At 43.3% G+C, this 276,095-nt stretch overlaps 1 protein-coding gene across 1 annotated transcript; it reads right to left on the bottom strand.

Moving 5' to 3' along the window:
• Positions 1–94,087: 94,087 nt before the first annotated feature.
• Positions 94,088–275,756, bottom strand: EXT1 (exostosin glycosyltransferase 1). Its single transcript, XM_074898508.1, has 11 exons — positions 274,512–275,756; positions 118,936–119,029; positions 116,195–116,302; positions 112,388–112,507; positions 107,248–107,380; positions 105,794–105,912; positions 104,968–105,063; positions 102,139–102,228; positions 98,259–98,419; positions 97,094–97,265; positions 94,088–94,566 (listed from the first exon to the last, which is right to left on the bottom strand). Exons 1-11 carry the CDS (start codon positions 275,462–275,464, stop codon positions 94,381–94,383), a joined length of 2,232 nt encoding a protein of 743 aa, XP_074754609.1. The 5' UTR covers positions 275,465–275,756; the 3' UTR covers positions 94,088–94,380.
• Between the last annotated feature and the right edge of the window lie 339 nt (positions 275,757–276,095).

The raw sequence follows: 276,095 nt of genomic DNA, 5'->3' as shown, positions 1-276,095 counted from the left end.
AAAGTAAGGGTAGTGAACATAACTCATGCTCCCAGATCCATGAATAAGCATAGGATTTGGCCAAGAAGATGACAGTTTTAAGAAAAAGTGGTAATTCCTTAGCTGTGAAATACTTCTGAAGGAATCACTGGGCATCAGTGTGTGCTGAAATTTAATATTTTAGCTGATGCTAACTGAACTTTTAACTGTTGGTTAATGAAATAGCACCAAATGAAGTATTTACAAATACCAGCAAAACAATACCAACACAGATGTTTCAATGTTTTGTTTATATATCATTGACTGTTTCTGTATTTCTGATTAGGCAGAAGCTGGATAAACATACAGTCTCAGGAGTAGATACCAGAACCTAGGATGGTTCCATTTTTGAAATATAAAAATATTTGAGGAGGTTGGGATTCTTAGGGCTCTATTTTGCCCAGAGTAGACTTGGGGTGGTGGAGCTAGGATGCTGAATGCTTCATGGCATGTTTGTGGGAGCACCCCAAGTTAACACACACTGTCAAAATGAAACCATTAATCCAACACCTTTGTAGTCAGTATGATACTGAATGTTTGGTTCAGTGTCACAACACAGGAGATGCCTCCTAGGCAGCTTGCAAAGGCCCAAGGTTTTTCTTACATAAAAAGACAAGTGTATAGAGCAGATTTATGCCACGTTCAGAAAAGATGCAAATAATTTACCTTTCCACTTGTCTTCTATAGAGGCCACAGTGCTCTAATAAACCATGACCATTTTATTGTCCTCTAGAAAAAAACTGTTCTGATAATAGTATTTCTTATTGATGGAGAAATTGGAACTTGTACACAAATGCAACTTAAATTAATCACTGTAAGGAATCGATTTAGGTGGCGTAGGACAAGGATTCTGGTCTCATAGGAGTCAAGACTTCATTGGTGTGCAAGGTGGCTGCACAAGCCAAAAATACTACAGCTGAAGGATGACTGACAACTGCTGTGGAAAACAATAAGTTCTAGATGTAGATTTGAAGATCTGAGGTTAAGAAAAAGCGTCAAAAAAAAAGATGCAGTGACATCCAAGAATACTGTGAGTCAGCTGAGGTTTATGGAGGATGTGTTAGTTTAATTATTTCATGCTAAGTGCGAATTATAAAGGAATTTACAAATACATGAGTGCAGAAGAAATATTTGGGGAAGAAAGTGAGTAGTTTGCATGCTTTCCTTATTTAATAGTAATTAATGCTTTCCTTATTTAATAGTAATGAAGACTGATATGGTAGAGCATCAGGACTTTAAAGAAGGGTTTTAGCTGAGTTGCAAGGTTACTATGTAAAAGCAACAAGCTGGCTGATTATGTATTGCAGGATATTAATGAAAGTGACAAAAAATATTTACCAATGCCAGTTTTTATTGAAGAAAATGTAATGGATAACTGGAATGTAAGAGGTAAATAAATGCAATATAGTGAAACTTAGGTTAATTATAACTTCTGTGTAAATTTTAGAGATTTTTCTTACATTGCATAAGGGACACGTTCTGGCATCTGTTACAACGTTACACAACAAATTACTGAAAGCTGGGGACAGTGTTTGTGTTGATGTGAATGTAGTCAGAAGCAGAATACATGTTTATAGTGCTTCTCATTGGACTGGGCCCCTTAAAGATCATAGACATATTTGAGGTAAATAAGCAGAGGCATGATTTTATGAGTCCACTTAACTCTGGGAGCATCTCAGCTCGTTGTATGTCATCGTGTTCAACTTGCAAGCTACTTCATTGCTTAGGGTTCTGCTTCGGCACATGCACCCAGCAGCTGATGATATCTGAGAGTCACTGTTGAGGTTGTATAAACTCCGTAATTTTCCTGCTCAAATGCTATAGGAGGCCTGATGCACTAGGCCTTCTCCAGCCCCTCATGCTCTCATTCTCCCTTCTCAGCTGATGACTGCCCCTACTACTAAGCTATAGAGCAACATTCAGGAATAGAGTTGAAAATGAGTGGCTGAAAGGAATGAATTACATACACATCGGTGATAAAATCCTTTCCTAGGTCTGTGTGTGCTTTCTCATGAAATCTTGCTTGAAAAATAAATTCAGATTTGCCTAAATAGGAAGAAAAATAGTCTGAGTAGCAATGGATAGCAATGAAGTTTGTTTTATAGCCATGTAGAGGTTTTAATGGTATTTACAGTCCTGGAGAGGGGCGGGGGGGAAGAGGTGCATGAAGACAGTCCATTACTGAAATACATTGTTAAAGTGAGAAGACTTTCAAACAATAAGGGGAAAGTTTAAAGAAATATAACAACAACAGTCAAAATTTAGGTGAGCACAAACTGGCCATAAAATAGAGGCAAGGCAAGACAATTTGGGAAAACACATTTAAACCTGCATTACAGAGATAATTGAGATGCAGTGAGAGAAAAAAAGCCACTGAAGTTTTGGGGTGCATGACCAAATGTTGCATAGTAAGGAGTGTAAGCGTGAAGAGCTCTTTCTCTGAGACCACTAATTCTGTTACAATAATTCTGCATGAAATACTGCATTGGTTTCGGGGTCAGCATGTTACTAACACAGTGAAACAAAAGAATACTGATGTGCTACCATATGAATAATCATTAGAAAAACTTGTGAAAGCAAAGACGAGGCACAAATGTAGAGATTCTTGGGTAGATGCAAAAGGGAGGTAATTAGAGTGATTTGGAGTGGCTGTAGTACAGAACAGTGAAAGAATGTAAGCAAGAAGGGGTGGGTAGGGGAAACTTCTTTATGCTGAGGTATCAAATACTAATTTCCGTAGGAGTTTAGAAGATGTTTCTTGGGTTACTTGGAAATTTTAATTTAAATAGCACCAAAAGACCAGACAAATGCATTGGGAAAAGTCAGAAAAAAACCCTTATCTTGCATTGGTAGAGCAAGAGGTGGACTGAACTGACCTGACTGGTTTTTCCACCTTTAGATTTTACAGTTGCAAACCACCTGTTCGTAGGATGACTGTTTGTCAGATGATAAGCTCCTGAGAGCACCTGGACTAGATGCCACCTGCAAGTATTAAACAGGCTTTCATAGCTTCTTTGTGATGATTTGCTGCTGAAAATCCTCTTCAGGTTAACATGCCTTTGTGGAATCTCTATTAGAGGAATCGGAGCAGAAACGGAAATGAAGCAGTACCTTGTTTCTCCTTACTCGCCTCCCCACACCCCCAGCCTCTCACCCTTAGTTTTGGTTCATTTCCTAGTGAAGAGCTGCTCTCTAATCTTACTGCAAAGCTGAAGTAGTAGCTGATACCTGATTACTGTCTGTTGAGTCAGTAGAATTTAGGAAGCTTTTTACTAATGGGAAACGTGATGCTATTTATGCACCCTTCCCCAACTGATAATAAAAACTGTAGTGCTCGCATGCCCTGCAGTGTGAGCTCGTATCACAGTCTGCACTGAGGGAGCACATTTGTTCCAGCACAGACACAGAGGGGTGATCTAAGTGTGTAAAACCTGTGATTGTGTTTTTCCTCAGATATAAAGTAGCATTATAAATTGTTATGTAAACCACATGCTACTTTTATAGCATTTGCATATGTTACGTATATTTCTGTTCAGTGTGGGAGGTTTTAATTACTTTCTAGGAAAAGAGAACTTTTTTTAAAGGTCTTGAATAGTCTGAGCAATCACATCTAAAATGCCCTCCAGCAATCACAGAAGACAGAAGTAAGGGATGGAAATAGAATGTAGGCATTGCACTTTCTCACGGAGAAGAAAATTTTTTTATATGTGTGTTTAATTACTATTGCCACAGTCACAATTTCTCATCATAATCATTTGGTAGCTTAGACTGTATAAAAACTATGAGCCCCATTGTACCATTTTGGAAGTAATAAGCAGATTCACGGTAGTTAAGCCAAATACAATTAAATTTTTTTTTATTTTATTTTACAGCTCTGTGAAGTTGCAGAGACCACTGTAATTTAAATTTCCTTTACAAAGCCAGAGTAGAGTTGGAATTAATTCATGCAAAGAGTATACAGCTTTTAGATTTGAGCTCTTGAACTTGACTTAATTCAGCTGTTTTTTCTGCTGAACGTGAAAGAATGTAGAGAAACAGTGAATCCTGCAGTTGTGGAAACTCATGTCACAGACAGGAGTAAGGAAAGCAGGTAGAAATTTCAGACCACCGATACTCTGAAATAGAGTTATCAAGCAGATTATGGAATGTACTACTACATTTTGCTACACTTCAGCACAGTAAAAAAAAGTTATTACAGGGACAGAGCCAAAACTGGTAGTATAAGGCCAGCAACATCCACCCTCACGCATCACTGGCTGTGTTCAGGTTTGAGACACAAGTATTTATATCTGAAGTTGATTGCTTCCATGTGGCACGTGTGCATAATTTCAGAAGCCCCTCGTATTATGGTTTGTGTATGTTTTTAAAGGCCTTTCACTGACACATAGTAAAGTCAAGTAACTGGTGATCAGCCCTATACTGGTCTGCCAATAAAGCATTTTGCAAACAAAACTGATGGGTATCTCTGAAGTGGGGGAATGGGGGGGGTGGTAGGTAAGCAGGAGGGACTAATGACAGAAACAGAGAACAAAGAATTGCTTCACCCGGGACTGAAGAATTTGTTTTCCTTTTGTTTCACATTTTTTTGTTTGACAGCTTTTTATCTGAGTATGTGAAAAAACTTGTCTCCTTTCAGTGCATGTAGGTTTCCATTTCCAGCTCCAAGACCATTTGCATTTGAAGTTTGAGTTCAGGCTGTTGAAAGGCAGGAGTTATCTGCAGTGTGCAAATGTGAACGTGGAGTGCAACTGCCCAGGAGACTGGTGATACATCATCTCCAGGGTTTTTGTTGAGGTCTTATATTTTAAGTGTCAGCCTTCCCAGTCTGTTGCAAGCACAATTTACACCCCTTCTGTCTCCTAAGAGGAAAGGAAATAGAGGCGACAGAGATGTTCCCAGAGGAGTGACTAATCTTTACCCTTCAGGAGTGTTCAAGGATAGCCACCTCTACTAATCATTAAATAGTTGTTTTTAAAACAAGAAAAAAAGATGCAAAGCAGTTAATTCCATTTCCCAAATGTTCTGCAGTACACATCATCATCTATTCAGCTTCTTGTAGTCATTACCAGAGAGAAATTAGGTCTAGCAATGAATGGTCAGTATGATGCTGTCAGCAACACACACTTCAATTTTAAATTTAAAATGGAGTCTGTTGTCTGCCTATATCAGCTATTAACTTTACTGTCATTGTCACAAAGCCATCAATCTCAGTCTGTCCCAAACCCATTTTCTGTGTAGAGTCAGCCCATCTTCCTTATTTCCTACACATGCAGATTTTAAATCATCTTGTAAACCTTGTACTGCACCAAAGGTTTAAGGCTGGAAGACTTGGCAGGCTTTTCTTTTTTTTTCTTCCTCCTCTCAATACATTCAGTATCTACATCCAGATGACAGATTGCAGCTACTATCTGGACTGGATCATGCCAGAAATGGGAAAACAGAAAAGAAACCCTAAAGCTGATACGAAATGGATGAAAGCCTGATTCCACTGAAGCTGATGGCTAATGTGGTAGAACTTAATTTCCAAGGAATTGCTATGAAAATTGTTTCAGAGAGACAGTGCAAAAAGTGACCTCTTTGTAGGCTGGATATTGTACATTTTAGAGATGATCCCTGCTTGTGTAGCATCAAAGCATCTGAGAGTGTCAGAAATACCCCAGTTAGTTACCTTCTAGCTTAATGCAGAGGAGTTTGTTACCAGAACATTTTGAGCATTTAGTTGAAAGAGTCTTCTGGAGTTTGCCTGTCTTCCAAGTCTAACAATGTCTAAGAACGTCAGCTTTTAAGGCCTATAAATTCACTCAAAATTTCCAGAAGGGCACAGCTTAGGGATCATATATATGATTTATAAAGGATAGCTGTGATACAAGGAGTTCCTTGACTAGAGACCATGTTCTGATATTCATTTTATTCTATAAACATGAATCCTCCAAGCAAGTCTTTTTTAATAGCTACAGAGAAGTTTCTGCCTCTTGGGTCCATGATAGAAAGTTGCTTCATTCATCTACATCTCACTGGAAAAACTGTAAAGGGACCAATTTGTTAAATACAGTGACTGTGATGTTGTGTTGCATCAGTACATAACACAGCAAGTAATGGAACCTGGTAATTCTGGCCATTTACGTGTGCAATTACTTTGCTGTTAAAGTGTTGGGCGCTTGCACCCTGAGTACTCTAAGAGCTGTATTGCCACTTTGAGTGCCGTGTCCAACTGCTAAGGTGACACTAATACTTGTTGCAGATCTTGTGTTCAAATCCCATCTCAACCTGTACATGTCTGCATTATTGTAATGAAGCCTAGGTTTTGCTTACAGGAAATCACAGGTTTGCTAAGCCTTGATGTAACTGAGCTGCTCTGATGCCTAGATAGCATCTAAGTGTTGGCAGAACTCCTGTACTGACCCTTTTGTCACCTCTCCCTCTTGGGAGCTGGGACTAGTAGGCATTTGTAAGAGAGGCACAAGAGACTGCACAAAGAGATGCAACACCCATCCCACTGGTGATTAAGGCACTTCCTTGAAAGACCCAAATTCAGGTCTGTGACCTTCAGTAGCACATCAAGCTCAGCTTGAGGCAAAGGGGGATGCCGCAGCATGACTCAGGCCTGAAAGGAGCCAACTTTACATCTGGAAGGTGCTCTCTATATGCAATCTTTTTTTGCGTACATAGAAGCCTCACTGCAGAGAGAGAAAGCAAACATGTATTTCATGAAAACTGAGAGATGACACAGAGTACGTGCATAATTTATACTTGTTGGAAGATACAGCTCCTGAGTACAAATCAAATAGCTGCATCCAGAAAAGGGAAGTCTAAAAAATATTACTCTACTAGGTTTGCATGGCGAACTTTTTGGTAGCAGGGGGGCTGCAGGTGTGGCCTCTGTGAGAAGCTGCTAGAAGCTTCCCCAGTCCGATAGAGCCAGCCAGCGCCAAGACAGGCCCACCACTGGCCAAAGCTGAGCCCATGAGTGACAGTGGTAGCACCTCTGTGATAACATATTTAAGAAGAGGGGAAAAATACTGTGCAAGGGGAACTGCAGCTGAAGAAAGGAGCAAGAACATACGAAAGAATCAACTCTGCAGACACCAAGGTCAGTGAAGGAGGGGGAGGAGTTGCTCCAGGCGCCAGAGCAGAGACTCCCCTGCAGCCCGTGGAGGTGATGGCAGCTGTGCCCCTGCAGCCCGTGGAGGCCCACGGTGGAGCAGGTGGATGCACCTGAAGGAGGCTGTGACCCCGTGGGAAGCCTGTGCTGGAGCAGGCTCCTGGCAGGACCTGTGGCCCCACGGAGAGAGGAGCCCACGCTGGTGCAGGTTTGCTGAGAGGACTTGTGACCCTGTGGGGGACCCACACTGGAGCAGTTTGTGAAGAGCTGCAGCCCATGGGAAGGACTCACGTTGAAGAATTTTATGGAGAACTGTCTCCCATGGGAGAAACTCCATGCTGGAGCAGGAGAAGAGTGTGAGGAGTCCTCGCCCTGAGGAGGAAGGAGCGGCCAAGACAACATGTGATGAACTGACCATCCCCCCTGTTCCCCATCCCCCCTGCGCCACTGGCAGGGAGGAGGTAGAAAAATTGGGAGTGAAGTTGAGCCTAGAAAGAATGGAGGGGTGGGGGGAAGGTGTTTTAAGATTTGATTTCATTTCTTATTACCTTAGTCTGATCTGATTGGCAATAAATTAAACTAATTTCCCTAAGTTGAGCCAGTTTTGCCCATGACAGTAATTGGTAAGTGATCTCTCACTGTCCTTATCTTGACCCATGAGCCTTTCGTTATATTTAGTCTACCCTGTCCAGCTGAGGAGGGGTGTGACAGAGCAGCTTTGGTGGGAGTCACCACAATTACACAATGCAAATCAAGCAAGTAATCCCCTTAGCTACAGCAACCAAAGAATAAAGAGAAGAAAGGGGTACTGGGTATTTTTGCCATCAGACTGATGAACTGCTTCCCTGATCAAGGTATGGTTCAGATGAGTTGGCCCTTAAACCTATGTTACAGCTCAAGCAGCATCAGGGGCTTTTCCTGCAATCTTTGGAACATCCGTTAGAATTGCATTTGATCTTCTAATGCTGCTTCTGTGATGACAGTCAATTTGCAGTTATAGGCTTGAGCATTAGACATGGCTGCAATACATTCTGACCAGATCTGTGTAAATTGCCACATAATACTCCATTAGAAAAAATATAAAACACACCCTCTTCCTTGTGCTCTCTTCACACACTTGTAAATGGTGCATAAGAAACAGTCCTGTAACTCTTCTCACAACAAACACACCTGTAAACCACCAATTGCACACATAAAATCACAAACCTAGGCTCCCGTTATTCACATTTCATATGGCCGGAAGAAACATCCTTTTCTGATGGCAATAGGCATTCTTGGCTAAGCCACTAGATCTGCGAAGCTTCTTGCCTGACTGGACTCCAGTAGTCAGGTGAGATCCTCCACCACTCCTTGGAAGGATGAGCCTGCAGTGCCACTTGTCTTTAAGAACTTCTCTAAAGGAGGAAGAAGACAGCTAGGACAAAATATGAGAAGACACTTTATGGCAGGAGAACAAAACTGTCCTGCACTTAGCCTCAGCCATCCAGTTAAGGATAGAGGAGTTCTCAGGAAATCCTGATCTTCACTCTGACTTTTTTTGTACCTGGGAAGGGTCTCTGATTTGAAAAATATAACACCGCTCACTCCATCTGTAAAATAAGAAAGATAATAAGACTTTGTTTCAGTCCTCTTGGTTTTATTAGTTTTTGATGTCTAGAAGCAGGTTGGCACTGTGCAAGGCATGAAGAGTGCTGCTGTCTCAAGGGGCTTTTAACCAGTTAATTGTAAATAAAAGCCTGGAGCTCAGCAGTAGCCAGCATGTGATATCCTGCATAGTTTTCTCGATGCTTGGCCATGTCTGAATGGCAATGTCATATTGGAGCAGGGGGTCTGTAGGAGCATCGATCAACAGAGGAAGGTGTGCTTTGTGAACGGATGTATGAAAACAGAGATGCATTCCTTTCTAAATTGCATAAAAGAAGCATTCAGTTGTTGAGGATGGTCTGGTACATGGAGGAGATGACAAAGGCATCACCGAGGTGTGATGTACTGGCTGAGTGGAAACAGGAGCAGGAAATATTGCAGTTGATGCTATAGGTTAGAGCAGTGTTCTGGGAAGCCTTGAAGGAAAGCACAAGTAGCTGAAATTTAATGCAGGAGGCCAAAGGAAAATGATGGAAGAATTCAGAGGTGCTGCTGTAGAGGCAGATGATTTACTGAGGCATTTGAAATGGGTTGCAAAGGAAAAAGATGAAAATGAAGAGGAGGCTCTAGTAGTCTTGAGGAGAAATGATCAGGGCATGACCACAATTTTTGTTGTATGGTTGACAAGGGTGAACGTTAGAGAAGTTGCACATGGTGAAATGATGTAATTTGGCAAATGTGTGGCTCTTGTCTCAGACTGGGGCAGATGAGTCTCAGGAGATTTAATTAACATGTAGGGCTCTTTGTAGGAAATTGCTAAGTGTTGCTATGCTCAGAATTTTCTCAAGAAATAGAAAGAAAAATGAAAGATAGTCACGATTCCCTGATTTCAAAAAGAAATTCTGCAAGAGTTGCAATCTGTGCTTGCTGTCCAGGTGATGAATATTCAGATCTGATTTCTCCCTTTGGATAGAAAACTCTAGAAAGATCAAGTCCTTTTTTCTTGGGCCTCCAGAGGGTTCGCTCTGAATAATGTTTGAAACATAGCTCAATAAACCTTTATGGAGAGATAAAGTATAAATTCTATCTTGATTTCATATTGACTTATAGACAAGCAACTGTTCCAAAAATGTTTTCACGTATTAATTCATCTCCCTTTAGAAAATGCAGTGTGCCAGTTTCTGAGAAAGAACAAAATTATCATGTATTATTTTTAGATGCAAGCAATTTGTGGTTAATGTTACTCTGCCAAAACAGGGTACCAAACTCCCCATTTCAAAACCAGACAAGTTTATTGGATAGCTATAAAACTCAGTGTGAAGGAAAGGGGAGAAATTTTCACCTAACTCAAATAATCTGACATGTATTGCCAGCCTACAAATAAAACTGAAGCTGGAGTAGCTCGGCAAGAGAAGATGAAGAATCTTAATGTACTGAAATGTCTATATGTGGATGCAAGGAGCATGGAAAATAAGCAGCAGGCACTAGAAGAGATACTAAACAATGAAGTTTATGAACTGGTGGGCACAGCTGAGGCAAGGTGGGCTGATTCCTGTCAATGCTTTGAATGTCAATAAAGAGGGAGACAGCCTGCTCAAACAGGCAGACTGGTGCCTGTTTGAGTGGCAGGTGGCAGGATGCAGCTGTATTTTCTCACTGGTGTGGTGCAGTGCACGCAACTGGCTCAAATGATGTTCTGTTTTCTTTAAGAAAAAATTGGTGGATCAGAAGAAATAATAAACAGGATGGATCCAGTGCAGCTTTTTTTGTTGATGAGCTCTTGGAAATCCACGAAGTCTAAACAAACTGGATGTTTGTGATAAAAGGCAGTTCAGGCATTTTTTTGTTAAATTAACACTCACAATTCCTTAATAAAGCTACAAAACACTGGATGCTCTGTTTAAATGTTGGGTATATTCTTATGAAACTTCCTAATTACAATGATTAGTACCAGCCTCGGAACAGGCCACCCACTTCTCTTCACCACTTTGATGTCAGCTGCTGAATGTAAATAGAAGCTGGACTGTAAACACAAACAGTTACTGAGGTCTTTGGCCCCAGTGTCATAGCTCCAAGTCACTGTTTTAGGTTGAACAGCTCAAACATATAAGAACTACCCTATGAAATATAAAACCATAAAAAAATACATTTTAGCCAGCCCCCAGGCATAGGTAGTTTCAGCATTAATTGGTTTGCAGTTCTCTTTTGCACATGGAGTGTAGATCACTGAAATCCTGTATCCATTAGCTGAACTCCAGAGTTGGCTGGTTTTAGGTGAAGCAGACCCAGCTTTCCAGTGGAGCTGCGAGCCACAGATGACCCAAACTGTCCAAAGGGATGTTCCATATCCTATATTGAATGCCATGCTCAGGAATAAAGGCTGGGGTAGATGAAGATGATGGGGGTTTGCACCATCTACCCCAGCAGTGGCTGATGCATCCGCCCAGACGGAGCTGCTGCAGGGAGAGGCTGCAGTGCAGACCTCAGGCTGAAGGAAATGCCCAGACCTTTCCCCTGGGGCAGGGACAGGGAGGAGACCTGCCTGCAAAAGGTGTGCCCAGGTGGTGGAGCTCCTGCAGCAGGTGGCTGAGCTGCAGGAGATGGTGAGAAGGCTGCATAGCATCAGGAAAGCTGAGAAGGAGTTAGATAGCTGATTCCAAGTGCAGTCTGCAGTAGACCCACAGCCCACAGCCAAACAGCCAAAACCTCCCTCACTGCCACACACAGCAGGAAGAGGGGCCAGTAACGCAGAAGAATGGAAGCTTTCAATGCAAGGACCAGCAGGAGGAAGAGGCTTCCTCCAGAGCCTGAGGTGCCCTTGCAGAACCACTCTGCAGACTGAGGAGGAAAGACCCATCACATCAGGAGAGACACTGGAGCGGAATAAGGCAGCCCCGTCTGCTCCCCGTATAACAACCAGCACAACTAGGAAAAAGTGAAGGGTGATAGTAGTAGGTGACTCTTCTAAGATGTACAGAGGCACCCATCAGCTGACCTGACACACTGTCGAGAGGTGTGCTGCTTACTGGGGGCTTGTAGCAGAGATGTCACCAAGAAACTACTGAGCCTTGTACAGTCCACTGACTATTATCTGCTGCTGTTGTTTCATGTGGGCAGCAGTGAGTGGTCAGCCTGGAACCTCAATCCATCCCACTCCTACCAGCTTGATGTCAGCGCCAACAATAGATGCTCAGAGCCTGGAGAAGGGTGGGTCACGGGTCAGCAGGAGAGCACCTGAAGAACAGCACTAAGGAATTCCAGCCAGTAAGTCAGCTTCATTGGGGGCCCAACTTAAATGCCTCTATGCAAATACACATAGCATGGAGAATAAACAAGAGGAGTTTGAGACATGCGCACTCCTGCAGGGCTATGATTTTTTTGGCATCATGGAGACGTGATGTGATGGTTCCTGTGACTGGAGTGTTGAAACAGAAGGATACTGGCTCTTTAGGAAGGAGAGGCAGGGGAGACGAGGCAGGGGGTCTCTATATCAATGACCCAACTGGAGTGCATAGAGCTCTGCCTGGGGATGGATGAGGAGCTGACTGAGAGCTTGTGGCTCAGGATTAAAGGGAGGGCAGGGACAGGAGATGTTATACTGGGGATCTGCTGCAGGTCACCCAACCAGGACGACCAAGTGGATGAGGCCCTCAATAGGCAGACAGAAGCAGCCTCATGTTCACTAGCCCTGGTCCTCATGGGGGATTTCAACCACTCTGATATCTGTTGGAGGGGCAACAGAGCAGAGCATGAGCAATCCATGAGGTTCCTGAAATGCACAGGTGACAACTTGCTTATCCAAGTGATAAAGGAGCCAATGAGAAAAGTTCCTATGCTGGACCTTGTATTCACCAACAAGGAGGGGCTGGTGGGCAGTGTGAAGGTCAAGGGCAGCCTTGGCTGCAGTGACCATGAAATGGTGGAGTTCAAGATCCTTAGGGCTGTGAGAACGGCGCACAAAAAACTTCCTAAACTGGACTTGAGAAGAGCAGACAGTGGCCTCTTCAGGGATATGCCTGGCAGAGTACCATGGGATAAAGCCATGGAGGGAAGAGGGGACCAAGAAAGCTGGTTAATATTCAAGGATCACCTCCTCCAAGTTCAGGAGTGATTCATCCTGACAAAGAGTCAGGTAAGAATTCCAGGAGGCTGCATGGATGAACAGTGAGGACCTGGACAAGCTCAAACATAAAAAGGAAGCCTACAGAGGTGGAAGCAAGAACAGGTAGCCTGGGAGGAATACAGAGAAACTGTCTGGGTAGCCAGGGATCAGGTTAGGAAGGCCAATGCCCTGGTAGAATTAAATCTGGCCATGGATATCAAGGGCAACAAGAAAAGCTTCTATAGGTATGTCAGTGATAAACGGAAGACTAGGGAAAATGTGGGCCTTATCCGTGAGGAAAAGGGAGTCTTGGTTACCCAGGATATGGGGAAGGCTGAGGTCGCCAACGACATTTTTGCCTCAGTCTTCACCAGCAAGGGCTCCAACCACACTGCCCAAGACAGTATGCAAAGGTTGGCACTGGGACAATGAAGAACTGCCCATTGTAGGAGAAGGTCATGTTCAAGACCAGGTAAGAAACCTAGAGGTGCACAAGTCCATGAGACCTCATGAGATGCATCTGTGGGTCCTGAGGAAACTGGTGGATGAAGTGGCTAAGCCCCTATCCATAATATTTGAAAGGTAGTGGCAGTCCAGTGAAGTTCCCTCTGACAGGAGAAGGGGAAACATAGCTCCCACTTTTGAAAAGGGAAACATAAGAGGAACTGGGGAACTATAAGCCAGTCAGTCTCACCTCTGTGCCTGGCAAGATTATGGAGTGGATCCCCCTGGAAAGTATGCTAGGGCACACAAAAAATAAGGAGATGATCGGTGACAGCCAGCATAGCATCACTAAGGGCAAATCATGCCTGACAAATCTGGTTGCCTTCTACAATGGGGTTACAACGATGGTGGATAAGGGAAGAGCAACTGATGACATCAACCTGGACTTGTGCAAAGTATTTGACACTGTCCTGCACAACATCCTTGTCTGTAAATTGGAGAGACATGGATTTGATGGATGAACCACTCAGTGGATAAGGAATTGACTGGATGGTCGCACGTGCGGTCAACGGCTCCATGCCCAAGTGGAGGGGGGTGACCAGTGGCGTTCCTCAGGGGTCGGTGTTGGGGCCAGTGCTGTTTAGCGTCTTTGCTGGTGACATGGACAGTGGGACTGAGTGCACCCTCAGCAAGTTTGCTGAGGACACCAAGCTGTGTGGTGCCGTCGACACGCTGGAGGGAAGGGATGTGCCATCCAGAGGGACCTGGACAGGCTGGAGAGGTGGGGCTGTGCAAACCTCATGGAGTTCAACCAGGCCAAGTGCAAGGTCCTGCCCATGGGTCAAGGCAGTCCCAAGCAGAAATACAGGCTGGATGATCAAGAGGAGGGCCATGAAGATGATCGAGGGGCTGGAGCACCTCCCTTGTGAGGACAGACTGACAGAGTTGTACTTGTTTGGCCTGGTGAAGTAAAGGCTCCGGAGAGACCTTAATAGAGGCCTTTCACTACTTCAAGAGTACCTACAGGAAAGCTGGGCAGGGACTCTTTATCAGGGAGTGTAGTGATAGGATGAGGGGTGATGGTTTTAAACTGAAAGAGGATAGCTTTAGATTAGATATGAGGAAGAACTTCTTCACTGTGAGGGTGGTGAGGCACTGTCACAGGTTGCCCAGAGAAGCTGTGGCTGCCCCCTCCCTGGCAGTGTTCAAGGCCAGGTTGGACGGGGCTGTGAGCAACCTGGTCTAGTGGAAGGTGTCCCTGCCCATGGCAGGGGGTTAGAACTAGATGAGCTTTAAGGTCCATTCCAACCCAAACCATTCTATGATTTTATTCTAAGAAGATGGTGGAGTTTTGACTTCCAAGGTGGCTGTTGCTCAGCTGCTCTGCCTGGGGAAAGGGTGAGTGATCTCCTTTGTCCTGCTTTTTTTTTTTTTTTCTCTTTCATATTACTTGAAATAGCTGTTAATCTATCTTTATCATGACTCATGAGTTTTCTCACTTTCGTTGTACTTGTTCTCTCCCAGTGGAGCTGGAAAGCTCATGAAAAAGGGTAGTCTTGTGAGCATACCAATGTGAATACAGCATCACAGGACATTGTGGTAGCCATGACGTTAATGCCAGGGTTATTTCTGAAGCACATCAATGAAGAATGACACCTGGTTTGGCACCTGCTTCTCCATTCCTTGACCGATAGATACCTCAAAAGCCAGTGTGAATTGTGGAGTAAGAGAATAGGTACCCAGGACGCCACCTTCTGCTAGGAAGCCTGGCTCACAGGTTCCCTTCCAGTTAGCTTCCCAGAGATGTATGTGTACTACTATATAACTATCTAAAGTTAATTCATTCAGAGACACTCTTCCACAGGCAGTATAGACAAGATTCCTTTAAGTTTGGCTCTGTCCACCATCAGCTAGTTACAACTATCCCAGAAAGCCTTGAAGCTTCCCTTCTCCTCAAGTCACAGACCACACCATACCAAAACATGACTGTGGAAAACAGTCTCACATCACCTCAAACACTTTGGGAGGAAAAACACCAAAAATGATTATGTATTAGGTCCTGCACAGGTAGTCTGGTGGAGGCTGAGGCTGTATGCTAGATCCATGGATTGCCTCCAGAGGATGAGCCCTGAGCTGTCAAGCTGTAATCCACACCATGCCACTGGCCAGGTTGCATGTTCCCTGTTGCAAACACCTGTGGGCAGGTAGGCACAGCCTAAGCCTTGTTTAAAACATGATCAGGAAATACAGGTATCTACTGCAGATTACTTGCAAGGGGAGGGCAAATGCCTCTGAACAGGCAATTGCTGGGGTGCAAGGTCCTGATCTGAATGAGGTAGTGATGGGAGTTGAAACACTGTCCTCTGGTGCCTACTCTGATCATCAGTCTGACTACCTAGTCTCCTTTCTTCCTTGAATTTTGGTTTCATGGTTGGTGGCTGCAGGGGAAAAGAGGATATGAAACCAACTCATTTCATGGTGTCTGGACAGTGTACATGGAGGAAGATTTCTGGGCTGGCAGAGACAAGCAGAAAGAGCCTTGCAGGCTGCTTACACAAGGGTGAGCTTTACCAAAGGCATTTGCAGCCAGCCTCTGTCCACAGGCATGGCCTCCTGGCCTCGGGAGGCAGCAGTGCTGCTCACAGGTGGCAAGGGTCTTCATATCCAGGACGTTACAGCGGTCCCTTCCCAGCATTTTTTGTGGCACCCACATACAACCCAGAGCTGACAGGATGAAACCACATGTGCACCTGGTGCTTCAGACTCTTCAGACACACATCCTGGTTTCCACTCTTGTGGGGCTTGCTGCCACCCATGTACAGCTGCTTCCTACTGCTTCCCCATCACCCCAAAAGCAGATGCCCCTGCTCCTCTTCCAGCAGACCTGCACTCTCTGAATATCTCTCCAGACCCTTTTACATTAGCTTAAATGTTTTTGAGCAGTGGATGTTTCCTTGCCTGGATCAGACGGAAGAGAGGGAATGCTTGTTTGACTAAGCTACCTCTTAATCCTTTAACAGGAAGCTTTTATCTAGCAGAGCTGGTGAGTAAAGCTACACACAGGACAAAGGCTTGTTAGCAGAAAATATTGCACTGTTGTGTTTTATGTGGCAGCTTGGCAGCAGACTGAAACACTTTACAGACATGGTGTGTCAAAGCAAGCCATGCCATGGGGCAGGATGCAGCCTGCTGGGAGTAGGGCGGGGGAGGAACTGGAGATGGGTCTGGGATAAGATATTGCAATCTGCAATTGCCCCACATGTATTATTAAATCTGCACTTTTAGATGTAAAAACAGTGTGGGATTGTCAACACTAAATATGTCAGTCACAGGTAGAAATTGCCTGGCGTCCTGCAATTCTTATTTGCATGAAATCAAAAATAGTAGGAGGAAATCTGCCCGCAGCAGACTTTCAATTTACGTCAGTCTGCCAAACTCTTCAGTGAAAGCAAGCTGCTGTGTGAACACTTAGTCATCACCTTCATTTAACATCCAGTGGGTGTAATGTTTGGCAGCCTAGCCCTCTGAAGAGACAGCCCTGGCATCTCATTTTAGCACATTATCCCAATTTACTGTGCACTGTAGTATCCCAGTGTAAGGAAAGCAAGGAAAACACGTAACTGTATGTGTATAGGGGCACACAGTCAAAGCTGGCTTGTCTGGGGCAAGCAGAGTGTCTGTGATTAAAAAGCTGGAGGGTGGGAGATACAGCAGGTGAAGCAAGGAGACAGCTAGGACTGCATGAGTGGGCTGGGGCTTGGAGACCAGCACCCCCTCCAGCTGAGGAGCCTGCTCCTGCAAGGAAGCAAAAAAGACTGTCCACATGGCTTGATCAGAGACAGAAATAGGAGTGGCATCACTCTGCTGTGCTCAGCACAACTTGCAAAGTTGCTCTCAATCCTTGCTTGTTCTGGGGCTCTGTGTCTTCTCTCCTTGGTGGTGCCCAGGCCGTTGGTACACTCCAGCTACAGGGAGTATGGCTGGTTCCCTGGGCTTTGTCGGCACTTCCCAGGGATGTTGTCTGTGCCACACCATGGCTCACAAATGATCTGACTGGTGACCAGAGGTTGCCCAGTGCCTGAGATGAGGGATCTTGGCAATGTCCTCAGGATGGACTTAGATATCTTTTTAGACATCAAAACTCATCCCAAATCTGACCCTATTGGGAATCAAAGACAGGTTTTCATGGGTACCCAGGTAGATGCATGGTGCCCAGTGCAAGTTTAGAAAGTACAGAAGTGCACAGTGATGTTTGCTAAATCTTCATCAGCTCTTTTTCAACAAACTCTATGATGTTGCATTTATATCTGCAAGTGCTAGATATCTATTTTGGTCCTTAAGTGCTTATTATCTATGTAATATAAAATCCAAATCCCAGATGGATCCTCAAGGGCACCAAGCTTTCAATGATATTCATGTAGTTGGCAATTAAGAGCAAGACTCATGCAACTACAAGTAAGGTACCACAACACCTAGCTTTTAGAACTCCCTGATGCAGAACTCATAATAAGAGTAGGTGTAGAGAGATTACAGCCATCCTGGTAAATTAAATGTACCCAGAAGCATGCTGTCACAAAGGCTGACTGTCATTGAAGCTTGCAGAGGCAGGGAGCCACATGCAGACTGCTTCCTTGAAGAAGCCCATGACCATTCCTGCTCCCAGGTTGTGGCTAGATGCTCTTTGGAAGACCAAGAGGAGGCACAAGTCAAAAAAGTTTCCAGGAACCTGTTAGATGATTTAAAAGTGCATACAACTGAATTACAGTTTCCCTAGAGGCTCCCTGTCACTCCGTAGTTGATCGGTACAGAGTCATGGGCTATCTGTACAGACTCTGGCAGACCTAACAACTATGGGAGAAGGGGCCTTTCATCCACCTTTGCTAGGTGCCCTGCTAGGCTGTAGCATGGCATGCTTACTTGTGCCACCTCCTCTTGTCCCCAGGAACTTTGATTTTTTTTTGTGTATGTAGCTGCTTTCTTGCTATTACTCTCATCCTCAGGCAACAACCTGCTTTGCTGGCCAGTCATTGTCTGTCTTAGATGGCTTTTTGTCTATGGGCGGTTTATGGGAAACCTGAACAGCACAGAACAGGAGGCAGAAAATCCTGTGAGAGCTTTGCTCTTCTGTGCTCAGATAAGCAACAGCAAAATCCCTCACCTGTGTTTTGTGCCCTTTAAAATGTTATCCCTAGAAAAACTGGATGGAGCTAATGTGGTGCCTTTGAAACCTTGTAACAGGCTGTGGTGATGTGAGCATCCCTGAAATTCCACCAGTGCTGAGGGCAATGAGGTAGATATTTTTATTTACAGCTAGCCTGAGACCCAATCCCATGCAAGTACACTCATTAATAGGTCTGATATGAGTGGGATTACTCTCATTACTCAGGTAAAGAGTGACCCCACCAGCAGAATAAACATTGGCAGGATCAAGTAGCAGATGAGTCATCTTTTCCAAACACAAAAAGTCAGCAAGCCAGTAAATAAACATGTTAGTTAAATTAACTATCATACACAAACTCCGTATATATTTCAAACAATCTTAAATAGCCACCACTGCATACTGAAATACTGTCTAGATCTCTGTTCTGACACAGGCATCTCCAGCTAACACCATCCCAACGCACAGCAATCCCCCTGCCGTGACTGTACCTAGCCAGGGGAATGCTCCTCCTAATCCAAACCATGTGCCAGCTGAGTGCTGGCGGATAAACTAATCGAGCCAGCAAGACAAACGTCTGCAGGGTTAACTTTTGCTCTCCTTTGCTTCCTCTACAATCTATTTGAAGTCCACGGGGTCGTACTAAGTAAATTAGAAGAGAATTGTGTTCACAGTGTCTCTGGTGTAAACATAATACTACCATATTGCCCCCACGGGCATTTCAAATAACTTTGAAGAATCAGTAAAAAAACATAACCATTAAATTAATAAAATAATATTTAAGCTGATAACTCTTCCCTGAGGCTTTAAAACCCTTTTTTTTAAATCTAAAATTAAGTAGGTGAACATCTCCTGAGTAAACTGATCCTAACAGTGCAAGGATGTCTCACCAATGCAGAACTCTTCTTTGTAATAGCCTTTTGGTGGTTTTTTTCAGACATCTTTCCAAAGGACCAAACAAGAAACGTCTGATAGGATTACACCATGGTCAATTCGACCTCACCTACGGGAAAGTTTTCCCAATGTTCAGTCCATGTTTTTCTTGTTAAATTTTATCCTACTGCTCTTCTCTGGCTCCATCACTGACATCCTTTACAGTAGGGAACTGATCACATCAACAGTGTCTTTAAAGGTCAGATTCAGTGCCCGCTGGAGCTGTAGGAGCCCTCCCAGTTACTACAATGTAGGTACTGGTCTGGGCTTCCTGGGCCTGTCCTCTAGTCAAAGCAGAAAGACCTGTTGTCACAGGAGGAAGCTGGTGTACTCATTTGCAGGAACTTCTGATTTAGGGTCATTCTGGGCAACAGCTAGGGCCTGGTTTTCAGTGAGGCTGAGGAAGTTGATTCCAACCAACCTAGATGATTCTGTGATACATATAATATGCTTATTGTCTGTGAAACTTAGACACGTGTGTAGGGATACACACAGATGTGTTCAGCATTGGGAAAAACAGAATTGGTTAGGGAGTTTTGATGAATATGCCATCACTGCATATGGATATTGTGCCTTTCAAAAGAGAGAGCTGTGTGGTTTGTATGGACTCTTGTAGCCTGAGGTGTCAACCTCTACATCTTAATGAAACAATTTTTGGGGTTATTTTTTCCTCTCAGCACTGGATTACCCACAAAGACACATTTTTCCCATTGTATTTCATTCTTAGAAGAAAATTGCAGCTGGCAATGCTGCTTGTTGGGATTTCTTCAGCTCTAGCCCTATTTTGACAGCATTTTAAATGAATTGCAGGACAAATTTTGGCTGTACTGTTAGCCATTGGTCCCATTTTCATGGTGATTTTGACACTATCTCTAGTATCTTCTTCAAAGCTCTGTATGGGCTGGGTGCCATGTGGTTTGATGGTGAGCTTTCCCATTGAAATCCGTACAAGTCTAGCACATGTGCAATTTCACAGCATGGAAATGATGTTTCCAAAAATGTGCAGTGTCGATATCTTTTCCTTGGGCATGGGGCCCACTCGCTGCCTTCTGAGCTGAAAAACACTCCAGTTGTAGCAGTGGCTTTGTGCAACTTATTTAAGGAGCAGAGTCTCAGCTGCTGCAGACTTAATAGCTCCACTGATTTCTGTTTCCACCTGATAAAATTACAGCTCATTTGTTTGCTTGTTGGTTTCATTTAAGGTTTGAATTGTGCTGATGATCCTCACAAGATCCATTTCCTTCTGGATCTTTTGTCAAGACATCGGTGGCTGAACTGGGTTCAGCTGCAATGCAGGAGCTCTTCCTCTTAAAAACTGTGTTGGGTGAAATCGTGATGCAGGCTGTGGCAAGGGAAGCAGAGTGATGGCTTTTGGTGAGACTCTGACTCTGAGACATGGTCATCTGTCCCTTGATCCTCTTACCTGTGTCATGGGAGAGACGACAAGATAATGAACATTTTGATCTGGGAATAAAACCCCAGTATTGGAACCCAGCACAGTTATGGCTCTGAATTCTTCCTGATCATTTAATAGGACAAAACACACCAGAGCAAAGCAAATGTAAAATGCTACTGTTCTTATTTTGTAGAGCCATCCGTACCTGTATGGAGTTCTTCTCCATGTGGTTTGATTTCATCAGTCTAAGGGCACAGCATGCATGGCAGTGAAGAATCAGACTGTGTCATTTTAATATGGAGTTTTAGCTGTGTTTCATTTCAGTAATATTTCACAGGAGGCTTCTATGACTGACAGAAACCATATAAATAAAATATATGATCATTTCAAAAGCATAACCTGTAGGTTGCTCTCTTGTGCTGACTACAACATTTGCTACTAACATTCTTCCTCAGCCATAAATACAATGAATCAATGAAGCTGCTGGACATGGTGGTTTTAAAGCCAGTCTATAAACTAAACATGTAAAAGAGGTATATAAAACATAAGGTAGAGTACATATATATATATATATATATGCATATATATATATATATATATATGCTAGTTACTCACTCACTGTCACATATTCACATGGTACAAAGTATCAATTTCTTCCTTCTCAGTCATATACTTTTAACAAATGTAAAAATAAATCACCAGTAAAAATACATCTAGTGACTCAGTTGACCACATACTGTGAACTGTGATATGCCCTGCTTGTCAGTAGGTGTCATGCAACACCACAGTTTTTAAACACCTGGTTTGCATAAAAATGTCCCTTAAATAGGATATTCACCTCCAAATGGGTTTGTTGGTTTTTTAAGGTCACAAATATTCTCATCTGGGTGATGAACAAGTGTAATGTGAGCATCCACTAATGAGGAACTGCAACTAATTCCTGTCTCTTTGATTACGTGGTTGGTTGTGTTTGGAAAGGCAGCAGTAGCCAACACAGCAGTGAGCTACAGATAGCACAGAATAGAGACCTTGCTGGAGAGACTAAACACAGAGGCACCAAGCCTAGTACCTTCTCACCTCTATATTACCTTTTCTTTCCCCTTTTCTCCCTGTGCCTCCAATAATCCAATAAAAACTCTTTTGTTTCTGCCATAGATGCAAACACAACTCAATAATGTCATCATACAGATCAGCTAGCTCAATTTTTCTCTAATCCAATCAATAAAATGACCATGCTGTGCTCCCTGCTCCAATTTAAAATCGAGGATGATAGCCTGAAAGAAGTAAATCCCAGTTCACTGCTGATCAGACCTCAGGGTGTCATTTTGTTCAGTTGCTGTTTTCACAGCTTGGTCATTGAACATTGAACTTGTAAATGCAGCAATGAAACTAAATGAAGTGGGGAGCAAAACAAAAGTTGAATTTTACAGATTTTGGGCTGATTGAAGCCCTCAGAGAGCTCATTGAATGCCCCAGTCATGAGTTAAGTGAGTGCCTGGGTGCCCGGTAGGAAGGAGGAAAGGTTCAGTCACATGCCTGGCATCACATGTGTGAATGACATGACAGACCACAGGGATTTACATTTCTGTGGCCAAAAATCTAGATCAATCCACAGCCCTGATTGGTTCAGACTGCCCTGAGACAGGGCATTAGATATAGCAGTTGAGATCAGCCAGGTATTTCCATTCCAGCTCCCTCTGGCTAATTCCTGATAACACTTTGAATGTCTATTGATCAGGCAGAAATTTTTCTATTTGCTCCTGCAATTGAAATCTCATTTGATTTGTTGGCATGAGGCCATCACCAGTTTTTAATATGAAGAGAATTTTTTTTTCAACATCTATAAAGAAGAAAATTGTTGCAACTATTTTTTTTTTTCTTTCTTTTTTTTTTTTAAAAAAAAAAAACAGCTTTAATGCCAAAGCAGCTGTGGGAAGTAAGTCTGAATTTGTCAGACAGATAGATAGCCCTCGTTGTAGAGAAGTGTCTTGGAGTGTTCCGGTTAAAATTGGTTTTGATTTGCCAGAGTTAAGAGCTGTTGAGAATTGCACATGCAGTAAATGTTTTAACACTGATAATGCTGAGCTGGGAACAGGCCGAAGCTCATCACTGCTGCTGCCACAGCTGCGGTCTGGCCAAGTTTGCTGAGGCAGGGGATGTTGGAGGACCCCGGGAGCTGTAAACCAAAGGGGCCAGATGGAGGGATCCTGAAGACCAAATGAAGTAAATTGGAGCCAAAAAAGTGCCAAAGTCCCCATGGGGATCTGACCTCTCAGACCTCTACTAAATCCAGCCCTAAGACAGGGAGATTTTTTTTTTCTCCTGCACAAAGTCACACTCACTAGAGGAGATGCCACGTTGGTGTCACCAGTAAGGTAGCAAAGTACTCTGACAGCATAGTGATTTTGCACAACGTAAGATACTTCATGGAAAGATTTACTGTGTGACTGATAGATGGAAAGGCAGGTAGCTGTGTAATCAGAGAAAATGGAGTCTACTAGCAGCATCTTATTTATGGCCATTTATTGTGAAAACATGGAGCACCCAAGAAGGACTGTTATTTTCTCTTTAAAAGCTCTTGGAACAACTTCCCAGTACTACATGCAGCACTGCAGTTAGTGAACTACTGGACTAAGTAAGTTGGGCCAATGTTTTGTTAACAGATATGTATTACTAATAGCCTATTTATTGATCTATCACTTGAATTGCAGCCAAATCTTGATTCTAGTCAGAACCTCTGGGATAGCTCTAAACTGTGTAATGCCATGGCTATACACCACCAACACATCTCCCCCTTACCCAGAGAGCGTATCACCTCCTGTTTATGTCACTGTTTCTTCATCCTGTATATGGCCATATCCATCTATAGGACCAACACCTGGTGGTGAGGAGAGAGAAGACATGGATGGTGGTAATGTAGTTGTCTGTAAGGTTGCCAATAAAATCTATAGATTGGGAAAAGGATGTAAATATGGAGCATTCAAACAGTTGGAGTATGCAGAGATACAGAGAGATGTTTGTGTGTGAGTGAGTGAGTGAGTGAGTGAAAGACAGGACTTAATTCATAAGATGTATTCAAATATATGTCTGCAGAAACACAATTTCCAGATATATTACAAGACAGTAGAAAGAGAAGGGTGGATATGCATTTGCAGAGATATCCAGTTTTACAAGCAAGAGAAAATATATAAATATAACAAACAGCTCAGAGCAGCAGAACTAATGCAGGCTGGTTTCCTGTGAATTTGTGTCCTGGCTTGACTATATAGCATATAGTGACATGTGAGCTCCAAATGACTATTTCCCATGTCTGGGAACCTGACAGGCTTCCTAGCATTTAAGACAGAGTTAGACAAAGCTTGTGCTGCAACCTTTCCTTAAGTGGAGATGACAGCACAACTCTTTCCTCTACCTGACTGCTGATTTTCATTAAATCTGTAGGGATACTACCTCTGAGATTGTCAAATATGGTTGACATTAGTCAAGAGGTTGAATATTTATTAGTAACACATATACATATATACACACACACACGTGCAGCACATGCTTGCAGAAGCATGGGCCCATAGGAAGCCAAGCTAAGAAGAATATGTAAAAAACTCTGATCTCTAAGCTGCTCGTTCCCAGTGTGAAGCAAAACAGTAGAATGTAGTTTATTAAAATATCATGTGTTCTTAATTTAAAATCTGGTTCTTTCTATAGGAGGAAAAAAGAGGTGCCCCTCTCAAGAGCTGGACAGGAGACAAACCTGTAATTATTCATAGATTTCATAGAATCATAGAATGGTTTGGGTTGGAAGGGACCTGAAAGCTCATCTAGTTCCACCCCCCTGCCATGGTCAGGGACACCTTCCACTAGCCCAGGTTGCTCACAGCCCCGTCCAACCTGGCCTTGAACACTGCCAGGGAGGGGGCAGCCACAGCTTCTCTGGGCAACCTGTGCCAGTGTCTCACCACCCTCACAGTAAAGAATTTCTTCCTTGTATCTAATCTAAATCTACCCTCTTTCAGTATAAAACTGCTACCTCTTACGCTATCACTACACTCTCTGATAAAAAGTCCCTCCCCAGCTTTTAAGTACAGGAAGGCCACTGTAAGATCTCCCCGGAGCCTTCTCTTCTGTAGGCTGAACCACACCAGTTCTCTCAGCCTGTGCTTGTAAGGGACATCCTCTAGCCCGATGATTGTCTTTGTGGCCTCCTCTGGACCCACTCGAGCAGGTCCATGTCCTTCCTGTGATGAGGGCCCCAGAGCTGGACACAGCACTCCAGGTGGGGTCTCATGAGAGCAGAGTAGAGGGGGACAATCATCCCACTTGACCTGCTGGTCACACTGCTCTTGATGCAGCCCAGGATAACGGTTGGCTTTCTGGGCTGTGAACACATATTACTGGCTCATAGTCTTCCACCCACTAATACGCCCAAGTCCTTCTCTGCAGGGCTGCTCTCAATCCACTCATCGCCCAGCCTGTATTTGTGCTTGGGACTGCCTTGACCCATGTGCAGGACCTTGCACTTGGCCTGGTTGAACTCCATGAGGTTTGCACAGCCCCACCTCTCCAGCCTGTCCAGGTCCCTCTGGATGGCACATCCCTTCCCTCCAGCGTGTCGACGGCACCACACAGCTTGGTGTCCTCAGCAAACTTGCTGAGGGTGCACTCAGTCCCACTGTCCATGTCACCAGCAAAGATGTTTAACAGCAGAGCTGAAGGCTGAAGTTTGAAAGTTGAAGGACAGTTATACTCATGTAGTCCCATGTGTTGTATCAGTCATGCCAAAGATTGTACAGGCACAGTTCTTCCCATACACACAAGGCACAATTAGTACCATAAGCTGAGTAAGACTATACCTGAAGTCCCATACCCATTTCCACTGCCTTGTGGTAATGAAGAATTCAACATGGAATGGGATAGAGTGGGCCTTGTAGGATGTTCAGGAATTTTGGCATTTATTTTTTGAGAGGAGACTAGAAAAACTTGATTATTTTAGCTTAGAAAAATGGAGGTTGAGAACGTATGTGGTCATTCTCTATAAAAATTTCAGACAGGAAAATGTGAGCAAAGCGGAAGTACTGGTGAAATGTAGAAATTATTGCTAGCATAAGAGGTCACAGTTGTAAAATAATATTCTAAAATTAAATGAAAATTCAAAAGAAGCTACCTAGCTAGCAGAAAAGTTAATTCCTGGCTCTGCATTTTAACATAAGTAGAAGTAAATAACTAAGTCATGTTAAGATGTATCTTAATGAAAAATGTTGCTAGAAGGGTGTTTGACACAGTGGTATTTGACTAGAAGAATATGGGCTCTGCAATCCAAGATGTTCTCCATCCCCATGAGCTTCTAAAAGAACTGCTTCATTCAGCAGTTCAGAGACTAGAAATTTGGAGCTGTCTTTACATTATGTTGGAAAAACAATGTGCCATAAGGTAGGTCTGCAGTGTAAAGTCACATTCAGCACTGAAGGACTGGGATATACCCAGGAACAAGGGGGAATTTAGGGCCCTTCCCCTATGCCCTATACCAAATGGCATACCATGCATGCCTCCAAGTGGTATAGTGCCTTAGCCTGGCACCATGTCAACTCCTGCTTAAAGGCTATCCCATCAGCAAGAAACACAGTCCTCTATCCTGTTTCATAACTTTATCATTTTCTTTGCTCCTGCCCTATTTACTGGGCTTGTATAAATGGCAGAAAGAGTTTGACTAAAATATAATTGAAAAAATTCTGTTCAACACAGATGTGGAAACTGTGGAATGTGTCAGCCCTAGTGACAGTGCTGCTGGACATGCATAATTGAACGTCCACTAAGCCACCCAGCAGCATTCCATGTTATGTGGGTTTGATTTCTTTTTCCTGGATACTGCTGAACAGATTGGTGGGAGTCTGAGGGGAAGAAAACAGAAAGAATTATATTCTGACTTGCATCCTAGATGCTGATCCTCACCCCGCACCAACTCTGCAGCCTGAGATCATTTTTCCCAATGTGTAGGTGTAGGAGAAATCTCTCTCCTAATGTGGCATATAGGCTGTATTTCAGTCTCTCTTCATGTTTATCAGTAACATAAATCGCTTTTCTTACAGTGCAGAACATCTCTTAGAGGCAGGAACTCATTGACCACATGCTGCAGCAGTTGGAGAGGCATGCCTACTAATTACTGGCACTCTGCAGCACTTACATCAACATTTGCTGTTGCAAGTAATAATAATGAGCCACAGCATGGGTTGGATCACACAACCAATAGCTTCCTTCCTACTTCTTGTTTTTTACCCTAGTTTTCTCTTTTCCCTTTGCACTCTGATCACCTCACTCATCCCTAGACCATGAACAGGCTCCAGGTGTGACAAAACTTCCATGTTGAAATGAAGGAAAATGAAGGCACTAACCCTGTCTGGAAATGTGTCTGAGACAGAGATTACCCTTGCGCCACTCTCACATATTTCAAAAAGTATATTTATGTTAATGTTCCCCAAGGTATGACAGGTCTGGCTGTGACAGCATGGGCTGGTGTTACAGAACAATTTTCCTATATCAAGTGAGCAAGGAAGCCTTTGTAGATAGATCATAGGCAGAGAAAACTGGTTGTATGTCCATCCAGTTCTGAGGTGTTAGCCATCTTTAGTCAGACTGAAAAGATATCACGGGAACCGATGGTGCACTGATTTACCAGAGTGAATCAGTGAGGTCTTCTTAAATGAATGGAGATCCAATGCTTTAAAACACGTGTGAATGTTGGGGCAGCAGAGGTTTTATACGGTTAGCTCTTTGTGGTGGCCTGTTTTTCAGCTCTTACATCTCTGCAAGTTCCTCATCATCAGGTAATGTCAGCAAAGGCTGGACAGCTTAGAGACAGCTGTGGTTGATCCTTCAGGATGCCACAGGAACTCTGACTCATTGGGCTCATTGAGAGATCTTTAAACTAGATTTGAAGGGGGAAGAAGACAAAACTGGAACTCCCAGATATAAGCCCTGGGGAAGATTACCCAAGTTTGTGGGCTGTTGTGCCAGTGACGACCCTCACCCTGCCATCGCAGTGGAGTCAAGGGATGGAGACATGCAGCACAACAAAGATGCAATGGATATGGATGGATCAGTAACCGTGGTAACATCTGTGAAAGGTCAGGCTGAAATGAGGACCTTTAAATGCCAAAAGGTGGTGGGGACATCAGCCCCTCTGAAGTGCATCTATACCAATGCACACAGCATGGGTAACAAACAGGAGGAGCTTGAAGCCATGATGCAACAGGAAAATTATGATGTATTGCCTATCACAGAAACATGGTGGGATGTCTCCCATGACTGGAGTGTGCCTGTTGATGGCTACAAGCTCTTTAGGAGGGATAGACAAGGAAGGAGAGGCGGTGTGATGGTGCTGTATGTCAGGGACTGTTATGATTGCTTCGAGCACAAGTGCAGTGAAGAAAGGGTGGAGTGTGTTTGCATTAGAATCAGGGGGAAGGCCAACAGGACAGATGTCATAGTGGAAGTCTATTATAGGCCACCCAACCAGGACAGAGAGGTGGATGAAAGATTCTATAGGCACTTAGGAGAAATCTCATGATCACTTGCCCTTGTTCTTGTGGGAGACTTTAACTTCCCAGACTTCTGCTGGAAATACAACACAGCAGAATGTGACCAGTCCTGGAGATTCCTGGAATGTGTGGCAGATAACTTCCTGACACAGCTGGTGAGTGAACCAACCAGAGAAGGTGCCCTGCTGGATCTCCCCTTTGTGAACAGAGAAGGACTGGTGGGTGATGTGGCAGTTGGAGGTCGACTAGGGCACAGTGATCATGAAATAATAGAGTTCTCTATTCTTAGAGAGGCCAGGAGAGGGGGCAGCAGAACTGACATCCTGAACTTCCAAAGGGCTGACTTTGACTTGTTTAGGCCCCTGCTTGACAGAATCCCTTGGGAGACGGTCCTGAAGGGTATATGGGTCCAGGAAGGCTGGACACTCTTTAAGAAGGAAGCGTTAATGGCACAGGAGCAGGGTGTCCACAGGTGCTGTAAGAGAAGCTGGCAGCAGAGAAGACCACCCTGGCTGAACAGGGAGCTTTGGCTGCAACTCAGGGAGAAAAGGAGAGTTTACAGACTTTGGAAGTAGGGGCTAGACACACACAGTGATTACAAAGACACTGTGAGGCTATGCAGGGTGGAAATCAGGAGGTTTAAATCCCAGATGGAAATTAATCTGGCTTTAGCAATCAAGGACAACAAGAAATGTTTCTATGAGTACGTCAACAGTAAAAGAAAGACCAGGGAGAGCCTCCATCCCGTGCTAGATGCAGGAGGAAACATGGCAATGAGTGATGAAAAAAGGCTGAGGTGGTTAATGTCTTCTTTGCCTCAGTCTCTAATAACAAGACTAGTTGTATTGAGGGAATCCAGCCTCCTCAGCCAGAAGACAGAGACTGGGAGAATGACCCCCCTGCAATCCAGGAGGAGATAATGAGTGACCTGCTGCATCACACAGACACACACAAGTCTATGGGACCAGATGGGATACACCCGAGAGTGCTGAAGGAACTGGCTGGGGTGCTCGCCAAGCTGCTTTCCATCATTTACCAGCAGTCCTGGCTGGCTGGGGAGGTCCCAACTGATTGGAAATTGGCCGATGTGACACCCATATATAAGAAGGGTCAGAAGGATGAACTGGGCAAATTACAGGCCTGTCAGCCTGACTTTGGTGCCTGGGAATCTGATGGAGCAGCTCATCCTGAGTACCATCATACAACCAGAGAGGGAAATACATGAGGGACACCCAGATGACCAGGCCCAGTCAGCATGAGTTTATGAAAGGCACATCCTGCTTGACAAACCCAATTTTCTTTTATGACAGGGTGACCTGCTTATTGGATGAGGGAAATGTTGTTTACCTTGACTTTAGTAAGGCCTTTGACACTGTTTCCCACAGCATTCTCCTGGCAAAACTGACTGCTCATGGCTTGGATGGGCACACGCTTTGCTGGGCAAAAAAACTGTCTGGATGGCCGGGCCCAAAGAGTTGTGGTGAACGGAGTTAAATCCAGTTGGCGGCCGGTCACGAGTGGTGTCCCCCAGGGCTCGGTTTTGGGGCCACTCCTGTTTAACATCTTTATTGATGATCTAGACGAGGGGATCGAGTGCACCCTCAGTCAGTTTGCAGATGACACCTAGCTGGGTGGGAGTGTTGATCTGCTCGAGGGTAGGGAGGCTCTGCAGAGAGACCTGGACAGGCTGGAGCCATGGGCTGAGGCCAACTGGAGGAGTTTCACTAAGGGCAAATGCCGGGGGCTGCCCTTGGGCCACAACAACCCCCAGCAGCGCTACAGGCTTGGGGAGGATTGGCTGGAGAGCTGCCAGTCAGAGAGGGACCTGGGGGTGCTGATTGACAGCCGGCTGAACAGGAGCCAGCAGTGTGCCCAGGTGGCCAAGAAGGCCAATGGCATCCTGGCTTGTGTCAGCAATAGCGTGGCCAGCAGGGACAGGGAAGGGATCTGACCCCTGTACTCGGCACTGGTGAGGCCGCCCCTCGATTCCTGTGTTCAGTTTTGGGCCCTTCACTACAAAAAGGACATTGAATGACTCGAGCGTGTCCAGAGAAGGGCAACGAAGCTGGTGCAGGGTCTGGAGCACGGGTCGTACGGGGAGCGGCTGAGGGAACTGGGGGTGTTTAGTCTGGAGAAGAGGAGGCTGAGGGGAGACCTCATTGCCCTCTACAGCTGCCTGAAAGGAGGGTGCAGAGAGCTGGGGATGAGTCTCTTTAACCAAGTAACAAGCGATAGGACAAGAGGTAATGGCCTCAAGTTGTGCCAGAGAAGGTTTAGTCTGGATATTAGGAAGCATTTATTTACAGAACAAGTTGTTAGGTGTTGGAATGTGCTGCCCAGGGAGGTGGTGGAGTCCCCATTCCTGGAGGTGTTTAAGAGTTGGATTGACATAGCACTGAGGGATATGGTGTAGCTGGGAACTGTCAGTGTTAGGTTAATGGTTGGACTGGATGATCTTCAAGGTCTTTTCCAACCTAGATGATTCTGTGGTTACGTTGGTTGTTACACATCAGCCCAAAGGGGTGTGTTGTCCAATACCCTGTTTGTGAGAAAAAGCAAGGGAAGAGCACAACCACATATACTGGTACTGCCACGAAATATTCTCCCTGCCTCCAGCAGCTTGGGGACCTCACAGGCTGTGCAGGCAGGTTTTGTATGAATGATAATGTGATATATGCTCTCTATTTTTAGTCAGCCAGCACATATAAGAAGCTTCTAGGATTTTAGTCTACTCAAGTAGGAAGCAAAAAGATTTTTAGACATTATTTATTTCTATATATAAAGAGGAAAGTACTGTTTATTTCCCCCGATGTATTCCTATTTTCCACTTATTCTCAAGGTTCTTCATGCTAGAAAAGCAAATACACCTGTGAGTTAAACACATCTTCCTAGTTGAAACTGATATGAGGACTTACTGGAAAACAAAAAAAAAGGTAAAATGCTGTCTCAGTTGAGTCTGATTTTTTCAAAAATATCCATATTGATGAATACTTGTTAAATCAGAAGATGGATGGTCAAACAATGAGGTAAACAGTGTTAGTTTGCTAGCTATTTTCCCAAACCAGAACCAAGTTTCTTAAGAGTGCCACAAATGAGTGTCAATAGGTGCCAGAAAAAGTCTGTACAATGCACAACAGGAAATTTTAGTGGTTCTACCAAGTCTAGAAATAATGCTACATGCTTTGAGTGTCCTTTCCTGGCACTTACCTATTTATCTGCTACATACATATATGAAATTGCATAGTTAACTTGCCGAATTTGAAATACTACTCAGTGTTGAACTCCCATTCATCTCAGGATTTAGATTTATGTGGAAAAAAACCTCTACAAAACAAAACAAGAAGAAGATTTGGATATCTTTTCAGAAGTCTAGATGTGGAGACAGAAAAATAGATACTCAAATCCTGACACCAGATGTCTGATGGCGTGTTTGGAGAATTAGTAAGACTGGACAGACAAGAAAAATTAAGAGAAAGGCTTTGCCCAATGTAGTAAGAATGTAACTGCAAGCAATTATTATGTCATTATAATTTCACAAACAATATGTATTAACCAGTACAAAAATCTCCGTAAGTGCTAAATGAAATGTTAACCATTATTTTCTGAATGCTTTATCACAAGAGACATTTTGTGACATCAGAAACTAGTTTCCCTTCCACTCAATTATCTCTATTAACTAGTAATGTATACTGAATCCCTGCCATGTGTTTCGTAATGCTGATTCTCATTAACTGAGTAAACAGAAATACAGCCTCATTGGCAAGGCAACTCAAGTGACCAGAAAGCAGAGATCACTCTGGTTGGAGATCATCCATCATCAGTCCCTGTGCCAGGGTATGAAGTTAGCATGTAATTAATAGGCACTCAGGGTGAGCAGGACCACAGATGGAGTCTGGAGCAAGCACAATACTTCCACAGCTATGGCAGGGTGAAAGACTTGGCTTTATAGGCAGCATATTACAGCATCAGGTGGATTTCAATTCCCCCAAAAACCTGGAACAATTTATAAAGCAAAACAAAACCAAAAAGTGCAGAACACACAGACACATAACCCACTTTGTGTTCTTCCATGCAGCAGTGCAAAATTGGACAATTATCCTTCCCTTGAAAGACTTGAATTATAAATGACATTTCTAGTTCTCTAGAAATGGGTAATTCTCACACTGTGTGGGCCTGATGCTTATTAACTTTAACCTCATGTATGAAATGCTATCAAACCAAGGACCCACTTCAGAAAAACATTTAAGCACACGCCTAAGCGATGCAATGAAGTTGCTGGGAGTAAAGCTCATATTTAAATACTATGCAAAGCAGAGGTGTCATTATGAGCTGAAAAGCAGCCTGGATGCTCTGACTCCAGAGCGGCTGCATCCGCTTTGTCTCACTCTGGAGCGGTTTGAACAGCCAGGCAGGGAGCACAGCTGTGCAAAATGCCCCAGCCCCAACATCCACCAACTTCAGTTCTGCTGGCCTCTCTCCCCTGTTCCGTATAACTGCATAAGCACAGCTTGAATCTCTTCTCAATTCTGCAAGTGTAAATCACAAGTAAATTCTCTGAGGAGGGGGCTGAATAGTGGAAAGAGGGAGAGAGTGAGGCCAGCTCTTCTCTCCGTAGGTACTCTGTAAAATTGCACCAGCGCTGAAAAAACAATCTCTAGGAAAAAAAAAATAAAAGGAAAAAAGTTTCTGTAAAACTGTCATGCAAAATAGCTCAGGATTTCCCACTGTGCTTCTGTCGTCACCTTCTGATCACTCTTTAACTTTGTAGCTTATTTAATTCTTCCTGAGTTTGCCAAGCCCGGTTCCCCCTGACAACACTTCAGTATAAATCCACCAACTGTGATTACGCACAATTTACACCAGCAGGAGCAGGCAAGTGAAGAAATGGCGCCGGTGGCCCTTACCTTCCTACCCCTGAGCATCTTTAACTCACAAAGGCTAAGGATCATATCCGGCAGCTTGTCCCTTGTGGCTTGGGTTGTACAGGCGTGGAGTCCATTATGGGATTTATTAACGGAGAAGGTGGTGATGGCAGTGCTGTTCTTCTTGCAATTTGCATAAAATCTGTGCAGAAAGAGGGAGAAAAATTGTGAACATCTGGCTATACCCGTAGCCAGTACAGAATTCCATTACATTGTTGGCACGAGCCTGTGAGCACGGCACTGCTAAATAATTCATTAAATTAGCAGAAGTTGCACGTGGAAGATGTACACTAATCTAACGCAGAGGAACACTGTTCTCTATGGCAGAACAAGCTTTACAAGAATGAAGTATTTACCACCTGATGTCAAACCAAAGCCTAGAAGGATGCTGTTCTTCCTCCAGTGAATTTGGTATTTGATAAAAGCTCAGAGGAAACTCATTGCCCAGTCCCATGGATGCTCATTCTGCATCACAGGGGACAAGGGCAGCTGCTCTCCCTCCCCATGGCAGTCATGTCACTGGGCTGCAGAGAGACCCTGCCCAAGAGCTGTCAAGGCAGAAAATGCTGTATAAGCAGGACTGAGTGTGTCATTCACTTGGCGCAGCAGCTTGCTGAGCATTGCTCTCTAAATAAGTCTGATGAAGAGCTCTCAACCAGGCAAGACATGTGGCTTCTGCTCCCCTTGAACCCTTCCATTGTGCTGGTGTGTGCGTTTCCCAGATGCTGGACAAGAGCCATGAGGCCAGCATGGAGAAACTTGAGCATGAGGCTCAGTAGGTCACGCAGAGCACCCCAGGGCCAGATCCAGACCACCAGGAGCCCAGACTGGGGTCCTTGACTGTCTCAGAGGAGCTGGGAGCAAGTGCCAGGGCTGGGACTCCTGCTTGCGGTTCAGCACATCTCCCTACTCAGGAGAAGCATTTCCACACTGTGTGTCATGAGATGTTTTGATGTCCTCGGTGTCTGCAAGCAGTTCAGGTACTCACAGGATTAAGTCATAGAAGGATCTGCTTAAACAGCAATGAGAGCATAACCAGATATCAGCATCATCTGGAGAATCCAGACAGAAGCAGCACAGTGTTGGTCACTTATTTGTGATTAATTCAACTATCTCTAATTTGCCTAACATAGAGAATTTGCTCTATTAGCTTCCATGCAGCATGACACTGGCTCCCTGCAAAACTCGTTTCTTATGTCTTTGTAAGCTAAATATTTCCAGCCCTTTTTCTTTCCCTATTTTCCCTCTTTCTTTATTTTAAGGCAATAGAATCAAGTACAGTTCCTCTCTATTGTTTTGCAAACAACTGCCAAGTAAAAGAGCAAAACTGTGCCAGATCTCCACATCACCTGAATGAATGCTGTTCTCAGAAAGGACAGTGCTTTCATCTTAATTGCTAGCTAGCAACAGAAGTGTTGGAGTTCAGCACTACAGTATAAATCAGTGATGGAAAAAAATCATAACAATTTACTAGAAAAGAAAGTATCTTTTCTTGTGGGTATTTTATAATGCTGCAAAGGTAGGAGAATTACATAGCCTACTTGCTCTGCTAACACAATATTTATAAATCCCTATTATGCCAGTTTCCATAATTTAAAACTTTTTTTTCTATTCCTGGACAATTTGCAAACAGTGTTCTGTGTTCTGATAAACACTGAAATACAGATACCTTGCAGTAGCCGGTACTTGTGAGCTGTACAAAGCCCTTGTAATTTAAAACTTATTTTTTTAAAAAACATGCACAGCTCTAAGACTGCAGGGTTATAAAATATCACCTTGAATAGGCATGTGATTCATTGCAATGCATTTAATGTCAGGACTCACTATTTAGCATGAAACTCGGCCAGTGTGGCTGGGCCCCCTTCAATGGGTACTGCAGTTCCCAAACTCCCCCTGCCTCCCCCCCCCATAATCATGTAGGCTGATCTAGCGGTCACTCAGCCCAGTGCAATGATTACACTGCTAAAAGAGACTAGTGATTTGAAATATCCATCCTTACCTTAAAAGAGCTTGATCTCAGAGGTAGGGGGAGAAACTGAAGGCCTATTGGGTGTGCAGAAGCAGAGGTGCCTAAAGACCATGGACACTGGTGGGTATCACCTTTCCCAGGAGAGGACTTTCTATCACACAGCATTAAACTGAGAATTGTTTTTAAAAAATCCAGTCTCTAATTAAATAGGATTAGTATATCTTGTCATTAAAGATTAATCTTTCTGGCTAAAATGCCAGGATTTCATTATAAACAAAACCAGCTATTTCCTTAAGTCCGTGGTGATCGAGTGTTTTCAATGTGTACCCACAAGCCAGTGTGAACCACTCACATTACCATTTGAAGTTGACATCCAAACTTCTCCAGCAGCTGGTCCCTGTATCCAATTAGTTTTCTTGACAGGACCTGAATATTAAGTTGTTGTGGGCTTTAATTAAATACTGAAGAATTATGGTGACATGGCATGACAGCCTACTGCAAAATAATTTACAATATCCTGTTACATTGTTATTTTAAAACAATTTCCCTAGCATGTTTAATCTTCTTAAAACCTGCTGCTAAATGAAATTACTGTATTTTGCTATATATCAAATAATGATAAATGGCATCTTGCATTTACATGTGCCTTCCATATCCAAGGAGCAGAGTACTCATTCCTCCTTACCTGCCTCCCTCCTTCCCTTAAAGAGAAAAACATTGCTTTCCATCATTGAGAAGCCTGAGTTTTTTAGAACAGATCCTCAAGGGGGTCACTTATATTTTAAAAACTGGGCTCACGCTTGAACATGTGCTTTTACTGTCAAAGGCAGAGAGGTCAAAATGGATATTACAGACCTTTACAAACTTCTTTGTCTAGCAGCTCAGGTCAAAAAGTGCCAATTTATGTGTCTGATGTTTTGATGCAGTTTGTGCATTGGCTGATAAATGAATCACAAAATCCACCACTGAACATCAATTAGGCGTGTAATAAAATGAGCTGGATCCTGTCCTCCCTTTCAGCTGCAAAAACCCACAGAGCATGATGAAATTCCTTCGGTAAGAGCAGACCAGAGCAGGATTTACCTGGCAAGTGCAAGTATCAGCACATACTGTGTCAACATAGTCTGGAAATATCTATAGAGCTGGGCTGATGCTTCTTTTCAAGTTTTTATGCGGTGCCCATCCACTCATTAGCCAAGCAGTGATCCACTGTGCTATCCTTCCACACACCCTGAGATCATGTGTTTAAAATACCAATATTTGAATATCACTGGCTATCTGAATGACGCTAGAATTGAATTTTTTTCTCACCTTTGTTTGAACTAAACCAGAGAAGGAACATAAGATCTCTGAGCACACAGTATACTTTTCAAAGGTTAGAAAGACCTTTTTTCCAGCACGAGCTGGAAAAAATGCAGTTTAATTTTGACAGCACAAGCACTGCTGCCATTGTGCAGGCAGAAACTCAAACTTCCCACCTGTCTTGCTGGCTCAACACTCCATTAGATGTTTGAAATGGAAGAATACATGCTGGAAATCTTATTTGGACAAATAGCTCAAGGGCAGAATGTTAGACTGCTTCATAAACAGCATTCTGAAAGACACTATTATTATTATTATTATTATTATTATTATTATTACATAGAATCATAGATTCATAGAATCGTGGAATCATAAAATGGTTTGGCCTAGAAGGAAACTTAAAGATCGTCTAGTTCCAACCCCCTGCCATGGGCAGGGACACCTTCTACTAGACCAAGTTACTCAAAGCCCCGTCCAACCTGGCCTTGAACACTGCCAGGGAGGGGGCAGCCACAGCTTCTCTGGGCAACCTGTTCCAATGTCTCACCACCCTCACAGTAAAGAATTTCTTCTTTGTATCTAATCTAAAGCTATCCTCTTTCAGTTTAAAACCATCACCCCTCATCCTATCACTACACTCCCTGATAAAGAGTCCCTCCCCAGCTTTCCTGCAGACCCCTTCAAAGTAGAGGAAGGCCACTATAAGGTCTCCCCAGAGCCTTCTCTTCTGCAGGCTGAAAACCCCTAAATCTCTCAGACTGTCCTCACAAGGGAGGTTCTACAGCCCCATGATTGTCTTCAAGGCCCTCCTCTGGACCCACTTGAGTAGGTCCACATCCTTCTTATGCTGGGGACCCCAGAGCTGGACACAGCACTCCAGGTGGGGTCTCATGAGAGCAGAGTAGAGGGGGAGAATCATCTCATTTGACCTGCTGGCTACACTGTTCTGGATGCAGCCCAGGATAACGGTTGGCTTTCTGGGCTGTGAGCAGACATGGTTGGCTCATAGAGAGATTTCCATCCACTACTACTTCCAAGTCCTTCTCTGCAGGGCTGCTCTCAATCCACTCACTGCCCAGCCTGTATTTGTGCTTGGGACTGCCTTGACCCATGGGCAGGACCTTACACTTGGCCTTGTTGAACTCCATGAGGTTTGCACAGCCCCACCTCTCCAGCCTGTCCAGGTCCCTCTGGATGGCACATCCCTTCCCTCCAGCGTGTCGACGGCACCACACAGCTTGGTGTCCTCAGCAAACTTGCTGAGGGTGCACTCAATCCCACTGTCCATGTCACCAGCAAAGATGTTAAACAGCACTGGCCCCAACACCGACCCCTGAGGAACGCCACTGGTCACCCCCCTCCACTTGGGCATGGAGCCGCTGACTGCAACTCTTTGAGTGTGACCATCCAGCCAATTCCTTATCCACTGAGTGGTTCATCCATCAAATCCATGTCTTTCCAATTTAGAGACAAGGATGTCATGCAGGGCAGTGTCAGATGCTTTGCACAAGTCCAGGTAGATGACGTCAGTTGCTCTTCCCTTAACCACCAGCGCTGTAACCCCATTGTAGAAGGCAACCAGATTTGTCAGGCATGATTTGCCCTTAGTGATGCTATGCTGGCTGTCACCAATCACCTCCTTATTTTCTGTGTGCCCTAGCAAACTTTCTAGGAGGATCTGCTCCATAATCTTGCCAGGCACAGAGGTGAGGCTGACTGGCTTGTAGTTCCCCAGTTCCTCTTATGTTTCCTTTTTCAAATGTGGGGGTTATGTTTCCCCTTTCCAGTCATCAGAATCTTCTCTGGACTGCCATGACTTCTCAAATATGGTGGACGGTGGCTTAGCCACTTCATCTGCCAGTTCACTGTTGTCCCCTTTATATTTCTGTTCTCCCCTTTATAATCTTCAGCTTCCAGAGGCAAAATGACACATCTCAAAGCCATAAGCATGGCAAATAAAAGCTGGGCCAGCATCATCAAAAATAGCAGCTAAAAGCTTTATTTGCATGTGGATGGCTTGGCTTGCTCCCTCCCCCCCAGACCACAAAGAGCAGGGACAGCTCAGGTAATGTCAACCTTCTCCACTGCTGGAGGGAAAGCATTTCAGTGACAGATAGGTGGAAGGATTTATTTGTGGGCAGTGTGATCTTATATTCTCCACCTGCAGAACCCTATCCAATTTCTAGCGATATTTAGTACCTTCCAAGGCAAGTGCATCCCCACAGCTTGTGTGCTGCCCACAGAGCCAGGGACACATGAATCCATACCTAGTGCCTGGCTGAGACCCACCTCCCAGCTGGTGTCATCTCGGGCTTGGACTTGAGCAGAACTCTGATACTCGTTAAGAAGAGATCCCAAAACCTTTGTGTAACCATACCATCACATAGCGTCTTGCCAGGCTGACCGTGGACAAGACCAAATGTTTGCTCTCCAGAAGGTATCCCCAGCTCAGTTTTTGGGACCTAGTGATGATGTGGATAATGTGAGAGCAAGATATTTAACAGCCTTGATAAGCACACAGGTCATGAAGAGTGGCAGAATTCAACTTACTGTCTAATTTTGGAATGACAAGACAAACATTGCTTGCTACAGCAAGCATTGCCAAACTGAGCAATGCCATGCTAACCTGCAGCCCAAAAATAGGCAAGGCAGAGGTGCCCATGGGCTGGCCTGAATGTCACTGCAGAAATCTTGATCAGTGTCAGTCTTATGTCAGTATGATGTGAGGTCTGACTTCTAAAGCAATAATCACCAGCAAATCTAGTAATTTCAATCCAGCTACAAACACAGCAATAAAAAGACGGTTCAGAATGTTGGAAATAATGATAGCATGGATTAAAACCAACAAAACAAAACAAAACACCTTTCTTTCATAGTCTTTCTACTGAGCTTAGTAGCTTTCCCCAGACACACAGTCATTTCCTTTGTACATTGCTTTGAAACATCTTCCCAGATCAGGGTCATTCCTCTATGACACCCCTGAAGAGAGGCCATCCATGCTAGTGGCATTCCTGCAGACAGCATAGGTGACATCTTCACGCTGGAACAGAGAAAGGAAGTTTTACTGTCCCTATGTTACCCTTAATGTTTATTCATCTTTTAAACTAAGTGACTAGGATTTGTGCCATGGAAGTGCTTTGGGAAGCCCATGTGACAAAAGATTTAAAAGCATAAAGGGAACTATTAGTTTTTATGAATCCCAGAAGGCTATTCTGAGAGTTGCCCAAAGGGAACACACGAGCAATACTTGAGAAGAAGAAATATTATTTTTCAATAAGGTATAAAATATTTACTATCTGCCAGTGATGGGCACTGAATGATTTGTGGATATTACTTTGACAGTGCAGTGTTTAAGGATGCATTTCACCCTACATAGGCAATCATCAGAGCAGTATATCAAAAGCTAAAAATGTCCTACTAGTATAGATATTGACTGCATCTGAAAACAAATGCATGTATAACTCACCATGTATAACTTACCTTAAAGTTGTGGGTTTTTTAAGTATGTGCATATCTATTGCATGTATTTTCTGTTGGTTTGGACGCATGGCTGATATGTTTTGTTGCTCAGGAAGGAAAAATCTAGGTTCTAATCTATATAACATGCAGAAAATTTAGATGCTTTTCCCATTATTTACTTAGGCAGCGTGACTGTACTCCATCCTGCCTACTGAGGAATAAAAGCTGACTCTATAGTCAGAGCAGAGCAAAAGGTGGCCCTAGGGATAATTCATCCTCCCTATCTTAGATCTTGTCTTCAGATGGGAGGAGTTGCTCTCTGGAGGTGTTGCAGATGAGTTGCTTAACCCAGAGTCCACACAAAGGAAGAAAAATTAATGTCTACCGGCAAAATAGATATATTAGTATTTTGCATTTATTTTTAAAATATTTTCTCAGAGTTCTTGATCAGCATCCTCATAGCCTGTAGACCTGTGTGTATGCCATATCCTGGGCTGCATAATAAGAAACATGACCAGCAGGTCGAGCAAGGTGAGTCTCCCCCTCTACTCTGCTCTTGTGAGACCCTACCTGGAGTCCTGTGTCCAGCTCTGAGGTCCCCAGCACAGAAAAGACATGGACATGTTGGGGTGGGTCCAGAGGAGGGCCACAAAAGTGATCAGAGGGCTGGAGCACCTCTCCTGTGAGGACAGGCTGAGAGAGTTGGGGGTGTTCAGCCTGGAGAAGAGAAGGCTCCAGGGAGACGTTATTGAGGCCTTTCAATACTTAAAGGGGGATTATAAGAAGGAAGGGGGCAGACTTTTTAGCAGGGCCTGTTGCAATGGGACAAGGGGTAATTGTTTTAAACTAAAAGAGTGCATATTTAGACTAGATATAAGGAAGAAATTTTTTACAATGAGGGTGGTGAAACACTGGAACAGGTTGCCCAGAGAGGTGGTAGATGCCCCATCCCTGGAAACTTTCAAGGCCAGGTTGGACGGGGCTCGGAGCACCCTGATCTAGTTGAAGATGTCTTTCTCATTTGCAGGGCGGTTGGACTAGATAACGTTTAAAGGTTCCTTCCACTATTCTGTGATTCTCTGATTCTATGAAAACTCTCAAGAATGGCAGAGTCTGCTCCACTGGCTTTAATCCATTTACACTCAGGCCCAGTGGGCTGCATTTCTAATTCTGGATTCCACTGAACTCAAACTGAGCCAAAAGGCTGTAGATACCATTGTTCAGTATACAAGAGCATTCAAAGCCCCAAGCTTTTTAATGGTTTCAGAGCAAGCAAGGTAAATCCCTTCAGTTTCTCACTTTTTTCTCCCAAAATACCATGTTTATTTTCAAAATGGTTTGAAACAGCAAATTTAAACAAAGGCTTCACATTTGCAGCAAGGACGTCGTGTAGATGTGCATATAAAACTCTAGGCCACTCAGGTGATGCTATTCTTCTGAGTGCATTGCCCGGTAATAGTGTTGGACCTCTGGAAGCCTAATTACATGCCTCTGGAATATTCACAGGAGTGAAGCCTGGAAGATCAGGCCCCCTAATGAGAGATCGCTTCACCCAAACCTGACATGTAGCCACCTCTGATATGGATTGTGGTAGCATTTAACAGTGCACAGCAAGATAACCCAACTAAATTAGGACAAGAAGTGGAAAAGGAATAATGCTGCCAACAGGAACTCCAGGGAGACTGTAAGTAGGCAGATTGCAGCTACCCAAGCTGTAGCGGGGCCAAGGAGCAGGGGCAACTGCTGTCAGCAGCACAATAGCAGCTGCACTGTTCCAGGGATCTGAAGGAACTAAAACCTGGTTTATCTTGTATTAAACTGCACAGCCCCCTTATAACTGGCTCGGGTGGAAGTAAAGAGAAATACCTTGGAGTCAGCTCTGCAGTTTACAAAAGGTTCTGATGTAGCTGATACCTGGGTGCATCCTACGCAGCGGATGCCCCTTCTAACCCTGCCTGGCTGCGTGCTCTGAAGGGAGGACTTAAAGGTCTAGGAAGTAATCTGCAGCTATTACGGTTACTATTACTTTTCCAGTGCTTGCTTGTTTTATGGAGCTGTCTGGGGTCATTAGGAAGTTTCTGGATTGTATGAGATTTTTAAACTCTTTGGGTACCTATGAATAAACTGAGCCACATGAAATCATAGCCTAAAGGAAATTAAGAGTCTGAGTCTAATACTGGATGCATGCCTGAAAAAATCTATGAGTGCACCAGCAAGCTTAGATGCCCTCCCTTCATACCAAATTCCTAGTGAGTCCTTTGTTGCTTTTTATCATTTTCTGTTGCTCAGCTTCAGCCTGAGAGGATTTAAAACAACCACACCAGAGGCACCTGAGCTAGCAGGGCTAGAAAGCATCAGTCTCAGCCTCTGAAATACGAAAAGACTTCAAGCCATTCTGTGGCAACCCTTTTAGTGGCTGCTCAGAGCAGCACAGAAAGCACTAGCAGGAATGTGAGACTGGCTCCTGAACCAGGAATGCAATTCTTTAGGCAACCCATGACACATCAGAATGCAGATTAGTATTAATGAGAAAGCTCCCTCTGCTGAACTTCTCTTCAGCATTAATTTCTCAGCCAATCCATGTTCTGTGAGCCTGAAACCATGTTTGGAGTCCATGTGAAAAGGAAGTCTGACATGTCAGGGCTAAGAAGCTTGGAGCTGAAACCCAGCCCCTCTGGGAGGGTCCCCCTCGTCTTTGCTTGTGGAGCAGTCATTCCCTCTTGGTGCTAACTTGTTGCATGAGGGCTTGCACATGGCTTCTGTAGTTGGCTGGGACGTGTTGCATGCCTAGCAGTGACCCACCCCAGTTATTTACTTCTGCATCACTAGTGTGGTATATCTGGCTTAAGGCATCCAGCCTGTACCCAGAGGTTCACTCAGCCCTTCAAACAATAGAACTGACCACAAGAAATCAGACTTTTTTCTCTAAAACTAGGGCAAATCTTAGCTGTGGAAGAGACAGAACTGGTCTGCCTGCTACTGTGGAATGAGCTCCCTCAAGACGTAAGGTCCCTGTTTCTCTAACTTTGCCTTCTTTAAAATAAATACAGAGCAACGTGTGCATTTTTCAAAGAAAATAATGCCAAACAAACCCAAAACTGATAAAGCTGTACCAAAATAAGACATTCCAGGACACACAGTTCTCTCCAGAGTAGGGGACAAGAGGAAATACCACGTGATAGATATTAATCACATCACTTAAGGCATCAGCGCAAGGCATTCAGATACTGTCAAGATGAATCTGCAAATTTAAAACGAGAATACTAAGCTATTCAGCTAATTTGTTGAATAGTCAGCTGTGATACTTTAACTTCTCCCTGAAAACCACTTTGGAACTGGAAAGCTGCAATGTTTTCCTTTTCTGTAGGGGAGATGGAGGGAGTTATTGATGTCTAAGACTGACATGGCCGTGAGACAAATTGGTAAGAATTGTAGTAAAAATAGAAATAGGGGATGCCTGAATACATATGATGTATTTTTGGAAGTCAGCACAGCTTTTATAAAGGTAAGTCATGTCTTAGAATTCTATGACAGGCTTTTGAAGGAGCTGACAAACATGTGGGTAAAGAGGATCCAGTTGATAAGGCCTTCTTTTTTGCCAAGGAATTTGTGCATGAGATTTTTCACATGGTTTCACTGAACACCCAACAAGTTAATGGGAGAGGAAGTAACAATCATTCTGGTACAGAAAAGCCCTGAGCTGAAAACAGTTGAAAGCTATTCCCTGTATCTTGTATGTTTGTCTTGTTCTTATAGTCTTCATTATACAAAGGTCTTCACTCTTCCCTACACCCACAATGATACCAAACTACATAAGCCAGCAGTTTGATCTGACCATTTACCATTTTATCCAGCTGTTGATCACTTCAGCACCTTTCATTAATCAGTAATAAAGGAACATCTTCGGAGTAAGAAACAAAGTTGGAAATTTGTTTGGGAATTAGTTTGGATCTCTCTTTTCTCAGTTTTCTTCCCACTGGACTTTAGTCCCTCCTCATTAAATGGCAGTTGCTCTACTTCCCTACCTCACTGACATGATGTGAAAGACTGAGAGCTGCTTCGACTTTGCAGTAATGAGGGACAGGAGACACCTTATTTACAGAGAGGGCAGGAAAAAAATGTGTTGTAGGCATACAGCCATGTTCTGTCCCTGTTTTTATAAAAGATAAAGAACAGAATTTGCTTCAGCAGAATGCTTTAATGAGTCCCAGGTTGAGAGCAAGGTAAAAAAATACTACCTGGAAGTATAGCAGTGCACAATAACACGGTGACAATGAATCTCTTTCTTTATACAGTCATCTGTGGTTCTGCTGACATAGCCCTGTAAGCCACGTTCCTGTGAAGTGATGGAAGAAAGCCCTGAGTTATAATTTCCAGGCTCTCAGAGAAACCCAGTCATGACTTGATATGGCTTCTACCATGGCACTACTAGTATTAGCATCCCAGAAGGAAAAAACTAGAAACCTTCAAATATTTAAGAGAGATCTGAAGGGAAACTGAACTCATATCAGCTCTGGTCTAGTTTAAGGACTATCTCTGTTATCAGGGGTTAAACAATTTTCTTCAGCATTGTAAGGTAGACAAAACCTGTCCTTTTATTTAGCTTCATTAATTTAGCTAAATTAATTCATTTAGCTGCAATAAAGCATCTACTATCTTTTGAGATGTTTTTGGGTACCCAGGACAACCATGTGAGGCTGTCGTATGAGGTTCTGAGTTTCCAGGGGACCCAATATTTTTGGAGGGTCAGCCACACATAATGAAATACTGAGGGCATCTGTGGTGGCACAATTAACTGTACTCAGTTTTTTACAGCCATGGAGTAATGCAAGTTAGATTGATCTGCTTTGGTTTCTGACCCTTGAGAACCAGAATGACAGCAGAGGCTTGCCCCACTGGTCAGCACAAATGGGACCTTTGGCCTCTGCAGTAACAGAAGAGAGCTCTTCTGGTAGCTGTGAATCACTGCCTGCTGACAAGGGCCTTCAGCTTCACAGAGCTGACGATCTTTTCTTTTCAAAACTGAGCTGCGAGCTACTTTTCTACACTGTAAACCAGATGCCTTTTATCCCAAGCCCTGGGCCTATGTGAGAAAATAGCAATATACATGGCTCTACTTTGGGCTACAGCATTCATGAGGTGCATCCACATTGCAAGAAACAGGTTCCAGAAACCGAGGGAGGATCAACATCAAGCTGCAAACAGTGTAAGAGTCTTTTCTGTTGGACAGCCTTCAGCATCAATTTTTTTTTTTTTCTATTTTTACCTGATTTATTGTATTTTTATGTGAAGGTCTCAGAAAATCACTAGTAGATAAGTGCCCTGGAAATACAAATATAAACGTATGTTCCTATTTTTCAAATCACTTCTTACAAGCCAAATCTTGTGGCTGCAAGAAAGGTACATTGCACATGTTACTAAGTGCATGCAGGAGAAACTGCAGTGAAGCTGGGATCTGCTGAGAAAAGCCCATGATGAAAAGAGAAAGGCTAAGAACCTCCTGGAAAGCTGTAAATATAATTAAAACATGGAAAGGAGAATGTCAAATGGATTAAGGTTAATGGTTTACACACTGCCACAGCTTGCTCATGAAAAGCCTTAATGGTTTTATCAGAAAAGAGTGGAAGACTGTGCAGCCATCTGCCTCGCTTCTGAAGCAATCTGCAGAGCACTGGCTACCGACCTCAAAGACATTTCTTGACTAGGTCAGGAATGGCCACTTGAAGATTATGGTATAAAGCTGAAGAGGGAAAAAGCCTTAGAAGCATGGTTCTGTATCCTGAAATCTGACTGAACCTCACCTGGTTTGCAGTCTTATCCAAAAGAAAATGTGACAGAAAGCTTGGGCTGACTTGAAATATTATCTTAGAGCATCTCTTCCAGCTCCCTCCAAGCATCTCTTGCAGCTCCCTCCTGCATTATTTGGCAGTGTCTTTTGATACTGCTGTTCTTTTCTCAGTGATTTCAGACACAGCTGGCTTTCCTCCAGGCAAATGCTGGCTGGGGAGTTGGGGGAGAGGCCACTGAGGAGGAAAAGCTCTTGTTGTATATGCTGTGTATGGAAAAGAAATCCTAATGGTGTCCATGTCATGTGGAAGGAGGTAGGAAAGGGGATGCAGAATCCGTATACTGAGACAGACAAGAAATGGAAATCCCAAATCCATCATAGAATGTGGAATAAAGCCCCAAAATTGTAATACTTTGAGAAATGGTTCAGAAGTGTAAAGGTTCTGGTTTCTTCTGGGAATTAGTAACACAAAAGTCAGTCTGATTTTGCTCAGCAGAAGAGAAACAATACCTAACCGACAAGATAGCTCCAAGTACAGGAGATGACTAGTTAGATTACTCTGAACAAAGAAGGCTGAGGTGACAGCAAAGCTTCTTCTGTCTCACGCTCTTAACAGATGTTTACTGAGAGCACTTCTTTCGACTCAGTCTTTTCAAAATTCTAGTTCAAAGGAGTTAGGAATTCATGACCATTAACATAACAAAAGAAGCAATAAACTTATGCATATCGAGGCTGATGTGTCAAAAGCTCCAAAGACCCAAGCAAGCAATACAGTGATGTGCTATGATACAAATAAGATGTGATCCATTTCAATAAATTATTTTTACTATATAGTCAGAGTGTCTCCAAAAAACACCACCTTCTGAAGAGAAGACTTCTCTAAAAGAAAGATTTCCCTAATGAAGAGATGTGTCTTTTTTATTCCCTAATGAAGAGATGTGTATTTTTTACAGGTATTCCAAGTGTTCTTTGTTAATTGGACTTTTTCACTTTAACAATACAATTCCTATCCTAGTTTTGCTTGCTGTAGTGTCATTTCTATCATAATAAGTAATTTTTTTGTGCACAAATGTAGTACCACCCCTGTGAATATAGACAGGCTCTTTCATCTTGACTTTTCAGTTGTGGAAACAGAGCCACCTTCACCTTCATGGAAGTGAAACTGATATTTTCAAAGTGATCACTGCTAGTCCACATCTCACTCTGACAGGAGTTATTTTATCTTGTTTATTTCTATTTCCACATTTTGGCCTAATTTAGCTGATTTGCAATCACACACTAGCTTTACATTAAAGTTGGCAACAAAACATATGCTTCCTGATTTGTTACCCTCCAAAAATGTTTTCTATTTTTAAAGAGGAGTGGGATCAAGTAAAAACAAGGAGTTATAGTAAAGGGAAGGTGAGTGTGTTTGAAGATGTACTGTACCACTATACACATTGAGACCTAAACAGTGATTAGTAAGAATGGCATCCATCTGCAACAGACATAGAGCCTAGTGAGGGTCAAAGGTTTGGTATGAGAAGTCAAATGACCTTTATAGACTTACTGTTGTGCTGGGAGGTGCTTATGGAGTTCAATGGATTAAGCAGAAGACCCCTTATTTTTGGCTAAGTATTATAAAAAAATAACAACTGTGTTTCAAGAAGAGAAGTCATCTCTCTGGTACTGTCATCCAAACTTTTGAATTCAACCTACAAGCTTATGGGCAAGCATTGCAACTTTTATCTATGCTGAAAGTGTAACAGTTGCAATAGCAAGTGACGTTCTGCATCACGGACTTGCTTCAACTTGTGAAACATCTCAAGGGTAATGCCAGTGAACTACCTGAGAGGTACGGTTGTGAGGCAGACAGAACACCATTAAAGCAAGGTCCACATTCATAAAGAAGATGCTTCTCTTACCATATTTCATGGAAAATCATATTTGTTGGATAGCAGCCACTTGTGTCCAGTAGGTGCCATCTTCCCCATTACCCAATATCACATACCAGCTGCTATGCACACAATTTGACCAAAGAAGAGTAAAAATCACCACCACCACCCAATACTCTGTATAAGATACATGATAATGTCCATAGCCTCATAGTAAGAGGTGAAGATGAATTGACCCCACCTTCTTACATGGATTTTAGTGTTAAAGCAAAGAAATTAATCGCCAGCAATGTTCTTCCATCCATCCAGACACTAAGGTACTTAACTGACTCTAGTTGCCATGATTAGTTTAGCTGTGAACACTAAAGCATGCAGACAGAAATATGATACTACAGACTTTGGACTTAGGCCAGTCAATCATAAAGGCAGGGGAGTTAGAAAGTATTTTCCAAGTGAGGAGGCACACATACATCTGGATAAGTTAGTGTGAGCAGGAAAGAATGGGCAGATAGCCACAACTTCTGAGGCACACGTATTATTTTAAAGCAGTTTTCCCTCAGTATGTCTGTCACACCCAAATTTACTATCTTCACATAAAGCTTATTCCTTTCACAGAACTGGCTTCTAGTCACCTCTTTCTAAATTATATGGGTTTCTCTAGCTCAGTTTTGCTCTTTGGTAAAGGCACTATAATCATCTGGAGTAACAAGGCCAATTCACACAGAAATACTTCTTGCAGAAGCTCAGTATTAAGATGATAATATGCCTTAGGCTCAGTATTCCTAAGTCTGTGAGATTCTGAATTTCACTGGAGGGTTTACTCTCAAGAGCCAAATAAATGCCTACCTGTATGGGAGGTTCAGTTGCCACATAAACTCAACAGGTTATTGCCCTTTTGTTCCACTAGTCTTGTGCCACGTCTTTATCAGCAAACAGTGTTTATCCACCTTTGCACGTGCTTTGAGATCTCAGGTGACCAGAGATGAAAGAAAACCAAAATGGCAATTCAATATCATGGTAAACAGCTCTGCTAAATCCCTCTGGGCAGTGGTCTTTCCCAGCATAGTCTAAGCGTTTGCACATTGTTTGTGTATGGTCCATGTCTGCTTTGGCCTGAAAAATTATGTGAGAAGGACTGAAGAAGAAAAAGCTCATGAGAGTATGAGCTGTCTTTTAGTATTGCAACTATTTAGTTAGTGAACCTCCTCAGCTGGTCGTCTTCTCCCAAGGTGTCACCAGACACATCCTGTGGTTCCAGAGTTGTCATGACTCACAGCCCTTTTGAAAAGTGCATCCCAGACTCACCTCCCAGAGGTACTTGTCTTAGAGAAGAAGACAACAATTTAGTATGACAATCTGATTCTGGAGATCCCCATTTCTTTCCTCTGCCTGTATGCCTATCACTTTCCCTCCAGATCCCTTGAAGGTAACCCAAGCTAATACTGCCAGCTTGCTTTTGCACTTACTTCTTGGTTTGTCCTTGACTGAACCAAATACAAACGTAGAAAAATGTCAGTTTTGATACTGTTGAACACTTCTTAGTGTGATATGAAAACCTGCTGAATCAACTAGAGGCCAAATTGTTCCCTTACATATGGGCCTCTTCTGCTTTGGGCAGGTGAGTAATCACTTTGGGCATGTTTCTGTCACTTGGAAAGAGCAGTGTGCCTATCAGCCGGGAGCTTGCTGGGCTTGGCCTCCACCTCCTGCCCCATCTCTCCCATCCCCACAGTGGCCATCTGGAGGAAGGTGGGTCTCCAAGTGCCCCAGGGAGATGCCCCAGCTCTGCCTCAGCCCCCACTTGCAGACACGCAGCCTGCATGAGAAGTGGGGCTGGCCGCCAGGCCATACTGGGCTGCCATTAGCAGACATCTCCGCTAGCCAGCAAGCCCACTGGCTCCCCAGCTTCGCCATGCTTCAGGGAGTGCAGCTGGAAAGCAACAACTAGCAGAACAACTGCCAACATTTTTTAACTTGTCTTGAGCATGCTGTGTTCTCCTTTGGTTTTGGAAATCATGTTGAATCAAGCTATCTTTCATGAAGCTGATGTGTGTGCCAAAACAGTGTACCTGCATATGCTCTTTGGAGCAAGTAGGTCCCCCATATGGTGTTCAAAGTTATGGTGTGAGATAAATGGGAAGGAAAAGCTCCTGCTCTGATCTTTCCTAGCAAGACCAGAAGACAAAGGGATAAGTAGCAACAAAATCCTAAACTTCCCTCTGACAGTCTTGACAACAGAGGAAAACACCTATCTTTAAACATTAGAGAAGAGCAGAGAGTAGGAGAGCTGTGCTGGAACAGGCAGTGAAGAGTGACAAAGCCCCACAGCAGCTCCTGACACCCATCTGGGGCTGTGCTGTGCTCACCAGCCCTGCTCAGAACTTGCACCCCCAGCACAGCTATGTCAATGTGTGGAGCTTTCTACTTCTTGTCCCTGGGCAGATAGGCTGAGGAAGCATTGTATTCAGTTTTGTCATGGGGCAAGTAAAAGGGTTAATCCATCATTTCCACACAGTGTCATCAGCTTTCTGATGTTGACTGATTTTAAAACAAAACCTAAAGCATTGCTGACCTGGACCATCAGTTATCACCATGCTCTGCTCAGTGGCCTTTCTCAAACATTTCTGCAGCACCTGCAGATGGTTTCAATATACTGCAGCCCCTATTTAGCCCCAGGTTGACTCGGACACTCTCCTTCCCTCTTTGCAGTCAGTTTACTTGCTTTCTAACTGGTATCACAGTGATTACATTTTTCCCCTTTTGACTTATCAGGCCCTGTCCTTTCCCACCTAATAGATCTGTGTGCCTGTCTGAACGTTTCAATAATAGGACGTAGGAATCCTAACCGGCTCAAAACATCATCTCAAGCCATACAATTTATAGAGCTCTCAGTTGCTTCACTGAGAAGCTTTCATGGTCAATTAAAGCGAGGATTGTCAAGACATCTACTTTCAAAGTCCAGAAAATTGTTTGGTTTGGCACTTTTTTAAGGATATAATTTTTAGAAAGACTATAACTGTTCAGAAAAAGTTGAGTCTTTTCCTCACAGATTTACTCATAATGATAGGGAACTCGGTTTCGGTCACATTGTTTCCTATTTAGACAATCAGCGGATATTTATGAAAACCCTTAAAATTGTATACATTGTGGGAGGGATGGCTGTCCATCTGAGAACACCCACCGAGTGCATATTTTTTGCAGTTGTTGTTTGAATTGTCCAAGCTCCCTACAACTCCCAGTGTATCTATATAAATCAGATAGGGCCTGACAGAGGAGGCTTCGCCTGATTTATCAGATGGCTATCTCTGCAATCTGGCAAACTACCCAAACCCTGAAAATTGCAGTGATTTCCCAAGATTATTTATAATACATGTAGCAAAAGCTCCTTCTGACGCCCTGCCCAAGTACCCTAATTAGAGAAATCAAAGTATTTCTTGGTTTATGTGTTGGGGTAGTGTTGATTAGCAAGGTTCGTCTTTTGAGTCAGCAGAAATAATACCCTGAGATAGAGATGACCAACAATTTTCAAAGCAATAGAAAAGTGTAGATATCATCAACAGATGAGATCAGAGAGATGCGGTGTGTATTGCATTTATAACCGGCCTGCATTACAATGAACATGTGCAGTTTAATGCAGTTAAAGATAATCTCTATCGCTTGCTAAACACATTCCATCAGTTTTACATTTATGCAGCTAAAGGCAAATGTTTAAACATTTGGTTAATGCACCATATGTCTAAAATGTTTTAGTTCCAGCTGACATTTTTAAAATATTCTTATTTCAGTGGTAGCTCGCTGAGTAAATCCGTTTCTTCTAGAGCCGAGTATCCCTTACTCCCTTTTGCCACAGCATTCCTAGGCCTGTCTGCCATGATGTCTTAATTTTTTGGCTCACTAATCTAATTTAATCTAATGTAATTGGTTTGGCAGCTCTATTAACTTTTTTTTTTTTTTTTTTTTTTTAATGTAGGTGCTAAATGAGGCAGAATGTGTGCATGGTGTGTGAGGCTGCCTTTTTCCACTTGCCCATTTTAAAGCATGATTGCAATTTTCTGGACAGGGGCAAGAAAAGTGGGACAACACAGCCCCTCTGTGCAACCCACCTGGCAGCAAATGAAGCATCCTTCATGGTAGATTAGCAGTGAAGCCTGCTGGCAATCAATGGCACAGTGAAGATCAGGATCAACTTTGCACAGACTGCTTAGGGTGACTAACGTGCATGAAAACTGTACCTCAATAAGAAGACCTTACACAGCCAGATACAGAGACAAGAGAAATACAATACAGAGGCAAGAGTCTGTTTTGTTTCATCCAGGGGAATTTAGGTTTGATAATGGTGGGGAACCCTCACTACTGCAGACTGTGCTTCGGGCTCCTCATAACAACATTAGTCAAAAATATCCAAGCAGATACTATTACTTTGGTGCTTTCATTTCACAACTGCTTCTTCACACATAACACTCTACTTTCCAAAAAGTTGTAGCTCTCTGAAAATTCTGTACTGAGAGCAGAAATGCAACAAGTTTTTAAACGAGACATAGAAGTCATTATAGCAAATATCAAAACAGCCAAGTCAACCTAAATGTTTAATGAAGTAAGATTCAAACATAGCTTAATAGATTTTCTTCAAAACTTCACAGAAACATCCTTCTTGGTTCTGAAAGAAAATCTTCCAGTTTTCTGTCTGGATCAATTTTGTAAATGAAAATTGTAAGGAAACCCAAGTAAGCTTTTATTGCCGAATCTTCATCAGGCCATTGCAAGGAAGATTCATTACTGTGGTACTAAAATCAGAGCCAGTTCTCTGGCTGTAGTGATAGCAAAACATATTCTCTGCTGATGTAACTTAGTTTAGGTCTTGGATGCCATGCCAAAAGAATACTTCACCTGATGTCACAATCAGGTTGCTCCATGAGGTAGATTAATTTAGATTCAATGGATTTATGTCAATAGAGAATTTAGCCTAATATTCCTCACTGGCTTCTATCTAGGGAAATATTCTAAGAGGAATTTTAAGTGGGTTTTGACTGATTTTGTTCATCGAATTCCAATAGAAGACCTTACTGAAGAAAGGAGAAGGTCAGCTTTTCCTCAGTACAATCCAATTTAGATGATTGTCAGAACAACAGCATGTGCTTTTGAAAAGCCAGTGATAAATATTTTTCAGAACTTAGGGACAATTTCTTTTTCACAGATGGGGAGGCACCATTCGGTTGTGATGGGGTGCAATTTCCAAAAGTACATCTTTGCTTCTGTGGCATTGACATTGGTTTCACCAGCATCGGTGGAAAAAGGCGTAAGAGAGATGTTTGCATGGCTGCGGATTCAGGCCGCAAAGGATGAGGAGGATTTTAAGAACAATTTACACAAATGTCTGGCAGGGAAGGCAAATAATCTATCTGGTTTTGTCTTGAATGGGGAACAAGACTGGACAACTTGGTCTGAACTCCCCTGCAGGCCTCTCTGTACAGCACAGGGTGCTTCGCTGCCATCTCATCTCATACAGATCCTGCCCTCTTGGCAAAGGAGTGAAGTTGTATACTTCTTCCCTCTGTAAGACACTGCTTTATACAAATGCTGGCAAATGAATCCTGATAAAGTAATCAATCAGTTCAACAGAATGAAAGCCTTGTGTACTAAAAGGTGACATTAAATTATTGTCTAACCTATTAAAGGAATAAGCCTGCTGTAGTCCAATTATACCTTCACTATATACAATGAAATAGCTCTCAAGCAATTCGTCAACAAAGGAATAAACCTGTCATGAAAGAAAAATTTATTGTTCATCAAGGCTATGTATTCAGGAAGTAATACTTCTCTCAGGGTCATGCTGGTAGTAACTCAGCGTGAGATTAAAGGAAATTAGAGGGAGTCTTCACTGCATTTTACATTTTCCCTTTGTTGAGCTACCAAATGTCTATTTGAATCCCTAAATTCTACCAGCAAAAGATTATTCAGTGGAAAACAAGACTGTAAGTTGATAAATAGAAAGAACAGCAATTTATATATGTACCATTTTTTGGCTTTGTAAGAACTTTCTTCCTGAAAATAATCTTAAGAGCAATACCGGATAAAAACTAACTACACTGATTTTTTTAAAAAATTCTCCTGATTTGCACTGGTGTAGCTGAGAGTGGAGTCTGGCCTGTTGTCAATATGAAGTATTCATACTCCAAATTCCTGTATCCATCTTTAATTCTGTTTGTAGTCTAACAAAGGAATTGTGAGGTGAAATAGTTCTAATGATTTTCAGTGTTAAGAAGTAGTCCCCCATCAATCTTTGCAAAAAAAGACATACTAAAATAGAAAGGGTCTTATCACAGGCTCTTGGTTAGCTGAGCAGCAAGTAAAAATCACAGGGAGAAAAGGTCATGAAATAGGCTTAAATATTGATTGGATACCCGGTCTCATTCTGAAAAGTTTAAGCTGTATATTCCCATGAGCTTCAATTGCTAAAACCTTTTTTAACAGCTCTTTCAGTCCATGCAGGCAACTATATCTCTCATTAACTACTTATCTAATCAAGCTGTAATTAGCATGGTTTTCTTTAGAGAAAAATAAAAAATGACCTAATGCTGTATTATGGAAGATGCACATTTGGTGAAAGGAAGAAATACAAGAGATTTAAGAACTGCCATTTACAAAATGAGTGATGCTTTTCCCATCATGGGGTTTTGTGAAGATCAGTGGAACTATTGCTTCAGATAAATATGATTCCTGAATCATTTAACAATCATTTAAAGGAGAGCAGGTTCTTCTTCTGAGCAATTAGAGGTATGATCAGAAATCACATAGCTGCTGAGCAGGGAAAGTGAAGCTAGTTATAATTCTGCTCCTCCACAATGGGGTGAAGAATTGCCATATAATTAAGCTTCCTCAAGCTTTTATGGAAATATTTATAAAATGAGAACATCTTTTAAATAAATTACTAGTCTATTTATTATTCTAAAAATGTCGCATTGACAAAAAATTCACCCTGGCTTGATTGTTAAACTCACGTGAGTTAGGCTCAGCAAACAGAAGTTAAAATGCTGAACATTACAACCACAGGACATTTTCGGTCTATGCCAACTACATGACCCCATGAGATCAGGCAGAAGACACAAAACATACTGGGATCAGAGCAAGTGGAATGGGGAAAACATGCCTCCCCAGCATTGTCTTCCCTTACCCTGACTACACAAAGGCTGTCAAATAAACGCTATCCGAATTACAGGTCCCCTTATCTCAGAGAGAATATTGCAGAGCCACAGGGCTGCAGGAAAGCAAAGCAGGACAACAGACACAACAAAAGTTTTGGAAACATTCTCCTAGGAGAAGAAATTGTAATGACTGGATTTATTTACCTGAAAGTCACAGTTCATGAATAGGAACAAGCTAGCTTAGTTTTCTAACCTCCAGGTGTTGGCTCTATCCTCTTGGAAGATCCCATTTGTGCAGCAGTGCTATCAGGGATGTTTGCAGAGCTACTGCTGAGCCCCATGGTGCAGGTCAGGTGAAGGGGGGACCACTAGGGCCAGCTTCCTTTTGGGCTGTGAAGAGCTTAGAGAAGGCAGAAGGGACATTTGTGCTCTTCCTGTCTCAAGGTACAAGCTGGAGGCAGGAATGGAGGCGTCAGAGGGAATAGCAATGAAATTAAACACTGAAACTACTCAAATGCAAGATAAAATTCCTTCCTGATAAGTAGAACTATGCTATGGACCTTGATGCTGTGGACCTTGATGATGCAAGGCATCATTGAAGGTGAGAAGCTGAAGGAACTGGGTGTGATTACTGATTTGTTAAAGATGGTGTAAGTGAAAATTTCTATAGTTTTGACTCTTATAAAAAGAGTAATCTTTCTTATGCTTACTTTAAAGTCTTGCTTCATTGCTGGAGCCAACCTGTAATGAGTAACATGAAGAGGATGCCTAAAGCTCTCATCAGTAGAGGGCTTCTGGCATCTTCTTTTAAAAGAAGGATGGGACAATTTCAGATATACTGTCAGAGCTGGCCCACTGCACTGCCTCCTGTGCTCACTGCCAGCCCTGTCAGGCTGCAGTCCCAGGATGGTCCCGAGTCCCTCTGCTCAGAGTCACAGCAAAAGGATGAGGCAATGGTCACAGGTCGCAGCAAAGGGAACTCCAACCTGGCACAAGGAAAGATTTCACAGGGACTTCCTAGAGAGGCAGTGCCACCCCCCACCCCGTCTTTGGACGTATTTAAAAACCAGCCTGGACAAGGCTCTGAGTAACCTGGAGTAAGTTAGCCCTGCTTTGAGCAGTATGCTAGAGTAGCTGGTCCCTCCTGTCACATGGATCTGACATCCTCATGTTCTTTACCACAGAGCCAGGTTAAACATTAATACCTCAATATTAGTGGGACTTGTCCTTTGAGATGCTGGAAAGAAAGGTGGAAAACTGACTCCACATTGAAATGACACCATGAACTAGTCCAGGGTTTTACAAGGCTTTATGTGCAGGAGAAGCACCAGTGCTGGATGCCACCAGGCCTCTATAGACTGTGGACAGAGGGGAAGGAAAGCATCAGTGTGTGACAGCACTGAGGATGTCTATCACGATAGCTTGATTCTTAACTTGCTAATGGATCTACTTTAGAGAGAAGGGAGTTAAATAAAGATTAATCCTTGTATTCTTAGGGAAACAAGAAAGAAATGTAGAATGACCTTTTACCGATTCACTGATACACTTTCCTCACTATGTCTAGAAAAAGGCAATAATAATCGCCCTACAGAGACTCGAGGAAAGTCATCAGCATACATTGTTCCCATTTGATTTTTCATCATTTCTGCCTATCTCCTGCCACAAATCATCTGAAATTGTCTCCATTCATTAGAAAAGAATATAATTAGGAATCATATGAAAACATTTCTTTTTTTAAAGAGCACTAACTCCGCAAATTTCTGGTAGATCAAGAATATTTTCCAGATTCCCATGCTCCACTGGGATGAAACTGAAGCTGAATTATTTTTCAGAGAGATCTACAAGCCTCCAAAAATTTCTTTTTATTTCAATATTTTTTGCTGTCCTTACTGACCTCAGAAACTCGTGCCCCCAAGGCATGGAACAATCAACTTTTCTGTTATTATTTGAAGAGAGATGTTTGTTCCATTTTTTAAATAGCAATGCAATAATAAAGCAGAAGTTTATTTGACTCACAGATATCAGCAGCTACAGTTCCCCCCAGTAGAATAACCACAGCTTTCCAGGCTGCAAGGTTTACATGACATCCTTGCACATCCTATGTACAGATTTATGGCCAAGTCCATCTGCAAGGCCATCTTAGAAAAATCATTGTGTAATTCTAGAAATCAGGGGTCCAAAAAGCAATCTAGCATATCTTAGCAAATAAATTTTAAAAAATTCAAAGAGCATAAACTTTCAAAAGATTAACATTCATCCCATCACAAGGAGCTTGTGGAACAGTGGTTGCATGAGCACTCATAGCTTGCATAGTGCACGAGATCTTATGACGGGTTCATGCACTGGTGCTAAACACAGACAGACTTGACTCCTGATTATCTCTCCACAGCCTTTTGCCTTTCATTCAAGTCTCCAAGCATGCAGCAGTCATATTTGGATGCAGCATTTCTTTATATCTTTTGGGCCACTTATCCAGTCTTCTTTTAAAAACGCCACATCCTCATTAGATGTAGTTCTTTGCTCTTCCCTGTAGTTTCATGATATACTACCAAAGTGTAAGCCCTTGGCTTTTGAGACTATTAAAACCCTCCTTTATATTCTGTGGGCATCAAGTGTTCAGTGTGAATGAGATCAGGACACCTACATGTTATGCAAGCACAAATACTAAGTGCAGGCCAGTTATTTTCTGACTTAAGAACTGTAGTGTAGTCACTAACTGTTTTTCTCCCTCCATTCCCTCAGTTTTTGTTGGCAGCATATGAAGACACTAATTCTGCAGACACTTCAGTGAAGACAGCAGAATGTATTTTTCTCCATTGACTTCAGTCAATTCAGGATGCGATTTCTTCAGTGAAACCTAACTGATCTTGTAAAAAAAAAAAAAATAATTAAAGATAGCTTAATAAATCTGATCAACAGCAAATTTCATATCAATTGACTTAAAAGTGTCACATTTCTGCTTGAAATCTTGTATTCTTGAATTTCGAATTCTCGAATTTCTGCTTGATCTCGTATTTCAGAGCTGCTCAGTCAGAGTGATTTTATTTACAATTCTTGATCTCAGCAGAACTTACCATTATACACCAGTTAAGGAATGGTCTCAAATTGCAGAGAAAAATATTACAAAACTAGTTTTCATTTATTCTGTGACCTTCCCTTACAAAATTACAGTCACCCTGTGTGAGTAATTTCCATTGAATACATTTTCTCCATTATGATCAATAATGGAAGCAGAGAGCAGATGAGAAGATACTGTAGCTATGTTGGCAAATTTTCCCAACAGATTTGAACGACTGTTTTATTTCTCACAAATACTACATTTTTAAGACAGTCCTACATGTTTTAACTGTGATGGGTAACATAGCTCACTAGACCATCACTGCAAAGCAGTGCCTGAAGCTCTAAAACATTGAAACTAATGATCTAAAATTTCATAGAGAGAACCACAGGCTACATAGTGGGTCTGTGTTTCTGTTACAATAAAATATTTCTGTGTAAGCCAAAATGACATATATAATTTCATGAATAGAGCATAGACCAAGTGGTGTAGCCAGTAAGTACAATATACGAAACATCTCCTGCAAGATGCAAACACTGTGACTGGTGGGAGTCTATCTTTCCCTATCATGTCAGTCTAAGTGCATGCATCTCATTGGATGGGCTAAATTCATTTTACTTCTTTTCTCATGTCAAGAAATCTTGATGATGAAAAAGAAGTCTTTTTAGTTTTCATACCAATTCACATTTTACAATTTTTGATATTTTGGTTTTGGTTTAAAATGTCTTCATTAACTTTTGACAGGTTAGAAAGGTCACCAAACAATTTCAGAACCATTCGCTGATGATTTTCCTGTTGTATTGGTGAGCAACATCTTTATTTCGAATCCATGAGCAACAAAATATGTTTTATTTTTCTTTTCCCACAGGCAGCCTCAACACCATGAGCACTTGGGATTTCTGCTTCACACTGGAAACTTAAGTGAATCATTTCAAGCTCACTATTCACCCTTTATTTTCTGCTTCAGAAATTAAAACAATGTTTACTGAGTTGGTAGTCACAATAATTATTCATATAAAAAGAGTTAAGGATTGTAAATTAAAGAAGTACAGGTTGGAATAACAGTTATGTCAGATACAATGCAGCAATGGAGTACAGCTTTTTGCCAAATGACCACTGAAGCAGCATTTATAGTGGTAGGTCAAAGGTAAGTCCTGAGTTTTGTTCCGCACCTTGTAACATGCATGCCAGGTATGTGCAAGGGCTGTCTGTGCCCAGTGTAGGCTGAGGGGGAACAGGAAAACTCCCTCCCTGAAGCCCACCAACACCCATTTGCATTGCTCAATGCAAAAGCAGAGACTCCATCCCAGCCTAAACCAGTACACATGGTTAGAGGCAGGAGACGGGCTACTCTCGAAAATCACACATAAGCATGTGTTTGGAAGCAGAAATGCCTGCAGCTGGTGTGAGGAAGGGGACGTCCATCCTTCCTACCGCATGCTGCTGGAGAAGCCACCCACCTGGGAGACTGAGCTCAGCAGCCGTGTGGCCCCTGCACCAGCCGCTCCGCCGGCAGGGATCCCCCGCACGGGCTGTCCTCCAGCCCCTGGGTGAACACAGACAAGGCTGCGTGTCACCTCCTGCGGCCACCCAAATTACACTGCGAACAACGCACAGTGAGGCAGCCAGAGTCACAGCATGGGCAGGCATGAGAAGTGCCAGGCCTGGGCATCTTCTCACAGCTGCTCATTGACTGTTGTAGAGCCACAGACAAAAATCTCCACTGTTTGAGTTTCAGACAATGTCCTTCACTCGAAGCTTTATTCTATGATCTTCATGGGTGGTAAAGAGCTAGAGGAGAAAATACTTGTCCTCCGCCAGGAATTATTAATGCCTTCCGTTATAAAATGAGAAAAGCATGAATGAGCAATCCCTAAATGTAAGTTAGATGTCTAGATCGGGGGCTGCCAGTCTGGCGAGGTGCCATGTCCTATTTGGCTATGAGGTTTCAAGGGGGGGCCTTCGGCAGTTTCTTGAATTCTCAGGTTTTGTTCCCTAGTTATGACTGACGATGTGGGTAAGGGCAGCAACTGCACTTCTTTTAAGCAATCAGCTCTTCCAAGCAGTGAAGAAGAGGCTAGTGAACATGTCCAGAAATCATATCAAGTAATTGTCTACATGGGTGTAGAACTGAGGTTGACATCATCATTCTGCTTTTAGAAAAATGGATCTCTGTAAATATTGTATGTATATATTATACATATTACATGACTACATATATTTGCAAAAAGTATAAAGATGAGCAATAGAGTGGTAGTTTGGAATACTTAAAGCTGTTGTGCCTTATTTTTTAATCACTCTTCTTCCCTAGCAAAAAGCTAACTGGGAAAAAAAATGGCCCTTGAAAGAGAACAAGAAGGAAACAAGATAACCAAGAGCAGGATAGGTTTCTGATTAGACTAGGAGAGGGAGCAGGTTACAGCTGTGTGTCTAATTTATGACTAGTTACTTTTTTTAAAAAAACACTCTTTTCCCAATTATCCTGATCTTTTTTAAAAAAAGATCTGACAATCCACAGATACTCAGTAAAATATTCCATGAATTAATTACAGGGGGATTTATCAAATGTTTTAAAATACTCAGATAGGGAAAAAATCTGTGCTGAAGCAGAAGCAGACTTCTACACCATAAGTAGAACTTCTAAGAATGAAAGTCCTGCCTGAAATAAACATCACACAGAGCTAAGACCCTAAATAACCTAAGTGCAAGTGCTAAGGAAGTGAAAAGCATACCAGAGATTTCTTTAAAAAAACACCAAACAAACCCAAGATCAAATCTGTCTGCGATTCTTCTCTAGGAAGGACATCGTACTTTATACTTGTAAATTGTGTGTAAAACTCAAGAGAGCAAGACTACTCCCACCCTTTCAAAAATGCACTTCAGCCCTTCTGAACATCTACATGTGACACCTGGGCTTTGTTTTGACAGTTGCTCAATTCTGGCAAGTACATTTGGGTACTTAATTTTATATTATCTAAGATTTTGTTATGGGAAGAAACCAGTGAATTCAGGGACACTGTGCACCCCCAGAGGAGCCAGTCAGTACAGTTCTACAATTCTGTGTCTCCCATGTCCTAGAGATGTTATCTAGCCTTCTCTTCCTCAGACCCTTGCTTGTGAATTGGATGAAATTATGCTATCCTCCTCAAAGGCCTTTTGTGTGAGAAAGACATTGCACAGGTAGTACCACACCTGGAACAGGTAGTGCCTTTTGGTAACTAACGGAGATATCATATGCAAGTAAAATAGAGAGCAGTGCTGCGCAGCAGGGAAGTTGTCAATGCAGCCCACATGGCAGAAGGACTCCTGCGTTGCTCCATTGCTCCTGTATTTCCTAAGCAGGAGAGAGGAACAGGATTAAAAAGAAAATGGAGTCTTGTGTATTTGCAGGTTTCCTAATACAGGTACCAGACTTCCACTAGTCAGCATTTTAGAGAACAGCAGTATTAGAAAATAACTTAGAAATGGAAAAAAAATGAGTGATACAAAAAATAATTTAAAAAGTCAAATGTTCTTGTGCTCTTGCTAGATGAAGTACAGCAAATTCAGATTTAACAAAAAGTAATCAAAGATAAGAATATAAGTCATAAAAACAGCAGGTACTGTACTTGGGAAGACAGAAATTTTGCAGCATGGGCTGATGGCTGTAACAAAAAAATTCCACACAAAACAAACAGGAAAATCTAAGGAAAGGGTGAAATGAAGACGACACAAGAACTTGATGTAAATAATAGAACTTTTTTCAAATATATAAGAAGAGGTCAACAGAGAAATCATTAGGGTCTTCCAGAGACAGAGGAGCAGAGACCAGATTCCAGAAGAGGTAGGCACTACGGAAAAATTAAATGCACTTTTTGCTTCACTGTTCCTGGGGGTGAAGGATGCCAAAGAGGGAAATGCACTTTCCCAAGTGAGAAAAATGAAACACAGGAAAAGAACTCGAGGACAAAGAATAAAAAGTGATAAAGGAATTAGAATCTTGGAACATTTCTGAGGCTCCGGGGCTGAACAGGTCCCATCCCACTCATTGGGAAATGCAGAGCAAGGAGCCCCTTAAACGGAGTCAGCCTGGATTTACTGAAGGTATTAAATCATTCCTGATCAAGCTGATTGCTTTCTATGATAACTGAATTTGTGGACAAGGGGACATCAGTGGACATCAGTTATGTCAACTTTAGCAAGGCATTTGACAGTGTCTCCAACAACATTCTTGTATCTGAGTTTAGATGCCAGGCTCTGGATGAGTGGACAACTAGATGGGTAAAAATTGTTTGGAGGGTTGGGCTCAGAGGACAGTGGTTAATGGGTTGCGCTCTACCCAGAGTCAGGCTGGGGCTGACTGGCTTTACTGTGAGGGCCCTGGGGAGTCCTGGCAGACAGCACACTGCCTGTGCGTCAGGAGTCTGCCCTGGCAGCAGAGAAGGCTAACAGCATCCTGACTGTGCTAGAGGGACCAAAGCCAGGAGTTTGAGGGAAGAGATTATCCTTCAGCTGAGCACCTGTTGGACCACATCTAGGCACTGTGTCCTTTTGAGGCCCCCCAGTACAAGAAAGACATTGAAAAAATGGAGAAAAAAATGCTAGGAGCTGGAGCACTAGATTTGTTCAGCCTGGAGAAGAGGTGGCTTCAGGTAGACCTGACAGCAGCTTGCCAAGACCTATGAGGAGGTCATCAAGAAGATGACCAAGCTTTTCACAGTGATGTATGGTGGGAGGATGAGAGATATGGGCATAAACTGGAAAAAGAATGATTCAAACTGGGTATCGGAAAAAACTTTCTCCCCATGAGGACAGGCAGGTATTGGAGCATGTTACCCAGAGAACTTGTGTAGTGTCCCTCCTGGGAAGTTTTCAAGACTAAACTGGATAAAGCCCTGAGCAACCTGATCTGACTTCACATCTGGCCTTTCTTTCTTTGAGCTGAGTTTGAATCAGAGACCTCCTGAGGTCTGTTTCAGCCTGAATTATCCTGCAATCCTATGATCTGTGGGGTTCAAAGAAGAGCCAGCTCAAAAGAGAATAACGGAAGGTCCAATTAGACCTTGGAAACTTAGACATGCTAAAGAATAAACCCCTTGAGAGTCTCTGGCATGAGAAATACCAGCAATGCCAAGATTAGGAACAGAGATTAGCCAGCAACATAGGAAAACAGGAGCATATAGGAGCAAAGTTAGAGTCTACATTTTGAGGCAGAAAAGTTGCTTCCACCAGCACTGTCCTGGGCTTGCTGTTCAGATTTGGAGAAGACTCAGGGAAAGTTCTCCCCAGTGGTTAAAGCCATGCTATTTCCTGCTTGGCTGATGTAAAATATGGACAACCAGCAACCCAGACACAAGTGTGCCTACCAAAGCAGGGGCAGCTTTCCTGGAGTCAAGGGCATGATGACGATGACGACTGTGTTGAAGATACACCGATATGTCCTAAGTCATGTTCTGTCCTGCAGAAACCTGTTGTCCAGGCCTGGACATGTCTGAGAACAATTTTCCTAGCTCTGGAGAAACCACCCAGAAAACCTCACCAGCAGGAGCAGACACCAGAGCAGGAATCACTCAGAAAACTGCCACCATTTTTACCAGTTTTCTTTATCCTGGGTTAGATGCCTGTTTGCCATGGAGGTCTAGTAAATGCAAACGTACCCACTCTGCCTGTGGAAATCCCTGAGAAACCCAAGTTGTCAAAGGCTGGAAAAGTATCCTAAAAGTATACTGCTTATCTGCCCCATTCCTATGAGGGACTAAGCTGGGTAGACCTTTTTCCTGTCATCTTTTAAAATATTTTTTCCCAAGTTATTCTGATTTCTATCCATAAAATGGGGGAGAAAACCTTTATTCCAGTAATGCAGGGACTTTGTCAGACTACATTCACAATAATAAGGGGCTGTTATATCTTCAGATAAATGCACATCACAAAAAAACCCCATGTGTTCTTATGCTTGTAAATAATTACAGTTTAGAATGCCATAAAAAGAAGTCAATAAACCCATTCTCAGGAGATCAGCAAATAACATTGTCCAAAGATTATAAACCAAGACTGGGGTCATTCTCAATAGGTAGCTGTCTCATTTCCCTTTCAAAGAAACAGCCATATATCACACCGCATCTCATCACAAAAGTGTAATAAAAAATACACATTCATTAACCTGCAGAAAGGAAACGGGAAGGGGTAAAACATGCTGATGAAACATAAATAAGTCAGCCTAGTCAAGACAGAAGATTGTAAGGAGCTCCAAATGAACTAAACCAAACTAGGTAATTGGACAGTAGCATACTAGATGAAACTCAGCCTAGACATGTGATGGGAAATGGTTTAAAACTACTTGTAAACATTTATGAGCTCTGAATTAGTTGTAACCTCCAAGGAAAAAGATAAAAGCATTACTGCAGACAGCTCAATGAAAACATGTATTCAACGTGCAACAGCAATCAAAAAAAAAAAAAAAAAAGCTAGGGGATATTGAGCATGGAACAGACAGAGAATAATACAGGGAACATTGGAATCAATGAGACATCCTCAGCCCTGCCAAAGTCAATAGACATTTATTTCGAATGCCACCTCTCCTGAAATCCACAGCCCAAAGTGCCTTGCAAACCAAAGCAACCTAATTGCAGAATTAAATAATAACGATGGGAGATAAATTTGATTCCCTGTTCACAAATTGAGTAAAGAACAAAGGATTGAAATGAAGTCTGGATGAGGACTACAGTCCTTCACCACTGATAGAGAATTTCTGCCTAGAGAAGACCAGAGTCAGAGGAGCAGAGAAAAATAAAGGCCTGCTCTGACTGCTGAATGGGAAGAAATGTGAGTAGATGGCTAGGTCTGTGGATAGACATTCCCATACACAGCAAAAAATCTATATATCATTGATTGTCAGAGGCTAGCCCCAGGAGAATCATAGTCCCTGTTTCAGTGGTTGCAGGGGTGGACCTCAAGCGAAGCAGCCAGAATCAGCTGTTTCAAATTTCTGTGTCCATTTTTGCCTATATTTTTTTCCCCTTTGGCTATATATTTTGTAGCTTACAAACTATTTATTTATGTTTTCTGTATGTTTGTGCAGAATGGAAAAAACACAGGATATTAAGTGTGAAACAAATATACAGAACAATGCTGACAGACTCAGAGCAAGATAGCTGAACAAGGCCATGTCATATATATGCAGTTTTACAGCTATACTAATAGGGTAGATTTGCAGACTCAAAGAGAAGAAGAAAAATGCAGGGATACTACTGAGATAACAAACAGTAACACTAATGGAAAACCTGAGTTAAGGAGGCTTTAAGAAATTTAGGTTAAAAGTAGATAAACCTCAGATGAATGAGGGCAAAGGCAAAGTAATGATGCTGAATCCTACTGGAGTGGTTCGCATCCACACATTTAAAGGTGGAAAGGAATCACTACCTCCATAATACACATGAAGTAAATAAGAAGAGAGGAATTAAAGATCATACACAAAGTCATAGAGTCAGTCATTGGTACATTGGAGAATCGAATTCAGCTTTGTGGTGACCTACCGACAGTCTACACTGCAGAAAAGTCACTGAAAGGTTCTACTATGAGAAACACCATTAATGTGCTCTGAAAGTTTCCAGTTAGAGATGAGGTACAAAGAGTGAAAAGGTGAATAAAAAAAAAAAAAAAAAAGTGGCATTAACTTGGGTCACCTCATTTCAAAAAAGATGTAGCAGAAACAGAACTGATCAAGAAAGAATAAGTAGGTTGAATTGGCACTGCTCAGCTTCTGGGTTGTAACCCCAAGAAAGGCTACAAAAGTCAATGCAAGAGAGGAAGCTGAAGGAGAACTAGCACTGTATTATGCTGAGAGTTTAACTTCAGTCTCAGGCAATCTCACACACCCTTTGCCTACACATCCTACCTTCGAGGTCAAGTATTCACTGCCAATCTCTCAAAGCACACACTATATAAGCTAGGCATTAATATCATGGATATATATTTTATTCTTATATGCAAAGTAAATTTGAATGTGACAGGAACATTTTTTTTTTATTAAGTAAGGAATTTCCATTGGAAAATGTTGTATGGAATTAAATTAGAGAAAAAAATCAGCATGGGCAGATTTTGAAAGGAAAAAATAATCAGATATTGAAGGTGGATTATTTAGTACCTTTTAATAACTGAAAAAATAAAAATAAAATCCCTTTACTGAGTAACAGTCTATTTTTAATTGAGATCTGAATCCAAAAATACCCCACAGTTTTTATTTAGTAAATTCTCTCTTTGGAAAGAGTGAAACCTGGGGGGGGGGGGGGGGGGGGGGGGGGTGCGGGGGAAGAAGGTGGGAAAGAGAGTGAGCATTATTTCTTAAAGAAAGAAGCTCCAGTCTAAATTTGACTTTGTGCAACACAGAGATGACCTTCTCTAAAGAGGTGAACAATTGAAAAAAAATATCAGAAGTAAACACTCAACATTGTTTACTTACATCTGCCTTCCTGCCAAAAGAGAGAGGGTAGAAACTGAAATAAGATTTTTTTTTCCTCTCACTTAAAAAAAAAAAGCAACTTTAAAATCTAATTTTGAAAGTTAAAAATGGCATAAAATAACTTGAGGAGGTCTTGTGTGATCAAAGAGAAAGTGGCAACTTGGTCACAGCCATGCAGGTCACTGTCTGAGACAACAGATGAGGAAAGACACACATGACTCTTTTCCTACTGTCAAATTCCCATTTGTACAAAAAAAGTGGTAAAGCATTATGTGGTAAAAATCCAGAAATTTCAGAAAACTGAACCTGAAACCATGTCCTCCCTAAGGACCTTCTGCTTCCATGCTTAAAGCCTATTCCCTGCTTTCAGCGCTGTCAGAGCTCCCTCCTCTTAGCACTTCCCAAAGTAATACAGTTGACTAGATTAATTTAACCTGAAACCATCATTCAACTATAAAATCTGTATTATTCTCAAAGTGATAAGTTCTTTTTGTTAACCATCCTGGTGGTGCTTTGGGGACGAGTGAATCTGGACTGCAATAAACATAAAATATTTCTAAACCTTTTTTTCCATATACAGCTATCATGAGTAGACACCACAGCCACATGTTACAGGATAAAGTGCTTGAACAGTCATGGTCTCTAATCACCTGCAAGTTAGTTTGACTTGCTGAGCAACTAAAGGTCCTTTGCTTGTGTTTCCGATGTTGCTTTGCTTGTGTTGTTGATGTCGAATGGCTCTTTCTTGTTTGCTATAAGCCAGTTCTGCAGAACTCCACCATCCTCCTCTGCTGTCTGAAGGCACTATCTTCACTGCTGCTGGTACCATTTAAATACAAGGGGTTTGGCTTTTTTTCCACTTTTCTTCCACATCATTGTCTGTGATCTACCATTACACCAAACTGTTGGGGCAAACTTGCTCACTGACTCCTCCTTGAAAGTCTTACTTTTTCATCTGAAAGACCTTTCTTAGATGTGTTCCTCTAAAATACTGGGAGATTGATGAGGTATCTTTCTGCCTCAGTAAAATAAGTGAAAAACCCATGGCTATGCCAATGAAACAAAGACCCAGGAGCTCTCCTCAAAATCACATTCACCTCCCACAACAAAACAATCCTGCAAGAGGCTCCATCCATCTGGGCAGAGCAGTGTGCTCTGAACCCTCCATGCAGACTGTCCACAGGCAGGAAATGGGGCAGCCAACAGCACCAAAGGCAGGTAGGACATTTGGGACATACTGCACTGCTCTAGCAGCCCCCAACATGGGTGCTGACTCCCTGATCCAGCAACAGAAAGCCATTGCAGGCCCACAGTTCACTGTACCTATCCTCTGGAGCACACCAGCTGGGTCTACCTTCATACCAGTTGCACACCAGCAGGACCCACATCTCCTTCAAGCACCCTGCAGTGCACCTGAGACCCTAAGACAGAATTAGTATTTTTGTGGTTTTTTTTTTCTCAGAGACACACAGTGGGGCCTGTACCACAGCCATCAAAACTCTGCTTTAGAGTGTGACAAAGAAGGCATGTGTTGCCTGCCTTGCACCACAGCACAAGAGCACGGTATTGTCATGGCTGACTTGCCATCTTCCACAGTCTGAGAAGTGAATCAGTCCCAGAAAGAGCAGCCAGGTGCCCCACTTATTTTCCAAAAGAAGTTTCAGCTAACTGAACTGTTTTAGATGCTACGGACTGACAACATCTATCTTATCTTCATCTTGAAAATGTCATGTATGGTCCCAAGCCTTCCCTAAACAGCTGCCTCATATTAGCTGTAACACACTTCTTGGTTAAAAAGAAATAAATAAACAAATAAATTATTAACCTTGTTAGTCAATTGAGCAAGGGATCTGGAGTCTGCAATACAGTATTATTCAAGAATATTTTCAGAAACTAAAAATACAAAATTTAAGAATAAACCCAACTCAGAATCACATATGCTAACGTTTCCTGGTGCTGTTTTTTCATAATGTCTGTGTATTGTCTATATGTCGTTTCAGTTTCTTTCTCCCTCTCTGTCCCGTTGTTTTTCAGTGGAAAATATCCTGTTCTACATTTACACTGCTCCAGCAGTCGTTCAGTTATAACTTGCTGCAGGAAACATCCTGGCAAGAGGACATCAGAAGGGGATGTTACTTCTCTGAATCATCTAGAAATTAATCTGCTGCTCTAAGTATGCCTGTACAGGCAGGACAAGCAAGTCAAGTCCCTTTTGCTCATGGCTGTGACTGTATTAATATATTTTATCCCTCAGGGATCAATGTAAAAAATACAGGCAATAAATGTCTGACTTATTAAGCAGATTCCAGACCAGATGGACTTAATGCAACTCTATATGGCTGCACCCAGACATCCTCCCAGGAAAGGAATGTACTCTAAGTATGGCAGCTTATGGTTATCATTTCTGGTGTGTATATGATCCTCTTCTCTCCGATTAGTTCTTGATAGCTTCCTTCTTTTACACTTCACTCCCATTTCAGAAACTAATAGCACTCCAAAGACTTGATTGCTTAGGACCACTGTAGGAGTAAGAAATATTTCTGGAAATCAAATATACAGGATTTTGATGCATAAATATGGGTTTGGTAAAGTCTTGCTGATTCTCAATTATTCAGTAAAACTGTACCAAACACAAGGAGGCTGAAAGATTGCACAAGGTCACAACAGGAATCAGTATCTCAGGTTGAGTGAAGCCTACAAACATGTGAGCTCTGATTTTCATCATCTAGCTATTGGACAACACTTTATTTTCAGCTACTATTGACTTATACCCTTCTACCCTCAGAATCCAGCTGGCATTTTGTTAATTCAATATCCAATAGCTCATAATGATCTTGCTAAAGATAGATTGTACAGGGCAGTCAAACTCCATGAAACGATTGCATAAAAGTGTGATCAGGAAGTAATTTTTCTTATATAGTCTGATATGTAATTCCTCAGTCTGAAGAAACTTTTTGCTCAGCTAGGTTTTATGTAGAGCTGGTAAAGAAAAAAAATCAGTGGAAGAGTTTTCTGACAGAAATTGTTGAATACATTCAAACTGAATGGTTTTCAGGAATTTTTAAATTTTTTAAAAAAATTTCAGTGGTATGCTATTGAGATTTTCCATTTTGATTAAATGGAAACTCTTTCCCCTAAAAAGGAAAGAAATAAGGAAAGAAACGCTCAGGAGGCATGACTATCAAGAAAATCTCCTTAAAAGAGAGTTTAATAAAAAAAGAAGGATTGTTATCACATTGTTCATTTTCCATATTCCTTGAACGACACAACATGGCAACCAGCATCACTCACATTATTTGCCATGACAGATCCTGCCTGACGCAGTGAATCACAGTTGCCCAGGGCATGTGACTGTCATCCATTAGTATAGCGGGGCTGGTAAATCACTGGTTTTCATTTACACCTACTTACTGTACATATGCAAAAACTGTGATTGCACGTGCAGTCAGATGCTCTGGGTTTGTTTGCAGATTCAGAGAAAGCAATAGCAAGGAACAGAGAGTCCTTTTCAGCACTCTTATTCCTTTCCACCTCTCTGTGCAAAATTACTAGAGATTTCCATTAAAACATCAACATATCTTTCTAGGTATAAAACCAACTCTGCATAAGATAAAGAAATAAAAACTGTATAAACAATCTTAGCATTCAAAAGCCTTTCCAAGCCAATTGCAGTATAATGAATTCAGTGTAAATTTGTGCTGACCTTGGATACAAAATGATCTCTTTCTGCCAATAATTTGCATAGTGGATATTGCTTTTGAGTCAAGAATATAGTAAATTGCAGTGTGAAGGTTTGGAAGGATGAAAAAAAAGTGGAGACTGAGTCTTGGCTCAGAAAGCCTTGCACAAACCAGGAGGGACACCAAAAGAGTTGGCAGAATTTCCGTCCTCAAGTGAGGAGAGAATTGCATTGTTTTTAGGGAGTAAATGTCTTTGTGTTTATTCATGTTTATTCATCATCTGCATGGTCTGGCTGGAAGCTCATGAAGTAAATTGTACATAGGGCAGAGAAGACAGAAAATGGCATTTCAAACTACACCTTCTGCCCTGACAGCCAGATGCCTTCCCATCAACCTGTGCACACCTTTGTTCTTAGGGCAGGGGATAGTGTGGATGTGGGCATCTCACTCCACAGGTTTATGAACCAGCAGCTGGATCCAGAACTAACCTGCCTGAAAGCAGAATGGAAAGGAGAAGAAAAATGTTTTCGAACCTCTACCAAAAGGCTTTGCTCTCTAAAAACTTCACAGGCACCAGCATGCCATTGGGAGTTCTGAGATTCACCCAGCTGCAAGGACAGTGTCTCAGCACAGACAGAGCTGGGCTGTCTCCCTCTGCCAGCAGCAGCTTCTTCCTTGGAAAGATCTTCCTCCAGCCACAGGCAAGGTACTGAACAGTCCTGACCCTCCCAGCTCTTGCCAATGTTGTTCTCTTTCTTCCTCACCCTCACGTTACATCAGCTCCTCGAGGTGTCTCCAACATCTCCCCTACCCCTTCAAACCCCATGCCAAACGGGTCCATAGTCCCACCAATAGGACACCTCCTTGGCACTTTCAGAGTATTGAAAGTTAGTGCAGGGCACATTGCATAGGCTAAGCGCTGCTCACCTATGAGCAAAGGATTCTTTGAAATGGTGGAAGGACCAAATGCATCTAAATGTTGCAGTCATACACCTTCAAAGCATCACTCTTAATCACGATTTGTCATATGCACCGCATATGTGATTTGTCTTAATCATGGTTTGTCATATGCACCTTTAGCCAGTTAGTCTCTACTGAAAGACTTTATTCTTCGTGTAACATCAAGAGAGCACAGGTATTATTGGTTGATATTGTAGAGCATAAACTGTGGTTACTATTTCTCTGTCTCTTTTTAACACGTATAACCATTTAGTGAGCTATTCACACTATGAACTTAATCTAGTTCAATTGTAATAAACATCATCTCATATTTGTAGAACACCTTTGTCCCACAGGATCTGAAAGAACAGAATTGTACTGTTTTCCTGGATAGACTCATTTTTATTCAATAAGATCATAATGTGCCTTGTACAGTCAGAGATTTTTTAAGTGAATCTTCAGATGTGTCAGCCCTTGCCCAAGAGAATTTCAATAAATATGCTTAGATCATTGATTCATGCAATTCTGGACCTCTTCCACTTTATTCTGAAAAGTCAATATTTTTGAAGGATTTGGTATAGGAATGTTAGTACAGTACATTGGTAAAGACAGCTCTTCTTCTGAGGGGATATGAATGCTAGCACCAGAAAAACACTGTAAATATTAAGAGAAGATTGCTAATGACAGAGGAGTAGATGAAGAAAATGGGGTCCTGACTAAGCACACCCATTGTTTATTGGTCGGGCACTTCCAACAGTGAGGAAGGGTTTCTGGCCACGCTGCTTACACAAGAGATATCATCAAGCACAGCCTGACTTGCTGCCTGAGGGCATATTCCAACACCTTCCCCGATTTCTGAGTAACAAAATTATGGGGGCACATGGCACTGTGGAGCACCACAAGGGAAAGGAGGGGAGACATGGCAATGGAGTCTCACCTCTGTCCATGGCATGTTGCACTGCGAATGTCACAGAGGCCAACCAGGCCAGCCACACTGGATGCTGCTTTTGTCTTCCTGCACACTCAGAAAGGAGCCACATTCAGCCATCTGGCCCCACTACTGCTCGGGGCTGACCCTGACATCCCCACTCTCCTTATCTGCACAGTGGAGGAAAAACCCTGCTTATTATGGTGTCATGAAGGGCTCTGAGAAGATGCAGTGTAAAGCACTGGGTAAATGTAAATGACAGCCAGATCACTAACAGTAAAGAGCATTTGACCCTTCTTCCTCTGCACAGGGGATGGAAGGGGAGGGGGTTGGGGCTTTGAAGTAGAGATGAGCTATTTCTGTTGATGTTATTGGTGCTGATGTTTCTTCCAGATGAGCTGAGAACAAAGAACTCAACCATACACATCTGCCCCAAATATAGTAACAGGCCACTTTTTGCAATGTCTTTGTAGCCAGAAGACAGTGACCAAGTGACATCTTTGCTCCTGACACTGCTCTTTGACCGATATTAGCAGCGTACACAGACTGCTGACACTCTGCCTTTGACCACATCGGCATTACAGATGAACTGCCAACAGCCTGTCCCCTGCTTGACACCAGTAGTGTAGGCAAGACACTGCCCACATTATTCATGTGAGGTATGCTTCTCTCCAATCTCTCTACCGACGGGGTGGAGCCAACGGATGGTACAACTCTTACCGCATTCAAAAGGCATTTACAACATTGGCTGTTTCTGCCACTAAGTGTCCCTGGCAGTGTGCAGGACTCATGGCATCGTTTATGATCCTGTTTGCTATCAGTGATTGGTTGAGCTGCTGTATGGGCATGTTGCTCATCTTTCCTACTACCTCAATAGACTTTTGTTATATAAAGTGTTGTCAGAGTCCTTTACTGTTTAGACCACACCAAGTTAGGTGGAAACAGTTAGCAATCTTAGAGCAGAGTGAGGGTTTTGGATGAAGACACAAAAACAAGGGTGAGAAGGTTCATGTGCAAGCAAGAGACGATTTAGTACTTCAAAGCACACAATTGATATTGCAAAATTATCTCAGCAATGCGTGTTTAGCTCCTAACAGGGTCAGAATGGTTCAGATTCTTTCCATAGTTTAAAAACAAACAAACAAACAAAAGCTCCTTTCCATAATACCTTGCAGCCTTGTTCTTCAAAATATCCCTGAAAACGAGGGCCCTAGAGCTGCTCCTAGACAGAAGAAATCCTGTGGCACATGTGATAACAGGAAGCATTTGTTGGGGAAGTCCTCTGATCTGAACTTCCTAATCCTGCTGCATGTGATCCTCACCATCTGTCAGGCCTGACAAAAAGCTAAGTCAGCTGGATTCTCCTGATTGCAGTGGGATTTGCAGGATACTTTTGCAGGGAAATCCTTAGAGAACAAAAGGCTCTAAGTGCTGTGTGGTAGAGAGAGTGGACATTTGGGAGGTGCTTGTGAATGCCAGGCTTCAAAAGAAACCAGTTTGAAGTAGTTCATGGGGGAAACCAGAAACAGCCATGCAAACCTAAATATTTTCTTATGGAAAGTAACTTCACTTGCTTCACCCAAGGACAGAATAAAAGAGAAAAGCAAAGGGAGATGGTGACTCACACAGATCTGCTACAGGACCACTCAGTTCTTGGGCAATGTGGCCTCTCTGTCCTCTTTCTTGTATATTCTTTCTCCCCTCATACAAGAGGGATAACTACACATGCTGCAGGATAGTGGTGAAAGGAGAATTACACAAGTCTTTCTTCTGTGCTCTGGAGCCAAAATCTGTGCTACAAATGGGGGAGATTAATATTATTAATTCCAAAGATAAAATTCTGTATGGAGCTAATAGAACTATCTGTTATCATCCTCTAACCTCAGGGTTACTGCTGAATGCTTTGTATTTTCTTCATTTCTTGCTGGTCTACAGCAGCAGACAGGGAAAACTGCTATACGTACAGGTGGTCTGAAAGTTAGGGGTGCAGAGGCAGATGGTCAAGGACATTAGAAATACATGGTATCATGCAAGAATATGGCCAAATTTGTAAGATAGAGTCAGTCACCATAAGAACTACACAGTCTTGGTCCAATGTCACCTGGGACATGAAGAGACTGCTTGTCCAACATACTCTATCCCACAGGCCTTGTAACTAACAGCACGTTGCAACGGATGATGTCAAGCAGCAAAAGAGAGCAGCTGAAATAAGGGATGTGCAAACTAGGCCAGAAATTGCTAAGTATGAGGGGTTTTGTTCCTATCCTTCTAAAGCAAAACTGATAGTTAACTGATCTAACCACATGGGTCAGATGAACTGGGACAGCGACCAGAAACCAGATGATCCTCCCTCACTGGGCAAGGAGCTCACCCAACCTGAAAATTTTGGTGTTGTAACCCCATGTCAAGATCCAGAAGGGAGATTTTTCTATCAGAGTCATCTCATCGGACATTTCCAAGCTTGATTTTTACCATTTTTGCCTAAGGAAGGATAACAAACATGACTGATGAATTCTCTGCCTTCTGAGGGCTAAAAATACAAATGAAAGAAAATTTCATTTCAAACACTTAAAGCCTCTCTGTTTTTCAGAAAGATATCCAAGTTTTCATGTTCCTACCATGGCCTGTGTGGAATAAATTAAGCCCTCATGATTAGTTCTTGCTCTCGGTGCTTAGAGAACAACTCAAGTACTAAAACTCTTACTAAATGGAGAGGAGGACAAAAGACAATGAACCCAGATTTGACAGTGTTAAGGCTAAAAGTACTGCTGCTCTCGCCTAGTGATTGCAGTCAAAAATCACATTTTACAGGTAAGTGTTACTGGACTGTGTTCAGCAGTGCCCGGTGATTCAGCACACCGTGTCTGTACCACTGGCCAGACCCCCATGAAGCACAAGCAGGACTTACAGTGAGGGTGGAAAGATTTGGGAGCTGCTTGCTTGAAATATCCTCTGCGATGCTGACATTGCAGTTAGTTATTAACCTTCAAAGTTACTATTGATTGCAGACTGACATGAAGCCTGGGGACAACCAGCCTAGGACAGGTCTCCCCTTGTTGCCTCCCAGCCAGTGGGTACAGCTGAGGTCCGATCACGCTCTCCCACACCGCAGCAGCAGCACTGCTGGATGGGTTCCCTCCAGCGCCAGTGCCGGTGCCCTGCCACCACTTGCCTGCCCTCCTCAGGTACCAGTGAGACCCTGACTGTGAGGCAGCTTGGGGAAGAACATGGCCAACACCACCCACGAAAAGGGATGTTCTTCAGCTGCACCAGCATCCTGTCTGCCTTTATGGACACACAGATAGCCAGGCTGGCCATGGGCAGCAGCATGACCAGGGCCAGAGGTCAGCAGGGCTGCTTGAGGAAGAGTAATGCTGATGAAAAGGGATGTCATACCATGGCCACTGAGCAATCTTTCTCAGCCTGAGCTTAGCAGGAAGGTTGTTGCTTCTGTTTCAGACCAGATGGAGGACTCGAATGCCTGAGAACTTGTCTGCTTTCTTCCAGATACATTAATTGGTCTGACAAAAACCACCTCTCCCTACAACCTTCATCTCATGAAGAATGTAAACAATCTGTATCATAAACAGCAAACTCCAACTACATGATAATTATTTAGTATTACATGAAAATGGAATATGCTGCTTTATATTATCTGCACAGCGAATCAACATCACATCTATTAATGATCTACACAGACTCAACACAGGAAAATAATGGCAGACCCAAAACTATGATGGAGCTGGTCTTATGGACATGTGGCTTCAGTTCCCACTTGTGCACAGGCACAGGCAAATTCCTCACTCCTGGGTGTGAAATAGGGGTAATATTGCTTCTCACATCCCAGGAGCTTCTGGAGACCATGGGGCTGATGCATGCAGAGTCTTTAGCAGCCACAGGCATAGAACTTTTCTGGTATGGTGAGGCATACTTCTGCTGCTACTAGTGAACACAGGGAGATTTCAGAAAGCCTGGAATGAGCTGGTACACACGGAGTAGTTATCTGTTCTGTTCTCAGGAGACTGGGACTGCAGACATTCCATCTCACAGGAGTGCTTAGGTGCTCACAGGTGAGCAGGAACATCCCTTACACCCACCAGTGGGGAAGGCTGCCAGAAGTGATGGGACAAGGCACCGTCTTCTGCCATCCCCAGGCACCAGCACCGAGGCAGGCCTGGAGCAGACCCACAGCTGCTGGCTGCTTGCACCACATGCAATAGCAACCTGGAATCACTGTCTACACAAGCTGAACCCAAATTCAGCAGAAATCTGTTTACTGCAGTAATTACCTCCTTTATCACAGTCTAGAGGTAAAGAAACTATACCTGAGATAAGGAGGGCATCCATCACTGGGAGACAGTTTTGTTGTGGTAGTTGCCAACCAGGAATTCCCCTGTCCTGATGAATTTACAGGCAGGGCAGAACCAAAGGAGAGGGGGTGGCTACTGATGTCACAAAGAGCATAAAAAAAAATCTTCCTGATAATAACTTTATTCTTGTTCTTTGCATGACATTAATAAAATACTATAAACCTAATCTTTGCACGGATCAATAATTGATCAATAATAAAAGCAACTTCTTATCACAAGCAGGTACTTTTATGGTCCCAGTTAAAGATGAACTAAACCAGGACACCCCTCATAATAACTTCAGTATGTTTAAAAGCTGAGGAGTATTGTTCACATCTTATCTTGATCTTCAGAGCCATACCACAAGCACCGGAGACTAAGAAGCCTCCTAGCATCCTGTGGTGGAAGGAATGTCCACCTATTCGCCCTGGTGTTAACACTGCCTTCCCCAGCACGCTCCTTATCCAACGGGCAAACTGGGAATGATCCCAGGTGGTCAGAGCTGGCTGCTGGGACAGACAAGCCCCATGATGAACATGGCAAAGGAGCTCAGGAAACAGTCTCAAAGCAGAGGCTTCATGGAGTAAGTGGTAAGGCCTCAGGCCATCAGCAACAGCTGAATCTGGGAGAATGAATGCAGAGCAAGGGCTTTGGCTCAGCACTCCCTTTCCTTCTTGGCTGGAGAGAGCTCTTTTCCATTGACTGTCATGATCTGGGCAGTCTTTACTCAGGTTTCCACAGGCAGCAACAAGTCAAGGGGCCCAGGCAGGGAAGGTTTCCATGCAAGCTGGATCTACCATTTCTGGAGCAGGCTGGTATGCTCAATGTATACCACAGGCCTGGCCTTTGGACAGGTTTCAGGAAGACAGAGGGACTTATTTTATCCATCAGTCTTCTGATTTCTGCAGTGGCACAACCAGAGTTGCAGCAGTAGATTTTCAGGCTTTAAGGATCATTATGGTCGTCCCATCTGCCTGCCTGCAGAAGGGAGCCTGTCAGTTTTCCCTGGTGATGCTCCCATCCAGCCCAGCGCCGTGCAGTTCGGCGAGAGCATGCTCCTTGGAAAGACAGCCAGGCCTGATTTACAGGCTCCAAGTGACGAGGAATCCCTCCCATCCCCGCATAACCTGTTTCAATAATGAATTATGAGAAGGAAGGGAGCCATTTAGTCAATGGTATTTGTGTATGATGATTTTACATGTTGCAACGGTGCCCACTGCAGTAAGTAAATTGCCCCCTGGCTTTCATAAACATCATCTGTACACAAACATTATCCAGAGCAACTGTATGGCAGGGAAATTCTCCAGTGTAAGATAATGTCATCTCCACAGCAATAAGAAAGGTAAAACAGTACTTACCAGCTGGGAAAGAGGGAGAGGTGACAAACAGCAGCCAGCTGTAAAATGACCGTGTCAGTGCTACAGCTGCTTGGGTCTGCCTGATTTAAAGAACCAGCCCCACAAAGACATGCTGAGGAAACTAATTCTGTAAGAGAGTAACTTCATACCCAAGAAAATTATGAGGCACCCAGAGGTCAAGCTGGTTCTGTGGGGTGCCTTTATAATACAGCCACCAGCAGAAAAAATGTCGGAAATTAAGTTCCATCTAATCAGATGGAATTGGCAATAAAGCTGGGACTGCTCCATTTATTTATTTATTACATTAGGTCCAAGGGAACAAGAGCCCTTTTTTCTTTCTAAATTTGGATGTAATTATAGCCAGCTCTTCATTAGTGCTTTCTAACCTCCATCCTGGAGCACTTTGTGGGGGGAGCTGATGGCATCATTCCTGGTTTACTGGCAGAGAAACCGATGCCCAGAAATTGAGAAGTGGTTTGGCTAAATTCTTGCAACATCCCAGTAACAGATCAAAGAAGGGAAGATGGTCTCGCTGCATCATATCCCTTCCTCATGCCCTCTCAAGCTGTTCCTGGAAGGACAAAAGCACTGACAGTCCAGCGTAAATCTACAACTACAAACCAGGTACAGTCAGATTGAAAGGTCCATTTCGATCATAGTCAACTCCCTGCCTACATCTCTGGAAGCTGCAATAACCTTCTCCATTGTGTGATCAAGGAAATCAATATTTTTGATCATGTAATGTCGATTCACGTAATCATGCGATAGGAAGGTATGCAGAGCTCAAGTGTCTGTATTAGACTCTGTGATTTCTCACTTGAAAGATGGGACACAACTGCTTTAAGCCATTTAGTCATTGCTTTAGTCATTGAATGTTACTCTTCAGGACAGAAAGACTTGTCATTTTGTGGCAGAGAGCAGGGCACCAGGGTTGACTGCTTCCAGACCTCAGCCTCCTCCCAACCACGCTGCGCTGACCGAGAGAATACTGCTTCCAGCAGCCGCAGTTCTCCACTGAAAAGTAAAAAAGGGAAAGAAATAAACCCTCAGTCTGCAAGCCACGATTTCAGAACTGGTGTCATAACCATTAGTAGGAAGGAGTTTTAAAGCATCAAGTGGCTGAGGAACCATGGGCAACCATGGGTGCCCAGCTGTAAGCTCGTCCCTTCACAGCCAGGACAGTTGCCAAAGCAGGTCTCAGAGCAGAGCACATGGTGAGGCTGTGACAAGGATGCTCTTCACTTCCAGAGGTTTTCCCATCTGGGCCAGCTTTTGGAACTGCTGAATCCCAGCTCTTGGAATTGCTGCTTTTCTCACCCTGATAGGAAACTGCCCAGGAGAAAAATTTAATCTGGCTTTAAAATGTAAATGGGTCTGTCCTAAGTTGACTTCTGACTTCTTCAAATATATTTAAAAATTAACACTTTTTACTCCAGCATCCATCTGAGCAAAATGGGAATTTCATTTCTACCTGATGGTGTCAATTGAGCAAAGAGCCTTTTTGTGCACCAGGACAGAGCAAGAATCTGAAGCCTTCATCTTTCAGGAGTTAATTTTATATAAATCATCAGGACATGTGCCCAGCACCAAACCCCACGGTACTAGGCAAAGGCATAAAATGAACAACAGTCATTGCTCCCAAGGGCTTACAAATGTCTGCATCTTTCTGAACAGTTCAGCATGGCTTTTTTTTTTTTTTTTTTTTTTTTAAATCTATGATTAAGTGTCTCAGGGAAGGCAGCTGCCTAATGAGCACTTCAGGAAATTTGGCCCTTATCTGCAGGTGCTTAAATGGGAGCTGAGATCTAGGGAAAAATCATGCCTCTGAATAGCCCATTAAGTGGCAGGGAGGATGGCAGGGAGCTATTCCCTTGTCAGGAGAGCATGGATGTGATCCAGTCTGGACCAAGGCAGGAGTAGTGAGAGCAGCCTAACCTCGTGGAGCACTCCCCAGCCCATGAGGTGAGACAATGCAGGCAACCAAAGATGAGCAGAAGGAAGGGCAAAGCACCCCAGGCAGCACTTGTCCTCCTGTGGGCACAGAGACACTTCTTGACCTTGGCCAACACCAACAGATACACACAGACACACACACAAAGCAAAGACAGGATCTACCAAATTAAAAAACTGCACTAAGCTGCCTGTACAACACGTGCTCTTCTCTGGTGGTTCTTCTGGCTGTTTGAGGACCCCAGCCATCACCAAGCATTGGCTTTGTATTGTGGATTCCCCTTCCCAGTCCATGAACAGCTTGGCAGTATTTCTGCCAGTAAATAAAGCAGGGCCAGAGCACTCAGCTGCCCATGCTGTTCCCCATTAACAGGCTTCCTGGCACAGTTTTTGCCTGGGGCAGCTCCTTGTCTCCCAGACATTGCCCACACACCATTTGGGGGATGGCACAGGCTGGGGACAGTCCCTACCAGTATCTGACCATATTCCTATTGGTTTTGAGAATGGAAAGAGATGGAAGGAAAAAACTTGAGGTGAGTGGATGCCAGCCAGGCTATGAAACTCAATCTCAGGGCTGGAGAACAGATCCTGCGCTATTTTAGCTGCATTGCTGGAGCCATTTTCCAGCCTTTCCCCATTTCCAGTCCACAGGTGTCAGCAAGATCTACCCTGTGCTCTCCTCCATACCCTCTGTTCCCTTTCTTTGCACCAAACACCGAAGTCACAGGTCTGGCTCTAGCATGCCTTACTCCATCTGCAGGACTTAATGCCTTCATTAGCATGCTACAGAATATTGATGGTGGAAATGACCTGAGCCAGTCAAATTTCTGTGCCTCAGCAACAGCTTTCATCTTCTATTTCTGCTGTCTTTGCTAAACAACCAGTTTCTGATACAACCAAACCCAGACTCCCAGCCAGACATTTTTCTCCCACTCTTCAAATCCTCATCTTGACCCACCTAACTTTTGTCTCCAGACAAATAACATGTGACCTTCCCCCTCTGCTCACTTCATTCTCATCTCCCTCTCCCCTTCACCAGCAGGTCACGGGTTTGTCTCCCTCTAGTCCCCATAGTAAAACACTCTCTGCTCTCTCATGGCTATACAAACACAATTCTGATGCTTTTGCTCTTTACAAAAAGTCTTGCCCAACTTGTTTTCCCCTTCCTTCTCAGTCTGGAAACCTTTGCCCCTGGTTCTTGTCTTCTGTTTAATGACTCCTCGGGCTTTTCTTTATTTCAGGGAGAAATGATGTGGATGTCTGCTCCTGTTTCTCTTCTCTTCCTCTTCCAAAGCTTATTCCCAGCCTATTCCGCTCATAAACTGATTGGTCCTGGACCTCGCGTCTCAGTTCAGATCTGCAGGGACCAAGCACAGTGTGTTCCTCCGTATGTTCTACCACATCGTTCTGTTCCCTTGTTCTCTAGCCCAATTAATTGTTAATTAGTCATAAAAAGTAAGCACCTCTAAAAGAAACAGGGAAAAAAAAAAAAAAAAAGTGAAGAGGAAGAAGCAGACAAAGAAACAGGCTCTGAAGCAGAACAGGGAGGTATGCCAAAGCTTGGAATCCTCCTTTCCCTTAGCTCTCACCTCCTGAAGCATCTCAGCTACTGACATCGTTCCTGGAAGCAGAACAACCTTTGTCCCTCCCCTTTCCTCCTCCACTATGAAAATGGCTGCACAGGAGGCTCCTCTGAAGTAGCTCGGAAGCAGATCTGGCTTCCTAAAATGCACAACAACAGCCTGTGAGAGCACTGCTGCCTTGTCATACTCCACTGCCAAGGACATGGTCCAGATCAGGCTCTTCTCGTGTCCCAGACTCCCTCCCTAGCCAGCTCTGGGGCATTCCTTGCTCTTCAGCTGCTCCAGTAGCAGGTTTATGTTCTTATTAGTACATTCAGCATAATCAGGTTGCCACTTTCTTTCCCTTATGTATTTTTAAATATAGTAGACACCTAGTGAGGAGTGGACAAATCCCACGCCTGCACTCCTGTTAACAGCAAAGCAACACCATATTGCTGCCCCTAATGGGATGTTTCCAGTTGCCTTCATTGTGATCATATTCATATGCTCACAACATCTATAGATGAAAGACCTGTGCTATACATCTTCTTGCAAGGGCAAGATATATACCCCAGATAGAGAACATATACTAGATATTAAACATTGAGGACCCCATTTTCTGCTATGCTCCAGCTGCCAAGAGCCACTCTGATGCAGCAGAGTAAACATAAAGCCAGTTAAACTCAGTTTACAGCTGCTTTGTGTTAGTAAACTGGCACAAAGCAGCTGGAGTTTATCAGTAGAACTGGCCCCTACAATATTCTTGGGGCCACATCAGACCTCATTTTATCAGCACACTTCAGATGGCAAGGGTGGGAACTGTAGATCATGAACAGAAATTCAATTAAATCAGTTAAAGACAATGATGCACTCTGTGTAAAATTACACCATAGCAAGGATTTTATGGGAAAACCTTCGAAGCTGGCTGCTTTGGAGCACAAAAGAGAGAATTAAGGCTCCCAGGAGCAGCAGTGCTGCAACGATCTTATCTAGCAACATCTTCCTTATTCCCCAACCCATGTTTGAACATTGAAATTAATTATGCTGTGGGATGAAAAAAAGCTGATGTGTTGCCTACTTCTAAGCATTCATATACTAACTTTCTACCAGTTGAAGAGATTCTTTTAGCCTGGAGTTACATGTGGAAAGTTTGTTGTTCACACAAGGTTTGCAAAACTCCCTAATACGATGTGATTTAAATTCACAGTAGCATAAATTTGTAACCAGATAAAAAAGGGGTAATCACAAAAGAGTGTAAGACAGAGCACACTTAAACCAGTGTTTTGGAAATGTAAAGCAAAAAAAAGAAAGACTCAGCACTCTTTAGTAAAGAAGGAGGTTGTATAAGCACTCGAGAGGAAAAAAAGGAAGAAAGAAAAAGCTTTTTTCTACATGGAGAATTAATCTGCACGCTGACCTTCAACCTGCTCTGGCACTTACATGGTGGTACAAGGGGAAATGCAGACATAGTGCAAATGACATAAACAAATTCCTGCAGAGGAAACTCTTCTGATGGAGACATCCATTGTCCAGACTCAAACTGTGCTGATACACTTGACTCCTGCACAGCACATAACTCCTGCTCTGCTAATGAGAAACTTCCTGTAAAAAGTGCAGCTTACATGAGAAAAAAAAAATCAGTGTGGGCAGGTTTGAATTTCTCAAGCACCAGAGCTGCCATGCTTTGGCAGTGAGAAAAGCCTTTGGCTTTGCAGGCTCACCTAGCCCACGCTGAGCCTGCGCGGGTTGCCAGCCTGGAATGCCTACAGCCCTCTGAGCTACTGCATTGCTCAGGGCAGGACTGATGACAGTGGCCTTGGGCTACCACCTAGGCTGAGTTACTCTGTCGAGTAAGAAAATGGATGCTATTGCCTGCTCGGCAGTAAAAGGGAAGCAGCAGTAAGGGATAGAGACAGTTAATATAAGTTTGACTAGGGACAGAATTAAATCGATGCAGTAAATGGCACTTAATGCACTTTAGTGACCCAATGCATTTACTTCATCATACTGTGCTGTGTGGCTGATTACATTTGATGCATAACACATGAAAAGTACTAGAGGACATTGCTGGAAAAATCTCAGGATGCAAAATAAATTGTCTGGGAACCTCAGGTTTTCAGCATTTCTGCACGCACACACACTCTTTCCTGCATGGCATGCTGGATTTGATAGCACCTTTCAGAGGTCACCTTGGCACTGACTTCACACTCCCACTGAGTTTGCCTTGTTGGGATCAGCAGTCAGGGCTCCAGCCCTGCATAAATTCTGGCAGTTTCCTTGGTTTGGTTTGATTGAAACAGCACAGCTGCTTTTTTTCTGAGACCAAAAATCCAAGAAAAGTTGTTACAGTCTTGGAAAACTAAATAAGCAGTCAGGTTTGCCAGCTGCAGAATACAGTGAGACTTCACTCATTTGCATGGCATTAGTCCATATACACAAACCAGACAGGCTGTCCTCAAAGTTCAAATCCAAGGGCTATGTGAAAGCTCAGATGTCTTCATTTACATGACACCCTGGGGATTACCTAATGCCAGAGCAGTGGAGATGTAAGAAAGGCAACACAGTCCTAGAAAGATGCTAGTTGTTGGGAAAGCTGAATTCTCCTTGTCCTGGCATTGATTTGCCTTTTTTTTTCTTTTTGCCCCCTTGCCACTATAGTCAGGGAAGACGCTGAAGACCCTTTGAGACCCTCTGAATCTACCTGCGAGACATCGGGCACTCCAACAGCTCCCTCTTGTCCAATTCTGCAGATTCCTGTCCCATGAACCAGGCAGCAGCGAGGTTTCTCTGCTACTCTCCACTCAGCCCAAGAGCTGAAGTTGTGAGCTTCTCTAATCTGTTTTACTGCAGATGATCTGGGCTAACCCCACAGGTGCTTTGGTCAGGAGCTCTGCAGGGATCCACAGGCTCTGTGCATGATGGACACCTGCTGTGGACTTGCCCACTGCCATTTCCACTCCCACAGTGATTCTACTCCGGGGCAGCATGCTAGGAGCCTGCAAGCAGATGGAGAAATATCACACGGAACCCAGACATCTCCTAAACCGATGCTGAGGACACAGGTAACCTCCAGATCAGCTGGAGCTGCAGACAGTGTATGTCCATAATTGTAATGGAACTGGAACTCAACAGGCTAGAGGGGCCATGGCTTACAAGATTGGACCTCAAAAGTCTGCCCCTCTGTTATACAGGGATAATGATTTTGAAACATTTTTGTAAGTGGTTGTGACTGTGATACTGTTATTGTTGTGTGTCATCATAAATCATTGTGCTTTTCCAAGCCTTCTCTTCATTTAGAGGTTAAATAGAATAAATGAGTGGAGCCATTTATTCATTACATATGCAACAAAATAAGGGGCTAAAAGCAGCCACTTCCAGTGCTCCCACCTACTCATACCAGTTCCAGAGCTCCTTCTACCTGATGTAATAAAAACCTACTCTTAAAGCAAATGCTTCACTGGAGGACCAGAAACACGGGCATGAACCCCTAAAGCTATCATTCGTCCTTGCAAAATGAGGATATTTATGAATAGCCACTTTCTGTTTAGGAACAGTGAGAAGCAGAGAGGTTAAATGGGTTTTTACCTCAGAATAAATAATTAGAAGAGTTGGGAATAGGACCAAGAATCCTATCAACCAGTCCTCACTATGTGAAAAACCGTCTTCCTCGACACTTAGCACTGACAGTATTCCTCCAAATGTATCAGACTTGACTTCTGTTACTAGGGCCATAAAATCAATTCAGGGAGACTAAGCCCTATCTCCACCCTGTTCATCATGTCCCACTTCTGGACTTGTACTGCACAGCAGCGCAGCGTGCACAGCAACGCCACAGCACCCTCTCAATCGGCTTTGAGGGGAAGATTCAGTCCCAAGGTGACCTCAAGCCATGCTCACACCAATGCCACACAGCTAAAGAAGCTCACTGATCTCGTGGGACCACGGCTTGAGGCTCAGGGGAAGCATGGGGAAGCTTGCAATGATTTTGGATTTACTCCAGTGTTGCTGAGAGCAGAATCTGGCCCTGCTCTAAGACAGGGCAAGAAAAGTATACATTGGATTTATTTGCCTTTGGAATGAACTAGACAGATTTCAATACTTAAGGGGATTGCATTTAAATCATCTGTGGATTTTGAAAACAACATTATTGCTTGGTATCACAAGCAATTCCCAATTTTCAGATCTTCCTGAGCTAGACTCAGTTTTAGTCCTAATAGCAACAATTCTATTACTGCTGCGAGGGAAATGGAATTGCAATGAACTGGTATACATTTTCCTTAAAAATTATAAAGTGACAAATGTTTTATTTCAGCTTCTCTTGAGGATTTGCTGGATATTAAAAATAATCTTAATGTAGTCACTGGTTGGCATTAACATAGTACTCTAACTGCCTGTTTCAGGGAAAGCAGAGGTTTGTGTGTTTTCTGTCAGCCTCTCTCACAAGCTGCTGCTCACATTGTAAATGTGCTTTGTTATCTAGCAGGATCAAGACATCACTGAATAAAAAGGTATTGTAACTTCATGCTTTGAAAGTCTAATTCCACCCTTTTTCAGGCTCAAAACAATCCATTGTCTTCAACACAAGCAAGAGGGATTTACACCAATCAAAGCGAGAGGAAAATCCATGTCCTCTTGCTGTATGGCCCTTCATTACTGTGTTTTAAATTCTTGGGTTTCAAATCCAATTTCAGATACTCTTAACTTGTCCATTTTCCTATTGTCTTCCCAGGTCCCTGATGCTCCATCAGTGGTAGCAATAGTGTGTATATGGCAGTCAGGCCACCGCTACGTTATCTACTACATCGCACAGCAGGCTTAGGTGATGAGACAGTAAAATGGGGCAGATTTTCAGAAAAAAACTAGTACTCACATAGGAAATCATGGTAGAACTAAACCCAGAAATTTTTAAAATATTTGACTAGTCCATTTCAGGCTTGTATTTTTTAAAGAGCAGGGTTGCAGCAGATGCCTCTGTTTCTCTATCTCCAAGTCAAGATGCCATAAAAAGTCCTAAACTTTTCCTAAAAATTTAGGATATTTTCTGTCTTCTACAGGGCTACCAAATGAAAACCCCACTGGGGCTGCCACAGACCTCAGGATGCTTCATCATCGCAGGAACTGAATGTGGATGCCTTTTCAAAACAAAGGAAACCAAAAATGTATCCCTCAGTCGCCAGAAACTGGTCTGACTTGTGGTGTTTTCTGATTATGAATGAGAGCTGCTTCTAAGTAGAGAGAAAATGAGAAATTTGAAGGAAAGTATTTTACAGACTCAAAATTCTAGTTTCTGCTGCAGCTTCAAAAGCGTTGTGGGTTTTTTTTGCAGTCACTACCTCAGCAATTGCTAGCATTATATTCTCCCTCTTGTGAAACCTCAGGAATGGCTTTATCTTATGTTTTCTGGAAAGAAAAAAAGCTGTTCCTTAATTCACTTCACCACCAGCAGCAAAAGAATAGTTAATTACAGAAAGGAAACCGGGAGGAGCCCAAGCTGCACAGAGGAGCCACTGCAGCATGGAGCACCCATCCATCCTTAATGCGCAATAGAAATGCAGGTAATGTGCAAAATGAGCTACTCGGCACTAGCAGTACCTGGAGCAGGCAGCTCATAAAATCCACATACAGCCCTGAATGCCACGTAGAGAAACAGAAGTGTGGAATAAAGCACATCATGCAGCTACTAGAATGTCACCATCACACTGCTCAAAATCTTGAGCAAAATCTGTTTCTCTCTGATAACATTGTGGATGCAATTAGCTAATAGCTTTAGAAAGGGAAAGCGGAGACTTGCTTCTGTTCTATCTGCTAATCACTTAAAAGACAAAACGAAATAAGGCACTGATTGGTGCCAACTCCCTTACCTGTCTCCATTCAAGTGATAGCACAGTGAGGTTCATTTCAAAAAAGCCCTCAAAAGTGCACTTAAAGTTGAACTGATTATGAGTTAAATATTTTGGGACAGATCCTCAGTTCATGTAAGCAAGCAAGGTCCCAGGACCTCACAGACCTGGCTTTGGTTTATTCCAGCTAAGAATCAGTTTTCATTCCCAGTGTGGCAGGTTACCCAGCAAAACTGACACTCATCACGGGATTCCCCTCACCTAACAGGTCCAACACCGAGATTTCCAATGGAATGTTCTTCCTTTACAGACTGCTTTTCTATACAACAGAGATGAAAAAGGCACAAGTCTCCGAGGACCCCATTAATCTGATTTATTTTGGATTTGATCTCCACTGACATCACAGGCCACAAGGGGTGCACAGCAATAGCAGTGGGTTGGTTCAGCTCAGCATTGCACTTCTGAGGTGACTATCTTAATTTTCCTCACTTACCTTGTTTTGGTTCATATCATAGGGCAGCGTTGGATCACACAAACTGGATCATTTTCAAATGCCACTAAGCTGGAAGGTGCGGACGTAGATCTGATGCACTCCATCCCCACATCTAAATCGCCCCGTCCAAGATGTGTATAGCATGAAAGTCAGGTTTCAGACTACAGCTCTAGACCAGTTTGCCCATGCCAATTGCTGACGTTGACAACTGCCTTCTAGTAGCTCCTGTGGATATATCTATCTGCATTTAATTGAATGAATTTCACCCCAAGTTGTTTTGTACAATTAACATGGTGACAACCCAAGAATTCAAATGTTGAAGGAGTAGGAACACTGTTCTCAGATCATTTTCAGGGTAACAATTTTTTGCTCATTTTCTGGCAGGTAAGACCCCATAACCAATATCAAACACCAATGGCTGCTGGAATGCTCTGTTTTGGAGGAACCTATAGTGACTCAGAACACCAGGAGCAGAGCACTCACCCACATCTTTCAGGCTCTTTCCAAGATACGTCAGTCTTCTACGACTGGCAGATCAGAGGGGATGACAATATAAGGACCTCTTCATGCTCTGAACCCCAGAAGGAATGAGGCCAGCCTGGACATCTCTGATGGGAACGACTAGTGACTAATCCCTCACATTTATGGGCCATGATCCCGAGCCCATTGGTGTTATCAGGAACTTTTCCAGCATGGGATTCATTTTAGACTGGCTATTAGGAAGTATTTCTTTCCAGAACGGGTTGTCAGGCGTTGGAATGGGCTGCCCAGGGAGGTGGTGGAGTCCCCATCCCTGGAGGTGTTTAAGAGTCGGGCTGACATAGCGCTGAGGGATATACCGGAGTTGAGAACAGTCAGTGTTGGGTTAATGGTTGGACTAGGTGATCCTCAAAGTCTTTTCCAACCTAGATGATTCTGTGATTCTGTGACCAGATGTTGTTGGTACCTATACTGCAGGACCTGCAATTGGTGTCCTTGTCCTGTCAGCAGAGAGAAACCAGCACATGAGGTGCAACTTATCTCATGCTAAAGCCCATGTCTGAAATCAGTGAAGATAATCCCAGCAATACTTTGTTCTGTCCACTGACTATGCAGGGAGACAGAGAGGTCCAGCTCTGACAGAGGAGTGCTTTGTAGGCATCTAGAGTTAGGTGGGATGAATGCAATCCTCCGTGACTGTGACAGGCTTCTGACAGCCCCCCAACAATAGATATGGGTCAGTAAGTGAATACATTCTCAGCTTGCAGGGATCAGCCTTTCAAGGCCTCCAGGCGGGTGGAGAGATCATTTCTGAACATAAACATTTACAGTGACTCTGTCTAAAAGTCACTGTTACCTACCAATGATTGTGTCACAACGCAGGGATACTGTCCTGCCATGCACGAGTGACACAGACTGAAGGTTTTTCTGCCCTCACGTAAGACAGTAAACACCTGCCAATGTTGCCAGACTAGTTACCACTGTGTATAGATGCTGTACCATGTATATTATCTATATAACAGACACAAGATATACATATAGCCATTGCTCAGTTCAAGCAGAGGATAAAGCAGATAAAAGAGACATTCATTTAACTATCCTGAATTTGAGACACATGGCAATCACGCTTCCCAATTTACATTTTTAAGAGCACAAGCGAGATGTGTTATTCTACCTTAAAAATAAAACCACACTGCAACAGAAATGTATGTCCTTTATTAACAACTTTTCAAAATAAATCTGAAGAAAAAAAGTCTTTGGTGACACTATCTATAAAAACAACCTATCTTAGATGGTAAACCTATGATGTTATACAGGTTAATGAAGTAAACCAAATTATATGGCTTTTCAATTTCTCATTCTCTCGTTTCCTCTCACTCACACACTTGCTTTAGGTTTAATTGCACCATGTTGTCAATAGTCAAACAAAGAGGGAGAAACACTTTAAAAAAGATGTGGCATCACTATGAAAACATTGGTAATGCATTAGAAAATTTTTCTCAAAAATGTACATTTTATACAAAATAAGACTGTATTTTTTGTTTGCTTTTTTGCTTTACATTTGCCCACCTAAGAATTCCCATTTCTGGTTTCCATTCTCATCATCCAAACACTATACATATTTTCTTTCAAAATAAATATACAGGATTATGTACAAGGTCACAAGGCCCATTGGATCATCACTAATCCACTGTGAAATAGTCACTAAAAACATCATGAAAGAGTGGGGGGGGAGCATCCCAAAGCATCTGATGAGTCCCATAACCCCTGCTAATTAAAACTCCCCCTAATTTAACTCCAACTTAAAAAACGTGTGTGAAGACTGTTAAAACAGTGGTATAAAGGCCAGCTTGACTTAGTTTTAAACAAGGGTGAGATGTACAAAATTTTGGAAGATGTGGTTTTATTTCCAGTAGACACCAGCTGAGACCCTGCGTGGGGCAGGTCCCTTTCTCAGAAGACCCCAGGCCCATCCCCGTGAAATCCTGCTAAAGCCCAGGGAAATGGCTCTATCAGGCTGATGCCCTTGAAGGCCACTTTTCTGCGACAGACAGCAGAGCCAGACTGGAAAAAAAAAGAGCAGACCACCAATCCACTCCATGCTGTAAGAGAATGTTTAACTGGAGGAATTAATAAAATTGTTGTCATCAGTACAGATGTTAGGACAACCACTGAATAGACTTTTAGTTTCAATATGGGAGGAGAAAGAGGAGGACACTGGATTTTACAACAGGAACTTAAATACTTAAAAAAATACCCTAGTGTACTTCTAGCTGTTTCTTCATTGCTTCAGTGTCAAATGATTACTTCCATTCTTGAAATGACATCTTTTGGTAAATGAGCTATTTTAAAAGGCGCTCATTGGTGAAAGATTAATTTCTTTGTCAAAGTTGGCTCTAAAAAAGAACTGGCAATCTGAAATTGATCAAATCCATGATGTTTTCCAATGGAAAACATCAAAGCACTCAATAGCCATACATTAGCACACTAGTGTGTTCACTATGAAATTGTTACAAAGCTTGAACATTCACGTCTACAAAAAGTTATGGTAATAATTATGTTTTTCACAAAATAGAAAGAGGGCAAATAAAATCTTGTACAGGCCCAAGGGACTGCAAGGAGAGCCAGGCACTTTCTATCTTGGAAGTTTGCCTCTATTTTTGTGTTGCGTTTTTCTCATTATGAAACCCTCCTCCAGCAACTGATCTCATTCATATTATAACTGGGAAGGGTTTCTTTCTTTCTTTCTTTCTTTTTTTTTTCCTTTAATAAATTCAGTTAAAAATTCATCAGTTCTCCCAAGTAAAAGTAATCCCTACTTTTATTCTGTTTTAATGGCATGGGATCTATTCACACTCATCCATCCATCTCACCCCTGATTAAATTAAGGTCAGTAACCTTTACGAAAGGCCACATGCGTAACACTCAGTCAAGTCATCAGGCATTCAAGTACCTGTAAAGTAAAGGCTAACATAGCCTGCTGTTAATGAAAAATAATAAAAAAAAAAAACTACAAAAGGAGCAACAAGGAGTGAACCTTGTTTCAGCACCATCTGAATCAAGGGGGGGAGAAATAAAAGAATCAAGAACCATTAACTTGCACATGGACATGACAAAAGGGTGATTTCATTCACTAAGGAAACAACACAGCTCTATCCAACACTGATACACACGGGAGGCTTGGAAGCATGCCTACTGTTCTTAGGAGCATTGGCCGGTAACGCCTGCATTGAGTGTAACACACCGAGTGTCTAAGCTGGATCCGTGTCCAGCTCTTCCCCTGGGTCCCTGGGCTGTGGACAGGGAGACCAACGGCCCTTCTCCAGACTGGCCACAAGGCACATTCTTTCCTAGAGAGACAGCTATGCCTGGGTAACGTGATGGAAAGAGAATGCTCCTACCTATCCACATCCCTTCTAGAGCTAAGCCTTTCATTGTTACTTGTTTATTTAGCAATCTGTAAACAGAAAGGGCCTTGAATCAAATTGAGAGTGAGCTTTAGCACAGTCTCTTTCAGCCACCCCAAAAAGTGACGATAACAGAATGTCAAGCAGCTTAAAAGCTTGGCCTGACTCGCTGCATTCCGAAAATGGTTGGCTACTCTCTTTTTTACTAAAAACCCAACCAATGTGCCCCAAAATGGCACTAACTAAAACCCAAGCAGAACTGTAATTCTTGGTTTTGTAGGGTCCCATCTTTCCCTCTCCCACTCCACTCTTGCTAGCTACAGACCATTAACTGTTTCCCAGAGCTTCAGATGCTGCTGTGGACACATCCACACGCTCTTCTGCAAACCAGGACATGAGCAAAGAGCGAGCCCTGCCAACCTCATCCAGTGTTCGACACATTCTCCAAAAAACGAGTCTAAGGAGAAGGTGCCTGAAAGGAGAAGCCCTGAAAGAGCTGCCTGATCTCCAATAGGAAAAAGTCGCATAGGAGCTGCTGAGCCATACACTTTGGAAAATGAAACCACTGGACTTTACCTTCTCCCACAGATCAGCAAGCACAGACCTGAGAGCACAGGGAAGTGAGCTTCAGGTTTTTATGGCATACAGGGAGCTGAATTAGCAGCTCACCCTACAAAGACAGGGGCATTTCCTGCTCCCCTTCCCTCCCTGGCCCTGCCTACCTACTCTTAACCTCTTTACACATCTCTTTACATACTGATTTAATTCTCTAAAAGGGCATTAAAAAATCCAGTAAATCACTGAACAGTTTTCCAGCATGGAAGAAGGTGTCAGGTGAGACAGTGTGGCCAGGGGCTGGGGAGAGCAATGGGCATGGGGGAAAAAGTGGCACCTCTTCCTTTCAGCAGCATATGTCACTAGCTGCAGTCTCACACATGTACTGGCAGGTTTCTTTAAAGATTTGGTTCAGATTTACAAGGGCATGTAGTGAGAGGGCAAGGAGTAATGGCTTTAAACTGAAAGAGGGTAGATTCAGATTAGATACAACGAAGAAATTCTTTACTGTGAGGGTGGTGAGACACTGGCACAGGTTGCCCAGAGCAGCTGTGGCTGCCCCCTCCCTGGCAGTGTTCAAGGCCAGGTTGGACGGGGCTTTGAGCAACCTGGTCTAGTGGAAGGTGTCCCTGCCCATGGCAGGGGGTTGGAACTAGATGAGCTTTAAGGTCTCTTCCAACCCAAACCATTGTATGATTATATGATTCTGACATAAAATGTCGGGAACCTGATGTTCCTGCCCTAACTTGCTGTGCTCTGTTCAAATATTGCAATACATACTCAAAGCTAAGCATTCTTTGCAAGTCTTTACATGTCAGGTTGTATACAAACTTATAACAAAATATGTACTTTGCACTTTTAAAGCAACTTCCTGTTTAGGGATTCTGATCTTACCAGCAGGAGAAATTATTTAGCTTCACAGCATTCGCTCTACAACCAGTACCTATTTCAAATGAGGAAACTGAGGCATGCCTCGGTTATGGGAGTTGCTTAAAGCTGCGTAATAAATCGGTGCCTGAGCCTGAATGAAACTGGCAATAATTCGGGTCCATCCTCCCTAGCACTACAGCTACTCTTCACCCCTGCTACCGGACTGCCTTTTTACAAAGGAATGAGGTATAGAAAGGCTTGCTGGTCTTCTGGGCATCGGCATTAAACCCTCTCGCTGTGACTTTAACAGAGCTCTCAGGGGTGACAATTGTTACAGAGTACCCCAAATGCCCCTCATCAAAATGTGAGAGCTCAAAGTGGTTTTAAAGTGCTTATTTTCTTAGCAAATTGGAATGGCATCTTTCTGACCCACATCACTGCTTTTGTTTTCATCCTTCAATGTAAAGAAACACATAAATAAGCAAAGCACTACAGCAAAATAAACAAGTGGAATATTTCAATTTTAAAATACTTTCATTTGAAATGTTAAAACCATTTTGGAGCATGAGCAATGCCAGTATTTCAGGGGCAGGTCTTTTGTCCGAGTTAACCTGCTCCAAGTATGCCTGGGAGCACCCACCACCACTGGAACCCAGTGTCTGACCATACCCTTGACTTGAGGCGTCAGACTTCCAGAAAGGAATTTCTTCACTTATTTGCACTTCCAAAAAAAAGAAAAGAAAAGAAAGAGAAGCCCATGCTTTGATTTCAAATAAACCAATCTGTTACAGGCCAAATTTCTGTGTTGCAAGCAGTAACATGCTTTCTTTTTTTCCATCAACACCCCTTTTGCCCTCAGAACAAAGCTATTTCTAGAAATTGAGCTGCTGCGGCCAAGTGGCCAGCACTGTCCCCAGGCAGCAGGGACTGGCGCAGGCTGCACGTGTCCCACACGGCTGTTCCTGTGATGCTCACCCATGGCTGGGCTGTTCAGGATGTACCTCTCCTACCAGAATACACAACCGGCACTGCACCCCTGCTGTGCATGAAGCCCTCCCTGTGCTCCACATCACCGGTTTGCTCCTTGGCAGTAGTGTTCCTCTCTCCCTTCACGGCAAGGCTGACTGCTTTTAAAAATGGGGTCCCCAACCAGAAGGATCTACGCTCTCGCCTGGTTCATTGGCGCTTCTCCAGTTTTCCATCCATCCAAAGGAGTGGACACTACTGGCTTAGGGAAAACTAAGAAAAAAAAATGAAAAAGTCAGCAGTAAATGAGAAACGTTACTACTTCAGCTCTGTCCTGCTTGTGCTCAGATTGTTTCTGAACCTGCTGCATTTTCTCCCCATGAGATTCAAGCATTTAACTTCCGGGGAAAATGAATGAAAATTGCATTGACAATCAAATGCATGAAAGAAAGAAACGGCAGCTTTGAAATATTCACAACCAACACAATTTTGATTAAAGAAAGAACTCTGTTTTTAATAGGTTTTTTTTTGATCATTAAAAAAGTTTAAACCTGCATAGCAATCATTTCAAAAATAATTATTTAATGTTCCATAATGAAACTGTACACGACCTAGTCTTGAGCGACAGAAGCCTGCCAGGCGGTTCGACACAGTCCGGAGCAGTGCAGCCCCGGCGCCGGGTCACCGCTCGCCGGGTCGGGCGCTGGCTGTCGGCGGCACAGTCCGGCTCCACACACTGGCGGCCGTGCGGGGCGGAGGGCGGCTCGGCCCCCTCAGCAGCGCTCCTCAGAGTCGTTCAATGTCTCGGTACTTCTTCCTCAGGATGGAGACCTGGTCTTTAAAGAGGACAGGGTCGAGCCTCATCTGAGAGTGGATCAGCGGCATATAGCCAAACCAGCTGGCGAAAGTGTTCATGCAGCTCTGCCGCTGGGCAAAATGGTCGGGGTCGGCCCAGCGCGAGGCCCGGGACGTCTGTGTGGAGAGGAGAGCAGAAATCAGATGTTGACCATGACGCAACGAAAGGGTGGGAAAGGGCGGGCGCTGCGACTGGGCTGACACCATGCTGGGGAGTGGAGCAGGGGGCTTGAGAGCACGTGGCTCTGAGGTAGCTGAAATCTGCTCAGCTGGGGTTTCAAACCAGAAGGACACCCAGCCCACAGGGGGAGCTGGCGATGGCGAGCTGGCCACCTCCGGCCTTCAAAACGATGCTGAGGGCAGCGTGGCATGGCAGCCTGAGTTCAGCCACGAGCCAGCCTGACCTGGAGCATGACACCTCCGAAAGCCTGACAGCACACTGCTTCTCCCCATCCCTCACTCTTTTATAAACCCTCAAGCTATTCCAGAGTTAGAACAAGTCTTCAAAAAACACCAGGCAAGACAAGAAGGCCACTGCTTTCCACTGGAGGTGCACATCCTAAGGACAGCTGCTGCCCACAGCCTTCAGCCACGGGAGGAAAACGCACTGCAATTATTATGGTTTCTCAGGTCAAAACCACACTTTTGCAGTCCAGATCTGCAGAAATTTATACAAAAGTAATTTCAACCAGCTTGAAACTGAGCTCAGCAGAAGTCCTTATGTGCTTGGCATTACTCGTGTGTAGACGTCCCGCAGGAAAAAGCAGGATGCACCAGTTGAAGCTAGTGCATAAGACAGTACCATCCTACAGATGGAGAAAATTAACTGAAGTTCTACATTAGATCACGTTAAGCTCTGACCTGGTCTTTGACCATGGTCTTTGCATGCATACATGCAAAATACTGTGGCCTGCAAAGTTCAGGGCAGCTGTAATTCTGATGAATGTCCATTGAAACTCAGCACCTCTGGAAAAATAAGGCACTAACAGCTTTGAAGCAGCTATTATTCTCTACCTGTACTTAAACTACATGTATAAACATAATAAAAGTCTTATTTAAGATAAAGTATGAATGCCGAGTACCTAAGATTTTTTTGTGCCAGTTGTCATGCATCTCTCTATAGCACTTACTTTTCCACTATACCTTAAAAAAAAGAAAATTCATAAATTCAAAGTATGTTAATTATAACTTGAAGAAACTGATAAAGTCAGGGACTTGCCAAACGAATGTGGTATCAAACTTGATCTTTGTCCCAGGCCTGTCCAGTTTAGCTCAAGCGTTAGGTCATAATGTGCATTGATTACAGACTTGATTATACCGAGCCACTAAAGCGCAAGCAAAAGCTTGTTGCTAGAGGATTATAGCAGGCATTCTGGCCATTAACAGTGAATTTCCATAGGACTATTAATCTCTGTCACAACACTGAGGTTATGTTAATTTTTTATTTGTCTTTCAAGGAATTATGAACATGGTCCATTACATTTCCCAAAGCTGCAGGAACAACTTGTCTTTAGGAGAGAGTTATAGTTCATGGCTGACTCAAATCACCCACGCTCTAAGAAGAAAAATGAATGTTCAGACTTTGCCAAACAGCCAAAGCACGCCCTGTGGAGAGGTGAAGCTCAGACTGGAAGTAATAGGTACTTTCTGGATGGCACCTTCTTGTTCACAGAAGGTCTCATGGGTACCCAGATGAGTCAGAATTGCTGAATTACTACCTATACCTCAGATGAAAGCGTAGTGGCATACAGATAAGGGAGTCTACAAACTGTCATGGCCACTCCCCAGTCAAAGATCCAAGTAATGCTAATAGAAGAAAATGTGAGGGGAAAATAGAGGGCCACTTCTTTCTCCTGCCCCCTAGTAATCCTGGCACTGTTTGTAGTGTAGATTACAGACACTGTGGCAGCACAACTGGGAGGCTGTTTAGGACCTGTAGGTCTTGCAGGACTTGCTATTCTTCCCATTGCTTGCTCACACAGGAGGAAAAGTGCCCCCAGGTTGCCATGTATCCCTGTTACTAGAAGGTATATCCGTTTCTTCAATGACAGAGCGCTTATGCAGTAGCTGGAAGAGTCTCTAAAGCAAGCATTTCACGGCTGCTAGTGAGTGATGGTGTCACCATGGGACAAAACGTTCCTTGTGGGAAACGCGCTTGATTATCACAAATTACCTCTGTTGTGACAGTCCAGTGACAGTCCAGTGTCAGCACTTGAATCATACTGTATACTTTAAAATAGCCTGGTACATTATATTCTTCAATAATAATTAAAAAAAGAAAACCCTGCTTCTGCTTCTAGCATTCCATGACTAGGTCTTAGGTCGAGAAGATTTAATCAGAAAACTGGAGTTTAATTGAAATTTGGTCACCACAATCATGAGTTCCATGAATTTGGGATCACCATAAATAACACTGTGAGAAAACTATGAAGAGATGCTGTCATCTACAGTAGATGTTTACGATTTCTCCTTTTGGATTTTCCTTCATTATAACAAGCATATCTAAAGTCTACTAACAGTTCTACTAAACTGAAAACTGAAAAAAAAATAGACAGAATTGTATCACTCCGTAAGCCTAACCTAGAAGTCAAACCATTATATTATCAATACATCCCAACTGCTAAAACATGCTGTGCATACATACCTGTCCCATCATGGTCTCCTTATACTGTTTTTTCTGTGTTACTTTGATTGGAGGCAATTTTGTCACAGCTGACACCAAAAAATTCATTAGAATGTCCTCACAATTGGCCAGTTGGTCCACCATATTCTTTAGGCTGGCAGGCAGGTAATGAGTGTACAGGTAGTGATAATATCTGGAAATCAACAGCAGTGTTATTAATACCAGTCACTGGGCTTTCAGGGACTACAAACTCCAGGAAATTTCTATCTCAGGTGAGTCACAAGTTTTGTACTCAACTCTGGATATATCACTTCCATTCTTTGGTCTCATCCTCCAACAAGAAGGGAGAAGGAATCAGTATCTCATCAAGACAGTAAATAGTGCTAATGGAGAAACAAAACATATGCCTTTTTTGTAACTAGGTTGAACGAAATACTAATACTGATACCTAAGTATCAAGATAATGAAGGAGTAGGAAAGAGAGCACTACATTGCTATGATGTGATAGATGACATTGACAAATTCATCCCCCAATTCTTCTTTCAAAACTGTTCAGTTGGAGAGAACTCTATTAAACTGGCCCACTACGGTCCTTATTGTTGAAATTATTCTCCTTTGGGCCTCTATCATTCCTTATGGCCTGTCTTCTCCTTTGTGGGGATGTGGATTAGGCACTCCGGAATTTGTTGACTTTCTCCTAAAATATAGAGAGGTCCTTGGTCTGCTGAAATCCTAACAACAGCGGTTTTCTGCAACACGCTGCAATAAGCTGACCTGTGATGTGTCCACTGTACTGCATTTCTAGAAGACTTTGCAGTCTGCAGCTGTCAGCCAACACATACCCAGAGCTGGTCTGGAAGCAACCTCCTTTCTGCTGTGCTACAGGCCATTCAGCAGAGCAGCTTAATGAATTCGGGAACTCTTTGAAGTGTGTAATTCCTGATGTTAAAAAGAGCAGTCCGACTGCCTCAAAATACAAGTGACTTCAAAGAGACCCAACAAGCACAGTAATGATTACCAGATCCCCAGAGCTAAACCAAGAACTTAAATTATTACCCCATAAAAAGTAGACCCATTTATTATCTTCCCATTTTTTCTCCTCCCCGGAAGAATGTCTTCACACCCCCACCCCCTTCACTATTTTGTTTCATACAGAAGGAGGACAGCAGATGCTCTGGGTTCTTACTTGTGGTAAATAGCAGCTCCTGTCAATACCATGGAATAGTCATTAGTCCATTTGGAGGTATACCCCCACCTCTCCTTAGTGTTGTCCCAGAAGTGACTGCGAGCAGGGTATCCTACAATCCTCTCTGGAAAACTCTGCCAAACTGTAAAGGCAAAATCCACCTGTGGACAAAAATACAGGCCAAATGAATACCGAAACTGTTTCAACAAATGTCAACAAAACAAAATATTACCTTGCCACTAATTCGTAATTCAGAATCTTGGAACTGTTGCAAAACATTTAATTCTATGTATCCATCAGTAAATTAAACTGACTGCTTGACATTTTGCCCTATAATTATGCACATTTTAATGGTTCCTGTTAAAGGGAGTCTAGAGCATCACAGCATTACATTAACATTTTCAAGCTTGCCCTTTACATATCAAACCTTTTCAAGTTACAGAAAGAATGGGTGTAGGTGCATGTATTTATACTTAGATGCAATAGAGTGGTAATAGCTCTGTGGTAAAATGAATCTTCTGCACATCTTTGTGCATCTCACCTACCATTTCAGCACTGTTAACACAAAGCTTGGAAAATCAGGAGTCAAACACCTTAAATTATAAGGGTGGCCCAGTGAGATTAAAACAGGCAATCAATGGTGAGTCGTTTTATGTCTTCCATCCATTCTGAGCCTTTGAGGACCATGCAGGTCATACTTTTAAGACTGTCTCCATGACCTGACCAAGAGCATTAAACATATAGCTTAATAAAGAGGAAGATAAGATTCCCATGGAGTTAAATGGCTTTAGAAGCCTATACTTTAAGAAAAATGCTTGAGACTGTATGAGCCACAAGATGTCAAATGCTGCCAATAGTGTTTTTCATGTTTCATTGTCTTGCTGTGCCTATTTTAATAAATTTCTGAGAATTCAGAAGGTGATAGGACATTACTACCCCAGGACCCCAAAACAAATCCTGATGACACTAGGAAAGGGTTGATTTGGATAGTTTGCAGAAGTCTCGTTAGCACTAGATTTGAAAGGGATTTGGTAAAAATACACATGGAAATATTTTTATCACTGTAAAGTTAGTTGGCAGTCCCTCCACTTCAATTCAGATTTTGGACCTCAAGCGAGACTGAAATTTTAAAAAGACTTAAAGACAATTTTAATTGTCCCAGTCAAACCCAAGAAAATGAGGGCTTTGTTTCTGCACTGCACACCAAGTTCCCTCCAGTACCAGAGGGACCTAAAACTTTGCTCAAAAATTCTTGAAAAGCCTTCCAAGAACCCAGCCAAAGTCAAGGGTGCAGAGGTTAGATAAAGAATAGCTGCTCTGAGAACAGTCACATTTTGTGTGATTACTGTCAGACTTCTCACATTTACAAGTGTTTTTATGAAACAGAAGAGTTGCACATGTACTGGAACACAAAGTTAGGGACTGGTTATTTTCTTTCAAGTTGCTTCAAGGAATCTGAGGTCAACTAGAAAGACAATGTGCACAAACCAGTTACCGTTGTGATAGTTCTGATCTCATCCAAATCAATACCACATGAAAGAACTAAAGGGGTTTTTTTCCCTGTAAAGGCCTTTCCCATAAAACGTGACATCTGTTTTCTTTAGAGAAGTCTGAGAATCTCAAACTTAACTAAATAATAAAGCAGCTGCACTCAGTGCCCTCAGTTGTGCTTTCAAGTATCTGTCCTTGTACCAGGGAGATGCACTAAAGCAACTACCCTAACAGAAAACTCCCTTTATTAAAAAAAAAATCCCACCAAAACAGTCTTCATGCTATATCATTTCCACCAGCATTACCACTCACCTAACCAACCAGGCTACCAGTTTCTTAAACTGCCGTATCACTTCTGACCCGTGCTGATTTCTAATTACTTCCCACGCAAACAAACCTCTGAGCATGTGACACAGTTCCTCTCAAAAGAGCAATTATGCACTGTTCTGTTGTGAACGGAAAACCTTTACTATGCTAGAGCTGGACAGAGTGGAGGATGTGACTGGTGACTGCTCCTCTCAATAGGAATATGATTGTGTTTGACCACATTTCTAAACTGCCTTTTCTGGGCCCTGAAGCTTTGTCACAGCCACCCATGAACAGCTAGTTTCAAGGTAAGTTTCACACCACATATTTCATGTCAGTGTTTCAACATGCTGTTTCTTTGCGTAAGCCATTATGATGGGGGAATTGAAGCAACAGAAAGGTGCCAGTTCTTCACAGAGAGCCACCAAAGAGAGCTACTGACACTGGCACTCGGGCAGAGACACACCAAAGCTGCAAGGCGGGTGCTAGCAGGAGCTGGCCAGCTGGTTCTCACTGCAGCACACAGGCCACGGGGCTCATAGAGCCAATATCTACCGTGCAAACACGCAACATTGGCTGCAAGCTGCTCACAGGAGGGAAGAAGCCACAAATAAATGTGTATGTTGTCTCACACAACAACAAATATTTGTGTTTCAGAATGTTTAGGGTAAAACATGGCCAAGCTGAATGAGAAACACTATTTATTTCGTACTTCTTCCAGAAGCCTGAATGACTCTAAAGTTTGGATGATGACTAAATACCAGTTAAAACAAAATAAAGCCTCAAATCCTTATGGAATCCAGAGGCTGGATTGCTGTAAATGCCACCTCAGGCAATGAAGTCCCTGAGAGGTCTTACCATGGCACCCAGGGCAGCTGGGACAGGACCCTTCATCCTGAGCAACACCCTGCTTAGTAACTCCAGCCCTAGGATAAATGTCTTTTATTTGGTTTGGGTTTTTTTTGGACATGCAGGGCTTTGCACATAAGTGTTTTAGAAGCAGCCATATCTTCTTCATCTAGCAGAAACTACCAAGGTATGATCTTGGTATCAAATAGGTTCAATGCTAACTACTTCTTCCATCTGTGCAGCAGAAGAGGGCTATCGTGGCTCCTTCTGGAGGAGTCTAACCACAGCACAACAAATCCATAATGGAGAGAAAGGCAGTTGCAACCTCATTCATGTAAAACAAATTTAGTGACATCTTAGGGTATACAGTGGTGACTGGTGACTAATGTTAGGCATTTCTTCTATGTTTTTCACTGACATATAAGCAGTGGTAGAAAGATCCCCATCACTGACAAAAAAGCATTTTTATAAAGGTGAAGTGGGGAGAAGGGAATGGCCATGAATGTGGGAAAAAAAAAGGGAAAACAAAAGGAAATCGAGTTTTTCAAGCTATTCCCTGTTCATCATTAATAATGTATTTCCCAAATATTGCACTCTATATAATCTGTCATCAGTTTCCCCTGTGGTTCTCAGGAAGAGGTTCCAGAAATCAATACTCATCCCAGTTGTAAAAATTGGTTTTCTACAGTATTTTTCTTTTCTTAGCGCTATCTTGCTCTTGGCACAAACACTCCAACACCTAAACTAGGCATGATCTCCAATTTTATGGGGCAACACAATGGTGAGAAAACATTCCTCAGTGAAATCCTGCACTAGGGTTGCAACGTTGTCTTTTGTAGCGACAGCAGTCCCCTGCTGCTGACACCCCTTCCTTCCCCACCTACGCCCTACTGATAAAGTGTGTGGGGAGTGAAAGCTACCCCAATCAGAAAAGTGAGAACAGTGTATTAAAGCTGACTGCTCTTGGCTGCCTACACCCGCCTGCAGATATGTTACTAAAATAATAAAGAACGGAAGAACCATATGCTAATGATGAGCCAATTAACCAGGGCGAAAAGCTCCTCTGATGGCAGGCAGTGGCAGGGTTGCTGAAACAAGTGCAACACGTTAAATCTGATGAGTGTAGCAAGAAATCTTGTAGCATTTGCTCACTGGCAAAGCCAGGAGAAGAGCCTATCTGCTGTGCTTAGGCTGAGCTTAGGAGCCAGACACCCAAGACGATAGAGACCCTTACCTCAGTGGTTGAAAGCACGGTGTCCTCATCCAGGCTTAGCACTGCATCTGTCACTATGTTGTCATAGGGTAGGAAGCGACTGCTCATAACCTGTGGGTATCCAAGGCAGAAACAGGATGAAATAAATCACTTGAAGAACTACTTTCCATGGGAAATACTCCATTTTATTCCTCACTCTTACTTCCTCTTGTCTGAGGCACACCGCATATCTCTGTCTGATGGAAAGGACCCTTCAGCTTAAGAGTGAAAGACTGTCATTTTCATCAGCCCAGCAGTCAGCCTACACATTCTACCTGAGGACTAATTTCTGAACAGACCTCCCTCTTTGGAGCAGGCTGCTTTCCTTTGTGACAAACTGCGATGGTCCGTACTGAGAATTAGATGTACCTACAGCTTCGATAGGGAGGACGTTTTCCCTGGTCACTAGGACTGTCTCTCAGCTCTCATATGGGGTGTGAGGATCAAAAATAATGAAAGCTGGGAAGGACTCTGCAGCATTCATAAGGTTACACAGCTGGGAAGCCAAGTAGTCCAGGCTGTGTGTAAAGGACATTATGATACCAGGACAGTTCCCCTATAAGTGGTACAGCTCCATCTCTGTGCATTGCTGCTGTATCCACAGGGAGCTGCTGCCAAGTGGTGCAACATTCTCCATCAGAAAAGGAGAATATGCTAAAGAACATGTGCATCAGTTGAGCCTCACCTCCATCAAGAATTATATTGGTACTGTAGTAACTATATATATAAAATCTATATGCAGAATAAGCTTTTAAAAACTATGACAGGAGAGTTCTCAAAGTAATAGGAAATTGATGGGACAGCAAGATCAAAAAGATAACAGCAAGAAATGAGAATCCATATGGGTTCTTTAGCAGACTAATTAGCACCTTTTGAGAACTGATGAATAGTAACAAGGACACAACACTATTTGTTTCCCGCATTTGCTACGAAAAATAGCCTGGCTAGTTAATAGACTTCTTTTCCAATATATTATGCCAAGAAAACACTACAAAAATCAGGCCCAGTAAGAGGAAACCAACATATGGAAACAGGGACATGGGAAAGTTTTACACATCCCTCATAATGGACATGGTCGGTTCTGCATACCCTGAAACCTGTTTGGAAGCAAGTCTTTGGAATCCATGCCTCAATTTAGAAAAAGTTCTGCCTCTATAATCAGGATGTTCACGGAATCTGTCTGGAGAGCATCCCTTCATCATTATGATGGCCTTGGTCCGGGGAGGCTGTGAGGAAGAGCTGATCTGACAGAGGTTGATGGGCTTGCTTTGCTTATGTTAAGGCAAAGCAGAGCAAGCAGTCAGCAGGAGACCCACGCTCTCACCCCAGCTCTTTTACGGACCATGTGAAATTGTCATAGTACAACAGTTGGGACTACCCATGTATTGTTCTTGTAGCTAAAGCTCCCTTTTGTAAAATAGGTGTGGTAATATATCTTGATTTCATGGGGAAGAGTGAAAGTTAGGTAAAGGCAGACCTCTGTGATCACCTGCACAGAGTAACAGAAGCGCCTGTCAGTACGCTTCAGATAAGCCTGAAGATGAAAAGCAGTTCCTTTGTGCAACCTTTGAATTGCACTGCTCTGGCTCTGCAAACTTTGTCCAAACAAACAGCTTTTCCATGCAAGAAGCCATTTGGCATACTTTGGGATATTAGAGGGAAGACACTGCCACTATAAACACACCTTTGTGTACTCAGGAGACTAATTTGTAATCTAAACAGTGCCTGCAGCCAATTTCTACAAACACTTTAGAACTGGTCAGAGATCTTCTCCTCTATCTCACCTCTGCAAGTTTTCCAAAAAGAAATAAAACCCACAACGTTCAAAAGGCTCAGAAATCACTACAGGCTTTCTCAGCCCTGCAGCAACTCTCCTGATACTGTTTGCATGGCTAGCTAAGGCAAGAGCCATTAGCTGCCAACCTCGCAGGGCTCTTTCTTTCCCCTTGTTGAGGTGACTGGGGTAAAAGACCAAAGACAGGACTATAAATTCAAAACAAGACTGTACAGGCAAAGCAACTAAAAAGTTTTCCCTTTGCAAATGCAAAGCTCAAGAGCCAGCTGACAGAGATTGCATAGGGGACCAGCCCAAAACTGTCTCAGTCAGAGTCTAGAAGCAAGAAGTCTTGCTTCTGTCAGGCCTGCATTTGGAAAGGAATCATCCACTTCAGTGTGGATTTAAAAAAAACCCTCTCTTCTCATCTGAGTGGTATCTGTTTCAACTTTGTGGAAGAGCAAACAAACAAGTGTGTTGTACAGCAAATGATGTATGGTGGTTTTGTTCCCACGCAAGTGTCCCCTGTCCCTTCCTTTTTTGGTGGGATCCCATCACTGGCAGCAATACCCTACAAGGCCATGAAAGAACGTACTTTTCAAAGGCAAGCTAGTATTATTCATTCTGATCTCCTCCTCTGCTTTTGAGTCCACAGCTGCCCCCCAAGTCTTGCATCTGACTTCTCAGACTCAGTGAATGAATCCAGCTGCACCACTACCTTCATGCACCTGCAGAGAGACAGAAATCTCCAAAGGTAGGGTCAGCACTACCTACTCTCAGGGCCACATTTCAAAACTGGGTTCCACCTGTGAATCTCAGATTCATGGCATTAACTGCCACATTGATGATTTCTGAGAGCATGGGATCCCATGCATGAAACACAAATCTGTGACCAAGCTCCTACAAAGGGCCAAGGAATAGAAAGGAGATGTCACACTGCTGGGAACTACAAAGGTTTCACCAAAGCAGCCAGAAAAATAAGTTCTGGTCCCCCTGGAGAATATACACAATCCTTTACGATGTTTCTCTGCTCCTACCTTGCTCTCTCCTTCAATGACTATGACAGGCACAGAAGTGGCAGGCCAGCGGTGTTTGGCTGGGAGGGGTTTATCACAATTCCATAAAACAATAATCTGAAAGAGAATATTGGATCATGATCAGAGACCTTTGTGGCAATGCAGTCCAAACTCTTAGGACTTAGATCTCCAGACAGAAATGTTACAATTCAAATTAGGAATTTCAAAATTAATGATACAAATCTGTATAAAAATAACACTTCATAGAGTAATTTAACCCATTCTGATTATTTACAATATATGTCCACTCAGGCAAATACAGGCTGGACAGGAACTCAGAAAGTCTCTATCTCGGCCAGGTCATACAGATGTCACTGATTTACTTTGGCTCTCATTAAAGGCTAAACCGCTTGTGACACTTCACTGCAAGAGGGTGCTCCTACTGAACTCCCAGGGGTTTCTTTTTGAGAAGCCAAAATCCTGGCACTCATGAGACTAAGAGCCACAGTGGGAGGAAGAAAGATCATGTAGGGGCTCTTGAGGCACAGACATCCTTTTGCAGTTTGCAGCACACACAATCCTGATCTTTGAAGTGCAGTCATTATTTTACCTGCCTCGTGAAACAAAGGGGTTTAATTACTGTCTCTATTCCACTCCCACTACACTCAGAATTTTTGTTTCCCAAACATGCAGGTCACAGACACTAGAAATCTCAGAGAAAAGAAACATCAGAATTGAAACAGGGGGATGAAACAGGACTGAGAAGATCCGAAGTCAGTAGGGTCTTCACTCCTGGAATAGTACTTTTGTCTCCATTGTGACTGACAGTCAAAACAGTGTTGCTTACCTGTGCACAGTACTGGGACTTGGCTACAGCAACCAGGAGTTTCAGCACGGGCTGAGACTGGGAAACCAGAGGAGTTACTGCATGGATAACGGCAGTGAATGTGGAAAGAGGCTTCAGACCTAAAGTGAAGAGATAGTATGTGTTCAGTAAAGGAAAAATTGACCCCGTTAGTACAGATTAAAGGACTCTGGAGATGGAAAAATAATCTGTACTTGATGCAAACCTTGCCATGTTTTTTTAGGCCATCTCCTTTCATCTCAGATACTATGTTATCAGATTCTTCAGAGGAGATCACACTTCCCTTTAACTCCCACACACTCTGAAATCCCTGACTCCAACACAATTACTGCCTTTTCTTACTCACTATTTCCACAGATGTCCTGCAGTCTCTTTCTTTCATCCAGTTTGTCCCACAGATAATATTGACATCTAGTCTGTTCAATCAAATGCCTTTCTTGACATGGGTTCTGTTTTGCTGCCTGGCTCTGGATGCTTGATGTTTTCTACAGATTATCTCCACAACTTCCAAAAGCTTGTTGAGTTTCCTCAGTTCCATTACAGCCTCTGTCAGATTTTTGCTGTTTCTGGGTCGATCCCCATCCACATGCATCTTCAATTACTTCCTGAGCTGATAATTCTGCTTGCATCCTTGCCTTCCATTCTGATATTTTTGTCTCGCTATGATTTCCTTTTCTGCCTGAAATAACAGATCCTACTGGTGTCTACTCTTCATTACTGCTCTCAATCTCATCTAAATTCATCTGCGCAGGGTCACAGTCATTTTTCATCAAAATTCCCACAGAAACCTTCTTCTCCCTTTTCAAGATGGTAACTGTGAATTTTTAGCAGGTGAGCAGTACAGATCTACACAAGTGGGATGGTACAGGCTGAGCCAAAAGTAGCAGCAGTCTGGTAAGCAGGATCACTTCAGCATGCAGGCACATTCCCTTGCAGAACTCATCATTTAAGCTCCACTTCAGGAAAAAGACACGAACCTAAGTTCTACTCATTCCTTCTAGTGGGATCTGTACAAAGACACATAGTATGGAGAATAAATCCATACCAACTATGCACTCCAATAACAAGTGTCATGGGTAAATTACCGCTTTTCCAATTTGCCAAGCACAAATAAACAAAGAAAGCAAAAAGCTATTCCTCTTATGTCCCTTCAGGCCACGAATGGGTCAGCAACTCAGGCATTAATTACTGGCAACTGAAAAGTATGAAGGGACATAGATTTTTTTAAAAACAATCTTTGCAAGCAAGAGACACATGATGCATGTTGATGAGGCAGAGACATTCCAGTCTACAGGGGAGATTGGGACAGGATAACCAAAAGGCATCATTAAGTACAAATGAATGGCAAGTCACTTGGCACACGCCACTCAAAGATCAAATTACAAATTTCCACTTAAATTCCAAATACCTCTAGATTACAGCAAGAATTCACTTACCGAGATTAGCATAGTAGTAAGGAAAATCTCCCAGATATGAAGAATACTGTGGCAGTACAAATAACCCTCCAGGATGTTTGTTCCATATTAAGCTGTTACGTGATATGTGCTTAAATATTCTGTCCTGAATAATCTGGAAAACAAGAAAGGTGATGATTTTTAAATAGACTGTAATAGTCACTGGTAGCAGCTTCAGGGACTCCAGCTGACTGGAATCAGCACCCATTTTGCAAAAAAAAGCCTGAGTCATGCAAATTACTAGACATTCCTGCTTAATCTTTCCTAAAATGACACAGAACCTGCACACTTTGACACCACTTCAGCAGTTCAGGTTTTGTGCAACAGGTTTCAGAGCAACTCATCAGTCTCTCTGGACATAGGGACCCTGCAATTCATTGCATTTTGAATTTCAAGTCAAATATTTTGTCCATTAGAGTATCTTAGCAGTTGTAAGCCTGATTAGTTCATTGTCAGTTTTACTATCCAGAACTCACAGAAGATAATTATTTGAGGATGGCATTACAAAGCTAGGTATTATTTAGAGATAATGAGAGCATTCAAAACCACAAAGACTTTCAGCAAATCAGGCTGCACTAATTATTCATTTTTGCTTAATTATAAAGGGATATTAGCATTCAGACACATTACTGATTCCACATCTCAGTTCTGTAACAGTTCCTTGTTGGATGAAACAGAAAAAGATCTTTTGTCAACTACTCTCTGTCTCTGTAGAGGGCCACAAACATAGATTCCTAGTTTTTTAAGGTCAGAACAGATTGCTAGGTCATCTACTTTATTGTCCAGAATACCACAAGCCACAAAAAAAGATACATGGCTGTACAATAAATATGTATTTATAAAATCAGTTAAGAGTTACTTCACATCAGATGCTTCTATGCAAGAACAAAAGTGGTTCTTGTACCGAAGGGACCTTTTTCAACTTGCTGCAAAGACATAAAAAGATTTGGCAGTGGGAAGCTGTAACTGGACAAATTCAGCCTCCAAATAAGATGCAACTGTCTGAGTGCAATCTGCTGTTGGGCCACACATTCTTACAGATTTGGCTTCCTTCAGAGCATCAGAGGCTGGCAGGTTTGGAGATGGGACACTGTAAAGGGCCAGAGGGTGGTGAGGAAAGAATTTCCCCCTAAGTTGGCTAAGCAGGACTGCCTTGCCTTCTTCTGCAGCTCATCTTCTGTGATCTCCTAAGGAAACTTCACTTTATTGGCAGTTTATTCATTGCACAGGGCTCAAGTGACAAGAATATGTTTTCCTAGCCTAACATCTCTGGCCTTAACATAGGCATATCTGGGTGAAACTCTATGCCTCTGAAGTTGGACTAAATCTGATTCCTCATCATTCATTCTAGCCTTAAAATCTACAGAACTGAAGAATTTATATACCTACAGCATATGAAAACAAAAAGCAAGCAAAAGATCTAACACAAGCTGAACAAAAGCAGCTGCTGAAGTCTAAACAAGCTAAAATCTCTGTAAACAACTGAGTTCAGGGACATTTGGTCAATACACAACATGAGTAAGTGTTGCCACAAGCAGTGGTTTTCCTGGAATTTTTGATTGACATGACAAAAAAAACATTAAAAGACCAGTTACATTGTGTTAGACAATCCATCGCTGGTGGTGATATTTGTATTGCTAAACTGGAGCAAATGTTAGGTGTTTGCATGCTTGTCTGAATTTTGCCTACAGCCAATTACCATAGCTAATATGTAGTAATTCACTCACATGAGTAAGTTAATTTAACTTCATTTTTGGTCTTGGAATAACAGATTTAGGACTGTATTTCCATCACTGACATTAGCATATCTGAATATTTCTGATTGGAAAGTCAGGTGTATCAGTTGTGAAACTTGTTCTTGGTAGTGGAAAGAGGGAAAAAAAATAGATGATGACTGTTATTTCCCCATCTGCAAGTTATGCCACTAAACAAAGACAGAACCTTGAAAGTACATATTTTCAAGTGTTTACCACAAAGCCTAAATATTACAGCTCCTTCCTCCTGCTTTCTCAGAACTGGGGCATAATCAGATAAAGAGAAGTCTGTGAATTTACATGGTCAGGAGGTTTTCACAGACGGTGGAGTCTTCCACCGCACTGGTAGCCAACAAGGCTGCAGGGGAAACACATGGCTCGCATTCAGCGCTGCCTCAGTGCACCCAGAGCGAGCGCAGCTCTAACACGGAGCAGGCCCCCGGTGCCACGCAGCACACGCAGCCTTCGGTGCATGTCAGGCACACAAATCTCACCAGCATGGTTCCACACCAGGCTGGGGAGCTGGCCTCAGTGATTCATCACAGTTAACAAACGGGAGATTAATTTATCACACTCCTGGTCTACATAAGAAACCTAGCTGTCTGTCATGATAGAGAAAAGACAACTTGGCAGAAAGAGAACAGAAAAGAATTTAAAAAGATAACATGGAGGACAATCAATTAAAATGCAGAGTGCATAGTGTTGCACATATTGCAGAGACAGAGAGCAGCTACATGGTCACTCCAATGATGAAGCATGACAGCAAGTTTAATAAGAGAAGGAAGGGGTTAGGATCTCTGGCAAGATCTCCCGTTTCTTTTTGGAATTCATTAAGAGTTCAATATTTTTGTCTCCCTCATTCTCACACTTCAAAAAGTTCACATATTGCCTTAATCATTGCTGCTTCTCAACATGCCCCTGCCAAGCATCAAACATTTCTTGTCTGTACTTTGTGCTGTTCCTCTTCCCTCCTCTTCCTGAGTGGAGGACTGAGCACGCTGCACAAGGATTTAAGGGTATTTTGGGGTTGTTTTCTGAGAAAAGCAAGCTGAAAAAGTGCAGATACACTGGAGCATGCATCTAGATGGTGTTTTCAGCAGTCCACTGCTGCGCTGCTAGTGCTCCCACTCACCAGCCTGCAGCAGACACTCATGAACACTGTTTCCTAACCCACACCATGGCCATGGCACCGGGCAGTTCCTCTGTGCCTGCAATATGGGGTTGCTGGCCAAATGATTCAAACCTCTTATTTTGGGCTATAAACTGTGTAGCTTAGGCCACCAAATGCTGTGAGAAGATTAAGGACCTTAAAATGTGACTTAGTGTTTTCAGAGGTGTCCAGGATAAAGGGCAGAGGAGAGCTGTGATGTCCTTGCAGACATCTGAGTTGGTGAAGACTTTTTCTGTACTGATAGCATCATACGTGGACATGCACTGGCACTGCAGTTAGCAGGCGAGTGATTATTCTGATGATATCTAACATCATCAGAGCAGTCTGACACAACAGTGTTACAACAGAAGATGGATAACATCCACCAGAAAAAAATGATCCTGCTAGGAATTTACTTCCAGGTATCAGATTTTAGGAAGAAGATATATTGCTTGCAGATTTCAGACACCAAAAATCACTCTCAACTGTTTTACTCCATTCCTAAGGAAAGTTAACTCAGGACTTTACCTAGGCAAGTTGAAATGTGAAACAAGTATCTGTTCGTAAGAACAGAATCCCTCTGTCTCAAAAATTTCTGAGGTCCTGAATTAAAAAATAAACAAAACCCCCTCAAACCAAAACCACTCTTGGAAACAAATGAAAAAACACAGAACATAACTTCAACACCAGGCATACATTACTTGGTTTCATTAAATTAAACCTTCCAGGAAGATTTTTGTTTTCACTTTAGTTTTTCCCCTCCGAGACGAAACGCCAGCTTGCTGGTTGCCCAGCTGCTTCAGCTTTATTACAGGTTTTGCTGTACCCTGGGCACCCGCAGCCACATGGGCCAATGTGTCCCAGGGCAGTGCTAAAGACACATCTGTGAGCACTGGAGCTTGATGTGATGGACACCAAGGCCGTGGGGGCTACAGGTTACATGCCCTCGAGACCAGCCCCAGCACAGGCAGGAGAGGGGCAGCAAGAAGAGCCATGCAGCCCTTATCCTTTTAGCAGTCTCTAACAATAACAGGGTGTATGCAGGGAAGGGGCAGATGATACATAAGGCACCCTGATTGTTCCTAGGACTACTTCTGTAAGGGTAAGTTAGACTAAGAGCACACGGTCTTCCAGCTTTGTGAGTCTGATCCTGGTATGGGCTGTGATAATTATCACTACCTCATCAGTGCTTATGGGGATTTTGAGGATGCAGTTCCCAACACGCAGCACAGATGAAGACATGCTCTTGAGGGCGAGGAGAGTGTTGTGAGGATAGCTATGCCAGGGGGTCTGAAAATGTTCCCTGGCTGGTTCTCTTCACTGGCACAGAAAAACCTAAGGCACTGTCTTACAGCAGCTAGAGGGAGATCAGCCATGGGCAACCTGTACTGCAGGCAGCAGCACTCATTTGCAGTTTTCAGGGGAAAGCAGGCACAGCAGGAAATGTGGAGCTTTATGACTGTGCACAAAGATGGATGCAACTGTAGAAGCATTAGCATAAGACAAATGCATTTGCACCTACAAAGTGAGCCACTTTCAGTGGTAAAAGTGTGTCAAAAATTTATGTGCAAAACTGCAAAACAATTAGAAGAGAAACCTGCTTTTGAAATTGTAGCCTGGGCCCTACTTCTAAAGAGCCTTTCATCTCTTCTGTCTCTGAATTCAGAAAGGATTCTCTCCACATTTGAGATCAACTGTCTCCCTGTTTAACAGCAGCCTAATTATGATTATTTATTAATATTTTATAAGGCTGATCAGGCTTTTCCCTTACCATGTGTGTGAAGATAAGACACAGTGATTTACAAGGCCCCCCCCTTTTTCCTTAAGCCAGACCAACAGCCCTATAACAAGGCATCAAAACGTTAAGGAATGGTCAAGTAATATTTTTTTCCAAAATAAATTCCAGAACTGTTTCTTAAAGAAACACATTCACTACCAATCACAAAGATAGTTGATTCATAAGCCATAAACCCTTGCAAAGGCAAGATCACACATGACAACTTTTCCGTGTGTTTTCACCATGCCAGTTTTCAATGTGGCTTACAATAATGAAGAAAGTGTCTCCTTATGGGAGAAAACTTATCAAGACGTGAGCCTTCTTCCCAGTGACCAATCATGCATCCTGAAAATCAAGGTCTGACACTGGCTGAGGACAGGAGCAGCTGGACAGGTATGGAAACCTCGCTGCTCGGCAAGGTCCCAGACAATTTTTACTCACCTCTAGTGTAGTCAATACAATCTTCTCAACTGAAGAAAAATAAGCCTCCCACAAGAACTGTGTCTGCTGTCTAAGTGCTAGGATTTTATCCTGATGGATAGACCTGATTGTAGAAGGAATCTGTAATACAAGATGTAATATAGTCAGAAGCTTTAGAAAACAATGCAATCTCATCAAATTAATATGCTGCTGACAAGCCTGCTCCTCTATTAGCAAGCTGCACAGCTTCAGCACTCCTGTCCGACAGAGATGCGTGTGTCAACAGTTAAAGCCCTGATGTAAAACGAATGAGACACAACCTTTTATAACCTTTGGCACTGAATATATCAATTTTGGTTTTTAATCTGCTTTCTTTTAGGTTTTGGTTGTTTTATAGTAAGAAAAGCTCCTTCTCCCCAGCACTGTGGCACAGCACAGTAAGGAGCTCCTCCATACATCCCTCATGCACAAAGCTTTTCATGGACTAGTATTTTAACCAATTAGTACCTGCAGGTTGTGAGAGTCCAAAGTATATTAAAAGTATCTGGAATGGCAGTTGCCACAGCATGGCAACACTAAGTGCCCTAAGAAAAACACAGCAACATCTTAAGTAAGACTCCACTTTTTGGGAGCCTGTGGATCAAACTGCATTTCACTAATTACTGTAGGTGGAAAGAATAACATCTCCCACAACACCTGTTATTCACAAGGGAAAACACTGCATCTTTTTTTCCCCTTCCATTAAATCAATACATTCATTCTGGTATAAGCTGTCTTCCAAATAAAACCTAGATTGTCCTGCTGCAATGCTTTGCCATTAAAAAATGTAACTGCTCAATGGATCAGAAGGGGAGGGCTTCACTTCTGTGTCTTTCCCCATCCCCACATTCCTCTTCCACAGTGGAGGGAAACTAATGCACATACATGCCATTCTGTAACTTAGGACACTGACCAAGGCCTCCAGTACACCACTGTGACAATGCAAACTGACATTATCAAGGGAATTTAACAGCAATTTGCTTTGGTTACAAGGGCTACTCACAGCACCAGAAAGGCATCTAGGATATGCTGCCGGTCTGTGTTCATTCTTCGTAGGAATGAACAGTTGTGCTCTTCCACCCACTTTTTGGTGATTCCAAATTAGACCACCTCGTTCTCACTCATTTCTCATAAATCTTTTACCTAAGTCGCTAGTTGTAAAAGCACATACCTGGGCTGTGTTGCTTTTTGCATATCATAGCTTATTCTGAAGTTTACCTTCACCCCATCACATCCTGTACTTTCCTGACCAGAATACCCTTTGCTTATTCCTAAAATAGAAATTCTGAGAGGTGGCAGTGATCATTATTTGCTTTCACATGCTCCCGAATCAAATGATTTTACATGAAACATTTTCCTGAAGGAAATTTGAGATTTCAAGAATTTCTATATAAAAAAATTCTGCAAGAATCAGTAAATTCTTTACTGCATAGTTTCCATCGAGGTCTGGACACTGCATCCAAAAGGACCATGGCTCCACAGGGTGCAGTGTCATATGGGACAATCTGTACTCTCTAAGTCCTTCGTCTCTTAGACCTTCATCTTAGAGAAACTGATAACTAAAATACAGAATTTGAGCTTAAGAGAGAGTCACTTCAGCAAGGTGGAACAGAAGAAAATGGTCGGACTGTCGAAGATGGTACTTTATGTTCCTTCATTATAGGCTCTTTAGGTAAAATATAGGTCTTTAAGTAAAATATTCCCTGCAAAACTAGTATGAAAGATGGAAGCTAAAAACATGTATTGGTACATGTTTTTCTAACTGATCACGTCACTGTTCGTGACATGATGCAGTAAATAACTGTATTAAATTTCATCTTTTGAGGTGAATATTCTTTCTTTTCATTACTTTTCCAGTAAATTTCAATAAGTAGAGTGATAATGAATATTACCTGCACTGGCTGTACACAGATGTGTATTAATCACACCCAGGATTATTATCAGCAGCAAACACAAGACCAAAGTCACTTCACAGTGGTGATACAGCATTTTTTCTATAAACTTAAACATTTCATCGCATTATGTGCAACCTTACGTCTGTTTGTGTACATGTGTGAGCAACAAATACAATCAGTATTCATTCCCAACTATGCTTTTGAAAGGGAAGGCTGCTCTGACTGTGAAGGTTACTGTAAGAAGTTATGATTTTAGACCACACCATGCTTGAGAGTGCCTGCAGAGTACCAAGGTTAAAAAAACCCCTTGGTGCCTGATCCGATACAACAGCTGGAAAGAAAAATCAGAGCTCCCATTATAACTGCATTTGTCTATTAGTTATTAATCTACTTGTCCAGAAAGACAGGTGGGAAAAATGATGTATTAATACTAATCTGGCAAGATTACACTGGAATTATTAGAACAGGATGACGTCTTAATAAAAGGTTATTTCAGTAAGAAGTAGGGGGAAGGGAAAAACCACCCTGCACAAATAAATGCAGAAAGGCTGGATTAAGCTCTCCCAGTGCTATGATGAGGAGAATATGCAAATAAAAACATCCAAGCTGCTCTCAAACAGGAAATGAAAAACTGTAACATAACAAAAACATTTCCCAGAGCAGACATTCAGGCCCTCTGCCAGCTCTTTAAAAATACTGTTAATAACGGTGCAGTAGCTGTTCAGTATGGAAGCAGCTGTGAAGAGAACGAATGGCATGTTACCGGAAAGCATGAAGATCAGCAGATTATTATTATTTAAAAAGAGAAATAATTTTGCTCGGAAAAACATGCTGTCCACAGAAGCAAAAATCAAATGGCCCTTTTATATTTGCAGCTTGTATCACATTAAGAATAGGGAGCACTTCACAAGGCTTGCTAGGCCAGCCCTTCATAAATATTTACTTCTTCAGGTAAGTAAACAGGGATCTAGTGAGATTTCCAAAAGTACTTCATTTTTGGGGTGCCAAGACACCTGTACCTTTGAAGGCTTCTCTCTGTGGATGACAATAGCTTGACACTTTGGAAATGAGGTAGATTCAAGCAGCCCTCTTAGTGGTTACTTAGTGGCTATTTCAGATCTTGTGGATATCAGCTACATGCTGGGCAATGGCACTTTATCAAATACTACTCTGGGGAAACCAATTTTTCAGTAACTTGCCCTAACATCAACTTCTCCACATACTTTACAGAATGTATTTAGACTATAAAACCCACTAGCAAAACACACACAAAAAATTAGTAAACTTAAACCCAAAGTAGATGTTGTAGAAAGCTGGAGATCTTCTCAGGCCATTTTTGTTCCATGATCTCAAGGAGATTAACAGTAAGAGACGTGAACACTGCTTCAGAAAGCAGTATTACATGGTCCAGACATCAGAAAAGAGACAGATTCTGCTTCCCACAAAACTATCAGGTAGCTCCTGCCTGAGAAAATACCTTCAGTACCTGCCAGCCAGACACACAGCACTGGTGGGACCCCTGAGGATAAACTATTTCTGAAGGACTAGAGCAGAACCTGCATTCAAAGGTTTTCTCTCTCATCACAGCACCCGGTCCAGGACAGCTCTGTCTCAAAGAGGTATTCAGGTCCTCCACACCATAAGGGATATCATGCTCTTAGGAAAAATAAGAGTCTCCTGCATTTAAGAATGTAGCCTGATGGCTGCAATGACCTTCAGGTCAAAAAATGAATGATGTCATATTAAATGAGTTCATAGCCAGTGTGACACAGACAATCCTTTCATGATAAAAATTCTTTTACAGCCCTGACCTTTTGGATTCATCTTCCCTGTCCATTTAGATGGCGGCAGCAATAATCAACTGATCCGCTGAAGGCCACGGTCTTTTTCTTACCTGTAATAACAATCTCTCATCGCCTATGACGGCAGCTTGGTTCCAATCAATCACTTCCGAGAACGGCAACTCCCATCCGTTGCTGAGCATAACCGGGACGCAGGCAGCCTGTACGCACACAGAGGCATTGCAGTCGTTAGCGGGTACCCGATGATTAGGGCAAGCTTTGAGGTTTGCACCAACACCATGACTGTTGTTTTCTGCACAAGCTCAGAAGGAGAGGCAACATGGCAAAGAATAACAGAAGCTAGAGGCCACAGGAAGGCAGCCCAAATGTTTATAGTTTTCCATTTTGCACTCATTCATATTTGCTGAAAGGTGGGGTTTGCATGGAGAGTGGCATTTGAAATCTGGTGCTTATGCTGCCAGACGAGGGCAGAACTGTTAAAATGCTGCCGACATAACACTGGAGAATTTAATACAAAATGATGGCCTCCCTCGATGCTTTGTGAACCATTCAGCAGGGAGCTAACTCCCTCAATTTTTATAGTATGTTGCAAGACAAACCTGCAGATCATATTTAATTCCAGAGCAGTTTTTCCACAAAGGAGTGAACTCCCTATCCTATTTGATATCAACCCTCCAAACAGACGCAACTGCACAAACAACTCATCTGTCATCACATGTCTGCAAAAATAAGAACTTCTTTCTCTCTTAAAGCAAAGAAAAAGCATACACATTTACTATCTATTTCATACCAGTATGATCTGTCTAAATTATTTAATCTTTTATGAGTTGTGCAGGTTCCTATGCACAGGCAGCAAGTTTGTGAATATTCAGTAATTCAGGGCAGTATTTCCATAAACAAATGATCACCACTACATTCTAATCAGCCGGATCACAACATAAAATCCAAAACAAAAACCTGATGCGGTGAAAGAATCTACTACCAGAAGATCTGCATCAAGCCGGTGATCTGGTTCATTTTCTTTTGGATCAAGCCAAGATTAAGTACTCTGAATTTGGTCCAGACTAGGGTTCAGACCTCCCCAAACCTCCCAAAAGATGGTGTAAAGGGGAACCTTTTGGACTGCTGTACCTTCCTTGCTAACGTGTATTATACGCAGGATCTTAGACTGGTCAAGTCTTTGCATTACAGCAGTGCTTATGTGTATAAGAACTGATTTTCTGTAAGGAAATTACATTAGTGCATGAAAAAAGCCAACCAGAAAACACTTAGCAATGTGTTTTCATTTTTAAAACATTCAGTTAATGTGGATTACGTCTTTCAACATGCCCTGGAGTCAGACAGAAACTGGGAATTCATCATAATCGGTCAATACTGCTGCTAGCCTGCTAGAAAAATGCTTAGTGCCTGCATTTTGTCATCATCAACCTGGAGTCTCCCAAGTTTTGCAGAGTGAGGTGTGCCTGCTTTCTTCTCCTGAGATGATGCATCTAACAGAAGCTGCCTGACTTGTTGCCCAGATGAGAGAAGAGCAGAGCAGTGGTCTTCAGGAGGATCTGAAGTGACTCCCATCCCAAAAAAGCCAGTCCCACTTCTTCCTCCAAAGCAGCTGGAGAGGGAACAGCACTTTGCAGGCTCTCCTGAGTAGGAGCAAGGAGGTAAGTGACAGTCTAGAACTTGGATCTCAAATGTGACAGTAGGTGTGGGGTTCAGTGTCTAAACCTAAGTGTCCAGTGCATTTGGGATGCTCTAGGGTATCCAAGTAATCCATGAAAGGCTGGCAGACATGACACAGGATCTACTGGAGACCTTCTGGAGAAGCAGAATACATTATACACCTACACTTAGGTACCTCAATCCTGCTCTGCATTGCAGTAAACGATACTCTTCAACAGCAGCTAGGACATTTTGTGGTTGATGAAGAAAAGTGATGTGATGCTAGTCATTAACAGCTTTACTGCCAGTGCTGGGAAACTTCCCAAATGTCAAAAGGAGAGCAGGAGACAGGAGCTTGTAAGGTGTCCTCATTTGCCATCTCCCTGACACCAAGAACTGCCTCAGGCTCCCCTTCCCTCCACTCCAGTCCCCACGGAAATCCAGACGACAGTCCCAGAGGGGAGCTGCAGCATCTTCCAAGACGCTCTGTAAGGCTGACTGAAGATCCAGGACCTCAGGGCTGAGCTGATGCTTGCCAAAAAGAAAGATCACACTGGCTACAGTGACTCAGGAGCCCATTTGCATTGCCCTCTGCTGCCGGCCAACAGCGAAAAAGGGAGATCATTAACCAAAATGTTTTTAAAAGGTGAAAGGGATGCAGGTGCTGTCCCAGACACACTGTGAGTTCCCTGAGATCAGCCTATGTCCACTTTAATGTAAAGCTTCCATCTGAAGCTTTACAACCTCCAGGCCACCTTCTGCATGTTCAGCAAGCACAGTCTCAAGATAGGCAATGCATAAGAAGGTCTGTTTTGGCTAAGTGAAAACAAAAACTTATTTTTATCGCCCCAAGGCTTACTTGTAGAGGCCAGTGTCTCCCACAGGAAGTCTCACAGCTTGATAAAATACTGCTCTAAACTGGTCTAACCCGTTACCCTCACCACATCCAGGGAAACCCTTTTCCTCGAGGTAACGCAACTCAACCTTCAGATGAGCTCAGTGCTCAGCTCCTCCTGGGAAGAAGCTGCCAATTGCTCCAGAAGTATGAATAGAGGCTTTTGCAAAGTGGATTACTGTCCACAAGGGAAATGAAACACATTTCCCTCTTCCCCACCTCCTTGCTATTGCATGCTGAATTGCAGCCAGTGTAGCCAATGCTTTAAACTGCAGTTCTTACCTGCAAGGCTTCCAGAAACCTGAAAGAGCCAAGCCTGCGGCCACGGGGAACCAGACAGAAAGTGGCATTGTGCAGCATTTCACGGTAATCATACCTAACAAGAACAGGGGAGAAAAGAGAAAATTCAATTAGCGGTGAGTCCTAGAGTAACTGGGTGTGAAAATGCAAACAGCTGTTGAGACACATCTGGATAAAATCATCCCTGACCAAGACCGCTCATGACCAGGTTAACTAGCTCCCTCCATGCACGTGCGTGTCAGCCATGTCCCCAGCTCCTTTTTGTTCACACTCAGGAGTAACCACCAGGGGATACTGCTGGGATGAGTGGTAACGAAACTGAGAAGGAAGGAAGTAACTTTACCTTGGCAATAATCAGCTGTTTCTATGTAAAGAGGTGTGCATGAGTTCTAACAACAAACTCAGATTAAGTGTTTTGATAGCCAAAGTATTGTTGTGGCACTTCTGTGACCCTGATTTCTGTTTGGATTTAGTCAAAGTCATGCACAACTGCATTCATTTCTGTGCAAGAGGTTTGTACAAAGCAAAAAATATTCAAACTATGCCAAAGAAATCCTCCCTTATCAAGCAGGCACTAAAAAACGGAAAGGGGGTTACAATGACACACTTGGTGGTTATTGTCAAGTGTGGTGAGAGGGATAAACTGCCAAATTTTAGCAATTAACCACATAGTTCCAATGACCCCTGCTCCTCCGATTAAACCTTTAAATGCTTATAGACATTCCTGTTCTGCTTTTTTTTTTTTCCTGATTCCATCAATCCCCTCAAAACCATTCACCAAAACCACATATCAAATCCTAACAGTTTCCAGCCTGTTATTAGCTAATTGTACTTCTGGCAAACTCATGGAACTGTGAATGGCATTGACCTCATGTGAAACAAAAGGATCCAGATTAAACACCCTCCATTCTCCAGAGTGTCCTGGACTCTGCAGGCAGATGTTATTTTGACAGTAACTTGTGGCACTGAAATTGTCTAACACTAATAATCTTTAACTGTAGCCTGCAGGCAGAGCAATTTTTTTTCTATGCTTGTATATGTGCATGTATATACATACGTATATGTTATATATAAAGAAGTCCAGACCTACGTTTGTATTCTCACACAGGCCAGACAGATGGGATAAGCCAATTTTCAATTATAATCTCCATCTTTAGGAAGAGACATCTTGCAAAGGCCCATTTGCTTAAACAAGCATGTATAGCTAATTTGCACAAGAAAAGGTCACTGTGAATGGATTAAGATTATCTCCACTGAGAGTAAAATAAAACATCTCATTGCATTAATTAAAACTACAAAACAGACTTCAAAGTACATTTTTTAAAAAATTATATCTCAACTTTGGTTAAAATACATATATACATATTCCATCTGAGTGGCAGTAATTTATTTTTGTCCATGTGGGATATTGATTGGCAGCCATGTCCCAGCTCACCAACCAGCAGTGACACAGCACACAGGGGAAAATATTAGGAAACTGGAATACCAAAATAATAAAAAAAGTTGCCATTTTTAAGTATTTCTTTTTTACATACCGAGAGGCTCATCGCTTTCACTGTATATTGCATGACAGAAAAAATTAATAAATACCAAAAATAGAATACCCTGTAGGGCTAGAATATGCCAGTCAGAAGTCCCCCATCATTAACTAGCTAAAAATGTAAAATCCTGTTAATACCCTGGAATGCAACAATATCCACAAAATGTCAATGGCAGAACCAGAACACAAAGAAAAGCAGAGAACGAGGCCAGAGCAAGTGAGTCCTCCATATGCCAGCAACGTCTTATATTGGGCACATTTTCTTTCATATTTAATTTGCTGATATTAGGGTAGATTTACAAAGGGGAAAAAAGAAAAGAATTTTGTTGACCACTTCCCACCTGGAAACCTGTTAATGTCTTGCTCCCATTTGTGCATTTTAAAGCCTAATGTGTGATTTATTGCTGAGCTCTGGAATAGCATGGTTCATGGTCATCAAGCAATTTATCTACATCATACATACACAGAGAGCCTCATCCTAACCTTGATGTATAGGCACAAAATTTCCACTCACTTCAGGGAGAACCTGCAAATACAACAGAAGCAGACCCAGAGTAAAGCAATAGCCATCAAGAGCTGCTGCAGTGAATGAATTGCACCAGTGATTCTTCTCATGAACAAATTTATCCGCAATTTCAACCCAAATGTTTTAAGGTGACTTGACACGATCTTTGAGCGCAGTGCTAAGGGACTGATTTCCAGTTTAGTCTCCCTCAGTGGCCACTCCAGGATCAAGCATCTATTTGAAATCCTTAAACACAAGGTGCTAATTTTACTCCTACTACATCGTGGGTAGCATGTGAAGCAACAGGGGCACCCTGTCTTAGCTGAAAGACAGAAGATAGCCCAGTATGTTTAAATATGAATTTGGAAATGCCTTTCACATAACACATGTAGCCAGCCATAAATACATGAACATCTCTGTCAAGCTGCATGCATAGCTTTGTAATTTGAAGCACCCCTTGCAGAAGAAATTGTTCACATGTACCAAACAGTACTTCAGAGTCAAGTTTGCAGCAGAGACCATTTCATGTTCTTCTCAGACTGCCAGGCAGCATTCAAAGGAGACCTTGGCCACAAAAATGTCACCTGGTGAATGAAGCTTGAGCCCACAGGCCATGACAGGACAGAAGGAGTCAGGGCAACCCTCAGTTTCAGACTCCTTCCCATTCAGCCCTGTAGGAACCATGCACACAGAGCTTTGAGCCCTGCTGGTGTTTTGTCAGGGAAGGAAAATTGCTTATGTATGACTGGCATTTTTTCCACACAGGAAACATATGCGTCTGACCTGAAAGGATCTTTGCACATCCCTTAACTCTCACTTGAAATGCTTTCAGTGAAGTCAGTGAGATAATCTCTATGATTAAAGGTAGGTATCTCAGTTAAATCTTTCCTGGACTTGAAATTTCTCCTTCACTTGTCCAGGGGAGAAATTGGAGCTGGCGCAGATGTCCAGGAACACCTTCTCAGCTAGAGCATGACACTTACACCTTGAGTACCGATCTGGCATCTATTGCAAATATCAGTATGGTATCAATGACAGGCTTGATTTCCTCACCTTCTTCAGCAACTCATCTCAACAAGACCTCAGGAAGGCAATGAAGTATTATAACCCTGCTCGCAACTGGTGGAGGGGCCTTAAGTTACTGAGAAAATAGTGAGGTGTTTAAAAGAGGTTCTTCCAGAGCTGCCTCTTCTTCTCCCCTGGCAGTGGGGGTTTTATCTGTTTTCAGAACTACTTATTTCCATTAGCCACCAATGTCTGAAGATGGCAGGGAGATTTGTTACGGTCTTCCCACCTGCATTGCTGTGTTTTCTGCAAACCTAGAGCTGCCAGTTTGCGGGGACAGCTCTGCATTACCTCCCTATCCAGATGCTCTGGTTTTACTGGGCTACGGAGATTTTTCAGGCTCTGCTTTCAGCTGAGGAATCAGACCGAAGACCCACACCGCAAGGCACAGCGCAGGTGGCCAGCCAGGCACGCACTTCTGCCTTACTCGTGCTGCTTCGGTGTCGCATTCCTTCTGGTGCTTTCCTTTCCTTTACTCCTGGCAGTTAATCTTCCCAAGCATTTGCTGTAGGAAAGCTTTGAGAGGGGTCCTCTGCTTTGCTTGGAGGTATTTATTTCCAGAAAGCTCCTGGTTTCCACATCAGAAGACTGCCAGGGAGAGGGGGCACATGCTTATTGCTCATATTCCTGTATTTCTTCATTCTGCACGCTTGCACGGAGGTAACATTTTACTGCCAATTTTAGGGTCGGCTTGGCCTGGGCCTCAGCTGCATCATTCAAACATGTTAAAATCCAAAATGCATATGCCTTTAAAACGACAGTAGGGGCTTTAAAACTAAAATAGCTACAGATTTAACCCAAACCTGGCATCCCTCTGTAAGGATCAGCAGTGTATTTTATTAACTTTCAGGCTACCTTCTCTAATGATTAAGTGCACCTTGTTCACAGCTAATATCTTTTTAGGCAGCATAAAAAAAATAGCTCTATTTGTAATCAATTCTAATTTATTCACACTTTAATTGAAGTATCCCCTCCCTGCTACCACCCAAAGCTGAGAAAGCGTGTTCAGCCCCATCTATCACGCAGGTGTAAACACTGCAGTGGCAATATTCGAAGGAGAAACCCTGCTCAGCCAAGTGCTCTTACCATTTTAACTTCTTGATCCAACACATTGCTTCTGTCTTTCCCCACCCCCTTCTTTTTTTTTTTTCCTTCTAATGTGCCGACCTTGTCAATCAGCATGTGGATTAGAGGGCTGCTTGGGATTCCTGGTTCACCATTATCCCAAGAAGCCGGGGCAGGCTGCAGAGGCTCTGCAGCGACTAATCAGCCATGCCATACATTCCTTCTTACAGCTTAAGCATTTCCCCATGTTACCACAGTTAAGAGATTGTAAACTAGCCTGGGAAACATTTTCACTACCAATTTTAATATAAACTATTTTTTTCCAAAGCCACATTGATTCAAGAGAGGTCTAAACAGACATTGGCTGTTGAGACTAGCTGCCATGTCCAGCTATCCAGATGTAATGATTATCATACTTTATCCAGCTATATGTCACCTGTCACGTAGGAATCACAAAGCACTGTACATATTTTCTTATCTAACCCTCTGAACACTGATATGGGATGCCATCACCACTCCCATGTCATAGATGAAAAACCTGAGATACAGATGACTGGTGGCTTCTCCAGCAGCTAGACAGACCTTGGGAATGCTAACCCCAGCGTCCTCACCTGCCTCCCTCCTCTCCACTGATACAGCACTCACCAAAAACCAGCCATATGTTATGGCTATCAAAATTCAGATGGAAATACAGAAGCAGCACCCAAACCAAATACAGTGGGTTTAACCAAAACCAAATACAATGGGTTTGACCCAGCAGCACATACTTTACCAGTGCCACACATAATCTACCTTTTGGAAGATGCTGGAGCTCGTCTTTGGCAGGGAGTATCAGCACATATCACTGTAGATGTCAGATGGGACTAGAGTTGTTTTTTTAATTTCCCAAGCCAAAAATTGTGATGGCACTCAACCAACTATGTCCAGGGCTCCTTCCCTTAATCTGCAAGCTCATGAACACATGCTGCATCTTCCAAAAGTCTCTACATCAGTTCAAGTGCTACAATAAAGGCAGACATTAAACACCTAAAACACAAGACTAAATGGCGGAGTGTTTCCAAGTTTTCCAGCATATTCAGTTTCAGCTATTAAGCAATCGGCCAGTTTTCCGTGTGTGAATGCCTAATGCAGATGGCTCTGAACTACTGGCTGGAGAGCCTGAAAAGAAACTCACTCTGTCACACAGAATGTCTTGTTGCTTGGTTTCCATTAAGGTATGTTGGCTTTTAAATAAACTGTCAAGTAAAACTTGGCATTGAAAACACCAAGTGAGTAACTGTCTTTGTAGAAAACCTGACAGCTCAGCTGTGCGTCAGATAGATAGCTGCCCAAGACTGAGCTCGAAAGGCTAACGCAGCCTACTTGGAAGGGTGCCGTCGCCGTGAACTGCTTGCTTTTAGATTTACGGCTGCGCAAGGCTTTGGGGTGATCTTAATGCCAGTTAACAGGCTACTGGCTGGCAGTTCATCTCCCTCTCCGCAAGCGCCGGTTCTGGAATTAGAAAGTTTGGAGGTGCAAAAACATAATTGGAAAACTTTTTTTTTTCCCTGCTTAAAGGGCTAATTGATTTCACAGGTGTTTAATTATCATTTGCTGTGAGATAATACCTTGTAGTGCCATAAAAAATGGATTTAATTTTCGAGTGCTTGCAAAACCATTGCCAAAGCCAAGTTAGAGCTAAAGCTAGATAATTATTCTATAAATCAAACACACTGCCTCCTTTCTTTGAAATTTTTAATACTTGGCTATAATGATATCTGACGACCTTGAAACTAACATAAAAAGGATTTTCTTGCCAAGTGCTGAAAGGCAGCCATTGGAGTATTTCTTTCAGCATGGTTCATTACCACAGCCGCTGCCGCCATGCTGCCTTGGCTGAAGGACTCTGAGGGATGCTACAGTGTAAATACAGAAGCAGTAGCGTGCGTGATTTCAGCATACAGGTATGGACATGGGTTTGAGAGCATGGGCCCAATCTGAAAATGCTGCCGAATTAACGAAAATCCCACGATTCTTCTAGGCCTGGCAACAGAAATGAAATACTGCAAATGCTCACCAACTAATGTTAAGCTACAACTGTTTTGCCAGCATCTTTAGTTCAGAAGGTTGTATTAACAAAGAAAAATGGGGAAGTAGCATTTCCACTTTAATGTACTGCTAAAGGAACTCTGTTACAGTTAAGATGGACAGTCGTTGAAATTTAAATCATCTTTAAAGTCTTTAGTGACATCACGGTTGGATTCAGTTCCCTTCAATATTATGCACAGAAGCACTTGGATACACAAGCCATTAAAGTCAATGCACATTCTAACAAATAAAAATGCTCTAACGATTTTTGTCTAAATATTTACACAGAATGCCCTGTAAATCTATACGGTGCATGCAAAGCATGCCCAACATTTGGACTGACAAATACTACCCAACTGGCTCCCAGTGTGGCCATTACACCACCTAGAACAAGTAGTCTTATACAGTAGCAAATGTGGCCTCACCAACATCAACTGATGTTTAAAGATAACTGCTTATTTAACACGTGTGCCAGAGAGGGTTCATAAGTACCATGTCAGAGGCAAATCTTGCCAAGGTGCCTCTTTAGGCGGCGTTACGCCCCAGTTACCAGCAACCCGCTAGTAGCATCATGTAGCACTTCTTCTAAAACCAAATGCTGGCTCCTAGGCACTCTAAGAGTGCCTGTTTCACAGCAGCACCTCACTGTGCTGGCAGCAAGAAAATTCACAACACTTCTGAATAAGAAAAGTCCATGAGGAAGTAAAGGCACCGATTGCTTGTATCTTCCGAGGAATGTAAATGCAGCACCACGCATTGTGAATTCAATACCCTCTAGGTTGGTGGGCAAGCACTGAAGATGCTGATGCTCTCATGCATGGATGCATGCACAAGAACACACACACACAGCCACAGGGTAAGATTTTACACAGACCCACCTTCCCCACCATCCACTCTGAAGTGACATAAATATATATGAATCCTCTGCCTGAAATGTGTCCGTCTGGCACTTATTGCCCATCAAGCTGCTGGACCCTTACAAGGTAAAGATGAGACCAACCTGTTAAGATGATCCAGTGGTTCAGGAAGGCTCTTTCTAACAGGACTCTTCTAACAATAAATTATGCCAACACTTTGCATCATTATGGTACCTCTAGCTTGCCATTTTCTGGAGATCACAAACTCCCTTTTGAATATTTTAATATAAATAACAGCCTGCTGGCAGGACAACAAAGCAGCATCTCCATTTCACTGATGGGGAAACTGCCACACAGCCTGAATTTAGGCTTTATCTCTACTCAGCCTTGTTCTCCAGTAGTCTGCATAGAAAAATGCAGGAGTCAGTTGCAAGTAATAACTCTTGACAGTGTGCTTTCGCATTTCAACAGAGAACTAACATCCCGGGCTGCATCAAGAGGTGACTCTCCCCCTCTACTCTGCTCTCGTGAGACCCCACCTGGAGTGTGCTGTGTCCAGCTCTGGGGCCTCCAGCACAAGAAAAACATGGACCTGCTCGAGCGGGTCCAGTGGAGACCACAAAGATGATCAGGGGGCTCCAGCACCTCCCTATGAGGACAGGCTGAGAGAGTTGGGGGTGTTCAGCCTGGAGAAGAGAAGGCTCTGGGGAGACCTTATAGCTTCCTTCCAGTACTGCAAGTGGGCCTACAGGAAAGATGGGGAGGGACTCTTTATCAAGAAGTGTAGGGATAGGATGAGGGGTAACAATTTTAAACTGAGAGAGGGTAGATTCAGATTAGATACAAGGAAGAAATTATTTAATGTGAGGGTGGTGAGACATTGGAACAGGTTGCCCAGAGCAGCTGTGTCTGCCCCCTCCCTGGCAGTGTTCAAGGCCAGGTTGGACGGGGCTTTGAGCAACCTGGTCTAGTGGAAGGTGTCCCTGCCCATGGCAGGGGGGTGGAACTAGATGAAATCTAAGGTCCCTCCCAGCCCAAACCATTCTATGATTCTATGATTCTAATTTTTAAAATTGGAGATATTATATTCTGTACTTCACAGAGTGACTTTGTTCAGACTTTAGCCTTCTCCTAGCATTGAAGCAGTGTCAAACACTTGGCAGGAGTAACTATGACTCTCTTAAGACAGGACTGTAGCTACTAACTGGGTGTAGCTGCAGAGGCCATACCTCCATGTGGTCCTTCTGGATGCCCCTCAGGGTAACCAAACTGGCCTGTGCCCCCAACTGGGATTTATGGCTACTTCCTCCCTATCGAGCGGCCTCACCAATCGTTTGATAGTATTTTTTTGTGAAACAAATTAATATGGCGTCAACACCCAGGTCGATCGCCCAAGAGCCCCTGCCCACTGGCTTGGTAAGTCGGGCAATCCCGGCAGGTCTTGAGGGGAGACCATTGGGCTGTATTTACCCTCACCCAAAAAAGCCTTGCCCATGGGCTTAGTAGGTTGGGCAAAGCCCGGCAATCCTTGAGGGGGGACTGACAGGTTACGACCACCCTCACCCTACACTTTTACTGACTGTCACGGTGAGCAAGCTTCTACCAACAGTCAAGGGCCAGACTGGACTGACCTCTGTGGGCTGCCCTGGTATGATCCACCTCTGGTTGCACTGGGCATTGAGAAAGGGGAGACAGAAGTCATACCAGACCTTGGCCAGGAAGGGAGTTGTGAGCCTAACAGTCGATGGCTGTCCCTACCAACTTACAACAGACTCAATGGGGGTCTCTTTCAACCGTTACAAGTCGTGTCAGATGATATTACATCACTCGCCGCATCCAAATATTGACAAATAGGTGGACAGGCCACCTGCACTTAACCCGGAAAAGGAACAATGTAAATTGTTTGAAATATAGACCCATCTGGTCCCATTAACCAACCTCACATGCTGTGATACTCCAGCTGTGAACATCTTTGGGGTAATTTCCCACTGCAAAGCAGGTTTTCTTACTAATTTATTTGCTAACTTTTCTTTTTTTTTTAAAACCAAAAAAAAAAAAAAAAAAGGCCCAATACTGGAATTTCAGTTACTAAAGCATTGGTTTGGAATAAAGACCCAAACCAAGAAAAATCCATACTGCATTTTCTGAACAAAGAAATGAATTTTAGCTCATCTGCCACCCACCCTAATTTTGAGATTATAGGACATACCTGAAAGCCTCAAAGTGCAGAGAAATAAAAGACTTATTGTGAGATCTCTCACCTGTCAACACCTGTCGGCTCTGAAGCAGATGATTCCCTCCTGCCTGTCAAAAAAAAAAAGGCCTCCAGATCTTTTTAATTATTTTTAAGTAGCTCTTTACTGAAAACTTTAGGTTAAAAAATGCTAAAGAGGATCAGTTTTCTAGAGTTTCATGCTTCAGTATCCAGGGCTACTGAATGTTTTAACTAACCTAGAAAGAGAAATGGCTGATTACAAGTCCTGGATGGTAAAATATGAATAAAATCAGTGCTTTGTACCTGTTTATGCCACAGTCCAATAACCAGATCCAGTAGAGTCCAGGGGACTCCAGCATAAAGAACACTGTCCTCTCCATTAAGCTGCCTGTAGGACTGGGACTTCAGCAGGATAGTAGAAAGTACAAACCCCTAAAGATTGTATTAGAAAGGGTTATCGTTTCTATTCTTGCTTTGAATGTCTGGCTGAGCTCTTTACCAAACGATTTAGAATAGTCCTTATGAAGCTTATCATTTTCTATTCAGCTCCACAGATTTTCCCATTAAGGCTATCGAGCTCCTAAGTGGCTTGTTGGCATCTTTAAAAGTTATAGTCCTCCAGACGCAACATCTAAAAATGGAAAGCAAAGATGATGTGCAATATTGACTCTAATTATGCAGGAGTTCATTTCTATGAATGACTGGATTTGTTTCCAAAACAAAAAGAGGGACTTTACACAGGAACTGCTGGCAGAACCCCGTGTTGTCTAGGCATGCTGACCCAAAACGTGACCATGCTTGGAGGAAAAATTAGTTCAGCAAATCCATGGAACAACTTTGAAATAGAGAAGTGATTTATTTTTACTCCTAAGAAGTCAGCTGCAGCTTAGTCCCCAGGAGTGGTAACACCATAGCATATGTAGATACTTCAATATTTTGGTTGTTTATTAGTTCTCATATTTGCCTTCATCTCAGAATCTCTCTCAATAAATGAGACAAAGCTACCTCAAAGATAGAAGTAGGACACAAAATAGAACAAACAAAAGAACCCTAATTCTGTGTATTCTGATTTTGTAGCACTGAACTTTAGGGTGAAATCCCAGCACTGTTACATCCAGGGTGGGTTTCCACTGACTGACAGCAGGTGCTGATCTTCTGTACTTAATAAGCAGTAACTGGCAATAAAGCAGTGGAGGAGTGTAACTGTGGAAGGGCAGGAAACCACAGGTTTTTTTCCTTATTGCAGTCAACTGTGAGTATTAAAATAATTTTTACTTTCTAAGAGAGAGAAAAGAGGAGATATCAGTAAGAAATATAAAAATGCACTGATAATTGTTTTTCAGTGATGCCTCCCATTCCTGTCCTCAGTTCTGTTAACATAAACCTCAATTAGGCCACTCCATGTGCAGTTTGAGAAGGAGGACTGTGCTTCACTGAGCGGCCAGGTAAAATGGGATCTGTCACTCCGCAGATCTGCTCCTTCTCTGTGTTCACTTACTTCTGCTGACTACAGTAAAATCAAAGTTTTCTATTGTTTGCTCTTCTCAGCAAAAAAAGGCAACTAAAACAAGAGCATGGCTCTTCTGCATCTCTGCTTTACCAAGTCCCCTTCAGAGTTGGACTGCTCTCCTCCTGAGCCAGAGAAAAACATGAGCCACACACCATTAAGTTTAGAATTGCAGCTGGTTTTTGTTAGGCAGTTTTTACCCTCTACAGGGATGTTTAGACAACTCCAGTGATCTTTAGTTGATGTTACACCAGGTCAGGATGTCTATATTCCATTCAGTAGGGCTGGAGGGAGTCTTACCCCCTTTCAACAGGACAAGGGGCAGTGGTTTCAAACTGAAAGAGGGTAGGTTTAGATTGGATATATGGAATAAATTTTTCATGTTTAGGGTGGTTTGACACTGGAACAGCTTGTCCAGAGAAGTTGTGGATGCCTCATCATTGGAAGTGTTCATGGTCAGGTTGGTTGGGGCTTTGAGCAACCTGATCTATTGAAAGATGTCCCTGCCACTGCAGGGAGGTTGGACTAGATGATCTTTAAGGTCCCTTCACACCCAAACCTTTCTATGGTTCTACAATTGCCCATGGTGGCACATGGACTTTTCTGTCTAAAACCCCCAAAAGCATGCTTGCATCCATGCATACTTACATGTACACACTTCCCCCCTATTTACAAACCACTGATGCATGTGCATAGCCTTCTTCCCTTGACTGATCCTGCCCTGACAGAAAGAAACTCACATGATTTTGCAAAATCACTTTTTCAAAAATCAAGGCCCTTTCTGAGTACAAAGTTAGAGGAATAACCAACCAAAGCAAATTGAAAACCTCATTTTGAAGAAGAGCTCTTCTCAGGCATGCAAAGTGAGTCTTTTGAAAACCAGTCTGCAAATATAAGTGCCAAACACTATCTAAACCAGACCATATCGCAATTCTGAGCGCCGCTTTCCATTTTGCTCCTATGAGTCCCAGGGAAACCACATACCTGCTGATGGTGAATGCCTGACTGCTCATATTTGTAGCCCTAATGCATCACCGTAGTGTCAGGCATCTGAGATATGTTGTGACCAATCCTAAGAGATGCAGACAGTGTTTCTCAGTCCCTATCGACACCCTCTCCTACTCCCAGCACTCAGCACTGCACAGAATCATCTGTTTCGCTTTTTTAGCATTCCTGCCCCGCTGGGCAGTGTCTGCCTGAACGTGCTACGTCTGTTTGCGAGCTAATACATTATTTACACAAACTATTCAGGCATAGCAGCAAAGATATAAAACATTTATCAACAAAGGGACCAGTTTGTCATTTTAAAATAATTATGTTTCTTTAAAGAAACCAACAAATTCAGTTGTCTCAGAATTATTTATTAGGTTGCACAGGCTTGAAAGGACTCTCTCTTTTGGAGGAAGGAGTCTCTACTCCAAATAAAGCTTTAACTGTGAGAAATTTTATACCTCAGCAAGGAAATCTCAAGCTCACAGGTTTCATAGCCAGAACCCTAATGAGAAGCACAGGTTAGGTTAGGCATATGGTGGCACCTTCTGCTGTCATCTGCCAGACACTGAAACACCTTGAATGAACTATGGGATTGCAAGGCAGGGAACTCCCAAGTGTATTTGCAATTCTGTTTTGCTGTCAGCAGCTGGAGCACAACTACACCACACTTAACACCTGGGAGCAGCTCTACCAGTCCCAGCCCTGCTGGGAAGTGTGCAGAGCCAGCCTGGCACAAAAGCCATTTGCTCTCTACCTGCTCCCTACCCTGCCCTGCCCTGCCTTTTTATACTTCCTCCAGCAATTTAGATGCAAGGACAAATGGAAAGGGAAAGACATCGGCATGCAAGTGCTCAGATCAGAGAGAGACCTGTGATCTGGTGTGCTTTGCAGATTGCCAAGGAAAACATGACTGTCCAGACAAAAGGGTTTACAAGGGGATGCCAGCAGTGATCAGATTAGTCGAAGGAACAACAGCTCTTCAGCCAAGTGCTAACAGCCAACAGATGGAGGGGAATGATGCTGACTGTAAGAGAGGCCATACAATGATGCAACTGGGCTGCTTTTTTATACAGGTGTGTTAATTTTTATATTTGCTTTAAAGTTGTTTTTTTGTTTTGTTTTGTTTTTTTAACCTTCCAGTAATAAGCACAGAGCAGGTACAAACACATCCATAAAGGAAGCTTCTCTATCAGTGTAACTTCCTACCTCTTATAAACCATAATTGCAGCACCCTGTGCTGGCAGGAGAACAGGCTGCACAGTTCCCAGCTGAGTCTGGGTTTTGTGTGCCGTGTCCCCAACGGGTATAAATGAGACCATGAGCTCTCTCTGCTAACTTCCGAGCAGCTGTTCTCCCCCAGCTCCCTGTCTGACTCCAGATGGGCTGTGATACAGGCATTTCCTACAGCAGCGCCTCAAATCACGTGTTAGACGTGTCAGCAATTTCTGCTGACATCGGAGGCTAAAAAGGTGCAGACCTGCAGCAGGTTTTTTGGAACATCCTCATGCAGTGCAGACCTCTTTTACATACTGTTTAAGAGACTATAAAACGCAGTAAACCAAAATCCTCTGTAATGCTTGGCATCTGAAACAAGATGTTTTACCTTAGAAAGGAGCAATTCTGTAAAGGATTAGGGTCACCATGGACAAGCAGCTCAAGGCTGTTACAGAAGAGCAAATGAATCTTTAGACACATCAACCACATTGTACACACAGAGAAGAAATTGTCCCTGTGTACCTAGAGTCAGTGAGGCAGATAGCAAAAAACATCCAGTGCTAGTACCCGCCCATTTTAGGAAGATGCTGAATAACTGAAGACAAAGAAAAGGGACAGAAAAGTTATTTAAGGGACTGTAGTAAATACCCTTCTGAGAGAGACTTTAAGACCTCAGCTTGTTCAGCTTATCAGAGAGAAGAGGAAGAAGCAGCTTCATTACAGCATGTAAGTGGCTCCACAGGGATAAAAAGAAAAGGAACCAAGAGTTCTACAACATGCTGAAAAGGGGCATAACAACAATCAAGAGGTGGAAGTTAAAAGTGAAAGAAACATCAATAGAAAACTGTACTAACACCCTGGCACCAAAGGTACTTTAACCACTGAACCAAACTGCCACGAGAGATGGTGGCTCCTCCATTAAGTGATCTCTCGAAACTGGAAGCGAGTGCTTTGCCGGAGGATAGGCTGTAACTCACCCCAGTTTACTGGATGCAGCAGAGGGGTAAAGCGGGTGACACAGAATGGACTGCAGTGTGGAGATCAGACAGAGTAATCTCCTGGTCCATCTGGCCTTCCATTTTCTGTAAAAGCTACCAGTATCTGGTGCTTTCTGATTGTCCTGAGCACAAAACCTCTACCTCCAATACTCCACCATTCAAACTTCATCCAATTAGATTAGTACTGAAATGCATGGGGGCAAGAAAAGGAACAATATCTTCTGATAAACAACTCATGGCACTACTTAGATTGCTTTACTAGAATTACAATAAATTCTGTAAGACTAAACAAAACCAGACTACACTCGATAATAAATAACTGCAGGATTTTTGCTACTTTAGACCAACACATTCAACTTAAGAATTAATTTATCTCATGAATGGGACAGTTTAAAATGTATCTATTGATGTACACAATTAGTATTATATTTCTGTAGATCTCAATTGGTTTAAAACTCTTCATAAAACTTTCCACAAGGATTATCATCCCAATTAAAGTATCAAGTGAAAAGGTTCACTCTTTGATTATTATTTTGGTAAACCTAATAGATGCATCCATAAATTAGCATGGAAGGAGGAAAAAACCCAAACCAACAAATGATTATACTTAGGTGGAAATTTTAAAATTATCTTTTTTAATGGATTACTGAAACCCTCCTGAGTACATCTGCAGATAGTGGAAACATGAATGGATAAAACTGGAAGCCTAGGGATTAGCAAAGGCATTACCACAATCACATTTTCCTTATGTGGAATATTTTGCCTTCTCCCCCCTCCCCTCTTCAAAGGTTTATGATCTCTGTCTCGTAATGCAGCCATTTTTTTCCACAAAAAGTACCAAGTCCTCTATAATTTAGTTGGAAACACTGTTGTTTATTATCTTTTGCAGTGAGCAGTCCTGTGTAGAACTAGTTTCTCATCATGCATTAATATTCTGGTATGGGAGGTTTGCAGAAATGGAGAAAGAACAAGAAATAAATTTGAAGGCAGCTCCTTGCCTATTTTGTCATCTCCCAGGTTAGTGTGTGTTCAGAGGGGAGGAAGGTCTGAGCACTGCAGTCACACCTCACAAATACAGTTTTCTTGGTTTATACCTTCATCTGCTTTGGGTTTTCTCACTCTGATGAGTAAATACATCTTCAGCAGAAACCCAACCAAGCAAGGAGCCATGTGGAATGTGCCTTGCCCACACCTCAGAATCTTGAGCTGGCTATGGTTTCCATCTCCCAGCTCCCCTCAGCCAGCACCGAGAGCAGCTTTGCACCTCACCTCGCTCACAGTGTCTCTCACCCCCTTCTCCGTTTTTGGCCTGACAGGTTTGGTGTGTTCTGCGGTGACCTTTTCTGTGGAGTTTTGAAGGATAACATAATTGCTGTCTCAGCAGATTCCCCAAGAAATTCATGAGAGAGCTTTCAGCTCCAGTTTTGTGAGGAATTTGGAAAAAATTAAGCCTTTAAAGCAACACATGACCTTACTGTCTGTCCCAGTGCTGCCACAAATGTCAAAAGCCTCAGCAAACACTGCTTGAATGAGAGATTTGACAAAAGCCCCATAGAGAATTTATGGCAGATGATGTTAACCCATTATTCTGTGAATTTTATCATAGCTGGTAATTTTGGGGTCTCTCCTCAACTCTCAGACTCCTGACAAATGTGCAAATTCATTTTGCCAAAGGACATAATCACAGTTACTGAATCACTGTGTGTTTAGACAAATGCTGCAGGGAAATGTCCGTGTACATCCTCTGTAGCTGTTTATATTCACCACAGCTGCAAACCAGCAGTCTCATAGCCTTGGGTCTTAATGAACCTACACTCTTAGTCATTTGCAGGAACATAACTAATTTGCACGTGCTACATGTGGAGGGAAGGGCAGCTTCAGCTGGACTGGAGGATATGCTGCTCCACAGTGTCCAAGGTGCGGTGGTACAGTGCTGCAGTGCTGCTTCCTCAGTAATACAAACCAGATCCCACTAAAAGGTGGTACCTGTCTCATCCAATTTAATTTCCAAGCAGAGGAGAACTTGGTAACCCCTGCTGCACAAGAGAGTAAAAAAGTGTCAAGGTCTGAAGGGAGCTGGTTCAGGAGAAGAGAGATGCTGTGTGGGAACAGGAGCTCCCTGCCTGCTAAGGGAGAGCTGGGCTCAGGTTAACTGGGACTGAAAGGCCAAGTGCCCAGCAGAGTCATCCCTGTGGGCTGGCTGGGACCCAGCAGTGGCTGGTTCCCCAAAAGACAGGATGGCAGCCTGCAGGCATGATCCTGCCGCTCAAGGCTCTTACTCACACACTGCCAAGCCATGCTGTCCTCAGGGGCCAGACCAGATGCTCTCATAAATTAGCAGCGAGGTCACCACAGCCAGGTTTTTGTTCATCCTGGTCTGCAATGGCCCAGCTGAAAGCTGTACTCTCTTCCCAGAGGCATGTGGCTGCTGACAGCAGTCCTGGGCCAAGGACACTTGGTGCCTGTGCCCAGGCGGCCCCGCAGACTGCTTCAGTGCCTTCTGCCTGCAGACACAGTGCCGCAGTGGGCATCCTCTGTAACCTCAGCCCCTGAGCTTCAGCCTTCGGAGTTTGAAAAATCTGGCCATAGTTTTCACACATTGACAGCAACAAGGCTTTTACTTTGCTCCGTCCGCTGCTTAGGAAAACACACCAAGGTCAAAGAAAGAACATGACTTGAAGGCTCTTCCCAGCAGCATCAGGGTCTCGGTGCCTAACAGAGGTTACGCCAGCAGGAAAAACGCTTCTGCTTCTGACGTCTGAATTGTGACCCCGAACAGCCAGTACCGGGTGAGTTTTGTGCTTAGCCCAAGGACTGTTTGTAAAATGATTGATGACGCACGCAAATGGGCTCTTGTTTGTCTTACTGTACACTGCAAATATTGCTTTTAACAATGAGGTTTTTGCCAAATGATTCTGAACACACCCAAAATGGGATCCTGGAGATAAAACTGCAAAAGCAAAGTAATGTGATCACTGGCTGTCTTCCAAGAGGGACCGATCAATGTCGTCTGATTTGGGCTTAGCATGCAGGGCTGTTTCAGCAGAGGTGAAAAATAGATGCCAGTAATGTCACCTGCCCCCACCTCTGCTGCTCTTAGGATCAGGCTGGATTGCAGGGAGCTGTTGCACTGCTTTTAAGCTGACAATCCCACTCAGCTTCTGGAGCAAATCTAGTCCTTAAAATTTGAATTCTTTCAATTTCCAAACAAGAATTAATCAGAGCATGATTCTGAAGGGGTCTAAGTTAATAATAAATACACAAGTAAAGGTTTTGGTAGCAGAATCTCTAATTACTTTTACCAATCAGTAAAAGTAAATTGGTGGTTACTGTATGATTGTACCATGTCCCCAGACCATACAAAACTGAACTCGAGCCTCTGAAAATTAGGTGTGAAAGGCTCATAAGAGGAAGGTAAGCAAGCTATTCCTCATCCGAGCCCTCTCCTGAGGTCAGGTGGATGATGTTGGCCAGATTCTGCTCTCAGTTACTCTGGTGTGAATCTCAGTGGATTTGCTCTGGATTTACACCGATGTAGCTGAGAAAAAAACCTGCCCTGTCAGTTTTCCTTCTTCGGTCACCATTCTTCTAAATCTTGAGCTCCATCTTAGATCTGCTTCTTCTTACAAGTTGCCTGACTTCACCACGATGCCAGCTGGCATCTCTCTGCTGATCTGCCAGCGTTTAGCTCTGAGGATTTCCAGACAGCTTCACGTATACTTTTAGTTGTCAGAAAAAAAGCAGCTCAAGAGGTAACTTGCCTATTCTGAGCGCAGTCATTCGGCTAACAGGCCCAAATGGCTCTGCCTGTGCCCCAGAAAAAAAAACAGCAGCACCACAGAAATTGGAGTTTAATGTTCTGCATTTAAAGCTGAGGGTTTTTTAATCTTTGGCACCCGTGAAAGGCTGTTTTTCACAAAAATGAGTGATAAAACCCTGTAAGAAACACTCATCCCCAAACTATCTGTGTGGCTTTTGCACACATCTGTTTCTCTCCTGTCCTCAAGAGATGTCTAAAATCTAATTAACCAATTAATTTGCAAATATATTCTAATTTATTCAAGGCAGATTTTCTTAGTGTTAAACTATCTGACAGTGAACCATACGTTGTACACAGGAACAGGACTTCATTAAAATATCAAAGGTTACACAAATGGAATAAAAATTATATTTGTACTGCAGTCAGCACATACTTATATCCCCTAATGAGAAAATGTGTTTGTATTTCCCTATTTCTAATTTGTTTTTGCATGTTTGGTGTAAACCTGCAGTTAATACATTTGCAACACCAAACTACTACACCTAGTATGGAAACATGAATATCCTGAGAGGTTTCCACGTTCATTTAACTTGCAACAGAATTTAAATATACAAATAATCCACCATCAGCGCTCATAAAACTCTTCTATCAACCTACGAATTGCCACAGCTCATTTGTAATTGAGAATTACAACTGTGTCCCCAGCCAGCCCCGCTCCTCCTGCCTCCCTCCACAGGTAGCACCGTTGGCTGGGAAATCTCAAGTTCTCATTGACGGCACTTGTGCAAAGCCAGTCTAACGGAAAAAGCTGATGCCTTGTTCTTGATTGCTGCATTGAACTCCTTTCTTTATTTTTTTTTTTCCCCTAACTCAATAGCTGTGTGAGTACAAAATACAACAGCTGGTTTCAATTCTGCCAGCTACTGGAGAGATTGTGTCATCCACCATCGCGTGGCATCAGTCACAGCTCCACTTGACCTTCTTGAAAGCACGGGAGATGTGCTGTTGTGCTCAGAAAAACCAACAAAAACAACCACAAAAAAACCCCTCCCCTATTTACTAACTCTCCAAGTATTTTATTATACAGCATTAGCACAAACACTAATATGTTGTCTGTATACACTGGGCACAGAATTACTTCTTGAAGACATTAATACCAAACAGCTGTTTTCTTGACAAGCAACTTAGTAGTTTTATTATAGTTCATTACTCTCCAGTAGCATCATGGTCAATTAAGACCAAGTTGCAGTTCTTCTAGGTGTATATATGCATAAGGGACTGCTCCTGTACTGAAAGGCACTGACTATATCTGTAATGCATTAAAAAATAAGGGACTTCCCTCACATCACACAACAGATCAATGGCTGAGCTAGGAACAGCAGCCCAATCTCTTGGCACTGCAAACCCCGGGCTGTTGAGATGCACCCGAGCCTGCCTGCATGCCACCAGGGCTACATGCTCACAGCAGGCTCCACAAATCAAGCACTGCTCACAGCTGCAGGCGCCGGAGCGGCAGGAATTCACCAGTGGCAGTGCCAAGCCCCTGGGAATGGGGCTGGGGGCCGCTGGGGGCACAGCACCTCTCATGGGGTTTGAGAGCCGAGTGGGATGGTCTCAGTAGGAATCGAGAGTGCTGGCAGCACTTTGTCATTAAAGGAGTAGGACCAGCCAGCTACTCTGGGGATGGGTGAATTAGGTTGGAAGACCAGTAAAGGTGGGGAAAAAGGAAAACCCTATCTCTCATGCACACTATAAATTTCAAAATTACACTTCTCACGTTTTTCTCCACTTATTTTTAGCAGCAATATTTAAGGCAAGTACCTAAGGAGGCAGAAGTGCCTTACCTGCCCCCACCACCTTATATTTAATTTTTGAAGTGTTTACTTTGAGCATGCACCAACCTGGAAGAAGGGATGACCTGCAAAGTGATCGACTCTACAGGTGACTAGACGTACAGCTAGATGTATAGCAACTGTCAGAAGGGCAAGAAAAATATGAAAGCAATGGGATGAAGGAGGAGGAAGGGACCATTAGAGCTCAGTGGTAGGATATGAATGACACTGCTCAGGCAGCCTTGAATGCTCCCACAAGAGAATCTGGTCTGGGTCCAAAGATGGCTAATGAGAACGAGCAGAAACAATTTCACAAAAAGAAAACAAATGTTTAAGTTCAGGGAGGAGACTGGAGCCAGTCTGATGGGGTATGCAAAACAACAAGAAATACAAAGCAGGGAGATCTGGCACATGGTTTTAGCCATACAGTAAGAACAGACAATAAAAAGATGGGATTTAAAGCGCTACAAGATTTTACTTTTTTTAAGCCACAGTTTATAATTAAGATGTGGAACTAATTGTCTCTAAATATAATTGAGGCCAGGAACTTCTGGGAGATCAGAGAAAGGACGAGCAATACATAACGTGACTATCATGGCTCCTTTGTATTTCATATAAAATGAGCAAGGGATGCTTTAAACTCTGCATGTCTGTGGTGTAACTTGGACCGGAGGTGAGGGAGAAGCTGAACCTCAGGGGAGTTATTTTATAATCATCCCTTAGGGACTGTAACATCTGCCTTGCACATCGGTCCTGACCACAGCCAGAGGCTGAAGGAGACTACCTACAGACGCCAGCTGGCAAGGGAACAGCCCCTTCAGGACAACAGCTTTGGGAGAAGCAGAGGGACTCACTCCCATGCCCACAAGAGAAGGAGGGACATGGAGGAGAACGGACAGAAAATAAGTTGTGGGGACTGCAGAGCAGAGACAGGGTCTGCAACTAGTTTTAACTCCTTTCTGTATTTGCTTCCTTTACAGCTGTAGGTGAAGTGTACAGAAAGCAAACACCCAGGTACAGGGCCAAAAGCACAAGAGAAGGCTTTGGCAGTGAGGTGAAGTGTTTGAGTTTCCTATCATGGCCCATTACGTCAGGAGGACCTGTCCACATGGCGCAATGTGGCTGATTATTCCTCCAAAAAGCTTTCATATTAATTTATTTTTGCTTACATCCAAACCAAAGAATTAAGCAGTACAGCTATTTATTTGCTTGCTGCAGTGGTCACCAACTGAGCTACCTACAACCACTGAGGTCTGAAAATTAAGCTCTTGCGACTTCACAAAGGAACCACAAATATCTCCTCATAAATGCTCTCTATTTCTAGCCTTTGACTTGAAACCCCACCCATTCGAGCTCCTGCTGACCTCACTATGAAATGCAGACTGTTACACACCAGTGACTTGATGAGTAGGGGGTAGGACTGGGTTCATGTTGGTTGCCTTGTGGGTCAATGTAGTTGTCAACGTACATGGGTGCAATCTTGTTCCTTTACGGAAAATTGATCAAATTAATTAAATGGATTAATTGATTTACTGGATTTGATTAAATATCTGAGAATCTTTCCACTTAGGCTGCTGCTGACCCTTCTTCCATTCTCAGACCATGGCTGAAGACCTTTGAACCCTTGAATAAAAACAGGACATTGCCTCCTTTCCCCCACTTTGAAGCTTTCTTGTCCTCTAAGCTGTACATATTTACATACTTGGCTATAATGTACCCCTTCAAAACTGCAATCAGACAATTCTCTGGTTTAGTTATTAATAGACTACAGATGCATCCACCACTGACCAAAGATGCAAAGGCTGTGAAACATGAAGAAGGTTGATTAAAACCAGCCTCTGTTTTAGTGGCAGCTTAAGCTATTAAAATGTACTCAGTATCATCTGCCTTAACATCAACCACAGTAAATTACTGTCCCAATACAGAGGATTGTAGGAGCAGAGCACAATTTCTTCTGCATTTTTCATATAAAGCAGATGACACTTTTTACCTCGCCCAAGCAGGATCTACCACTGACAATGTATTTCATATGCATACTGCTTTTGGCTCTCCTCTGAAATGGCACTATATGCTCTCAGATCTTCACGACAAGGTTTAGCTTGTTTAAGACTTGTTCAGTATTTTCATCTTAGCTGTTAGGAGAGGAAAATAAGGTGGGGAAAAGTCTGAAATTGTGACATGACCAGAGTGCATTGCCTATAATCACGCAGCTGTGATTTAAAGCCAAGTGACAGTCTATAATTGAATTGTCTGGAACTGCCTACGGTTTATTTACTGAATTCAGACATACCGCGTGTGTGTGGGGGGGGGTATCAAAAAAGTGTAGGTCTTTACTTATGCATAGGGAAAGCAGGAGGGGCACCCTGGTGTTCCAGGTAGCTCTGGTAGAGGAATCCCCTACATGTGTCATTGCTTTTGTATCAGCTTCTGTGGAGCAGGAGCAAAACATCACCATGTTGAGCAGAGGGAAAGATGTGTGCACTGGCATGGGACTTCCCACCTGAGGAGAGGATGCAATTCCTCACAGAAAACTGCTTAAGTCTCTCTAGATAAGGGTTTCATCAGGCTGACAGGGCAGAGACAATTCCCAAGCCCTCACCTCCATATGAGATGGTCTTTTGGAAGCAGGCACAGCTTCTTCTTTAGCATATTTAGAGGTATTGCCAGATTAAAACCAAACAGCTGTGATAAAGAATCCAGATGAACCCATCCTGCGGCATTCATGCCAGCACAGGCTCCCAGCAATAGTCCTGTTTGCAACAGCCTCCAAACCCAAGCAGGTGAATGAATGCATGTGGTGGAAGTGAAGGACTGCTACCATCTTCACTGCAGGGAGCTGATGCTCCAGCCCTGACCCCAGCCTCTCCGTCAGGGCCATCAATTAGGACATCTGTGCATGGAAAAATAGGAAATAAAGATCTGAGGCAACCAACACATTTAACACCAAAGATGTGGCACAGTCCATTCATCTGGACCACCACAATGTGTTAATCATCAGCTCCTGCCAGCTAAGTGCTCTGCTTCTCAGGAATCACAGAATAAATGAAACACGATGGTTACTGCACATTTTTCCTATCAAGCATGCAGTCTGATACTTTGGATATTTCTATAATACTTATACGCAAAAGTGTAGACATACAGAAATGCTTCCGCAAATCTACTGCAATGGCTTTCACATGTTTTGCCACATGGGCTTTTAAGGACACCCTGCTATCTGCCCTATTTGCCCTACCAGTGAGTTAACAGCATGCAGGTGTTAGGAGGGACAAGATGACTTCCTCTCATACCAACTAGAGTAGTAGGTAGGGAGAATCAGCATACATATACACACACCCACAAACACACTCAAATCCAACCTACTCCTTTCAACTCAAACTGGTCTTGGGTCTGTTCGTGGCTGAGGAGCCCCATCTCCTCCCAGCACAGTGGATGCACTGCACCGTTTGCTAGGAAAGAAGATGCGAGTGACACTGCGGTTTAGGCAGAACAGCCTGGATAAGTCCCTGTCACTAACAACAAGCTTTTAAGAGCCTCTGACAATACTATCTGTACATTTCTGCGTGCTTTAGCCAACTTTCAAATGATTTGATCACATACTGGATGCTCCCCAATGCTGATCTAAGAAGTGCTTTGAAACACTGTATTTTAACTATAGCATTTCTTTTGCCATGTTTTCAGTTACGGACACTTTACCTTTGCCCAGTATAGATACACTGACTTACTGTACTAACCTGGGGCCATCCAGCTGAATCGGCTGGTGAAATGAAGAGTGTAGAATTAATGGGAGGATCAAATCCGGGACTTCTGGGATGGCACTCACTAGTCTGATTCTCTGCTCTCTCAGTAAAGCCCAAAGGAGGGGAAGGAAAATGCCAGGTTCTAAGTAGATGAAGCCCAAGTGTTACTGACTTGTTGTTCATAATGTGGAAAAACTATGGCTGTGACTGAGGAAAAATAATTAGGTCCCAAATCTGCATTAAAACATTTTTGCAGGATTTTGCTCTTCAAGTGGAAAACTGTTCCCACACAGCTTATTTTTAGGTATTTTATATTAAAGAGATAAAAAAAAGTCTTCATGTTTCAATTTCTCTGCGGGAAGTTTTTACAGTAAAGATACTTGGAATCAGGATAATAGTGAGAGAAGAGGGGAATAAGCCAAGACCATTGTTCCTGGAAATACAAACGTATGGCTAGAGGCAGTGCAGGGGTGGTGAGGGGCACGCTCAGCATTCGTGCTGGTCATTCCAGCAGCCAGGGTGCACCCTCGTGATCCACAGCTCATTTGTGTCTTATGATTACTTGCAAAATAATTTCATGTATTTGGGGATAATAAATTATCCAAAGTACTGCTAATCAGTTTCATTCACAAAGAGTAAGTACCAGCAACAATCCTTTTGGCCCAGCTTCACTGAGACAAGCATCATACTTTCAAGCTGAAGTCCACAGCAGGGTCAGGGATGTCCCCGCACACAGGAGAGGATGCTCATGTCCCTCCGGCACTGCAAGGAGGGAAGAGCAGAGCGTGAGAAGAGAAGGACAAGGCTGCAGAGAGTGAGGAGGCTTGAATAGAGAAAGGGCTGAGGAGGGGTTTTTTTGCCTTTGAGATTAAAAACAAGGCAGGAGATGCTCCACCACTTTGTGAAGCTAGTGGAAGGATTTTCTGCATCAGTCTCTTGGTAGCAGATGCTTGATTTTTTTTTTAATCGCTTTTGAACAGACTACAAGGTCACGTTCCAGCAGAGCCTTAGTGCCCTGGATTCAGTTCTCAGGGTGATGCCCAAAACTCTGAGGTTTTGGTTTCTTACAAGCATGTTTTGTAAATCCCCCAGAGTTTGGCCTTGCATAGCCACTGCACACATCTCTGGGAGGAAATTATCTGTCCACACCAGTAGCAGTCTCTGCATCATCCGCCACATGTTTCCCCTTTCACACAGAGGGAAAATCTCATCCTAATTTCTTCCAACCCACCCAAAATCATGTCTTTAACCCTTCAGATTCACATCCTGCATGTTCCCACACACCAACGGGCAGAAAATCCCCCCCTTCGAAGACATACTCTTCAGTGCCTGGCCAAATGCACTTCACTTGCAACTGGATGGCTCTTTGGAGACACATGTGACATTTCATGCTGTCAGAGAGAAAAAAAATTGCCCAGAAAAGGCTGCTTGAACAACAACTTCTTGCCTTTTTGCTCAGCACCAATTAAAAAGAATTAAGAATACTGGGAAGGAAAATTTTAGTGATGGAAAGTCTGTCTTGGGCCTCTCCCTCCTTGGCAAGACACTGAGCAGCAGGCAGCAGCAGCACTGAACCATGCAGTATCCCTTCATCCAGGTCTGGGGATGACGAGCTCCCATGGTAACTACTGAGACATGATGCTTCCCAACACCATGCAAATCCAGGCATGAGGGACTCGCTTCACACACACTGCCGAGGAACACCATAATATCAATCTGATATTCGCCTATTTGCTTAACACGATAGGATTTAAAGGCCTAATCCTGAGAACCACTTGCAATACTTACCAAAGCCAGTGTTTCCAATTATATTAAAGATTAGGGAGAATGTGAGTGAGGTTGAAAGCTACACGTTCATTTAATTCTCGTTGAAATAAATACATGAACAGTGCCTATGTGCTCCTGCATATCTGGCCTGGAGTGTTTACTAAGCTCTGGGACACAGCCATGAGAGCACTGGAAAGGTGTTGGATCCCTCTAGATCCCCGGAGAGAACAAAGCTATGAAGAGCATTTGCAGTATGGCCCCAAGCTGTCTCTTGCCCCACTGCCGTCACTCACCTCAGCGCCACGTTTGCCTCAAACCCAGAATTCAGGTATTTTACTACACAAAATGGTGCAGAAGAGAAGACGTGACTGAACACAGTGCTGAGAAAGGAACCAAAGCAGCAATTTATTTCACGCTGACATGGTCCACTGCAAGTAACGGGGAAACTTCTTATTTATTTGGACTTCAGGAGATAAGTAAATTGGACACCAAGCGTACCATGGAAGGTGGATCACACATCCCGTTTCAGGAAAGCACCCCAAATAAGCTCATCTGACGGCCATGAGCAGTGATATGGAGCAGTCCTGTACAAGCAGGAGTCTTGTGCACACGCAGCCATGGCCATTTCATGCCACTAGGGTGGTAGATGGGACAGACAGCAGCAAAACCATCACCTTGAGCTGGTCCAGGGAGAGCTTTTGCACAAGTGCCCACCTGGGTGACAGGTGGTCCATGCATGTCCTTTGGCCCGAGGCAGAGCTGGAGAAGGACACAGCACTAACCCAGCCAGAGCTTCCATACTGCCCTCCCTTCTCAGAAAGGAAACACAAAGCTTCAAACCCTTTAAATAAGAACTTAACATCATCCCATATAATAAAGAGATACAAATAACAAATTTCTGACATCATCTGGTTAGGACATCGCATCTTGTCCAATTTTAGATTGAGTGCTGTTAATTATTTAGGCTCCAGAGCTTCCAGATTAACATAGGAGCATGCAGTCTCTGCAGCACGCCAGCAGCTCTCTCCACAAGACCAGTGCCACTGCAAGCCCAGGGAGCCGTGTCGCAAGCGCAGAGCCAACTGTCTGGCTCCAGGCAATAACCAGCAGCAGACACAAGCCATGTCGCTGCATTTGTGCAATCCTTAATGGTTATTCTAGGAGTAAGTAAGAGGCTCTGTCATGTCACCAGTCATTTGAAGTGGCTCCCAATAATTCGAGCAGTTTTCACTATAAAGATGAGGACATCATGCAACTTGCAGAAGTAAAGAATGTCTGATAGTCCAAAGTAAATCCTGGCCCAAGCTAGTTTTTCAACTGGCCCATTTTTGAGAGGTCATTTGGCAGAGTTTGTTGTGTGTTCAGAGACCTGGGCTTCATTCTACCATGCTGATGAACTCTGCTTCTGAACTTTCTGTGCTTTAAGCCATTGCCCATTACCACTCATAACTCATAACACTACAGATTTTCAAACACTGCCAGAAAATAAACCTGTATTTCAAGAGGTCTCTGGAAAACAGAAAGCAAGGGGGAAGGAAGGTTGAGTGAATGGAAGCCGCACTCCTTGGCTAAGCCCTGTTAGAGGCTGGATGAATATCTACCTGGTTTGGCACCCTGTTAGCCAACGACTTGGGCTGCATGACAATGTTCCCTGTAAGACAGCTGAACCACGAGTGCTCATCCAACACATCGGGGCAACAGAGCAGGACTTGGTTCCTGCAGCATAGGGTGTGGAGACTAAACACAAGGGAGGTGTAATGACATGTCCCTTTAGTGACACTAACCGTAGCCACAAGTCCACCATTGCCCCAAGTCAGGCAAGGGCTTTTGACTACCTTTAGGTGACGGGCTGCAGCCCAGAAATGTTACCCAGGTTTCACATGGGCAAGTTTTGGCTTGCTGCCTAAACCGCTTTCCTTCCCATCAGTTCTGCAATGGTGACACTTGAACCACTCAGCTTGAGAGGGCAAAAATGTGCAACAGGGAGCACAGACTCCAAAGGAGTCATTTTTCTTTCAGAAATACACTTCTCTCGCATTTTGTATCAAGCTTGAAAACAGCATCTCAGTAGGCTTCTGCTTACTTGAACAGAGGTTAATAAATTACTCTGCTTGAAAAATGTCCATATGTTTCAGACAGTGAGCTTCTGCTCGGAAGTTTCTTCAAAATCTGTTTTCACACTGACAGAATAAAACCAACTGTTTTTCAACTTTTTTTTTCCCGCCATGGCAACACCTCTCAGACATCAAATAAGCACCCAAAACCAACCACAGTCGCAGGTTCACTTTGGGTGAAGCCCTCAGGGCAGCAGGGTTGTTTCCACCACAGCGGTATGACCGGCAGAAGGATACACGAGTGCTCTGAGCCTTGTCCCACCCCTGACACCCACTCCTGGCATGGCCACCCACCTTCTCCCACTGTGTTCTGGATGTGGTTATGAAGATGAACATCCCTGAGCTAACAAGAAGGAAATCTGTCTCACATTCACTAAAAATGTGTTCCGCAGTCAAAAGAAAAAGCGCTTTAAACTGAGAATGTCTTTGTTACAGATGATTATGAAAAAAAACCCCTCCACTGATTAATTTCTTTTCAGCAGGCACTTCCCACTCACTGAAATCAACATTTTTAGTGAAAACATTTAACATTTTTTGATGTAAAATCAAATTGTCATTTGCTTTTAATGTTTAAAAATATTAAATAGTTTAATATTAAAAATAAAGTAGCGGAAAAAGTCTGGATTTCTGATTAAAAAGGCCTTTGATTTAAAAACAACTTGAAGTTTAAAAGAAAAGCAAGAACTTAAAATCCAAATGGGGCCAATTCTCCTTCTTTCATTTCCTGTTTTCTTCCATTTGAATTTTATCTTTGCCTCAGAGTATTCCCATATTTTTCATCCTTTCACAATCATATTTTCCTATTAAAAATCAGTTTCTTGTTACTGGAAGAACATCCTCAAAATCACAAGAGAGCAACTTACTGCCAAACACTACTAGAAAGATAATTATCCTGACTATGTAAGGTGCTGACACATGGCATCAAGGTGAAATGCCTTCCCATGAAGATGTCCAACACAAGATTTAGGGAATTCATCTACTCATTTAAAAAAAAAAAATTTTGCTACTTTTCCTCCTAATCTTTCAGTTATCCTATGTGTTGGTTGTACCAAGCATTTGTAAAATACTGTGAGGCTTCAACTGCATGTCCCTAGAAGATGTCATTTCCAAAACCGAGGGGCAAGAGTCTTTTAAGAGAATTATATGCTGAATATAATGCACAAAGCTGGTGACTTATGTGCAAACAATAACAGGACCAAACAGGAGATACTGCTGCTAATAATCTGTAAATAAAGGGAAAGTGGCTTTTTCGATTTCCCAATTAAGCAAGATAATACTTTCATCAATTACATATTTATGTGACATATTCCCAATAAGGATATAATAAATGGTATTATGCCTCTTGGTTAACAGCTCCAAGAAAATCCATTTAATTGTCCCTGCCCTTGCAGAAAGTAACACTCGTCGTCTGTAAACCATTCCCTTCCCTAACTCGTACACACAACTGGTATATTCCTGGAAGTCCAGCTCAGCTTTACATACAATAACTCAATAATTAGCAACTTCTAAACCCGAATCTGATGCCACTCCTCTGCTCAGAGAATATTCTTCCCTCTAAAGCAAAGCCAGCATTATCTTCCAGCCAGGGAAGGTGGTCCTTTTGCGATCCCTGTAGTGATGGCCCCAGGATGGCCAACCAACATGCATGAGGCACCCATGAACAGGAGTCACTGAGTCTTGGCCAGTTCCCCATTGGTAAAGCTCCAGCATAGGGCGGAGAGGCAGCTGGGAAGAAGGTGGTGAAGTTCACCCTTTGGGGGCAGAAAACCCAAAGAACTGCTGCTTGAGGGGCTGCAGTGGGATCCAGGCATCTCACGCATAGTGACTAAATAAATGCAGGTGACAAATGGAAAGTCAAGTAAAAAGTCCTGCCCCAACTCGATCAAAAACATGAGCTGCAGAAGAGAAAAACAAAAGTGAAGAAGATCCTGCCCTGCCAGCTCCTTGCCAGGGTGGAAGAGAAGAAAGGTGTGTCCACTTGTAGCCACAACCTCAGACCAGGCCTTTTCAACATCCTCCACTCTGTTTCAGGGCATTACAGCAGAAACACATTCTTCACATATTTTTCCCAGAGCTGTTTGTCTCCTGGCCACCCATTCAGCTCTCTATAAGTGACATGGTTTATGGACTTGGCACTTAGCAGCTATTTGTAGAGCTCCCTGTATGTCATGAAACACTTTATCCCTAAATTTTGTCCTGCATATCCCAATTTCATTTAGGTTGCTGGTTTGCATCAAAGCATACAGTGGCAGGCAGCTGCAACCTCATCCATCTCCCCTGCCTGGGCTCTGAGCACACTGGCTGAACATGGTTATGGGTTTGATGATTACACCTTTACTTTAGTGCAGGATGAAGTGACTGAATATCCTGGTTAGACCACAAATACTTGAGAAAAATCTCTTAAATTTTTCAGAAGCCAGGTGTTTATGTACCCTGGCCAGGAGAACTGCTGAGCTTTTGGATGTTCCACTGAATAGCTGTATGTTGGGCCAACAGCAGCAAGGCATCTTGGTCCGCATCCCACCACAGGCTGAATGTCCTCAGGGGTCAGGTGGTCACCATCAGCTAGCTCATAAGTCCTGCGAGACCTCTGCTGGAAGGCCATGGGTTCTGCTGAAGATCCCCCAGCCTGCTTTCAGACCTCGCAGTTGTCATCTCAGCAGCTCTAAACCCATGAAACACAATGGGGTAAAATCTTGGTAGTTTCTCCATTCTTGCCTAATGGTCATGGTCTGAAGACCAAATATGACAGGAGATGGACCATGCTGGAGGCTACGCTGTTTGACCACAGACATCTCCTCAAAAGCAACACCGCCGCCTGATGCTTAAAGCCCAGGAGGCCACTGTTTTCCCCCACGTGGAATATATTTGTGCCAGGCGTACAGAAAATAAGCTAACATGTACCTGTTTCTAGGTTTTAATTTCAGTCAGGTGGGTAGTGAGAGAACAGCTCAGAATCAGAGCCAAGACACAGAGTAACCATCAACTTCCAATCCTGAAAGCTTTGTAAAGCAGTAAGAAAAAAAAAAATAATCTATTATTTCCAAGGCAGGTTGCTTCCCCTAATTAGTGAGTCAGCTCTGCTAATAAAGATTACAACAGGGCATGAAAGCAGTGCTGAAGATGGGAGTATTTATGCAGGTCAGTGGGGGTTTTCCTAAACATTTTGATTACAACTTTAACTGCACTAAAACACATGCAAAAACCCTATCATTAAATTTAAACAGCCTGATGATATGCGGTACCAGACTATGAGAACTGCAAATAAATTGCTGTAATCTGCCATACTGTCACTTACTCCTGCTCCTCAGCAGCCATAATTGACTAATAGGATAATAAGGTGGCAGCTACGAATCTGAAGGCTTGACTCCATTGTTTTAAATGCCCTTGAGGAGAAAATACTCCAAGTCAAGAGACAAAGTGGCCTGATCACAATCATCTCCCTTGATTCAACATATTTAAATGCTCGTCTGGACTCCCAGATTACTCAGTGTAAAATGTGATGTCATTCTGGCCTGTCCTGCAGGGTGACAAATAGCCAAGCAATGTCCCTGTTCCAGAGAGCACCCAGCATCCCCCCATGCCCTTCGTTGCACAAGCCTGTGAAGCCACGGTGAGAAGCACCCTCTTGGGCCAGAGCTCAGTGAGAGACCCCAAGCTTGTGCAGTCTGGCTCTGCCATAAGCTGGGGAAATGCCCTTTTACCCCCCCAGAGGCCACCTTCACCAGACTTTGGGACCAGAGCACCATCAGCTATCCCGTCCTACGCAAGGGCTATGGGGGAGCAACCTCATATTGATTTCAGCAAGCAGATCATCACCATGTGAAAATGGTCCTGGTGAGCTAGAACATGCGGTATCAATAACTGGGGCAGATGAGGAAGATACACTCTTCAGTGCTGTTTAGAAAAGAGTATTTGAGGGGCTAAGAGTGAACAAGGCATTTTCCAAGCAGAGCAGAGGCCAATCCCGATTAGAGAAATTGCCTTTTTGTTATCACAGCACTCTAACCCACCCTGTAGACTTCCTATGATTGGAGGCAAAGCTCACATGCAGACCTCCTACTATGTGTGTGTACCCCCAAAGGAGAGCTGGTCTACAGGAAACATCCTCACGAGCACTCAAATCCTTACAGATAAAAACCTGGGGCAAGATAAACTGATGTGATATGGCCACATGGGTACAAGAGCAACCCCTCACACCCACAAAGTCTTTCAGAGAGCTGAACTGCTTCCTGGTGTGAATGGAGAGCCAGCGAAGAGAAATGAATAAGTAAACTGACCTCCAGGGTGGGTAAGCATCTGTATTTCTGCAGTCAAACGTGTGCCTCAGCACAGCTCAATGCAGGACCGAAGGCTGGAATTGGTGGCAGCCCTCCATCTCCCACGGCTTCCCTCCCTGCTGCTCCAGCCTGTGTCCTAGACAAGCTTTATTGCTTTTTCTCCTGCCCTTTGCCTTTCTCAGACATCAACAACTTGTTCCTCCTCTTCCTTATCAGGAACAAAAAGGAGAGCGGGGTTTCCCGCAGCAGGGCTCCCTGGCCGCCAGCCAGCACAGCACTGTGGGGTGTCCACTGCCACCACTTAATTTCACCCTGAACCCATGTCGCTTTGACTATCCTTAGCCCGGATAAGAAAACCACAACGGAAAACACTTGTCATTTCACAGTGATTTGTTTTTAGAATCTGAAGCACTGCTGCCAGCTTTGGGAATCTGACTCACAGACTCCCACTGCCTCCCACCTCTTGCCCTCAGCAGCCACAGGCTCCTGATGGGACCCAGAGCGTCGCTTCACCACGGAGAGCGTCCAGCTCGCTCCAGCTCCCTCAGGCAGAGTGTGTTTTCCCAGCACTGCCAGAGGAGAGGATAGCCCTGTTCCATCAGGGCACCCCCAGCCCATCAAAGAGAGAAAGACACAGCGTTTGCAGAGGGATGGACTTTCAGAAAAACAAAAGGCATGGCAAGCCTCAAAGTAGCAACACGGCTCCATGATCAACAGAGAGGGAGACAAACCCCGACAACAGAAAAAAAACAACCAGAAATAGGTTTCCAGAATCAGAGATGGAATTGCTCTGGAAGCACCCAGGGCTAAAAATAGGGATTAGGAACTACTAAAGGGGCTTTTATTCTTTTAAGTACTTAGTTCCCTTGATTTAAGAATAAGGATTAACTCTTAATTTGAGCCATCGCCTTTAACCCTACCTAACGACAGAGCTGGAAAGGACTGCTGTTTATCCACGATTCAGTCTGTTTACAGCATGGCATGTTAAAGCAATTAAGGGTCCTTAAAGATAAAATACTCTCGAACAGTATGCCATTAGGTCCATTTGAGCATGCAGTGTCAGCAAGCAAAACAGCATCTTTGACTCAGTGCTCTAAGAAAGTTTGAGCCTGGGTAATAACTTTTCTTTAATAATGCAAATTACAGAAAATAATGAGAACATTTGCATGCCTTCTCGACAAAGAGGGGCATTTCAAAGTCTCGGGGAGCAGACTAGGCAATAAGAAATGTTCTTGTTCTCATGTGTCAAACTGCTTTGCTTTTCCTCTTTCCTGCTGACCGAAGGGTTTCACGCTGGAAATGCTAATCACGCTTGCATTTGCCATAGCTCACCCTCTTGTTCTTATTGTCTATAGAAACCTGCAATTCAACCAAATCACCGTCAACTGCAGTATTCACTACAGCACATCTATATGCCCCCACATGCTTTACCCAGGAACTCCTCCACACATCCACATGCATGAATCATTGCAAAATTCAAGGCAACGGGCAAAGGCTGAAACCTCCGAAGTGTTAAGCTAAAGAAGATGAATCCTCTCGTTTTTCCCTCTGCTGCCAAGTTCTTAGCTTTATGCTCCCATCCAATCATCAGATTAAAAAGCTTGGTTTCCACAAACTTTGAAATTGAGCTTATTTGAGAGTTGGAAGATTAGAAGCCAAGGGTGCCTTCTGCTGAGGCACAGATGCTGCCTGGACAAGCTAAACAGTCATTAAGAAAACTTGAAAACAAAGAAGCAAAATATTTTCTGAGGCCTCGAAAGGAATGTAAAACAACTGGAATAATAGTATGTAAGAGGTTTAGGGGGCCCCAAACCAGTCCAAGAATACTGCTTTGGGCTAGCACAAGCCATTTGAGAGAAAGCCCTTTCAACTGGCATATACGGGAAAATCAAGGTGCAAGATGCAAAGCCATACTATACGATAAAATCTGGCACAAGGTTTCCAAGTACCATAACCCACACATCACATCCATGCACCACCACAAACGTCTCACCCAGTGCACATTCAAATTTGATCAAAAAAAAATTCTAATAATTTAATTTTGACTGGTACTGACCCCAGGAGAGCAACTCATATGCCCAAATGCTAGCTTTTCAGGTCTTTTCATGTGTCCCAGGGTCTTCTGCCCAGCCTCCAGCTGCCAACTCCAAAAGGGTGCAGATGTCCATCCTGTCTTGAACCACATCTGCCAGGCCTGGGCAGATGTCTTGGATGCATCTCAGATGCCTGGGATGCCCAGATCCCTCTCCAGGTGCTGATGAGGAAGAAGGACTGTGGGAACCTTCAAACCCAGCTGGTGCTACGCTTTGGCTGTCCGGAGGGTAATGGCTCAGCCATGATCGACACATGATACCCTCATTAAAACAGCATGGGGGCTCTGAGACATCTTTCCTTTCAGTTATATTTGTGGAAACCAGAATGATGTTGGGATGCTGAATGCCTGAAGGAAATACAAATTTGGGATTGTTTTCCAGCCACAACACCCCATCACTGTCTCAGGGTTTATAAGCCAGGTATGTCATTCACACTTAGACTACCTACACACAACAAGATCTCTAAAAAAAAATTACCGTTTGTTTTTAAACAATCTCACTGTATTTTCTCCCATGACTCTTCTGATAAGGTAGGATGTGAAGCCTCTTGAAAATGCTGTTGAAATCTAAAATTTCATTTTTAAATGAAAAGAAAGAATGAGTAAAAAATAAAAGACACCAGTTTTTCTATGTCACCTATGCTATTTATTTACATTAGAAAGCTCTGCATTACATGCTAACTCTGGCTGTACTGCAGGGCAGAAAAAATGAATGAATCGCACTTTCTAGACCTAAGATAATGACAACGATCAGCTCAGAAGACAGTGTGGGAAATGACTTCTAGGGAAAGTCCTGATTCGCTTTGTTACATGGGGAAAAAAACATCGAAAACCTAAAACTCTATTACATTTTCCCTAACCTACACAAAACTTTATGATGGATAATAGGGTCTTCAAAATGATCCTAAAACATCTTTTGAATGAAAGGTCACTTGCCTGTATATAAAGCTATCTGAACGCATTTATGCTGTTGTAATATGCACTCTCCCACTACAGAGGAAAGGTTGCATTCAGGGAAAGCACTTATCAAGATTAAATTTACATTTTCTGAGATAGATTGTCAAAAAGTGCTTTTCATGAAGAACAACTGCAGAAGCTGCGCTCACATTTAGAAATGCTGCAAGAAGCACTTTCTGAAATAGGCTTTACTACTCCTGAACCTGATGGAGCTAGAAAATCCACAAACGGGCTGATTTACTGGTTTTAGAAAAATGTGTTGATGGCTCTGAGATTAAAAACAATATCAAAATTAATTCAGAGTATAACTTATAAATGAGAGAGAGGTTCATAGACTGAACTGCATGCCTACTTACATCCTGACTCAGGACCTTTATATGCATGTATATATACATCAGCATGCACAAAACACCTTTACTGTATTTTATGTAGGTATCAACCCAGTCAAAATACATTTCATACATGTGAGTTTGCACTTTTACATTAGAAATGTGTGCACATTATACACTGGGGACCAAACATGCAAGCAATTCCTGAGATTGCAGGAAAAAGAGTTCCCAAGTTATACAAACCACAGTTTTCTCTTAACATGAAAGACCAAAAATGATAACAATTCCAGTAAGGCTCAGCAGCCATCTCTGCTGTTTCAAGAATCTGCACTTTGAACTAGAACCAAACCCTGTGAAGCCTGATAAACGAACAGCCCAAAACGATTTAATGCATCAACAGCTCTGCTCCTCTCTCCTTCAGTGCACACATCTGAGATGAGGATTACGTTCTCATTTTGGGTAGAGGGGAAATTTATACCTATAGCAGCACTCATCAACGAAAAAAATACACTCTCAAGTTTAGCAAGTGAAGTTAGATTTTACTGACAACATTAGCAAAATCATTTGCCAAATGGGTTGTTGCAACTCAAAATTCCTAACCACATGAAGAGAGTTATTGCATAAATTAATCCTTCCTGGTCTGTGCTCTGAAATATCAACAATTTGTCTGAGTTACAGTCTGCACTGAACCTTTTCCGGTGTCCTATGAGAAATGAGTCTGGTATGTTTAGTCCAGTTGCCAGAGAGCTAATATTTCTGCACTGTAAAAATTATAACCTCGGTTATTGTTCCCCTCGCTGGCAATTCTCAGCAGAGACCTCAAAGACTGAATATGCTTCAAAACAGAAATGACTAAACTCTGGAAACAGCCTATTTTCAATCTCAGTGAGCACTGCTGTTGCCATCGATAGACCAAAGATTTTGCTTCATCTAAGAGGAGGAACCCCACACTCAAGTCAAAAGAAAAACTGAGAAGGAGTTTGCTGTCTTACTACTACCTGTTCTGGGACTACATCTGCTTCCTAGAAATGTCAATAATTATCTATTATTGAAAAGAAGAAGCTAAAATACATGACTTAAAAGCATTCTCATTTTGATTAATTTTTGCCACTTGTAGTCAGTTACTCATTAAATATTTAGACTTGAAATAGGTAATTTGGGGAGATTACTATCACATTTGCAGAGGCCCAGCAAGCAGGCTTTTGGTTAGAAATAATTACAAAAAGTAAAAAATCGGTGTGCTAAATCACCAGCATCTTAGTTCACTGAGATGGTTTTATTTTTTCCTCTGATTTCTGAAAGCACTGAAGATATTCTCCTGTGTCACTTTAAGAACTACATCACTTCAGTGCCAAAACCAACAGTAATAAACAAAAAGACCACGCTAGTGTATTTATTTCTATGCATATGCATGTATATATATGTCTCAAGCAAGAATACAGCACAGAATTCTCATCAGATAGCTCCCTTTAGCTCTAAAAAAATTATTCCCCAAACACTCTTTCTTGGCCAAATTTGATTTACCGTGATAAATATTCCATAAAGGGATTTTTTTTCCTTTCCTCTCAAGGCAGAAAAGAATCAAAGTAATTAAGAACAAGAATAGCCTCCTCCAGACTAGCAATAAAAGCTGATCACTCCCACAAACTTCCCTACTTGCAAACAGCATGCTGTTCTTTCTAGTCTCCATGAAACTCTACCTTCATCTTCAGCAAGGAACCAGCACCAACCTCCAGTAGTAGTTGGTGGATTTTAACTCTTGAAAGCAGTGCAAAAAGAAAGGAGAGCATTACTAAAGGATAAAATGAAACCTACTGTACCTGATGATGATGGCCCAGGGCTAGAAGAGTGATGTGTTGGAGTATGACCACTGGAGCTGCTTCCACAGCCCCGGGGCCGTATCACTGAAGCATCACCTTTTAGATAGGCTGCCTACATATTTGCAACAGCTATCTCCTGAGCACTTCCACTGCTCACCCACTAGCATGGGTAGAAGGTATTTAAGATCGACCATATTGTTGTGCCACTATCAACTATTAAATACATTGTCTTGCTGAAATCTGGCAGGGGTATTCTGGATGCTAACATCTGCTTCTGTCCATGGTGGTCTGACATCTCAAGATGATAAATCTGACCTCCCTTCTCCCCTTCTTTCCCTTTCTTTGAAGAGCCAGCATGCCACAGAAATCAAGGCTGAGCAGCTCGGGTTTATTCTGTTATTCATCAAATAAAACCTTTATCAGCAGCCAAAATGAAAGGAAGTTCAGGAAGGACAGAAGTCGCATTTTCACAAAAGTTGTTCATCTGGTGAGCATGTAAAAAACCCAATCAAGTATAAAAGCAGCACTGTGGGACGGTGCTGTATCCTTCCTGCAGTCTTACGATTACGCACTGTGGAAGCAATTCAAAATCAATTTGAAATCATACCAAGATGATGTTTGGTGCCACACACTTAGTACCACAGACCTCCTCATCACTCCAATACTGCTTGCACACATAATCCTCTCAGAATATAGTCTATCCTGTATTAATATCATCTTGCCTCTTCATGAAAACACAAAATTAAGGTTCCCAGCATCCTGTACAAGCCTGAAAACATAGTAATTCCAGAAAGAATCATCTCTATTAACATTCACATCTACGGAACAGGAGAAATGTAATGGTTGACCCCAGCCAATTTTGCTACTCTGCAGTCTCCAGTGCCGCACAGAGATGAGAAGTCAGACACTAAACCTCTGCCACCAATTCAAAACAAAAATTCCTTCCCTGTTATGGAAATAATGGTTGATTTATAGCTGAAGAAAATAAAGTTGGCAGGTTTAGTAACTCCTCCAAGGTCACGGAGAGTCAGCGGCTAGTCAGGAACCAGCTGATGGAACCCAAAACTCTCCCTGCACTAAGTCAGTGATGGGTTCACCTACACTGGTGAGCATATGCAGAGCTAGAACAGCTGTTCTCCCAAAGCCAGCTAGTCATATCATATTCCACCCCCAAAGAGAAACAAAAAATACGTATTTTGAACAATTTCTGATGAAGACAAACTCCTCCCTGCAAGCTCACTGTGACGACAGCAAAAGAGCAGAAGTGGGGTGAAAAAACCCTCCCCCAAACCAGTATTAAATATTAAGGTTGGTACACTTAATCCTGGGATGATTGTCCCATATTATGCATGGATGTATGATGCTTTCCAAAAAAACTTCAGAAAAACTCTTGGCAAAGGGTGCCTCCCTTGTCTCTTACTTGTGCCAGTCCAAAAGAACGAGACGGACAATAATAGCTGCCTCCCTGCAAATAAGGCTAGGAGTGCTAGAAACAGCGAGTGACCAGAGGCTAATTTTTTATTAATTAGAGCACAAAGCATCCTGGCTTGTCCCTCATTAGGCATCTTCAGGCAGTTTGGCTTGGCTGCGCAGAGAGCTGAGGGAGGTGGCAGGCACCCTGCGACAAGGCTGTTGCGGAGAAAGCTGATCGCTCCCACTCCAGGAAAGATTCTTCAACCAGGACATGGCAAGTTTGATCAACAGCGGTTTCTCAGGCTGCATAAAGGCAATCCCAGTGCATTGCTGGCTTTGGTTGTCTGACAAGGCTCCTGAAATCTGAGCCTGCAGCAACAAACCCTGTCTATTTTAGCCAGGCTGGTTTTTTAATAGGGAGAGAGAGAGTGCGCCAGGGAAGGCAGGCAGGGAAGCAAGCAAAGGGAGAAGAAAAGAGAGTGAGAGTGCATATTACAGATTCATATATTTAAATATAACCTACTATGTCTGATACGTCAGAGCACAGGGTCTCAATCTGAAAATTAAAAATAGCTTATACTGTGGAAATGAATTGTGGGGCAGGCACGTCTTGAAATATATAGCACCAGCAGTCACCAAACTTGACTTTCTTTTTTCTCCTTATTGCCAAACAGACTCCCAGCATTGAAAACTGAACTCCTCTAGATCATCCCCAAATCCTGCAAAGTCAGCTGAACATCTCCAGACATGATTAAGAAGAGAAAGAACATACAGTGCCTGCAAAACCATCACCATGTACCCTTTCCCTATGATATGCTGCAGATAAGGAAAGCTGCTTCCCCCAGGACAAGCTGTGGAGAGGTTGTGTGTCCATCTCCATGCGCATGCTCACGCATCAGAGTTTTCTCTTTTTTCATTTCTTCTTCTCATTTTTCATTTCTTGTTCTCCTGGGAAGACAGCTCAGACAGTGTCTGGCCTTACCCAGAGATAAACCTCCTTGTTCTTGTCAAAAGTAATGCCAGATGAATGGCAGTGCAGGCAGCGCGGTATTTTAACTCTTCCTCTCAAAAACAGATTAAAGAATGGCAGCATAGCATTAGTGCTGGCACAGGTTACGCACAACTCACCGACAATATCCACATCTTTCCAAATCATCTGGTATTTCATTTAAGTGTCAGCCAAAACATTCTTACTTGCATTTCCTAACAGGAGAATATCAAATGATACTTGCAACATGGTAAGACATCACATCAAATTAAGGAAAATTTAAAAATTAAAATTAATCACCAAATCTAAATTGACTCCTTGTAAGCTCAGTGTTGCTGCCTACTGACATTTTTGCCAGGCACAGGCGGCTTCATTCCTCAGCCGTCCTTTTTAAATACTGTGTTTTGGATTCCGCTGCATTGCATCAGCTGGGATCAAAACATGCTTTTCAAAAAATTACAAAACCCTGAACTAAGTAAATAAATGCATAAGCTGAGGTTGGAAGTAACTAGGAAATATACCCCAGAGTGAAGTTAACAAGCAGCAGAATTAGAAATAAAGCTGATCTCTAGATTCAGATTTCTTTTAAATTGAAAGTATTTTCAAAGTTGTGAAAAGGCTGAGCCATTGGGATGCAAAACCAAGTATCTATTTCTTTAAATCACTTTAAAAGGTAACTTTATACATCAGAGCCCATGACTGTTCAAGTATTTTCAGAAATTTGCTGAAAACTCATCAGTATGCCTTTTATATGCTATACTGTAGCCCAATAAGGAAGCAATAGCCATAGGTACCACATTTGCATTTTTATGCAGACATTTACATGAATAAATGAAGTGTTTTGTATGTCTGGATTCCCATTTAGACAAAAATTCCTGTTTCCGAGAGCACATTTTCAGGAGCATGCTGAAAACAGAACCCTTAAACAATGTCTCACTGCAGCAGCCCTCCCCCAATGTGGCAATGAGCTTGCAATTTTAAACTCATTTTCCCTCTGTATCTCCAGAGCTGTGCAAGACCCTTTGAGTATTTTAAACCCCTATGAGCATGCCTGTTTACCCATGGCAATGCTACAACTTACAGCAAATTCATTCCTTTGCAAATGAATGATCCTCTTGGCACTATGTTTTGGTATTTGCTCCGGCGTTTCTAGAGACAGCGAGACCTACAGAAGCATCTAGGCACATGCATCCTTTTTAGTTCATTTAGCTCATTGGAAATCCAAACAATTTAAAAAAATGGAAATGGGAGAAAAAAAGGGACCATGGGGAAAAAAGTGATTAACCAAAATTCAGACTCCCTGCAGGAAGGCTCACCTCAGTCACAGCTTCTCCTCTATAGATGGTGATGAGGAATTACCAGGGACTTCACACCCTAATCAGTCTCTGGGGAAGCCTGCTCCAACAGTGACAGACGTGGGCTCTGGTCTTGGGTCTGCTCTGAATTTCCTGTGGGACTGGACGAGTTATTTAAAACTTGTAGTGCTTCAGCATTTCATTAATTCATCAGTGGGTCAAATCACAGTTTAACACCAGTTTCAGTTTCTAAAAGGAATGTATTTGGTTCAGAAGTCAGTTGTATGTGCTCTGCTCACTATGAGACAAAAGGAAAAAGAAATCCCTCGTGCCATTATTTTTTAAAAAATCCAAACCGTCCCTTGCTGCAGCACTGCCTTTCACTAAATCCTGTAAAATGCTATGACAAGTTATTTGTTTCCATCCCCAAAGTATTCCCCTTAAAAACTCTGCAGCTCAGTTGAAAAGTCTTTATTTTAAGCCTTCGGAAATCTGGATTTTCTGAAGGACACCGCAACCTTCGCTCCCTCCAAGCCCTGCAGAACACATGCACCTGGGAAGCGTGGCTGAGGGAACATGGAGCTGGAGCCTGTGAAAGACAAGCATGGCTTGGAAAAAAAATCCCAAACTCCACAGCTCTCTTAGTACACATGTGTTTTTCTCTTCAAGTTGAATCCCCTGCTCGCTGTCTCTGAGGTTAAAGCTAAAAAAAACCCTATGAAGTGTCTAAGTTATTCCTTTTTTTTTTTTTTTTTTAAGGCTCAGACATTAAGCTATTTGGTGAACAACTGTTTTTAGGCGTGAGAACAGCAGATGAATAATTATTTTTATCAAGTTCTGTATTTAAGGGAAAAATCCCCTATCAGAAAAGAAGACTGCGGAGAGCCTAGCTTTGCAGATACAGCAGCAGAGGGTAATTCTACCACTCTGCCATGAAAAGACACTATAAAATACTTAGACCCATACCCTGAAGTCCCTCTCTGTAACAGCTCCTTACCTGAAGACGGTGCTCAAGGCGTGCTGGATCACTCTGAATCTAGGATTGAACACTGTGCTGCCCAGCTATAAAGTCAAAACCTGATGGAGCATATGCCAGTCCCACCAACCCTCCTTTCTCCTTGCAGCCACCACTGCAGAGCAAACACACCTTCTCTACCACTGGAGCTTCAAAGCCTGGGCTTCCCCCGCATAAAATAAGCCAAGGGTGAAGTCTTCAAAATTGTTCAGTCTAAGGCCTTTTTTTTCCCCAAGGAGACTGGTAGGGTGCTTCACCTCCAGTCTGGCCTGCCTGCAGCTCATCATTAGCTTTTTCTTTTCTTCTTCCACCTGCTGCACTCTGAGGTGGACCGAGGCTAATTGAAAAAACAGCTGAAATATTGCTTGTACAGTACAACTCTTATCAAAATGTCACACCTCCTCTGCCAGGTATTGCAGAGCATACCCTCAAGCTCAGTATTGGACGGTTCAATGAAGGACACGCTGCCAATGGTCCTCAACAGGCTCCGATGCTACAACAGCAGCCACAGACAGCAGCATGTCTCAGCGATGATAAACAGGGTTTTCAGTCTTGTTAGTTCAATCATACCAAGCTTAACAAAAATGAAAAACACACCTTTTGTCCATCAAGACAAAGGCAACGGACCAGCGAAGGCTGCTGTCTCAGCTCTTTTAGAGTTATTCTTGCTAGTGTGTGTGTACATAAGTTTGTACTCCTTTCTTTACACCCTCAGTATCCACATATGGTACCTGAACCACCTCTTTTTTTCCTGTCTTTAAAACAGGCGGAAAAGCCACACCTTACTGGGCCATGATGCAATTCAGCTGCTGTTTGCAACATGTGATGAACTTCTGGAGGAATGCGCTTTTATTAACTGCTCGGTAACTGAAAGCTGGAAGACTCAAAAGCTGTTTTCCTACTTGGCTCTTCTGTGGAGTGGAAATTTCTATAACAAAGGTAAAATCATCAACCACAGGACAATCTACTGTAATGTAGAAACTTGCGCTCTGGCTTTTTGAGTCTGTAATTCTAGTGGGCCTCATGTGGGCTGTCAGGACAAAATCAGTATGGCAGACAGAGACCTAGAAATGCAGAGAGCAGCCTGTAACCCTGCAGCCATTGCCTTCCAGCCTGCTTCTCACGTGGTCTATCCAAAAAAGCTGAGAACGTTATTTCCCTCTAAAGTACCTAGGAGAAACATCAGAGCTGTGGGCACACCCGCCTGGGGCAGCAGGGACGCAGGTTTCCCGGCCATAGGAGTCCACATGAGCAGCTCATGTTTTACCCCAAAGACTGGACAGAGTGTTTCACCTGGCTAAAGACTATGGTCAGTAAAATGTTGTGCAGCACTATATTGCTAAGACAAAAAAATACTGATACTACTGAAAGTGTCAAGAGTGTGTTGATGTGTGGGGAAACAACTAAGGCTGCCAAAATGATCTGACACATAAGGAGGCTGGGGTCTGTAAGTCCAGTAAGGCCAAGCATTTTTAAGCCCCTACTTAAAAAATAACTCCTCTCACACAGTAAAAAAAGAAAAAGTGCCTTCAGATATTTGGCGTTAGCCACCAGGAGGCAGGCAAATCTAAACAAGTTCACATAGACATAAAATAAACCTGACAGCCGTACTGCTCCTCGGCAATCAAACAATATGACCAAAGGGAAGCAGTGAAACGGTCCCCGGTTTGCAAGGCCAAGCTTAATTGTAAGCAAAAATCCTTCCCAAAGGAAGGTATTGAGAACCGATGGAATCCAGATGACAAGGCCTGCCACTGCGAGGGGCATCATGTGTTTTGCCTGGTGCCTCTGTCCTTGGGCAGTTTGTGGCCAGTGGCCCTTGGGTCCTGCGTGAACCTGCTGAGCAAAGCCTCCGCAGCAGAGGCTACAACGGCTCTGCTGTCTCAGCCCACTCTAGGAAGCAGAGGAGGAAGAAGCCAACATGCCCCCTGTCCTCCAGGACCTCCTGCAGAGGAGGGTTACTGCAAAGGGCTGTCCTAAATGCATGAATGTCCAAAAAATCCTTTAAAATGTCTGTATGTAATTAGGAAAATGCCGAACTATGGTGTGTAAATCACAGGTATCTCTATAGACTGTGAGAAGGCATTTCAAGGTAGCTGAATTATCTTGACACAAAGGAGTTATTTATACATAAATTACAGTAACTTCATCCATGCTAACAAGGCTGTCATCCCTCCCTGTGATTTACTGTGATCTTGTAATAGAAAAGCTTCATTTCCTGACATCAGAGTGGTAATGGGACCAGTAATTCCCATACCACAAGTGCTTTCCCCGCCAGGGGTGGTGGTGAGCCCCAGGTGTGTGTGCAGGTCAGGGGGTCCCACCAGCTGCCCCCAGCCCCTGACCTGCCAGCCACTGGGGCAGTCACAGCCAGAGGATGCCTGCCCTCGCCTAGCAACTGGCTTGGAGGAAATGGCATCACTATATGAGTAATTAAAATGAGAGAGACTGAGTTTAAAGCTGAAAGCTGAGCAGGAAAATTAAAACGCAGGTGATGTGAATTCTTTCTTAATAAACACATGAAGAATTAGCCTTGTTAGGACATTTGCTTTAATAAAGGCGGCACTTTTTTATTCACTCTCTAGATCGGTTGTGACTCACAGGTTCTTTTCCACCAGGTTTCTTCTGGCCACCACCAGGCTGCCCATGGCAGCAGCCCCCAAGCTGTGCAAGGAGAAGTCCCCAGTGCAGGTAACAGCTTGGCTACAATTTGGAGGTGCAACCACAGCTCCATGCCCAAGGGAGGCTCTCCAGTAGGCATCCTTACTTTCATCCCTGCAAAAACACTCTGGATTTCCTTTCCAGACCCAGCTCCCACTCAGACATGAATCTGCACAAATGCGACCTTGGTTCTTCTGCTTTTTTCTCCTGTTTATGAGGCAGTAAAAAGATATTTATCTCAATTTCAAAGGAGCAGTCATCCTGTGCAAGCCTAAAACTTCCACTGTGGCAGTGTGCTGGCCCTCGGTGAAGGGTACAACCTCAGGCAGAATAATGAGAGTCGGTATGAAGTCTGCATTTATGCTAAGCTGGAACTCAGATTTGCTTAATTAAAATACCTGATGGAGAAGTACTAGGACCAAGTAACAGCAATTAGTCCAAGTACTCAGTTTACTCCAGCCGGACCTCGACACAGAGCAAAACATGACCGAAGGATCACAATAACCCAACTGTGCACTTGCAGTTAAAGACCAGCCTCACATCTGCCCAGCCTGGGTCGCTCCCCTTGCCGACACTGCCCCAGTACACTCTGCCTAGCATGGACTGGGGGGTGCCTGGATCTATCCCATGGCATCGGATCAGCTCCAATGGCAGCAGGCCTTATGGGAGAGGAGGCTGTGGCATCCATGGCCACCATGCTGCTCTGCCAGCAGCCCCCACTCAGGCAAAGGCCACCCATCCAGTAGCAAAACAAGGAAGATAAAACCAAAAGAATAATTCTTCTCTAATCTGTGGAAATAAAGCCCATAGTGTCTACCTAACCATCCATACAAACTTTTGGTTTCCAACATTTCCCCATATTTACTACAAAAAATAGTTTGTTGCTATGTTGGCAATTAAAAAGGTCCCTTAAATCCCTGTAAGAAAGGAAAATGCTCTCTCACACTCAGTGGGGCCATCCTGCTGAAGAAGGTAATCAGTTTAGGAACAACTGTAACTGCTCCTGGAGAGAAAAGAGACACTTCCTTGAGAGACTTCCACCTCATTCTCAAAACTCCTAAGTTTTAGCAAGAAGGTTGCTACCCCTCTTCTTTGTTGCAGGACACAGGAGTCTTTCTTTAACATGAAGAAAAAAGAGAAGGAGATGGCAAAGTGAAAAGAACCCCCCCTCAGTTTGAATAGAACTATTAATTTTGATTTTCTGTGAATGAGTGTAAAAGAAATCGAGCAAATTATTTTACACTTTTTTATTTATTCAGACTGTGACCAGGCAGTGTAAATGCTAAGGCCAGCTACTAGCAATGAGCATGGACAAGAAAAAGGAGTAATTTTTCCTAGGAGGGCTGGCTGCTTTTCCAGTGGTACTTAGGAAGCCACTCTTGACCAAAAGCTCACTGGGGTATTTCTTGGCTGGCAAGGCTGCTGCAAAGTGAACTGGAATAATGCTAAATGAGGGGGAATCCCTTTGGTTGCATTGCTAACAGAAGCTAAAAGAAAATTATCTATTTACACCTTCATGCAACATCCTCTCAAATCATCTGAGCACAAAGGTAATCAGCATTTGCCAGCAACTGCTGCGTTGCATGGCTCATGGCAACCTCACGTTGGCCTCATGGGTTATATCATACGCTTCAGAGAAAAAATAATTATCACTGCAAGCCTAAACAAGTCGATTAAATAGGAGATCTGACCAAGCGGCTGCAGTGCTGTCCAGCAGGTTTATAAAAACAGAGCAATTGTTACTGCTGTACCTTGAAGACATAGAAAAAGAGGACAAAAATGAAGACGTAATTTGATACACAACATTTTGTGTGAAGATGAGCAATTCAAGAAGTAAACACCTCTAGCCAGTAGACTAGTTGCAAACCACACATCTTCCTATTTTGCCCATTTGCACCCTTCACAAGCTGTTGTGACATGGACTTCTCAAAAGCACTGGGTCTCCAAATCACAAATTGTGGTGGGAGGCCTACATGAATATTTGGACTTAACACTTATCTTTCTGATGCACGTACGGCTGCAGATACGAGAACCCCCACCCCACAGCACTGAACTTCTTGAGAGACAAGAATTAATGGGGAAATAATGTGAAGAAGTGGGTCAGATAAGAGATAAGCAGAGCACAGCACACATTTCAAATAGGCAGGGTAGGCACAGGACAGGGCATGAGCTCCAGACCACTTGACTCCTTTCCGGCTCTGTCCTTCCAGCTCACTTTGTGGTGATGAAAAGACCACCCGTTGTCTACTCCATGGGCTAGCTTCCACATTCATGAAATAGAAGCAGGGGTACCCATCTCCTTTGTAAAACTCTTTGAGATTTACAGCTCAGAAGTATTCTGAAAGATTTTTACTATGCCATGCATATGTGACACGTGTAGTTTACAAAGGATTTTCTGAAATGAACTGTTCCTGTTGTTATTAATACACTCCATGCAGCACGGGGAGCCATTAATTATATGACAGTCTTTCAGAAAAAGACCTGGTGATTACAGTGAATCATAAATGGAGCGTAAGCCAGGATATATCCTCTTGTTGAAAAAAAAAAGAAACCAACAAAAAGAAAAACCCCAAACACCGCCCAGCCTGGAAAGCAGAGACAGGACCACAGGCTGCAAGACACATGAAGTCATCTTTCCACTGCTGTCAACAGCTGGTGTGGCCCCAGCTGACAGAGCAGAGGTGACGTGCCTCCAGAAATATGTAGGGCAATTGAGTTTCTAGAGAAAGCCCAAGTGAGGCCACGTTGTACACCAGGGGAACAGGAAAAGTCCTTAACCCAGAGAGCCCTGCTGTTCTGCACTGCCAGGCTGACTGGGTTGGATCACTGACGTAGCCAAGAGGATGTGGTTGGGATTAGCCAGCCCAGTACTGCTGCACACTGATATGGAGGACATTTGCCCACCCCGGCAGTGAACAGCCAGGGGTGGCCAAACACTTGAAGCTACAGGTGTCAGCCCACCCATGGCTATGGAAATAAAGCTGTGCGCTGGGGATGGCACTGCAGCAGCTGCAATGCCAAGAAAGAACCATGAAAGGCAAAGCCATGAGCTCTCTTCTACTCCTTCACGTCTCCCACTTGGCCTTAGCACAGATCCCATTTCCAGCAAGTTAACAGAGTGGCCTTTAAGGTACTGCAGGTAAAACACTCTGGGTCAAAACACTTTCCTCCACCTATAGCAGAGCTACTGTATAAATCAGTGAAGAAAAAATGTGTTTTCCTCTCCTCCTCCCTTCTCCAACTTGGCCCATGCTTTGGTCTCCTCTCTCCCCTGATCCTGGCAGTATTTCCTTGGGCTGAGCTGCAAGGGTTGTAAATAAAAACGGGTCAGGATGTGTACCTGCACAGAAAGAGGTCAGGTGCCCAGGGAACCAAAAGCCCATTTTCCTCCCGGACAAGGAGCATTAGCACTTTCTTAACAAGATTGCACCCAGTTAAATTTAGCGACTCGGCATGCACGTTGCACAAGGTCATGCTGGCTTTTCAGAAGCCTATATAGCTTTGAGATCGTTGCACCTCATTTCTTTTTCGTATATTTGCGATAAACCAATTTGTCATTCATGCTTGAACATCTATCCTCTGAGTCATGTCTAGGCACAAGGGTTTTTTAAGGCTGGCGTCTGGGGGCATGAACAAAAAGGCCATTAATGGCAGTGGAGGCTAGGGACAGTCAGAGGTTTAACTCACACAGTTTATGAAAGTAATTTGTTTTCAGGTTATTGGTGATGATGGTGGATATCAGACTCACATTGCAAATATGAAAAAAAGAAAAAATCACAGACTCAAGAATCAGGCTTAAAACAAAGCTGCAAATGAATAACTGTGGAAAACATTACTGAAAAATAGTATTATATATCCTCCTTCCTAGAATGGATAAACCCATGAAAAAGAGGCCAGGTCTGGAGACTAGTTTTCCTACAGTCTCTTTTTCTCATTTCCCCATTGTTTCTTAATACTTCGTATTCACCACATGCAATATTAGATTATGACTGGCATTTCTCTTATGTAGCTTATCTTAGAGAGGAGTGCAAGCAAGAGCCAGCTGGAAGGAAAAAGGGAAAACATTTCCCAACATTTTTCATTAAAAAAGTATCTGCTATGAAATCCACATCTGGATTTTGCTGCTGAGACTTATCTCGATTTTACTTATTTCAATCTCTTTATTATTTTTGCATATCTATCACTGAGTTTTCCTTATGCATATACCATTATGTATACTCAGGTTCCCAGATAATCTTGCACCCAGTAAAATCCTTTCTCATCTAAAATCAAATTACTGTTCCTGGTCACCTCCAGCCCTACTACTCTAGGTATAATGCCTACCCTGCTTTCAAGTCATCAGTTAAGTTGGATACTGCATTACACTCCGCTTGTCTTTTCTAAGTTGAATGATGCCTTTATACGTGTTGTTAAGCAGATAACCAGTTTCTCTGAGGTTGTGTCATTTTACTAGTGAGCAGAAAGAAACAAAATGTGTTTATATACGAGTTTAATTTTTTCCCAGATTTTAAGGTCCTTTATGTTATGTAACCTATGACTTTAGAATGGCAGGTACCATATGAACATTTATTCATACATATGAGGATAATATGTATACGTATACACTTATATATAAATATATTATTTATGTGGCCATATGTACTTCAAATGAATGAATTTCAGTACTATCACTTAAACAGTATTACCATTTATTTGCGGATTTTTTTCCTCTGAATTTTCCATGAGACTCACAGTGATTGAAAACAACTGCACTACCAAGGTCTCCTTGTTAATGGATGTGTCAAAATCCCAGAGGTAAAAGTAGTGACTGCAGCTCCGCACATTACACTGCATTTCTCATCCGTTTCACAGCACAGAGATGGTTATTTTTTAAACCATATGATTTCACTATACTTGCAACCTACAGCTAACACTATACTTTTAAGTGCATGAGCAGGCATTTACATACACAGACAGAATACAAAACTCAATCTCCCAGTGCTCATTTACATATATATCTTTGCACACACATGCGAGATTTATGTATAATGGATGCACTTAAGAAGCCCCTTCTGATCCTCGAGATATTGCCACCTCCAGTAATATGCTCCATGTTTGAGTGGAGGCAGGTATCTCTCTGTTCCCTACTCTTTCCACATACTACTGGAAGGCATAAAACAGTCTATATAAGAATTATGTATTTATAATATATGATGCATTTATGCCCAGAGAAGTACTCCCCATGCATCCATTTTCAGCAGTCTGTGCATAGATTGCTGCATACATCACTGGTGCAATCTCGTAAATCAGTCACCCCTAAATTGAATCTCCACTGCCACAAGCGTATCTTGTACGAAGATGTTATAACTCAGCAACAGTACAATAACCACCTCTCATGACCTACTAAAAATTGCATGCCCCCATTTGTGACCCCACTGCCTTAAAAGCCAATGGTACACAAAGTCGCTGTGCTGAGTTGTACACTTGTGTGTGGAGATGAGCAGTCAAGGTGTGGCTGGTAGCTAACCAAAACTAGCATATGCTCAGACACAACCAACACTGTTATCTCCCTGGGTGATCTTCCATTACGTGAAGAACAAAAACTGCAGACATCTCCAGCCATCTCAGCCAGGGAGCTGAGCTGGGGGCTGCCCTCGCTACCCACTGATGGGGTTGCTGCCTCCACCCCTACTCCCGCAAGCTGCCTGATTCACCTGGCAGCCGGTGAAGAGGAAACAAAGCTTTGAAGCCACTGTGGATACCATCAGGAGAAAGCCAAGCCAGGCTCCTCAGCTGGTCCGTATCACACACTGCCCAGTGCACTTTTATTTGCTCTATAAGAGCCAGGGTCAAACATAAATTAATAACGAGAGCTGGTGAGACTACCTTTCATTCAGATTGTTCATTCACTAGTATAAAGCACGGCTGCCTTTATGGATGGACTCAGTTCTTGAATTATAGCAGTACAATCAGCAATAAAAGATTAGAAGGGAACCCTTCCCAAGACTAAGTGCTACACAGACAGAGCATGGACAACAGGTTTGAGTTTGGTTGGGCATTTGTCTTCAGCAGGCCAGGGAGCAGGGTCACACCGCACCGATGTATACAGAGAATACATGATGGGGAGGAGAATTACAAGGCTGTAAAACACACTGTGGGGTCCAGCCAGCATTGCATAAACTAGGAGAACAGAGCTCAAAGGGTTTGCGATGCCAAAGGAAAGCTGTGAAGTGTTTACCGCTGGGTTCGATGTCACTGTCACTTCTCTTCCATACAGTCTTGTTATTCAGATGCAGCAACATGGGCCATTTTTACATTTCGTGGCTTTTGTGAAAGGGTTATTCCTGTTTTGCCACCTTTTCCCTGAACTACATCAACATGAATTTCAGCATTAATTCCCACCCATTACCTGATCTGCAGACGGTTATGCACATAAATATTTGTGTATGCCAATCGTGTCGGTTCAAGGGAATTATTCAAATATACAAAGATGAGCAGAAAGGTTAACAGCAAACAGGGTAACAGCAAATAACAAAAGATGTATCCTGTTCAATATCCTTTAAAAAATAAATACATGTTAAAAGATAGAGTGCCAGAAACATTCTTGAGATTATTTTTGAAGTATGATGCTGCATGTTTTCTTTCTTACTGCTACTTACCTGACTTATAATTAAGTCTGGTAAGGGAATAAGTCAATTAAATAAATGAGTGGCACAGCAAAAAAAAATCTGAAAAACCCGAGGTAGTGGTGTTCATCTTTTGCCTCCAATGTCATCCACAAAGCTACTTCCCTGTGAGTCCTCCTTGAACACCTTGAGACTAATTTCCCTATAAAGCCAAGAAGACTTATTTTCCCCATGAGAAAGAGTAATTTCATTCTGGAAGCATGTGCTACACAAGCAAACCCAGAACCAGGCAATGGAGAGGCTGCACAGATATGTGGGTGGGAGCACGGATGCTGCAGAGGTCGAGGAGATGGGGTGGCCACCACTGCTCCCCTCCGAACACCTAATCCCCATCAAGACATAACTGGAGACCAGTGTCAGCAGACAATCCGCATCACTTGACAGGCATGCCAGTATTTCAAACAATTACTCCCCAGTGCTTAGAGCCCAGCAACAGAATCTGGGCCAGAAAACATATTTATTGTGTTTTTAAAACAATGCATGGATGCAAGGAGACGCTGCAAAGAGATGGGGGAGAGGTTTTCCTTCCTCCACCCATCACTCCCAAAATAATCTGACGAGCTGAAGCATTACAAAAACGAGGGGGGGAGGAAGCGGTCCTGCTGGCGAGCCCCGCTGACACTGCACAGGCAGGCAGAGTAAAGGCAGCATACAGGCAGATGTCTGCCCCAGCTGAGCACAGCCCTGCAGGGCAAAAGGCTCTGTGCAGCCTGGGATATACCAGCCTGGGGTGGGCTGAGCGGGTAAATCCTGTTTAGGGAAGCAAACTTTTCCATGACTAGCATGGGGCTCAGAAATTAGGCCCTTTTTTTCGGAAAGGAGTAATCCTAACTGACTCCATGGGAGTCATTCTGCTCCAAATGAAAGGCTGAGGAAGGAGGAAAAGGCTTAACATGTATATTAAATTTAAATACAGACATTTGACATTTGTAAAAAATTAATCTGCAGTATTTAACTGCAGAGCTGTACAAATTGGTGCTTTCTGTTTACATAGGAGGCTTATGCAGTCAATTCTCATAGTTCAGTGGATATTGTATTTTAGCTTTTAACTCTTATTAAGCTTATTTTTCTGTGACAGAGTGGAGGGGTCCAGGGAGCACGGTGTAGATTAAACTCAGAGCAGATATCCTACGAAAACGTCTGGAATGGTTTAACAAACTCTTAAATTTACAGCCAGGACGCCATAGCTTTCATGGAAAAAGGGCTGGTAGGGAAAAAAAAGGAAACAAAATTGTCATTTTAAGAACATTTTTGCACCTCCCAGATGGAGAGCTGATGCAGAGCTGTTAGGTAAACCGGGTTTGCTTCACAAGCGAAGGACTCCAGGAGCCACATGCCCTCTCATCCCACCAGCCCCTCACGGGTCCCCACACCAGCAGGACCTCCAGAGGCAGCTCTGCACTGCCCAGCACACAGCCCAGGCAGGGGCTGGATCCTGCCCCCAACCCATCGCCCTGTGCTGGCCCTGATGGAGCACAGCCCGGCCCCACCTGCAGGAGCAAGCATTCTGTGTGCTGCTTCGGATTAAAAACAAAAGAAAGAAAAGGGGCATCTCTCAACACACAAGAAACAAACCCCAGTTTTGCCCTCCCTGCTCTGTAACCAAAGGCAGATTATCAATACACTGGCGGAAACAGAAAGGCAGCTGCACACCCCGCATCTCCCAAACAACAGCCCAGGGTGCCATTTATCGCCAGTCCTGCAGGATGATCAATCAAGCCCTGTTTTGGCTGCTCATAAATTTACCTCTGTAGATAACGTACCGTGTAAGAGAGGGAGAGAGGGAAGGAGAGGGAGAGAAAGCAAGACAACAACAACACCACTTATCCCCAAGGCAATCTTAACAGCTTTTGGCAATCTGATACAAATTGGATTTTAAAACATCAATGAGCATCTAACAAAATTTGAGATGGCAACATATAAGGGTATTAATGCGCCAAAGAATCATGTCCCATCTCCTTTTCTTTAAGTAAATAAAAGTTGGAAAGCTAAAATCTAAAAACCCGAAGCTTGCCCCATAACACTAGTTTCAAGGAGGTGCTCTGTAATACCCTGCAAATAACCAGGCTTGCACAGTACTGATGTTAAGTTGTCAGATGCACAAATCTCCACCATCAGTTAGGCTGATTAATATTTGAATAAAGCCCCTATCTCTACATACACAGAAAAATATGTGCAAATGAGATACAGCAATGTAAGGGAGATTAAGAATCCAGTACAACATGAGATTAAAGATGCTGCTTCTGCCTGGGGTCTGAGGTCAGCATGACTCGCTCTTCCTGAGATGCAAAACTGTCTCTCTTGACTCTATACTAAAGGGCCCTCCAAGGCTTTCTGGTCGACTTCAGTTGCAGGAGATAACACAGGTCACTTGGTTTGGTGGTGGGTGTGTTTGGATTTTTTTTGGCTTGGATCTAACGCAAACCAAATATATCAGAAGGAGATGAGACACTCAAGCGCTCTCCTGCTGGGAAATGGAAGGTCTGGAGTAAGATGATGAGGAGCCTGGTTCAGGGCTCTGCATCCCAGTGCCTACATGGGGTGGCTGCCCCAGTCAGCAGTGCTCAAGGAGCAGCGAGACATGCTCTTCAGACCTGATACTTCCATAATGTGGCTTCATGGTCTCAACATAGACAGGGTTCTCAACTCTGAAGAGCACACATGGTGCTTGCTCATGGCTGCCTGAAAAACACCGAGAGGCTGCCAGTGCCCATGCCAGACCTGCTGTAGGTGGCGATGGAGCGAGACACCCCAAAATGGGCTGGAGCCATCCAGTAGCCAACAGCTGGCAGCAGCTCTGGCTCACTGTCAAGCCCCACGCCTGCCAGGAAAGTGTTTTTATTGATTGACCTTTCTAATCCTGCTGCACCTCATACATGCCATAGCGGATTGAGCCAAAGTTAGTGCCGAAGTTGAGTGCTAAAGTTAGGCTTGGGAGACCCATTCCTCAAAAGCCTTATCCCTCTGACACAGCTCATAATCTAAAAAAGATTTTCTCAGTCAACTGGATCTGCTCTGAGTGTCTCTCTCTGAGAGAAGGCCAAGAGCAGGGCTTCAGTGGAGATGAGGCCAAATACCCTGTCCTTCATGCCAAAAAACATCAGCTACTGGTATTAGGTGTTGTTGCCAACCATAAACAGGACAAGAGCTGAGGCTTATCAGCCCAGATGAGCGGATCTGGACATGCAGCCACAGCAGTTAGGAGCAGTTTGGTGGCAGAAAACCAAGCAGCAGCAGCCCCACAGAGAGCCATGGCATACCCCAAGGCGGGCAGCACAGCTGAAGCTGGGGCACTGCGTGAGGGTCCTGCCAGGGGATGGCAGTGGTATGCCAGCACTGCTGCTTCCCTTTCCCTCCCTGCCTGTTCAGGCAAAGTGCTGGCATGCCTATTTGTAGCAGAAAGGGTCTTACAACAACACAAAAAACCCCAGACAGCTCTGCTTTTCTGATGCTTTGTTAATGACATGCTGGCCTCCAGTCCATACAATAAGATCCAAAGGAGGATACAAAGGTCACGTTAGGAGAACACAACTCCCCCGACTTCAAAGAGAAATGCAAAAACATTGGCAGATTATGGCTTAAAATTGCCTGTAGGTTTCCCGGTGACACATACCATTCACATCCTTGTATGGACCTGGCCCCTGCACACGAGTCAGCATTGAGGCTCTAGTCTGCAGCTCTCTTGTGTCACTCTTCAAATGCTCCATAAATTTTTTCTCCTTCTGTGCTTTTTTAAAATTTAATTGCTTTCATTTACTGGCAAATGCTGGACATCTGACATACAAGAACCTTTCCAGACCAAGAAGAAACCATTATGCCAGCTTCCTGACATGAACAAGCTCATGGAATCATTCAAGGTCAGGTCAGATGGGGCTCTGAGCACCCTGATCTAGTTGAAGATGTCCCTTCTCATTGCAGGGGGGTTGGACTAGATGACCTTTAAAGGTCCCTTCCAACACAAACTATTCCGTGATTCTACGATTTAAAACAAAATATGCACTTGAGGCAGGGCATCCTGTGCTGAAAGGCTGAGGCATAGCAATCCCTTCCTGAAAAAAAACCAGCGAAGATTAAAACCACTCTAACATCAAACTGTCTGACAAGCACCTTGTTTGTTCCAACACACAAACAATCGGACACACATGAATTCGTGCCTACCACAGCAGCAAACCATGTTACATCCACGCCTGGCAAATAAAGAGCAATCAAACCTAAGTCATTATCAGCATGGATAATAGCACATATAGCTAACATACAGAAAAAGTCAATTTTCAATTATTTTGCATGCAATTTACTTATCACACTCCATTCCAGTGCCTTTTCTTCCACACAACTTTGATGCGTAATGGACGCAAAGCAAAATTTTGAAAGCACTAAAATGTCTGGCAAACCACCTCAATCCCACTGACTTCAGTAAGACCAAAGTCAATTCCATCACATCTAAATAGACAAGATACCTTTTACATGGTCCTAAAACTGTACTTAAAGGGGAAGCACAGTCCCATGGTCTGAACACAGGCTGTCAGTCCTGAACTGGCCCTGATGGCAGCTCTGCAGAAGGGCTTTAGCAATTCACTTCACTGGCTGTGATTTTTGCCTGTGCGCAGAGGATAGTAATAACAATGTTTTACTGAGTATAAAGGAGTTCTTTTGAGATTAACATTTAAGAAGCACAGTGCGATCTAAGTGTTACATTTGATTAGGAGCAAGGCTCAAACTCAGAGAATATCTATGAAAAGAAGTATGTATAAAAATAACCATATGAAAAGCAGCTCTGTAACAGAGGATCCGTTCTACCCAGCCCAGCCAACACCATCCCAACTGGAAACCTTCAAGCTATGATTTGGCATTTATACAGAAGATTTTCCCCATCTCTCTTTCTTTTCTTTTTTTTTTTTTTTTTTTTTCATGTGATTAACAGCTTTATTAATTTAACAGCTCCTTACTTAAGAGGATTCCACCAGCTTACTGGTAGGATCCTGGATAGACAGTGCAGACTGTACTGCATACAGGAAGGCAACATAAGCTCATCCCAGTGTAACAACTTCACACAGTACTTAATACAATCGAAGACACACAATAAAAGTATTCTTCTTAAACTAATCAGACCATTAAAACGTCAGCCTCAGCCCAGATGCATGATGTATTGTGTTCAACTGGCAGGGAGTCAATTCGAATGGCATCTCTCTGAATCTTCCTGATTTATTGACTCTGACCGCCATGCTTCCCCGCCATACCCCTCCTCGGCATTCAGCACTGCCCGTGTAAAGCCTGAGCGAGCAGATACTCTGGCGCCCTGCCAGACACCAGAGCACAAAGCAGAGGCTTCTCAAACCCTTCCCCTGCAAGGCACTCATGAACACCAGTAATAATAGTTGCAAAAGAAAAATTAATGAAATAATCCACCTCGGGAGGCAACATGCCTCAGTATGCTTTGCTCCAAGCTCAACAATCCAGCCTATAAATAAATACAAAAGAAAAACTAAAGAAAATAAGTATATAACGCACAGCAAGGCAGGAACGGGCCGGGGTGTGCTAGCAAAGCAGCACATACCACAAGTCGGATACAGACTGATTACTCAGCAAGCAGGAAGCCGGTGTCATGATCTGACTCACATTTCTGAAGTCACTCTGTGATGACTACAGTATCCACAGCCAGAGATGGCTCAGATTGCTCCTAAAGAGGTAATGCCAAAACTATGAACAGCTACTTTACAAGTTCATGGGAATTGTGTGACTTTTTTTTTTACTTGAAAAACATTCAGTCTAACTCAGACAGCAACCTTCTTACTTCCTCTGAAAAATGCTTATCTCTTCCAGAGCCAGCTCCAAGGACACTGCACCCAACATGACACAGAGGTTAGTTGCTACAGGTCTTGTGAATGCTTTTCTTGGTAATTGCATTCACACAATACAAAGATTTTGTATTTTCTTTGAAGCAAGGTTCTCATAAAACTTTTTTTTTTAGGTAGTAATGATATTTTTCATATCTGTTCCTCTTCCCTTCATTCTTTTTTTTCTGAAAAGCTATGTTACCTTTTATCACGAGCAGTAAACCTGTCACAAGGCATCCGATAGTCCAGTTCCTGCCCCAGCCCCTATATCCCCCCAGCTCCTCCACACTCCTCAGGCAGGTCTTGCCTGGGGAGGCTGCGCGTGCAAGAGGGGCTGGTCTCACCCACTGCCTACGACAGCCCCTTTTATCCATCCTCATCTAACACACAATTAATTCACAGCTCTTCTCCAGCCTGATTTCAACAGTACAGACAAAGAAGTACAATCGCTGTGCTTGCAAGAGCGTTCTCCACACTTTTTAGCATTAAAAGGAAGCGAGGCTCAAGGGTAGGCTTGCTAGGTGACTCCACTTCCCACCCCCTCATGCCAAAGGGCTGACGCTCGCTCTCCCTTGGGCCACAGCCCCATGTGCAATATGGTATCTGGCTGGGAGCGCAGAGCTGCTCACACGGTCCAGGGAGGTCCCTTCTGGACCGCAAAGGATGTTAGCCATCACGCCAAGAAGAAAACTCCCAAACTTGCCATTCCCTGGAGAAGCTGTGGGGAGGAAATGGCATGCACTTCTTTGACCATCAAACACAAAGGAAGGAAGCAAACAGAGCAGTGTAACATCGTCTCAATGCATACCAGAGAGGGCAGCTCATGCCAGCAGTCTCCCATGGTCTGTGTATCAATGCTTCACACCTTTCTGGATGTCTGGTCTATCAGGCAACACCTACCCCATCAGTTTTTCTCTGTACTTTGAGTCTGAGTCCCAGTATCATGGTACTCCTTTCCCTCCAGGGTGTACCTCCTCACCCAAACCCCCTTAGCCCTCCAGACATGCTAGCTGGTGAGACATACTGGACAGGTTCATTGGCTCCTTGCAGGAACTTTTTATTTCCCCTGTTCCAAAACATTTCCATGGTAATGCTCTTGCAACCAGAGCTTCCAGTCTCAGAGAAACACACATTCATTCTAGTGACAGTTGCATTCCCACAGCCACCGACCCCTGAATGCTCAGTCTTCTGCAGGAAGCCCTGAAATAGGCTCTTACATACAGCAGTCACATCTGATTCTCTTCCAAAAGAGAAGAATCAGGTTTTCCTGTTTCTTCTTGCAAAAGCACTGGCCCTTGATCTTTTTTTTTGTCCTCCCCACTCTTTTAGCCTTACTTACACACAAGCTGAAGGACACTTACAACTGCTACCACACAAGCATCCTGCAGTCCTTGTAACAGTTTCCTCCTATCAGTCTTAACCACAATGATTTCTTGCTCACAAGGAAGTGTGAATTTATAAAGAACATACCAGAATGTCTCTCTGGGGTATAATTTTGCTTATTAATTAGTTTAGGATTAGTAATAGCACCAATGAGGTTCAACTGAACCATCCCCCGTCCTGTAACAGGAAATCCTCCCCTGGCTGATGGCTGAAGCTATTGCTGAAGTCAGATAAGATGGTATCACTCTCTTCTGCTCCTCTTGGTAGGAACTGAGTAAAGATGTGAGCCAAGGGAGCCTTTCCCATGCGCAGCAGCACAAATATGCAACATACTCTAAAGATGCTCAGTGAAGGTGCTTATGGATTAAACTATTTATCTACTTGCAAGCAGAAAGGACTTGGGGGGTGTTCCCATTGCCCCCTGTATTCCCAGGGAACACCTTCCTTTTCCATCCTCTTCCTTATTTGAAAAGATACACAAAGTGGAAGGTGCCAGATGGGAAAACACAAGAGAAAACAAGGCATAAAATAGGACAGCACATACGACTAACAAATGGGAGAAAGAAAACACACTTTTTCCACAGTGTGGTGTGATCTTGGTCAAATAAGCATAGCAGGATTTGTGCAGGTTCATAACCTGCTTCAATAAACAACAGACTTTGTTCCAGAAGAGAAACTGTCCCTAATAATTAACTTTCAAGTTGCTCTGTGGGATTTTCTGATGATCCCTTGCTGCCATTTGGCATCTCTGCATGGGACTTTCTGGGCCTGACTCACATCTCATTACACAGTTTTTTTACGCCACTATAATTTAATCAACTCCAAAAAACTTACTCATGATTTACATCACCCCCAGCAAGAAAAGAGCTGAGCCCTCCGTCAGTTCCTCATTCTTAAGCAAAGATTATTTTTTAATTTGGCTAAATTGTGTTCAGCACAGTTTCCGTTAGAAACCTAGACATAAGGAAAGCTAATGCAAAGATTTTTTTTTTATTATAGGGAAAGAAACAGGTTGTTGATTAAAAACATTTATAGGATGTTCTCTGCAATAGAGATGGTAGGGTTCATACTAACACCGCACAAGAAAGACATACACAAATCTGTATGAGAAATTATCTACATACATGCACAAAAACTTGCACTTCTACACCTAAAGAACCAGTGCAATTTCAAACTTTTCTGTGCTTTTTATGGTACTGTGTAAACTTAAATATCCCATTCCCCTTTATTTTTAACCATAAATTAAACCCATACATTCATGTAACTGTACGTTCACGTGAGTTTGCTTTTTTCCTTCTTGTATTTAATGCTCCTTAAAAAACCCCACTAAAACAAAGAGAGAATTTAACAGAAAGCATTGACCTCTCTGCAGCATTAAGGGAGAACAGCAGGAATGCTGCAACAGCACTAGCAAGCAGAGATGCTCTGCCCACTCCCCAACATCTCTGCACGACCCCTGAGGTAACGTCCTCCCCAGCCAGGCAGGACTCTTCCCTAGGTGCCATTCCCCATCCCAGATTTCCCCGGGAAGAGGCCAGTCGAGCACACGCCGAGCCAGGGGCTGGCCACCAGCAGGCTCTGCAGGCCCAGCAGCATGACCTACGCCTGAAGCTGGCCCAGCAGGGACCCCGTGTCTCCAGTCCCTCCAGAGCACTGCTCTTCCTACAGGGGAGGATTAAAATACTAAAGACTGCAAAGTATTCAGAAAAACTTACATTCAATCTCTAGAAGACCGGGTGCTCATTTCTCCTACAAATCTGACCTGACCTCTGAGAAGACAGCTACCGAGTGGTGCTGCCACGTGGCCCCCAACACCAGCTTCACATGAGGGGCTGGCACCCCCCACAAATCAGATTTAAACTTGCTTGGTTTTGCAGCAATCTGACTTGAACTTAGACCAAGAGAGTGGGGACAAGCTCCTGGCTCAGTTGTTCATGCATTTTTTGCCTCGTGTCTCCAAAAAGAGTAACCAAATTGAAGTGCACTTGCACAGGCATTATGAATAGGAATAACGCCTTAAGCAGCTGCTAGTCATTCAATTCTTCAAGGATTATGAGACTCGCTTCAGTGATCTCTGCTTTAACCTACCCATATAAACCAGCTGTGCGTTAGCCCTCCCCATTTATGGTCACTGACACTTCTCGGATAGTGTTTAGATCTAAAGCCAGGTTGTATAAACAGCATAAGGCAGGCTGCATTGTGATTTCTTTCATGCACACAAGCCCTGGCTTCTTTCTTTTTTTAATTTAAAAAAAAAAAAAAAAAAAAAAAAGGCCCTCCATTATTTGATTCTTATTTGCTTTTCAAATAAGAGGGCAAGGCGCATTAAATAAGGAATTCCGCACTGGAAAAGATTAAGAGGGATAATTTCAAAAAGCACAAAGGCCACTTGTGCACCCAAGACCCATGGTAAGGGGAGAGCAGTGGGGAGAGGAAGAAACTAGGAAAATTCAGAAGCTGAACCTGTGCCTTAGAGCCGCTGCTACTGGTCCTGCCTCCCTCCAGCTCGGCTGCTGTTTCCCTTCATTGCATCTGCTGAAACAGCACTTGAGAGCTGTCTGATACAAGTATTGCAGCCTGTATTCAAACCGATGGCTAATGCCTACTTGCACCATTGTCCTCCAGCGGCAGAGCCCATCCGCTGCCAGGGACCTCCCAGAGATTCCTCTTTAGTTCGAGAAATAGAAACCAGTAGTTTGTAGCTGAAAATGCTCGATTCACTAGGTATTTTGGTAAAGACATTCCCAATAGTTTAGTCTATTTTGAAGCTTGATAATGTCCTCCAGAAGTCTTAGCTAAACAAATGTTTAAGGGCATGACATACTTCCATACTGGGATGGTGAATGTTGCCATTTATTTTTGGGTCCTTGTTTTTTGTGTAAGATTCCCTTCTTCAGTTCTATCAGTTTATGGTGTTCCTGCCCAGAAGTGGCTACTTCTCAGGAAGGCTGGATGTGAAGTGCTCTTAAGTCTTCTCTATTATGGTCTGACATGCTAGCATTAAACAAACACAAAAAGGTAAAAAAAAAACCAAACCAGAACAAAACCAAAACATGCAAAAAACTCTATTAAAAAAAAATGTAAAAAAAATCTAGAAAACGGTATCAGGTGCATGTTTCTGAAAGCCACGTGGCGCTGAAGGGGCATGAAACCACAAGCCTTATAAAGTGACTCCCAGGCTCTCACAGCTAACTGCAGGAAGGAATTCACGTCCTGCTCTGCTTGGACAGAGCGAGCCAGCAATAATTTTATACCAAAGAATGCAGCCTCATCTTACACTCCTCAGGAAAAAACCAAACCAAACCAAAACAGAACATGCCTAAAATGCTTCTGCTCCTGTCTAGACTTAGGCAGCCAAAGGGATTAATCAGCTCCTTTTGCCCAAGCTGTGAACCATCCCAGCCAGCCAAGCGCTGCTGATGGAGGGGGATGCAAAGCCCACAGCTGTATGGTCCCTGCAGGGGCAAGAGCCCTCTTTAAAACTGCAAGTGGTGCTGTGCGGCTCCATATCTGCTCTCAGAGGACACCCAGAAGGCTCTCCTTCCCCACCACTGTAACGCTCTCCTCGGGATGAAACTGTAGTAGTGCTGCTTTGGTACAGAAAAAGTCAAAACTGGCATTAAGAGAAGCAAGCCAGCAATCCCTCCTAGTAGTGTCCATGCATCTCACTTTATCAGGGAAAATCCCACACCCCTTCCCTGTCATCTTCCAAACTTTGGCTTCTTCTCCAGATTAAGTGACAACTCTACGTGCAGGGGGATGTGCTGGGACCAGGGCAAGGGTCAGGGATGCTCTGGCCATTTCAACCCCGACCCCAAGAGGATTCCCACTCAGGGCCTAAAGCATCTGAGCAGTTTAACATGATTAATCACATTTCCACTGAAACGTGTTTCATTATAATTGCAAACCAGTCTCAGTAAAATAAAGCTACTGGGATTATTACTGAAGTGATCTTATCCATTTAACCAGCTGTTAGCAATAGCTTTACTAAACGCACAGCCAGAGAGCAGCCAGGCCAGCCCAGGGCATAGCAGCCTTTTCATCAGACCTCACCATCCACAGCACCAGCCCCAACACTGTCAGTTTTCCTGCAGATGCTTGTCCACTTCCAGCATGGCAGACTGAGCAGTGAGAGCTCATCAGGGCAGAAAGAGGAAAAGCACACATGTAAAGAAAAGCTCTTACTATAAAATCTTACAGGAACTTTTTCAATAGGTCTTAAGAGCTCTCGAGCTTGTTTTAAGATCTGGGAAGCAGTGGGTGAGGAGGAGGGTTGGGGAAGCTCAGCAGCACATTACAAAGTGGCTGTTAAAGCCTCTTGGAAGTGTGTCTGGGGATTTTGTATGATTTTACAAGAAACCCTTGTAAACAGAAAAACTCAGAACGACTCAGAGATATCTGACTTACGAAATCGTATTAGCTTCAGCCCATAATGGAAATTTCTGTTGAGGAAAACATCTGTGTTGATTTAGGTATCAGTGAAACCAAACGTGATCTCTAAGTACAGCACTCCAGTAACAAAAACCACAAAAAAGGACAAAAAAAGCTCCCATCACCTTGAACCAGATCCGGATCTCAGATGCACAGATGCAAATGCAGAACTAACATCACTGACTTAAAGGTAACACTCTAGATTTACACTGGGCTCACAGATTAGCACCTGCCTTTTTAGCTCCAGCCTGACATGCGAGCAAAACACATGAAAAGGGAAGGAGGAAGCTCTAGTCACAGGGGCACTGAGTTGTAAGCCAGCAGTACAGCTGTAGGCAGCCAGGACACGGAGCAGCACAGCTAGCACAGAGCCAAGTGCAACGTGGAAATGAGTGCGCTTGCTGTCCCCACCACCGCCTTTTCTCCTGATGCCTATACTCTGCTGCATCTGAATTATCAGCTCCCATGCATGATAAATTTTAAGCATGGCACACTGAACATTTCAGATCCACTCCAATCCTTCTCCCAGACTGTAAATGTCCAACATGAAACTACACCATTCAATTAATTAAAAAAACCTGAAGTAAGTTTCTAAGAGACTGTCATACATATTCAGTCAGAACAGCAGAGGAACTTCAAAGGCTAATATTCCTGATTGTCTGGTGCTTAGGTTAACATTCCCAAACTTTTTCCTCGTTAAAAATTGGCTGTTCCCAACAAAAAGGTCTTTTATTGATAGATACAATTCAAACACTACAAATGTCAGGCAGTAAAGAGTCCATTAGAAAGTTTCAGGAGTACTGGGTATTGAAGACTCAAAGCTAATTTTTAGTATCAAGCATATCAAAGGGATAATACCTGTTCCTTACACAGTGCTAGTGGGGAGGGAAACAAAGAGGGACCTCCACAGAAGGGTCGGGGCTCCCCATTGTGCTCAGCAGAAGCCATCTCCAAGTTCACATGCTGAGAAGCCAAACTCAGCGTGGCTAAAACTGTGACTTGAATTTGAAATTTAAAAAATTTAATTAAAACGGTCTCTCTCAGCTGACAGCTGTAGACAGCCACCTTCCTGATGTGACAATCTCTGTGGCAGCAACAGTCCAGAAGCCAAGAGCAAGACGTAGGAGATTGGTATATAAAAGTAACAGTAATTATATAATGCTCTCTGTGTATAAAAAAGGCTTTTTGTGATCAATAATTAATCCTGGAAGAGAAGGGAGAATTGTTATATCCATGTGCTATACAAAGGGGTCAGACAGAGATCTGATTTTGATCTCAGCTCCACTGAGGTAAACCAAGATCACTTCTGAAGATTTCAGTCAAGTCAGGTGCAGTTCACAGCAGAAATGTGGTAACTCACCCAGAGCTCTGCGTAAGGATGCAAAGGGATCCTGAACTGGGACCCCAAACTATGAGTTTCTGGCCCTGATATTTAGTACATTAGATCACACCGTGCCCTTGCTTCACAGAGCAGCACAGAGTCGTTTTCCGCTTCAGATGGCACATGTCTCCTTGAGTACCCAGAGGTTAATGAGTCCAGGGATGGAAATATTTGCGACTGCCCCCCACGAAGGATGCAAGTGTCCTCACCGGTGAACCATGCTTGGACTCCGGCCACACATGACATTTCCCCAGGCAAGACCAGTGGCAGCGGCACAGCAAACTGATGCTGACCATGCTGAGCAGCAGACTCCCCCAAGGGCCCAGACAATCAAATACAGAGGACATCTGCTGTGTTGTAAGACCTCCGAGTTGTGAACAAGCTCAATCCTTTGCCCTCTTCCCCTTCTCCTCCTCATTTAGCAGTTACCAAGCATTTTCTACATGCTGCTTTCATCACTTAAGCTATTATAGGGAGCTTTTTCCATGTGTTCCAGTTTACAATAGCAGCCAAAGTGACTCTGGACTATTTGCATACTAATTTATAATTAAAACCAGGAAAATATTCCCCACAGGATAATTTTAAATTCCAGCAATCTTTTTCCCCTGTAAATTTAACAGGTAATTCTATAAATCCTCATTTCCTTTTACACTGATGAAAAATGACAGAGCCTTGCTCTATGGAACAGGAGTGCCTGGAAATCAATTCATTTTCTGTCCACATCCCCCCAAAATAAGCATGGGGGCTGGCAGTGGGAACGTAAGACCTCTCTTCTGCATCAGCAATCAAGCAAAAAGCTTCCCTGAGCCTGGTGGCCACCGGCACACAACGGCAAGCCTAAGGAGCTATGCATCATGTCTGGCTGGTTGTGGATCTCCAGCCAGGCTGACACTTTTACAGCTAGGTCAGCCCAGGAGGCAAAAGGGCAGGGGGAGAGGGGGCAGCATTCAAAGTGAGCCCCCAGTGAGCCTCAGACTCCTTCCTCCAGATGCTAAGTTGCCTCCATGATGTAAACAGAAGGAATTGCTATCGTGTCTGGCTTGGCTGGTGATTCAGACGTGTTATTTGACTTCAGAGCATTAGAACAGCATTGTCTGGCAACAGGTAAATCTTACCCACCATGGGAAAGTCTGAAAGACTGAAAGGGAGGGGGGGGCTCTAACGTCTGCTCACGCTGTTAATAGCACAAGGGTGCTTTAAAATTCCTGACTTAACTACTCTCTTCTTGTGTTTGCATCAGAACCTCTGCAAAGACAGACACTAATTAGCTTTGACTAATTCATGAAGAAAAAAGCTAATTAGCAACCCTCCAAACTTTGGATGACCTCTCTTCCCCATGCTTGCTGGTGCAGCCCATGAGTACCCATAAATTCTTTCCTCAGTGCAAAGGGAAAGGACGAACGGTAACAAAAGGGTGAATCGCAATGGCAGCTAAGGGTCAAAATGCAAGCTTTGTTTGGTAGCCCTCCACTACCAGCATAAAAAGGGAAAGACTGGTTGAAGATACAGGAACTAAAGTACTAGATACCCAACAGCTAGCTCCTGCTCATCCCCTCCACCCTGAGGCCAGCAGGCCCCATGTGCCATACTTGCAAAACTTTCCCACTGCATTCCACCTCCAGCAAAGGCTCTGCCAAGCCCATGAAGGACTCCACCATCTGCCAGTGGTTGTGTGTCACTGTGTCTCCACTTCCATTTTTCTAATCCTTGTCCTTACCTCACTGCCTCAGGTGGGTAGAGAAAAAGGAATCAAGGCAAGATAAATAAAAGTCCAAACTCAAGAAGATCTCCTGCTCTCCTCCTGCCAGGGCAGGGGGGAAGCGTCAGGTGCATTTGGCTCTGTAAAGTAGGATCCTTTCTGGTGGGACCTCAGGAAGATAAACGCTCCTGAAACGCAAGGGCTCCACCCCACCTGATGGCCATACAAGGTTTGTATTTTGAGAAGGGAGTTCAGTGGTTTGAAAGCAGCACCTATGAGCAGCACAAACATTCGCATTACAAGTTTAGGATAGAAGTGAATCATTTACCTCGGCACAAAAGCCTGAGCTATTCTTTCTTAAAATTTTCCCAGTAAAATGAATTTATTTGCATTATAGGACATGTGAAGAGCTTATATTGCCCAATAACACTGACATGTGGTATTAGATAGTGCAAACTGAGGGGTCACTGTCCATGTGGTGAATTTCAAAACATTTGGACAGGAATCAGCTCATCCCACCCCGATTTGTCCCTTCTCAATAAAATGGTATTAGCAACCCACTTTAACTCCCCATTTCCCAGCTGAATCAAAAACCAAAATTACTGAGAAATGCGTATGTTTAGAAGGCTTCAGCTTCATGATTCCCAGTTAAAATAAATTTGAAGACATGATTAACATTGAATGCATTGATCTATCTATTTATCCAGTAAGATGATGAATATACCCAGGACAAACGGTAATTCATGCGCAAATGTATTTGAATTGAAAAATGAAAGTCAACCATGAATTATTCCACTATCCATCATATTTACAAAAGCTGCTATGGCTATTTCTAGCTGGCTAAATCATAACATCATCCCTAGAAATACTAAGCAATATATCTATAGTTCCTTCCATCTTGTTGTGGCTCGTTTTTTACTTTTTTTTTTTTTTTTAATGTGCTCTCTCAATTTACCCTTCATTTCTTTAAAATTGTATGTTTGATATCTGTTTCCCCTGCTATTCCTAAGAATGCAGTTAAAATAACCACCACTGTAAAAGAAAAATTATTTTCTCTTTTTTCACCCTGTTTATTTTGTATATTCTAAGCTTTTCTGTTTCTTCTGAATATCTGGCAGTTTCTTTGTTTTCTGTGTGTTGTCTTTCACATAGCAACAGAAGAAAAAGCAAGGATGAAGGGGAAAAAAAAACCTTCACACGGGAAAATATGAGCTACTCTTGAATCCAAAGAACTTAGTACACTCAGAAGAGTTAATTAACAAACTAAATAATATACTTTGAAAGCAAACAGTGACGCACAAATGCAAAACAAGGAATGAGAATCTGAGGGTCATGGCGAATCACGACAAAAACATGAGTCAACAAAGTAATGCTGTTACAGAAAACCCAAAATCTTGATTTTTAGGAAGAGGAGTGGCATACATAAGAAATGGGAGATAATTGCTCTGTTTATTCAGCAATTGTGAGACCTCAGCCACATTCTTGTGTCCAGACAATGCATTTTAAGACATACAGCAGCAAATTTAAAACAACCCAGCCCCTGAATAGAGGAACAAAAGTCAGAAGAGATTTAAGAAATTTAACCAATGACTAAAGGGTAATAGAATTAGATATACGAAGTCTAAAATAAGAGGATTACAAAGTAAAAACATAAATAGGAAAGCTGAATAAAAATTTAATTTAAAACATAAAAAATAAAGTTGAAGATTACCATGTCCAATGGTAGATGGACAAAAAAAAATCTCCCAATTGCAACAAAATGCATTTTAGCTGGGTACCAAGGGAAAAATAATTCAATATTAAGGGTAATGAAACAATGGAACAAGGGCTTCCTAAACCCGCTGTGATACTAACTTCATGGAATTTTTCAACAGCAGCTTAGACAAATGAGATCAGGGCAAGACTCTTTCTTGTCCCAGTGCCAGAAACTAGATCATTTCTTGCAAATGTGTGTCACTGCTTCAGGATTCTTATGGAATCCTGCTCCATGCCTGAGGCTGAGGATGGAATGGTAATACAGGTAGCAACAACCCAGGACAGAACAAACAAACAGAAATGGATCACACCCATCTAGCACCTCTTCAGATTATGGGGAGGATAATAGTTTGACAAGAGACATTCATTGCATCTGCATTTCACTGACATTATCCCGTGCCAAGATCCTTGATGTTCATCTTCACACTGCAGAAATGTATTCCTATATTTAGCTAAACATCGAACCCTGACAAATAAATGTTCCGTCAGCAATCTTGATTAGCAAGGATTGAAGAGTACAGATCTCCGCTGCAGTTATGTTTCCGTTCCCGAAAATATTCCCCAACCACACTGCAGGGGAATTGTGTGACGGGCCTGTGCTTGCTTTATGAACCCAAAGCAATTGCAAAAACAGCACAGGTTCCCACCTCTTGGCTGCACCGCGCTGCCAGCCAGCTAACCTGTGCCCACTGGCACGGGCTCGGAGCACTGCTTCAGCAGTGCCTAGTATCATTTCTTGCCACACCTGATTCCCCCATGGAGCCCATATAAAATACCCAATTCATTATGTCCACTCCATTCCCGGAGGTGATTGAAATAAAAAGCTGTTCTGGCAGAAAAGCTTAGGAAATGAAACACGAGAGAGATGGGGAAAGAGAAGGAGAAAAATAGAAATCAAGAATAGAAAAAAGCACTCAACCAGGTGGGTGGAATGAGTCCAGAATTACTTACAGCTCCAGAACTGAAAAAAAAGAAGAAAATGAACACCTGGGCATATTGTGAGATTAGAAGTGTATTTAGTATGTGTGTCCCAAAAAGGGCAAGTCATAGATCTGAACCATGGCTGAGAAAAGAAACTCTCCCACAAAGATGGAATCTCAGTATTTAAGTTCAGGAAAGAAGTATTTATTCATAAAGATAGCTTTCTCCTTCCCTGCCAGAAGTAATGAAGATCATACTCAAAATCTACCACCTGCACATGATTACCAGTTATTTAACCACAATCAAAATATTTTAAAAAATGTAAATGAAGTACACTGACAGACATAAATGCCAATTCCAGCCAAACCTCCCCGTGAAATTCCTTCCGCAAAGCTGGGATTGCCATGGGCTATAATTAAAAAAAATTGTCAATGTCTGAGGTCCCAAGTATTTTCCCACAGAACATCCACAAAGAGCATCGAGATTTGAATGCTCTGTGGCAAACATTGACACCAGCACTGAGCAGGTACAACTTGGGAAGAGCAAAATGAAGGCTGGTTCCCGAATACTTCCCATTCTGTTTCTCCTTTTTCCTTTGTTTTTCATGAAAGACGAGTATTCGGGAGTACTGATCCTATGTGGTTAACTTGAACAATAGATCAGCAAACTACATCTAAACTGAATCTTCTAAATTGAATTAAGTCTCTTCCTTTCCCTGCCTACTGGGAGGCCTTCTGGCACAACTCATGTTGACTTACTGTAACGCTTTGCCCTTACAAAATGCTTTCTAGTTTTCAAAGGGGGAAAAACCCCGCACGAACACAAGGCACTCATTCTGGTGCTCCAGGCAGGCAGGTAGAAAAGTCTAGCAGAGCCAAAACGCCAGGGCATTTCCTTCCGTCATCTCCAACTCAAAAGCTTTTTCACATGGCTGAACTTCAGCTCGGCAGCATGCACCCAGCAGGCAGGTTTGCCGGTCCTCCCAGGATGCACGCATCAGTTCACGTGCAATCTGACACAGAGACCACCGAGCCATCCTAAGGAGCATGATGGATGCCCTTCTGCACAGCCCTTCACTACGGAGGGATTTTGTGCCAGTTTTTGGCAGTTATGTTATAAAAGGAGTTTGGAGTGATTTGGTTTAGACAGTTAGATATGGGTGGTTGCAGAAGTAAATGGACCGCTCCCTCATCTAAGCCAGGAACTTGAAAACACCTCTTAAAAAGAGTATAATCTGTTATTAATAAATCTTCAAAGGCCTGCTGACATGCCCAAACACACAGAGAAAATGAGGTTTTGCAAACGACAGAGTTCAAGGCTACTGCCTGCTTACCAGCCACTAAAGAACCAATACAGCGAGCAACAAAGGATGGCTCTTATACAAATACAGACACACTGGAAACCATAAAATCTCACCTGGGTCCCCTGCCCATTAGCTATCCTGCCTACTTTTTGTTGTTTTAACACCACATTTTCCCATTTTTATGAACCTGCTTCCTGTAGCGATAGGAAAGAGCCATGCAAACAACAAGGGGAAGCTGACGACACATGGGAAAGAGTGAAGCTACCTAACAAATGTGAAATAAATCATCAGAAAAACAGTGATCTCTTTCCTCTAAATTCATGTAGTTACAAAATTCCTGTAAAAGGAATGGAGAAAAACAGATCTCACGCAAAATAATACAAGTGCTCTCTTTTTTTGCTGTTAGGCTGGCAGTGCTCCTTGAAAAATGTATCCCTTCCTTGACGGGGGCCTTAATCTCAGCCTTCAGAAAGGATGCTGGCAAAGTTAAAACATGTTTAATTCAAAACCTAAACAAACTTCTCTTTATGGCTTGCAGATATTACATCACTGAGGTAAGGGATTGGCAATACTATTAATTAACTAGTGCATTTAAGGTTCTTCAATCCCGGAGGCTACTTGCATGTAAGCTTGGCAGTGTCCCCAAGGGACAACTCATCATGGTAGCTTATTCCAAGCAGATACTCCTTGGCTTATCCTTTATGCTGATTGTTATAAAACAAACTTGTACCAGAGTCCAGGACTAGTTCCAACCAGTGAGGGTCATACTGGGAAGACAGGGCTTAGACTGCACATGCTTTGGTGTTGGGACTGCTCTTTTGGAGAGGTTGTCCTCTACCAGGACAAGGTACATCACTGTGGGGTGAAGCAAATAATGGGGTCACTGTTTGATAGGAATCAGCCAGTCTGGTGGGCCCCTGACTGCAAAGCCTGTTATTGTCATAAAAATGATGAAACGTCAAGTTTGTCCCATTCACCATGGGTGGTCCAGGGCAGGAACTGGGTTACAGGCAAGGGAATCTATAGGTACGACTCCACTGTTGGTAGACACCTTTAGGCACAATGACACTGTTTAACACATTTCCTTTTTTCTCCCAGATCTCTCAACAGGGTTCATGGAAATCTTATTTATAAAGCTCTCTTTGGTGCACTGTGATTTAATCAGATATAGTTTGAATATCCCAAGATGTATTAATTACCATTGCCGCACAAGTGCAACTGAAGAAGCAAAATGTTTTTCATTTGCACAGGCTGAGTATTTGTTTAAAATGTTCTTGGTATCATTAGGATCTAATCAAAACAGAGTGCATGATAGTTATGCAGGAAATACAAAAAAAAAAATTACCTGCTGCTTAAGCATCCAGTTTTCTAATAATACTGCAATAACGTCTTGATAGATAATTGGCTTCCCAGTTATAATGGAATTCCTTATCTAAGTTGGTAAAATTACCTATCGGTATTTTCAAAAGACAAGGGAAGGTTGGGAAGGAAATGGTAATTCTCTTCAGTATGGATTGATTTAATCAGAAAGATAAGTAGAGATATATCACCTGACTTCTTTTGAAAAATAAAAATAAAAATGACTGAAGTAAGTTTTACAAAGGCTCCAACCCTTGGAAAATTATGCAAGGGCAATTTTAAATTAAAATTTAAAATAAATTGATTCATAACTGCTGGTTTTCACTGACCTGTTTGAAGGTCCCTGCAGGTAAGATACCTGATTTGAATTTTACAAATAAAGGTAAGAAAAGTACAAAATATTTAAACAGTTTAACTTTAAACCGTTACTAATTGTTACCTCTCCCTTCCTGTCTACCATAAAGAATGGATAAAGGACTGTGTTTTCACATACTTCATGACTGCCTTTTTTAAAATTTTTGGTTGTCCCAATCCGAGGAACCTATAAAGTTACTCAGTGCCCCAAATCCTGCACATACAACCTTGGAAAAGCAAAATCTTTTAAAACTTCCCAAAGTAGTCTTCAAGAATTGTAACACTGCTTTTATTTTTAAGTAAAAGGATCTTAGGAACTATTAAATGTTCTTACACTGTGAACAACACAAAAATCTGAAAGCATTCATTCATGCTGCTGTGGACATCCTCCCATGCAAACCTGCATTTCCAGACTTTGCGGCTTCAGTTCTGCAGCTTCTCCTGCAGCCTTTGATTTCAGCTGGTCAGTTCACATGCAGAAGAGCATGATCCAAGACACAAGCTGGACTGCAAGTTATTTTCAAGAAGATCTTAGTCTTCACAGTGTCCTGTGAATTACAGTTGCCTAGGAATAAAGCTAAAGCTAAAAGTCATTGCCCCTCTAACTAACTGCAGTGAGCACCTGAGATAGATTTAAGATTTCCCAAGGCTTTAAAAAAAGTTTTTTCAAACCTTTGGGTTTTTAATAAATCAATACACCACTTTTTTGTTTTAGGCAAAGCAGTTCTTTAAATGCTAGCTTTTTTAATACTATGGTATTAATACTTTAATATCAAAGCTAAGACATGGCTTTAACACCTATCATTACAAGTGCATCAAATTTTGCCTATCGTTTTCCAAAAGTGTTCCGGCTTTCCTCCTTAATCTTTTCTTGAATGTTCTGAGTTTTACCTCACCCAGGACATAAAATGTCAGAAATGTGATTATCTCTTGAGAAAATGTACTTCTGAGGAGGCGCTCTCACTAAGGTCTTAAGTTTTCCTAACAGTTAGCAAAGTGTGAGCAAGCATGAAGCAGACACTTTAATGAGACCATAGGAGGGTCTGGAGATGTGGGGCGGGGAAAAGACAAACCTATGGCGTTAGCACTTTTTGGTAATTCTCTCTGTACCATGAGAACCAGAACAGTCACCTAAAACTACTAGCTACTAGCACAGTATAAATGGTATCAATAGAAAGTATATAATTTACTAGTTGTGAAAGTTGTGCCCTTTGTGGAAAGGAAACTAAGAGAGACATGCAGAGATGGTAATGTCTAAATAGCGGAATTTGTTTAATGTTCTTTGTAATGCTTTGACAGTTATCATGCTCTGATAGATAGGTTCTAGCCACAAAATCTCATGTCCTATCTGGGCTCTGGTGTCAGGCTGCAAAGTGAAGTTTTACTGCGCAGCTGACAGCTACATCCAAAATTCCACTTTAGATCTAAGTTTGGATAGAGAAACCAGCTGCTCTTTGTCCCTCAAGTATTCAGAGGGTTTGAATCCAAATGTCTTGTTCAGGTCTATCCTCTTCACAAGGAGAATAAGCCAAATAAGTCTCAATAGAATATGTATTTGCAAGTGGCCTAAGAAAAAAACCCGTAGCTATCGAGTGCTGTACAAATGTGTACCGCTCAGCATTTGTTCTTCTGGAGGACTTCATATCTGATGATTTCTGTGTACTTTATTAACACTCAAGTTTCAGAACACGTATGAGGCATTATCTTCATTTTACAGATGGGAAACATGAGATATTTATTCAGATAAGGCACAGAAAGGTGAAGTGACTTGCCTGAGGTCACATCAAGGTTTCTGGCAGAGGTACGATCTTTTCAAATCTTCTGAACTCTAGGCCTCTGCTTTAAATTATAAGACTTCATTAAGTTTATAGCATCTCACCCTCCCCTCCTACCAATCGTTTGCAGTGCTGAATTTGCTCCGAGCAAAAAGCATTCATTGATGAACTCTATTACTTGTTCCTAAACATTACTTATGGACTGAAAGTTCAAATGAAATTCTCTGCACTGCAGTCATATTTTACCTACATGGTTATTCTAACTGAGTATTGAGCAAAGTGGCTAATTAGGAGTCTTCAAGGGACTGTTTGTTTAATTTTGTTTTGGAATGTGTGCTTGCATAAATGCCATACAAGAAAAAGTCTGGAGGCCACAATCATCTGCAATGTAAAAATATTTCGGTTTCTGTGAAGTTTTCCCTCCCCCGAGGGTTCTAATTCATCTCTACTAGTTGATAAATCAAGTCAGAAACACCCTCCCCCCCTTGCTTTGGTGTCTAGCAGAAATATGACCCTTTTCTTGTCCAGGCATGCAGAGGAGTGATGAATCAGACTTTCCCCAAGAAAATGCTGCAGCTCTTTTCCTAAGGCACATTGCTGTCTGAATAACTCGGGTTCTCCTACAGTGGGCCTGCTTTAAGAGCCTTTATTTACATGAAGAGAACACAAGAGATATGGTGTGGGTCTGATCTGGAGAAGGTGCCATCCAGACAATGCCTACAGAAAACTGAGAGGTCTTCCACACCATGCTGCTTCAGTCCCTGCCTCGGTCTTGTGTGACTCACTGAGACAGTGCCAGAGGTTTCAGTTGCTTGCAGCAATCCCAGCCTATTCTCTACCATTCACTAAGGAGCATTTAGACATTCTGGGCACAGCAAAAATAACTGCAAAGACTGCCAAACACGACTTACCACTACCTGCAACACATACCAATACCTCTGCCTCCTTAAAGTGTTAAAAAAAGTTTTAACTTGAAACATTAGTATTATTCATTATGATCTAAGTCACAAGTATTTCAAAATATTTTCAACTCATTAGAACCCTAGGGCAAGTGGATTTCCCCACAGAACTGTTTCTTCCCCTTCAAAGTGGAACAGGGCCAATTTCTTTTCTGCCCTACAGAGAAAAGACAGAAGCCGATCCAAAGAACAGAAGAGATGAAGACTATTTAGAAATGTGAAAGTAAGTCTGCTATAACTTTATGTATGTAACTCCTCCCGTGATTATCTGAGCTTTCTATGTATCTGCTGGCTTAACATATACTCTTCCTTAGCATCACATTCAACATTATGGTTAATGAAACTTTTGCTCACATTGTTAGGCACCATCATGACTGAATCAAGAAAACACAAGTTTGGTCAATCTTCAGGCAATAATGAATTAATTTCTCCTCATGGTACTCATGCAACATTTATGAACACTTGCATTTTACAGAAGAAAATACTTCTGTAGAAAGGCAAAGCATACCACCTCATTTGTGACAGGTCAACAACAGACCAAGTAAGAAATGTAGGGTCTGCTTAATTTTTATTTCTTGTACCCTGAAGCATACAACTAGGTGCAATGAATTGGGTTTCCCTACCCATGTTCGTTCTCTGTAAGCTTTAACTCCAGGTATAAACATGGTCCACTGAACTAATCAGCAACTTTCACATTATTATTATTTAATCAGGCCAGGATGTCACTTTCTCTTACTTGATGAGCCACTGGTCACAGGGAAAAAAGCAGCACTTGCTCACAACAAACTGAACAGCAAGTGTACAGCATGGCAAGGACTCAGTCCAGCTAGGAGGGAGCTGACATTGAAATGCAGCTGAAGCAGTGTATTCTCACTCGATCTAAAAGCGGAGGGAAGACAAGAGTCTGACTGGTGGTGATCTTTTATCTTCCAATTCCTGTTAGTTGGGGGTTTCTCTTTTTTTGTTTTAAATAAGAATAAACCAAAAATTGGCAAACGTGCCAACTACTCGGAAGTGCAAGAAAGCAAACACAGAGAACCCTTTCCTGCCCCTATTGCCTTGCAGCCCGGCAGGGTACTCTGAACTCTGCCTACAGCATATGGTTTGCTACAGTATATGCTCCATAGCGTACTAAAGCCAGAAGGGGAACAAGAGGGTAAGAGTAAAAAAAGTCCTCTCCTAAGGTAGTAAGCTTGTATACGTTGGGCCTTCCTATACAGTGCTTCCAATTGTTCCCAGAACTCTTCTTACTTGATCATGTGTATTTGGTTTTGTGTGTTTTTCCAAACTGCTTTAAAACACTGTTCTTTAAGAACGGATTAGAGAGCAAAAGCTACGTGCATTGCAAACAGAAGTACAGTGCATCCCATGGCTATACAGTTGTCAACTGCTAATCAGTTGTGTACGGGCACCAATATTTAAGAAAATTTGGATCAAATCTGGCAAGCCCCTGTAACATGAAACAGACTCCCAGTCTTGAAAAATATTTCCACAGCCCTGCTCGCCTTTCCTCATTCTAAGTAGATACTAAACAGACTTTTTTCAACTCCCAAGAGCTGTGTAATACAAACAGAGTGCTGCAGGATGTATGCATCCAAATGATTGTTTATTTGGATCACTATAATCCAGACTGATTTACACAAGAAGGGTCCCTATTTAAGTGAGCTTGTTTTAGTTCATTCCTACTTCACACTTACGCCAGGACTGCCCAAGCCCCATGAGTTAACACAGATGTTTGAGAGATGAATCGAGAAGAGAGACTTAATATAAAGTTTGCAGACACCAAGCAAAAAGAAGCACAGCTGTAATGCACAGACCCCCACTGTGCAAATGACTTTGGCTTCCTCTCTAAAATAGCTTCAAGGATTTTATTAATTCAGAGGTCAGACTTATGTATCAATATCCACTGGTTTCAAGACCGTCTCTGCTACATGGTGTGAGAGCTCCAGGTACAGTAACTGGCTATCCAGGTATCTGTCTGAGGAATTAATGCTCTTCATGCGGCTGAGACCAGAATTCAGTTCCTCAAAAGGTAAACTAAGCCTGCACAGCACAATGAACTGAAAGCTTTCAGTAAAGGCAGTGAGCTGACATTCACGGTGATAACTGGGAGAGATCAGCTTTGAATTAGGAAGTGAGCAGTACGTTACCTCGCCTCCATAAGACTTCTGTTACCCCTGCTCTCAAACTGCTGCTCCGTATCCTTGGGAATAACATACTGCACACAATTTCAGGGAGACGACTGAACTTGCGCACTCACTGTGCCGCTCTGAACATTACACAGGCAGCATGGCCAAAGCTATGCCCCACAGACTCAATCCGTGCCAGCATCAGGGTGTAAAAACTCCACAACACATGTGGATTTGGGCATTCACACTGCTTCTTAGAGCTGTGCCTCACACCTGATGAGACTACTCCTCACAGCTCAGAGATTCACACTGTACCATATTGTATGGGGTAAGTGCCAATGACTGGAAAGATCAAGATCCAAGGTGCTTATTAAAGTGGTCGAGTTAATGAAATAACACTGATTGTGCTGAGCTCCACCCTCCCTCTGCTAAATGAGCCAGGCAGACAGAGGAGGTCTGGGGGGATCTTAAACTTCCTACGTTCTTAATACCAAGTAACTTGAAAAATTAATCAAGGAAATTCACATTAATACAACTGACAGGCAAATGTAATTACAGTGTGCATAACATTTAATTCAATATGGTTACTGAGCCTAAAAAGCACATTACTTTCTTTATGAGATTGCTTTGCTATTTATTAGGGAAAAGGTCTTTGTAAAATGACTCTTTATCCAGCTGCTGGGAAGAAAGAGAGATCTGGGAGCTACTCCCATGGCATGGAAATTGCTTTATTCACTTCAGCTAGATTTGCTTTTTAAAAATGAGATGTAAATCAAGGCCAGAATTGCATCACTGGTCTTTCACTTTAGAGCAACTTCTGGGTGACCACTGTGGAAACCTAGCTTGAGCTGCAACCCTGCTATTTCTCTGACCCTTCACACAGCTCTTACATGCATTCCAAATTGCTGTTTATCTTGCTGTTTTAACAAGACTTCTTTTTTTTTTTTTTTTTTTTTTTTTGACTTGCCCAATAAACGTCCTGTTCAATTCTAGGTTTCAAAGCTATATCAGATGGCAGAGTTTTATCAGTTTAGCTTTCTTGATTCTTGGGAAAGGAATGAGTAGCAGTGGTGACAGAAGAGTCACCTACCTGTAGACCTCAGCAGAACTCACTAATGCCTTTTAAATTAATTTGAAAGGCTGTCTTGGCACAGAAAGGCCAGTTCCTCTTTTTAATTAAAATTTAAAACAAAAAAAAAGCAGGGTGAATTTATGCCTTAATCTCCCTCTCTGGTCAAACAACATAGCTTTACTCACCGCTAGCAAGTGGACTTTTTTTTTCAAGCCCTGCCCTTCACTCATGAACAAAAACAGCCAGAGCTCCATCTCATTATAGCCTGCACAGACACATGGTCCTGCTGCGAGGGCAGCCCCATGCAGAGAGGCACACAACAGCAGAAGGAACAGTTGTCTGCTAGTTTCTTATTATAACAGAGCTGCCGTTCATAGAGCTTTGGGGCTGTTTAGAAATTCCATTTTTAAGAACTGTTCCAAGGGTTTGTAAACCTGGATGGGAAAATTCATTATGGATTGAATCACCACACGCCGAGCCCTGCTTGTGCAGCAATATGTGGTCCCCTGTTGATGGATGCTTACAGAACCAGGGCGCTGGCTCCCTGAGCCCAGTCCCCTCTGACCTCTCGCCTCCACTCTCATGAAAACTGACTTTTGCTCACCAGCTGCAACAGCGAACTGTGGTGTTCTTATCTATGTGCTACAAGAAACACAGAGACAGGAAACAGTGAAGTGTAGATTTTCTCATTTGCTCTTCAGTTTTGGATTTTGGCAAAGCATGACAAATTTGGCAAACACAGTGAACAGAAACAGATACACTGGTAAATCCATTCCTTTTGTTAGCCCAAGCATTGCTAGCCTTAGCTACACTTTTACAGATGTCCTAATGAAGTTTACAACTGTCTTAATACAATTAAAAGAAGCAGCAGTTTTGAACCCTGCAGTAACAATTATAGAATTTATCTAAACCTGACAGATATGCCAAAACATGCACCAGGACAAGCACAATTTCGTGATCTGCAGATCAAACGCTACAGCAGGCCTGTCAGTCAAACACTGATGAGCACAACAGCCCTGCAGTTTGTATGGCAGTGAAGGCACATACTTGGAATAAAATAATTGGAATAAAAGTGTGGATTGCTAATACCTAAGACAAGAGAGGTTCTCAGCACGGCTGCTGACCTTGCTGATGGCCCCTGCACTCCTGCGGCTGGGATGCAGGCAGGGACACGGGCAGAGACATGGGCTGGCTGTCCCTGTGGGTGTAGACAGCTCCCCGGGACCTCTCAAATGGCAACGATCATCGCAAGGGGCCATCTGCCTGAAAACCACTCCACACACAAGCTGGCAACCACCCGCAAAAGCCACGTATGTTTTAAAAGCAATCCTCTGGATTCTCCAGTCCTACCCGCTGGCTGCTCTTCCCATCTGATGGCTGGGAGAAACACTGGCTTCCTTTCTCTCCACTTTCTTCAGATGTACACACAGACACACACACACGCTGTCCCGCTTCGCAGCCGCTGCTCCGCCATGCCCGCTCCTCACTGCTTTGGGCAGGGCTCTGCAGGCTGTGCCCCGCGGCGCGCAGCCGGCCCGGCAGCCAGCTGCTCACCCGCGGGCCAGGGTCTCCGCTCTGTAAACGGCAGACTCCAGTGGCCCTCTGTGACAGATCTGTGTCATCGATTATCAACAAGATCCTGTAAAAAACAAGAGCCAGGCAAAGGATGTCCAGGACACCCCTCAGCTCAGGCTCCCCCACTCCCCCATTTCCAGGGCGCAGGGCCAGAAGGGTGCCGGGGGCATTGCTCGCCTGCAGCAAGGGGCCTTCTGGCCTCCCCTTCACCTGGAGGCCACGGTCCTGTATTCACTTCTGACGGCTCCATTGTAGCACCAGGCTTTTCTTCAAACTGCCTTTGTCTGGCTGAGCAGGGAATAATCGAAGCAGAAGGTGGCGGGCAGCCCCAAGCCAGAAAAGCTTCTCCTGGGCACTCTGGGGTTTCAGGAGGGAAGGGCACAGCCAATACAATGCCTGCCCTGTTGCTTGGGCACTTCCTAACCATTAAGAAGAGCTGAAGGCTGCACTGTTGACAGGCGCCACTCACAACATTATACAGATACAGATACACAGGTATTTGAGAGTCTGCAAATACAACTAGAAGAGTTTGTATTTGGAAAACACAAAGTGACCCAACTTTAAAAAAATTTAAAAATCCCTAAAAATCTACTGTAAGCAGAAGCCTTTCAGTTCCATGCTCCAGGCCATTTTTCAGCTAGCTGTCACTTTTCACTTCAAAGGTTATTCCTTAAAGCTAAATAAAATATTTATGTTATTCAGTATGAGGCATGAAAAATTTCTACTTTGCTCACTTCTGCATATGGATTTGAAACCTGCCTGTAATTTCCTTTCTGTTGTTTGCAGGTTTAGCTGCAAATATTAAGTGCTCATTATTACTAACACTGAAAAACCAACAACCAATCCCAAGGTCAAACCCGGATATTAAGTGCTGGGTCATTTCCTGCCTTAGTGACAGATCTTCCCCAAAACACCTGCTATCACATCAAATCAATTCTTTCTTTTTTTTTTTTTTTCTTTTTTTCTGAATCAGAGGTTATCAAGAGCTTATTTCATCAGCTAGTACAAGGTGGACTTCTGCCCCACAGGGAACCCTGCACAGGTAATAGACTGCCAGACCCCTATTTACACGCATGCAGTAAATGTAAATACCAGTGCTCAACTTATCAAACAGATTTGGGTTTATTTATTTATATCAATACATCAAACATATCCAATTTTATTTTCTTCAGCCAACTCAGTTAACAGCTCAGTGCTTGTACTGTGTAAACAAATCTCATAATATTGCCATTTCATTTTTGTTTGTTTAAACCCCCAGCTTTACAGCTATCAGCTCTCAAACCAGAAATGAAAAAACAAGTTTACTCATCCCTAAACAAATTTAACTCCTGTTAAATTCAATGTTATTTTGATACTAATTTCATTTAGGGTAAGAGAAAGTCCAAGGCTTTCTATGTCTGAAGTTAAATACTAAAACTAGAGTTTTCACCAACTGTTGGAAATGAAAAGCACCATAAAAATGCTATCATTATCCATCTACTCCCTGTGCATTTCTTAGCAAAAACTAACCTTTGTAAAAGCCAACTTTTCCTGTTAGTTTTGAATAAGTAAATTTAATGCTGTTCTACAGACCTCACTCCGGCTTTTCTACTGTAACTTGGCTGAGGTAGGTTCAAGTCATGTGGACATGGACACGGTATCGTCAGAGACACAGGATTCTTTTTGCAAACACTGGCCTTATCGGAGTAGGTGCTGGAAGCCATCACATAAGGGGCTTGATTAAAGCATTATAAATATATTTTTAAAAAAATATTAATAAAGCATTTTATTACTTTCAGTGTTAAGGGCCACAACACACCTCCAACCTGTATCAGATGAGAGGGAAATCCCTCCCTGTACACGGGACCTGTAATTCCTGCCAAAGCAAGCATGAAACTAGGAGACGCTTAATGAAGCAGAATAACCAATCTAACCTACAAAGGAAAGCGAAACATTCATTTTGAGGGAATGTAACCAAATACACTTCAGATGCAACAATTTAAGGATGAAGACTGCATTCACACATGACCTATGGCCACAAGGTCCACGTGTCTTCTCAGATCCTATGGACACAAACAAGTTTCACTGCAGGCACTGACACCCATCCAAAAGCATCTGGTGGCATCATTTGGAGCTGATGTGCACTGGCATGTTAAAAATAACCCACTTGATGTGATGCACACATGTGTGAGGCCATCATTGCTTAACACTTAGCCAACAGGCAGAAGAATAACCCCATCTAAAGAAAACTTTGAAAGAGGGCCTGTTGTCACAAACCATGAAATAAAGTTGTCCTCATCTTGACAGTGTAAGAAACACAAATGAAGAATAATCCAATAAGTAAACTGTTACCACTTGGGGGATTCGAGTATTAGAAAGAAGCTACTTAAAGCCAATTGGGAGATCACATATGAAATAATAATGTATTAAAACTAATAAATTAAAGATGAAACAGGCTTTATCATTTGAGTCAGAAGTACCACTGGCTTTAATCGGAAAAAATGTAACATAACTAAGAACAACCAAGACGGCGTTAATCTCCAAATTCAGCACTGTGATGGGGAAAAATAAAACAGAAGGACTTTAATTCCACATGAGGTTTTATCTTGCACTGTTTTGATCTGGCAGACTTACTTTGAGGTTTGCTTGTTTTCACAGCACTTACTAGAGAATGACAACAAGGAGCCAAGGTCCTCCATTCGGCCAAAACTTCCACCCGGTAGCCGCCAGTCCTGCCGTCCCTGTTCTGCAGATGAAGCAGCATAGTGGCCAACCTCTGCTGGCTGCACCTCCATATTAGAAGATAAGCATGCCTGCAATCTGTTCCACTTCATGCTAATTACAGACAAATCCTGTTTAGTCTACTCATGAAAGTAAATTGATTTGCATGGGATTATTTACAGGGGTAAACGGGATCTGGACTGGCCCAAAGGATTTGGGGCTTTTGGGTGAGATATTGATGAAGTCCCCAGTTGGATGAATTTTGTGTGTCTTTTTAATACAGGTCACCAAATGCGATAAAGAGATATCCTCCCTCCACCAGCCCTGCACAATACAACTTTTTTTTTTTTTTTTAAATAATAGGGTTGGTTTACTATCGTAAATCTTAAGCTTTGCTTTGAATAGTCCAGGGATCTGGTAATAGTAGATAACTGGAAAAAAAATAATTTTTAAAGGTATTCCCAAAGGGACTATCTTCTTTAGACCAGTTTGAATTTTTGAGAGACAGATACAATACTACAGCTTGGCCCAAACCTTCCCTTTGGCCCATTTACTCCACTCCTCAGGGATCCATGCATCTTCTTTAAACAAGGCATAGCTTATATACGCCTCATAAATTATTAGTGCAGCATTTTCTCCCCAGGCTTTCCAAGTTCTCAGCTCCCTGCAGAGTTACTGTTGACACTTCAGGTGCACCTACTTTGTAGCCCCTCTGTCTTATGACAAGATATTCAGTGTAAGGCAGATAACTTCCTTCCATGTAGCGGCTAAGGTGGCTCTAGGGTAGGGTAGTCTACCTTCAACAGCAACAAGACCAAAGGTGACATGAGGAGAGACAGCTGTAGACCTCCAATCTCCGAATTTCAACTTTCTGGAGTTCCCCCATTACATGACAGCTCCACTGCTAGCAGAGAGGGAAAGGGGTGTTCAGCATCTCTCCTGTCATGCTGTGAAGCTCAAAACTTCTCATCTACAACAGCTTCATCTTCCAGCAACGGCTGTATTGGCTGGGGGGGGACTACAGCGTTTTGGAACCTTGCTTTTCTCTTACATGCATACATATGTGCGCTTGCTGTCTTAAGTGGCTGTGTTGGGTTTGTGTGTGGTGGGTTTTTGGTAGAGGGGGAGGGGGCTACAGAGGTGGCTCCTGTGAGAAGCTTCTCAAAGCTCCCCTGACTCCAAGTCAGTCTCGCCTCTGGCCAAGGCCAAGCCAATTAGCAACGATGGTTGTGCCCCTGTGATCACATATTACAACACATACAAGAAGGGGAACCTGGGAGGAGATAGGGTTATGAGGGAAATACCTACGCAAACACCAAGGTCAGCTGAAGGAAGGAGAGTACAGGGAGAGGTGTGCCAGAGCAGCAACTCCCCTGCAGCCTGTGGTGAGAGGGCAGGCTGTGCCCCTGCAACCCATGGAGGTCACCAGTGGAGCAGATGTCCCCCTGCAGCCCATGGAGGACCCCCCATGCCCAAGCAGGTGGCTGTGCCTGAAGAAGGCTGGGACTCTTGAGACAAGCCCACGCTGGAGCAGTCTGTTGCTGGGAGGACTGCAGCCCGTGAAAGGGACCTGGGCTGGCTAAGTTCATGAAGAGCTGCAGCCTGTGGGAAGGACTCACATCAGAGAAGATTGTGGAGGACTGTCTCCCATGAGAGGGACCCCACACTGGAGCAGGGGAAGACTGTGAGGAGTCCTCGCCCTGACAAGGAAGGAGCGGCAGAGACAACGTGATGAACTGACCACAACCACCATTTCCCGACCCCCTGAGCCACTTTGGGGGAGGAGGTAGAGAAATTGGGAGCAAAGCTGAGCCCAGGAAGAAGGGAGAGGTGGGGGGAAGGTGTTTTTAAGATGTGGTTTAATTTCTCACTGTCCTTTATTAGTAAATTAGTGGTGGTGGTGTTCAAATTAAATTGATGTTCTTTTCTTCCCCAACGTATTCTGTCTTTAGCCAGAGAACATAATTGGTGAGTCATCCCTCCCTGTCCTTGTCTAGATCCCAGAGCCTTTTGTTTTACTGTCTCCTCACCATCCCTGAGGGGGGAAGGAGAGAGGGAGCAACTGTGTACTGCTCAGTTGCCCTCTGGGCTTAAACCACCACAGCAGCAAAATCTTTCATCCCTGGATGAGTTTCCCAGTATCCAAGGTCTCACAGGTCCAGCACAGCTCTAGGGCTCCTCCGTTTCAAAACAGGTGTCATGGATTAAACTGTTCCCTCAAAGATCACTGTGTTTCTGCACTGACTGTAATAGATTCGTGGATATTAACATGCATGTTTCTCTCCTGGATACCTAAACTCAGGCGAGATTAGCCCCGTCTTGCTGTGACCCATCCTCTCCTTCAGGCAAGTCCAGAAGTATGGCACTTTCTGGCCTTACTCTCAGACACCATTGAGGTCAATTTACTGTGTCCAATAGAATGGGATTTTTTTAAACCATTTCCATGTTGGCAACATTTTTAAATGTCCGAAATGTTGCACCAGCTCAAAAAAAATTCCCTGTACTCCAGCTCTCATAGCTGGGTGACTGTGCATAGACTTTTTTCCAGAAGATAACCTTCCCATTTAAAGCTCTGCAGATGTCAGGTATTTACAGTGTCATTGCTCCTCTCAGGTTTCTAAAGCCTCTCTGATACATATACTCAACCATAACCAGGGCTCACACACAAGAAGCTTTTTGTTCTTTTTAGTTTGCCTGTCCTAACAGCACTTTAAAAGCTTTTTAAGCAGTAAATTCCAAGTCAGCTACAGGACAAAAGACAGACTTTCCTTAAAGCAGAGCCTTTGCTCTCCCTATGAACCTTGCTTACTCTTCCCATCAGCAACCTCGTTAAGATGGCAATTTTCCTGGTTTACTTCTTGTACGCACCACAGTCGCTCATCTGCTGCTTAGGACAGGCAGCATCTCTTTGGTAAGCACTTGCAGGGACACAGAAGGGTGAACTCCAACTCCCTGCAAGACCCCAGGTCTGCTAATGCACAACAGCAGGAGCTGCAGAACAACATCCTACAGTCCAGATTCGTGCATAGTTCCCACTCCTGGGAATCAATGAGCACTATGAAGAATTATATATGACCCTGAAATACAATGCAGTAAGCACCCCAGCCTTCAGAAGCTTAGGGGCAGGAGGCAGTTGGTCACAGATCTCCTGCCTGCCAGTACCCAAGGGCAGTTTTATCTGCAAACCAGCAAGCCCTCAGGTGATGAGCGAGACTCTGCCAAAATCATGTGATGTGTTCCTGACTCCACAGCGTCTAGGTTCACAACAGCTTGGGATTTGGCCCAGGAAACAGGCTTGTTCACAGTCATTTCATCCAGCATCCCCTACTTCCAGAGAGGCTTATCTTCACTGGTTCAGTCTGGCTAAGAAATGCCACAAGGTGGTTGGCTTTGCTTAATGGTGAGTATATCTAGAACTGATACCACCGACAGCAATGACAATAGAAGCCTGAAATTCCCAAACTTAACTAATTAGAAGAGTAAGACAAATTCAGGCTGGATCAGGAGATCTCCTCTGCTAACTCTGTTTATTGTCTCTATTGACCAGCACAATCTGGCCAAATCCCCAGTGCAAACAAGCAGTTTTAGCCAATATCATTACAGAGCCAAAAAGTCTTAATTTGCTACAGGAAATGCTCTTTTTACTGTATCTTGTACATCTGGCAACAGCTAAAATGCATCTAACTCAGTCAACAGTCAGATGTGATGAAACACTGCCAGCATTTTTCCACTGGCATAACGCAGAGCTCAGCAGACGAGCTGAATCCAAAATTTGAACACCACTGAACATCAGATGTTTCTACATTCATTTTCAATTAAATGTTTTTGTGCAGGGCTGAGAGAGAGAAAGAGGCTGTCTAGAAATATGCTACATGACAGAAGATACATAAAGGAAAAAAATAAATAGAAGCACCTACATGAAGTGCAAGCCTGTGCCAGTAGCACAGCAGAGATCTCTTTGTCCTGCAAATCAGGTTTTCCCCCATCCACTGAAATACTCAGAAAGCAGGTTTATTTTTTGAATGTCCACAGTGTGAGGATTATTGGCTTTTTTTGACAGCTGCCCTATAGTTTGACAATTTGTTCCCCTCTGAAAACTATTTAAGCCTCTGACCCATATTAGATCAAATCCCCAGTATTAGTTTCACATTTGGATAATATTTTGTGAACAGTTTCCTTCTAGCCCTTTGGCCAGAAAGGAGCATCACCTTCTGAGGTGCCAACACCGCCTACAAAATGATGGAGTGGCCAATTCTCTCATCCACCTCCCCCCTCCCCTCCCTCCATGCACACACACTCTCCACGCTGATTTAAAGTTTTCCAGGATGGAAAACTGCTCCACGGTATTGCACACTGAGTGATGGGGAGCAGACTGGGAAAATTTTCCTCCACTGCTGGAAAACATGACTAACCAGCATCTGAGATATCTCCAAAACTGACTTGTTCTCCCAGCAGAACAGAGGCATCAGTTGCTAATGTGGAAAGCCCAAATGCCCAGCAATCATGCTTAATTTCTGACTCATGACTGTTGGCATCATTCATTTCTCCCTATCTGCTCTGATATGATCTTACCGTGACCCCCAAATATCCCCCCTTTGGGAAAAAGTAATGCAGTATCAATTATACTGTATTTTACATTCACTTTGAGAAATTGTCTCAAATTTCCTTATTGATCAAAGGGAAAAATGAGGTGATGATCTCCACACCTGAAAATAAGTTTCAGGATAATTCACTGAATTACACCAATTTAAAAATACTCAGACTTTGATACCAGTTGGCTAGTTGGACTAGTTTATATGAAGTAGTACTTCCCTTCTCTTCAACCTGTTTCTCCTAGAATAGCACACAGAACAACAACCAAAAAAAAATCCCCCACTTAATTCTTCATTCTTTGTAGTTTTCCATGGCACTAAACCCAGTGTTTAATACCAAAGCATTGGAGTTCATATTAAAAATGTATTATTGCAAATGAGAAAAAATACAGGCAAAAAATTAAGTCACTTGAACACGGACACAAACATTCATGGTCAGAGCAGGGGCAAGAAACTGGGTCTCCAGTGAAAGCTGACATCTATTTCCTCCAAGCAACCAGAGCTGCACATGGAAGTCAGGGTTCTTCTTACTCCCTCCCTTCTTCACACTATCACTTGCTTTGGGAGTCTTTATTTTGGTCTGACACTTTTAACAGGGTTGGGATCAGCTCTGAGATTTGCCAGTTTTCTCGTGGGAGGGATCTGTTTGGTTTAAGGGAGAGTGGGAGAGGAAGTGTTTGATTTTGCAAACACAACCTGCACACAAAGATATTTTTATTCATTTGCCTTGCTATCAAAAGGTCTGGGCTCAAAACCACTGAGCAAATGGTGGATTTAAAACACCAAGATTAAACTGAAGGCTGCAGGTAGGAGGTCCTTCAATTTTCCCTGGGGGTTTAATCCCACCACCCTCCATTGCTTTGCTACAGGCTGGGGGATGAGACAGACACCCTGGATGTATCGGGTTTTTTCTCCTGCTACACTGCTGCTGGCATCCTAGGAGCTTTGTCTGATTTTTTTGGTCAATTTTACCTGGTGTCAGCCAGTAGTCTGAGGTAGAAGCAAGCAGCGTGTGTGGAGATGCCAGGGCCACCCTTCCTAGGGCTGCCAGAGGGCAGCGGGGATCCCCCTGGCCCAGCCGCTCGTCCCTCCAGGGGCCAGGCAGCCGAGCAGGGATCCATCACCTGGGACTGAGGAAGTTTCAAGTGAGGCTGCCCCAGCCTTGTTCTGCACTTATCCAACAGTACACAGCACCGAAAAAAATCACGTTTTTTCATCCCAAAAGCAATAGCCTGTCTAATGCTGAAAGCACCCAGACCTCCTCTTCCCCCTCCCTTGGGGGAGGGAGCATAAGGCTCCTGCACTCAGTGGTTGGAATGGCACGACCCCCTCCGAAAACCTCCAGAGAGAGACAAAGCAAGCAAAGCAGTGCTATGCTTTATCCCAGAGCTTAACAAAGGGAGGTTTCCTGTCAGCCTGCTCTAATGAGATGCATCGCATGGGCATTTTGCATTAAATCAGAGCAATTCCCATCGCCCATTCCCATATTTCCCATCGCCTCACCAGCAGGACTCTCCAGCCCTGCAAAGCTCTCGCGGGCACCTCTCGCGGGCTCCCCGGACAGAGCCGCACACCCTGGTGCCACTCATGCAGCAGGAGCACCCCAAAGTAGCTGCCCAAATGAGCTTCAGCTCCCCAAGCTCTCGGAAACACGGGGCCACCCTTCTCTGGCCTCCACATGTGCCTCACAGGAGAACGGGGATATTTGCTTAAATTATGCAAATAAGCCAAAAACCTCTAAAAACAGCGCTAAAGGTAAATTACAAGTGGGATTAATTGCCAAAGCTGCAGAGCACTGGAGTGCTACTGGAGTCAGCAGCAGCATCTAAAAGTATTCAGCACATCTGAAGAATCCATCAATAACTTGATGGATTTCTTTTTTCTGTGTGGAAATGTTACTTTAATGTAATTTCCCTAGTGTATTTAAAATGACAGGATGTATAACTTTCTTCTGATCCAAAGTAAAAAAATTTTTTTTTACATCTCAAAGCCAGCTACAAGTATCTATAACCTATGAATGCAAAAAAACCCTAGGAAATAGAAGTAAAATCTCCCTACCTATATACTCATTTTTTTCATGCAAGAGATCAGGACTGACAGAAGGCTCTGGAGCTTGAAGAGGTTTTTGACTGTGGCAAAAATTGTGACAATTCCTCAACAAATACAGGAGAATCAAAAAAATTAAGCTTTTATCTGCCTTCTGCTTCTAGTGCTCTGCGCATGGCACTCCACCTTCCAAGCAGTCTTGGGAGTGAGCTGTGAAGGAGAATCTGTTCCATGCTACAATATAAGCTTAAATCATTTAAATAATTCCTCCCTACCAAGAGAGAAAAGCAAATGGGGGGAGGATGGGACAGACCCACATTCATATCTGGAGGGAAGAAGGCCAAAAGCATTCCTCATTAAATTCTAGTCAAATATTCCCTGTGTAAAATGGCCACATGCTGGAAGAAAGCAGCAAGATAAACTTAATTTCCAGGGAAAAGAAATACCTGGTTAGAAAAAGTAGTTTGAATGAACCTGGTGTAGATCATGTGAACGTAATCCTCAAGCTATTTCCAGCTAGGCAACAGTAATGAGAAAAACACTTCAAATGAAGTGGGTTACTTTCAAGCTGCATTCCCTTCCCTCTGGATTTACCCCCTTCTCCTTTGCCCCAAAATACACTATACTTATGGAGCAAAACTGTAAAAGTTGGGGTTTTTGTATCATTCTGTTTTGTTTTTGTTTCGGAGCAACCATTTCATAACCATAATAGTCACAAACACTGCTTGCTTTTCAGACAGATGTTGCATTGTAATTCTGTCCAAATGAGTTGGTTTGGGGTTTTTTGTTTGATTGGGGAACAAAACCGATAACAGCAAAACCACTGGGGCCATGCGAAATCTGTAGGAGTTTCAATGAACTGACTTGCAAGATTGTCTGAAAGCAACAAGATTGACCACTTGCACTTCCAAGAGAAATTAATCAACAGCTGCCTTCTACTTCCCTCCCTAGTATGTGTCTCAAAAGCAGCCTCAGGCAGACCTTCTCTTAATCCATCAGAGGGTTGGGAACTAACAAGTTCCTGAGGACAGAGGTAAGAAAAGTGGAGCAGGACACTGGGGACCCACACACGCACATGCAGGAGGGTGCTACGTAAGCCCCCTCTCCCCACGAGCCCACACTCACTCAGATAGGGCAAAACCAGATCAAGGTGGCAGAATGCTGCAAAAGCACCTAAAAACATGGCCTGAAATGAGGCTTGTTAAAGAACTGATAAGGGGAAAAAACCACCCACACATGCCAGCAGAAAATGATGGCCCCAAAAGGTCAAATACTGCACAAGGGGAAAAAATGTTGGCTATTACGCAATATGAGATAAATTAATTGAGGCCAGAGAAGCAGCAGCTGCTAAGCAGATGGCACTTTCCACATCCTGACTGCCAAACTGGACAACTCAGAACTCTTCTTTCTGTGAATCTTATTGGGCCATGACGGGCCACAGCAAGCAATTTAAAGTCATGTCCAAGCATCCTAGGAGTCTGTGGAGAGCTCGTGGAAAACAATGACTCTGGGGGTAACTAAGCCATGATTCTGATGAAAAGCAGACGCCATCTAATTATTGGGGGGGCTTCCACTAATTATAACCCATGTAAGTATATTTTATAGTACACCAAAGATCAGAATTAACAAGAGCCCAAGGCTACTAGTACACACAGTTCCTCCCATGCCATTAAAATTGTATGAGTGGGAAGAGCAACGGGCCACTTCAACAAAAAGAGTCTTCATTTCTGTCATCACAGTAACTCCTGCATCTTGATACAAAGAGCAGTACAGCCTTAGTTCAAGCTCCTCTTTGTCTGAGAGACTTCCTTTACAAAAAAAAAAAAAAAAATTGTGATAATCCAAAAGTTTCTTCCCTAGCCTTCACTCTCGCCAATAGAGTACCATTCCTGACTAAACTACAACACAGACTTTGGCAGCTGATTTTTTTAATTGTTCCACATTTTCTTACATAGGAGCCCCTGAATTATGTAACAGAATCTTGGTCAAAAACTAAGAATTTTAAACATTTTTTTCCCCTGTCTGCATGGTGATTGTAAAGGCATCTAAACCATGAGCTCTTTTAAGCTGAGTTCCCATTCTGCTATGTTTGGAAGAAAGTGTTTTCTATGAAGAACGAGGTAGGAGGCAGTGGCAGATATCCAGATAAATTCCTTGCTTTGGTCCATATGCAATCATTTCTCAGTACAAAGAAATCCTAATGACCTCAATTTTTGTGCCTAAGGTTCACTTTTCACAGTATTTTAAACATACCACCACCCCAAATGCTCTTCAGATCTAATACATGCAACAATCCCAGGAAATTCCTTTTGGTTTACCCTTTACTTACAAAGAAAGCCTCACAGATGAAATTAATTTCTCTTAAATTCTTTAAACAATATGCAAGCAGAACGGTCTTCAAATACAGTGCTAATTATGGGTAGCAGGCCTTTCTCCGTTTAAATGGTCAGGTTAAAATTTACAGTGTGGTTTACAGACTACGAAAATTCCTGGTTTAGTAGGAAATGTTTGTGGCCCTTCCTTGTGAGGATCCTGCCTACAAGCAGGGGAATGTAATGGTGTTAAAATGTACATCAAGACATAAAGAGGAAGATTTTCAATCACATGTAGCAAAGGCTAGGGTAATCTCACCTCTAAGCTAAAAAATGCCACGGGCATAATTCTCCCAGTGTTTTTATTTTCACAAGGAGGGTTTACCACATGAAAGCTATATATAGGTATCAAGAGTGAGATGGTACAGAAGCAAGAGTTTATGTAGAAAGGAGAGCTGCCATCCTTTGTCGGAAAAAAAAAAATCAGCCTGACTCCTTCGGTATCAACCCATGGCAGAAATTCACCACTTGCCGGGTTAGAGGTGGTTTACACATCCATTACAATACTCAGTGTATCTTTCAAGTCAGAGAAAAAAGCCTGAAGAACTCCTGTGCAAGCACCTTGCCTCAAAGCCCTCTTCCTTTGTGATGGGGCAAGGTATGACACCAGTTTGGATTTACAGCTGAAGCTACACTCCTTTTGCGCCTCTCCACCTTTAACTTGGCCCAAGATGCTGCTTTTCTGCTATTCAATAAAGACCTCAAGCCTTGCATTTCTTAACATTTCAGCACTGCTCCTCTGGCAGGCGGGAGATGCCAGCAGAGAGCAAGTGCAAGACTGAAGGGTTCATCTCCCCCTCCCCACAAGAGCAGACCGCACACTGGCTTTCCTGCAAACCCTCATCTCAGCAGCAAGCGGCCTGGAGACAGTCCCATTGATTTTAAATCCCCCAGGAAAGACAAAATCGGATGTGCCAGGTAGCAAAGAAAGCTTTTTTGTACCACAACTTCCTCACTGGCATGGTTAGGGCTTACTTAAAAGGAGTGGGGGGCTGGTTTGAATTCTTACTCCACTTCCCCCCCTTCCCAAGGAAGCTCTGGTGTTTTGACCAGATGCTGGGAGCAATTCCAGCTCCATCTGTTTGAGAGTTTTGAGTTGTGCAACATAAATTTTATTTTAATGTGTGGTAATAATGACCTCCAAAACCCCATCTTGCCTCATTCAAATGTGCTAGCTGAAAGCCAGTTTTCATATACGTTAACACATTAAGTATTGCGGGGCGCATGTTAATGCTGTTTATGAAGATTAAGCCACACAAATTCCCATTTAGTGCTAACGGCAGTTTCATGACCTAATCCCCAAGAAACAAAAAAAAAAATTGTATCTTTGAGAAGCTCAAATCTCATCCCCATACTCCCTACCCCTGCTTGTCTGATCACTCCCACGTTCAAACATCCCCTGTGCATCCATTCTCATTAGGTCTTACTAGCTCTGCAGGTTCAGGATAGGTCAAGCCTTCAGACTGAAAAGGCTTTTACAGAAGTTACAAAATGCTGCAGGAAACAGCACTGGTGCTTCATTAAAGTGAATTTTCTCTCTTAAGTTGATATCAAATCACTGCTAGGATTTTTCAGGAAGTTTGAAAATCTTAAACTTTGCTGAGAGTTAGTCTTTTGGCACTCTTGCACAGACATCTGCATGGCCTGTTTTAACAAACCAGAAACAAACGTTGGCTGTGCTCTGTTTTCTGTAGTTCTGCTTTTTCACAGCCAACCTATCCCATTTCACCTACTTTTTCAATGGCAAAATGAAGACACAAAAGCTGATGAACCGAATGTTTTCAAATGTAAATCTCAATTCTCCTGTGAAAAGGCAGAAAGCACTGTATTTTCCTCCCACAGGATGCTCCCCCCATCTTTGTTGCTTCACTTTAATTCACATCCTAGCAGATACAGAGAAGCACTGAGTGTTGCTTTTGGGGTGATGTATTATTATCATAATATATGTTCTTTGTGTTCACAAGCACACACTTAGAGAGAGAAAAAAACCTTTTCCAGGTGGCACATGTTATTCAACACTTTTGCATACAAACAGATATCCAGTTTTGGCAAGAATTAGCAAGATGTTATTTCTTTTCTTTCTGCAAAGATCTTTGCAGAGGTCAAGGTCATGAAAGAAGGAGCTGAGCAAGCAGGAAGTTTCATCAGAAACCATGGAGGGGTCAGAGTCAGGTCTTGAGGCAGGTTCACACTGAAACAGCCATTTGCACTGAGCCAGGATTCCCAAAGGAGCAGGTTTCCTCTTCATTCTCTCTGACCTCCTCCATCCCAAGATTGATACTGAAATCAGACAGCTCCTTCCTCTCCCCACTTCAACGCCCCTTACACTCAGAGTACCCCTAAACCTGATGGCTGTGTCTTCCACATCTGTTTGCTCTGCACTGCCACGCACAAAGCAGCTCCAGGCTCCATCTCAGTGGACACAGGACTCTCATCTAGAGATTGAGATAACGACATGTTTCATGCCATTCATCTCACTTTACAAACTAGGGTCAAGGCAGTAAATTACACACCAGAAAATAGAGTAAAACAATGATAAGCATCATTTACCAAAATTATTCAGCTCTTAAGACTGAAATAGTGTCTGTGTATTCGGTTACCACAGAAAAATGTTGTCCCAAGGCACTGAGAATGAAGTCACACATTTGGCCTTTGAGGTAAAGGAATTTTCCTCTTGAACTGTCACTGATAATAGATTAATAACAAAACAGTCATTTACTCTTTGTTGATGATACTATATAACACATTGGGTTATAGGTACTGCACCGAAGCTTGCCTTCTTGTTTAATCCAAATGGCAGTGAAGAAGACTAATAGATATATAGCCTTCAAATGCATGCCCCCTCAAAGAAGTATCAAAGAAATTGACGTTAAAAAAAAAGAGGTCATAGTTACGTGCAACACAATTCTGTGCATATCAAAACCTAAATGAATTTATGAAGTAACTTGTCTCGCATTCAACAGTCAGGCACAAATCATCCATCCTGAAGCCACTCTCAGCAGTGAGGTGATGGACACAAACCCCTACATCTGTAGTGGACTCAGAAGATTACTATACCTGATTTCAGGTTGTCTATATTTATTGTTTCTTACATCTTACACTAACCACAAAGGGGTGAAAAATCAAATGAGAGAAAGGAGATTATTGACTATTTAACCTACAAAGCCAGAAGTTTAAGAGGAACTAAGCAACTAAGGAAACTGGATGAACTTTGATACAGAGCAGCTGATAATATACATTTAAATAAGCCCTAAGCCACGTTTCCAAAGCTCCAGTTGGATTCAGTGAAAGAGCAGAACCAACAGTCAGGATAGATTTAAATGCCTGTGATGAATAAAGAACAACAGAGATAAGGCCAAAACATGATGAAATCACAATTTATTTTGTTTAGGGCGGGGAGCCCAGACTTTTCCCACTGGCCCTTTTCTAAAATAAATAGGAAAAACTAACTAACAGTCACAAACTACAGAAAGTTCAACAAGCAAAAGGATTTAGCCGTGGCTTCCAGACAACAAATCCTAATAGCTGGCACTGGCATCTTACATCCTGTTCTGGCTTGCCTTTTACCGATTTTTCAACAACTCTAAACAGTCAAAGAGAATCATATTTTGGGTTTAAGAGTTTTGGAGCAGGGGAGACTCCAGACCCTCTCTTCCTTCCCATGTAATGTAACAGAAAGACTTAATCTAGTTTCCTCAGCAGGGCTCACTGCCAAAATATTTAGTCACTTTTAGTCTGTTTGCTTTTGATACAATTATATGTTTCTGGTTTGTCATAGCCTTATCTGATTCAGTTTGATATTTGTTTAACATGAGTGTTTGGGAATAGGGTATGCTGTTTGTGTGCACATTCACATACATCTCCAACCGTCATTCTCTGAAACACACACATGCATGGACTCCCCCATGCTCCCACACACAAATATGGGCATATTTAGTTAACTGCCATACGGAAAAACAAATATGTCCAAGACATCCTGTGAAAGAAGACAAGGAGATTGGTGAACTCCCAAGCAGTGCATAAAGAGAGGTTTCAAGGCTTTTATCTGAGGAAGAGATCAGATCATCTAGCATTCTGTTTTGGTGAATTTGTGTCAAATTGACATTCCAATTTCGGCAGCATACATAAAACCGCACAATTATTTAGCACTGTACAGATTTTACATAACTCTTGAAGTTACTGACTCGATTCATTTTCCTTACAACTATAAGACAGATTAATCTGAAATGAATTAAGACAGGCAACCAGAAGTAATGTTACCAAAGCTGGTAAAGATTCTTTAAACTGCTATACCAGTAAGCCGCTTAAAAGCCTCACTATCATTGTATGCTACATCTGCTCAATAATTACTACCTTACAAACCAAGGATTATGACTATATACTGTGTAGTGCAACCCAACAGGCAAAGCAGTACAGGCAGACAGCAATCCCAAAACCAGAATTTGGTGAAGTACTTAATTATTCACCCACAACATGTTAGGCCCTGGAAAATCAGGTAGTGTGGTGCCCACTTCCTCATACAGGCAGATGCTCCCAGTCTTGAAATCAGGTTTTCTCATCTTAAAAAAAAAAAAAAAAATCAAGCCACCGTGTGCTTTGTTACAAGAGGAAGAAACATTTCACAGAGAGAAAGAAAAACTGCATTATTAAGGACAGGAGAGTATATTGTAATTACAGTTTACTAAGGTAAAAAAAAAAAAAAAAAAGGACAGTGCCCAGAGTGTGGTGGAGGAGGAAGAAAAGATTCCTCTCACTAAAAAAAAGTCTTTAAATTTTGAGACTAAGACAAGAAGCACTTTGGGAAAAGATCTGTTCAAGACTGTGGGTCTGTCCTGGTTTAGTCCTCTACACCTAAAGGAAATCCGAGTGTTTAACAATTCCACAAGTCCAGACCAGTTGAGGATAAAACATAACCTCTGCCCACAAGCACTTTAGTCTAGAAAAGGTTTCCGACTGCACAGGGAAATGTGGCAATTGTGCACTTAAAGAGTCTGAACTGGTAGAAAGGAAATAATCTCCAGTGAGTATGAAACACTTGCTAACTGAGGCCAGATTCCGATTGTATGCAAAACTGGTATTACACAGCTGCAGTAGCTGCACTAACTGCAAAAATAAAAATGCCCCCAAAACAAAAACCATGCTGTTCAAAAGACAGGCACAGACCACAGCGTGGAATAAGAATAAAGAGAACTTTGTATAATAAGAATGTTTCAGCTGTAAGTTTAAAATTAATTTCTCTAAACTTGCCAAAGAAATATTTATCTCCAAGATCTTAATTCAGTGATGTCTCAGTCTACACAGTGAGAGACAGAAAAGAATCAAAGGAAGAATTAATTGGCAATGCAAAAGTTTCCAGTCTTGATTTGGGTTGTCTCCTCCAACAGTATCTTGCACACACATGTTCTAATACCTGACATGGGAGGCATCTGAATTTTGCTCTCAATCGCCCAAAAGAATGCAAGAACACAAGAAAACAGCTGTCTTCCACCTGGGCACTTGTTTGTACTCCACTTATCAGATTGTTTCCCTTTAAAAGTAAAAAAACAACAAAAAAAAAACCCAACCAAAAAACCCCAACAAACCCCAACAGTTCAGTTATTCCAACAGAAATTTTAATTACTGAAGCTAACTCCTAGGCTACTGGGAAGTTTTCAATCTCATCAGAACTGATTAAAAAAAAGTGTCCAAATACCCAAAGATACATAAAGTTTAGAGGGAAACAGAGCTTCAGTATTAAATCTTTAGTTTCAGGATGTTCAGTAGCACGTGGATCATCTCCTCACCAAAAGGCTTTTGAACACAAATGTCACGGAGTTAAAATTTCAGGTAGAACCAGAAATATGTTTAAACTGTAGTTCTGGAAGAGACTCAAAAGAAACACAGAGAACACAGTCCTACAAGCTGCTTTTTTTCAAAGCCAACATGTACAATTTAATATCAAGTAAAATTATGGCCGGCTGGCAGAGCTTTCCTGAATGGGTGAGCTTCACAGGACTTCACTGTGCTATTTAACAAATCAAAAGCAATGGACCATGCAAATGTTTCAACAAAATAGGATCAATGCTTGATATAAAGTTACTTAGTGCTCAAAGTAAAAGAAAATTACAGTCTACAATGAGAATATTTAAGCAGATAATAACTCTTGTATGAAATAAGCCCTGTCTTACTCTTGCCCCTTCTTTCACATCAATAATTAATTTGGGCTAGAGGACAAAACAATCTAAGGACTCCCATGTGGGATACCGTTTTGTCATTACCCTCTATAAAGAGTATCTATTAAATATAAGCCTGAAAATAGTTCAGCCCCAAGCTTTTGATCAAGTCTCCTAGCATATTTATACCCTCACTGCTGTTACATGGCTTAAAAATTTTCAAAAAGGACCAGCATGGGAATGGAGGGATCAAGTCAAAGGGAAACTAAGGAAATTATCCAGTTACTAGTTCCAGGCTGTTTTCTGGCCCAGTCTCATGCCCCCGAGTAGTCAAAAAAAGAAGGATCCATGTCTGGAGGGCCCAATTCTGACAAGATCAAAAATCATTTTAGGGGGGGGGTCACGCAACCACCCTGAAGCCAGAGCAGGTTGGCAACCACCAACGGGTCTGATGTGTTGCAGCCAGTCAGCTGTTGCGTGCCCAAACTCTCCCAGGAACACAAACGAGGATTTAAGCACCTAAATGCTTAATTATTAAAACTACACAGGGGACCCACATGGATGTTTGTGATGTCACACTAGCTACTATTGCTAGTAGTGCTGCAATACTGATGCTGTGAACAGAAACACCTGCACAAGCTGCCCAGCTACCGACTCCCACTCCATATTGTACAAAACACACAGGAAACGTTTGTGAAACTGAGAATGAGCACCCACTGGCAGTTACAGCAACAGAATTCACAGCCTCCTCCTATACCGATAACCTCCGTCTTTCCCTGCCTGTTTTAAAAAAAAATAATTACCTCTACATCCCAAGCACCCGACTTTGGAGGGTGCATGTCTTCCAAGGCAGTAATCCGTTTTACATACATAAATCCGGTTTGTGTGGACATTCCTGATGACTTGTCATCTACTGGTCCACCAGTAAGGTGACCAGTGCTGGTTTTCCATCCCAGAGAGCACTGGCTGATTGTTCTACTACATGCCAGATTTGTTTTAGGGTGACATATCTCTCTCTAACAAAAGGGCTGAGGCCTTCACATTATTTGGGGGGAAGCTTCTCCTTATCTGTGTTTCATTAGGAAATATTATGGTTCCAAAATCCAGTAAGAAAATTTCACTGTATTATCCGAGTAGACAGAAAATACGAATCTCTTTTTCAAATACACAACTGCAAAGCATTAGACAAAAGACAAGTAACTAATCCTTGCTTAAAATTGCTTGCTTTGTTTAAAATACAACATGTGCCCCCTGGCATGAACTACTTCAGATCTCAGGGGCTCAAGGTTATTTCAGGATTCGGTAACTAATGGAGTAATTATATTACTAGGGGTTTAAGCAACAATGTCTACATAGTTTAAATATCTTCCTGTAACTGCTTGGTGATAAACTACATTACACATCCTCCAGAAGGCAATATATTCTGAATGCTCAGACAATATTTATGAGTTTGTTTCAAAGGTTTCTGATTTTATTTAGAGTGTTCAAAGTGTGTAGGCATAGTCAAAGCAATACATTTTAAACCCTGCCATAAATCATTCACTGTGCAAAAGCAAACTTTCATTAAAAAGAAAGCCCTTAATTGGTGAGAACTTCCTGAATGTAAACTGTCACTCTGGATACCACCTCTTGAGACTTTCTTGTAGCAGATGGTCATTAACTTGCGGCAGGATGGGCACTCTGCCTGACTCATCCGGCTCTGCCGTACCGCCTCGGCCATCCCACTGATCGGCCCGAGACCCCCAGCCGGGTCAAGCCCTCTGCAGCTGATTCAGCAGCACAGACCCACCTTCACCACCCAGGGGACCCAGCCCACCACTGTAGCTCCCAGACTGAAATTCAGCATTTCAGCACCTGATGGCACGGCTACAAGCTGAACCACTGAATAACCAATAGCAGAGAGACCCCAGATCTCTTTTTGTCATTTTTCACATTTTTCTCTAGTGCGTGCTCTTCAGATCATACATTTAGCTTGGTGATGTAAATAGGTATTTATTAAGCTTATGGATGTTAATGATTGTCTGTTAAGATTTCAACCGTCTTCATGTAAAACAAGATCTAAGAGAGATTTCTAAAGGGCACAAGCTGACAGCCCTACAAAACTGTGAAACCAAATTCCCACCACTTCCCCTCCCTGCCGCACTTCTAAAAGCCATTTCACACCTGGATGAAACCATTCACATTTTAATGTATGTGCTTTGACTTCACCGAGGGACACTGATTTGCCTCCACTTTCCTGGCTCCTCCACCTGGAGAAGTCCTAAGCCACATTGACACTGCCCAGCAAGGACCCAGCAAGGATCCTTTCACATGCAAGGAACCCCAGGCCAAATCCAGGTGACACCATCCGGTTAGCTAGGAGAAGTTTGCAAGTGAGAGTCAAAGGACAGAGATGTTGAGGACTACATGGAAGGACAGAATTCAAAACTTCTTCTGAAGATAATCCAGGAAAAAAATAGTGCTTTAGTAAAAAAAAAAAAAAATCCAAAAGATTCCTTCTAGCCATTTGCGCAAAAACAAGAGAGAAAAATGTTACTTTCTGAAAACAACAGTTGTTCAAAATATGGACACTGAGTTGTTTGCATCACAGCTTTTACATGAACCCTCCATACCTGCACACAGATAAATAAATCAGAGATCAGAGAAAGTGAGGGAAGGAGAGGAACTATCATTATCAATAAACCCCTGATATCATTTGCATGTATTCTCAGAAGAAGGTACCTCACCCCTTCAAGCTTGGCTCCCAACAAAGAATGTTAACAGTCTCACCTAGAAGAGCACAGCACTGTTCTTATCTTTCTTCACATCCCATCTCTTATCACATCCCTTAACTGGCGACATTGGTGCCCCCTGACTGGAGATGTTGGTGCCGTGACCCAGGTCACAGCTGCTCTAGTTAGTGGGAAAACTGAGTGATTCTCCTGTGCAGTGTCGATTAATATCATTTAGGAAGCTGACTTTGTAAGCATTAGAAAAATCAAATTAATTTCATCTACATTACAAAAATCTAATTTATTTCTTTCATAAGCACTAACTTGTTTTGCTTATCCACATTTTCCAGCAACAAACCTTGCTCTTAAAAGCTGGTGAATGTCTTTTTTGTGATTGACATTTTTTCTTGTACTGGCCAGAAATTTCACTTAGCTTTAATCTCACTTTGTATCATACAATTGAGAAGAAGAATATTCTGTAACAGCCCTACCCTTCACAATGCTATCATCTTCATGAAATTTTACACAAGAGTTTTATCAGCTGCTGTGGTGATCATGATGGGCAAAACCACGCTCAAGGGCCAACTTCAACATTACGAACATTCAGGGAAAATTCCAACTTCCCGTATGGTTATGGCCCGTAATGCAATGTTTGCCAGCATAAAGCACTTAGATATTTTAATATACACTGCAATTCATGTAATACAAGATCAAACTCAGTAAGAAATGGGAAGAGAACAGGGACAGCGAAGTGATATAACAGCTGTAGATTAAACACCATTCACAGTGCTTTTGCTGGAGGGAGGACAATAAATAAACACACAACTGCTGATCTCAGCTCAGTCCTTGAGGAGCTATAAGGTCCAGGCCACAAAAAGGTACCAGCATAAAAATGCAAAAGCTACACAGACAAATTTGCTAATGTCTGTTCAAGACAGAAATCTAGGCTTGAGCAGAGAAGGATCACATATGTGTCACTGCTGAGAAGGAAAACCCTGTCAGGTAAAAAGATTTAGGTCACCTGTATAGCACAACTAGGAAAATCCATGCTGGCTGGCTGCCCTGCATGTGACCTGACGGAAAAAAGGCTCGAATTTACTCTCCAGACAGACAGCTCCTTACAAAGCAAACTGGAGATTAAATCTCCACTGGAAATTACCACTTTGGAGAATAATACATGCACATGCACACATGTACACACACGCACTAATGCATCAGAAATGCACTGCTGGAAACACATCTGAAGCAAGTGGGAATGCAGCACAGAGAGCAGAGTGGGCAGGCTGCTTCAGGCTGTGGGGTTTAATGTAGACATAAATATTACCAGCCTCAGATACTGCAGCTCAATGCAACCACCGCTCGGCAATATTACTGTCAGCTCCGTGTTAGCAACAAGCCACATGACAGCCACGGGTCACCCGTTCCAGCCGGCCAGGAGGGAGCGGCTGCAGACGGAGCTCGGCCTGCCCACACACGCCCGGCCATGGACACCTTCATGCAGGGGCAGAAAGAGGAAACGCAGATGGGAACCCGACACCGGGTGTCATCCAGGAATTTGCTTGATAGCAGCTCTGCGATCAATTGCTCGGCTAGCGGGCTTTTTAGGAATTATCCAGGAATTTAGAGGCAACCAGAAAGCTCCCTCTGAAGCCCCGCTGCAGTGAGTGACTGCCTAAATGCCAAGGTGACGGATTCCTGCGTCAGGCAGCCTGTCCTCGCCTTCTGGCCTTGGGGGGCTCATAGGGAAAAACAGAAAGGCTTTGATGCAGTGCATGGGTATACATGTCAGTGGGTGTCTACGGAGTGCTACAGAGCTGTCAGACCACTTTGTTAATGCAGCTAAGCCTTTAAATAGAAAAATGAGAAAATCTCCTTAACACTAATTTTGGGGTTTTTTTTAATTTCAAGTTCTTCTCAAACAACTTTAGATGCTGAACTCACCTACAGGGAGGGGGCTTTGCTCCCTCCTTTGCTAAAATGTCAGCTTTTAAAATGGCATCTGCAGTAAAGTGCATCAAAAGCAAGGTTCAGTTTATGGGTTTTTAGAAAGCTTTTACTGTTTGTTCCCTGGTAATTGCTTTGCATTCTTTAAAATGCTCCCCATTCCTCTTCACTTTTACATTATAACTCTTATAAAGTTGTACCTACAACTGAGTCAGATTTTCAGAAGGAGTCAGCTCTGGCACAGATCCATCCCTGCTTAAACCAACAGCAAAAACGTCACAGCCTTTGATCAGCAATCATTTAGTAATAGCAGTGCTGAGGAACTTCCACTATGAACACTGATTTTCAAATTTCATTCTGAGTATTCATTTTCAAAGTTTTAAAAACATTTTCGTGCCCCTTCTCCACAAAGCAAACAACTTCACCATGAGATTCATGGGCTTTGGGGGGGTCTAGATTTCAAAGGTGCCAACACCCAGTGTATTTTGGGGAAGAGGATACAGAGAAGCAGGCTAAACTTTGTAGAGGGAAAAGTAATGGAGAGCCCAGTAGAAGAAATAGGTTCTCTCATTCACAAAAGATTTTAACAGGTCTTACCATCGCAGCTTTCCTCCAAACGGACTGGCGTAATTACACATCAGCCTTTGCACGGCCCAGGGGGAAAGCCTGGAACACTGCACCGCATCAGATATACGGAGCTGCGATACTTTGAAGAGACAAGAAAATGAGTTTTCTAGTTATTTATGTAAGCAATTCAGAAAGCACATCCACCAGTTTCTCATCTCAGAGAGATTTTATTTTTGTGGGGTCTTTTCAAGGACAAAGGCTTGAATTCCAAAACTTCACTCAGGAAAAGAAAAAGCAAAAGAGATGAAAACCCCATAACACTATTTTAGTGACAAGCAACACTGCACCAGTTGCTACCATCAGTAACTTCTTGGTGTCCCTAGCACATACAAGGGCCCAGGTCAAACACATTATGACAGCAGCATTTACTGCTTGGTCTCACTTCCACAGAGCTCCCGATGGATGCTGAGCTGCCTGCGCAGCCTGACACCCTCCCCCAGACACCCAGAGCTGCTGCCTCGACAATAAAATGCTCCTGCAGCAACAAGGAGCCAATAATGAGATACAAGAAGAGTGGATTCACATTTCCTTCAGGCAAATTAATGGGAGGATTCAAGTTCACAGGAAGGTTTGAAATGGAAGGTAGGAGGGAAAATGACTGATAAAATACACCCCCAGAGCCTTACAGGGTGCAGTTTATGTATTCTCCCCTCAAACGCGAGTCGTGTATCAAACAGGGATCTCTAAATATCTGCCCGTAGGAGCTCTGAGTGACAGCCTGGTTAACGCACAGCACTCGTCAGAGCCCGGCAGAGTCACGATGCCCCCACTCACCCAGCGCTGGGGAGGGACATTTGGGGGTACCCGGCAGGTTTGCCTGGCCAGCCCGGGGGACAGAGCAGATAAACTGGATCCCTGTGCCTTTTAGGGAGAAATCCTTCACTCTCAGAGGGGGCTTGGCTTAAGGAATAGGCACAGAGCTTTCCAGCCTTCTGAGCAGAGGCAGGAGCACCCCACGCACCACTGGCACAGGCTGGGGCCCTCTTCTCCCCAGAGACATGAAACAACAGGCACTCATCACGCACCGGCATGGCCACCCACCCCCTGGCCAGCACTGGCCCTGGAGCCAGCCAGGCAAACCCTGCTGTGCCCTCTCTGCCCTTCCCCAAAGTGCAGGAGACCCAAAGCGGTGCCGCGAGGCTCCTTTGCATTTTCCTTTCCTTCCCAGTTTCCTGCACTGTCCTTATCACCGGCCACAGCAGATAAGTGACAGGGGGAGAGAGAGCAGCAGGGAGGTGCTGGCCTTGCTGCCTGTAATGGTGGGGTCCTTCCCCAATGCTACGCCACCCGGGGCGGAGGTTGGCCATTATGGACCTCACCAGTCATCAAAGCCAGAAATTACTGAATCACAGATTTAAAGATTTATAAAAGGCACCACAAACAATTCCATCTCTCTGGTGACAGGAAGGACATACTCGACAGGTCTCTGGAGTGTCTGCACTAACGACAGGGACAGCAAGGCAACGAGGTGCACGTCGACTCAAAATGGAGTCCAAGGCATCTGGAAACGTTGTATGTAGAGGAAAAAAACACTTTTATCAGTATTGCTCTAGAAAACCCAAGTGATAAAACACAGCATGGATAATATCAGTGTCATATACTCAGCAGCACAGTGTCTTACTACCAAAACAATTGTTAAATACAACTGGAGTATTCCTGCACTAAGGTATTACTGCACTCAAGTCAAGAATAGCAGAGTTGTTCGCTAAAGAACAAACAAACCATGGATCTGAGAGTTAACCACAGCAAACCGAGAGATTTGCAAAAGGCTACTAGATAGGGTAAATAAAAAAGAACTGAAAAAAATAAGTGGCTGTACAGAAAAACTGTGAGGCAGAGCTGACTACCCCCTTCTCAATATTTCTAAGGAATACGATTGCAAAGTTTTGACAATTACGAAGCACATTAGCTAATCATGAAAATTCATCAAGTATGTCATAAGTGACAAGGAAAGAGTACTTGACTGCTAAAATTGGATGAGCCACAAAACCTCCTGACAATCACTTATATAAATCACAGGAACATATCCATCATTTGACACAGAAGGTGTTTCCAGAGAGTAATATTTTCATGCCAAGAACAAGAAAGTTTGTATACCTCATTTGGAATCACACCATATTTTGATCATTACCATATCAAAGCATTTCAGTAAAAAAAAAAGGGTTATGCTTTTAAAACATATTTAAAACCAAAATATTTGCAACTGAAGCAGAGGACCTTCCTGTCCACACCAAGGCAGCATGAGCAAGGCAGGGCTGCATACCAACATCTCAGGACTACCACTTACATGTAAGTAATGAGGAATGACAGTAAGCACACATGTAAGCTTTACGCAGTGACACTTCGATCCAGGAAGTAGCACCAGATTACAAATGTTAATCCTAAATGGTTTACAACACTATTGGAACAAAAGAAACAAGGCAGAAAGAAGGTTTATTGCATTTTGTTTCAAGGACTGTACATGTAGCATTACAACACACCAAAAGTTAAGAGCACTTAAACCAGTGCAATTGTGCTGCTTCTGTTTTCAAAATTGTTTTGGTTTGGTTTTGTTAATGTTTTTTTTAACTTGTTTCTTTCCCACCCTCCCATACCAAGTATTCTAAATATGAATTTATAATGTCATTAATATGCAATTTCAGTTCTTCCTAATGCAAATACAAACCCAAAGAAACAACTTCCAATCTACTTGAAGATAAAGTGTTCTTTGTTTTTTTAAAAGAAGCCCTGCTCACCCCCTGTACCCTGTTCAGAGCTGACTCTAGTCAGCAGCCAGAACTGCTCTCTCTGCTCTCTAGACATTTGTTTCCATCCACCCCACACTGGGTACTTTCTGCATGCTTTCCATTAGAGCAATGGTCTGCCTTTCTGCTCCATAAATCCCAAGCGTAGAGCAGGAAACAGCATTGGACTAACATGGGTTAGCAGCTTACCAGCCTCAGCAACTGATCTTCGCACAAGGCATGGGTGTCCCTTCGGGAAGGAATAACACACAAGATACAGTAGGTAGTTCTGCATACAGGGTAACAGGAGGATGCAAAGCGCAGCAATAAACTACACGTTTCTTGACATATTATTCAAGAAGAAATAACCTGCCATCCACAGCTTCCTTCCTTCTGCAATATTTTTTAACTTATTCTGAGTCTTGATAGTCTCAATATCCCATAATGGAATTTTATATAATATTATGCATTGTCAACATGCTATGGACTTTGAAGATGTCAATGATAGCATAAAAAATAGCATACTTGTTCTATTCTCTACCATTCTTGAAATGCTGTCAAGATATATTGATAATTAAATCTCTATGTACATCAAAAGACATCCCTCAGCCAGTTAAAATGCATACGCTCCAGCAGTACAATTAGTTTGAGATGACATCCTACATTTTCTAGCTAACAAGGTCAAAAGAGAAAAGGTGTGAAATAACACCTATTCAGCTGTAATCATTAGTGCCATATGTCTGTGAATACGTTTCCTGTATTTCTTTTTTAAATTTACAACTTGTCTTGCTGGCAAAAGGAGAAAAAGATCGATTTTAAAGTCCATACACTAGAATATAGCATGTTGGAAAACAGATTATAGAACAATATCCCACATGCCCCAGCAAGACCAGTAATTGCACAGCAATTCTCACCATCTTCATGTAAAAATTTCTGCACAGTTGTCATCTACTTGACAATGAAATAAAAAGTAGGCTGTCCCAATAAAAGTAAGGCATCTCCATATTATATCATGGGCAAGTTACCTTGGTTACCAGAATCACAGGCAGATGGATAGTTTAAAAACAACTTATCTTCAATTATTTTACAAGAATATTTGCCACCGAAAGTGCTCACCTAAATTACTGTCAGTATACCTGTGTGTGAGGATGCGAAAGCATGGTAAGCAGCTGTAACTCTCCAACAACAGCAGCACTTGTTATGGCCACACAAAGGAAACAAAGAAGTCACTGATATTTATACTTTATTTATGTGACATTATTCTACAAAAGTGGATAAATCTGAAATCCCAGTTCTTTGGATGACCTGCAGGGTATGAAATATAATACAGATCAGTAATTTTGTTCTTTACCTCTCCACAGAAAGAGAATTACATTTCTCTACACATGCTGTGATTAATAGCGTTCCATTTTGTTTGCGCTCATAGATTCCTATTAAGACCATTAAATCATATAGCCACTGATGGACCGCAATTAGCACTGAAAACACACAAGAAAAGCTTTGTTAAAGTTAGCTGACAAAAGACATCTTCAAATCCAAGTTTTCTCATACAACAAAACAAATAACCTGATGAAACAAAATACAATGGCAATCCAGTTGCAACCTTAACTATGGAGAAACACTCCACCAGTTCATAATGAGCACGGGACTGTCATTTATCCTGAAGCTCAGAACAAGGCATTGTCCATCCGCTCCACCGGTTCTTTGTTACTATCCCCATGATTGTTTGCAAGCATATTCAATCCAATTAACAGTTTTTAGGAACAAGTATCTGGCCTTTGCTAGAAAACGTAACGAACTCTTTGGAGAGAAATCGGCACCTCTCACTGAATTCCTTTTCATTGCACAAGGAGTCCAGGCTCCTTCCCACCCCCAGCCCCAGAGGATGGATTTTGTCACGGTCACTTCACTCAGGGCTGAAATCTGAGAAACCCAGAAGAGACTCACATGGATGGCCTAGAAAAATTTCTGTTCCAGAAATCCATTTGAATCAAGGATATATGGCACAGCTCAAGTATAAATTCAACTTCATCAAGGGCTAAGGGGTGACAAGAACTTCAAACTTCCATCAGCTTTGGCATTTGGCACCACTGTAATCAAAAAGCCAAAGAAGCCACAAAGCAAAAAAAAATCATTATGCATTTCTATTTAACAGCCTATCTGCAATCTACTGCCGATATTACAAAATCTAGTGTTTTTTAAAAAATGTATCAAAATGGTCTATTAAAATCCATCTTAAAGGGACTAACAGAAGATAAAGAATTAAGGTTAAACTAATGACCATAAAAACAAGTTAAGAGGCACCAACCAACTCTCACTATTGTCTTTACTTTCTAGAAGATGTAGAACAAAAGAAATTCCTTTCCAGCATCTCCAAACATTATCTCATGGGTTAACATCTTCACAGTACAAACTTCTGGTTAGTAAATAAATATAATAGACTAATCTTTTGTAACAAGACAAAACTAGAATTTTTTCTTTAAAAGAAACAACTTAAAAAATCTGTAGTCAAAGTTATGAGAGGGGGAAAAAAAAGCAGCAAAAAAAGAATAGTTCCTTTTTAGCCATTTTCTTTCTTGCAAACTGATGAAAATAATTTTTTAAATACTCAATTTTAAAAAGATTGCATCAGTTGGCTTGGTCTAAAACCATGTAATATGTTTTTAATTAGCATAAGATAAATTCTTAATGTGTTTTTAAGAATAATAGAGGGATTCAAATAGTAAAATATGAACCACTGGGCATGGCACTTTCCCACTTTCCCTCTTGTGCAGCCTGGGAGGGAACGGCTACTTAATTTTTTAAGCTATGCATCCCTAATCAATAGACAAAACTAGTCCTTAAAAGACCACGGGGAAATTAATAACACAGTTAAGGACCATATAACATGAACATCTTTAATAGCATGAACATCCTTAATAGCAGGCTACTTTCTGAACAGCCGGCAGTGGGAGGAAGGAACTTTGTGGAATGCCAAGGAATTAAATTTGCCTGTCGGCAAGAATGAACCAATTTTTGGTTTAGATGTAGGGCTAAAAAAGGAGTGAGAAAATGTAGCCAAACCATGGCCCCTGGTCCTCAACTTTAAAAGAGACCTAGTTAATGACTGTAAGTTTTCTTTTCCCATCTAATCTGATGAAGCCATGGCCAGTTTAGACCTTGGGGAAAAAAAGAAGTTCCACAATAATGCAGATAAATTCTTAATGGCAGATAGAGTCAGACACTGGTGATCCAGGCATTTATAATTAGTTGTGAGGAGCTGTGAAGAATGAAAAACTATAGATATATTTGTGCTGAGGTAGCCATGGGAAACTTCTACAGAACAAGCTCTGCATTTTCCAATATAAAAGGAAAATCAAAACAATAAGCATTTTAATTGGAATCATATCTTTAAAATTAAATATCCAGTCTCTCTCCAACTGAAAGCAATGATCCACATTCCATTCACAAACAGTTCCAAACTTGTGAATATTTTAATTTCCAGTTTTCTACACATGACTTCTGGCATTTATCAAAAGTAACACAGGTTTCTACAAATGAAACAGGCATGCATCACATTGCCTTGTAAAAATACAGTCAGGAATCAGAAAATAACAATACTTGACTCAGAACTAACATCTTGTTGCAAGGAGATGGCCATGCCTTCTTTTGTGATACACACTTTAACAAATCTCTGTATAGTTCAAATAAACCAATTGACCTAATTATCAGACCACAAACCACAGGACAAACAAGGGAGAAGCTTCTTCGGCAAGTGTGTTTGCCATTTCCTTGGTGTCTAGGATCATACTAGGTTTATTATTTTTTAAAATGTTCTACATCAATCATACTTTGACTCAGTATCTAGAAATACAACTCTTCCCTTTCCAGGTACTTTAACAACATTTTAGAAGTGGTAAGAAGAACAGTCCTGATGGTAGCTTTTTGAAGAGAAAAGGATCTGGGTGAAACACTGTTATTGGCAGGTAGGCTCCCGCGCCTTCCTCCTACTTCTTTCCACTGATTTAGCACATTCACATTAGCAGATGGAAAGACGACAAAGATTTATTTGCTCATAAACAATTCTCAGGTCAGCAGCAGCCAGTTTCCCTCTATTTCAGGGAGAAGACTCTATACTGACAAGCACATCAAATGCATTTGTCAATATATATTTGGGCATATTGATACCCACTGCCTCTCATCTCTGAGCAGTACCTCTTCTCCACTCCCATACCATGTGACATGAAATCTGACTTGTCCTCAGGAGAAAATGAAGAACACACACACTCACATACATAGACACATCTTTGATCCATAAAAGCTCAAGACACAGTAACTTCCCTTCCACTATTATTCTAACATTTGACAACTGCAGAAAAGAGCCCAGCCTCTTCAAAGCAAGATGAATCCCAAACAAGTCAACGACATTAGAGGAAAAAGGAAGACACACTTTCAAAAAAGCAAAACGCCTTGATCAGACATGTAGCCAGACTACTTTAATTTCAGAGGTGCATGAGATCTGGATTTGAATTTGCCATTTGGAACTCACTCCAGGCCACCTCTTCCATCTTCTTCCACCAGCTGTAGCTTTCAATTGAGGCAGGCTATAGCTAACAAAGTCATACAATTTAGCTGATCCAATAAAATCATCTTCAAATGCCTTGTTATCTTAATTAGATAATAAGAGTTTTAAAAGTTCTTTCGTTCAGGCTGCTAGGAGGCAGACATATACAGATGACTCATAGAAATTACACTGGGCAAAGTTCAGCTATCTACTTGCACCTGCATCTGATTTAGCATGACTCTTTCTTGCTCCTTCGCTACTTGTCACATCAGCTCCGTGAGATTCTGCAGTTTCCCAAAGTGGGGCAAAACTCTGTCTCGCATGATCTCTTAATGAAATTGATCCTTGGAAAAGGTCTCCTTTGCCTTCTCTGGAGTGAGTCTTTTCTTTCGGCCCCCATGCTATTCATGCCAAATAAAAAAGTCTACGCATACCTACCAAGCCAAGAAAGTTAAAAAAGTCCAGATGGTTTAGTAAGGAGTTTGACATGGTTACAGAAAGTTTCCAAAAACTAGTAACTTTCATGGACTAAGCTGTGTCCTACATTAGCAGAATGATTTGTTTTCCACGATCTCCTTTGGTCTTTCAAAACCTCTCAAGAGCAGCACATTTCAGATGGTAATTTGCTTTAGGTCTGTTAATTTTTGCTACATTCTTCACAGAAAATGCTCCTCTTTCCCTTCACAACAGACATTTCAGGAATCTCCTTCTGTTCATGTTCTGAGAAGCTCCACAAATTCTAGATGTGCTTCTCTAAGAAAAGCTCCACTGAACAGAGCAAACACACGTAGATGCACCTAGGATGGGCAAGAGGAGTGATACTTAAAATTGCCTCAAAATAAAACAAAATTACAACCACAATATCCACATCTTATATATGAAAATAACTGGATGAGAGACAAAGCTGTTAAGTAAACTTTTGGAACTTCATGAGGGATCCACTGCTTGGAGTAAGACATTTAGGATGGGTCTCCTGATACCTAAACACCTAACTTCAGCCATCTGGAAGCCATAAGTCAGCTATACAGGCTCTCTGTGTCAAGATAAATAAAGGGATGTATTTCCCCAAAACCCAGTCTATTCCATCTGTCCATGGCCATTGCGACATGGGTGTAAACCATATAAATACCCACCTGAGAAGGGCATGACCAGGCCCTGGAGCTGCTCTTTCTTTTCACTGCCTCGAACAGGAGCTTGGTTGCTTATCCTGGACAAGGTGTTCACATTTCAGAAGACTACTTCAGTGCAATATAAACTACTCTTTAATAGCAGGTACTTAATACATTTCAGAGATGTTATACACTTTCACGTACAGATCCCAGCACACCTTTTATACAGATACTGGAAGAAATTACTGAAATTACCAGCACACACCAGGGCACCCTACTTTTGTGACATGTCAATGGCATACAACCAACATTAACCCAGGTTTGTCAGCCAGATGAAGCAGCTTTAAGTCTACTTTCTACACCAGAACAGGCATGTATGAGCACGTCCTATAATATTCCATACAGCTCACCACTGCCCTGCTTGCCACAGATGAAAAAAGAGTGTATAAGTAAAACAGGAGGTGATCTAGTGATGGAAGCATAGCAGCAGGAAACAAATACTTAAGGCCACTGCTTTAGGTGCAGAAAGATACCTTCCAGAGGAATTAAATCGCCGCCTTCTTCACAGAGCAAAAATGATGTGGCAGTCATGAATGAGTAAAAGGGAGAGGAAATAACACAAAAAGAACTAAACACAGCCTAAAGCCCATTGTGTAAACCATGGACTTTCAACCTGAGTGCACTGTCTTGAAGAACTAGTGCCACTGCGCTAACTAAGCTGAAACAACCTGCTGTTTCCAGGCCACAAGGTAACACCTCACAATTACTGGCTCTAAAGTAAGTTACTAAGAAACAGATGAGCTGCACACACCATGCATGCAAAATCTAACATGCAACATCAGGTCTGCCCTTCCACAAAGAAACCGCAGTAAGAGAGCCTGCATTTACTCAGAACATAATCACTTATTTTATTTATCAGTCTAGGGCATTCAAATCTTAAGGCACTATGTGAACAGCCTGTAACAACAAATTATGACCCACAATGACATTTTAATACATGCTCAAAAGCTAGATATCCACGTCCTCCCAAGTGGAACGGAAATATATAAGGCCCTTATGCAAATACTGAAGCAGTGTTATTAATCTATAGATCCCAACACAACTACTGTAGGCACTCAAAAAAACCAACCATCCCTGGCATAAAACAGATCAAAACTAAAGTTTAGTAAGATAAACAATATTTGAATATAACCAAACAGGGAAAATACAGAAGGTTGTTTCAACGTTAAGGCTGTCTGGATCTAGAAAACACTGGGTCCATTCTGTGCTCCAAGATATCGTAATTATTTCAGCCCTCTAATTTTTTGTACCTACAAATAAGGATCAGGCTCAAGCATGTCTTCCATCCAGTGACCTGAACATTTTCTGTCCTCGTTACCCACCATACCACAGCTGTAGATCAGGTTCGTACGAGTCACATTGCTTAGGATGAGCTCAGTCCATCTGAGCTGCTCATGAAGGCTGCAGCTTGCTCAGTCTCACCCCTGCCAGATCCCATGAAGGCAGAAGGACCTCTTTTTTTAGGAGTTTCAGAGCTGAGCCAAACTCCATACCTGAAGACACGAGCACTCCCAGCAGAAGGGAAGGCATGCTGCACCTTAAGTCTCTCCAGGTGCACACAAGGGGTTCACCAACTCTACTACAAGCCAGTCTTCCAGCAGACCTATAAAGAGCTGACAGCAGTAGCATCTTAAAAGGCTGCAGCAAGATGTACCAAGACTCAGTGACACACTGAGCCCAACAAAAGCCCAACAAGGGAGGAAATTATAACCAGCATGCCTTCAGCCAAACAGAACCACTGATAAACCAAAAGAGAAGCCAGATTTTGCAGTCATCAATGGGCCAGAACATGTTGGGGTTTGTAACACAGGTGCCAACAACAGCTAGAACCTGAAATTTAGATCAAAAAATCAGCGGCCTGATTTCTGAAGGTCTGTAGACAAGAACTGCCAGAGCAGCATGAGGAGCTTGAGGGAAAGGGTCACTGCTGGCCACAACAGTGGAGCATTGCTGCCTCAATGCAGGACTCATTGCTATTACCAGAACTGTTTTCAAATCTCCTATTTGCAGGGGATGGGAAGGAAGGTAAGAGTTGCTGCTTTGTTCTGGATGAAAAAAAAGCTGTGCACTAGAAAAAGGATAAACCAATGTAAAGATGATGATTTTACAATGCTCAAGGATGCCTGTTACTCTGAGCACCCTCATTACAAAGAGAAACACTCAAGGGAGAGTTGGAAAAGAGAAGGCATCCATCGAGGCTGCCCACCTCTGCCAGAGTCTTTCTGAACACAATCCTTATGATTAGCGTGGCTGTTCAGAGGCGTGTGTGAAAGTGCAGTTTTTTAAAAGAGAGGTCAGGGGTAGAAGGGAAATCTCTCTCAACCACTGCCAGGTGGTTTTAACAACTTTCATATTCAAATTTCCACAGGGTAAAAAGACTTCAACTTAAAAGCTTCCCTTCACATCATCAGGGAGAATGAGCTTGTGCTCGCAAACACCAAAGTCAGAGCTCGACCACAAAGCATGACTAGAGCAAAACCATGCCCCAGCTACCCAGCCGACACCGTGCAGCTGCAGCCCTTTAAGCCAACACCTCCCATCAGAGCTGTCCCCATTGCAGAGGAACCACATCTTCGCAGGTGTGACCAGGCTTTCACACCACTCCATGCTTTGCCTTTGCTCCTCTAGACGGTTTCTTGTCCACATAACCCAGGCAGGCAACAATTGCTTTGGGACATCCCAGGTAAAAATGATGCGTGACTTTATCAGCCGTCTTATCAGAGAGGTTGGTGGGAAGGGAGGAAGCATTACATGGAATTTAATAAAGAACGAACACACAGGGGCAAAGTTAACTGCATCTGAAATTGTCGCTTTTGGCTTTCAGGTGTTAATCTCAAAAAAAATCAATAGACTAGATATACCAAGAAAAACAGACACAGAAGAGAGTCAGAGGAAACAGCAAAACAATCACATAAACACAGCAATTTTGGAACAGGAATTAGTTCTCATAAAACGTTAAGCATGCTAAACTCTAACATGTTGATTTTCTAATACAAATGTAAATTTTACTTAAAACTTAATTTATTTTCTTTGCATTTTTCCAACACACACATTACAAGCAAGTTGTTGCTGGTGGGCTTACTCAGCTATGAACACTACACTACTGCTATCAGGAAGATCAATCATGCACTAAATTGCTACTGAAAATATACTCTCTCTTCTGGCTTTATTTCTCCACATGGCTAAGCTGCTATTTTCCGCTGTACATTTTTTATGTAGGGAGTAACTGCATTTTGAAGTCGCCTGCAACTTAACCACTGGCTTTTGCACAAAGGTCAACACGAAATATTTTATTTCCGTACTCTGATGATACGAAAAGCTGTGGCCAATATTAACATACAGGTTGTGGTTACATTTTGTTTGGGACTGTGCAGGTTAACCAAGGAGTTAACAGGCTCTTAAATGAAACTGTATCCATTTCCATTGGTTTTCTGACAGATGAACCCACAGTATTTTCCTTCTTCTATTCAGAACAGGCGGATTTCAACTACTTCTCTCACTTAGAAACTAATTAAACAATGATTACACTTTAAAAAAAAAATCTGTCAGCAGAAACTAACTATCAACAATCTAGCATCACCCCTTGAAAATTAACAGATGCTTAAACAGAAGGCTCACAAAGCCTCTGCTTGACTTTGATTTACCAACAGTTAAAACTCCAGGAGGAACCTGGGCACCCTTTAAAGGTTTCTAGCTTGTTAAGCAGATATGCATGAAGTGTCTGTGAGGCTGTAGGGTCTGGGATAACCATGTGGAAGGTGCTTCTGACACTATAAATATTGGTGGACCAATGACCACCTTAAAGATACCTGGAAAGGAAGTTTATTTTTCTAGAAATTGTTGGTTTTGTTTGTTTTTTTTCTCCCCCCAGGAGATCGCCTATACTTTTCTGATCCTTTACAAGATTTAAAGTAGGCTTGGAAGACTTTGAGGGTAGGGGAACAGAGCTGGGTTTTCTCAGTTAATTTTTACCTCAGCACTCTAAGATATTTGAAATCTGGTTTTCCCCAGTGGGATACTGAAATGTGAGTCTTAAGGACACCTTCGTTTTAACTGAAGGCCTTGAGGTGTTCCATTTCTTTGGGCTCACTCCTTGTGAAAGTTCATTAGATGCTGAATTTAAATCAGCTTTACAAAAGCTTAGTAATTCAATTGTTTTTATTCTCCCACAGTTTATAATTGTGGTAACAAGTCCAGGCCACCAGTGTATGCCTGGCCTGTTTCTAACATGTTCTCCACTGCATCTCCCAGCATTGCCATGGACTTCAAGGACTTGTACCCATGACACTGTCAGCATGTGGATTTCTGCCATCGCTGTGACATAACACCATAGTCGTTCTGCAGCTCACAGAAAACACTACATACCAGAAAAAGAAGAAACAAAGACTGCAGCATCCCACTGAAAACTGAAAAACAAGCAAGCATTGCTAGTCATCCTTTTAGGTTTGGCTCAGTGCTGGGTTAGCAAGTCTAGGTTTTGTAACACCAAGCACATGGGATTTCATTTTCTGTGGTCTTGAAGACACCTGATTTAGAAAGTAAAGCCCCAGTGTCTCTTCCAGTTCTCCAGCAATGTATTTGATAACCCTTATTCTAATGCTGGCCTAGCCCTTATAGGTTGGGTTTGGTAGCATGAAATACATTAAACCTCATTCTGAGAGAGAGGAAGGAATGCCAAAGAGACTGGGTTTGGGGTTGTAATTGGCTGTGCACACAGCTACACAAGCCTGAGCATGCCAGTCAGCCTCCCCATGCTTCATTCACCACCTGAAAAGCTGGGATAATGCTTAGACTCTCCAAAAGTCTGCTACAAGGCTTAACTAATTAGCATCTGGGCCTTGGCTCAAAGGTACTGATGTGACCAATACAGTCACTTGGTTTCTCTGAAGTTGGGGGTGAGAAGGGAAGGCACGTGTACAGGGTCTCTGAGAGTGCTGCCACTGATTGGTAACAACAGTCTCCTTCAGGAAGGGTGAAAAATAAATATCTCAGGACATAAAAGAGAGCAGGACTACCTGTCACGCACAACTACAAACCTTCAAATCATATGTACTTGCATAGGTGGGTACTAGCACTGTACCATACCAAGGGGCCACGCAAGCACCTCATCTTTACTCTGAACACTCCTCAGAGGACAAATCTTCTCTTTGCAAAAAGAAACTACAAGAGCACAAACTAAACTGACCAAAATTCTCCATCAGAGCTGGGATGTGAACCCACTTCCAGTGCAGGGCCTTATCTATTAGGCAAAGCTGCCCAAAAAGATAAGCTCTGTTTCCACGTCTTTGCTGAAAAAGGTTTTCTGTGTGTTTTTTTTCTCCACAATGACCTAACTCTTTCTCATTACTGTTTCCCTTGGAAACAAAAATGTATTTTGCACAGTTTCCTTTGGATTGCCTTTTTTTTTTTTTTTTGAGAATAATTGCTCCTAAAATTAAGAATATTTTCTGTTTGTTTATTCAGTTCTATATGGCTCTTTCTGATAAATGCAGAGTGAAAGGCAAATGGAGTTTAACAACCATGCTACTGAATAACCTTGATTTATGGATCCCAGCACCACTCTGCATAGACCTGACCCTGGAGCCAAGAAATCTTGGCCTTGTGCTTAGGCAAGGCGGCTGCTGGACTGGCAGCACATCAGGGTGGTTTTCAGGCTCACCAAGCTACATCTTTACTCTCTTTCCTCGTGGTGAGGAAATATTTCCTAAGCATCGAAAGCAAAATGGACAGCATGCTATCTCCTCGATATTAGTCAGCAGTCCCATGTCTGTGTCAGTAAAGAGCACATCTTTGTGCTGATGTCCTTACTTCGAGGAGGAAATTACAATATATTGCATCAGAAGAAAACACCTTTTTTTTGAGAAAATATCCAAAATAACTGTTCTGTCAACTGGCTTGAAGTCCCAAAGTCCTCTGTTTTGGCTGTGTTGAGGCCTGGCCATGTTGCATGAGACACCTTACCTGAATAACAGGACCAGATGTAAAATCTCAGGCAGATTCCCACAAGGAAAACCTTTTATGAACATGAACACACTTACTTTGACCAAGAACACTTGGACAGCACTTAAGCTTACCCACCAGGGGACCTTTTTTGGTAGGACATGAGTTTCACCTGTGTTTGAAGTACCCTGTGACCTTACAAGCACAAGGGTTCTCTGCTATTGCTTCTCTCATCAGAATTGCTGTTGGTCCTGCTCCATCTCCACTGTTAGGTCAAAAGTTATCAGAGGTGAATATCAATAAAGAAACAAGCTTAAAATATTTTTTAAGAACCAAATGTCATGCATGCCCTCAACCCTTGATTACTGAATACAGTGGTAAAACCAACAATCAACTTTGCAAGATCATCAGGGGTACACGGACAAAATGGAAACCCAGTTGACTGTGAATATACAGCTCCTAGACTAGAGCTTTAGGTTTACAGCACAGGTTAGGTGGTATTCAATCCCCATCAAGCTTACCTGCTAAGTCACAGCAGAAAATACTAATATTCTTGACTGTTTTGTCTCTTCATAAGCAATTACAACAAGAACACAATATGGTCATAAGTGGATGAGAAATTAGGAATGGCCTATGACAAAGGTTTTTTCAGACTGCAGCATCTGTGAAAAGTACATCCTGCAGCATTGCTTATCTCCTGCCAAAAGTCATAGAGCAGATCCTGTTACACCTCACTCAAGTTTATTTCTTTTTGGAACCACTAACCATTTACAAAATTCAGTGAGAAATAGTCAGTTATCTTCCTTTCTTTTTAAAATATATTAAAAATAGAATGCAATAAAAGTCTAATTTCACTGTGTCAAGAGTACTACTCAAAATCAAGTGCTAAATTATTATTCACTTTCAATTCATCACTGCTTTGCAGAATTTACATACATCAAAATCTCAATAAAAACAACTTCACAAGGTTTGTAGACAAGGAGAGAAGCAAGATCTGGACAAGACTGTAAAATAAACATGACCATCCAAGCCAAGCTTCTACCTTTTTCAGGCTGTAAACCTGTGTCCTAGCACCTCAAACCAAAACTGAAACGTGGAGATGTAAGTATAACAAATTTCTCCAGCTGCAATGAACTGCGGGAGCAAATGTTTATCATTCTGTAAGTTCTTTTGAAATAATTTTTACTCATATACCCCTAAATAGCTAGGAAGCCAAAATTTATTTTAGAATACATTTCCCTGATCTTCTAGGAGGTGAAGAAAAGAAAGAAGGGATTGGCAAGACACATTTAAACTCTAAAATAATCCTTTCAAATGACATTTTGCCAGGACATTCCCTTCAATGTAACACAAAAGAATTAATGCAAATAGACTATCCTTGTAAAGAGAACTGAAACATTCCCATTTTCTCTCTGGTGCTAAAACCTTTTAGCAGAACCACTGTAAAATAGTTTCATTCAGGAACATGAGCACAATACACCCGACTCTTTCTTTTCTTGTTTCAGAGATTCTGAAGCCCTTATTGCTCTAACCCTCCTGCAAGCATCACCCCACTTGTAGCCTGCTCAGTCCCAAACAGGCACACACTGGCCTGCTTCCCTCTCCCACCCCACTCCCCCTGTTCACAGCTATCTCTTCTCCCACACCCCAATTTTCCCCAAAATGAAACTGTCACAGCTGGTTTCAAATCATTTCTGCAGACCCCTTTCCAGCAGACGGGCAACTTGAGCCCTCTTCCCAACACGAGGCAAGAGGAGATGCATGCCCGGGGTTGCTGTGACATTCCCACACACCAAGACCCATGAGAGCCATCCTGTTCCCGGCAGAGGTCTGTGCATGCAGCTAGCTGCAGGCTCCAAGCCACATCTGCTGAGCAAACCCTGGTTCAATACCTAACTGCTCAAACCCCCTGTAGTCCTGCTGCCCCACAGGTACTTGAGACCATCCTGCCCTGGGGGTTCAACTCCTGTCACATGGGAAAGATGAGGGGTAATAGGTACAAGTTACTCCTGGGGAGATTCCGATTGGACGTGAGGAGAATTTTTCACAATGAGAACATCAGTCACTGGAATAATCTCCCCAGGGAAGTGGGGGATTCCCCAACACTGGACACTTTTAAGACTCAGCTGGACAGGGTGCCGGGCCATCTTGTCTAGACTGTGATTTTGCCAAGAATGGTTGGACCAGATGATCCTTGAGGTCCCTTCCAACCTGGTATTCTGTGATTCTATGATTCCTATAGCACACAGGCTCTGCATGGGGCCAGCCCGTGACACACTGGCTGAAGATGTTTTTTTCGTGACTTAGGGTACAGGCCTAGAAAAAAGCTGCTACTGAATGGCAAGTGACTGACCAAGTGAAACAGACACTTAAAATTTCTGCTCCCTCAGGTTCTCCTTGTGATGTTCCCAGGGATAAAATTATCCCCAGCCCAGGGTGTCACCACAAAGCCAAGATGCTACTTTGATCCACCTATGAAGTATTTTGGCAGATACATGGGATTTAAGTGACATCTAGGTCTCACACAACACAGGAAAACTCAACTTCCCACAGATTAAAACCTTTACTGGATATTTCTCTGCATGGACCAGGAGCATTGCTCTCCAACAAGACTTGTATCTGTCTGACAAAGCTCAGCTATTGAACAACACACCATGGTTTTGTAAGATTATATCCATTAAATGGCACTTTTTTCCAAGCAGCCTATGCAGTTATGAGGAGCTACAATTTTCTGCACATCTGTCAGCAAGATACTTTCTAAAACTTGTAGCACAATGGAGAAGAGCTGCACTGGGGACCACTTCAAGGTTCCCATATTCAGCCTTTTCATCAGTCTTCACAATCCAAAGGAAACTTCCAGAGAAGGAGAAACTGAGAAAAAAGCATCTCATTCTTGCCTCCTCCCATGCCCTCTTTAAGACTTTTTCTTTTTTGCTGTGCCACTTTTTAAAAAAAATTATTTGTATTTAGTTACATATTTAGATGATACAATCCCTGCTCTGCATAGTTTGGAGCTGGCTCCCAGGCAGACTACCAACCATGGCCCAGAGCAATCAGCAAAGTGTATTGTCCACCACCACCTTGAGAAGAATGAGCCATACACTACAGAAACCAACAGTGAAAACCACAGCTCTGTAGTAAAATCTTCAAATACACGAGTTTCACCCAATTTATTTGCTTTTCTTCTTCTGTAAAAAATAAATCTTATATGCCGACCAATAACTGACAAAAATTCCCCCTTATTTTAGCTGTTACGTCTATTTGTAATATTTGAAGTACTAGAGAGGTGAAGTAAAAGGGTAACAGGTATTCCACTTCTTTAAAAAGTTCAAGAAAGAATGGGCCAAATTCTTTCAGAGTAAACTGGCATACGCAGAGTAACGTGGGATAAACTTCAGTTTTGAATTGAGTGTATTCTGGTTTTACTGAAAACATGAGCTGTATGTTTACATGGCAGCTATGTACAGTATCTATACTGTCCAGATGACTCAGAAGTTGGAGGCCCACAGGAGAAAAATAAGTAGGTGGTGATGGTATAACTCAGTGATAGCACTAGCTATTCAGTTATATTTTAACTCATTTCTGTCTGAAGGGTGAAAGAGGAAGTTTGGGTTTGTATCAGTTTAGCAAAAAATCGGGGGAGGAAGATGGTTCATTTCCTTCTTCCCACTTGACAGTGCTGATATCAATAGTTTATGGACTTTTGAACTCCTCAGGTGAAATGCAGCTTAAGTTTTCCAGACCAAGACCCTGCAGGCAGCTGCAGCAGCCTCTGAATGGCTGGGTCAGCCCCATCAGTCACTCTCCAAACTGCATGTCTGAATGAGGAGCGTGTGGACACCCGTAAAATACCAGCCTCCAAAGTCAGCTCTGTATGCGAAAGCACACAGGCACAACCTTGCATAGAAAAGGAGATTTTAATAAGGGGCAGTCGCTTTGTAGTTATCCTAACTAGCTCGGGTGCATGCTTGTGTGTTACCTGAACCCATGTACAACAGTGGAAGATGAAATTCCTTCCTCTTCTTGGGGAGATGGAGGAGGAAAGTGAGACCAAAGGCTCTACAGGGAGCAAAGGTGATTTAAAAGAACTGGCTTTTGAAAAGATTTCCTCTTCATATTGCCATAGCACAGATCTTCCACATGCCATTCAAACCTCACTAAAAAAAGGCAGATTCATTTCATAACCTGTATTTTCACGGGTCCTGTACTGTATTCATCACTGTGGACTGAAAGCATCACTCATAATGGTAAGCAGTACACAAACACAGTGATCAGCAGTTTTTTAGAGATCAGCTCTACAAATCAACATGCTCACAGAACCTGTGACTTAGATTGATGGCCCCACTCGTACCTATGCAACGTTTGCCACAAAACCATTTAGTAGCAAGGGCACTACAACAATTCCAAGGGAGAGGGCAAATGGGGTGTCCTATTTGCCTATGGGCGTGCCTGAGGGGGTAGGACAAAAGCAAAAACACTGGGGGAAACTTCTGATTGCCATAAGAAGGTAGAATGGTACCTCTGAACTTTGCCCCAGTACAACATCCAAAACAAGCAACAGGGAAAGCTGTTTGTTTTCCAGACATGTATGTGTATGTAGCTTTTCCACAAGCAGTGGAAATAGAAACATTTGGTCTTCCATGAAAGCACCACCTCTGTTTTCACTGGTTTTAAACACAAGCCCAAACCCATATTCATCTAGTCCAGCTACAAATCATATATCTCCTCATCAAGTAACTACGATCTGAGTTTATCATCTAGCTCTCTGCAGAGTTCATGGTCAAGCTTTTGGGCCTGAGTCATCCAACCTATTTTTTAATGCCACATCTGGAGGAGGAAAATTGCACCCTGGAGTGCACATTTCTCTCCAGAAACTATCACGGAAATACAGATGACCCACCTTGCACAAAACGCATCTGCATTTCATTTCATGTGTCCAGCCTATTTGGTCTGCAGAACTGATGCTCAAGGCTGTACTACCAGCCATGCTAAGCCTCAACACCAGTCCCAGGAAGTATCTACTTGGGGTATGACTGACTGGGATACAACTGGCATCATTCCATTTGCATCAGCTCCTCAGACACACCAGTCCTGTGCCCCCCTCACAGTGTTCAGGGAAGGGGTTGGCAGGATGGCTGAGCTCAGACAGGATGAAAATGGTGTTTACACCACACTCAACGCAGAGCTGCCCCAGGGCTACCTCAAGGTATGCACATAGGACCCACTACTGAGAACATTACACTTATGCACATTTCCTCACTGTAGACACTGAGAAGGGCTTGGTTGGGGCAGAAGATAAACCCTTCCCTCTGCTCCCACTTTGCTGGATTAGAGAGATTCACTTGTACACCAGTTACAGCTTCAAATTCAAGAGAGAGATTTCCCTTTCCTTTCTCTTGAACGTTTCTTGTTAGAGGAGATTGAGTAGGACACCTGGGGATCAGACCTAATGTATCCCAGCACAGAATCACAGCCTCTAAACCAAATCCCACTGTCACTTAAACGTTGCTAGGTATCTTCGTTATTCTTTCCAGTATCTGTCTTCTTGTTTTGGTGCTGTCAGAAGGATTGCGTTTCCTTAGCATGCGAATGCCCTGGGTGCCACTGTTACCGTGCTCCAAGAGCTGAGGTGGCGTTTCCAGGACGTAGGACATAACAGGGATTATTGCAGCACACGCTCTAGCCTGGGAACTTGCAGGGTGCAAGGACTAAACAGCAAAATATAAAAAAGCAACAGGTAAATTGGTACAGTAATTAGACTATACAGTAGTCACGAATATGGAAGTGTTTGGTTGCAGCCTGCATTCATTAAAAGTACAACCAAACAATTGTTTAAGAAAGACTTTTTTTTAGCACACACATATGTTTTGCTGTCGGCAACAGCACAAAGATTACCAGTGATTGCACCTCTGAGTCCCGAGGTCTCGTTAACTCTAGCTATTCATCCACAAACTAAATACATTTTTCTGGAAATGTTTGGCCAGGAATGTCCATACTGACCCAAACTACTACAGGTTTAATGGGTCGCTCGCAGACTGTAGCAGACGGTAACATCCCTCTCCCTGTTCACCAGGTTCATGCCTCCCAGCGTTATTACCCACCAGTCTCCCCCACTAAGTAGCAAACTGCTGGGATTTGATTCTGTCTTTGTTTAAGGGTACTTATTTGGAGGGGGTGATGGGCTACTAACATCAGGGTTTAACTCAAGCACACAAAAGCCAGGAAATTCACAGCTAGGGCTGAAAATGTGTGCTGACACAGCAGCATTATCTCCTGCCATTAAGCCTTTTCTGGATCTTCTGGCACAACTGCCTGGGTTAAAGCCTGCGTGTCAGCAGAGATTTTTCAGACTTTGCCATGACTTTCTTTGCTTAAATCAAGCTGCCTAGCATCACTCGGATATATTCTTAATATATGAACACTTCACAAAGGTGAAGCACACATACACACACACTCTCACACCCCACGCCTTTCCATGTGTGGTTTCACCTTCGTTCTCCCCAAGAGCTGTGAATATGGCATGAACCAACTTGCAAAAGTCCCAGCAGTTGTTCCAAAGTGGACACAAAGGGGGATTAAGCAGCACTGAATAGCGCTGACAAACAGACCTGGGTAACCGTAGCAATCGGTATTTCAGAGCAGCACCATATCCCAAGGATCCCGCTTTGGCTCCCCCCTGAACCCGGGAAGGTGGGTGGGAGGAGGACCCTGGGGATTAGCCATGCCATAGCTCTCCTTGGGGGGAGATGCCAAAAATGGAGCTGGGGGAACTGAGTCTTGGCTCTTTGAGCCACCTCCACTGAATTCATTTAGTTGCTCTTTAAATAGGAGGGTGAGGATAAGAACCTTAAGGGGCATTTATTGGGAGTGACTTCCCAGAAAGGAGAAAATTTCCATCCCAATGGCAGTGGTGGGTCTGGCCTGGCTGAGGGTGCACACGGCCACAGTCTCTGCTCTACCCAATCCCCAGCTATGTCAGCCCCTGGAGAAGCTTCTTTAATCTAAAAATAGCACAGGGTGGGTGGAAAAAAAAACACAGATCAGTGAGGAGGTGAGATTTTCACCCATTTCTGTTTGCGTGACTAGAGGCTACACAACGTGGCGGGGGGGGAGGGGGGTTAAATCAGGTTAAATTGTTAAATCTCCCGGGTGGGTGAGCCCACACCGACAGGACAGCTGGCCTGGGCACAGGCTGTGGGGGTGACAGGAGGCAGTCTGGCTGTCCCCCTCCCAGGCTGCGCCACGTCTCCCACTGCAGACGGCGCGTGCCCAACGCTGGGGGTTACAGCGCTGGTGGGTCCCCAGGGCCCCGCACACACGTCCCACACGTGTGATACTGGCACCACGCGCGCACGCCTTGGAGCAGGACCTGCTGTCTCAGAAATGCTGAAGCAGGTGAAGCCTCTGTCATGCCAGCTGGGAAAGGGGACCTGGGTGCAAGCAGGGTGCTGTAGGAAGCTGTCTGGGTTAAAGAGGTGACAGCACAGCAGCCCCCAGCTCTGAACCAAAACCTGCTCCTTTCCACATGACTTAAATGTCCTGTCAAGCCAACAGCAGCTACAGTTGCCCTTAGGGCTCAGATCATGGAAGAGTATGGTACAGCCACACCCACATTTCCTCCACCCACTTTTAAAATCCAGACAAAGGCTGTTCGAAAATTTAAGAAATTACTTCATGACAGCGGATGACCAAGAGATCCTATCTCATCAGGAACAAAACCAGCTAACTTGGCTCTCTAAACATGCACTTTAGAAATTACAAACTGATCTAATTAGAGACTTTATCTTGTCAGTTGCAAGGCACTTGTTATAAATTTACCAGTAAATTAAAAAAAATGGGAGGTTACTTACACTGGCCCACAATTTAGCAGCTTTATACAAAGAACTTGCTGGAGTGACTCAACATCAAATAAAAGGGCAGGGTTGGATTTTACAGTTTTAAAGACATGTAGTTAATATAATCTATAAATAACTGAAATTGTGTTTCTGAGTGAAAGGGCCATTGTTCATTTTTATCATGGGCATGAAGAGAAGTGCTATGGGGAAGGCAAGGAGGCTTTCTAAAGGAACATTATAGATTTATTTTGTAAAAAAAACCCAACAAACCAAAAACCAAAACCAACCCAAAAGTACAGAAGGAGCAGTAGTTTCAGGTGTGCTTCAACACAGGGGCAGGAGCTCAGGAAATATGAATGCCAAAGGGCAAACCTAACCAACATACACTGGAAAGAGAAAGGAGACACTGGTGACAGATAAATTGATCTTTTATTGGGACTCTAAAACTCCACAAAAGTAAAGTTAGTGTTAATATAATATAGCTACTTAGGATTTTTCCAGATGAATGTGAGCCATTTTGGACAATGACAAGCAGTTTCATAGTCGCTCAAAGCCTAAACCAGTCCTTAGCTTTAAACCAGATCAGTTCCCAGTTCTGGTTCACTGGCCAATCACAGAAAAACATTTGTCTTATCACTGGAGAAGCAAAGGTACAGTCAGAGGCAGATGTACTCCTTTTGATGGCAGTGACATAATTTTGACTGTAAAGCAACAGTAAAAATTTGTCAGGTGATAAATTCCTCTCCAAAAATGCCACTGCAACAGTAATAGCCATCAGGAGTAGGCCATGTCTTGGGGCTGGAGAGTCTTAACCAAATGACCCTGCATCTTCGCCCGTTAATCCAACTGGAAACCAGCAGGTCCCATCCTGCTTCCCACGGGGTTTGTGCAGAATCCACAGCATCATCAACTGTCGAGGAGAGACAAGCTCTCCGGATTGATGGGACTGGCAGGAGGGCAGGCGCCCACCCAATTAGTCTGCCCTTCAAGGCTGGCCAGCTGATGTTAGCCCCGCAGGAAACCAACCCCTTGCTCCAAACACACAAGGGATTAAAAACCTCAGATCAAGATCACCAAGTCTGAAATAAAAAGATGAACATCAGGGTGGAGGAGGTTGCTTAAAAGAGGTAACCTTAAAGCCACATAGAAAACAGGAAAACAGACAAAAAATAAAATCCAAAGCCATGATATATCACCCTCCCCCCATACATGTTTTATTCCATTGATGGTGGAGGACTCAGCCAGTCAAGATCTGCAAATTGGTAGGCAGTACATTCTGTACTGTCTGTCAGTATTACACATCCTAAAGGGCTGAATAAATAATTGAAGAATAAATAATTGTGCCAGGGCTTTGTCTCATGGGCCATTTTTATAGATTGCTGTCTAATGATAGCACCATCTGCGACACTCTGCATTAATATGGGATAAAATTACATAGTGCTTTGTTTGCTCTGACACTGTGATGTTATGATGTCTCTTAATATTATCTTGAATAAAAGGCTAGAGCAATGATGGAAGTGTCCCAATTGCTTGTAAACTCTCATTTAGGGAAAACCAAGTTTAAGCAATCAGAGAGGTTTTTCCCCGAGGGAAAGGATAGGATAGGGAAGACTGGGGAAGCCTCACTGTTTCCAATGCATGTCATATCAAGGTAATTAAAAAGAGAGGAGCTTGTCAGTGCATCTTTGTTATGCATGTCCAATGTTAAAAGTCCTATGCTGGCAAGGAGGCAGCTCAGCTCACCTCCAGGAAAGACACATCCCAGCTCCAGTCCCTTCCTCAGCACAGAGAAGAATGCAAAGAGATCAGTCATAACTTCTCACTCCCTAAATCCAAAGGAAATAAAATGACTTACATGTTTAATCTAGCACAGAAGCCATCATGGGTGATAGGGGGTACCTGTGAGGAGGCAAAGGCTTTTTGCATGGGAAAGAAAGCAAGTTTTAGCTCTATGGTACAGCCACCACTTGCTTTCCAGTAACACTTTACACTTCTTAATTCTCCACCCAAGAAACATTTTCTTTGTAATTCTTAAAAAGAAAAAACTGAAACCACGGTTAAATATTAACCAACAATACTGCTTACATTCCTTCTGCCTTCTGTGCATTTCTCCATGCCTGCAGGACACCACTGGCATTTCCCTTCCCTCCCAAAAGGGTCTTGCAGACGCTGTTTCTCCCTCCCTCCCCAGCAAAAGGCACACGGGGCCAGGCAGAGCAGCCCCCAGCAGCCCCCATCCCTCACCCGTATGCATGCACATCTGCAACTGCTGAGATGAGAGCTGCTGGCCTGGTAGGTCTGCACCCCCGGGGGTTAGAACAAATGCATTTGCTGCCTTGTAGCTATTACTTACCTGTGGAGCAAATCGTGAAATTTTTAGTAGGTTTTGCAGCACACAAGCTTACCCCCATCACAATCCAGCAGCATGCTAGGGAGGCTGTGATGAAAAGAGTTTTGGCCTCTCAAGTCCCAGCTCTCCATCCCCGACCACCGCTTGGCACCTGTGTCCAGACCAAGTATTTCGATTTTCACATCCCAGAAAAGTGGCTGGGGGAGACACTGGGCAAATGGGGCCCACACAGTTATAACACCCATAATGTCATGACTGCGATTTCAGGCTTCAGGAATCAATTTGAAAAGTAAGAGTTTGCAAACCCTCCACGGATCAGGTTGAGCTGAGTTTCAGAAGTACAAGGACCAAAGGAAGAGGGTTTGCAGGAGGCTTTGGACAACAAAGAATTGCAGTTGCTCCAGTCTGGAAAAGCCTTTTGCCTCCAAGCATTCCTCCTACCATCAGACAAATATTCTTCAACCACTCAATCCCACCCTAACACTAAAAGATGACATAAAAACCAATCCAGGACATGTAGTTTATAACCTGGCTGACCAGAGGCCAAGTTACATCTACATCAACAATTAGAAAAATAGACCTACTGATACAATCTCCAGCAGGAAGATGCCTTCAACCAGCACAAAGCTTCTCCAAACAACTTATGCAGCATCCTACCTGTGTTCTTGACAGCGTGGACCACGGTTGAGATAACTATGTATGTACTTATCAGTTACAGCGTGCAGTTTGGTTTCTCTCAACTCCCAGAAACCCAAATGTGTGGCACAGGCCCCTAAAGCACACTGACATAGCACAGCAGCAGTGGGAACCTGCTTCTGCAAAAAGAGATCGCTGGGTCTTTCAGACAGATTTGGCCATCTACACATTAACCAGCACCAACACATGCACACACAGAAATCAATTCATCAGCGACTCCAGTTGATGTAAAATCAACTCAAGGGCTTCACCCCCAGACTTGTGTTAAAGGAGATATGCACCAGCAGCCCAAACCAACAGTGGCAGTTTTACCCATCACAGGTTGCAGTTCATGGTTCTGATGTGTTTCCAGGTCTTTCCACTACAGGCTTCTCGCACTCAAGACAGCACAGATGCTAAACAACAAGGCCATCTGATTTGAGGGGGGTGAGGGGTGTACCTGGGTCTACAAATCACTTAAAACAAGCTCAAACACAACAAAGTAAAACTGAGAGATGTATTCACCACAGATAATGTATTGGTAAGTTTCCACTTCATTATTTTTAGAGGTTCTGCCTAGAAAACCCTCCTAAAACAATTTTTAACTCTGCAGGCACACTTCCTGTTGGCTGATGGCAACTTAAAACCAGTAAAAACTCCATGAGTGGTACTGAGAGCAACTAAAAACCTGTAAGCAGATCCATTTGGGGAAAACTGACCACTAGTTTCCGTTGTGGTGAAAATCCCACCACTGCAAAGGAAACATTCATAACTTAGGGTACAACAGACATTGACTTCAACTGGGCTTATACGTTTTGGTATGGTTTTGTTTTTCAGGTCGGAATGTCATCAAATAGAAAATAGTAGGTCTCCCCCCAGGTGTACAGACTGCTACTGCTCCTCCCTCCAGAGGGGAACACAGTAGTGGCTCTCTGAAGCACTCAGCAGACATGTGGAAAACTCCCAAAACCAGCTGACAACTTTTTGGCAGGACTGGGCACCACCAGCAGAAATCCCTGGTCTGTAGCTCATCCTGCCAGTGGCCACAAGCCTCATTCAGAGCATAAGCAACGCCTGAGAAAAGCACCCATGTCAAATGGCTGCCAAGGAGGCCCACGTCCTGCCCTAGGCTCTGACATGGAGAAGCTCCACAGTTTGGATAAATTCTATCATCCATCCTGCAACTCCACCTGGCCAGCAGGGAACATAAATCCCTACCCTACAGCAATGGCAGGGCTGTTCTGCATTAACGATCAGGAAATGTTCAAATACACGCAAGCAGACACCACACAACATTTAGCAAAACTTAATCTAATGTCAAAACACCACCACCTTTGTCCAATGCAGCAGGGTATCCTGGGCATGCCTTCCTCTTCCTCCTGGAAGAACTAAGAGCCTTTCTTGAGAGCAAAAGGTGGAACACAGCCTGTGATGTGCATAAGAAGTGGGAGACAGGAGACAACACAGACACTGCAAGATGACAAGGGAAAAAAACATTTATCAAATAAATTATCAGTGAAGAGGACTTGGGCTATAAATCAGAAAAACACATTTTCTTCAGCAAAGAAATAAAATGCTGGGGGGGGTGCCCCAAACACAGCAGATCCACATGTGCCCTCAGAAGTGGCTCTGCCTTCCAGGCATTTCTCCATTTCTGCTGTAGATAAAGAGGGGCCAGCAATGCATGAAGAGTGAGGAATTTATCCCCTGGTGCCCAGGGGAGCCAAGAGACAGCCACTGTGCTTGAGTGAAGTTCAACTGCAAATCCCATTGGAAACAGCACCGCTCCCCAGGGGCTGCAAAGGAGGGTGAAGGGATGAGGAGGAAGAGAAGATTAGGCCCTTTCCAAACTGCAGATAAAAAGGAGTGGGGAAGGAAATTGAAAATAATATGTTATTTTAAAAAGAACAAAAAAAAAAGAAAATCAAGGCCATTACAGCATTAGGGTATTTCTCACAGTTACAGCTGAAAAAGTGAGGGGGTTAAGAGAAAGGTGCAATTGAGGTGTGCAGGGCGTGCTGGCCACTGCCTGATCTGAGGGTGAATATCCACTTTTGTCAAAGCAGAGCAACCAAAAAAATAATAATAAAAATTACTGCTCTTGACATTAAATATTCATGGCAACAGCTTCGACATGGCTAATGGAAAGTGTCCGTAAAACCTTTAAGAAGTTTGCTAATGCACAGAGACCAGCAGAGGTCACAGCATGCTTGGGGCAAATCAGGAGCAAACAAAAATAGTTTGTCCCTTTTTCAAACCAGCACTAAAAAGGTGTCCATTTATTGCACCAAAACCACTGAAGGCACCAGGAAGGGTCATAAACACTCATTAACACTATTGCTGGTAGCTGGCCACTCAGCTGCACAGGCACTAAAACCTTGCCTTATGATCCTGACACCAGATTTTGGTCGTCAGCAGAAAGGAGGCTCCCAGACCCAAGGACAGTGGTGCACATTCAGTGCCACCTTCCCCTGTCCCATGCTAAGAGGCCCCATGCAAAACCCACATACTTCATTAATCTCCACTCCAGAGTGAGGCTCAGATGTGGTTAGTGAGCAAAACATGTCTACAGAAACACCATGCAGGCCACCTGTCTTTGCTTTTGTAATAAAGCCACATACAGACCTCAATACCCCTGTGCTTTTAGGAGAGCGAGCAAAACACCTGATGCTCCAAGGCCAGATCAGCACAATGCAATTTATCAAAGCACCCAGTTCTGTTCCTTGCCCTTGTCCTCAAAATGAATCAGTTACCCCAAACTGATAACCACAAACTCTGATTTTTGCTGTTTCCATCAATATTTTATTCTGAACACAAAAGAAGTTCAACATCCCATCCCACCTCCGTCCATGCCATGCAGAGGAACATTTGGGTTTCCTGGGCAGAGGAGGAGCTGCAGCAGTGCCAGCCAAGTTCCAGCTTCTCCCAGCACACACCCATCTCTCCACCAGCAGCCCAGATGGAGGGAGTGGGAATTTCCAGGCAACTGATCTTGGTGCAGAGGTTCTCTCCCTGTTGACAACTCAGGAGGGCAGCATTTAAAACCACCTCCATTTATTTTAATGCAGAGGTCCTGCAGGATCACATCAGCCTGAATAAAAAGCGCCAGTTTTGAACACTGCACATTGACTCTTGCCTTTCTTTTTTTCAAGCACAACCCCAGATGCAGTCAATGACAGCAGCTTTCTGTTTGGAGCCCCATCTTGTACCATCTATCCAGCACAACAGAGTTTCAGTTCTGACACCAGTCTTCCAGCATTAATGCCATGCAAATAATAAGGATGATAAATCACAGAGCCCTGCCACCAATCCAGACACAAAAGCAATTAAAAGCCTGTAACATCTACATGATGAATACTAACCACACAGGCAACTTTGAGGCTGCCAGGTAAGTGCTGCCTGCAGAAAGTCACCAGGCACATAACCGCTTGCAGCCCAAAGATTGCACAGACAAGCATGCCCAGCTGTTTTAAGTGTATATTGGAAGGCTTTAAAGTATAAGAAATTGCCCAGATCTCTCTTTCTCCCTGTTGGCTGATGATTTTAATCCATACGCAGCTCCTGCTGCATCAGCACTGTACTTGTAACGCTACTTCTAATGACAAAGATCAAGACACTGGTTGCTTTGTTTTACTCTGGACTTGAGAAAGCATAGTGCCCACGTAAAATCATTTGCAATGCAAGAGTAGGTCACATTAAGAAACCAACATATTAGTCATATTAATAATTTTTTGTCAAGGATACGAAGGCACAGGAATCTGTCACTTCCACTGCTTGGTTCAATTAATCTGTACCAGTTTATTTATCTCCTATGGTCTGCTCAGCTTTTCAACCACTTGTATATAAAGGTTCCCTCTCTTTTACTTTTTAATTAAAAAGAGTGGGAAAAAAAATGTGATTCACTCCCAGGTCACAGAAAAATCCATTTGCGATGGAAAAGAAACCACTAACACATGCAAACATTTCCTAGAAAGCCAACAACTGTTAGTGAGCCTCTTTAGGTTAATACCCATGGCATTCCTTGGCTTTATTTTACATAGAAAAGGTCACCATCACCATCGCATTTTCCTCCTGAACATTATTAACCCTCCATATTCTTCAGGTCCAAACACCAGACTTTCACTGTGGCAGAGCCTTCCTAGTTCTCATGGTCTTTTGTGAACCCTGAACTCTCCAGTGGAACATGAGCCACTGGCTAAATCCTGCCCAGCACAGAAGGGGAAGCAGAACTCCTCAGTTGGGTTGTGCTGCCCTTCTCACTGCTATGGCCAGCTCTGCCGAACAGATTTATCAAACGGTCATGAACAAAGTCTGCAAAACCCACTGAGTTTCACACGCTGAGATTTCTGTTTGTGGCACCTGTGCTCTGCATGACCAAATCTTCAATCAGTGCGGGTTTGTTTGTTTTCAGTTAACACAGGATGCACACGTTATTTCAGAGTTTGCAGTGGACTAATTGTAAAGATGATTAAATGCAAAGAAAGGAGGGTAAGTTGGTGGGATGGTAACCAGCAAAAGAGAAAGTCACAGTGTATTCAATTCCATTAAAAACATGCATGTGCACACACACACAAATGAAAAACATGCCTATACATCAGTTCTGAACATGCACAGACACACCCAAATCACACACACCAAATTAACTTCTTATAACTGAGAAAAATTTGGACACCACCAGACATAACATACTCAATGGATTCAGAGTACTCCTGTTCCTGCATCCAGCTTTGCAAATTTAACTTTGCTGCAAGAATTTCAGTTAGGGTGAAAGCTTTTATTTTTAAGAGCATCCATTTGGCTTCCTGAAGTGATGCCCAAGACAAGTAGAGCAAGACCACATAGCTTTATGCTTGTTTACATCAACACATACCCTTCACCCATGCCACATGTGCTCCCGGTCATCGTTTGGCCACTGACTTCCTTCCTGGTTTCTTCATTCTTAGATTACTTCCCAACAAAAATCTCAAACTACTGAAGTACTTGCACGCACTATCCACACACAAACACTGTATACTAAACAGCAGCACCTTGCACATGGTAAGCAATGAACCTGGCTTTAAATAAGAGGAAAAAAGACAGACTGGGTGAAGTACTCAAAGCCACAAACACAGCAGAGGATAATTCATATTCAAGACCTTCCCGGATTCAAGTTCTGCGTATTAGATCACTCTTCCCTGCAATAGTGTTTTTCTTTATCTAGACTTTGCCACAACAACAAATCAAACCCATCCAAAGCCAGAAAGCATCAGAGATGCCATTATCCACAAAAGACTTACATCAAGGATGAACATGACTTGCAGGACCCAGAGGAAAGAAAGTAAAGTGCTGAAAATAAGATATTAAGAGCCAAATTAATTGGTGACATAAGCAGGTACAGGTACATTGAGTGAAATGGAGTAGCTTATGCCTGCAATGAATATAACTGTAAGCATTTAGCAGGTTCTTCCTCAAGTCTTTGTTTAAACAAATCTGAATTTATTAGTCTGCTGCGGAATAAATATGATAAACTCTTACTGAAATTATCCTCTGGTGAGCAGCAATAAATACTAGGCAATATTCTTTCAAGTGATCCATTATTTTAATCTGGCTAAGAGCAACTCCAGGTTTTTTGCATGCACAGACAAAAGTTATCTTCAATACAATAAGTGAGTGTAAGATAGCATGATGCTACGAGTTCTGGGAGGAACAGGGAAACATTCGCAAGCTTGGTACCAAATTGAGCAACTCAAGACACCCCCTCTCCATGGAGTTCATATGGTAACAATACAGAACATTTCCATACATAATTTACAAGCTACTATGAAATGCTAGAGGTCAAAACTTCCAGGGCATAATTTAACAGAGGAAAAATGCGCACTGCATGTCAGATCAGCCTTTGTGATACTACCAAAAAAAAAAAAAAGTGGAGTAAAAACACAGACAGCATTTGTGATTAGGAAGAAAAACGTCACCCTTTGTCAGACATGGCATCCAAACATGCTTCAGAGTTTATTTCAGTAACAAGTACTTAGACACACACACACTGGCCCCATAAAGGAAAGGAGAGGGGAAAATATCATTTACAACACATCCTATTTGTGCTCCATTACCCAAACACACACACAGAGACTTAACTCAGCACTTCCCAGTGTCCTCCAACTGCAGCATTTAACAAACCTTGGTGTTGTGAGACACTTTCAAGCATTACATTTTAATATCACAGAAGATGACATCCTTTGGATGTTTCAGTCTCCAGAAGCTGAGGCTTAGGCTGCTGCCTGACTTGATCCCTTGCACAGGGTCCCAAAGGGTGCAGTGCCTCAATCTTACACATCTTCCCTCCAAGATATCATTTATAGCAAAGCTTCAACCACCATTAAACTCTTGAGGCAGCACTGTTGAAACAGCACACCGAGAACCTCCTCCAGGCGGGCTACAAAAGCCCCCAGCAGCAGCACTGCCCATCCTGGGCATCTCTTCCCAGCCCACGCCAGCTCTGCCGCCCCTCCCCTGCCTGCTGCCCACATCTCCCAGCCTATGTAGCAGCAAAGTGTCACAAATACCACTGCAACACCTGCTTCCCAATGCAGTCATGACTGATTATTTGTACAAAAACACCCTCGAAAACACAAACACATAATCTAAAATATGCATAATGGGAAGGAGACAGAAAATAAAATAATTTAAATTACACAGATATAAACCTTCTGCCAAATGGACACAAAACAAACATACTCTATTTAAAAACACATCTTTCACATCACTTTCATCAAGTTTAAAAGAAAATCACACTCTTTAAACCAGCATCATTTGTTAAAGTTCAGGGCCCCCTCGGCCCTGGGCTTTCTCCAAGGCCCAGCTGCAACAGCCGGGGAGCCTGCGGCAGTGAAGGCATCTCCCCACCAGCTGCGTCCCCTCTGCTTCCATCCTGGTTTCACACCAGTTTCAGGTGACATGGCACCTGATCTGCGTTAGGATACACCAGTGGCTAGCTGGCTCAGCACAAACCCTGCCAGATCTACCTCAAATCATCACACTTCGGTGTTTTGTTTTGGTTTCTAAGGAAATTTGGATCAGTGGAGTGAGTTCACACCAGGTTTGTGCTTTGAAATCACGTGTTTGTGGTGCACCATCCGGCACTGGCAGCTCTCAGATTTGGTTTGTTTTTGAATCAATGTGCCAGACACAAATGCCCTCACACCAGAAGCCCTCCAGGTCAACATGGATATGTTTCAAGCCATAGTTGAGCATCTCTCTGCAGGTGTGTTTGTTTCAAATATGTGGTTGCCCATGTGGTTTACAGTTTACATCTCACATTAAAAACTGAAGAGTAACCTTCCCACCTCCTCGCTACCCAGACCAAACCAGCATAATCCTACTTCTAGCGAATGCAGGAAGAAACAGATGAGAGAGAAGAAAAAGCTGTTGCACTGAAAGATGTACTGCTGCTCTCCAAACTCTTAGTTCTCCATCTCCTTCCATCCTTGGGCTTTCACACACAACATTTATCTCCTTGAAGCTCACCCTTTCTCTTGATGCCCAGCTGACATGCCACCCAGTACGCATCCAGCCCTAGAGCTGAGCCACCCAGCAAGGCAGAGGCCATCTCAACACAGCCTGGCACAGCTCCACCAGAGGCCCTTTTTTTTTTTTTTAATAGTGGGAAGCATAGACCTTCACACCCTTGGTTATGACTATACCACCTAGTACAGGGGTGTATTTTACTGCTTAAAACAAAATGTGCGGGTTTTTTCTAAGGCACTCCTGCTACTACTTCCTAACAGCAGGTTTAGGGTCTTCTTTATCATCTTCCCTTAACTCCAAAAATTACAAGGTCCAGCCACACACTAATTTTTAACAAAGACACTGATAATCATAAACGGAAATGGGTCAGACAACAGCTTTGTTTATATTTAAGGAAATACTGCAGTATTTGCAGCTTTCAGCTCTTTACTTTGGCTTCTCTCTGAAACCCTAAAGATGGCACCTTTGTCTATGCATTTTTCTATCTCAAATGCCCTGCAGTTTACTGCTATTTGCCTGTGAAAACACCAGTAACTGAGAATATCCTCTGCCAAAGGCCACCCATTGCCTCGATTCAGCCCCTTTGCTCAGAAGCCAGCACCTGACAGAAGTAACTCCGTCCTTCCCTCCACTTCTTTCTAACCCAACAAACAAGCAGATGCACAGAAACAGCATCTACATGAAGATATTTTGTCAGGAGCACGTTGGTCTGAAACTGCCACGTTTCCATAAAACCCGTCCGGGAAACAGCTGCACTTCAGATGACTCAGGGAACAAAGGCTTAAAGAAAGTCACTGCATCTGCACCAGATCTTCGGAATCTCCTTTCCTCCTTCCTTCTTCCCACTGGTCTTGTTTCCCCTTAGTTTCTTCACCCAGCAGTTGTAAGGGAAAGCAGATACAAGAATACACCATTGTCATTAATGAATTGGCTCAGCCATGCTATTAACAGCCCCACTTAACTGTACAGTATTATTCACTTGGCAGCTTCTCCCACCATAATGTAATAACAACCCACTGCACCATCCCAAGTGAACTGCTAGGGCTTAGTTTACCATGTCACTTTATTCTCCACACCAACTACCGAAATACTATCCGCTTGACTCTTACTGCCCTGTAATTAAGCATACAGTCAAGATTAGAGTAGTCTATATCCATCTCAGCTTTCATGACCAACCTACAGACATGAAGTCAAATAAAGAAATAACCACTTCACTGGGATACTTACCAGCACCATCGCCATTACAGGCAAATCTGTCATTAATCATGAGGTCCAAGATATTGGTTTTAGCTTTTTTTAGCAGAGAAATGAAGTCAAGATTATATATGTAGCTGGCCTACCAATAATAAGACTTAGTAAACACTCTCTTCCTGTCTTACTGTTAATTAAGTCCCTTAATTTGAAATATCTAGTCTGCCTGGAAGTTTAAACCCCATAAAAATATCTAGACTTCCACCATTTCCTAAGTAACCGTGAAGATGACTTATGAATGGCTCTGTACATAGCCTTAGAAAGACAAAACATCACCTGAAAAAAGAAATCAGAAACATCCCGTGCTATTTTTTCCATATGCAGGAGCACAGCTTCATATACATGTAAAATATTACCAAAAGCTAACCCAAACCCCCCCATTTAGGAACAGAAGTAGCTTTATGTGATACCTTTAATCTGGGGATCATGAAGCACTTCTAAAAATTAAGTAATCCCAACTTGTAGATGAAGAAGCTAATGTACAGCAAAATTGCTCAACTGAAACAAATCTGGAGAAAACAAAACCCTCAGCTCTGCTTACTACACTGCACAGCACAGCAGACTGATTTTTCTTTTGTTTTACTTTGGTGCTATGTCTAAGACAATAAAAACTATTTTCACTCTCTTACAAGGTAGGTACTATTTTAAAAGAGTGCAGTTTTGAAAGTATAAATTCTATTTCTTTAGGCTCCAAAGACTTCTTAGCCTGCTAATTGACCCTGCCAGCTTCACTGCAACCTGGCAAGCTGCAGGGCGAGCTGAGGAGCCGCCCGCTACCTCTCCTAGCAAGTCCTCCTTGCAGACTCTCATCCTCTTCCTATAGGGAATCAATCCATAGTGGCAGCTGCTCCTGGTAGCTTCAGTAGGAAATGGAGAACCTCCTCCAAGCAGAGGAAAGCAATCCTGTAGAAAAGGAGACTATCAACAGAAACGTGTATGCTCCTGTAGACAAGAAATACTCGTAATTTCCAGCTATTTAAACACAGTGAGGTCAGAGTCAATGAGAAAGGTCTGGTACAATTGATCTCAGAATGAGGTAACAATAATACTTAAGAACCAATATGGATTTTTTTTTTTAGCAACAGTGTAACATGGCATGTTACAAAAATAGCAAAACCTGATAAATATAGAAGACCTGTCTTCCACAGAAGAGCTGAGTGCTGGAGTCTCTATTTATGTATACATTACTAGCAACACCATGCACTGTATCCAATTACAGTATGATTTTCAGTTTAGTGCATGCGATTCCTCCCCGCTGCCCCCACAAGTCTCACAAGGAATCACACTGTTCTGCACAGCAATAAAAAAACCAAACCAACCTCTCGCTGCAAACATAGTTGTCTTGCCTTGCAACAGGAAGCTTTCATTTACTGCCCAGAGCATTCAAACACAGAAATCCCCACACTTTAAGTATTAGTCTATTTAAGTATTTAAGTCTAGGCCATTCCCAACTTTTCCCTTTCAGCACTCCCTAAGAAAAAGCTACATTCACTGTCCTGCTACTGCTAGACACCCAAGCTCAGCTATTGATAAAGACCAGAGGAGTGACACAAGCATGGGGAAGGGGACCAGCAACAGGAGTCTGTGAAGCCTGAGCTTCATTCTCTGTTCTTCACTGGCTTCCTGGGCAACCTTGGTGAGCTGCCTGGGGCCAGTATCTTCCAAAACCCAGCACTTGGGGTGACAATGGTGTATGGTGCCTCCCATCTCTCCTGCTGCCAGCTTGGCCTCATTTGAGCCAGACTAGCTGCACATGGAGGACACCGCTGTCATCACAGGTATTTGGGCTGACACCATGAATGCAACAAGAGCCCAAGGGAATAACTCCCAGCAAAGGTAAATCACAGACACGCAGTATTTTATCTCCCTAAACCACAGTCCCAATCTTCTGACATCAGTCCTCTGAACATCCCATCCTTTTAGAGTTGGCCGGGGAACATGGCATGTAATGAAAAGCACGAGGCCAGGGCAAGGGGGCCAAAAGAAAATTTGTGTATGCTATGTGTTGAGGGGCTGTGGGGGCGTGTTTTGTTGTTTTCACAAGAAAGCCATGGGCTAATTAAAGAAAATGCAGGGCTTGATGTTCTGAGTTACACAAACATCAGTCACAGTTCATATAGGTGACAACCAAGGTGAGGTGTTTCATAGCAGCAGGGAATGTCTGGTCATACGTTGAACTCTGCCATTAAAAGAGGACTCCAGTAATAGACAGAGGCTTCTCTATCTAAAAGCAACAGGAAAAAAAAAGTTTTCTTTCCCTTACAATGGGCTTGGCCCAAAGATTTAAAGTAAAAAGTTGTGACACTAAATTAATTGCAATTAATTGATTGTAAGGTCTGCAGACAATTGATCCTGGCTGCACCTGCTCATCAACACTAAGGATTTTTCCTAAAACTTTCCCTCTGCTGCTGGAGACCAAGGTCCAGCTTTGCTACACCTGGACAACAGACCCACAAGGCTTAACTGGTCTCTGCTGGGGATACTCAGGTAATGCCCTGTCTTCCACAACTGCCCCATTCAAACATTCCCACTTTCTTCCTTGCATTCATTGGTGTTCATTCAGACACATCAGCCCATGCCAGAGAGCCAACCGAGCTCATGGAGCTGGACTAAGATCCCAGCAGTGGGATCACAATGACGTCAGTGCCAGTGCAAGGGGGGCAGTAACCATCCACCTCACACCATGGGCCGGGAACATGAAGCCTGCCCCCCATCCTCAAGGGATGATAACGAGATAACCAAGCCCCACTGCTGTCAAACCACAGCTGAACAGGGTTATGCAAAAAAGTATGAGTTTTCTGACCCAAACCACAGGCCAACTATACTGACCTACACCACCAACGTGCTCCTAAATACTAATGTGCACACTATCGATTATCTGGCAGCCCCAATTCAACTAATATTAAGCGCAAGGACACAAATCACATTGCTGCCAAACCAGCTACAGCACATGATGTGGCATTTATACTGACACTGTCTCCTATCTGGAGGACACCTACTTGATCTAACAAAGCCAGAAGTGCTTTAAAAGATGACACCCAGCTTGCCACAAAGTCTGGGGCCACGTTGCTCCCTGTGCAGCATACCTGAGTGGCTTTGGCTTCAGAGACCAATTCCCAACGGGAGATCACACCCCTGCAGTCAGTAGTGATGCCTGCTCCATCTGAACTGTTGATGGGTCGTGGTCACACCTAACCCCATGGACATGCCTTTATTCAAAGAATCTCCTCTGAGTAACCTTTACTTCTTCCTTGGGGGGGTTGAAAGCAAACTAACAGTGCAATGGCGGCTTCCTCTTCAAGTCGTCTCAGCCTCCCATTCAGGTCTTGTTTTCTGGGAAGCACAGCTGAACTCAGAAGACTCCTGAGCACACATACCTCCCAGGGCTGCAGCGGCAGATATTGTAGAGCTCTCATCCTCCTGAACCTGGAGAACCATGCAAGGAGGTCCACCACTTGGTGTCAGATTGCAAAAGCCCTAAAAAACTCCCTTCCTGGCAGCTCTACTGTCAGCTCCAGTAGAGCTAGGTGATGCCCCCACCTGCCCAAGTGCAAAGGAAAAACATGGAATGGTTTGAATTAGAGGGTTTAAGTGTATAGGAGCAGAGATCTTCAGTGTATTTTACTTCTTCTTACAAAGAGTCTCACAATTGACTCAAACTACCCAAAGTGAGTTCAAGCCAGCTCTTTCTTCCTTCCCTTTCTCACCCTACTTCTCTTCACAGGACCACACTCATAATGATGGAAGAGTCTGAGTTAAAAGTGTCATCTACATAAAGGTTGCCTAGATACTTTGAAGACAAGTGCCACAGAATGTGTGCAAATAGCAGGATTTCATTTTATGTCACATTTAAATGAAAATACGCCCAATGCTACCACTCTGCACACAATGGGAAAGAACAAATAATGAGACCATGTCACACTGATAGCACAACTGAAGCTAACAGCTATAGGGGGTTGTTTCCTCCACACATATTTAGACTGGTAAAGTGAAACGCATTTATTCTGAAGAAATGAGAAGTCTGACTCAGAAGCTACACAAACTTTTAAATACAGATTTGTTGTGACTGCAAAGCAACTCTGGTCTGAGAACATTTTGCAGACATTAACTAATTAAGGACCAGTAGACCTTCCAGGGAGATATCTCCCAACTCTATACATGAGAGAAGCAGTACTCCAGAAAAAAAAAAAAAAAAAAAACAATAACAAAAAACAAACCAACACAAAAACAACAAAGAAAGATGCATTTCAGACCTTGTATGAAAAACTAAGTGCAACATATAGGGGGGGTGGGGGGTGAGACATCTCTGATCATTGGACTTGTAGCTGGACTCTGCAGCCTCTAGCATCCATGGCACATTTAGCTCACATGTGACACGAGACTTTGCTGCAAAAGGACACATTTACACATCAGCCTGCAATCTGGCACCCATCCTCTGCTTCTCTGGAGGAGGGCAGGCTTCTATTTGAATAGATCAAAGGCTACTGGCCATGAAAAATAACGTAAGCTCACATAAGGCAGCCGGGTGCCTCCTAATACCTTACCTGCTGCTGCTGGACATCCGCTGGCTAAAGACCCAGAGCAGTCACAACAGTGCTGTTAACACAACTAAAGCCAGCAACGTGCAGATTACACTCGTATCTTTCAGATAAGATAACAAGAAAAGCATATTTCAAGGAAAATGTATTCCGAGGAAATGACTCCAACACACGGCAGCGGCAGCTCAGCACATGGCTGGGCTCGGGCACCGCTGCTGCCTGGGACTTTCTGGGGGTGCATCTCCAAGCCCCAGCAGCCGGTTGCTGTGCCCAGGGCTGCATCATCACAGCCTCTTCGCAGAACAAAAGATGCAGGGAGTGAGGCCCTTCAAGAGGGGTAGATTTCTCTCTCTGTGAGGGTATCATTTAGCGGTTTGTTATGCGCTCCCAACCCCATTGTTTCCAACACTCATGGAAGAACAAAAGCAGCTGCTAATCAAGATTCAAAATTGCAAGGCTCACCTTGCAGAAAGAAAGCAATACCTAAGTCATATCTGCTTTTGAGAAGGTTACAGTTCACATAAAAACTGAATGAAGCTGTACTTCCTCTTCTATGACTTCACCTAATTGTGGAAAGAACAGAGTCGAAGCAAACGTATTCCAAAGCACGCTGGAGTTGAAGGTACCCTGCAGCACTACAGTTTTCATTACAAAAAAGTAGATTTTTACTTATTACTATTGTAAAGAAAAACAAACAAACAATAGCTTTAGGCAGTGAATTTTCTAAAAGGATTTGGTTTTTACACCTTACCTTTAGAACAGTCATAAGCCACTCACGCATCTCACTTTTAATATCTAATTGGTTTAAATGATCTAGTTCACTTTTTCACAGAAAAAAACTTGCTAGCCTGTGGTGGTGGGAAGGGCTTTTGCAGCGTTACAGCAAGCCCAAGGGAAGCAAAAAGGCATACTCTCTTACAAACAAATAGCAAACAGCAATCTAAGGTGAAATGAGTATAATTAGCTCTTCAAAACTGCTGAATCCTGTGCTGGGAATCCTGATGACCAGACTGAATGGATCAAGCCAGAAACGCTCCAAAGAGATGAAGATAAGTCAGCAGTCAGGGTCTGTCAGAAAAGCAACATGGACCAAATCAGAGTCCTCCCTCACACACAAGCACCAATGTCGACGTACATGACCGTCCTTCCCGCTGCCAAGGAAAAGCAGTGCGCGGAAAGGGCTCAAGCCCAACTTTAAGGCTCACAGCTCAGAAACGCTGACCTTGTTCGTGTAGCCCACAGATTTTCCTCCCTCTTACTTTACCAAAGCTTTCATGTAAAACCCATTGTCTGGAGGGGAAAATTTTCCAAAAGGAACACAAAAAAGCCTCTTCCCCACCCCCAGAGATCCACTAGTGCCATCCTGTGCATGCACTCACACTACCTTACACACCAGGGTTTAGAACACCATAATAACCGATTCTTTACTGATCTGGAGAAGGGTTAAAACCGTACAAAGGCATCCTTTATCTTACAAATAGACCAAAACAGGGCAGAAACGAGCTCATTCTTAGGCTTATAAAACAAGCCTTTACAGATAATTATGTTTTATTACTCTTCATTTTATGAGGATTGTGTTATACAAAACAAATACCAGATGCCTATTTGTTGCGTTTGAGGGGGGAGGAGAAGGAATCTCTGCGAGCACTGCTGTAAGCAGCCCTGCTTTTAATTGAACACAATAAATGCATAAAAATTAATACTGTTTGAAACCAGCAGGTAGGAAACAAATGCATGAACTGTAGCTGCTGAAAGACCTTCTCCCCTGCTAGCTCCTACTGCAAGAGCAGCCACTCATAAGCCCATTTCTCAGGGATGGTACTCTCTAAGCAAGGCTCCTTACATATGCATTTCCCTGAAAAATTAATATTGAACTTCGCAGATAACCAAAAGCCTAAAAAAAAAAAAAGGGGGGGGGGGGGTGGAGCGGGGCAGGAGGAGCTGACAGGATTTAATGATACTTCTTGTGTTAAAAGATACACACATACTCTCAGCCAGGATAAACTGTAATTAAGAGTCAAGCAGCTTAAAGATGGGAAAAGGAGGGAGAGAAGTAAAGGAGGTATAAAGGGATTTCTGGCAACCTTAGAAGAAAGCAACCATCCAAAATGGGTCAGATCCTTCAACTATTAACTAAGACTCACACTACATGCTTCCAAACAGCCTGACAGAGTGTGCAGGACTGGACCCCGGGGCCTGAGGTGAGGAACACACATCTAAAACTCGGGGACATTACCGGAGAGAGGCACACAAAGCACACCCAGTACAACAGCAAAAATGGGATACAGTTCCTCAAGGACAGTAAAACATAGCTAACTAGCCCGCAACCAGATGTCAGCCATCCACCCCCCAGAGGCACCACTAGGAAATCTATTTCTCATTTTCAATGGTGGTTTCCTTTTTCATTTTAATTGCATTAAGATCCAATCATGGGGTGACAATAGACACTTCTTACTTAAGGCCGATACCAGCCCTACATTGTTTTCAACATCATGCCTGATAATGCTTTAATGTTCTGGAAAAAAAAAAAAAAAAAGATACTGAAATTGTGTATGCAGGATCTCACTGCAGTGGGGAGCCTTTTTCTAGAAAGATTTATTTGAAAGAGCGATTTTAAAGACAAGGTGCAGCAGTAAATGCAAGGTAAGTAGCAGTGGACGGTTTCCACACTGCTGTTCATTTCCAGGTTTCCATCTGTTGTAATTATCAAAATCGAGGACGGGTCTCCTCTATTATCTTCCACCAGCGCATATCCTCAACCTATTTCCTAATGAAGTTTGTTTACAAATATTCATTAGATTCCATGCTTTATTAGCCCAGTCAGTTAATTATAAGACAACGGCACCACAAAAATGCAATTATAGTAATCAGTGCATTGACTACTGTGAAACATGGTTACTCTGAGACTAAAGTTAAAGTAAATAAGAACTATTGCTATAACCTGTAACCACACCAACAGGGCAACTTGGGATCACACCCATATCTCTAAATCCTTAGACCTCCAGTTTTATACCCAAACAACACAGACAAGCTCACCATTAATTATTTTAGTATGACCTGTGCCAGAAAGATTTTTCATTAAGAAGAAGAGTAAAAAACCTTTTTGCTAGAAAAGACTATTATTACAGGCCACCAGAAATAGCTAACAGAACAAAAGGTGAAAACCTGTTTTCATTGCAGTTCACTGATGTTTTGATGCACAGAGCCAAGAGAAGTGTGTCTTAATGGCCCCTCTGGTTAATGCTGGTTCTTGGCAGCACTAACCAAAATGGACACCAGCAGGCTGGGGGCAGTGAAGGAGAGTCCTGTGAAACATGGCAGGTGCAAGTGCAATGATTTTGACACCTTCAGAGCAAACAGATAAGACAAGGACCAGGATCCCCTTGCACAAGTCCGTCCAGACCTTCAAGCTCCACGGCAAAGACAAAGCAGGGTTTGGGGAGAGAGCAACATGGGCAGAGGCAGCAGCTGAGAGAATAGCCAGCCCCATGGTTAGCTCCACACCAAGAGACATGCACAGACAGTTTAGAGATGAGCTGGGGATTTGGGGCTTCCCCTGAGCTGAGGGCCCCTGAAGCTCTCACACTAGATGCGGAGCTTGGGGAGCAGCACCTGCATGTGGCGGGGCGAGGGGGGCTGCCTGCCCAGCCCATGGGTGCTCTGGCCAAGACAAACATGCTGGTTCTCTGCCCATGTGAGGTCCAGCCAGGGGCAACCAGGCACAGCTCAGATCTTCCAGTTTTCCTCGTCCTACCTACAACAACCCAGAAATTGCATTTACAGGCAGATGGGACAATAAGGTGCTGGGCTGTTCTCAGCTGAAGGTGAACAACCACCTCCCCCTATCAACACCTCAGGTACTTATTTCCTAACACACCATGTCTACAGAAGCCCTCTTCCAAAGAACAAAGCTAAGACTTTATTACCCTTCTCTGCAATTAAATTTCGGGAAGGGCATAGCAAAGCAATTGCATTTGTGTATGTGTGAGCTCACAAATTAACCCCAGGAACTCTGTTTATGGCAGCGGGGTCATTTACAAGGAGAGGCGAGACCAGCAAGCACCCGTACCCACTAGCTTTGATGCGTCACCCACCTGCCTTCACACAGCTCCAGCGGCTTGCACACTTTGATTATCTGAGCTTTCCCTGCCACCGCATCACTCAGTTGCTTTAATCTTGCCACAACAGCAGCACCATGAAAAGAAAGGGGGAGAGGGAAGAGGGCAAGAAAGAGGAGAGACAGAGAGAGAAAAGAGATTTGGGGCTGGAAAAGGCAACTTGATGGAGGAATCTGGAAAGATCTGACATGCTGTCAGCCAGAGATGAAAGCACTAGAAACAAGGGACATGTCGCATGTTTATTAAAATGGAGGCATGATTCTCATAAGGAAAGCACATCTTTGACACCTGCTCAAAATCACTCCTATGAAAGAGCCACCCAGCAATCTAGCACTGCTAAATTTAGCACTGGTTTTAGCTTTTGTCAAATAATATATAAAAGCTCCTCAAGACACATGTCCAATTCAAAACTAAAACAAAACTTATTTTAAAATCTTGCTTAAACTGATCTACATGCCAGACCGAACATCAAGCCTGAGACGATGCCAAGCGGTGAAGAAAAACCTAATATCAGTTTGAATTAAAACTTGCAGAACTGTAGTTAAAAAAATGGGCAGGGAAAGGGGGAGAGCAGTTATGAAAAGGCATGATCACCTGAAATATTTCCCCCCCTTCAAAAAATGTAGCCTTGAAATTCCTACCTGCTTCATTCACCTTGCAGCTATCAGATTTTTTTATTACCCTCACTTTTGAGAATTTCTCTGGCACTTAGTATGCAGGAACAGTGCACGGGAATAGATCCCGCTGCCACAGATAATGCGGTTCTAAGGGAAACCCATCAATTGTTAATGGCCATGCAAATTGTTGAAACTAGAGAGTTATTCACAGTTATCTCACTGTGATTTGGTAAGTGTCCATGCCTGATGTGATCACTCACTTGATATATTATTCCATTACAATTCAAGTAGTAGCCTTACCTTTTGGTTTTAGGAAAAAAGCATGAGAGAGTAGGAGGGTGAAGGGATGTTATTTGTTTTAAATTATTTTAAACAGTCATACATTCCTCCTCGTGCAAAGGTTTTACAGTACAATAAATCCCTCCCTGAGACTACAGTCATGCCTTACTGAAGCATTTAAATCCCTCCGATCAGAAACTAAGGGAGTTTAGCATGCAATTTCAGACCCTGATCTTGCAAAGCACTTTCTTATGTTTCAACTATACATATGGTTCCACATCCTCTGTGGCACTGGATCTTCCAACTGCAGGTTGCACCATTTTAGATTTTCTGATCAGGGTTTTCTACTGCTTATGCTAAAATTTGCTGACATTTAATAAGCTATAGGCGTCTCCTCAAATACATAATGCATTCACTCTCTTGCAGCACCAACTTACTGATCATTAATTTTCAGCTTTACTGCAGCTCCAACATATCAGATGCTTTTTTTTTTTTTTCCACTTCTTGTCTGAGATTTATTACTTTTAGCAAAGTGTATTTTGGTTTTTTATTTTGTTTCCTCGTTTTAAAACTGCCTTTAAGGGGGAAATGTTACTCTTCTTTACAAAGTAATTCTGAAATCACAGTATTAAAAAAAATAAATCCTATAATTATGTTTCCCATTAGGATTAGATAAATTATGTTTAATTAAAAGAAAAATCTGCTAGCACCCAGCACAATGGTTGGTGGCAAATCAAGGAGATGAAACATTTATGTGTTTATCTTCCTGAAGCAGCTAAGTCTAAGAGCAGACACACCCAAACAAGCCTTCAGAGATATAAATTCAGACATCATAAACAAAGATTTGTCCTTCCCTTCAGATAACGGTTCTGATTTTTAGAAGCAGTCTCTGATTTTGTTCTTGCAGACTACAGCAACTACAATTTTTACGGGCTTTCGGCAGTTACAGACTGAACCACCTGATTGCACCAGGAATTCCAGTATTGCAATGTCTGCAGTTATTTGCAGGGCAAAAAACAGTATCAGAAGTCAGATCTTCTAGAATTAAGAAAATCAGGATTAGTAACCAAACTGCCACACTCGCCCCTCTCTGACACTGTTGTTGGGCAGGTGACGTTCTCCAACAGCCTGACGGCTGTAGGGGTCATAACACATACTGCAGTTGTAGGAAATGATTTATACCATGCTCCTTTTACAGCCCTGGAAAACTAATTATTAGTGGGACAGGGTCCACCACATACACTTTGCAAACGTTACAGTATGCATTTTCCATTAGGAATCGCTGCCAGCATTGCTACGCGCAGCCCGTCAGCAACGCATTCTCAATTTTGTTTAGGAGCTGAAGAATGATTGATCTTATTGATTTGTGTCAACAGTCTGACATGGCCATATCGACCAGCGGTAATTTTGTGGGAGGAGCTGGGAGGGAAACTGGATATAGCATTTTCTGTAACACACCGTCCTGCCCGAAGAGAAAATGTTGTTAGAGATGCTGATACAGCCATCGACAGGACTGCACTGGGACTCGAAGTGACACAAGTGAGTGAGGAGACATCTCCCATGACTGTGTTTACAGCAAATCCACTGCTAAACACCCGACTGCATAATTATAATCTATTACAATTATGCAAAGAAGTAACATTTCAGAAAGGCCTTCTCATTTCCCATTCTTAGCATTGAATACTTTTGTTTTGCAGCCAATCAACTAAATTAGCCCTAATTCTGTTTCATTCACAAACACAAAGAGTATATTAGAGGGGAAAAAAGTGAACGAACGGGAAATTCACTTACGAACCCGGGAATTATTTCATTTTCATGTATTTCTGGACTAGAAACCATCACGGGGAAAAAAGTCAACTTAAGGCAGAAGAGCTTTACTGAATTTTCTAACTGTACCATGAGAGCCCTTGGAGGAGTGATCAGAAACTGCAGCACTTCAGCGCCTGGAAAACTGGTGGCCTTTGGCAGCATCTGAGTGAAGCAAGGAGGGTTAAAAGGCTCGTATACCAAACAAGATCACGTATCCTGACCTAGGACAAGTGTCAAACCAAAAAAAAAACTTTTGTGGGGATTTCCCCCTACCCATACACACAGAGAAGAGCTGCTTTATCCTACTTCTGACCACTTTTATCAGAAAGTCACAATTTAGACCTACACTCACTGATGCTTCCCAAGAAGGGGATAGAGAAAATACTAATGAATAATATTCCAATTTTACATAGCACTTTCTCTAAAACATTGCAAAGCACTAAAGTAACCCCCAAAAATGCTTAGGGAAAGCAAAGCATTCTTCCTCATTTTAAAGCCATATGGAAACAACCATGGTGGCCAGTGGCAACCATGGACACTGGACTGCAGTCCCAAGACCATATGTGCTACAGGCACGAGAAGGCTGGAGCTCCTGAAACAGCCCTGCCAGCACCACACTTCAACCAGGGACTGCAGAGCGCAGAGAAGTCTGTATGACTGGAATATGAAATGGGAGCCTGATTTAGCCAACACAAACACCCCAACTCTACCACCTTTCAGAGAACACCCGCTTAGCAACCTATCTGCATCTCTGCTGGGGAGACAGCACTACACCCCCTGAAAACCTGAGGTTAAATCTCAGCAAGAGGTGGTAGGAGAGATAACCAGGGAAAACACAAGTTATTTAAAGAAAATGGCATCTTCTTTCTCCTGTTACTGAGGAGGCCTAACCCCTTTGACTGGCTTAAATTTATTCTAAGAAATGGTAACATTTTAGGAAGTCAGATTGCATTTGGAAAGCCATCAGCCTGGCAGCACTCACACCAGTTGTTTCCTAGCAAAGCAGTTAGGCACAACATTTTACTGAGATAGGGCCTTTATTTCTTAAAACATTATTTCCTTCTTCTCATGTGAAACGAATCTCCTCTCTTATTCTTATTTGGAATTCATTCCTTAAACTAGTTTCTCCTGCACCACCACAGCATGCTGTTCCCATCTCACTGCTTCCAAACCACGCCCCAGGCCCCCTGGCACCCATGCTGCAACACCAGGACAGGGACTGCTCTAAGCACACTCTTCGGTTTCTTCCGATGCACAGGTGTCAACAGTTATAAATTATAATTTGTTCTGTAAGTGGAAGAAATAATGATTCCCACCATCCTCTGAGCTGAATTTTTAATCGCTGCTGTGCATGCCCAGTTCTGCAGGCCCCTCTTGCCCCAGCACCCTCCCTGACTGCTCCAGAGATGGAGGATGGGTTGTAGCGGCATTACATAGCATTGACGCTCCCTCCAGCTGACTGTGGTGGCTCCTAAATTAAGGCCCAGGCAGCAATGATATGTCCTGTTTCCTCCTGAAATTTGGATTAAAAGAGAGCAACACAAAACCTTATGTAAAAGCACAGCATAGCTGGATGAACAGAAGAGACGAAACATATCTACTGCTCAGTGTAAACCATGAGAAGGTTTTGAAACCTATATGTCCCAAAATACTTGGCAATGTGGAAAGCTGCAGAACCTTAAATATAACCTGAAGTTATACTCACACATGCCCACACGCTGAACTAATCTCCATACGAAATGGGACAGGAGTATGTATCTTGCACCATCATCTAGTTATAGTCAAGTCCTTGAGAAATCAGTCACCTTAGCAGCACGGAACACATTTAACTCCTTTCACAGACCAGACAGTTATTTACGTACCTACGGATTATTTTCCTTTGGTTATCAAAACAGTTTGTTTACCCAAGACCACAAAACTCTGTGGATTTTCTGAAAGAAACCCTGCAGAGAGAAAGGGAAAACAATCACAGATAATACTCCAGAAATCATCAGATTACAGCACATTCTCTTGACTCACATCTGTTGAGTAAATAAGTGCTTCGTGCTGACCAGATTCATTTACCTCCCTCTCCTGAAAGCGGCTGCCTGTTTACTTTCCAGTGGGCTGTTCCAGGGCTATATGTGGGGCAAAAGGATTATTTCCAGCAGAGTTAAACCAGTAGTCTTTTTTCACTTAGGTTTGTCTTGAGCTGAACCTCCTCTCATTCAATCCCATCCTCTCGGGGAGACGCACCACTTCAGAGCTGCACAGATGCAAAGAGGTCTACGGCTGTGAACACTCTCAATGCAGCAGGGAGCAGCAGGCAGCAGCATGCAAGCCCCCAAGAAAACTCCAAATTCATCCATCCCTCTCCCTGAGGAGCAGCTTCAGTGAAGCTCACCTTAGGCTGCTACAAGAAGTCCTACACAAGTCAGGGTTTGCCCTGTGAAATGCCCAGGCAGGGAGGGCGAGAAGGCAGGGGCACTAGAGGATGCTCAGCACTGCCTTCTTGCTGAGGGCACGGCAGAGCTTAATCTTGCTCAAATGGGTAGCTGGAAACATTACTTTTAGCTTAGTTCTGATCTCAGTTGAACAAACCCTTCAGACCACCTATTTCAGGATTAATTCAGCTTAAAATTAAAATGATGAGTCGGATAATTTTTTTGGTCGACACTATTGTCGAGTGTCTCTTCAGTGACTATTATTTATCAATAAATTATCCTAGAACAATTTTCCTAGGCAGGAAAAATAAAAGCAGAGCCCCTCTGGCTGTGAAAGCAGCTTTCACCTATGTTTCTGCATACAGAAAACGCCTGCTCTGGACCAGATCAGCCATCTACTGTAATGCTTTGTCACCACAGATCCTCGTATGAGATGCTTCACAGAAAAGACACAGAAAAGCCTAGGGCAAGCAATTATAACAATAACTCACCCCACAAGAAAACTTAATTACTTGAGGTTAGGAGGGCGCCTGGTTTAAGGCCTGCGGGCAGGGTGGGCTCCTCTGCCAGTGCCTGACCCTACACACCCGGCCAGACACGCTGCGGCACTCGGCACCGCTCACACAAGGAAACATGCTCATGCACATGCGTCCACCCTCTTCCACCCCTTTTCCAAGATGGAAGAGCCTGGTGCAAGTGGCCAGGCCGAGGACTGCGCCGCTGGCTGTGAGCTCAGGGATGATCTTGTCGCCCCTGCTCCCAGCTCCTGCCAGAGTATCAGCCCAGAGCCTCCCAGGTGAAAGCTCCTACACCCCTAAGGGCACTACCTGCATTAAATCAGCATCGACAGGCACCTAAAGACACTCTGCAATACATACACGGAGCAGGAGGAAGAACATGATAGAGCAAATCCTGTACTTCTCAGATGTACGTTAAAGGTTTGTTATTTACCTGATGACTGCATTTTGGAATAAATGCACTGTTAAACAGGCAAATTTCCCGTTTCTTGAAAACTGATATTAAAATAAAAAAGCAGTCTGGTGGGGATAGGTCTCTGCAGGAGCCAAAATACTCTGGGAAAATGCCCAAGCTCTCTCAGGAGTTCTTGAGTTTCATCCAAGCTCCCAGAGCAGGCTGGTGATACGCACGATGCACCGACTGGTGCTCATCTCAGTTCAGACGTCCCGGACAACAGCCACCCTGAACCTGGGTGATTTCTTCAGCCCTGTCCTAAATAGTTGCAAAGGAGCTAACCTGTGAAGGCTTTTAAATAATTCCAAAAATAAATCAGTAAGTGATTAAGTGTGGCATTTATATTTAAATACAATACACTGAAGCTAAGTATGCTGAAAATACAAGAATTTTGCCCTTCAAAACATGCACATACACGCATATGCATGCCACAGCCTTACTTCATGTTTTTGTGCTGGTCTTGTGAGTGGCAAAGTCATCTCTTGCGTCTAAATCACCCGCTTCTTTTTTTATATGTGTATTTTATTCCTGGTGGGAAGGAACCGAAACTAAAAGTTGCTCTTCTTCTCATTCTGTGCTTATCGCACGACTGCAACCTTTGCACAGGACAGCATTTTCATGGGTAGGAGGTTCAGCCATGATTGACACACCTTCCACCAGTAGAGTGCACACCAGGTAAACCTACCAGGTACCAGAGACCAATGAAAACATACAGCTGGGTATTTTTACCTGTAAAAGTACATACACAACCCTGCTCAACACTTCTGTGTTCCCTGCAGAGATGTATCACAGGCATAAGCAGGCAGCATGCTGTTGCTCTCTCCCTCTTCTGCCAACACCCAGCAGCCCCGGGTAGGTCCTTCCATAGGCTCCTCCTCAACCGCACGCCTCCAACCTTCTCACACAGAACTCATCCCACCTCATGAGGTCCCGTGTGTTTTGCCTGCCTTTCTTGGCTCAGTCTTGATAACGCAAGCTTTTTGAGCACTGACTGATCAAAAAGCTTAAGTCTATAAAGATCATCTCGCTACACTAGTTGTCCTCCCGCATAAGTCTGTGTTTCTCAAAAAATACATTTTTTGCTCATTTCCCCTTCTCCATTCTACTCTCTTCAAACCCGTTCATTATTTGTTTTACCCCTTCGTTTCATTACCATCGTTAACTTCAGCTAACCTGCGCAGATGTAGGCAAAAATCCTCCCCGAATGAGCTTTAGACGAGACCTCATGTTTTTGGATACTGTCACTCTCTCCATCTTCCAAGGGCAGGCTTGTCCCTGCCCAGAGGATACACCATAAATAACAATATTTACTTTCCTAGAAAGATCCCCATTTTGGTGTGAATCTCTTCTCTGCATCTGGCTTTACTAGAACATCACATTCCTCCATTTCTTTCGGTATCCACAGTCATTTATATTACCTTCCAAAAAGTAATTATTTGGAACCAGTTAAGCCTGTACATGAATTACGCCTTTGTTTAAAACACATTGTACATATGTATATATTTAGACTGTCATTAAATATTTAAGAGGCTGTCTTCAAACTTCAGCAGCAGCACTGTTTATTCGCTTAACCCTTTGAGAAAAGGAAAGCTTGACAGTGAAATCCTACTGTGGAGAAATTCAGGCAGCCCAGCTATCCTAGCTGGGTAACAAAGGCCAATTTTGACAGTCAAGGACATTATAAAGAAACCAGGGGTTTTCTTTGTCTTCCTTTATATCCTGTTTGCTAGTAGTCTGATCATGATAATGCAATTCATTTTAGTCTGCATCAGCTTTATCTGCTGAGATGCATAACTGGGATGCAAATTAATTAGCTGTAACATACAGACGGATCTTTCAGTACAATTCAGGGAAGGAGAGTCAAATGCGCACATGCCCGTCCCTCCTTTCCGCAAATGAAATAAGACACTACATATTTTTCCACAGGTCAGGAAGTCACCTTTCTTAGCTTTTTCAATCTCCTAGAGAGGAAACAAAGCATCCTGCGGACAAGTGGGCCTTGTTTGAACCCAACACCGAATGTTGCACCGTAGATGAAACCCCTTCACAACTAACTTGCAATGTGCACTGACACCAAGCGTAACACAACGTAACAATACCACCCTGCTGACATGAGATTTGAAATCTGGTCACCTAATTTACCTGGCTTGGCAAGGTCTCTGCCTAGAGCTAGTCATTCGTATTTTACACTGGCAAGGACCAGTACCTCGGGGCCAGCTCTGCATGGGCAGGGCACCAGTGCTCCTGTCGTTCACACAAAGTAAAAGAACCTAAGTGTCACAGCAGAGGATGAAAAAACCGGCACAGAAGACAACAATGCACAACTTTCTCAACTCTACATGGACACACAAATATACATATCCTGGATAATGCATTTTTTTCTTCTTTTTGATTAAAACCTCGAGGACACAATGTTAAATCCAAGCCCAAAAAACCCCACGTGCAGTTTTCAAGGCCCAGCTACATTTAGAGGCATTTCTTTCCCAAGCACTACAGCCTCATTCTTGATCGGATGGCGCTTTAGGTGGGGTGAATAGCAGAGTCCCTCCCACAGCTTTCACACCTGGGTTACACATCAGCACGGAAGCATTTCAACCGGCTGGCTGCAGTTACCCTACCCTGGGGATGTGACCTTGTCGGATTTTATTAAAGGGAGCAGAGCACCAGGCGTGGTCTGTATTTGCACAGGAGAGACAGAGAACGCAGGCCACCGCAGGACGCAGTGCTGGGAGATCAGCAGATGGCATACTTTGCTGCGAATCAGCACCGAAGCAGAAGTGCGAAGGGGCAGCGGCAAGCTCTGGCAGGTGCGCTCGTTCAGCTAAGATGCCCGGTTAAAGAGCTTCAGCACTTGCAGTTGTTCGCCAGAGCGAGCCCGTTCACCTTAGTGGCCCGACCACAGATTCAGACTGCCTCAGTTCTCAGGAGTAATCTTATTTTCTTGTAATCATCTTTTTTTACTTCCTGTCTTTAACAGCAGCATTGCAGCGAATGCTGAAGTCCCCATACACCACCCCAGACATGGCCGCATCTTAGCAGCAAGTATGGGTTTTGTATGAATAGTATGGTGTACCAGTTGGGCTCGTGCTTCCATAATCCCCTGAAGGTTGTTACACACAGCCCTTGCTACAAAATAAGTGGCAAAGACACTTTAGGAGGGGGAGAACTTACAGGGAGAGGTCTATCTTTTATTAGACCAAATGGCATAGCTGTAAAAAAAATGAATATGAACCTACTGACATCAAACCATGGGTGGGTATGTTTGTTTGTATGACAATTCAACTGCACACATGCTGTAGGTCACAGCAAATAGGCAGGACTTTTCCTACATGTAAATCACCTCCAGCTGCTGAGATCTATGCCAAAAGTCAGCGCAGCCTGCAAGGCTACAATTGTCAGGTGTCCCTCCTTTCCCCCTCCAAAAATATTCCCTATCAGGAGCCAAAGGGACACTCGGGGCACAAAGAACACAATCGTAACTTAATAACTGCTCACTCGGTACCGCTGCTGTATTGCTTCCCCCTGTGCATCGTTTCTCCACTCGCCCATCAGTTTTCTGAAAGCGAATGGGACTAAAAGTCCACCAAGTATTTGCACTGTTGTTTCCTCCCCTCTGCGGCAATTTACAGTAACCGGAGGGCGAGCAGAGTTTGCCCAGGCAAGGCAGGCTTCCTGGTGTTGCGGTGCTGACCTTCCCAGTCTCTCCCAACCCCCCCGTGGACAGTTTCGGTAGAGAAACAGGCAGCCAGCTGGAAATTTTGATCAGCTTTAATGCCACCGTAGTTTCTTCCTGACTGCTCTCCAGGAGTATTTTCCCACCCACGTTCCTCTGTGCATCGCAAACCCCTCCAGCCGTTGGCAGCTCAGTGCAGCTCCGCCGCACGCTACTCAGCGCCATACGGCTGGTCTGTTTTAATTCAGCGTCTAACTGCTGCTACATGGGAAACATTCTCATGCTAAAAACTTCACATACAGACAGCTACTCTGCAGCAAACGTAGTGGTGGTCGGCATTTAAATGAACTAATCAGTTGCACACGGCTTAGTCAGCATCGCAGCGCTGGAGGTAATTCCCAGGAAGCGATTTTCCCAGCAGCTATATATACAAACCTGAAAAGCAGACTGGAAGACAAGGGCAGCACCACAGCGACGCAAAATTTGGCTACACGGTAACATTACCAACAAATAAAAATAAAAATCGGGGGAAGTCGAGAAAACAAGCATTCACAGAAAACATATGCTGTGCTCGCACCGCCACTGTATCCTCTCACATGTGAAAATCAGAAACTCAGACACAGGACGCGAACCCAGTGAGCGTTTCTTTTTCCTCCTTTCCTTACTGATGCTGTGCCGGTCCGAACAGAGGAAAAAGACGGCAAGGCGAGTTACTGCCTCGTTTGTGGAGATACACAGACACCGGGCAGGAGCCGGGCAGGGCTTTTTTTGGAGACAGCATCCCAGCAACCACCCTCGGCAACTAACCCACGGGGCGGGAGCCAGGCTCACGCACGCACTGAGAGGGGCTGCGGACTCGTACAAAGTTGATCTCGGGGCAGGGAAGGCAAAGGACATCGACCCTAAGCGGCGCCGGGGAGGGGCGAAGGGCAGCGCCAGATACCGGGGCATCCTCCAGCAGCATCTCTGCCGCTGGCCGCGTCTGCGAAGCCAAAAGGGCTGCGGATGCAGGTCGTCGGTCCCCGGGGCGAACAACGCCACGGCCGCGGGTGGCCGCGCCGCCCTTCAGCGCCTCCCCGCCGGCTCCCCCGGCCCAGGCAGCGCCGAGGCAGCCGGCAGCACCGCGGGGCACCGGAGGAGCCACCGACCCGCCCGAAGCAGAGATCGCGACTTCCCTCTGGCCGCCGCCAGCGCCTCGGCACACATCTGCACACATCTGCTCCCATCTGCCCGGCGGCCGGGCCGCCTGCGGGGCCGGGTGTGCCGGCACGGCCCTGGGGACGCACGCACGGGCAAGGGGCGCCGCTCACTTACTTCTCGTATTCGGCGTTGTCTCGATCGCAGCGCGAATCCTTGTGCTTTTGCCAGTCTTTGCCATGCTTGCAGGTGGTCAGGAGGACAACATCCTCTCCGTTATGGACGTGATATAAGGCATTCCTGGTGTCTGACCCTATCCCCGTCAGGTACCTTTTCCCCTTGAATACCAACATGTACTTCCTGAGAGGAGGGATGGTGTTAAACCTCAAAAATCCCTTCTCCCCTCCTGTCCTAGGATGATCCTTAGAAAAGAGCGGGATAGAAACGTCAAAGTTGGGTCTAAAGTTTTCAGTACTGATGCTGGCTTTGGCCAGCATGGCCTGGCCGATGTCGAACCCCACATCCTCGGTGTAGTCGGGCCAGGTGCCGGAGTATAAATTAAAAATCAGGTGGTTTCTGCCGTTGTTCCACAGGTGGAGGCTCTGCACCTTGGAGCGGAGGTTGTGCACGTACTGGGGGGAGAGCTGGTCCCGGTCCAGCGTGTCCAGGCTGAGGACGAAGAGGCAGGCCTGCCCGGGGTCGGAGGTGTAGAAGCGGGAGCCCTCGATGGCGGCCAGGACGTTCTGGTAGCTCTCGGCGATCTTCTCCCCTTTCTGCTGCGGGTACACGTAGACCTTGAAGCCGTTTTTCCGGCACTGGCCGAAGTCGAAGCAGGACTCCATGCGGCAGCGGCGCCCGCGGTAGAGGCCGGCGCTGGCGTCCCGCCGCTGCCGGGGGGAGACGCGCCCGCCGCCGCCCTCGGGGCCCGGCCGCTCGGCGGGCGCGAAGGGCCGCAGGGCGTCGGGGAAGCGGGGCCAGGGCCGCTCGGCGCCGGGGCGCGGGGGCGGGCCATGCCGGCTACCGGGCGGCGAGTGCCGGGCCGCCCGCAGCCGCACGCCTCCCAGGTAGAGCAGCAGGGCGAGACAGGTGCCGGCGGAGAGCAGCGTCAGGTAGCGTTTTTTGGCCTGCATGTGTCCGGCGGGGGTCCGGGGGGCTGCGGAGGAAGGCGGGGGCGGCCCGAGCTCGCCGGGCGCCGCTCTCAGCTCCGCTCCGCCATCTTCCCGCCGGCGAGCGCTTCAAACTCTCTTCGCCCACCTCCGCTCGGCGCCGTTCCCCAAGCCGCCGGCCGGGGCCGCGCATGTGGGCGACCGCCGCAACTTTCTCCCCGCCGGTCTCTCAGGGGCGGCGGGCGGCGGCGGGCCGGCGGCGGCCCGGCGGGGCGCCCCGCATGCACTCAGGGGCCGGCCCCCCGCGCGGGGCGGGCACCGGGGCAGCCCCGCTCCCGCCTTCCCGCCGCTGCCTGCCCTCTCCTCCGCCACGCTCCCGCCCGCCCCTCCCCTCCCCGCGCCAGCCCAGCCCAGCCCGGCCCGGCCTGGCCCAACCCAGCCCGGCCCCGCCGGCTCACAGCCCGCGGCCGTCGCGCCGCAGCCTGACGAAGCCCTGCATGGCCCGGCGCCCCCCGCCCGGCCCCGGCGCCGCTCGCTCCTCGCCGCGCTCCCGCTGAATGGCCCCCGGGACGGAGCGGCGGCGGCGGCGAGGACCCTCCTCCCTCTCCTCCTCCTCCTCCTCCTCCTCGCCCCTCCCCCCTTCCCCGCCCCCCCG

Source organism: Athene noctua, chromosome 2 (assembly GCF_965140245.1).
Source record: "Athene noctua chromosome 2, bAthNoc1.hap1.1, whole genome shotgun sequence".
NCBI classification, from domain to species: Eukaryota; Metazoa; Chordata; class Aves; order Strigiformes; family Strigidae; genus Athene; species Athene noctua.
The sequence above is the reverse complement of the archived record's forward strand: the minus strand, read 5'-3'. Positions and strand labels throughout refer to the sequence as shown.

What these genes read in the sequence shown, in the direction of transcription:
- EXT1 (XM_074898508.1), bottom strand. Translation starts at nt 275,464, where the DNA reads ATGCAGGCCAAAAAACGCTACCTGACGCTGCTCTCCGCCGGCACCTGT. An exon ending in GGTTTCTGGAAGCCTTGCAG is followed by an intron (nt 116,303 to 118,935) that starts GTAAGAACTGCA and finishes GTGTGCGTACAG; the next exon opens with GCTGCCTGCGTCCCGGTTAT. An exon ending in ATGAGAGATTGTTATTACAG is followed by an intron (nt 112,508 to 116,194) that starts GTAAGAAAAAGA and finishes CTTGTATTACAG; the next exon opens with ATTCCTTCTACAATCAGGTC.